The following is a 273209-nucleotide window of genomic DNA, read 5'->3' on the forward strand; positions in this document are numbered from 1 at the left end:
CATCAATGGCTCGTGGCAGTGCTCAATAAAAATAGCATCAGGACATCTTACACCCTGGGTCTGCAAGACGCTGGCATAAATGCTGCTTGAACCTTCAGGCCACAGGACAGCAAGGTTACAAAGTGGGACAGTATCAAGCATGGAGGCTTTTAAATGATGAGCACATAAAATGATTTCAATCTGACTCCAGTTTAAGACATGCGAAGAACTGACAAGAAACATAATGTATTACAACCTTTATTCACAAAACTGTATACAGTTTAACTTTACAGCTTCTTTTGGTATTTTTGCTTTGGCAAATCCTAATCAAAATCATGTGGCTGACATTTCATTGTTGATTTGAGTAAAACATGTTTACAAAATAAGTTTTTTGGTTTGTTTTCTTTCCTACACAACAGAAATTGTCATGCAAATAGTTCATGAGTATATGTCCAAGGCACTAAGGCACAATGAGAGACTGTACTTACTGTAGAATACTATATCACTTCAGTAGGCATCAAATACTGCAGGTCTTAAATATTCCATCACAGTTCATTTTGATAAACAAACATTCACAATCTGAGCATTACAAGTGTAGCATTCATCAAAAATAATGGTGATGATAAAAAGGATATTTTAATATTTCAGTAATTACACAATTACATAAGAAGATCATTACGACTTTTATTTGTCCATTATAGAGGATAGTTAGCTTAGCATAAAAACAGCTAGCCTGGTTCTATTCAAATATAAAAAAAGCATATCTACAGGGACAACTAAAATGCACCTATCCACAAGTTATATCTGTTTTTGTAATCCATAAAAAGGACAAAGTGCAAAAAATGACAAGTCGTGCTTCTATGTACAGTTTTGCTCTGTACTATTTTTGTGACCAGGAGCCAAACTTGTTGGAGTCTCCACAAGTTGAGTGTTAACTTTGTGGAGACAAGTAAACCCCAGGAAATCAGATATAGCATGTTAATGACGTTAAGAGGTGATGGGAGGGTTTTTTAAAAGCTTTTTGAACAGAGCCAGGCGAGTAATATTCATGCTAAGTTAAGCTAACGGACGGCTAGCTGTAGTAGTAAATGTATCCTAGTGTATCCCTCTATTAATTTAATTCTCAGTAAAAAAAGTAAACATGGCTTTACAAAATCTAACTACAGTAATCCTTAAAGTTTGCTCCCCAAATTAAAAGGGCTAACTCTAGTTTGACACAATGTCTTCAGAGTTAATCTGTTCTAGCTGCAATATTGAATAGTGACAGATAATTGCATCAGCAGAACTGAGTTGCTAGCATACACTCTTAGCTTAAAGTGCCCTCTACCTTTTTCCTGTGTAGCATTATTGTACAGCCATCCTCCTACTCCAGGCAGAGGTGGTTTTGGGGCTAGGGATTTATATATGTAGAGGCAAATAGTTCAACTTATTTTCACAAAAGAAATGGTCATATCATTTGATTTACTGGTTTTTGTATAAAGGCAGACAAAAATATGTTTCTAGCAACACAGTTGGGACAACTTTATCAGAAAAAAACACAACATAACAATAATCAATCTCTTCATTACACTGATAAGGTATGTGCTTGAAAAATAAATTCAAACAGTTTTTATTCTGATATTTTAACCGCATGCACAAAAAGTTGTTTACACTGTCCACTGTAGATTAAATGAAGTCGTCTTGAGCACAGCTCAGAAAATACTTCCAGTAGTAACAAAGTCTTCATAGAAAATGGTGAGAAAATTATAATGACCTGTTGGTTCTGAAACAGTCACTCTTAGTAAGTAAAAAAAAGGCATGGTTGAATAACACATTGTTTACAATGCATCGCATCTACCTGATCTGTGACTTTTAGAGGATATTATTCTAAGACTGATACATTTCCAGATTGTTTACCAAATTAAAAACAAAAATTGTGCACTCCAATTAAAAATTGTGAATAAAATATGTGATATCAGACAACCTTTACATGTTGCATCATGGGTATAAATATCTTAGCAACTGTATTAAATACTTACATAACAGACAGTTTGCACACAAAATATGCATTTTCACTTGCAGAGTGCAGAGGTACTTTGATTGTTTTCATTAGGGCCTATTGTACAGTTAGTGAATCTGAAAAACATGACAGAATAATACGATTATTCTAACATTGAGTGGTGAATTACTGGCATGTGTTGTAGATCTGGATCTGTTTGTTGATATCATTGAGGATGGCTTTCATGTTGTCCTCCAAGCCATCCAGCTGACGTGCTTTTCCTTCCAGCTTCTTCTGGTTCTCCTCGTAGTTTTTCTCCAGCTCTGTGGAAAGCAGAGATTTCAGAGATAGTTACACAGCAAGGCATGAGCAAGACAGGTACAGAAGCGCAATATTGATTTGTTTGGCTGCTAAATGTTTAATACTTATTTGGTGCAATAATTGTTCATTTAGCCATTTATTGTTTAATAATTGTTAATTTAGTAATACACTGTACTATTCACTGCTTTTTCACTTTACTGCTAGGCTGGACTGCTTCATTTCAGCTTATACTGTGAACACTGTTAATACTGTTTATATATAACTTAGCTATTTATTCATACCTAGCACAACTCATTTCTATATGCATATAGCCTCATATATATAAAGTATATATATATATATATATATATATATATATATATATACATGTTCTTGTACAGATTTTGTAATGCTGCTGCACTATAAAGTGCCTATCCTATCAAATACGTAGCATTTGGTGCTGCTTTAAGTCATTCTGGAGTCATGCTACTTGACCTGGGTGTTGATTTTGATAGTCCATCATCACATGCTTTGAAATCGAGTCAGCAAACACATTGACCTGTCTATAAACCTATTGTACAACTGGCCTCTAATCTCCTAGATTCACAGAATGAGACGAAAGGATAAATGCCACTCTGTGGACACATGACTTTCAGTTCCAGCTATTTTATGGTTGAGTGTTAAGTCTTCCCGTTTTCACTCTCCGCGCTAAGCTAAGTGGCTGTTCTTATTTATTGTACATACATGAAAGAGGCATCATCCATTATCCATACCACTTAGATTCAGGGTTGTCATTGGATGAGAGGCGGGGTACACTCTGGACTGATCGCCAGTCAATCACAGGGCTGAGACATAGAGACAGGCGACCACTCACGCTCACATTTACACCTAAACATGCAAACTCCACACGGAAAGGCCCACTATGCCCGAACCATGATTTGAACCGGGAACATTCTCTGAGGCGACAGCACTTACCAATGCACCACGATGTAGCCAAAGAGGTATCAGTGATCTTGCTTTTGAGCTAGTGTAGGTGTGTAGGTATTTTCTCTTTCCTCATCTTAACTTGCATTGAATTAGCCTATGCCAATAGAATTAATAGAAAAATATAATTTTCATAAACTTGTGACAGATTCCTTTGCCCTTTAAAAGTTACAAGAACTGTGTCTTTCTTATTAGAATCAAGCTTTTTTTTAAAATCTAAAAACAGATTTAAACATGTTTTTCTTTATTTAAAAACACACAGGCATACACAAACACACCCACAAACAAACACACATTTAGGCACACACAGAGATATTAATAAGCACCTGCTAGTCTCTGGAGCTTGCTCTGGGCATCTCTCAGCAACTCCTTCGCTTCATCTCTGAGTCTCTCTGCCCTTTTCTTGGCATCCTTCACAGCCTTGGCCTTTGTGTCGACCCGCTGCTGGACCTCATGGTACTTATCCGTCAGCTGGCCGTCTAGAATCTGAGCATCAGACAGGAGAGAGGTTTCCTATAACAGCTGTGTACACTTTAATGAGGCACAGTGTGGCACACACAAACACGGGCTCACACCTGCTTGGCTTCGTTTGCCTTGTCTCGAGCCATGGTGGCTGTCTCTTCGGCTCGGGCCGCTGCCATGCTGTTGTTGGCACGTTTGGTCTTCAGGGCGGTGATCTCCTGTCCCAGCGTGCCCAGGCGGTCCATGGCATCATTCAGGTCCTTCTCACTGTTGGATGTCTCCGACTCAATCTGATGAGAGAAACAAGCAAAATGAATTTTGATCATTCCTAAATAATACATTGTTTGCGTTGGTTGGATTAAGCATTATGTGTTCATTTTGTGCCAGGGTTCTCAAAATTTAGTCCTCGACAGCCGTGAAATAACCAAGTATGTGATTGTTTTGAAGGCATGAATGGACATAATTTTTGTCATGACTTTGTATGAGCCTGTCTTTACAAGGGTATCATTGTTACAATATAATGCTGTAAAAAAAAGTTCATTGAGCTACTTAGCATGTGCAAAACAATCTCTAAGGGCATTTTATTGTATTTACACATTTATGATTTTAATTATGGTTGGCCTGTTATTCAAACCTACATTAATATATTTTCTAGCCACCTGTGATCAGTTGAGAGTAGTGAAAGTCATAACTGACATATTGTCAATGTTAAAGTTGGCAATCAGGTTCATTAACAACTACTTATTTATACATTCAGCAAATATGAAGCAGCTTTCATTTGGGGTCATCTGACAATGATTTAGTTTCTTATTAATCTCTGTTAACAGACATCTGCATGCTAACAGCTAACAACCCGCTCTAGATCCAAAATTCAAACTTCGCTTGGCACTGTCTCACGAAAGCCGTTCAGATTTCCCGACTTCCTGGAATGCATCAGAAATGATCGATCTGACCTCTGTTCAACACAGGACCATTTTAAAAGTATTTTTCTTCTCCTCTTGAGGTCAGACCTGACAAAGCTTCATTTCTAATAAATCTTCATCACAAATCTACATCATGATGTCGAAGTTTCGGCAAAGGTAAGACCTGTTATTAAAAGTAAATCACAAGAAAAACGGTTTCTCTTTCTGTAAACAATACAGCACGCGGAAAAGGGAAGTCTTGACCTTGACTTTAGCTGATAGGATCCGAGATTGGGGGTTTATCTCTCCACTTGAGAGATAAACGATATAAGTCCAACATTCATTCTCAGTGGGCGATGTCTTTCTGTCCAATAATTCTTGAAGAAAATATCTGGCTGTTGAGTTAGGTATTATCTGTTTGTTTGCTGTGACAAGTAATGTACAGTGAACGAATCAGTGCATTTTCCCTGAAACCAGCTGCGTGCTGTGGCTGAGAGGATGCAGATAAAAGGCCAGAGACTGATTTAAAGTTTAGTGGAACTGAAGAGTGTGGACCCTGTCAACCAGTAGAGCTGTGGCTATTTGTACTAAAGAGGACAGTAAAAATATAACTTAAGGCTCAGACAGACATTCAACTGCAGCATTTATCCTTTACTTGGTTACCTGTGCCAGTCGAGCCTCAGTCTCCCCAATATCAGCTTTGGCTCTCGCGATGGCCTTTTCTGCTGATGTCTGGGCAGTCTTAGCATCCACCAGGGCCTGTTTCACTGTCTCTGCCGTGGTCTTCACCCCCTCTGCATTGTGCCTGTACAATAACACAATGTCACTGACAATAAGTCATCTTTAGGGTGGATACATAAATGTGGAATACAATTTTTAAATACAGTAAGTACAGTAATTCTGTTCAAATACGAACATTTATTTTAAGATATGACTCTGTTCTGACCTTGCCCTCTTGGCATCCAGCAGCAGCTGCTCTGCCTTACGCACATCCTCCTGCGTCCGCTCCAGGATGGCGTCCACATTCGAAAGGCTGCGAACCCGCTCCTTGATTTCATCAGCGAGATGTCTGATCTGGAGAGGCGAGGCTGGGATGGAGAGCTCCAACACACGGTTAGCCACTGACTCAATGCTGTCTGGGTCTGCACCCTCCTCTGAGAGAAAGACATGAGAGGCCACAAAGATCAGAAAGGACAGGCATCACAACTATTCGAAATGTTCATGGTAAACCTGCAATGTGTACATGTTAAATACAGTACATTATAACCTATAAACACAGTGCACTGCAAAACTCACGAGTGAGGAAGTCTCTGATTTGTTTGATGAGGTCTCTCAGGTCATTGTTGGAGCGCTCCACCTTGTTCTTGGTGGCGGTTGCTTTGTCGAGAGCAGCCTGGGCTTTGCTCTTAGCCTCCTCTGCCTTTGTCTTGGCATCTGCCACCTGGATAAAAGGCAGAAATGCTTATTAAATGTTAGTCACATAAGACTAACAGATACTTGTTCAGAGAACCTATTACCAAAAGCTAATGTCTTTACTAGTGTTTAGCTTAATTATTGGCTGCATTCCATCCGGGTCTAATGAAAGGACCCCTCTAAAATGATTCTTCCTGTATTTACTGATGCAAAGAGGAAGCTCTAAAAATATGTAAAACAAAGAAAACAACCTAAATATCTGGTCTAGCCTAACAGATATGATGTATTATACATGAAAGTTGTCATATCCCTCCTAACCTTGGTAAAGAGTCCCTCCACATCCTCCATCGCTTTGTTCAGCTCACTCTCTGCATGCTTGGCTCTCTCCAGGGCATTGTCAGCCACTGCTACAGCTCCATTACAGTTAAGTCCTCCACAGTGGCGGTTTCCTTCGTCGTCACGGCAACCTGCACCCCCACATGGACTTTCCTCACAGGTGGCATCACCTGGGGCGCCGCAAACCTGATGGGACAGGTGAACATGTAATTGTACTTGTAAATCATCAGCTGTCTGTGTAGGTGTAAGACCGGAGACTTCCCTCCTCTACTGTCCTATAAAGCCAAAACAAATAGGTACACGTTTGCTGCTTTAAATAATAAAGAATGTGATCAAACCTTCTCATTAATCTTCTTCATGTCCAGGCCCTGAGCTCGGGTGTTGAGGTCTCCAAGTGCACGCTTGTTTGCGGCATTCTTGCGGTTGAAGTCGTCCTTCTTGGCGCTGATGAGGCGCTCAGTACGGCGGCGAGTGTCTGCTGATTGGCTCACTGTGCTGGGCCTGGTGGTGGTTGATTCATTGGCACGCCGCTCTGCATCCTGAGACTTGTTGTAGGAGCTGCGGATGCTGTCGTACGCACCTATAGGAAGAATAGTATATTTTTACTTAACACATTTCAGATTAAAAAACGATGCTGAAGTAATTTTGAGGATTATCACTTCAAAGAAATGGAAATCTGACAGCAGCAGAATGTTTCAGGCAATAAATCCTAAATAATGAGGATCTAATCTTTGTCTTTTCTCACCTAGGAAGTTGGAGTTTTTTAGGATATCCAGCTGGCGGTGTAGCTGATCTGAAGTAAGGTTTAGTTCTTTGGCCTCTCTCTCAAGAGCACTCAGCTCCTTGCTCGCCTCAGAGTTGCTGTCCTGGACGATGGTCAGGTCTCCTTCCAAACGGTTCAGGGTGTCAGTGGTCTCACTGATCTGCGCTCTGCAGATAAAACAAGCAGTTGTTGCAGGATGTAAATTGTAATCCTGATAAATCACATGATCTAACATGTGCTTTCTTTGACAAATAGGGTTTTTCTCAACTCAATAGAATATTTCCTGTTTCAAGTTTGATACTGCTTCTTTATTTATTGTAAATGTATTATTTAAATACATTTAATAGATAATTTCACATGGCAAACTGCAAAGGTAACAGCTGTACCTTAGATCTTCAATAAGCTCCATGAGCGTAGCGACGGCTGCAGCAGTGGCATTGCGTGCATTGACAATCCCCTGAGCTTGTGCCAGTTTCTCCTCCAGGTCTCTGAAGGCCTTCTCATAGGCCCCGGTAAGCCCAGTGGTCTGAATCTCGTGGGCACGCTCTGCTAGAGTCTTGGTACGCACTGCCAGGTCCTGGTAATGATGCAAAAATAAGAAGAGAAAGATAAAGGTTGACCCAATCAATCGCTTATTCAGTATTCACATTTGGCCTCTGCTGGCTGAAGATAAGATCAACTCTTTTGCATGAAACTGCACCTGCACTATGCGATCCCAGTCCCCAAAGCACTGGTGACAGGGCTGACAGTTTGGGAACTGGCCAGAGAAGCCTCTGGCACACTGATCACAGCGGACACCTGACACCCCCTGCTGGCAGACACAGTGGCCGGTCGCCCGGTTGCACTGAGAGGTCTCGATGCCACGCCAGTCACAGTCACAAGCTGGAGGGCGAGAGAAGAAGAAAGATGGAGTGGTCAGAGAATATGGAGAAACGGGTCTTAGTGTATAGTCAATGCATTTCTTTACTTCTTTATCAACTGAGTAAAAGAGAGTGTTACTTATTGATTATAACGCTGAAAGGCCCCACAATAATTGTATTACTGTTCTGAAACAAACTGTCCTATTAGAAACAACCACAATTATAAATGGCCTTTTGCTTCCTAAAGTTGCATGTATGTAGTCCATCTATTTTGAATGTAATTAATCATATTTGTGTTCATTCTAATATTTCTTCATTTCCATACAGTCATAGTTGTTCTGAAAATAAAATGTAAAATCATCATTAATTGACACTTATCAGAGACTTTAAGGGGCAAATGAATGGAAGCGAGACAAAACACTTGAACACCGAAAGGGTTTTAATGGCACTAGATGTTTTTTCAGGTGTAGATATCTCCTACTTCACTGAAAATACACATAAATAAATCATTAAACTATTGCTTTAGATGCCAAGATGTGCCATGAATGCTTCTTGGGCTTAGCCTTGACATTTGTTTTGTGAGCCTTTGGTACCTAGATGTTCAATTCAACCCCCATCTCGCTCTCTATGTGTATTAGTTTATATTTAAACATTATTAGTACAACTTGATAAACTGCTTGTACTGTATGTGTTTGTGTTTCTGAGTGATTCAGCCTTTGGCAGAGAACCAATTTTTATCTAGCAGCTTTAGCATGCTAATCAGCTTCACCCTAACCTTGAACCGTGTGTCTCCATGTTTTGTACCTCTGCACTGTGTCCTCGGGTCTCCCCAGTAGTTCTCCTGACAGTCTGTGCAAGTCTTCCCTCCAAAGCCATCACGACACTGACACTTTCCAGTGAACTGCAGAACACAGAGTGATTACGTGAATAAGACATAATCATCTACTTCTGTTTTTATCAGTGTGAATGAATGTGGACTTATTTGCACTTATATTGCACCGTGAGATGTGCTTCATTGAATGTGTTAAGTGTTCCCTACCTCATTACACGAGGAGGTGACTGAGTTGTTGGGATCACAGCCGCAGCTTTCGCAGCCCCTCCCACTGGCCAGGTTCCAGTGGTTGGGGGCACAGTGGTCACATGTCAGACCCATGACGTTTGGTAGACACTGGCACTGCCCCGTGGCACGCTGACACACGCAGTCCTCACGCTGCATACACTGGCTGTTGTCAGTGCCCAGGAAGTTACATGTGCACTCTGAAGGGCAAAAAGGCAAAAAAGAGCATGCCATCATCATGATGTAGGTTTTTTTCTTTTTTTAATTCATACTGAGGCATATACATTTTTTTGTACACCTTTTTTCAATGTACGTGTCACTCACTCCTGCAGTTGCGTCGGGATGCGTCTCCAAAATAGCCGCTCTTGCAGATGCCACAGTTCGGCCCCTCGGTGTTGTACAGGCATTTCCTGCACTCTCCGGTCCGCCTGTCACAAGCTTCCATGTCGGACATGTCTATGTTGTTGTTGCACTGGCATGGCTGGCAGCGCCCTCCGGGCTGAGAGGGGTTGCCGTAGTAACCAGGGGCACATTCCTCACATCTGGCACCTAAATCGTAAGAAAACAGGAAAAAAGAGCCACAGGCAAGAGCAACAATCAGAGAGATGTAGATGGAGGGGATATGATGATTTTATTTGTATTTTAAATTATATTTTTGCTAAATGAATATGTGAAGTGCTCCACAGGATATCACAAGCAGCTTTTAAGGTGTATGAAACAGCAGAAGCTGAAAACTTGTGAATATACAACAGTAGTATGAACAGGTGATCGTAGTTTAACAAAGTAATGAGGGCCCTCCTTATACGACTGGGATTACTTTTTTATCCTTGACAGTATATTGAAAAGCAGAGTGTCTACAATCACTTCTCATTATGTATATATATATAATCCGTACTACTGTTCATCCACTCTTATGTACATAACATTAGAACACTAGATCTTGATAATAGAAAAATGTTAGTCGAACATTTGGCTTAACCATCTCTGCAAAGCATCATAATGTTATTACAGTTTGTCACAAGAATCAGTTCTGTTATCGTCACTCAAAGGTTAACCAGCTCTCATTAGTTAAGGGTCTTTGTCATCACGCCTTTCATAAGAGGACAAAACGTTACTATATGTATTTATTACGTAATGCTTTAACAATTGTCAGGGGTCATTTAGATTCCATTATTTTGACACGATGATATCACACAGTGGGCACATCCCGTAGTGTGTTTGGCTGCATCTATAAAATACCTTTCATGAACTAATGTTATATACTGTAACACACAGTTACAACAACAGTCAGGCAGAAGTAAACTTTTTTCCCATTCATTCACTCAGGCTGTTTCTCCTCACTGTCACATCTTTTTTGCTCTCCTTTTCGGTTGGACTCAGATTAAGAAATATTTGGCATATTTGAGTCTAGCAGGGAAAAAGAGCACAGCAGGAAATAAGAGGAAAAATGTAATGAAAAGGTGGGGAAAGGAAGGCAATAGGACTGTTTGAAAAGAGTAAAAGCTGAAGTAAGAGGGAAGATTAAATGAGAGAGAAATGAAAGAAGGAGAAAGTTGGATAAAGGACAGGAGTTTAAGTGAAGTAGTGGTGAGAGAAAGTTGGGTAGACACAAATGTAATCAACTACAGTCTGTACCCTCTGTGGTGCTCAATCTGAAATGCCAGGCCGGTGAAAAAAGTGACATCAGTTAGTTATCATGGCTGTACGGCTATATTGTTGGCACAGATCTTTTATTCCTGGGAATGACAACTTAAAATGACAATTATCGTCCCAGCATCAGTCACTCAGAGATCAAGATAAGCAGTGAAACCTATTTCTAACACAAGAAAGAAGCTGACCCAGACTCAGAATCTACCAACACGTGCACAAACCTGTAGCCATATTGAGCTTCCTCACAATTTCTCCACCTTTAATTTGAAAGGCAATTTTTTGGAGAGGAAAAAAACAGACTTTTTGACACAAAAACTGAAAAATATTTGATTCTGGGTCAGGTCCTTGTATTGCGAACATTTACGCAGACCTGGTTCAAATACTGTTATTAATAAACCACTTACAATATAATCTAAATATCAATTTTAATTACTGTTATTTGTTTCTCAAGTGCCATAGATAGAAGTATTTGATAGGGTATGAAGTTATTCTTTGAGCCAGGTCTCACACATGGGCAGTATTGCACTATGGCACAGCACAGCTGATGGGAGGGGTGCTGAAGCCATGCATGGGTAGAGTTGGTAAAGTGGAGGGTTGGTGGAAAATATAGAGGGAGGAGGAGGGGAAGGGATCAGGGGTCAACCATCATTACTCACGCTTAAAAATGGTCGCCCCGGAGCGTTTAACAATCCCTGTGCCAGTAATACAGGGGAGGGAGGAAATGATACAGGTTACCATTCAACAGAGCCTCGTCACATAATGAAGAAGATGTGAGCTTTATAACTTAAACAGTTTCAGAAAAGCTCTGGAGGAGGTAGACTCACTGGAGCATAAATGAAGCTTTACACCAGGCACAGAACGGAGAACAGCGTCGGTCATTGCCAGCTTCTGACTGATGCGGTTCATTTTCACATGTTGAATAAGTAGCAAATGTAACTACAGCTATCTGTGCGCCCATGGGCGTACTTTGTAGAACTTTCCTGCTATTTAAAGGGTGCAAAATTCAGAAAGTAAGATGTGTTTTTATACTCAGCTTGATATACACACAGGAATGTGTTTTCTCACATCATTATTGCGCTCTCAGCAATGAGCTGTTGTTCTAGTGATGCCAAAAGGCGTGGGCACGCTAACAACTGCCATCTCAATCACTTTTTCATCTCAGGGAGCATTGTGTGATTCCTGCTGTTCCTTTAGATGGTGTTCTTCGCACATGAGCAGTTTCCTCAGCAGAAAGCTGATCACTTTTACAACTTCACAAATTCACCATTAAAACATAAATTGGGGGCGCTGGTTAAGCTCAATTGGTAGAACAGGCTCTACGCAGAGGCTGCGAGGTTCAAATCCCGCCCTTGGTCCTTTGCAAAAACAGCAATTTGCAGGTGTGAGTTTAACATTAAACCTGATTGGTTTAATGTTAAGCCACAAACACACCTTTGAAGAACTAAAAACCAACCCAATAGGTTACCCCTTTCCGCATTGCACTTTACTTTACGCCCTGATTATGCACTGTTTAATCAACATAAGAGGAGTTGGACACACCTTAGTTGTACTTGCATAGTGCACTATAGACCAGGGACAATGATCTTCTAAACAGAGCTCTTAAACATTGAAGTTACAGATACTGTAACTTCAGGTTTTCCTTTAAACTCTGTTATCCACAAACACGACTATTGATGCACTGAAGCTAAGAAAGATGAGATGGAATGTCACTATTAAGTTTTTCTTTTCATATATTGACTTTTCATGTATTTCATATAACACTGACACAAAGTGAATACTGAGGAGCAGTATGATGATGCTGTGGAGTTCAGGTGTATGACAGGTTCAACGGGTGGCCTCTTTAATTGAAATGAATTTCAATGTGAAACTCATTTTAATTAACACATCTGGACACATAGAGGTTTTTTTTCAGCATCACTTGCTGGTAAGGGACGAGAAATGTGCAGACAGCGAGAACGGATGGAACAGGAGGGACAAAAAAGAAATGTAGAGACAAAGTGTCATCTAAGGTTTACCTGTGTAACCCTGGTTACAGTTGCAGATAATTTGTTTGTTACGGTTGTCCTGGTAACAAGATGCAGCAAAATGGCGTCCACTGTTGGGCCCGTCTGGACAGGGGCAAGGACGACACTGACCACCTGATGCTATGCCCAAAACTGGGTTACCGTAGTAACCATTGGCACACCTACAGAAACAGACATCAGTTAATTACCAGCTTTTCTACAACTATGGAAATACACAATTGTTAAAAAAATAGGCTAAATTTAATTAGTATTACTGAAGTGTTAACTGTACCTACAAAAAATAAGTAAATTAGCACTGAGGGGTTTATTTTCTGATGAACACAGCTAAATTTATATCCTCCAAAGCCTTTAAATCCCTTTCTTTATCCCCTTATCCCTGTGATATTTTATGTTTAAACTTAGCTGACCTCTGCAGCTTGGTCACCTTCCCACTGAAACATCACCTGTCACACTTGTCTCCTCCAGTGTTGTCCCTGCAGCTGAGGCAAGCTCCGGTCCTCTGATCGCACTCGTCAGCATGTCCGTTACACTGACAGGGTCGGCAGCTGGGGAAGCCCCAGTGACCCGCCTGGCATCCGTCACAGCGCTGACCAAATGCTCCCGGACGGCACTGGCACTGACCGGTGAACTTGTGACAAAGTCGAGTCACGGAGCCCTCCAGGCTGCAACCGCAGGCTGGACAGAGGGGGGACAAGGATACAGAGGGGCATATAAGAAGGAGGAGAGGATGATAGGAGTGGAAAGGAGAAGGAATCAAAGACAGAATGAGAAAATAGGACGTGAAATTAATTATTTAAATGAAGGGGCATTAGATCTGTAGCTGTGCAGAGAGACAGCAGAGGGCGCCAGCAGCACAGCAGATAACATGAAAGGCACTGCACAGAACGATGTAGGATAAACAACTGATGCCAATATTCTTGAGTTTATGTTTTGAGGGGGAGGCTAGCACATGCCTTACTTAGCCCTTCCAAGGAAAGTTTAAACATTCACTGAAAAAAAACCCCAATTAAAATATGGAAAATGTTATATTACATCGTATCCTCCGTAAACAAGTCTGGATTTCAAGGAAAAACTAAAAAAGGCTCAAAGTTCCTAACCTATGCAGCCTGAGGGTCCAAAGCCGTAAGTTCCTGGAGCACACTGGTCACAGCGTCGACCAATCACATTTGGCCTGCAGCGACATTGGCCCCCGCGGACATCACAAACGGAGCTGATGGACCCCTGAGGGTCGCAATTACAAGCTGGAGGAGGAGAGAGAGGCACAGATATAAAGTCAATGGACAAATAAAGGCTGCTGACTGAAAATACATTCATGACTGCAAGGTTAATATGATTCATTATAACTTTCACAGTTCACCTAAATATGTTGTGAATATAAACAGCAGACAGGCTGAGATCAATATGTCCCCCACTTTTTGATACTGAAGCTGTCTTAGATAGATTTTAATTACGAAAAAGACAGTAAAAATGTGTTTGGACTATGATAGAACAAGTAATAGCCCTGTCTAGGGCCATTATTTTAGCTGTACATAGGCTATATTTAAGGGCTAAAAGGGTTACAGCTGACAATGCATATCAGAGCAAAACCCAAAATGTGAAACATGTGAAAGAGACTGAATGTACCCTAATTAATGCCATTAATACATTTCTTTTCAGTATGGATTGATGTCTGTGTCTGGGAGATGAGCATTAGGTAACAAGCAAATGGCCAAGTAAACAATTAAATACACCCCACATGTACAAAATAGAAATAATAACTTTTCTGATCCCAATTAAGAGAAAATATTTTCTATTCTTTCACAGGAAAGTCAGAGGTCGAGTAGAGGTCAACTGCAGGATAAACATCATTAAACAAGGCGGAGTATTCTACTTTCACTCACCAAGAGCCCCGTCATTGATGATGGCCGACATGCTGGTGACAAGTTTGGCACAAGTGTCACTCATGAGTGGGCGGGTCACACTCTTGGCCCCCTCGTGGCAGCGGTAGCGCTCGTAGGTCTGCTTCCTGATGTTAGAGGCTGGATCACCTGCGTTGAACATCTCCATGGAGGAGTGGCGTGGCATCAAGGCGATCTGAAGCAAAAAGCAGAGATTCAAGAAACTAGAATAGAGGAAGTTGTTTCTGTGTCGAATGAAAAATTAAAATGTCTTCATGATGTTTAGTTTAGAGGACTGGAGAAAAGACATTCATCTTACAGAATCCACGAGGAGGAGAGCGTTAGCGGCTCCGTTGAGGATGCTGTTGGCATCCTGATAGCGTCTGAAGTCAAAGCGGAGGGTGTAAGTCACTCCTCTCTCCAGACACACAGGCTGAGGAGGGACCACAAACCTGCAGCAGACACAGTCACGCACAGTTAACATTCAGTGATTCTGGATGTGTGTGTGTGTGTGTGTGTGTGTGTGTGTGTGTGTGTGTGTGCTTGAGTAGCCAACCTGGCTCCAGCAGGCAGGGAGACAGTGATTCTATCATCATCTGGGATGGTGTTTCCACAGGGACTGCTGGTAGGAATCAGCCCTGGACGGACCACTGTTATCCGAACCTCCTCCCAGTCTCTAGGCATCTATGTAGAGTTATTCACACATATTTAATATGCAGTTATGTATTTCTGATTATGAAATATGAGTGCATGAAAAGGTGATGTCTAAAGCTTCAATTGATACATGTGCATGACTTCTAGAAAAAGTGCAGAAACACACAAGACCACCAGCATTCCCCATAGCGATGATATTCAGTGGAGGTTTGTCTCTACAGGTAAGGCTGCACATATTTGAAGGGATATTTTAACAAATACACTTATTTATCTACTTGCAGAGCAAAAGATTGATACCTCTCACCTATCTGTATGTCAGTTTAGAAGCTTGAGCCAGTATAAAGCTAGCTTAGCTTAGCATAAAGACTGGACACAGGGGGGAATAGCTAACATGGTTCTCTAAAGGTAACAACAGCTGCCTAACAGCGACCTCTTAATTACAAATGAACATGTTCTTTTCACGTAAAATCCACACAAACCAAAATGTAAAAAGTTTGCTTATTGCTGATTGCTTATTTTACTTAAAGAATGACAGAAAACATTTGTATTTTACACATTTTTTAAACCTTAACTTTAAGCATTTTATTTTGCCTATTACCAGCAGAGATTCTAAATGCATGTGTACAAACGTACAGACCTGTGACTCATAGCGGATAAGCAGGTCATATTCCATAGAGTATGGGATGTCACTGATGACAAACTCCAGGGTGCCACCTTCAGGCACCCGAGCAAAGCCAATGCCCGTCCATGTGGCGGGGCGACCCAGCTGGTGCTCCCTGGTCTCCAGTGTACAGCCCTGAGGATATATTAAATATTCACATATATTAAAAATATATATTTCCTGACTAAGGCCACAGAAACGCTTTGTGTGCCGGAGTACGAGTGGGCTCACCTGTCCCATTTTAGCCAGCTCAGCCTCATAAAGGAAGTGATCCTGAGCCATGAAGAAGTACCCAGACTCCACCTGTGTGCACTGGCGCCCTGTCATGTGACCGCGGCAGCGACACTGACCGCTCTCCATGGAGCAGCTACAAAGAGAAGACATAAGCAACTTATTTATTTGCTATTTGTTATTTTACTGATATAAGTGATATGAGCTGCCTTAGGTATATTGAGTATTTAGCCTTTAATCAGTCATATGAAAAAAACATATTACTAATAATTAAATTTTTACAGTTATGCTCCTCTGGCATTGAAGTTAGAAAAAATCTGGCTTTAATCTTTCTTCCTTAAAACAAAACACGCTAACAAAGTTTCATCAGCCATGCTAGCTCATTGTTAGCTTATACTTAGCAGAGCAGTACTTTGTGTTGATGCTAACATTAGCATATTTAAAGCTCCTGTGAGGAGTTTTTTGATGGTTATGAAACAGTCTGAAATTAATTCTGATGACTCTGTATGACCTACAAAAGCAAACCAGACTATCAGCGACAAGATTGATTAATTTCCATATAGTTATATTTACTGCCTGAAACCACTGGTGGGGGGAAGGTGTCAGATGAAGCGATTAACTGCATGCTGCCTTTGTTTACATTTTCCAGGGAAAAAAACTAAACTGAGTGATACATATGACTGTTAAAGAAAGCAGGATGATATTTTTTGTTAAAAACCACCACTTAAGCATGTACAGGACAAAATCAGCAAAGAAATAAGAGGTCAGCTTCATCCACAGGGGGCGCCAAAAACAACACAAACCAAAAGTTCCTCAAAGCAGCTTTAAATACACAAAATGATAATACTAAAATGTTGATGTTCAGCAGGTTTAATGTTAACCATGTCCACCATCTTAGTTTGCATGGTAGCATAACCAACATGATATAAAGCACTAAACTCGCACTACAGCTGAGGCTTAGGCTACGTTCACACTGTAAGCCATAGTGCTCAATTCTTTTTTATCTTAGATACCATTTTTTTCTTTGGCTGTTCACATTATTTTTAAAATAAGGCCAATATCAGATTGCAAGTGTGAACTGGTCACGGTCCTGAACCGAGTCTTTGTTATTACAAAGACTACGCACAGCATGCTGTCATATGTAAACATGAGCCATAGAAGTCAGCGTTTACGGTTTCATGTATAAATTGATGTGCTGTGGAAGCCAGCAAATTCAACAGCAACGAAGACGACAAAGAGGACAAAGAGAGCCCAATTTCTAATTATTAGCTTTTTGTGGAGCAATGGCTGCTACTTCAGTACGGAGGTGTGTTTATATTCACAGTTTGACTCCCGCCAGCACTGAATTGTGACGAATGCCAATCGATAGTGACGTAAAAGTTCAGACTCAGGTCGCACTGCAAAAAAATCTGACCTGCATCTGATTTAGGACCACATTTGAAAAGATCTGACTCCATGTTATTTGTGCATTTCACACTGTCATGAAAAAAACAACAGATTTGGGCCTTTATAGAGAAATGTGGTTAGTTTTGAAGGTATTTCATCATGAACCATTTGTTTTGGACAAATTAAAATGTTGAAACTTGATGTAATCTGAAAAATAAGGTTATGAGATTACCAAAACAGTTTTAATTCATCATAAGAGGAACATTAATATACAAAATGTCATGGCAATGCATTCTATACTTGATAAGAACTTATCCTCAAAACAAAGAGAGCCTCATGGTGGAGCTAGAGGTCAGGGGAACACCAAAGTAAGGAGCCTATAGAGAATGAATGTCTGTGAACATTTCCATGACAACAGATCAGACCAAATCAGGACCAAAGAGGTCCAGCAGCCTCATACTTCATGTATAACCTTTGACTCTACTTTGAAGCTACAGCGTCACTCACTGGTTGTCCAGGGCTCCTCCGATATCACACTCGCAGCCTCTGCAGCCGTTCAGGTCGTGGCTCAGAGCCCAGTGCTCAGGCTGCAAATACAGAAGGACAGACAGAGGGCGGCGTGATTGACAGACAGAAACAGAAGAGGACAGATTAACCACTACACAGACAGACAGCTGAACAGTTAGCCCCAGACAGACATGATGCATCACTCTTCATGCTATTAGAGGGGAAGAGGGGAACTTCCACTCTATCCAGTAAAACAACATTCAGAGCTTTAGGGCATATCATTGCTGTTAATTTCCTGTCAATCGACACTCTTCTACTGTTTAAAAACAGCTGACTTGACAGTGTGCATACTTTGCAGTCAGCAGTTTCAATTTTAGGCTCAGTATGTTTTGGCTGAAGAATTTGTACTTTGGTAAATTGAGTGGTTTCTCTCCTAGTGTTATATAAGAATCTGGTGAATTTAATACTGGTCAGTTCAAGTTTGTGAATAGAACTCATCATCCATTCAGCCAAAGAAATACTGGTATGAGCCTGTTTGTATTGGTAGTCTGACAGACTTTATGGCTATTTTTGGAAAGTTACAAAGGAAAACTAACAGGAAGAAATGACATTAACTTGTACTCTTCTGTGAAGCAGCCTGTTTTCATGTTGAAGTGGACTTTTTGTTTTAATCACCACAGTAAAGGTCGGCTTCTTATCTGTCCAAAGTTGACATTACACTATTGTTACTAAAATCAGGCTTCAAAGTGCTTATCAGAAGACAGCCTCTACTTTCGGAGCAGGTCCAGGCCCCTGACCATTTTAGGCCGGCTGTAACCCACACCTACCGGACAAGCCTCAAATCCCTGGACTAAAATTAGACCTGGTGCCAAGGCAGGGGCTCACATTCCTGCCTACACTATTCCTGGCTGAGTAGGTTTGGGACAAGGGGCTGAATTATAACAGGAAGCTGATAACCAGCAGGGTGGGAGGAAAATATTAGAAAGAAACAGAGTGAAGAAGATTAGTAGCACAAATTTAGAAGTGAAAAGGGAAAAAAGGAAGTAACCAGGCCCATGGAGTAACTCACTGCAACTCAATACCTCCATTCAAGAAGAGAAAGACTGAGAAAGAAAAGACAATGACAGATATAGAGTTGTTTTTTTTTCACTCTTACCAAACATTGGTCACAGCTGCGACCAGTGACAAGACGTTTGCAGAAGCAGTCTCCACTGACCGGGTCACACTGGGAGTTACTCGACACTGTTCCCCTGTGATCACAGCGGCAAGCTGGTGGCACACAGTACACGGTGAAATTGATGAGGTTTCTCACAGATAGTTAATCAGTTACTGCAGCGCATGGAAGAGCAGGTGTTTAATTTGATAAATGCATTAATCAAAGACAAGCCAACATTACTGTCACACAGGCTCCTCCCATCTGGACCTGACTCGTTTACCTTTATGAAAAGTAGCAAGTCACTTTTCTTGCCCTGGGTTTCACCTCTCAGACAGCAGACAGTCTGTCCTATCCTCTGTGGTAAGGTTATAATATCCAAACGTACATGCTTTTTTAGTAAGCCAGAAAAAGATTTAGGGTGGAATTCACTAAAGGATTGCACGGCTTTTGCGCCCGCTAAACCCGCGCAAATTATACAAAAAGCCTCTCGAAGCACACGCAGAGGGTTGAATGCACCCCAAAGTGCACTGCAGAGCAAACAGCGTCTCTGTGCTCCGGTGCTGTTTGTGCCTATTTAAATGTGTCATTATGCAGACATCTGGGGCGAATTCGCAGTACAAAGCATACTTTGGTGAAGAGAAAAGGTATCATATTGTAAAGCAGGCTTGGTAAAGATAGTTGGGAGGCATTTGCAGCCTGATAGTAACCTGCAGACAACAATCAAAGCTAATAATAAAGCTAATTCCTCGCTTATGGGCAACCAACCACTCTCATCTCAAAAGGGACAAAGTGGGCCATTTAAACACTTCTTTGTTTGTGTGAGTTATAACAGAGTGTACTCACGCTGGCATCCCTGAAGGCTGTCAGCACTCAGGCCAAAGTAGCCGGTCTTACACTTGTCACATCGCGGCCCCTCCACATTTGCTTTGCAGCGGCACTGACCCCCCACCATGCCGAGGGAAGGGTCGGTGTGGCTGTCGCACATTCCTCCATTCTGGGAACCATCTGGGTCACAGTCACAAGCTAGGGAAGAGACAGGAGCAAGATGAGTTATAATGTATGAGAAGTTAAACATAATCATGCGTATCTACACTTAGTTTAGTTTGACTGGTTTTGTGCGTTATATAATGCTCTTATGTTGTGTTTAATGTGATTTTAATGTGATTAATGTGTGTGTTTGACTGGACCAGACAAAGAATAGATTTAGATGGGATTAAGCTTTAATGGGAGTCCTAATGAAAGAATGAAATAAAACAATCAAGAAATAAAATGAACATTTAGAACACAGAAAGACACTCAAACATCTGCATCTTCCACATTATCAGTGTGATTACTGCCACAATTATGCAGTAAATATAGTATCTGGCCTTTAAAACTATCAATAGGCATATGGATAAAAGTGTAAATATATCCCATGCTAACAATGCTTGAGGAATCATACTTGGTACACGTGACCTCATGGACTTGAAGTCAACATATTCAAACATGTCACCAATGTCACCACCATGTGGCCAGATATAAACCAGTTTTGCTATTACTGCAACTTGCAGAAGAACCTGGCTAAGTGGTTGTCTATAGAGGACACATCCAGATTTTTGCTCAGACTCTTCTCCTACATGTTTCATCAAATCCTCCCAAACGCATGTCAGTGCCTCGAATATGCAATATATGTGTAGCCTCAGGTAGTTTAATCACTTTCTAGCTAGCCATCTGGCTAGCTGTTTCCAGTTTATGTGCAATGCTATGATAATTAGCAGCTGGTTGTAGCTTCACCGTGGATGCACACGAAATATTCTCCTCATCGAACTCTCTGCCAGTTAGCAGTAATTTTGTCAAACTTTAGTTTGAAATGACAATTTATGCTAAATAGCAACGTTTCAGGGAGCAGGACCACACCACAATTCAAACCAACCTCTCTCCTCCTCTTTGGCTCTTGCATTCTGCACCGCTCCCACCCATCCCTGCTGTTTCTGTTTCTTTCTGTCCTCCCATCTGACGGGCCCTGAGGGGGTTCGTCGTGCCCAGATGCTACAGCGGATCTCCAGTGAAGCTTCCCCAAAACGCTAACCACAACAGGGGTGGCTGTGGCTCAGTGGTAGAGTCGGTTGTCTTTCAATCGGAAGGTCGGAGGTTCGATCCCAGCTCCCTCAGGCTACATATTGAAGTGTCCTTGGGCAAGACACTGAACCCCAAATGGCTCCCATAGCCAACGGGTATGAATGTGATAACTGGTTGACAGTTGGGCATTTTACGTAGCAGCCTCTGCCATCAGTGTATGAATGTGTGTGTGAATGGGTGAATGTGACATGTAGTGTAAAAGCAGCTTTGAGTGGTCGCAAAGACTAGGAAAGCACTATATAAGTACAGTCCATTTACCATTTAACTTCAAAACTTCGACCTCTCCACGCCCAAGCATCATTATCATCAATCTCATTCATCAACAAATTATTATTGCATCCTGTTGATGGTGGTGTCCTTGCTAATGCTGAATGAATGTTTTATAGCACTGATTTTCTTCATGTAACCTTGTGTAATCGCTAATTATCTCTAATCGGATTTGTATATTCTTCGAAAAATAATAAGCTTTTAAGTTTTAAGCTTTAATCCTCAGTCTGAAAAGGTTGAAATGCTTTATAAGCCAAAACACATTGTCAGTAAGTTCAAATTGGTGGTAGATATTAACATGTTTTTTTTTTTTACCTATATCTGTTGGTTACATTACATTACCAAATGTGCAATTTGGATGATTAAAAGTATGCCAAATTAGAAAAATTAGTAGCTATTAGAAGTTTCTGTTTGCAATGTTAACAGTGTTCACATGATTTCTTTCATACATTAAGGTTCTGCAGTGGTCAAGACAAACTTTTGCATCAATTTATAGGCTGGTTAATGGAATTTATTTGCATTAGACATCAGGGAGAAAGAAATCTTCAGAAAGTTTAAGTCACTCAAAAATCTAGAAATATGTGTTTCCTTTCAGTGTGTCTGATTTGATCCAGTAATGAGCGTGTACGTATTGAAAGGCAAATTGCCTCAATCAGACGCTAAGACTTTAAAGTACCTTAATTACTTCAATAAGCTGTGTGGCATATACTGACCGCTGCAGTTCCCTTGTTGATAAGTGGACCAAATCAGCCGAACTAAACTAACTTCCTTCCTGTCGTGGTGCCTTTCACCTAATGCAGTAGCTTGATAGGGAACATTAATCCACACTCACCTATACAAACTCGAGGGTCCCTGATATCCTTTACGGGGTCTTTGTAGTAGAAAGGTTTGCACATCTCACAGTTGCGTCCCATGGTGTTGTGCTGACAGTCGTCACACACTCCTCCGCTGGCATTTCCAGTGGCCAAATACACCGCCATGTCAAAGTGGCACACAGATGAGTGGCTATTACAGTTACACTCTGGAGAAAAAGACAATCATGTCAAACTTGTAAGTCATTGTTCATGTATTGTTGCAGTATATGTAACGATACATGAATATATGTTAATTTCTTCTCTGCGTCCTCCTCTGTACTCACTCTTGCAGGCGTTGGTGTTGCGTCCCTCGGCTGGTCTCCAGGGCAGGTCGTTGTAGAAGTCATCACACTGCTCGCAGTTCAAACCCTTGGTGTTGTGGTTACACACACACCTGCCATGAACCTGAAAAAGAGATGAGAGGGGGAGTTAAGGCTTTTAAATGATCAGAGTTAACGAGAGGAACAAAACTTCTTCTCAAAACTGAAGCTCACCATTCCTTCTATATCATCTCTAATGCCATCGATTGGGGCGCACTCGGAGGCGTGGCCGTAGCAGAAGCAGTTTCCACGTACGACAAGCTCATATATGGCGTAGTAATACTTTTCTTTGATTTCAGCTCTGGGGTCCAACAAGTTGTCTCCCAGTGTGTGAAGCTTTGTGAAGTTCACTCTCAGGTTGGTGATCTTCAGCTGGTCTGTTGAGGAGAGGGCATAAAGAGAATGAATGTGGGAGGAGTAAAACTTCTTGTAACGAGGACACTGTAGTTAAGTTTTCTGTTATATGAGGTTAACAGTCTCATAATAGATCGTGGGAATGAAATACAAAACAAACACACTCACACATTCACACTCACATTTCACAAAAGCCTTTTTGCCCAAGCAAGAAGAGGAAGTCAAGGCCAGCAGAGCATGACAGAGCCATGTGTGTGGCAAAGGATTATGGGTGAACAACAGCTAATGATCTGCGATGGTCGGAGGATTAGTTAGTCCTCTGAGTTTTTGGTAAACTTGTGATTACACTGAACTTAAACAGGGTTAAACAGCGTGAGGATATGATTCCCACAAATAAGCAATTTCACCAGGTCAACATCAAATATTTGAACCATCTTTACAAAACACAACTATTTTTATTTAGTCAACCTAGCAGTAACAAACAGGGTTTAAATGGGGACCTCTTTTTAGAACCAGGTTTGTGTTACTATCTCAGCACACACTGTCTATGGAAGCACAAAAGGGTCATTTTGCACTTAAACTGTATAGATAGAAATTTGCCTCCCATCTTTTACATTGGAATAGCTATAAGAAAGGATCTCTTCATGACGAGTATACCCAGGAACTATGATAACCATTACCAATAACCTTGAATATCCTTATGGGCATTTGAGTATTGATATGAGACTGACTTTAAGAGCCGACTGGTTCATAGATAACGTGTAACTCTGTCTCCAGCCATGCTCCCAGCTTAATAAGGTTGCATTTAGATATTGCAATTGATTGATTGATTGAATTGAATTGTATGACAGGATACAACAAGATTAAGAGTGCCACTCCTGGTTGGTGAATAAGGTTAAAAAGACTCCACGAACACTCTATAAAAGAAACACATTAATGTAAAAATCACTTCATCACACTGAACATATAAATAAATTACAAGGTAAAGTGCCAGAATCAAGCTGCTGAGATATATAAATAAGTTTAAGTGGGTAAATTGCACAGTCCACAGAAGTTATGTTCAGTTCCAGTTAGCTATTGATGTGAGGGATTTGTTTTGGGAGTGTAATATAGCTGTTCATTTTGGATGTTGATTGAGAGTGTGAATGGCTTTGGGGGGAAAATGTTTATGAGTCTGGTAGTCCGGGCTTCAGTGACCTGCAGTGCCTGCCTGAGGGCAGAGGGTCAAACAGGTGGTGTCCAGGGTGAAAGTGGTCATTACCAATGTTTGTGGCCCTGGAGAGGTAGCGGGTGTTCGCAGTGTCTTGAAGAGAGGGAAGAAGGACGACGATGATGCTTTGAGTCAAATGCTAACAGGCTGATATTTAGTGGGTATAGTGATAGCGAGGCTCCCTGGTAGCTCACCATGCACCCTTACCGTCCTTACTGCAGAGGCCCCATGTTCGACTCCAAGCCTCAGCCCTTCGCTACATTTCATGTCAATAAAAGTTGCATGTTTTGTTTACCCATATGATCTTTGTCAATCTAATTCTTCTTTATCTAAGTATGGATGAATATGGAATTTGTTAACATACTCACAAAGGCAGATTAGCAATGGTTCAGGCAGTGTGGCTATCGTCTAATTATGTACATCAAATCATTTAGAAGCAGCCATTATAACCTCACACCTCACAAATGCTCTGCTTATACCTTCATTATAACACGAACACCCGAGCAAAATGTCAACCTGCAACTTACAATAAGGGAATTATAAAAGCCAGACACCATCCAAATGTCACGTGTGTATCCTGAGTTTAAAGTGCACTATAATGGAAAACCGAAGATGATGGATAACAATGGAATGTCCTGCTGAAATGGTTACCCCTACATCCTGCCCCTTTATCCTCTTCAACTATTTTGGAGAAAATTACTAATAGGGGGAAAGATAACCCCTCTCCAGAGAGGTTAGTCTGTCTTTCCACCCTGTCAATCTGCCGGAATAACCGTGGTCACAACATCCCCCACTGATACAGTCCAGCTGTTCAGCAGTACTCCTCAACACACACACACACAAACACCCACACACACATATTCAAATCATCTATCATCATCTTAATGGAAACAGATCTGTGAACCTCCGACAACTTGTGAGGATTCTTTAAAACTTTTCTACCACGATCATTCACACACAATCCACCAATGAAAAGAAGAGGAGACTTACAACTGGACTCATTTCTTTAAAACAAAAAAAAGGGATTTGTATTTACCCTTAAATAAATGTATCCTAACTTGAAAATAGATCCATTTGACCCCGTATGTTTTGGTCCACCCTTTAAGGCCCCACTTAAAGATGACAGATGCTGGTGCAGCACTGGTTCATGACTTCAATCAGTCAACGTACTCTTACGTTTGGACCAATCACTGAACGGTACATCAATAAAGGTTCCTCTTATGCTGGGAAGTAGGGGCTAAAATGTCTCTCTAAATGGTGCTTTAACAACTATCATAGAATCATATCGTATATACAACAAACAGAGGGGTCCTTAAGGCTCTAGAACACCTAATAAGTCTTTAGGACATTTTGTTCACAACTGAGTGTCCTTAACATGCTTCCTCTGAGGCTGCGTTTTATTCCTTAAAGGCTAAACGAGTTAAGAGTTCAGATTTGAGATGGTTAGGATTACAATCAAGGCTGCAATTTGGTCTGCTAATCAGACAGGCAGAATATTTGCAGGGAGGAAGGTTAACCTGTGAGGCTAGACAAAATTACAAAATCTGATTCAGGTGAAGCAGAAACAATTGAAAGCAGCAAGGGGCGCTGGTTTAGCTCAGTTGGTAGAGCAGGCATCCTATATAAAAAGGCTAACGTCCTTGACGCAGACCCGACTCCCAGTCTGCCGATCATATGACGCATGTCATCCCCCACTCTCTACTCCTCAGCTGTCCTGAGGAGTCCTGTCTGCAGCCACGGCGCGATTATCAGATACAGAACAATGAAAATGGCTCTGAAATGTCATGTGATTTCGTCACAACATCAAGCACTGACAGCACAGTGTAAACGCCAGTTAAGATAATGATGCATGTTAACGCTAGGCTTGCTGCCTATTACTAGTATATACGTACATGACAAAGACTGAAAACATCAAATTTTGAGTTTTGTACACTAGTTTGATAACGTTTCATCATTCAATCTCTTCTAGGCCCACACTAAATTGGAGTTGGATCGGAATAACGCCCTAGGAGGAGTTCCTTTAAGTATAACCCCTGGAAATGCCACAAAAGTTTTGGGCATGTATTGGCCCCCCAAAATGCGATTCATTTGGGCAAAGTCTTCTCCTTAGAATAACAATAGGGTGCTCGCACCATTTGTGCTCGGACCCTGATGAAGAAGCTTCCAAAAAAGACTTTGTTTGAATGTCACTGTTGCACAATAGCCGATAGTAAATATGAATTGGTCAGCTGTGAGGGAGGGGGGGTCTTCATATAGGCCACGAACAGTGAGATATTTAGCAACAGAACAAGACAATCTCTGCTGCAGCATTAGGAACCAAGCTCGGGTTTCTGGGAACGACTCTTAAGTCCTGCCAGTCCAAACATGAGAGCTAGGACAGTGAGGCTGTGTGGGAGTGAAACAGCTGCTTTTCACATCCCTCCATGTCTTCCACACAGCAGGGCCATGTTTCACACCCCAGAGAGAGGGCCTGTTACAGTCCGTAATGTGTCGCAGACAGATAACAAGAGCCGAGTGTGTCAGCTCAAGTTTGATTTATGGTGACAAATGTGATTAAAGCTAGCAAAGGAAAAGGATACAAATACACCATAATGGAAGAGCAGATTTTGTGCATATTTTTAAATGTTTTTTTAGGAGAATAATAGAATATTTGTGAATAATGCATCGGAACTTCAGCCTCTGGGTGGCTCTTGCTTAGGCAGATGCCTGGCACCTGAGGACCAGCAATGCACTGTAAGTTTCTGTGGTGTGTAACTGACTGGAAAATGTCTTAGACTTTTAAAGCGCCAATTCTATTCAAGTCCACATGCTTTTGGTAAAGTGCCGTTTTAACACACAATAAAACGAATATGATCTTTTAAACGTTCAACTTTTGGGACGAATAGGCTGTTAAAAGAAAGAAAGGAATCGACTTGAAAAGTGCGGGCAAAGTAGGATAGCTTGCTGGCATCTGCACTGATTTTCACCAGAAATGTCTGTATGTTTTTGGCTTTTTGCCCTTATTTATAGTGAAGTGAAGATATAAAAGGAAACGTGGAGAAGAGAGAGTGGGGGATGACATTCACCAATGGGCCGAGATCAGAGTCAAACGAGCGGCTGATGTGGCGATGACTTTGCGGCAGAGCGGCTGTGGCTCAGTGGTAGACTTGGTTGTGCTCCAGTCAGAGGGTTGGTGGTTCGATCCCTGACTGTCACATGGCGAAGAGTCCTTGGGCAAGACACTGAACACTGAAACTTCTCCCCATAAATTCCCACATGAACGATTAGATCCTGATTGGAGATAGCAGCCTATGCCATCAGTGTGTGAGTGAGTGTGAAAGGGTGAATGTGACATGTATTGTAAAAGCGCTTTGAGTGGTCAGAAGACTAGAAAAGCACTATAGAAGTGCAGTTCATTTTTTTGCCTCTGTATACGGGTGCCTGCTCTAACGACTGAGCTAAGCCAGCACCCCTTTTACCCCTTTCAGACAGCAGACTAACAGCTGTATGTTGTTGGTCTATTTGCATGCTTTTGTCAGAGGGGTCTAGCTCGCATGAGCTGTCTCCAGTTCTTAGATCAAAATGTAATGACTGCATATTAACAACTTTCAAAACTAACTAACACAGGAAGCCCTGAAACATCAGCACCTGGTACATAACTTCATGATTTGAACACAGAGTAATGTTAGGAAACACAGACACTGCACCAATCACACTTACGTACCAACACTGTCAGTCAGGATTTACTGATTTCTAATGAAAAAATATGGATATATAGACTTTTGCTTTTGTCAATATTATGAGGTGTATTTGATGATGATTGTAAAAAGAGCTTAGTTTGACAACTCTAGCTTGTTGTAGAGATCTTCAACCTGTATCAACAGTGATACACCTCTGAGCAAACATGTAGGTGCTTTTATAGCTTCTATTTCTTAGATAGAGTTTTTTTTCCATTGAAGTTCTCTTTAGGCAGAAAATATTAGTTATGACACAGGAAAAAGCATGCATCCCATACTAACAAGGTATTAGGGTTGTCCAATATGACCCTGTTTTGATCCCCAATCTGTTAGTAAGAGTGTGACCTACTCTGGATGCTCGGGCTGTATGGATCCTGAATCCTGATGGATGGATCCAACACTCTGTAGATGACCTAGGCCAGGACATACATATTATACACACACATCCCATACTCATGAACTAATAATAAGACATGCAGATATATATAGAGCATGATTCTGAATCTACATTGAACTTTCTGGTCTGCGTGCTTGAGAAGTATTTAATATATGCACTGAAGATTTTGTTTTTTACACCAAAAACATGTACTTGGAAATTGAATGATTTCTATTTAACTTTCATATTTATTTTCACTAAAATAAAAGTGTTTAACTTCATTTTGTCATTAATGTTATTCCTTTAATAGATCACTCACCTCTCCCTCTGTTGACGGCTCGATGTCAGAGTAGCGGGACTCACAGATGACATCATTGATGTTGCGTAAAGGACCCTGAGACACTCCATGAAAGGCCATAGAGCAGTCGTGGGAGAAGTAGCGATAGATCTGCCAGGTCCGACCAAAATCTGCGGACCGTTCAATCAGCATGGCTGCCGGACGGAAAGTCTGCAAGAGAAGATCACAAAAGTATGACACAAATGAAGCTATAAGCCACTTTTATCAGCTACTTGTCAATCCAGATCAGACAACAGGAGCTTTGAGCTCACCTTGAAGGTCATAATGAGATGAGTGAAATGAAACTCTGCTTCCAGATCCAGCTGGATAAAAACATCAGACTTTCCTAGAAGAAAAACAGAGAGAGAGAGAAGTTTACAAAAGCCCACTCTCTCTTTCACAGTGAATTTGCATGAATGATTCATAAACAGCTTGCGCTTGTTTTGCAGCTTTGTCATCAATTTCTCTCAATCGTTTTCATTCAGTTTCCTTTCAGATGGATGACAGAGAATAATGACAAGCTGCAGTGAGCGAAGTAGCAATTGTTCTTTGGCCTTGAGAAGAAATGGCATCTTGACAGGAAAAATATCAGCAGTCAGTGGCAGGAGAAATGTAGAGCACATGTCGGAAGAGCCAGTACACTTCCTCCTGAGGCTGTGAGGCACAACATGTTGTGAAGGACCTGCTTACTCTAAGGACCACTCTCACTACAAAGCCAAGGGGATTTCCCCAATCCTGTATACTTAAACATACATAAAGCACACATAAAAGCTGCAGCACATGAATGTAATGTAACACTGTCGTACCTTATAACTTTCAAACTGGTGATTTGAAGACAAACCACAACTCAGCTTTTTCATAAGGGAGGATTTGTTTTGATGCCTACTCAGTTACATGTTTTGCATTATAACATGAGCCTACACACATCCATGGAGGAATCCACTCGCAGGTAATGACGCTACTTCGCTGAGGTCTGTTGTCTATGCTATCTTTATGTGCACCTGCATATTAAAGCTCCCCTCAGTTCAGCTGAGCCTTGTAGCGTCTTTAAACTCATTGTTGTGGTTGTAAGTCATTTCCTTTATGCTAATGTTGCTGGATGAGTAGAAGGGCAGTTGTTTGCATTATCTTTAGGCCAGATATGTCATACTTCTGTGTTGTGTTTATGTTATTTGAGAGAAAATACAAACCCTGCTTTAATTAGGTGAATATAAACAACGGTCTATAATGATAATCAATTAATATTCCATATGATCAAAGCTTCTTTATATGAAAAAACAGTTCTTTGGTTTTAGATACATTTTGGATTTCAGTGTCTAAAACCAAAGAACAGATTTTAGACATAAGCGAGTTGTAGCACAGCAGTGCACCATTCATGATGTGGAGATTCTAACATCATACAAATACTACATTTGATGTGAACACTCAGGACAACAGAGAATTCACCTTTAAAGAAAACGTTCTTCTCAGTCAGACCTGTAATCCTCTGTCGTTTTTTATCAATCGTTTATTGACAGTCTTCTTTGTTTTTCTTTATCTGCTGGTTTCACAGCCTCACAGTTAAAGACAGAAACAGTCTCACTTATCTTAAAAAGATAATAGGTGTGAAACAAAGAGATATTAATTCATTTAGTAACCAACAGATCCTCCAAACTGTATTTTAGCTTCATCTGGACATGTTTTTTAAGTGAATTTTCTCTGTTGCCATCAGGACGCCGTTATAGTTTATCTGCGTGTAAAACGAATCGCTATTTAAAATCGTTCATCCCCTCTGCAATTAGTTTGCTAAATGCTCCTTAGGTTTTTGTATTTCTTATAGAGTGTTTATCCTTATATCAAGACTGTGACTGTCTTCACGTCGGATTAATAAAGTTGTTTGGATTGAATTTAATTGAATTTATGTTCGAAAAAATGTACAAATGTGTCTTTTAATGTATGTTGTTTTTATGTAATACACTGTCAGTGAAATGTGTTAATTTGTATTGTTTGTGTTGTAATGTGCCCCCTGCCCGGGGAGCACAGATGTAAACTACAGTAGCTATATAAACTCTGGCCCAACAGTTGTTGACTTAACTAAACTACTGGTGTTGTTACACTAAATTCAAGTGATATGTTCGCATTAATTATGAGCAGAGAAAATGTTCACATAATATGAAGAACCTTGTCTCCTCTCCTGTTTCTACACTGTGGGAATAAACGTGGCAGATTAATTGTAAAAGAAAACAAATGAATGGCATAAAAATAAATAAATAAAGGAATACTAATTTAAAAAATAAACTAAACTGAAAATGTGAAGCGGCTTCATGTTCCGTGTTATCCTTTAGGTTCTGAGTCAATGAAAAGCCGGACTAGGCCCTTACTCTGACTTCAGCGTTAGCAGAGAGCTACCACTATAAATACGTCTTTTTAATGTTTGAGGCTGGTACTTTTACTATATAATACTTTGGGCCACTTTTTTTTCGACTGTTAACTATAATTCCTTAAATTTAGTCCAGTATTTCTGAGCCAAATCATTCCCACTAACTAGTAATGGAAATGACACACACAACAAACAACCTCACTTGTTCCTCTCTCACTTATTGTGCCTCATGATGCCAGCATGTGTGCATGCAAGCACATGAAATTGCCTTTCAAATTAATAAGTGCACACAATCAAACCACTGTAACCCATATCAAACAGGCGTACTGTGCCACCACCATCATGGAAATGCCACAGAGATGCCTCGGAGGAGCAGTAGCAACCAGAAGTAAAAATAGTCTCCATACTTCCTGTCCCCCTTCTTCTTCTGTTTCTCTCTGCTCTATTCTGGGTCAGTGCTGTCATAAACAGCTCTGCATTAAGTAACACAGCTCACAAACAGCTTTAATGAGCCTCTGCACGGAGCTCTACAGTCACTCTTTGTCGTTGTAGGGGAAAATACATCAGTTCAACTTGGTCTTCCTCTCCCTGTCTTCACTAACTCACTCAACTTTCACTCGAATTTTTCCATTAGAGCTTTTACTTTTCTCCTCTCCCTGTCATCCCGCTTCTCTTTCCCTCTCTGTTGAGATGCCAGAGCCGGGCCTACTCTGTTATTAAGCCCATCTGTCGCTGGTCAGGGGATGTTGCCCACAGTGTGTGTATTTGTGTGTGTGTGAGAGTAAGTGTGTTTGTGTGCAAACTTAATACTGCTAAAAGTACTACTTAAAGTTCTCTATAGCTGCAGTTTCACAAACCTTTAGGATCTCTTGTCAATGCTTTTCCTTTTCCTTTTTCGTCTACAAGATATCCACTACCTTGTCTTTCTATATAGCCCTTCATTCCCACCATTAATAGTTTTAACTACATAAAAGCACCTATAAGTAGAGGCCATATCAAGTTCTTCACATACCCAACTTTGGCATGGTACAGGACCTATTTAAAACATACACTCTGAGCACTTTCTTGTTTGCTAATGCTTTAGGTTTAATTAAAGGTTCAGTTGAAATTAAAGTTAAAATCTCAAAGATTTCAGTTTCGTTCTCTTTGCAGCACCTATGGCGATAAACGGTAATTGCGGGAGCACACTTCACAGATATCCAGACAGTGTTGCATGTGTGACGTCCAAGGTTGGCTCCAGTTTATTGTTGTTACCTCATTCGGCGATAGATAGTGACTTAACAGACATTTATTTCAATTATTTCTTTCAGATTATGACTTTAGAGCTAAAATCTCACTGTGTTTCTTTAACAATAAGTTTGCTGAGAAAATCAAGTTTTATACACGCACTTCCAAACTCAAATAGAATGGAGATTAAAATGTATAGGGCTTTAATATACATGTAACTATGTACATCATAGGTATGTCCTGACACATCATAGCTGCTTAACTTAACATACATTGTTTTACTTACTTTTTATGTATTACAGCTACTTCCCCTCCTCCTATCACAATAGTTCTATTATTTATTCTAAACCTTAGTTCATCTCTGTCCAGTATCTCAATTTTTACTTTGCTCCTGTATCTGGTTGTAACTCTATTTAATTGTACAGGTACTCCGCCCAAAGGAAAGGCTGGGCCCCTGAAAAGGTCCGGTGGATGGGCCCTCAACAAACTTAATTAATTTATATCAATGAGTGAGCATACTATGTCAACATGCTCTCTCCTACATCACTTACATATAAACGGAGAGGTACTTGCTAAGGTACAGGGGCTGCATAAACAGAGGCATTATTTCTATTCACAGAAGTCACAGTGAGTTGAAATTCTAGGGTCAAAGTAAAATGAAAGTCTTGCTATTATCAAAATGTTCCACTTCATCTTCCTTCTCAGAGGAAGACGTGGTCGTGGTGGTGCCTCCACTGGCTCTGACTACTTCCTGGTCAGTCAGGTTAACGTTAGCCTCCTGGCTGTAGTTTGTCTCTTAGGCCTGGCTAGGAGCAACTTTCTGAGCTGACTTGTTGGTCCTTACATTTTTGTTTGGGTAAAAAGTCTGTGCCAGCTGGAATCCGAATTTAGGTGCAGGTACTTGCACGGCAAAAAACAGGCTACATTCACTAAAGCAACAGAAATGAAAATATTAATATTTGGTATTTTAATAAGTAAAGGCGAGTATTTCTGTCAAATTAAGAATTGGTTATTAATGCTTTTATTGAGTATGAACAAAATTATTGCTTGCCTCAAGGGCCCCCCTAGCATCTGGGCACCAGAAAGTCTCCCCTTTCTCCCCCTTATGGGCGGCCCTGCTGGTACTTACTGTGTGCTATGACAGTAAAGTTGAATTTAATCTAACGGCTGCTGAGTCGGGCAAAACAGCATCTATAAGTCTGCGTTTCACAGAAGCATTACATGTTGACAGTTTCAGAAATCCACCATCAACCAGTTGGCTGTACAGATGTGAAATAAGAGCTGGCACTGTAACACATTGTGAAAGAACATGGTGTAAGGAATTATGTTACAAAAAGGACAGTCAGTGACATTTTCACCGCGACATACTCCGTCCACCCGCACCAGGGAAATGCAGCATAAACAGGCTGTTTCATGTCAAATGAAAGGAGAAGCTATCATCGTAATAGCCATTCTTTTATTATCTAACAACCATTTATTTTAGTAATTTAAGAACAATTGTGACACAAAGTCTCCTCACCATTCTCAGACTGCCACCAGGACTTTTTACGATGAGGTTTGAAGGCAGTGATAACGTTCTCTATCCGATGATTGATAGTGTTGTACACCGGGTCATACGGCCGTCTAGAGTCGCAGTCGAAACACTTTTTCTCATCCTGCAGGAAAACAAACAAAAAAGTCAAGGTAACTTTGTCAAACTTCAGGGGTTAATGAGAAACTCAGGACCCCAGGTAGAGTGAAAGGACGGAGAAGGCCTGACGTCCACCTCAAAGTTGATATTTTTCTCAATATCACAGATGTGTTCAAAGTCAATATCACACACTGACCTGCAGGTGACTGACTATGCAGTAGGGCTCTTTTCTCCGCATCCCGCATGTGGACGAGGCCTTCAGGTTCTTCTCTCGTCCAATCAGCAGGTCCCCCGTTGCTGGGTAACAGCTGCCATGGGCACAGCCGTGGCTGAGGTCCGGTTCCTGGCCGACGGCAGCAGCCAGGACTGGAAGGGGGACGAGACAGGAAATTAATTACAATGAACAGGAAACAGCAGTGGAAAGTGACATCATTACTTAATAGAGTGTCCGTTCACAAGCTTGTGTTGACAAATAAAGCTGATTTGAAATCAGTACCTTCCTTTCCGTTCTAAAAAGAGACAACATCAAAAGCTCTTATCGCTTCCTGAGGAGGGAAGACCCCAGGACGGGAAGTGAAACTGGAGGAAACTAAAGAGCTTAGATTGTGTGTCCTGTCTTACCTCTTTTCTGTGATTTAACTGAATTCAGTTACAAAACCTGAACAGTGACTCTTAATAAATTCTTCAATGTGCTTTGTCCCAAAAGGATATCATGGGTATCTATTATAACTTATATACTCCGGGGGTGCTGAGGGAGGTACATTAGTGTCCACTCTTGCAAGAGGATACCATCTCATAGAGCCACCCCTGCACGTCCATAACACCTACAAGTTGTATTTATGTCTTTGCAAGTGTTTGTATGTTGATTGGAGGCTTATGCAACTGTGACCTTCAAGCATACTGTACATCAAGATAAGGTTAACACATGAGGTCTCTTTGATTTGACTGATTTGTCCTAAGAATGTATATAAGCAGAGTCAAGAGAAGTCATCTTAATCTGAAATTCTGCTCTGGTTTATGTGCTGCTTGCTGCATAATAAACTCTGTTGTATCCGACTCTGTTCATCTCTGTTCGACTCCATTAAGTTGCTCCTGAGACAGGTTTTTGAATTGTTAGGACCAGATTCTGACTCTTCATCTGGCCCAGATTCAAACTCTGTTGCCTCAAATAATAACAGAGTAAATGGAAAAGTCTATCAGGCATTTAAGGTAAGTATACCTTGAACTTAAAATGCAGTATTTTAAAAAAAACACTCAATTTCTTTGAAAAGACTGGTTGTATGGTGGCAAAAAACATTTACTAAATGACTGTACAGAAAGAATTTCATTTTAAACAATTGTAAAAATAGATGAATCACTGCAACAATTGAATCCCTTTAGAATCTCACGTGTATTTGTTGATAGACAGGAGGTTTTATGACTCCTCTTCAATTGTAAACACCTTGCTTTGGTGTAAAATCTGGTCTTGTGCTAATAGGGGAGAAAAATATGTATTTATATTTTTAAGCCGTGTCTCTTGACAATAAGATCGATTGATTTTAAGATACTAAATATGTTCTTTTGGACCCCTCAGGTGCAAGTAGTCTGAGGGAAAATTTATGATTTATAATAATAGAATAGAACTTTATTAATCCTGAGGGAAATTCTTGTGCCAGGTTGCTCCAAAGTTAAAGTATAAAAATGAGAAAATATAAAATAACTGAAATAAAAGTGAAACATACAATATAAAGTGTATAGAGGTTAAATGCCGAGAGACAGTGCCTAATATAATAAGAATAGTACAAGAAGTAATAAAAACCTTATATTGCACAATAAATTGAAACATTTAAATGAGATAAATATTTATACTAACTACTAGTCACAGCATCAGCTGCTTGTTTTTTGTTACTTGTCGTATTTGTCATGGTTGAACACTCATGGAAAAAACACTTTCTTGAAACATGTGGTCACATATGCCTCATTATGTTCAGGGACTGCTGCAGCGTATAAAGGGCTTATTGAGCTGGACACTGGCCCCCTGCATCCAGACAGCTACTGCTTGATCAAGAGCCGATTCAATGTTGAGACAACATCCAGTGGGTGGTGGATTATCTGAAGGCACCCCCACATGTTAACAGGCTCTGCTCTCTGCAGGGGCCCCAAAAAACTGACCTGACAAGAGGCCCCTGCTACAGGCCAAGTCTGGGAACTAACCCATGCAGGTCACATAGAGGGCAACAAAGAGCAGGAACAGTTGGAAAGATAACATCTTGAAAATGAATGGATGAATATTGTGTCATAGTGTAGTCTTCCTGATGGATTTGAACCATGGAGTGAAGAGATATTGTCTATGACACGCAGACTTGTATAAGTGTTTGCGGTCGCCATCTTTTTTTTGGGGGGGGGGGGGGGTTAACAGGTTTATTTCCTCTGTAAAAGTTGGGCATTTTCACATGGGGCTCTACATGAATGGACTCACTTTTGGAACCAGCCTCAAGTGGCCATTCGAGGAACTGCACTTTATCTCACTTCATGTTTTAGCCCTGGAGGTTGCCGCTTGATGACACAGCTCTGGAGCCTTGGTGTGACTGAATAGCCGTGCTATGTGTGGGAGTTAAAATAAACCTTATAAACTTTCAGGACAACCAGCAGCAGCCTTCTCACATTCCGTTAGACATTTCCACTTGAATCTCCTCTCCTGCACGGCTCTGGTTGGTCTCTGTGAGTTGCTATGAGGAAACGGGTATGAGGAGAGTGGAGACCCAGGGGTCCTGCTGTCAATCTACGGTCTGTCCACAACAGGTGTTTCTAATCCTCCCTCCATAGAGTCTACATGGAAACCTTTACAACACTGCAAAACACTCCTACACAGTGGAGTTTTGGAAGGTTTCCAAAAGATAGAAAGATGAGCGTGTCTACTTTATATAACAGTTCTTTACATTAAATCAGAACAGCACAAAACATATAGCTTTACATGACCATCTGGAGGATTTGGGCTGCAGTTGCTGCGCCAGCTGGTGCTTCTCCAAAATGTTTTCAACATGAAGCCTTCATTTTACTTTTTGACAGATTTTTGAAGAACGTTTTTTGTAAGAACAATTATAGAACTAGAAAAAAGGTTATAGCAGCTAAATCCTTTTATTTGACCAAACTCAAATCTGTTCTATGCTCAGACAATTGACAGACTGATTCTCACTCTGTTCTACTTATTTGCCGTGTCCTAACATCCCTGTTTGGTGTGCTCTCAAATTAGCCTGCTTTCTTGGTTCTTGAAGGTAACCCTAAACCTACTTTATGTTGTATCCAAGTCTACCATACCTTACCCTATCTTTATAGTTCGCTAACTTCTATCAGATTAGCAATAGCTTACTTGCTAATGGCAGGTCTCTCTTGAGAGTGAGACCACGTGTCCCAATGCGATTACCTGTCTAAATAAAGGCTGAATAAAATAAATAAATACAATTAAAATTGGCTAGTTTGATCATTTCTAAATGAAAGACATGGATGGTTACAATGCCTAGGCTGCCAATTATCAAGTTAGCCAACTAGCTCAGTTAGCTACTGTTTGTAGAAGTCAGCACGCTGGCAGACTATGGATTTGTTAGCTCATATTTTTTGTGATAACAATTTATTTTTATTTGAAAATTAATTTACTTTAGAGGAATCTTTCACATTGCCCAAAATGTCCCATCATGCATTCAGGAATAAGGCATACATATATTTTAAAAAGTGTGTATGAGAGGGACGTCTGGGCTAACTTGCTTAGCCTGCTGCCATCACTGGGGTCGTCGTTGGGTGCACATACTTTTAATATTCTTTATGTTTCTACTTTAAATCATATTTCTGTCAATGAATCTAATAAAATCAATAAGCCGGATAAGCCGGTACACCCTGGACTATTTACCAGTCAATCACAGGGCTGACACACAGAGACAAACCACTTTGCACGCTCACATTCACACCTACGGGCAATTTAGAGTCACCAATGAACCTAACGAGCATGTCTTTGGACTGTTGGAGGAAGCGAGAGGGAACCCACGCATAGACGGGGAGAACAAAAGTCCACACATAAAGGCCCACTACGTCTGAACTGGAGGTCGAACTAGGAACCTTCTGGCTGTGAGACAACAGCGCTAACAGCTCCACCGCCGTAGAGCCCCCAGCTTTAAAGAGTAAAGATGAATTAATTAAGTTATTCTGATCATTTAGATTATGATTGTAACTTTAGAATCCAAACCCTAGAATAAATAAAGATTTTATGTGCAGATGTAAATTTACAACGTAGCACAATAAAGAGCATCTTGTTCTCCCAGCAAACACAGCCTGTTCTGCAGGAGGCCCAGCTCATGAAGACTGATCAAAGGCAGCTGTCCTTCATTTGCAATAAACTGTAATAATAATAGTGTCAGTATTTTCATAAATGTGGTGTTCTTCACCTGTACAATAGTGGGATTTCATAACCTTGTATTTTTGACAGGCACAGAGGGAGACTGGCTGCAGAACCTGCTAGAGTCCGGATGCTCTCTGCAGGTCTCCTCTCACTGACTAAGGAGACAAAGACAGTGTATTATCTCAGCCTGAGACTGCGATGAGGCCAGCTGCTGATAGGGACCCAGCTGGGAAGAGTGCAGAGGAGGATTTCACATGGACACTCGTACTCATAGATACACAATCTTGACAGTCACTCTGGAGGAAACCAGTGTTTGCCTGGCAGCCGGACAAGTCTCAGGTTGGTGCCAGCCAAGTGAGCAACAAGGTAACACACTGCAGGTCACAAAAAAACTGCAATACTGAGGCACCTGTGCATCTACACGGATACACAACACTTCCACCACAGAATCACTTGGCACTTAATTAACACAGACATCTATTAGATACTTTGTTTAAAGATAAGGCAACAATCTGAGCTGCTCCACATTTATCATGAAGATAAAAGCTATAATTCATTAAGGCCTGTGATAAAGCAGATCATTCCCTCATTCTTTATCTGATAAGAGAAGAAGAGAGTGTGAAAAACCACAAACAGAGCAGATCAGACGGGTGATTTGATGGGGGGAGAAAAAGAGGAGTGTGGAAGAGAGACATAGCACAGACGGAGGGAAGACCCATCCAGACACTACTTGATATCTATTCTGGAAGCTTTTGGCACGCACTCAAAGGTCCGTCAGCGTGTGTGTGTGCGTGTTTGTGTGTGCGTGCGTGCGTGCGTGTGTGTGTGTGTGTGTGCGTGTGTTTGAGACCAGGGAGGAGGGATGAGCGAGTAGACGTCTGATGTGCTGTATAATCACTAGGTGTCTTGTCGCCTTTTATCTCTCTGTGTTTCTGTCTGTGTCTGTTTGTCTACTACACAGGCGTCACACCTGTACTCACACCATGAGGATGACATCACACAGTCTCATGAAAACAAGATACACAGAGCTGTGTTTTAATACACTGAATTATACTTTACACTACCTTCAGTAGCAAATGTCTCCTGAAAGTCCTTCATTTTTATGCTAGCCGTGAAGCCTCCAAGCAAAACTGTTTGCACACATATGCAACATCGCCTTTTCTAATATTCTGGCAGAAACTGGGTTGATGTCTTTAATAAGCAAAAGTCACTGCAGAATGAAGCAAAAGCACCAAGAAATTGGCTTGTTAAAGCTTTTCAGATGTGCAGCTCTTTTTCCCTGTTTAATTGTGAGGTACAAATCTGTATTTGGAGCATGGACTGTATAAAAAGATGGACCACATGACAGCTCCCTAACAGTGAAGCCAAAGCAGTTGGAGCACCCCCTGCTGACTGGCTGCAGTATAGGTCATAAAGCCCGCCTCCTCCATGTTAACAGATGGGACATGAGTCAAACTATAAAATCAAAATACTCAAACATGGTTTCTGTCATTATAGTTAGTTCTTATCATGCTGATTTACATCCAAGTGTTCATTTTTCTGAGAAAGAGAAGCTGTTCTGCTTTTAAACACGCCGGCGAGCGAGATCCTTTTTTCGGTAAGTTAAGTGTGTGTTTGGGTTAGCGGAAGTGGCTACGGCCGCTCCACCCACCGATCTCTACTGCGCAGACTCTGGCTCCAAATGACGTCACCATTGCAAGATGGCAGCGCCTATCACAAGGGCTGTTTTGGCATCAATTCCGTACAATGAGAGCAGATGGAGATGCGTTTCCATCTACATATACAGTCATTGGTTTGGAGCATAGACTGTATAAATAATGGACGTAGCCACTGTGACTTTGCCCATTGGTTTCTCGACTGCATAAATGAAACCGAAATATGAGCCGCTATGTTGGTTTATTGGAGCCTGAAGGGACTAAATAAATACATGTTTGATAAACACTGATCAGGCTAACAAGCCAGGTGTAGTGAGCACAGTATACCTGCTACTTAGTGCTAAAAATAAATCAGTACAATAATACTCGCATTTAACTCACTGAAAAGCTGGAGCACGGACTTCTTGCACGGCCATAAAGTTCCATAAATCCCACAGAGAGAGAGAGACAGATTATTTGTCCAAACTTTGAATGAAAAAATCCCCAAAAGGCTCCAACAACACAAACAGGTAAAGCTAAGTTCAGTGACTGTGTGTCTTGTGTTTACGTCTGGCAGACAGCCAGCAGCATCCACCTGTCAATCAAGTGACACGGCGCCAATGATTTAAGGCTTAATATAAAAAACAAGTGTGTTGTAACAACAAAAGTTCACCCCCTGTACACTTATCCTGAATGGTAAAATTAGCAATTTATAACAAAACCGTTTTTTGTACCAGGCTGTAAACATGTTTATTTCTGTTGTAAAAATGGGCATTTTCCCACCTGCTGTAATGTTATTTCTTGGTTTCTGGAGCCAGCCTCAAGTGGCCACTCGAGGAACTACAGGTTTTTGCACTTCTGCATTGGCTTCATTTTTGAACACCAGAGGTTGCCGCTTGCTTTGGAGTGGTTGGTATGAGGAAAAAAGTAATTTGAAGACATCACACTGGGCTCTAGAATTGCATTTTGATAAGGTTATAGTTTTATATTAATCACTTTAACTAGTCAAGTAAATAACAGACAGATTTAGAGATTATAAAATTAATCATTAATTAATAGTTGCACCAGTATTTCTGCTTTTTTAAGGCCTCTGGTGGTTTGTGAGTAAAAAGTTACAATGGACTTGACCAGCTGGGATAAGTTTTAAGCATGGCTTCTGCTACTCTTCCTCTCTCTGAGTGAAAGGATAAGGTTGTAGATTTGAGGACAGAGGTTATATCGTGGTTGATTAGACATCAGAGGCTTTTTCTTTCTTTCCTCTGCAGCCATACATGGAGAGGCAGAGAGGAATGCAGGCTGACAGCTGAGAGAAGCGAAGGGGGCTGTTGTGGTGCTGCTGTGTGAGTGTGTGTATGGGCAGTCTCAGCTCACAAAGCACTGCTGTTCAACCAGCCATTGGCCTGTAACAGCAGGCAATGTGCTGTAGACCTGAACCATATTGTGCACTATTGAGCTTGTTTCGCCTCTCGTAGCCACAAACCACAAAAATATGTTGAAAAGACATAAAGACAGCTTCTTCTTCAGATGTCATTTATTACTGCCATACTGTTTGGGACGTCAAGCAGGTGACAAAATACCCACTGTTGTTATGCTATTCTTGGCGTACAGTTAAAACAGGCATGATATCATGGTGCTAACGCCAGAGGACAGTGAAACCTGACTCTGAGCCAACAGGTCTTCCAAGTGAGGCAATGCTCGAACTGTCAGAGGCAGTTATAAAGAATACACAGTGAAGTCTGCACTGCATCAGTTATATTCTCACAACTTAAATCCACCCTCCCACTCCCTCCCCCTCCAAGTGAGCTCTGATTTGATTCACAACCTTCATTACCCTCTGCTTTCAACTGTTTGGTTAACAGAAAGTACAGTAGTGGTCTACATGAACTTGCCACAGTTACCACCTTGTGACATTTTGCATTTATCTTTCAATTTCTTACATAAAAAGACAGATTTTATGTTGGCATAGTCACAACACAGTATGTACGTATTCTAAGATACCAAACAACATCAGGCTTTAAAGTTGTAATCTGGAAGATCTCAGTTTCGTTCTCTTTGGCGGTACCTATGGCGATAAACGGTTATTGCGGGAGTACACTTCTATGGAAGCAAATCTGTCTCACCAGATTTGGAAATTATAAAGCCTTCGAATTTCAAGCACTGAATTTTTTTATGTGTCTGAATTGTTTGCCTCTGAATTCAACTCTTATAATTTACAACAACTCATTTTCACTTTTTTTTCAATGTTCAACAATTCAAGCTATAAAAAAGTCAAACAATAAAAATTCAGGTGCTCAAAAACTCGGTGGGCAAAATTCAAATCCCAAAATATTAGTTAAAAAAATTCAGATGCAAAAATTCAGATCCTGAATCCAACCTCCGGGATACCAACCAAGAACAATCGATTTTGTCTCAAATCGAACCAACATCCAGCCTATCAGGTTACGCTCCGTTGGTCCTGTGTGGCATGGCTTAGTCCAGGAAGTAAAGGACTCACAAACTTTGCAGCTTTATCTCATTACTTAATCTGTGTCCTTTGAGACACTGTGAGAAACTCAGTTAGCTGGGAAATAATTTTTTCATTGACAACTTTACATGACAATAGTGAACCGTACACTCGCCATGCCGCTGATCGCTACAAACGTGTCATCTGCTTATGCTTTCTTCAAATAACATTACCCACGGAAGCATAGAGTAAATAGAGGGGACAGTCAAATCGGTAAATGCGTCACAATAATTAAAACTCACTACACATAAAATATGAGTCAACTGCGGTGCCAGACTTAACAGACATTTATTTGAATGAAAATCTTCGAGATTATATCTTAAAAAATTAGGACCCCTCCAAAACGGTCATGAATCTGCATATGATGATGCTACTTATGTACCCAGCACAGTTTATTTTATACAAAGCCTTAGTTTGGAACCTGTTAGCTTTAACTTTGAGATGATATCTTTGAGAATGTAACGTGAAAAATTAAGCCGGAGGGGACAGAGTTTCTATTCAACTCACAGAGCTAACACAAGCTAAACCTATAAATCTGAGGGACCTGGTTGGTATACGTGTCACTGTTGTAGGCTAACTGAAAACTTCATATTTGCCATGGTATAATGGAAGGCTACACAGGTGTACCAACAGTAAATAAAGAGAGCTAGATGAGAACGTGGCTTTTTCACGTTGTTTGCATGTCTGTATGCTAATATAAGCTAACTGGCTTCTGGTTGTAACTTCATATGTAGCACAATGACATCAGAGTCTATGCATTTAACGCCATGCAAGAATCTGAAAATGTGTACTTTCCAAAATGTCAAACTGAGTTTAGTTTAGGGGCAATGAAACACCGAATTAAGTTTTTGGACCATATATTATTGCTGATCATCCCTGCAGCAAGCTTCGAGTATCAGAGACTTGTTGTATAATCCACAAAAGAGAGACGGTTCAATATCTAACTCAGGCCTACTTGCTTACTTAATGTTGGCTTTCCCTTCAAGTCCTCGACCTTCCCTATCAATCAAATCCCACAGCGTATCTAACTCCTCCATTTCTGTGGGTTGGGGTGGGGGATCGGGGGAGTGGTACGTGACATCAACATGACACATTCCATTTGGACCGGCTGGTGAGGCACAGTTTGCTGTCACATCTAGCAGCGTAAACAACGGAGGAAACGGAGACAAACAATCAAACAAACAGACAGACACAAAAGCACACATGGACACATTGAACACACACACATCAGCTCAGACAGGAGGAGGTTTAAGAGTTAAACATAACACACTGCCAAGAATATCAAAATGACAGCTTGGTCGGATCCAATATCAGTCTGCCTATGACAGTTAGCAGACAGGAATAGCATCATTTTAAGACAGGCAGTGAGCTACATTCCTGACCGGAGTGATGGTGTGAGTAAAGATATTTTTAGCACTCAGCATCACAAAAAACTACTCTGAAACTTGGGCAGAGAAAAGTCAACAGCCTTTTATTCTTAACTCCCCCGAGCTAATTAGTTTACATTCTCCCTCTCTGGCTCTCCGTCCTCTCTTTGCTCTGCACTTAGCTGATGGATGGTCAACTCCCACAGCCAAACATCCAGCTGTTCCCCTCCCTCCCCCGCCACTTTATTAGTCTCTGCTCTCCCTTCCATCACTCTTATCTTCTAATAATTGTTGCACTGACTTTCCTCTCGTTCCTCTCTGCCCCGTCCTCATCTTTCAAACTCCGTTTTTTAATCATTGTCTAGACCCTGGCTTATGCTAATAATTGCTGACCTTAATGTCTTGTATTAGAATATGAGAACACCATGTCCAGGGAAGCATAATCGTTTGTAGTGTGAAAGCTTGTGATAAATTATTTAAATACAGCTATTTTAAAATATAATCAACCATTCAGTCTTGGCCCACATAACATTCTTATTTGGTGATATAAAAAAATAATTTAAGCACTTGATATCGCACAGATTGTGGTTATTGCCAAGTCTGCAGCAATATCTGTTTTTTAAAAGCACCATCGCTTGGCTACAACCAATGACATGTATATAAAGATCGACGATGGTCTCCATCTACTCTCATTGTACGAAATTGATGCCAAACCACCCCCGTGATATGCGCTGCCAATTGCAGTGGTGACGTCATTTGGAGCCAGAACTGTGCAGTAGATCAGCTGCAGGAGCCGTATTTGTCAACAGAACTGTCAATCATCCTTTTTACAGCATTTGATAACTCATTAAAAGTAAACTTGTCAGAAAAATAAACACTTTAACATAAATCAGCATGATAAGAACTAACTATAATGTTTGAGAAGTATTTATTTGGCATGAATTTAGATTTTATAGTCATGTCCCATCTGTTAACATGGAGGAGGCAGGCTTTATGGCCTATACTGCATCCAGTCAGCAGGGGGCACTCAAAATGTTTTGGTCTATGGCTATAACCCTAAAATGTAAACCGAAAAATCTGAGGTTTTCTATGGTGTTCCTTGAATATTTTTGGTGGTGTGCTCCACGGTTTAGGACCTTCATTGTTTTTAGCTTGTGCTGCCAATAAGGCCTTTCAACCAGAAACCAGGCATGCTTCCTTCGCTTCACAGATGACACACTGGTCTATATCGCTGCTTCAATTGACTATCTGAGAGAGCAACAGTCATACCATTTCTCTCATGGGACAACTATTAAGCTTATTCTGATACTTCTACCACTCTGTGCCCTGGCCTTTCTAAGAGCATCATCAAAAAGCTAGACCTGGCTCATAACAATGCAGCAAACACCCGCGTGCTAACATCCATTTGTTGGCTTGCTGTGACCTGTACGACTGATTTGATTGCTTCAACATCACTCACTTCACAAAGATCACTGTGACTGTGTTTGTTCCATTACTGTTGGTCGGTCTAGGATTTAAGATTAAAAGAGTTAAGTATCACTTGTATCGTTTCTAGACAAGAAAATGGTTTATTAAATCCTGAATGTAATGTTAACTTTGAGACGCTGATGTCAGTAGATTTCATGTTTATCTTAATTAAAGCAGCTCTCGTTTGTACAGGTAATAACATGGAACTTTAATTTACGTCTCTCATCTCATGACGAACATAACACACTGTTGCACCTGGTCAGTAAGTCAGCATCGGTGCAGACTCGCTGGTGGAGGGTTGAACGACCCACTCCCACTCCACACTCAGAGGTTTTGGACGGCACTCAATGTAGCGGAGCGTCCACACGAGCAGAGAGGGAGAGGGTGTAGTGGTTTGAGAAATGCCCATGGTTTTAGACTCGTCCTCAGCTGTTTCTGAGTTCGTCACTGTCCTGCTCCCCGGCTGTCTAACAGACAGAGGCCTTCAGTGAGCTTAGCCAGACGCACACTGTTACTCAGGCTGTTAGATTAACAAGGCATTGCACTGCGAACAGCTGGTCCCACTAGAGGAGACATTCACATTCCTCTGCCATCCCGGAGATGTCTGAATCACTGCATGTTGGAGGGGAAATGTGAAGCATTACAAGCAGCAGGTGGACAGTGAGTGGAGCTGGATGGGAAGTTGCAAAGAGCAATGTTTGTTCTTTACTAAGTGGAACAGCAGACACGTGAAGCACATTCACTGCACATTCTGCCCAGGCTTTATTCCCACTTCTGCCGTTACTGATGATTTACTAAAGTTCTAATAAAGATCAATTTGACGCAGCAATTTTGAAAGTCTGTTTGACCTTCATGCAGAATGCAGACGATGGATCAGATCCTCCCTGAAAACCAGAGATCACCATGTCTAAAAAAGTTCTCACTGAATGCTGTTGATGGTGGAACATGTAAGTTGAAGTCCTGACAACAAACAATGCAGCAACAGTGCACCCACCTCTCAGGCCGTGATGATAACTACATGATCACAATGCTGCAGTTATGTGAAGCATACAGTGGGAAAGCTCATGACTGTTGTCACTTCATATGTTGGGTGCTGCCATGGATTTACCTGCGTCATTTTATACTGCAGGAGGAACAGCAGAGCAGGCTGTAAACTGAACCCACCGAGTCCCAAAATGATTACAACCAACAAAATAAATCAGATGGGGTGCCACATGTCATCCTGGTTACCACCAAACATGGCGGAGCAACTTGTTTAGGCCATTTCTGTCTATGCAGAGCTGTACGATATGACAAACAACAAGAATAGGTCAAAACCTAGTATGTGGCTGACCGGATCAGGTCAATGTGCGCTTTTGTGGACTGTCCTTATGAGGCCGATGACAACGTGTTCGAAAGCAGGTGTGCGCTGCGGACGTAGGTGAGGACAGCGGAGAAGCAGCCCTGCCTACTCCCCGAACAAAGAATCCAGAGCCGTATAGACAGAGAGTCGCGTCAGTGGAGGTTGCGATGACGCGACTCTCTCGCTCTAGGGCTCTGAAAGTACCGTCACTCCTCCTGTGTAGGGCTGACCCTGGCACAATAGAGACCAAAAAGCCCATTTGTTGGAGCAGACATCTTGATGAGATTTGTTAATTAGGCTTGATACAGCCCAGTAGCTCCAGAATCCCCTCCCTTCTGACCACGCTGACAGGCAACATATCTTTCTCCACCATTTAACAGATTCTCTGCATCATCCTCTCAGACCGGCGAGCATCGCACTTTCTCCCTGCAAGCATGGAGTTGGTTGAGAAACTTGCACTGGACCCGCCGATCGGGATGCTTGCTAAACATGTGGTATTGCATTGTGCTTGTACCACTGCTGTATTTCTGTACTGCATAGCATTATTTACAACATCGTTGTTGTCGTCTTGGGTTAAAAAAGTCCGACACACTGCTTTTTGTTTTGCTCATTTCATTTTGCTCTCCTCTCAGGCTCAGCTCAGCTAACGACAACAAAACGTGTGTTTCCCAAATATATATAATGTATATTAAACAAAAGACAAAATTTAGTTTAACTAGTAATATTAACTGGTTAAAGTGCACATCCCTAATTGGAAATGAAAGGTTTAAGAGCCCAGTGTTGCTGTTGTCTCGTTGTTTTTGAAAGAGCTTTAAGACAAAACAGCGCAACTCCACTTGTTGGCTGCTTTAACACTCTCATCTCCAGAGGACTGTCAGTGAAGTCAGCTAACCCATTTTTGGACCATTAAGTTGCACAAGCTCCTTTACTGCGGCCCAGTGTGAATGAATCTTCCACTAACAGTGCAGTCAGCAGTCAGCAGCCCGTTTTCACACAATAGATGATAAAGAAAGGCGTGAAAGCCTGGGTCTGATGCTACAGGTAAAACGTGAAGTGAAAAAAAAGAAACAAAACTCAACTGAAGGAAGAAAATGAACTGAGAGGCACACATTGCCAGCAGATGTTGGGTGCAGCCTGTTGGTCACCCAGCTTGTCCATCACTTACTCCGTTTAAAAGAGTGAGATGCTACTGCCTTGGTTAGTGATTTATGAGTGTTTGCTCTGGTGATCAGACACCGCTCAGGGAGACATGCACCACTGAGCAGAGTGCAGATGGTTCACTGGAGGTGCGAATCAGAGTCTCTCATTTAGAAAATCTGGCTTCACTTAGCGGGAAAGCTCAGAGAAAACTACAGCACACGCGGGACTTGTCATTAGTTGAGGCATGTGTGTGTTTGTGCTTCCTGCTATTCATTGAGCCTGATGATAATCAGTGCAGGAAGTGTGTGTGTGTGTGTGTGTGCGTGTGTGTGTGTGTGTGTGTGTGTGTGTGTGTGTGTGTGTGTGTGTGCATGTGCACTCTTACAAATATTTTCTGTTAAATGAGTATGTGCCTTGCATTCGTAATTTATTCTGCCTGTGACCAGCACTGACTTTAATAATGTAATTGTATTGTGTCTGACTGTTAATAGTTGAAACTGTTTCCTGATGTAACAGAGTATAGGGCAAGCCCTGTGTAGCTAAAGGCAAAGGTTCGAGTCCTCAGAGCATAATTTGGAAGACACATGGGGGAACTACACGTGTTCGTGTTGAAGTCATATTTTAAACTTTTAACCCTTGAATTGAACTGACGATGACCTTGGCCTGGGTGAGAAAAGGGGGGTAGTGTTATACTGGAAACAGCCACTGGTGCGGCTCATCAAGTAACGGTGAAGGCTCGGATAACTGGTGTGCAAAACGGTTAAAGTTAAATGTAGGTGATTTGTAGTAAATGGCCTGAAACATGCATAGTGGTCTTTTAAAACAGTTCTTACTTGAGGTCAGGTCCAGAGCTTTTCAAATAAACTAAACACAGAAGTTAGCCCCCAGAAGAAGCTAATGTAGCTAACAGCGATCCAAAACAAGGCTTCTGGCTAGCAAACAAAGCTAGATGCTTGTTAGCCACTAGCAAACTAACCATTCAATCATGAAATATAATCAGTATGATTGGCATGATTAAGACCTCTAGGCCCATAAACAGCCATCAGTGTTTCCTCTAGGATTTTCTTCAGCAGCGGGGGTAGAGGGTTTTGTTGTACCACCCAGGTTTGTGCGCATGTGCATGATATCAAAACTACTGCTGTCAGGTGATTGATCAAATTCATCTCATTAATAACAGGCTTTGTAATTAATTAATCGTAATTAATCACATATGATTTCTGTGAGAAGCACCACATCCCATGTAGACTTACTCAGTCTGGATTGCCCTCTTCCTAGATGGTCTCTTTATTAAGTAAGATGATCTCTTACTAAATTGCACTCTCTTCTTCACCTTATGAAGTTTTGATTCACAAACTACTTTAATTTGATCTCTTTGCTTTGCTTCAGTCCCCCCAACACACCTGCACCTCTGCTCTCAGCACAGCTGCTTGCCCCGCCCCTCTCTTTCTGTCTGTCTGTCTGCTGTGTTGACTGTCTTCATTAGCAGTCTGTTGCAGTCTCAAAATGATCGATCGTTATCAAATGACATCTGCACCTTTGATAAGTTTTCCAAATAGCGACAATCAATGAATTTATGAGTAGGGACGTACAGAGTTACACAATATACACAACAGATACACAATAGCTCCTCTTTTCACTACAATATCGTGGCAGCTGGCTGGAGGGATATCGCCAGGGAGCTGAAAGTTTGATACTGAGCACACAGCTGATAGAGGCACATGGGTTGTTTAAATTGCGTAGAACTGCAGACCGCTGTCTGTGATGCAGAGCGGACCCTCTTTTGCCGTCAGATCACTGCTGCCAAGACTTCACGTGTGAGTGACGTCCCGTGACTCCTGTCACTTTTTCAGTGCTTTTCCTTAACGAGGAGCGCGGGCGAATGACCTTTCATTTGGGGCGGAAATCTCGCGACTTCAGGTCATGTTATAGAAATCTGAAGCAGCGGCAGTTAACCTGGAACATGAGACAGCTGGACTACACTTGCACGTTTTATTACACCTGTGTTTATATGTGAGTAACTGTGTAATTAGAGGGCAGCAAGATAAAACCACTACACATTGTGATCAGAGGTCAGGCTGTGTTTGATTGGAATCAGAAAATAATTATCACATTAATTAAATCATCCCCTATTTTCTTCCATCATTTCATGTCTCTGCCTTCCTTTCCTCCCTGCTTATTCCTCCTTCCATCCCGCAGTATCCCGCTGTAATTGCAGCTTGTCTGCCATTAGATAATTAGAGGAGTGGACGTGTCTCAGAGTGTTTTTTAACAAGCTGTGAACACAGCCTGTTATTAGTTTCAGTCTGTGGCCTGAAGCAATAAAAGAACAATAAAATGTCTAAGGCAAAGACCATGACGTTATGTTCTATATTCATATTAAGTTAAATATGGGACCCCACAATCAAGTCAGTCACAGGGCTGACACAGAGACAGACATCCTTTGTCGCTTGCACTCACACCTGCGGGCAATTTAGAGTCACCAAGGAGCATGTCTTTGGACTGTGGGAGTAAGCTGGAGTACCCGGAGAGAACCAATGCATGCACAAGGAGAACCTGCAAACTCCACACAGAAAGGCCCGGACCAGGTTTTAAAACCAGGAACCTTGTAGCTGTGAGGCGACAGCGCTAACCACCGCACCACCATGCAGGCTTTTCAGCTTAGTGAGGCCTTTTGTTGGGATTGTTTCAGGGATTTCTTCACCAGTGGGTATAAAGATTTTGTGTGTTATCCTGGCTTATTAAAGCTGGGTGTGAACTGCAGTTTTGGTCTGTTTACACTGGGCTCACTGCTTACTGATAGTAACTAATGAGGGCTAGTTATTAACCATGACAGGTGCTGTTATAATGATATAATATTAGCATATATGATATCAACTTGTCCAAACAGTTATTGTGTTCCTCTACTCGTGGTATACCAACACTCAGAGCACATGGCAGCTCCACTCATGTTCTCCTCTGTACCAGCCACTCCATTGTTTTTAATGAGACCACCTCCACTTCCTTCTCCTCCTCCCTGTCCCTTCATCCTCCCCCTCAAGTCCTCCTTCCCCTTCTCCTCCTCCTCTTTTCATCCAGGAAAAGCTCCTGGCAACCGGACGGGGAAACCTAACTCACCGTCTTTTCACAGAAACAAACCTGTTCCCTCTCTCTCTCTATCCCCACCCCTTCATGTGCCTAAAGTCTTTCTCTCCTTCTTTTCTCTTTGTCCTGATTCTTTAACATCCCCACCCCCATCCCCTCTAATTTTTCAGCTCTCTCTTTCTCTCTCTCTCTCTCTCTGTGTCTCTAGTGCTGGTGGTTTGTAGGCTTTAACGCACCATTGTTCTGGTATCCGCACATTTCCGGAGGCTGTCGCTTAGAAAGGCTTCGGGAGCGCACTCTCTCACTCCCACTGCCTAATGCCAGCCCCTCACCTGCCCACACACACACACACACACATCTGAGGAGACTGTCAGTAGATCCACAAAACTTAATTCCTTTACAAACGAACTTCTAAGAAAGGTGAATTACAGAGGATTCACCTCGATCCTCTTTCAAGTCAAGTTTCCTTCCTTGTTTCCTTCAGTCACTCCTGCCTTCCTTCCTTATCTTCCTTCTAAAGTAACGAGCCCCCCCCCTCAGTTAAACCTCATCACAACACTTCAGTGGAAGAACGATTATGGTGCATTAACTATTAAACTATTTAAAAACAGGAGCTTGACACGAGCATGCACACGCACACACACACACACACACACACACACACACACAAGCAGCTTTCAACAGGTTCCTTCCACCCCCACTCCAGAGAGGAAGAATAGAAAAAGAAAGTGATTCTTTTGTCCCTCTGATCAGAGTCCTTTCACTCTCTTTCCCTCACACACACACACACGCGCACACACAAAACCACACACACTCCAATTAACCCCTCCTCTGACCTAAGGGTTTGGACACGACCCTTGACCTTGGAGCTTCTGGTCAGGAGGCGTCAGGAGTCTGATTGACAGCTTCCCATCGCTAAATTGACAGCGTGGGACGTGTCTTGACACACACTGACACTTGTTCACATTTCCGCTCTGTAAGACGTTCCAGTCTCCAATTTCCTGGAACACACTTAAAGATACATACACCTACTCAACATCGAACCATATACAGATCACTTTTTTTTCCTAATGGCCTAATCCTTAAAATTTTGGACACCCCCTTTACAGAGCTAAGATTGGTGAACTCTGAAGACTGTTGGTCCATGTTTTTTTTCCTAATTTTGAGAGCCATTCATGAATAAGTCGGTCTTATGAAACAAAAACATTTTGTATAGCCAAATACCCACAATAGAGGTGATGGTACAATGGCGGTATACAGACAAATTAAAGGACAAAACTGAACCAAAGAGGGGAAAACATACAAAATGCAGATGCTTCCGGCCACCAGGGCTCACTGAATGATTTGGTGTTTATAATATAATGTGAATAATATCCCCGGGCCTTTACAGTCACCAGATGTCAACATACAACCACAGGCCACTTTATTAGGCACACCTGTTAAACTGCTCGTTAACGCAAATATCTAATCAGCCAATCATATGGCAGCAACTCATTGTATTTAAGCATAAAGACATGCCTTGTTGATGGCATGAGGTCAGAGGAGAATGGCCAGACTGGTTCGAGCTGATAGAAAGGCAACAGTAACTCAAATAAGCACTCGTTACAACCAAGGTATAGAGAAGAGCATCTCTGAACGCACGACACGTCAAACCTTGAAGCAGATGTGCTACAGCAGCAGAATACCACGGCGAGTGCCACTCCTGTCAGCTAACAACAGGAAAACTGAGGCTACAATTCGCACAGGCTCACCAAAATTGGACAATACAAGATTGAAAAAACGTTGCCTGGTCTGATGAGTCTCGATTTCTGCTGCAACATTCAGATGGTAGGGTCAGAATTTAGCGTAAACAGCAGGATAGCATGGATCCGTCCTGCCTTGTATTAACGGTTCAGGCTGCTGGTGGTGGTGTAATGGTGTGGGGATATTTTCTTCACACACTTTGGGCACCTTCGTACCAACTGAGTATCATTTAAACGCCACAGCCCACCTGAGCACTGTTGCTGACCATGTCCATCCCTTTATGATCACAGTGTACCCATCTTCTGATGGCTACTTCCAGCAGGAGAACGCGCCATGCCTCAAAGCTCAAATCATATCAAACTGGTTTCTTTACAGATCTCAATCCAACAGAGCACCTTTGGGATGTGGGATTGGCATCATGGATGTGCAACCGACTAATCTGCAGCAACTGCGGGATGCTATCAGGTCAATATGGACCAAAATCTTCCATGGGCATGTCCATAAAACTAGTGACAAAATATAAGCTTTGATCTACTAATACACTGAGTAATGTCTGCTATTCTCTCTGGTGTCTTTTTGTTATGTCTGGCTATGCTTCTTTTTTCTGTTCATCTGCTGTACTCAGGTCTCACTTGCAAAAGGTCTCTATTGCCTGATTAAACAAAGGCTGTGAATATAAACGAGGGAATCTTTTGGAGAAATGGTGTTCCTCCCTCCACAGAGCTCCCCAAGCTGTTGCCCTGCCTGACTCCAGACTAAGTCATACCTGTCTGTACCACTGCTTCACATACATTATCACTTCATTCTTTCATTTTATGATTAACCTCAGTCTCCACTTTCTACATGCAGTCCCAGGAGAGGAAGCTGGAATCAGTGCAAGGAGTTTGAGTGGGCGCTGTTTTCCTGTGGTCCATCAGCATGCGGTTTCTTCTGTTTTGTTAATATCGTGCTTTTTTTCCATCTGTAAAAAATGGAGGCCTGCTGGAAAGTGCAGGGGGCATGTCTCCTGTTGCCCTCTTTAATTACACCACTGAACATGAACTAGAATGTCCCTAGTTTATGTCTGTCTGTCGACTTTTATCGCATGTCCTTACCACCTCTCTCTACCCTAATTTACTGTCATCTATCCAGTAAAAGATCCAAAAATAGTCATAACTTTGGAAGAAAACCCCATCACTAACAAGATACATTTTCATGTTTTTAAGTGTGTGAATGTACTTATTTTAATTTTTATAATGTCTTTCCTCCAGACTTCTAAAATGGGAATAGTGAAGTCTCAGAGGTCTCAGTATCTCCCACCACCGCCTCCTTCCAAGCAGGCTATACGCATTTAAGCTCATTCTTATGTTCTTCTATTTTTAAGCTTTCCGGGACATCAACGCAAAATTAAAAGTGCTGACAATATCCGAAAAAAACCCAACTTACAAACACCCAAGAAGCCTATCAAACCTGCCGTATGTCCTGAAAGTTACCTCTGAGTTTTATCAGCCAACACAAGGAGCTGCAGCTGTAACTAGTAACAATGTCTCAGAGACAGCAGCAGGCACTAATTGATTAAACTGGAGCAATAAAAGCCATTGTCTTCAGTTCCGGGGAACAATGCATTCAAATGCATTTTATTGGGTTCAATTACTTAGAGAAACATTTTGCTTCACTGATAGTGTCAGTACGCATCCCGTTTGCTTGGTGTAAGACAGTAATGACACTTTTTAGTGTACTTTTCAGGCTTTAAATTGAAGGAGATGTAAAACAACTTTGCTTTCTTAACTTCACATATAGGCTCCACACATACATATGCAGCACTGGGCGCATCCAGAAAGGTCTTGAGCAGTTTTGGGAGGTAGGTGTGGAGTGGGTGTCTCTATTTGCGGATTCAGCTGGGCTGTTTTAGGAGGACCATAAACAGAGCGACACCACCCACAGAGAGAGACCGACAGACTGAGAGAGAGAGACAGGAGCGACCCCAGACTCCCATCAACCTCTCATCCAGGAGGTCCAGGCTACTGTTCCTACCAGAGCTGCCGCTTGTTTACTGGGCGCTGTGAAACTGGTGACATATTATGAAGTCTGCTCTGGAAGTTAATGTGACTAACAGAGACATGTATTGTATTAGTGTACTTGTATAAATATAGCTTTAAATATCAATATATTTCTGAATATTTCATCAAATTGGGGTGTTTCTTTATTATGGAAGAGCTGAGTACATTCAACTTTTAATTGGGCATAAATAAAGTGAAGTTTTGTATTGGAAAACAAACAGGGATTTGAATTTAGACTTACTAAGATAACTTTTCCCAAATAAAATCACTGTTTCACTATACACTGCTCATCTTAATGGACAAAGTAGCCTCTTGTCAACTTACAATAATACCTCATTTTTTTCTCACTGGCAGAGGCTCTATGAAACAAATGTCAAGAAGACCACTATCAAGACAATAATCGGCTTAAACTTATCAGACACTTTTACTCAGACTTCGACTCATCTTCCTCAGACTTAACATGAACACATGACCTCCATATTTTCCAGTGACTTATCAAAGGAAGCCCAGTGACCTGTAGACAGTCTTTATCTTTCATCCCCGCTCACCGAGTAACTTCAGAGGATTTGTTGAGGAGCAGAAAACATGGATTGACTGGTACAGTCTACTTACCGCAGACGAGCATTAGCAGCGACCCCTCCATCTCTGAGCGCTCATCCACCCGCGGGGCTGCAGCAACCTGTGGCGGGCAGCGGTCTGAGTTTGGCCGAACAGCGTCTGTTTTAGAAATTCAATATTAGTTTGCCGTCAGATATAAGTGTGTTCCTCTGTGCTTTTTAATTCGGCTGGTTAAAGACGTCCCTCCTCTCAGACGGGACTCTTTTAAGCATGGGACTCTTTTAAGCAAGGTGTACAAACTACCAAAAGTGTTTAACCGACTGTGAGCCTTTCCTCTATAAAAGTTACTCAGCTACTGACAAAACGAGACAACACTCACCGTGTGTCGGTGGTTCTGTTTCAGCTGTTTACTTCTGTGTTGTGTTCGAGTCCAGTGTCCCTCTCGTTGCACTTTCCGCGAGGTGCCGGACAGATGCAGGTCTGAGCTGCGTTTGCGATGAGGAGTCCTCAACTCCTGCGTCTCTCTCCGCCGGAAACCCCGAGCTGGACTCCCGGAGCGGAGCACAGCAGAGCGGGGAGGGGGGCGTTTGGGGGGTCGGGGGAATCCCCGGGTGGGCTAACAAGGTAGCTTGGAATATTACAGCAGGAGTACCGGTTTGGTCCACAGGGGCCGCCAAAATCAATACACACTATCACACCTTATTTCCATCCTTTCTCATTTCCCATAGTGGCGCACCAAAAAGAGCTTTATTTTATATAAATTCCCCTCTAGGATATTTAATTTACTTGGTTTATTTATTAAATTTATAGTTATTTTATTTAAGATAAGCTTTATTGATCCCCCAAAGGAGAAATTTACTCATTAATTTATAGTTATATATTAATTTATAGTTTATATATTTCCCTTGTCTTCATATAAGTTGATTATTATTTTGTTCTGTATTTGTATTGAATGTACATCCTTTACGAGAAACTCTTTGTCTATTATGTATATTCCATAATGTTCAATAACGAAAAGAAAAATGCTATTTGAGCTGACCATACAGTCGCTTAATAATTAGCCTCAATGCTAATGGTCCCCATGTCCAACAGCTAAGATGCTCTTACACTGATCCACACAGATTAGATTGTTCAAGTCAATCAATCAATCAATTACAATAAAGTATAGCTTTGCAACATTTTTAAAAAGATGATTTCATATTCCTTGGTGAAACCGGTTTAAGATATGCCGACAGGTTAGTACCTCAACGTGTTCGAGATGTGCCTTCCTGTTTGCTTTAAACAGGTTGTTCAGTAGCAAAATTAATATTTGAAGAAGAAGATATACTTTATTTATCCCCGAAATCCAATGTTTTCACTCTTATTATTACAAACATGCTACACATACGCCCAAAATACAGACATGCACAAACAGGATTCTATGGACATATGTCAGAGCGAGAGGCCTTACTCTAAGGCACCTCGACAGTGCTCAGGAAATGACACTGCACCTCTCCAGCTACCAGTCCCAATTTACATGCTTGGTCTGTACCGTGACTGGAGCCGGCCACCCTCTGGTTCCCAGGCCAAGTCCCTGTGAACTGAGCTACCGTCTACCTCTAAACTACTGTCCACACCCAGTACAAAAACAGACAGATGAGTGCTTCAAATAAACACGACCAAAGGTTAAGAAAATGAGCAAAAAAAAAATCCAGAGCGGGCCAGAAGCGGTGACCTCAGAGTCTGCTAAGGGCCACTGTGGCAATCAAAGGGAGACCAAAGAGTGCTTTCAAGAGAGTTTTAAAAGATTCAGGTTTTTTGTAATAAATTTAATGCAAACAGTAATCATAAGAAGTGCATTATGCATCATGGTAGCTGAGTGATTACAGTGCATGCTGCATGACCAAAGCAGCCTTTGTTGCATGATGAAACGTCACCCTCTCTTCCTGTTTCTTGTCAGCATCTTAACTTTTTAAACTGTCAAATAACGGTTAAAGTCCTCCCTGTCATATTATATTAAAAGGCTTAAACTAAAGTCGGCTCAGGTCCTCAGAAAGGGTCAGGTCGGCCCTGAGTGACACAGTTTTAGAAAGAGGTCAGAAGACAAAAAACAATGTTGAATCATAAAAGGTGACAACATGTGAACAGATCCTCGGTCAAATAAGTTGACAGAAACAAACCTCTGCAAGTTGTCCCTCACTGCCCCGCTGCATGTTTTCCAGTGAGCCACTGTGTGTGTCTGCGAGCAGGAATGCGCGCTCCCTGCTGGACGGATTAGATTCCGAGGCCGTGCACAGATCACAGATTCACTGGTTGCCTGCTCGGCCTCAGCATGAACGCAAACAGGTGAATCAGATGATCTCCATTCGGTATCATGTAGTTCTCGTTTGCCTCTTTTAAGCTTAGAGCTGAATCTTTTGCAGGAGAAAGTTTTTACTAAATATATGAAATGCACTCATCGCATTTTGCTAGTGCATCTTATTCTATATTCTTTTTTTGTAACTTTCTCATACAGTGTGTCTGATGTGTACAGGTGTTTGAGCCTCACTGCTAGCAGGCTGTCTCCTGCCGAACAAAGCCTGTAATAAATCTCTGTCATATTACACATTCCCTGTGCTGCTGGAGGACAGCCTCTCTTTGTTAGAGCTCAGGATCCAGTGCCATAATCCAACAGGGAAAAGCAGAGCTCCTTCATACTCAGTATAAGGTACGATACAGGTAAATGGAGAGGGAAGCTGTGCCTGAACAGTTAGTCATGGTCAACGTGTAAACAACGATTTGTTTCCCCTGTAGGAACCCCTAACATCATGTTGTGATAAGACCTTTGCTCAGGTCGCTCAGTGAACTCTGGGAATCATGTAACAAAAGGGTTAAGGTTACAGGACATATGTAGTAACTTAAACTTAAACATTAAAATGCATTTGTAAAGATAAATCATAAAGATAAATGTCTGTGAGTTGTCAGCACTTCCACTTAAGATCTACTTAACCCTTCAACTTCTAATAAGGCCATATTAACCTGTTTCAGGCCAAAAGATGTAAAATTATCAATTACTTTATAAAAAACAAAGCTTAAATGTAAAAAAATAAAATCAGTAAGCAAAACTTTTGTTTCTTCTTTTTCTAACCTAATTTATCATCTCAGACGACATTGGCGAAAGAACCCTTACATCTATCTTGGAAATAACCAGTAAGCTATAAATCATTAAGTCAAAACACACTGATCAAACCGACATATTATGACCATTTAGGTCAATAGGATGAACTTAGTAGCAAACAGTTGCTTATTAACACACATCATGTGCATGGCAATACCAAGCAATAAAATCAAATACTCACTCGCATTTTTTTCTGTTTTGATCTCCAACAACTCCTGGGGAACATACAGTATCTAGCTGTTTATCTGCAGCTCATCTTCCTGTGTGTTCATCAGGTAGTTTAAAGCTGCCAGCCCTAAATGACGACAGGGCCCATAAAATGTATCCCATTGTTAATCTATTTTTTTTACAGCTGACATTCTGGCTGGTCACAGAAGGAAATGGACAGCTGTAATTAATATCATTAACGAGGCGTCTGTTGCATCAAGAGTCCTATCAGCTACAGTAGTGATTGAACATGCCTAATAACAGGACCCTGGAACTGACAGTTAAGTGGAATGCAGCTATCTCTAATTGTATTAATTACACCAGTCCTTTTCCTGCTATAGGCTTTTTTCACAGTGGCCATTTTGACTTCTAACAGGAGGAAAAGCACAGGTGTTAATAATAACTAACAATGGTTCTGTTCTGTTCAGGTGTCTGAGAAAGCCATGACAAGCAGTCAGTGTGCACACAACCAGGACTGGGAAATTGAAGAAGCTAAATGGAATACAGCCAACATTAATGCTTCTATAAACACCTGCGCTTTTCCTACTGCGATATGCTAAAAAGTCTTCTGTGAAAAAGGCCTATAAAACGTAAAAATGTTTGCTGTAAGAAATTGATGTGCCGAAACCGTGTGTGAAACAGAGGGGAGCAGAGAGAGAAGACACCGAAGACAGACACACTGTCGTGCTGAGTATAAGGTGCCCCCTTGTGGTAATAACTAGAAATAACATATGAACTGTAGCTAACGATACTGTACTATAACTGTTGCTCATATTATAAAACAAAAATGACACATAATGTGATAATTTACACACAACTGTATCAAATTTATTTGTTTCCATCTTCACATCTCAAAACAAATTTTTACTTATAAGAATATTTGTGTATGCATTCATGTGCATTCATCAAGATTTTTTGTAATGAAAATAATAAGTACATTTAATTTCAATAATCAAACTTTTTCATATATTTCTTGATGAATGTAATATTGTAAATACTAATGAGGTCGAATTACAGCAAAAACACAAAATCTTAAAAAGCACTTTTGGTCAAAATAACATTTCTGATAACATACTCTGATATATTTCTTCTGTTTATTATTATTATTTATGAATTCAATGATCTCAGGATAATATACAGTGAAACAAATACTCTACAGGTCAGCCACCTGTTGGAATAGCTTACAAACACCATACAGTAGAGTGCTGATTACAGGAGTGAAAACGTGGTACAGTACTTGGACAGAGGAAGGCATTTCTGTGATATAACACTTGACAGGTAATGTGTAAAACTTTATATATTTCAGTGAAAGAATGGAGGTACCAAAGCAGCATATTATTTTCAAAGGTGATGTTTTCGTTTCCCTCCCATCAGTAATATCTCTGGTCTGACTACAGCAGCAAATGGTAAACAGGAAACCATACCGTCCTCACACACAGTTACTGTACTTCTGCACCTGTTCCCGGATCTCGTCCCGCACCACAGTAGCGTTTTCCTTCAGCTGGTCCAGCTCATTGCGCTGCCTCTGCATCCTCTGCTCATTACTCTTGAACTTTTTCTCCAGTTCTGCAACAACACATGGTCAGACAGAGGTCAGCATGGGTAACAGCAGGGGAACTGAATGTCATTAAAACTGATTAAAATACTCACAGGAATCATAAACATGAATGAGAGGATTTCTATTTAGGGGTTACTTACTTCTTGATTGATCCGTTTCTTTGGTACAAATAAAGGGAACATCCTACTAGAGATGTTCTTTGGTTGTTTCATTACCTTCCCTAAATCCGTTTCCCTTCTTCCACTCCAGTCTAACTTGTAACAGTACAGTACTTCTAAGCTGCTTAAGCTACCACAAATAAGAAATCCACTACCTTTTATTTAGGTTTTCATTGAGGAAGTCCCATGACTTAGAAGCACTGAGGTTATAAAGGTTAGCTTAACTCAAAAACTTGCAGGACAGAAAAAAGCATGAACAGCTCTCAGAAGTGAACAGAGCTTAAAGATGTGGCTTCTTCATAGAGCGTCTTCATAGAGGTGTAGACAAGAACAAGCTTGAATACAGCCAAAACTAAATATGCTGCACGACTCTTCTACAGAAAGCTATGATTTAATAACACTATTAGTGATCTTGTCTTCATGATCCTGCTTTTTGAGTTATCTCTTTTATCTTATCTTAAAGACCCCCTCCATTGAACATCAAGTGTTTAACCTTGTAAACATCTCCATGTGGTGTTCTTCATGTGCTACAAGACATATCAGGGACAACATAAGCAGTCATCTCCATGGCTGGGCCCGTCTGCTTTTAAACTGCAGTGTACCAAGGACAGGCTGAACAACACGTTTTCAGATTGGCAGGTTTGTGACGTCACAAACCTAAGGAGCCAATCCCGTTAATGGACGGGGTGACGCTATGCATATCATTATGTGTAACCGTGGGCAACCACTTCGGCTATGTGCGATCGTAAACTCACTACTGATTACTAACATTACTTTCCTACTTCTAACTACTAAATTTTCATTTCATTTTTTTGTGTTCATTTCCTGTTTTATTTTGTTATCCTGGTGCTTGTGGACAATGTCTAGTATTACTTCCAGTTCTCCCTTACACACGTGTCTCATTTCTAATGAGTCTGACCTGTAGTAACCCTTGTGTTTCCACCTACTCTCTGCCAGATCGTCATTGTCACTTTTCGTTCATTTTTCCAGACTTGTTTTCCTTGTGTTAGCTTCCCCAGGTTTTTTAACTCTGTTAGGATCTATTGGATTATTCTGCCCTTGCTGACTGCCTTTTTGTGTATGACCTAAGAACGCTTTAGTAAAGAAGTTTTCTTACTACTGGATTTTGTGTTCGGGACTTTCCTCTGCGTCCGGTGCTTTTGAATTTTTATACTATTCCACTTACCTTTTTATATTATTTCACCTATTAAGCTCTTCAAAATAGACAGATGTCACCATATTCTCACAGCGAATCATTTACAAGTGGGTACAAATATACTGTTTCATTACATAACAAGCAAAAGATGCTAAATTGTAAACGACACTATGGCCAAACAGTACTGCATGTATCCCACCTAAAGAACAGATAGTCAACACTGAAAGAAGCTTCATGTACTCACTCCTGAGTTGTTCTATCCCCTTGCTGGCTTTGTTGAGGAGGTCCTCGGCCTCCTTCTTCATATCCTTGGCCTTCTGGTTGATGTTGATCACACCTCCAGACTCCCCACCCAGAGAGTCCACCTTCATCTGCAGCTCACGGTACCGTTTCTCCGTGTCATTCAGGCTCTGAAAGACCACACAATAAGTTATGTTTTCACTTTACTTACTATAGGAAATTCTGATTCTCTAACATATTTGCTTTATCATTTTAAAACCAAGTCCTAAATGTCCAAACTAGAGCACAAACACAACCTGCTGCCACATACTCACCTTTTGCAGTGAGGTTGTTAGTTGTGTGGCGTTGTCAGCCTGAGCTTTGGCGTCCTTTGCCATTTGTCTGTTCAGCTCCGTCTTATTCCTCAGAGCTTCCACCCCCATGGTGAGGTTGTTTAAACGCATCATGAGATCCATCTGCTTATCCTCCAGCTGCGTCAGCCTGTCATCCACCTGGAAGGCAATGACACGTGCAATTTTAAGAATTAAGGGGGCAAATGGAAAGATAGGTGAGAATGGAGAGTCCTGGTGTTGGGAAGAAACATCAGCACTTTAAATAAAGAGCCCTAAGGCAGGTGGTCCTCTTTCCTGTAACTCAAATGTGGAAGTAAAGAGATTATGTGAAACTAGCGTCTTTACACATTACAGTAGCAGCACACAGACAACTTTCCAGAGTGCTGTACCTCAGCTGTAGCATTCCTTGTGCTGTTCAGGTTGTTTTTAGCCTCCTCCAGAGCCTCTCTTGCTTTCTTTATGGCCTTCTCAGACATATCTAATGCCTGCTTGGTACTGTTGGCTGTATTCTTCACTCCCTCTGCTTTAGTCCTACACAATGCCAAGAGAATTGAAACAGACAGAAAAACGTTATTGTTATATTCCTTACTAATGAATATATGTTGTAATTGGTGTAGTAGATGTTATATTCAAAATTCATTAAAGGTTACCTTTGTTGCATTTTGATACTATAATAACAAAACAAACTTGAAATGCTGATCAAAGTGGTTAACAATAATTGTAATAATAATAATAATCTGTAGGTGGCGCGTGACCAGATTTTGATGGAATGCAAACAATGCAGCGCACGGAAAATGAAGTCTTAGCAGGAAGTCGTATATCGCTAATAGCTGGCTACACCGGAAACCCTGAGAAGTTGCTGTCGCTCAAAGAGGCTATACCGTGGTCAGACGACAGCCGATGGGTTCCGAGGTTGTATAATAATAAATCGTATTGTTCCAAGTCCTTCACGTAACAATAGACATAAACTGGACAAACAGGGATTCAAGTGCATGTGTATACTAATAAAAACAACTTGGACAGCAACAGCAGATGACTGAAGTGTTCTTAAAGGAGCAATTCTCCCCTGGAAAAAGCCACCGTCAAAGCTGGTGTTGTCTGTAATCGATAGAAGCAATAATATTTGAAATTGGCGCCATAGCTGTGGAGAAAGTTGTACAAACAGCTCGTGGTTTCAACCATTCCTAAAACACCCAGTGTGCATTGCGCCCCTCCCTCTGAAAGGAACAGCCCAGCAAGAGACGCTGGAGTGAAATACTACCATTTCACTGCAGACAACGGATCAGAGCAGTACAGAATCTGAAATACCACGAGAATATACTGGTGGATCGTCTAAAAAAAATTTGCAAGAAAAAGTTTAGCAGGCTCCCTGGCCTCCTCCAGAGGACAGGTTTTATGTAGTCGGGTGGTATCATCATGGCATTAGCTCCCCATAATAGCATAATAGGACTGAGGTTGAAAATTAGTGAACTGGCCCTTTAAAGACAAACAGTTACCAAGGGAGTCAGCATGTAGCTTGGTCTTAGCCCATTAAGGGCCTTTTTTATAAGCAGGAGGACCTTGAGATAAATTCTAATATAGCAGCTAACCAATGACTGGACCATTGTGCTCTCTCTTCTCTCTTCAACCGTGAACCAAATTTTTCTCTTCAGCAGTTCAACAGATTCTCTTAATTTCTTAACACTGCTGTTGTTTAACCACAGAGAGATTCTGTCAGTCAAGCTCTTGTTAACACAACTGTGAAACCCCCTTTTAAAAAAAAGTTCAGTGTTTTGGAAAATACTTGTATATCTTGGGTGACAATCTTATCTATCTATACCTTATCTGTGTGTCTTCGTGTTTTTTTAAATTTAAAGTTATATTAGCTTTAGCAACCTTACAGCGAGAGACAGAGCCTTAAAGCAGATGAGTTTACAATCCTGCCCTTTTTTGACAGCAAGCAAGATGGTTTGTGTAAAATCTGGTGTTACTTACTTTGCATCTTGAGCTTTTTTGAGCAGCTCGTTGGCTTTGCTGATGTGCTGCGAGGTTTGGTTGACGATCCCCTCAACATTTGTGAGGTTGGAAAGGCTGTTCTTAATCTGCATGATCATTTTGTCCACAGTGGTCCTGTTGACCGGCATGGTGATCGCCAAAACCTGCAGAGCTACCTTCTCTATGCTCTCTGGATCTGCTCCCTCCTCTGGACAGTAAAGAGGAGAAAGGACAGGAAATAAAAGACTTTTAAGCTGAAGTAATTTTTAACAAGATATTCACTTCATTGGCAGCTAAATTGACCAGTTAAAACAACATTTATATACCAGTGAGGAAGTCTCTGATCTTCTTAATGAAGTCTTTGAGCTTCTTGTTGTTGTTCTCAAAGTGTTCCTTCTTCTTCTGGGCTTTCTCCAGCGTGGTCATCGCCTGGTTCTTTACATCCTGAGTCAGAGAGGCTATATCCTGGAACTGGACACAAATAATCAGGTTATGAAGTTGATGGAGAAACTTTATACTTCCAGTCATGGTAGATAAGAGGACCCATTGAAAATCCTACACTATATTTAATGAAAATGATAGTGTTTGAAAACCTTTAGTACCTTTCTGGCAACGCTCTGCAGCTCCTCATTGGCCGCATTCAGACTGTCTGTGACTTTCCTGGCGTAATTCATTGCTGCTACAGAAGTGCTTGCTGTCCCAGTGCATCCTTCACCACCACAAACACGATTGCCCTGATTGTCTCTGCAACCGGCGCCACCACACTTGCTGTCTGTACAATTGCCATCAGCGCTGGCATTGCTATGACCACCACATACCTGGAGAGAACAACAATGCATTATTACTCAGATGACATGATTAAATCAGAGAAATAAAAAGAATAAATAAAAATACATAAATAATTTTGAGCAAAAAAAAGTGTAAACAATGTTTTCCAATATTCACAGCTTCTGTGTACCGTATACTACATACTACAAACTGCATGCTGCGTTCGGTGTTAGTATGTAGTACGGAGCTGTTCAAATTTATTTTGCAGTATGCAACGCCAGGTGCCAGTTTCTGGTTTTGGAAAGCAGAAGTAAACACTAGTCGAACAAAAGCAAACGGCTGCTTCTTTAGCTATTGCGCCCCCTTCTGCTGGAATGCAGCTGCCAATTTAACTGCCGTTGTGACGTTCCAGCGCTCTGCATTGTGGGATACAGCAGTAGATTGGTCCAATGCATATTGGAGTTTTTTTCCGAATCAGTACGACATCCGGGTATTTTTGGTATACTGTGAATTTTGCTTTTGTTTGTATACTACATACAACATACTACATTTCGTCCAAATCAGTATGAACAGAGCCATAGATTATAAGAGCACTGGGACTTTTCACTTGGTGTATCACTCCGCCTCAGCCAGGTGTTCTGAATACATTACAGCAGACTCCGTATGTCTACATTGATCAAGCTGGTACCTCTGAATCACACAGCGGACTCTTATTTCACTGTTTGCATGTTAAATTAAAACACACAGATAAATGTACATGATAAAAACGTCTCTCTCTAGGGCTGTGAAAGCACTGTCACTCAGTCAGTCAATCACATACAGATCCATGTGTAGGGCTGAGCCAAAAATAACAAAAAAATGTTTAAAAATTACCAGTAGGTGGTGCTGCTGAGCAATTCATATTTGAACCACATTTACATTTGAAATTCTTTACAAACTGCTGAAAACCTAATATGAGTAACCTTATAGGTTTAATTATTGAAATTATGGATGCCATCAAAAATACATAATGCGTATTATGTTTTTAGTGAGAGATATTTCCTTATGTTGCTCCCTTTGGTGATCTGAAAGCTGCTTGATTAGTGTACACATTAAAGCTGACAGATAAATACATTAAAAGATACATCATAGATAAAAGTAACCTCCACCACTGCCTACCTTGTGACTGAGGTGATGGACCTTCTTATTCAGGTCGTGGGCTTTATGCTGCAGCTCATTTAGAGATCTATTTTGAGCAGCCAGATCTCGGAGGGACTTGTCTTTACTGGAATTCAGCAGGTCTTCAGTGATAACGCGGGTCTCTTTGGACTGCTCCACAGGACTGGAAGGACCGGAAACTGAAGCGTTGCATTTCTGCTGAGCCTGCACTGACTCACGATAGTACTTCTTTACTTTCTCAAACTGATCTGTGAGGAAAAAGGAGGGGTGATGGGTAATACTTCATTTTAGGCACATTTTACAGAAGATATATTTCTTTGTCTCCTTTTGGTTTGCAGTTTTAAAGTTTTTTGTCACATGTTGTAGCCTTTTTAGTTTGCTTATGCTGTACTTAATGCTGAGCGATCTAAAGGGAGTTTAAAACTTGAGCTTCCTACCGCCAAATCCTGAGGTGAGGTAGTCTTCCACAAGGCGTTGTTTGGTAGCCACTGTTGTGTTGATGTCTCTCAGTTCTCTCTCTAGGTTACTCAAGGTGTGTCGCAGTGCCTCTTCTTCTTTGGCTGTTGCATTTAGCTCTCGTGTGACACCCATAAGACGCCCGTCAGTCAGGGCGATCTCAGCCCTGAAACACATCAATCAGGGTATGTTATATATTATAATCCAGAAGTTATAGTAGGTAAACTCAATTAACATCCCACACTATGTGACATCATCACCTTAGGTCGTCGATGCTCTGTCCGATCAGGTGGTGGATCCTGTCACTCTCCTCTGTACTGATCAGATCCTGCACCTGCTTCAGCTTCCTCTCCAGCTCTTTGATGCGAGAGTCCTCAACTCCAGGCGTGACTCCGCCCTCCAGGATCTTCTGTATGACGTACTGGATGTGGTCCAGATCCCTTTTAAGCTGGCACACCGCATCGTCCCACAGCTCGAAGCATGGGTGACACTTGACACAACTGGGGAAGGTGCCGGTGAAGCCGCGAGCACATTCATCACAGCGCTTCCCGGCTGCTCCCTCCCTGCACTCGCACGCACCTGTCACTCTGTCACACTGGGCCATCTCTGAGCCCAGTGGATGGCAGTTACACTCTGAATGGAATGAGGCAGAAGTGAGGATGCAGGATGAGCATAAAATAGAAGGAAATAATCTTCTCATGTCTTACAGAAGCAGTTAGAAAGGGTTTTACTGCCCTCCTATCATTACAATTACTAAATACACCATTATATTATAACATTCTTAAGGAACAGGGACACAAGCTTTAAGGAATATGATAAAGACATGTCATAAGATGCAGAAAATGAACAATATTAAACTGATGGAACGAGAGAGAGGGGGGGAGTGAATCACCAGATCCAGGGGCTCAGACTTCAGATAGACATGGTATTTTGTAATTATAATTGTCCTTTTCTTCCCCATCTATCCATCCATTATCTATACCGCTTATCCTGTTTAGGGTTGCAAGGGGCTGGAGCGTATCCCAGCTGTCATTGGGTGAGAGGCGCGGCACTCCCTTGACTGATCGCCAGTCAATCACAGGGCCGAGACATAGAGACAGAAAACCTTTTACGCTCATATTCACACCTACAGGCAGTGAACCTAACTAGCATGTCTTTGGACTGTGGGAGGAAGCCAGAGTACTCGGAGGGAACCCAAGCATGCACTGGGAGAACACTACGCCCACTACGTCCAAACCGGGATCCAAACTAGAAACCAGCGGTAACCACTACACCACCATGCATCCCCTTATTCTTTCCATTCTGTTACTTTTTAGTAAGTTGATACAGTGTGTCTCTGGAAATTTCTACTGTCTATCATCCTGGCTCTGCTAAAGGACAACCTTTCAGAGTGTGTCTGACTCCACCTGCAGGTGGACCCCAGACTTTCTGTTCAACAGGAGGCATCACTTGCAGCTGGGGAAACATTTCTCTGACCCCCATCAGCACCAGATCCCCCTGAGGCATACGTTATTACTATGGACTAAAGTCAATACAAGAAAACCTACTTGTGAATAAATCTGACACTGAATTGTGATGCCATTAAAAAGTCTGTTAAAAAAAGGCTATTCATGTTTCATAGTCTCCTATTTTAAATAGTCAAGCTAGGTAACCACAAAGCATCCTTCCTTTTGCATTTGTAACAAGGCTCCAGCCCCCACATCCTAAACAGGATAAGCATTATAGATAATGGATGGATGGATGTATAACTACGGTGATTATGTGTCGGTCTCTAAAATTTGCCAAAATTCAGGTGAACTACGCCCAATACTGCGCTTGAACACATCCTGTGTAGACGAGTCTGAGCACTGAGGCTTCGTCTGCTGCTTTGTTCAAGTGCTGTTCATGCTATGCCTTTGTAGACTTTGTAGATCTCTATGTAGACATGGTGTTAGTTAAGTCTTACTATTTCACAGCTTAGAATTCAGTTACACCTAACAGATTCTTGCATAATTTCTAATCTTTATATAGAGCTACAACATGATTGTTATTCAAATGTAAACCATAAATTATGCTTATTCCTTTGAACAGAGGGTATTTATTTGGTAGTAAACATAAGTTACCTTGACACTGCACCCGTGGGTCTCCCCAATGGAACTGCTCACACTCATTGCACTGTCTACCTCCGAAGCCTGGACGACAGTGGCACTGGCCTGTGAACTGTGAAGGACAGAAACGGTGAACATGTATAAGAACGTGTATCTCATAAATAAGAATGCAAACTAAAGGTTTGGAGGCCTTCATGCTTCCTCACCATGTTGCAGTGAGTTCCCAGAGCGTGTTGTGGGTCGCAGCTGCAGGTCTCACAGCCTCTGTCCTGCCCAAAGTTCCAGTGGTTTGGAGCGCACTGGTCACAGTTATGGCCTGAAACATTCTCTCTGCAGGGGCAGGCTCCAGTCTGTCTGTCACAGTGACACTGTCCGTCACTGCAGGCAGACTTGATGGTGCCAGCTGTCACACAGGTACAGCCTGAAGAGAGAAACAAATATTCAATGCACAGACAGAAAGGAGTCTACAGTATGTCTACATGTTCCACAGCACTGGCACACATGCAGACCAAACCATGTTTTAGACCAAAAAACCTTTTTTTTCTCTTTAAACTTTAAAGCTGAGAAAAAAAGTTTGTGGTACATCATTCACATTTTAGGCAAATAGATGCTCCTATCTAGGGTGACTTACAAGCACTATCACTAGCACAAAAAAAAAAAATTAATTATCTGAATATCTGACATCATCACTTACGCCTGCAGTCGTGGGCCAAAGCGTTGCCATAGTAACCATGTTGACAGTGAGCACAGGACGGTCCGTCTGTGTGGTAAAGGCACTTGAGGCACTGGCCGGTCCGGGGGTCACATGACTGAGGGTCCTGTGTATCGATGTTACCGTTGCACTGGCAGGGGAGGCACTGCCCACCAGGCTGCTCTGGGTTACCATAGTAACCAGGGGCACACTGGTCACAGCGGGGCTCTGAGGAAGACAAAAGGAGAATATGACAAATATCACAAAGAGAAGGACATTTATAACAGTATGTCAGTGCAGTGTGAAAGCTCACCAGCGTAGCCTGGTTTGCAGTTGCAGACGATCTGGTTGGAGGTGTGGTCAGCCTGACAGGTGTGCCCGTTAAAGTGATCCGTGCCGGGGTTACCGGGGCAGGGGCAGGGCCGACAGTGCTCCCCTGAACCAAGCACGGGGTTTCCAAAGAACCCGTTCACACAACTACGACAGACAAAGGACACATTTATCATTAGTCTGATAACAAGGGACGAAGATTAGTAAAGTCTGAGCGATCCTCACCGTTCACAGAGGTGTCCTGCCGTGTAGTCCCTGCAGTCTCTACACTCCCCGGTGCGGGGGTCACAGAGGTCACCGTGGCCGTTACACTGACAGGGGCTGCAGCTGGGGAAGCCCCACTGGCCTGGTTGGCAGTCAGAGCACTGACGCCCGCTGGCTCCCTGCCTGCACTGGCACTGACCGGTAACTGGGTCACACTGGTGGCTCAGTGAGCCCTCTGGGTGGCAGTCACAGGCTGGATGGGGGGAGGTGTTAAAGGGTTATTCACTGTTTTTCTATAGATGATCACTGTTTGTGCTTTCTACTCGAATTAAAAACAGAAATATGTCTTTATTGAAACATTTCTTTTGTTTTTGATCAGTTTTTCCATGTGTTGTAAAAAGGTTTTCCATCGGCGTCTGATTTTGCAGCATCAGTTTTAATTATAAGACCAGGCTAGGGAGGTATGAAGCTTCTGTCTGACCACGGGAAAGATGATGTGGATAAAAATGTTATCATGTGACAGACTTTGTTGATTATTTAAAAAAAAAACTTACCGGTACAGCCATTCACCCCAAAGCCATAGGTTCCCGGTGCACACTGGTCACAGCGTTGACCCATCACGTTGGGTTTACAATGACACTGTCCTCCCACCTTATGACACTCACCACTGAGGGAGCCCTGAGGATCGCACTGACAGGCTGGAAACAAAACACATACACATTAGAGACAAAAAAAGACAATATATCCTCTTAATCTGTGCTTGCTATGTGTGTTTCTCTCTTTACTTACAGAGAGCACCGTCATGAATGATAGATGAAATACTACAGATGAGTTTGGAGCACATGTCAGCCAGGGCGGGCATCGGTGTGATCATGAAGGAATCCAGACACATGTAGCGAATCATCTCATCGCGCCGCTGCTCGGCCTCAGGCTCATTACCTTGGAAACCAGGAAGCTCAGTGTATTTGGGGATCAGAACCAGCTATAAGAGGGGAAAAAATGAAAAAGGTATAATTATAGATAATAGGCTAGGCTTATGAGCCACTGAGTCAGTATTAATCACTATCCAAAATGTGACTGTGCCTTTGAAGTTAGGGTTCAAAGAGAGAAAAAAATTAAATAAGAAAAAAGGTTGTCAAGGTTTTTTCCAGAAATATAATTTATATTGACAAGAAATTATAGTGTCTACAAAGTCAGAGAGGTGCTTTGAAGAGCTCTCAAGCCTGGATAAATTCAGTAATTGCATTATCTCACCATTAGGGGGAAACCTCATGACGTTTTAAGTCATAAACAACATGCATATGTGATCACTCTTAGATAAGAGCTACACTAATGGTGCCATAACCAGAGCCATGGTGAGGTCTGTTTCTAAGCTACTCTTCAAACAGACATAGAGGAGTATGATGAAGGTGCGCCCACAGTCTTTACTCACCGAGTCAACAAGAATGAAGGCAGTAAGATGTCTGTGTGAGACGCCGTGGCGCTGGAACCTGATTGCAACCACGTATCGATTACTTGGCTCGAAGCAGAACGGCCTGGGCATCTGGATGTATCTGGAGAAACATAATACATGTAAAAATGAAATAGTTAAAGTCATACTACATAGTTTATCTGAGCTCTTTCCTATTATTTAAGGGGCTAAATACTTTAGAGGTTATATCATCCCTCTTACATAAGTTTCCTGCGTAGAGGTGATATTTCTGAGGCCACACACACTCACATTCACATTTGGCTTACATTGACCAATTAGCATTGTCAATAGTATATTTCACACTAATGTCTTGTCTAATATCATGTCTGTTTGTGATATTTGTTGAATATTTTAATCCATCCATCCGGTATCTATACCACTTGTCCTGTTCAGGGTTGCGGGGGGGGGCTGGAGCTTATCTCAGCTGTCATTGGGCGGGAGGTAGGGTACAACCATGGACTGATCACAGGGCTGACACATAGAGACAGACAACCTTTCACTCTCACATTCACACCTAAGGGCAATTTAAAGTCACCAATGAACCTAACAAGCATGTCTTTGGACTGTGGGAGGAAGCTGGAGTACACGAAGGGGACCCGTGCATGTACAGGGGAGAACATGCAAACTCCACTCAGAAAGGCCCACAAACCTTGGTTTGATCTAGGAACCTTCTAGCTGTGAGGCAACAGCACTAACCACTGCACCACCTTGCAGCCTGAATATTTTAATCGGTGATCTTAAATATTTTGTACCAATGTTGAGTATTTTATCGGAAGAATAACAAATAATAAAGTTTTAAGGAGATTTCTTTTTTGCAGACACTGTCACTGTGATACATAAGTGGTGACAAACAAAATATACACACATGAACACAGGACATTACAGAGTTTATTATGCATTTAATATGTCCTTTTGTTTTGTTTTGTGTAAGTGGGAGAAATGTATGTATTGATGTACATTTCTGAAAGTGTGAAATGCATCTTAAATGGCTAAATGACGACAACTCCCCAATATGAGAGACCATTTCTTTTTCATTTTTCTAGTTAACCATCAAAGTACATCTGACTATTCCTTTTTTTGGTGCTAGGTCATGTCTTACTTCCATGTCGATATTGTTATCCATTTCTTAAGCAACCACTGTTCATGAGAGGGCAACCTGATACACTCTCTACCTGTGTTTGGCTTCCGCCCCTCTGTCTGTGTTTGGGGCTCACTTTGCTAATTGGTCTTGGCTGAGGGACCAACCACAGAAGGGAACGGGAGGTAAGCTACGGTCCGCTGAGACGGTCAGATCCGGGCAGGGCCTGACCTCTTAGTTCCAGATGAGTTCAGACTCTTAAAGGCTTTTCAGCAGGCTGAAACTAAACAGTGTTAGTCTTTCCCTGTTTCCATCCGACATCTATCATTGCTTCCTTGAACACTCTAAAGGGATATTTAACACTTAATCTAGTCTGATCAGAGGTAATCTGTCTAATGTGTCCCACTTGCGGCTTTGACATGAATAATGACGATTCATGATGCTAGAATTATGATGTATAGTGGACTAAAAATCGTATATTTTTAACATTTCACAGTTAAGTCATTGTGTGCTTAGTCTCATTTCCGTTTTCAGTGATGTTGTGCCGTAACATATTTTAAGCCCTTGTAATATCTAAACTGAAAAAAACTCATATTCTTCCACTTTCCATGATACAATTATGTATAAAAAAGGTGGGGTTACGTTAAAATAAGCTTGAAACTTGAAACAATGTGCTTTTTACAATAGAGGTTGTCTAAGTGCAGTGAACAGAAGATACTAATGGCTTTTTGAGACTGTACTACTTGAGGCATGGCAGTGGTTTGAGCTTAATATCAGCATGCTAACATGCTCACATGCTAATAATTAGTGTTTAAAAGCTTTACCTATTGGTTTAGCATGTTAGAATGCTGAACATGTCAATACTTCACGTTGTGTTACATTTTTGCCTGTATTTAAAGCAAAGTAGAAGAGTTACAGAAAAGAGAGAGGGGTTGACATGCAGCCATTGCGATAAGGATCCATGCGCCCTACAAGGTGAGCTACCAGGATGTCCCAGAGGGACATTTGTCATGGTCTGGTCTGAGCCTCGCCCTCATTCCTAGTGTTTCAGCTGTTTTTTCCCTTCCATGTGTGTGCTGTTCCCCTGTATGTTTTCTCTCTGTCTGTGTGTGTGTGTGTGTGTGTGTGTGTGTGTGTGTGTGTGTGTGTGTGTGGGCGTGGCTATCAATTACCCTCCTGCTGCCAATCCACCTGCCCACCTGGGATCCACTCACTCATCAGCTCCTGCAGTATATACACCCCAGCTCTTCACACCAATTTTCACCAGATTGTTCAGTTCGTGTCAGTGGTACTGTGCTGAGGCCAATCTTGTTTCTTGATCTTTTTGACTCTCAACTAACTCTTGGTTTTCCTTTGCCTCAGATTCATCAGCCACTCAGGATCTCTCTCTGCCTGCCTCACTCCACCGTGCTCTCGACTTCTGCTGCTGCTGCCAACATAACTCCATCTACTTCTTATCTTTACCTCAACTTCAAGTTAAATAATTAACTTTAAACTGTCTTCTTCTGTCTCTGCTTTTGGGTCCAACTGCTACACACCCTGACATTAGTTTTGACAAAATATTGAAGTTAAACTAAAAAAGGTTTGACCTGATTGTGAGATGATCTATGAAGCTACAATTCATGTAAAACAAACATGAACCCTTGTTCAAAATTGCAGCTAGCAGGAACAGTGGACAGACTTCTTATACAATATTTTGTACAGTTGAATACACATCAGATGGTCCAGCTTCTGTCTGGCCACCATCTGTCAGTGTGTTCGGGAAGAAAGAAGGAAATCTTCATTTTGAAATGCTAACAATTATCTTTGATCCTTTACAGATACAGAACAAAACTAAACCAAAGACAGAACAAATTAAACGAACCTGGACCAGGTGTGTGTGGTTGGATAGACTGTACAACATCTCTAACAGATGGTACCCTTCTCTTCTCCCTTACCGCTCTGAACTTCAGTAAACAAAGCTGCTGCGTTCCTTTCATATCACTGTACTGGAATCTAACAAAGGCTTTCTGGTATGTTTGCCCGGCTATCAGAGAATCAATAGTAAAAGAAATACTACAGGGTACAGTGAAATAGGAATACAAACACAGGCTTGACTGATACAAGCTGGGGCATGTTTAAGTGACAACAATTCAACAATGCAATGCTTCCAGAGCTGTAATACAACACAATCCTAACCAAACCTGGGATACTTTAACAAATCTTTTAGGGACTTGAACAGACATACTAGTTACAATGGACCTTTTCTCTCACACACACATATACACGCTTTTATATGAAAGATTTGGTACCTGTTTCGGTGCGGCAGGGTCACCGTGAAGAGCTGTTCAGTTGGTAGGAGGTTTCCACACCGGAGACTAGAGGGCAGCATTACAGATGTTATGCTAACTATAGCCTCCCAGTCCTCTGTGGACTACACACACACACACACACACACACACACAAATACAAATCTTAGTTTAAAAGACCTTCTGAAAAAGGACAATTTCAATTATTGTAGGTCATGTTCCACGCACCTCTGGTTCATAGCGGATCATGATGTTGTACTCCATGGCGTAGGGGATGTTGTCGATAGTGAACACCAGGCCGGCGCCATCTTTGACGCGGGCAAAACCAGGTCCTGTCCATGATACCATGTGGCTGGAAGTGTGCTCTCTGTGAACAGTCCTCACATCCGGCTGAGAGACAGATCATCAGAGAATTATTACCACTTATACTTTATGAAATACAATGTCGCTTTCCACTTCTCTAGGATGACGTGTGTGTGCTCTGTATTACAGGTTTGTGGTATGAAAGTCTATGAAAGCAGCTTTTATGAGAACTAGTGCTGCTCAAATAAACTTATAATCATGTTTACCACCAGTAGGTGATGTAAAATTGCTGATATTTGCCGGTATATCAATGGTGTGATAGTGTACCATTCTGTTTCTATTTTAGGTTTCTGTTAAATTGAAATGTCTTTTTGTTGTTACAATAGATGAATGATGATGGTGATAAGTAATCATGATTAATGCTGAGCCACCTATCCAAGTTATGCCTTGTTCAAACATAGACATAATGTACTAACCCAAAAATGTAGTAAATGGACTATACCTATATAGCGCTTTTCTAGTCTTCTGCCCACTCAAAGCTGCTTTTACACTACATGTTACATTCACCCATTCACACACTAATGGCAAAGGCCTAAGTGCCCATCTCCAGTCAGATCTATGCCCATTCATACCCGATGGCTATGCCTTCAGGAGCAATTTGGGGTTCAGTGTCTTGCCCAACGACACTTTGACATGTGACTGTAGCAGTCAGGAATCGAACCCCCAACCTTGCGATTAAGAGACGACCGACTCTGCCACTGAGCCACAGCTGTCCCAGGCTATATGTCTACTCAATGGTCTCAATCTGGAGGATTTTTGTATGTTACTTTGACGCTGTGTGACTGTGCATCTTCCATGTAATTTTTAGGGTTCTTGACTCTTTCTTCGGTGGTAACTAAGTACATTTCATTTGGTCAGTACCGTGTAAAATGTTTATACTTCACTTGAGTATTTCCATTCTCTTGCTCCTTACTGTTAGTAGTTACAGTTTATGGTTTTACACGAGAAAACCTTTTACAAGCTTATAAAATTCACTGCATTGTTTAACCTCAGATTTGGCCTGCAGTATGAGTGCTTTTGTTTGGAGTCTCTGAGTGTTTATGATGTCACACCAACACGATTACAGTCATGGCCTCAATTAGGATTCAAATCCTTTGGGTCTACAGCTTTAATTTGTCCCAATTTCACTGGTCTGATTACAACACTGGACTCCAAATATCCCTACATTCCTACGAAATCACTGCTCTATTTTCAGCCTGACTTGTTTGAAATGAGGTTATTAACTTGACACCCTCATATTTAATTAGCTTAAGTAGCTACAAACTGCCCAGTGGTGCATACAGCACATGACCACAGAACTTTGGAACCACTACTGTTCATGTGGGCTATTACTATTGTTTGATGTTAACTACTGCTAGAAGACAGATTTCACTTTATTTAATGACAACAATACACTTGGAGCTTCTAGCTTTAAGAAGGAACTTTCCTGGGTAAACTGTCCCGCTGTCCAGTTTATCTACAGTGGTGGTCCCCGACCTGGGATCAGGCCACTTAGAAAGGGGTCTCAAGATAAATCCCAGGCAGGTCACCAACCAAAAAAAAATCTCCTGTCTATACTTGATTCCTATACCCTTTAAGGCCTCTAATAATAGTTGAAAAAGTTTAAATATATTATACTATCAGACCTTTTCAAGCCTTTAACACCCTAAGAGTATAGTATATTAAATATTTTCACATCTTCAAGCCGTCCTTAAGTCTTTAAGATTATTGCAATACTGTAATTTTCACCTCTTCAGACCTCAAACTGCTCACATATCTGCTCACAACTCATGACACACAAGCCCCGCACATGTGAAGAGAGGTCACAGGTAGATATCTCATGGGGGTTTTTTTTGTGCTCGCAAATATACCCTGTGTGAGAGTATTTATATCCAAAAATAAAGAACTGTTTTAAGTGTTTTTATACAACATGCTAACACTCAGATTTGTGTGTGCGTCTTGTCAGAATTATGAATGACATCAGTGAATCAATCAATACAAATATCTTACTGTTTGCTGAAGCTGGCGGATACGTCTCAGTGCTGCACGATGCTGCTGTGAGTTGGTGATGCGACGGTGACGCCGGTGCCTCTTAAGCTGGTTGTTGAGGTGCTCCACACAGTCGGTCTCTGCCTGAAGGCGAACTTTGCCCTGAGAGGAGAGGAGGAGAGGGTTCAGGCTTGTGTCCATCAGTAGGAGGTGTGAGAGCAGACATAGAACTGGATTACTTGGTTAACTGAGAGGAGGACTGACTACATTCACCAGTGCCTGTTGAAAAATTTCATTCATTTTGATTATGTTGATGGAAAATATACAGTTGTCACAGCGATGTCAGGCGTCATGCTGACTTATTAAAGTGCTTTGCTGTGACCTGTGACCTTACAGCCAAACCCAATTTAAGCAATTATACTATTTAGAAATATTAGGGCAAAACTCTTTGAACTTTTTGAAATCTAATCTGTAGGGGAATACCTTATAATTCATGATATCCATAAACTAGGACAGTTGTAAAAGGTGATGTTCCAATAAGCCTTAATTTATTTGGTCATAACTATTTATCTTTTGGTAAAAGCCCACAAATTCAAAGTTGTAGTCTAAGGGTGCTTTCACACCTGACAGCTTTTGTCCGGACTTTCGGACTTTACTCTGAAAATCCGATTCCTTTGGACAGGTGAGAGCACGCATTCAAAATCTGATGCGGCCCAAACCACCAGACCATGGTTCGCCAGAAAAGGCACTCGGTCAGTTTCCAAATGAACCACGGTCCTAAGTAAGATCTAATATAAGAAGCAAACCAAAAAACTGTGCATTCAATGCATTGCATTGTGGGTTGTTAACGGATGTTGACACTTGCAGAGGCAGCCAAGGCAGAAAGATGAGTAGAAGACAAACGTGGGAGAGCGACAAGGTGAGGGCTCTAATAGAAATATGGGCTGACCAAACAGTTTCACAAATGCTTGTTGAAACGCACAAGAATACAGAGGAATTCAAACTAAAGTTGAGTGAATTGATCAAACTGTGGAGCAATGTTGGTTAAAAGTTTAAAAAACTCAACAACATGACATTAAAGTCGTGATCGTGTTGACTGTGATGGAGGAGTCTGCTCTCCCTCTTTGTTATCTTCAGGGAGTTTCCCACGTGGAAATTCTGACCAATCAGAAAGCGGCTTCCTTGCACATCACAACTTTTGTTCTGCTGGCAAAAGCTGCCGTGTGAGCAACCAAACTTGAACAAAATGCAACATTGGGACAATTTGGAACAATCTAACAAATTTCGGATCAAACAAATGGACTTTAGGTGTGAAAGCACCCTCAGCCTAGTTGTCACCTTTGCATGTAGTATGGCATACAAATGTATACTTCTGTCTACTAATAAAGTAAGTCCAATAATGAAAGACTCACTGTGACCAAGTCAGCGAGGTGTCACATTATATCCAAAAGTCAAACATAACTAAATTTAAATGAAGGCTAGCTAGCTATAACCAAAGTAACATTATAGCTATAAGATTGCTGGATTATTTGGTGATAACTTGACTGCAGACAATGCTGTGTCATTTCCGGGGTACTGAAGAGGTGTCCTTGAGTAAGGCACTGAATCCCCCAACTGCTTGAGGCGCATGTCCATGTACAGCCCCCTCACTCTGACATCTCTCCATTAATGCATGTCCATAGGGTCCTGTTTGTGCATGTGTATATTTCAGGCCTATGTGTGTGTAGCATGTTTGTAAAAACAGTAAAAAAAAACTTGATTTGAATTGAATTTCCCCTCGAAGATTAATAAAGTGCATCTTCTTCTTCTTTTCACAGTTTCGAACATGCATTCCCTTATGAGAGTGGGTACGACAAGGGTTTCACGCTTCTTTTCTGATCTCATTGGCCACGGCAAAATAAGCGCTGATCGACACGATGAGCTTCTTAGTTAGCAAAGTGCTGTCAGCGTTCCCACCCCGTACATCACACATACAAACTTTTACAGCAACTCTTCAATAAGACAACAGGGGTTCATCTAGCACAGCATTCTCATCCCAAAAATGAAAATGACAAGACAGAGCAGAGAGAGCCACGCTGAGCACAAATTGCAGAGCGTGACTGAGAGAAACAAAGAATGTGAGGCTGAGAGTGTGTTTTGCTTTGTGTGCTATGCGACAATAATTAGTTGTGACAGGCTGGTATCTGTGCTACTGTCTGCTGTTTTTATGGGTCACTTCAGCTGTGGAGTTTGTATTCTGCGCTGTAATGCAGGACTTTCTCTGTCTTTCAGCATGTAACACTAAATTTCTATCCAGCAAAACCAACAGCCTCAGATGTCTCCTCTTGTTTGGTGTCCTTTTTTATTCAAAACATTCTTAAGTCAAACATTCCTGGTTTTCCTCACATTTCTGTAGCAGTGATGTTGTAAGAGTGGACTGTCTCAACTTGCCTGAAGGGCTGAAAATGTAAGTGGAGGGGCAGGAGGTCTCCTTAGAATGGATGGGACAGAGGGAGGAGGAGACAGACAGAGATAAAGAAGAATGTGAGAGAGTGGGTAGATAGGATGATGGAAAGATGATGTAAGGTTGGAAGAGACTGATAGGTGGGTAAGATGAGTCACAGAAGATGTCTCCTTGTTGTAACACGTTGGACGTGAGAGCTTAAAGGGAATATTAATAGAATTCAATGATGAACTTGAATGTCCCTTTACTGGTTAATCAGGGAAAAGAATTGTGAGGGTTATTTTGCACTACCTTAATCTGTGCAAACTGTTTTACTCATGTTTGTTTGTTAAATAAGAAGCTGAAGAAGCTGCTTAAACAAAAACACAGGGGTTACAGCGAGCAAGGTTTAGTCTACCTGCCAGCACTAATGAGGCTCTATAATTAGCCCATAAAAATCTGGTAAGTATAATATACATAAAAACTAAAATGTTAAGTGTAAAAACCAAAATTGTTTTGGGAGAGTTTTAAAGGGGTGGATACAGTTAAAAAATTGATAGAGGGTGGGTGCACACACGTTTGTCAGTGGTGCGACCTGCAAGGCCAGATATTTGGGCTGTCCGCCGTCTTGGCAACAGGCACACAGAAATTTTACATTAATCTTAACCAGAGGCAACTCCAGGGAGTTTTGAACCGAGCAGAGGAAAAAAATATAACTTAATTTGTCCTGAAACTATGGAAGAGTATTGTATTCACTTGAGAAAAGAAATCTGCCTTTTTTCTGAATTCCCTACATAATTATTTCAGAATTAAAAGAAAGGTTTTCATGAAAATAAAGATGTCTCTGTTTTCTGAATTAACGAAATCAACGAGATTAACGAGATAGCAGATCAGAATGGGCTTTCCATCTGAACAACCGTAAAGTCCTGAGGTTCCTGTGTATAGTTGACATACCAACAACAATACCATTTATATTACTTAAAGACACAAGTATCTCCCAGTGTCTCGAGCCCAATCCAAAATAAAACTGTTGAATTAAACTTAACTGGCGGGACAGTGTTTTCATAAAATAGATTGTTCGTGTATTGAGAGCATTTTGCTGTATACAAGCATGTGTGAATGTGAAAAATCATTCTGACAGACAGGTGTAACTGACTCTGAGTTCTGAGACTGTGGTTTGCAAAATGCACAAATGTACACGTTAAGACACCAAGAAATCTTTAAGTGGACCTGTTATCTCTATCAGATCAGACACAGTTGTTTGCAGGACTGGGAAAAAAAGCAAGAAAAGACATATGTAACTGATCTTCGATAAAAGAGTGTAGATTTTCTTCTAAAAAGCCTTCAAACTGATCTTGCAACTTTATATTTAATCAACTACCTGTGCCATGTAGCAATAACCTTGCACAGATGCAGCTGTTTCATCTGTGTAGCTGGAGGTCTGTTCGCAGTCTGAATGAAAGTGGCTTAAAATGTGAATAAGGTAGCCACACTGACTCATAGTCATGTGCTCACCGGCAGTGCAGAGTCTGCGGGGGAGTGTCCGGTGGCATCTTCAGCCTCGTATTTGTAGTAGTCCAGCGGAGCACAGAAATACCCAGGCTGCACCTCTGAACACTGTCGACCAATCAGGTGCCTCCTGCAGTCACACTGGCCGTTCTCCATCATGCACCTAAAATAACAGACAGAAGCAAACTTTGAACACATATAACTGATCATGACCTTTTCTTCTTTCTCTCTGTCCCTCTCCATTCACTTGGACAGTATATACAGCTCAGGAAAAAAATTAAGAGACCACTCCAAATGTTCCTTAAATCAGCATCTCTCTCTTCATGTCATGGCCAGCCCAGTCCAGATCTAAAGCCCATTGAAAACCTCCTGAATGTGATCAAGAGGAAGATGGATGGTCACAATCCATCGAACAAACATTGGCCTAACGACACCCAACAGAAAGACATCCAAGATGCATGAACGTTGTAAATAAAAAACAGGTTATTACATCAAATATTGATTTGTGAATGAGTTAAAACATTTGTATTCTGTTTTTTAAAAATGATCATAAAAATAAAGATACAGACATATAACAATTTGAACATCTTTACCTGTTGTTGAAGGCTCCACCAAAGTCACAGTCACACGGTCTGCATCCTGCCAGGTCATTACTGAGCCCCCAGTATTCAGGCTACAAAGGTAAAAATAAACATCAGTACCAGGATGCACAGCGACATTTCAAGTGTGTATTTTTTACACTTTGTACTGTTCATGAGCCTTTGCTGTCCTTATGGTTCCTTGTTGTTCATTATTTTGACTGTGTGACATGGTCATATAGTTCAGGTCAATTGTCTGTGGCACAACTGCTTTCAATCTTAGCATAAATTATAAAAACATTACTGGCAGTGCAACATTTAATAATCAAACAGCCTCCATTTGTTTAATTTAATTTGAGTTTTTTTTCACCTCCTCTTTCTCTCTGGGGAGGTTTGGGGAATGATGGTCGGTTAGGGGCGTTCAAGAGATACAGGGGCAGGATTTGGAGGACTTAGCTAAGGAGGGTGAGGTGACGGTTATGGACTATTTTGGGTTCATTTAGTTTAGATGGTGTTTTTTTTTTAATCTTATTTCTCATTTGTCTCTCATTATTATTATTGTTTTCTCTGAGAATGTAAAGGGCACTTTGTCGTTCAATTTGCTTTGTAATGTTAGAAAACTTAATAAAAATCTTCATGATTTTTTCTTTTTTCTTCTTTTAACAGGCTTTAATATTGACATTGATATATTGATATTATATTGATATATTTAAAATGCTAATAAACAGTCAATAATAAATATTTTGATAAGTAACCCATAATTAGAAGCATTGTAAAAGAACCACACTTGTTACTGACCAGACACTGGTTACAGTAGCGACCAGTGACATATCTTTTGCACGAGCAGTCCCCACTGATCTGGTCACATGGGGCTCCCATCATGATGATGCCACGAGGGTCACAGTTGCAAGCTGATGGAGACACACACACACAAAGACAGACACACATGCAGAGGATAAGATAGCTGCTGATGTGCTATTTACAGATCTTACATGAAGATTATGTGGTTTAGTGATTACAAAGCACCACACATCTATGTTCATCCCTGTTCAAACATCAGGCGTTTTCAGTGACAGACGATCACACACACAAACGTACGCTGACAGCCCAGCGGGTCGTTCTGGCTCAGTCCGTAATAACCCTCCCTGCAGTCGTCGCAGCGCGTGCCTTTGACGTTTGCTTTGCAGCGACACTGTCCTGTGATCATCCCCATGTCCAGATCGGTGTGACTGTCACACACACCTCCCTCCAAGGATCCCACGGGGTCACAGTCACAGGCTGGAAGTCAGAGGTCAGATAAAGATTGTAAGGAGAGAGGGGGAAAGAATGAGATGCTTAACAAAAGGACAGAAATGGTTAACTTGAATAGATAGAGAAGATTTTGGCTCAATGGCACAAAAAAAATGGTCGTCATAACATTTATGTGCAGACATGCAGGGTTTGGGTTTTTGTTGTTTTGTTACATTTTGTGTCATTTAAACGTTTGTGACCTTAACTAAATGAACATCCTGTAAAAGAGGGGAGATTACAGTCTCAAGGATTTCAGGATTATTTTAAACAAGGCTGATCACTGCTTCAGTGAGGAGTCATGGACATTAAACAAGAATGTCCTTGAGACACGTGCCCTTGTACAGGAAGTGGCAATGGAAGTTTCTCTACCCACTGGCATATGTTTTTTAGAAATGTTAGGTAAAATAAGACTTTATAACCAACTCTGAGTATAATTTATATGCCATTTATCGCACTTTAAAGGGGACAATCCCATATTATGGCTGGAAACATTTTGTCTAAAAGAGAAAATGACTCACCAACACAAACACTTGGGTCCCTGACATCCCTACGAGGGTCTTGATAGTAGAAAGGTTTGCACATCTCACAGTTGCGTCCCATGGTGTTGTGCAGACAGTCATCACACACTCCGCCACTGATGTTGCCCGTGGCCAAATACACCGCCATGTCAAAGTGACACTGGTCTGAGTGGCCGTTACAGTTACACTCTGGAGGAGCAAGCAAAAAGATGAAGACAATTTCCTCACTAACAGCTCAAAAGTTACCAGTCACATCAAATCAAAGTCCTCTCATAATCCTTAACACTTTGAAAGTAGCAGACACTTTTATGTGACAAGGAAATAGTGCTGGATGGCCTTCCAGAAGGAAACTGCTCTTCTTCAGGAGGGAAAAAACAGAATGAATATAAAGCAGTACATTAGCACTAGCTGAAAACAATTAAGAAAATGGAAATGTGATTCAATCGTTACTATCTGTACATTGTTTTTAAATGTGTTGATTCAAAGGTTTCCTTCAGTTAGTCATGTCAGGATACATTTACATGGGCACACCAGTGCTAATGTTGTAAATACAATGAGCAAATCTGCCACTTGGGTCAATCTTTAAGTCCCTGTAAAAATCCTTATGATCTGGCTAAATGTATTTTTGAGTATTCAAAGAAACAATATTTGGAACAGCTACAACAAATATAGCTCAATTACTATTAGATTATGTAATGCATGAAGGTTTGAATCATTATTAAGCTACCCTTTTGTGAGCCAGATGTAAAATTATGCTCTGTGCATCAAAAAACTGGAGTGCAGAGGCAACACACATACTCCTGCTGCTGATGTCTGCAGGTATTTAACTGACAAAGAACCTACTGGAACAGTCTACGAACAAGTGGGAATGACTTTTAAAGATTGCAATGATTCATGACAGTAGTTTGGTATGTAACATGCAGATGGAGAGCCAAGTTAACATGAAGGAAACATTTCCTCAATTTATATGTGTAATTACGTTAATTTTTTCTTCTTCACATTTTTGTTTCCCCTACAGCTTTAAGGTGTCCCTAGCATTCGCCTGAACTGCCTATGCCAACAGCTGAACTCTATGTATGGGAGTGTGTGTTAGCGTTTGTGTCAGTATGCAGCAATGGTCTCATAAAATTCATGGTTAAGCATTTCCAAGCCTTCAAAACAACTTTGCAGCTAGTAACAGGAAGCAGTAAAAACATTAGAGTAGTAACCACTCATCTGCATGAGTTCATGCACGTATCAGGATTTTGACATTTCCTGTGTTTGTGTTTGTGCGTGTGCGTGTGAGTGTGAGTGTGCGAGCTTGTGTGTGTGCGAGCTTGTGTGTGTGCATTCCCACCCCTGCAGGTGTGCGGGTTCTCCGCCTCTGCTGGTCTCCATGGCAGGTCATTGTGGAAGTCTCTGCAGCGCTCACAGTTCAGGCCCTCTGTGTTATGTTTGCATACACAACGACCATGGATCTGGACAATCACAACAACAAGACACTGTCAGTATGTTTGCACGATGATGTCTCATTAGCAGTTTAACAAATTTCTCTTTTTCTTTCTGGCTTTTTGCCTTTTCGCAGCAAGTTCCTACTTCCTAGTTCCTAGTTCTTATGTCCTAAACTACTTTGTTGATGTTTAAAGATGAGAGGACAGTTTTTTTATACAAAAGTTTTTGTTATGAAGACTTCTATCTCACCATGCCGTCCTCCCGGGCATCCACCCCTGGCACTGGGGCACACTCTGAGGCGTGTCCGTAACAGAAGCAGCTCCCTCTGACCACCAGCTCATATATGGCGTAGTAATATTTCTGCAGGACATCAAAGCGTCGGTCCAAGAGGTCGTCACCCAAAGTGTTCAGCTTGGTGAAGTTGATGCGCAGGTTGGTGATACGCAGAAGTTCTGCAAGGAAGAAAAGAATGACTCATTAGGTTTTATTTGCAAATGAACACGTTATGACGAAACTCACACAGCTCTGTAAGAGGCGCACAGCTCTGTTTTATTGTTGATATTGTAAGTTGTCCATGATTGAAGTTAAGTCTCTACCTTGAATGTCGATGCTGTAGGGGTCTTTCACATGAATGGCAGGATCCAAAACTTTATAAATGACCTTGAATACAGAACAGAAAGAGAGAAAATTGCATTTGGTTCTGAGATTGAAGATCATTTAGTTTAAAACAACAGGCCAAACGCAGACATACAGTGTGAAATGAACAGATTTACAAAGGCAGATCTGAGCTGGGAAGAGTTTTAAGTTTAAATAAATTATTTTTTTAGCTTCAATAAATAAGTTGATGTATGCAATATTTAGATACTAATTTACTGTTTGGTTTGGGGTGAAGTCACATGTTCAAAGTCAGCTGTATTCACTTTCTTATATTATCTCCATATAGCAGTTTCACTGTTAGTAGCAGAGTCCACCTTTCCCTAGCTGGTTCAAAGCCCCCTCACACACACAAGGGATTCACAGGAAATGATGCAGCATGTAGTCCAGAGTTCCATCCACTCCTTTCTCTTTCTTCTTCTTAGCCAGGGCTATGTTGAGGTGACTACAATCTAAGCCAGGTAGTCCAGACCTACCAGGCCCTTTCCCCAGTAACACTTTTCAGCACCTCCTGGAGGATCCCAATGCGGTCAGAGGCCAGATGAGACATGGAATCACTCTCTGTAATCCCAGTGTGTTCAGGATCTATCCCAGGGTCTCCTACCAGCTGAAAATGCCTGGAAATCCTCCAAAAGAAGGAGGCACCCAGAACATAACCCCAAACCACCTCAACTGGCACCTTCAGAGTTCAGAGTTAGTGTTTGTAATTTGATCTCACTGATCTGATCCGTATTGCTGCATCAAAGCTGTATAAATTTTAGTTTGGATTGGAATTAAAATGGCCCTTTTTTCACAAGCAAATAGGACAAGAAATAAAGGAATAAAAATGACCAGACATGGAGAGCTGTTACATGAAGATGAAGAGCTACAGGCAACAGGCTGCAAAGCCCCAACTGATCAGCAAGATAACCAACTGCATTTACTGTGTCCTGCTCTTCTGTGAAAAACGACTTGCACCATGCACAGCATCATATTAAATCAGGGCTGCTCATGGCATGATGGAAAAATCTGTCCCAGCAGTAAACAGATGCACCAGCTGCTCTTCTCCAGGACCCTTTAGTGCACCTAGACATACTAGATTTTTGATATTCAAAATGTAAAAAAAAATAAAATCTGATTTGAACAACGCAGACTTTTGATGAGCTGCGTTGTTACTTCCACAGGCATTATTACTCTTCAAAAGGAGGACAGGAATGATGGGAGCAAACCCTCAGGCTTTTTTTGTACCTGCTTTAAAGTAACACACATTCAGGGTCATAAGGAGTGGGGCTGGTGTTGAGAGCAACTGTCAACAGTAGGGATGGATGGCTTTTACACAGCCTTAGGGAATGGAGGGGATGAGAAGGATGGGCAGGGTCCAGCAAAGTAGGGGACGTTGGTTGGCCAAAAGTGGATGGAAACAACAGGGGAGCTTTCTTTTATGTTTACCCTTACTGGTAGAAGTCCATAGCTCCGTCTGATCTGGCATCCAGACATCCAGACAAGAGACAGTTGAGTCCAGTTCTCTGGCTGTCATGGTTGTGACAGTGAGCCAGAGGTATAGTCAGCTTAGAAAGCAATGCAACATACCTATGTGAGCCCCAAAACTGTTTAGAGATTAGATTAAAGATTTAATTATGATTGCTGCAAGTTTAGTGAGACTGCATGCACCACAGGGCTCCAAAAACATGCTGAGCCATTATGTTACACCAGGTGACATGTCCCTTCACTACTATTATATGTGCACTTGAGCATTTCCAGCATTGGAATGGTTATTGTGCACAAAAAGCTATTCCATAATATAGTCCTGAGCATAAGCACTTTCTCCTGTTTGAGTAACATTTGTTAAAAAAGACAGGATCCATTTTTATGAAATTATGAAGCCTTTTATAAAGATGAAACTGTATGTTTGTCATCCTTCTGAAAGAAAGCCCTGAGCAGAAACCAATGGGAGGCGGTGGTATAAATTTTCCAATCTTAAAATGCCCCTTTACGTCTATTATTGCTACTCCTTACCTCTCCATTAGTGGAGGGCTCGATGTCGGAGTAGCGTTCCTCGCAGATGACATCGTTGATGTGGCTCAAGCCATTCGCTGGGATTCCAGGATAACTCCTGGTACAGTTTGAGGCAAAGTAGCGGTAGGGACGCCATGTGCGGCCGAAGTCTGCCGAACGCTCGATAATCATTGCTGCAGGTCGGAAAGTCTGAGGAGGAGAAGAGAGGAGTACAATTCACTCATTTTAACTTCCTTTGCACACTCAAGTAGTACTTTATTTTTATGTTGTGATTTATCTATTTGTACGCTGGGATTATAGTTAAGCTTAATACAGGTCGGGTCAACAGACAGAAAACTGATGGATCCATTTATCTGGACCAAACACTATAGATAAGCCTCAAGTCACAGAGTAACCTTCTTGGTTGACCATATTTTGGTGAGAGGTTGGATACACAATGCTACGTCTCTATAGTGGTTGACTGATTGTCGTGTTAGCAACTAGGGTATCCACGACCTAAAAGATACCCTGTTATGTCAGTTGCTACAATTGTAACAAGTGCGATCGGACACTGGTGCCAACAGGCAGTGCTCATAGGCAATGCACAGGATGTATAGAAGATCATGGTCATCATCAACAACATCAAAAACATCATGAATATCATCGTCATCGTCACTAGTAGCATCAATATCATTCAGTGCAGAGATGTTCATGAAAGAGCTGGGTCTTTAGCTTTTTCTTAAAGGTGTAAAGGGACTCTGCGGACAGAATGGAGTTTGGTAACTCATTCCTCTGACGGGGGACCACAGAGGAGAAGAGTCTAGCTAGTGACTTAGGGCCCTGTTGTGATGGGAGTACCAGGCACCTTTCAGCTTCGGTTGGCATCATCTGCAGAGGTTTGAATGTGCATGCAGGGAGGCCTGACAGTAGGGAGTTGCAGGATTGCAGATTTTAATATTAATGTGACCATGACTTACCAAATACAGTAATGTTGTTTAAAGAAACTTAAAATTGGCAATCGAGACCACAGGCTCATTAGGAAAATGTTTATTGAGGTTACAAATCCACTGAAAATAAGAGCCTTATTTCATAACTGATTACATACAGCTGCCTTTCTTTTTGCAACCAGTGAAGTCGTCCCTTGCTTGCCATAAGAAAGAAGGCCGGTTTGAGGCACTTGAGGCATTGCTTTTGAAACCAACAGCCTACATCCACTTTCTATCTCGGCCCATCATCTGTACCCTGTGTTTGCTTTACTATCAGAAGGGTGATAGATTCAAACCTGGTGGAATGCAGCCATGGACTATTTACAAAACAAACATACACTTACACAAGTATGCACCGTGACATGTTTGAGCACATATAGTGTTATGGTATGGTAACCCTTTTAAACAGGAAGTCCACAAACGCAAACATACACATTGGCACAAACAGACGTACATACCTTGAACTTTATTATGAGATGTGTGAAGTGGAATTCAGCCTCTAGGTTCAGTCTGATGCTGACCTTCTCCTGTCCTGTGTGAGAAATAACCGTCACTCAACGCCATCACAACACACTCTCATCTCCTCATAGCGACTGACTGACTGACTGTCTATACTGTAAATATATACAATATTATAAGTGTACCTTTTTTATTCTTTTTCATATATCACTGATCTCAACAGCATCCTTAAGTATTTTAATATAGACTTACAGTTAATATGAAAGTGTAAAATGACTGTATAACGTATAAGCTTGTTACCATCAGGATTTACGCTTCAACAAAACAACAAGAACAAACATATACTCAGACAAAACACATGCACACGCACACGCACACGCACACGCACACGCACCGTTGACAGACTGCCACCAGGTGTTGTTTCCATTCTTGTTCATGAGGGAGATCACGTTTTGGATGCGGTGGCTGTTTCTGTGGCGGTACGGGTGGTAGTGATGCTGGGAGTTACACTCGAAACACTTGTCTGACTCCTGTTGAGAAAGAAAACACACATTTACACTCAGAGAAGTTGTTGGCTTTTCCTCAGATGTGAGAAGAAGATCTGTAGCAAAAAGATCACCAAAGAATGAACCAGCTGTCTCATAAACCACCTGTGGATGTTGCAACAAATAAAATAACTTAAAATACTATAATGTGTGAAAGGGATCAATTAATAAGGCATTGCTCTGCCCTCAAAGGCTGTGTCCTGAACTTGTTTTTCAGTGCTAGTCAACTGCCCCTGTAATAGAGCTGTTTCTTCAGATTAGGGCGTTAATTTGTCAAGTTGACATAATGTGGGTAATGTGCCCCTGTGTGCAACATCAGTGTGAAGGGAACAATTGCCAGAGGGGACTGGATATGGGAGTTTTGATAAGACATAAATAGTCCAAAACCATGATCCACAAACATTTATTTGTGTAGTGAAAATTTACATCGACAACAATAAAGAATCTGTAAATTCATGTTTTAATTTTACATAAAAATGTCATAAGTGTTGATAGTTTCTGCACAAGAAATACATATGAAGTGATATTTACACATTTGTTGATCCATTTGTCAAGTGAAATGGGTTTAATAGATTTGCAGATCGCTTCCTGTCAGTTTGTTTAAAACTTAAACAGGATCTCAATAAACAGTTATTCATTAAAGGGGGATATTATGCTGATTTCAACCTTCATATGCCTGTGATACCTGTGGAGTAGCTTAGCATAATTAACAGTTTAAAAAGCTCATTATTTTTCTCACACTGGTGCTCTGTGCAGGCCCTCATAGAGCCTCTGCCTGAAACGACTCAGTCAGCTCTGTCCCTTTAAGAAACCCAGCCCCTACAAGCTCACTTTCTTCTGATTGGACAGCTCTCCAAAGCCTGCCGAGAGGCAGAACTCTGTGTTTGAGGCACGTCTCTTACCCCTTGGCCGTGTTACAGAGTTGTCAGCACAGAGTAAACGTCACTTTTTGATTTGAAATGAACGTCTGGTGCTCTTGTCCTTTGGAAAAGTAAACACTTTCTTTCCTTCACTGCCAAAGAAACACTTTCTCAAAGACATTCTTAAACAATTTGCAGAGCCGTTGAGCAGAGTGGTGGAGTGAAAAAAAGTTTCTGAGGCAGACTGAGCTGCTGGGTGGGTGTGTCCTTGAACTGTGCCAGGGGCAGGAAGTTCTGCTGCATCTCGGGCAGATGCCCAAATAAAGAGTTCCTCCACTTTGTGACATCACAATGTGAAGCGTCTGGGGAAGTCTGTCTGAAACCTGGCGTTCACAGCAGCCTTCAGACTGAGAGGTTTTAGCAGGGGATTATTCAAACATACTTTTACCTACAGATTTGAAACTTCACCCACGTTTAGTATGGAAATCTGTATGTCTTAAAATGTGAAACAGCATAATACCCCCCCTTTAAGGGATAAAGAGTAGGCAGGTGGATGCATGCTGGTTGGATAGCAAGAGGATGTTCAGAGTAAAATAGTTGTACTAGATCTGCAGATTTATAAGAGAAATGCAAAAACAACCCACTGAAGGACTGACATGAATGAAAGGACAAAGAAGACTGAAGGTGGTGAAGAGCTGACATTGATGAGGCAGAAGAAGAAGACAAAGAGTAGGAAGAACATGAAGTCAAAGGGCATGGGAAAGATACAAGAATGTGGGGACCAAGGCCAAGAGCAAGTGCTCCAATGAAGGGTGTTCTAGGAAAGTTAGAAAGGAAGGTGCAGGTGAGAGAAGTGGGTACGCAGTCGAGAGGGGTCTCAAACAACACAGCAGAGGTAAAGGACAAAGAAGGGGGCCAGTGGAGAATGAGGTTAAAAAGGGGGTACATTTAACGGGGGGCCATTAAAAGGGGAGCAGGGAAGGGGTTGAACAGGCAGATGAGGGTAAATTGGCACAGCTGAACAGTAGATTCCAGGGCAGCATTTCTTAATTAGGTTGTTGTCAAGGGTGATTAAGCTGCTAACAACAACATGGCTGTTAAAGAGAAAAGGGATGCTTAAAGCGTGCTGGAAGGTGTATGTGTGCGTCTGTGGATGTAAATGGATGTGGTTGACCACGAGTAGACATGTACATCTACTTGTGCTTAAAACGTAGTGTTAGTTTTTTACATGCTCGCTTGCTTACTTTAACTACCCTCCCTAATCCCAGCATAAATCTGCCCAAATCCTCATCTCACACCCCGGCTGCTGGAGGGGGCATTCCTTTCTGCACAGTAGTCCAACCAACCTAACCCAATATGCAATCATAAAGTAGAACCTGTTCGTAAAAGCACTGAATATTCGCTGCAGCTTTAAATGTTTAAGGAGTTAAGGAATTAAGGATTAAATAAGAAGAACAACAACAAAAGCAATGCTCCAGAAGCAACTGTGGCTGCTTGAACCCCCTGAAAAACCTCATACTATTGCTCAGAAAGTTTAAGTTTTGTGTTCATAAAAGTAAAATAACAGTCTGATTCATATGCATCTTCTCTTTCGTGCACACTGTAAAGCTTCGGTTGGTGCTCGGTCTGAACTTGTGTGGCTTTAAGACCGCCCCTCCCTCCTTTGAGCTCTTATTTATCTCCCATTAGTCAAGCCTGGTGAGCTCAACTATAAGGCTTTCTGCTCCAACAATACGCTGATGTAAGCCTGATGTTGATTTGAAAACACGTCTTTGTCACACTCTGATGGTGGCTTTAAAGGAAACGAGTGCACCCCACCCTCTCAGTTTCTTTTCCGTCTCACTTACAACTCTAAACCTGCTGTTAACACATTACTCACTTCTCTTTATCATGCTATTCAAACGGGGCAAAGAGAGCCCAAATTTGGTGGCCAAAGTACACCTTTGGTGGCCGAAAATGTTGACAGATAAACACAAGACAGAAATGGCAAGTTAATACAACGTAACACAAGCTTCTTTTACTGAGACAATTCAATAAAATAAAAGACATTAATGAATTATTTATTTAAATTAAAAGCCGAAGTTCCTAAAAAATACTCCCTCAAAGATTGGCCCTAAATTGTAGAGAAGTTTACAAAAAAACAAATTAGAAGTAGTTCACTATAAAGTTAAAATGGGAACCAGAACTGAATACTAACTTGAGTGACCGGCATTCTATGTGTGAAACGCAACAGACATCCACTAATTTGGGTGGAAAAAAATGTATCTGCTTCTTTGTTAGACTCCAAATGCATGCCAAGATAATTCTAAGATAAGGCATCTACCTCTTGCGAGTAAAAAGCCATCACGAGGAAGTGGTTGGACATAGCAGAGGAAATATATTCTAGTTACATTTATGTTTTTATCTTTGTGTTTTTTTGTTTATGTTCTGTTTAAATTGGAAAATATTTTAATAAAAGTAGATAAGTGAATTTCCTTGTTAATAGGTGCTACATATAGTGTCTTTGCTTAAACTCCAATCTTGCCTCATACAATCTATCTCAGTCTCTTCCTCACTCTCTTTCTGCAGTGTGCCAGAGCAATTTCTGCAAAACATTACAAAACATTTTCAGAGTTTATATAACAAAAGAGATGTTAAAGATGTGACAACCTGACAACCTGACATCAGTGTATAGATTAGGGCTGGGAATCGCAGGGTATGTCACGATACGATAAGGTACGTGGCCCACGATAACAATAATATCATGATACAGCGATTCTGCGATAATTGATATACTGACAATCGTATAATGATACATCACAATATCCGATTAACTGAAGAATACAAAATGCCCCTAAAAGGTGAAATGCAGAATTAATGTATTTATCTCTGTAATTTGGTGTCAGTTTAACAGAATTTGACACAAATAAACAATGATGCAGTGACTCAAACTGTAAGCAAGATCTGTTTAGAGCATTGAATTTTTTCTTTTTAAAATATCGATATTTGACGCCAGCTGTTTCATAATTGTATCACACCAGTTGGGATATATATTGCGATTACGATATTTTGTCCCACCCCTAGTATAGATATGGGTCAGCTCTGGTCGAATCAATATCAACTCTAAAAGCCCAAAAGAAAACAACACATCATGAGGATGCAGTACTATACTTCATCTTTCACTGCTGGAGCAGCTCAAAAACACAGAATTGTCAGAAAGTTCTGTACCATTACACTCAGTTTATCAACATTAATTTCAAAGTAGTTGTTGAATCCTGAAGATTTGGACCAGGTACCTAGCATAAAGGAATGAGGGGCCACAGCTGGCCCCCTTCATGTGATATTTGGTGGCCACAAGGTGGTTGTTGTTTTTTTTGGCATTCAGGCCATTGTTCATGTCATTCCCTTCTCTTTGCTCCATTATCTCCATGTTTTTGACTTCCTCTGCATCAACCTTTTCTTTTTCGTAATTTGCCATGCCATGTTTTCATCACTTCTCTTTTTCCTTTCTCTTTCTCTTCAGTGGATGCTTGTCTAAAGTTACAGTTTGAGTTCAACTCTTCCAGGTGGGACTAAGGGCCAAACCGGGGCCCTTTAACAAGTCTTCAACACAAGTGACTCTGCAGCAGCTCCCTAAATGCACTGCTACTCCTCGTATTCAAGTGTGCATAGAAACTATGAAATCTGATCTCACAAGGAACAAAACACAACCTCAGAGAACCTCTGTCAAACACGAATGATTGATGAAGTCCTGGACATTCAAAAGCTGAGAGACTAATGTTGTGGGCCTCTAAAGTAGCTTCTGACAGACCGGCAACTGTCTGCACCTGGATTTACGGTGCGACAGGTTGTCACCATATCCTGCCCCTTTCCGTAGACGGCCTCTCAGCAATCACAGAGTGTCAGTCATTGTAACCTGGAAGTTGACACAATTGGATATCTCTGCCCTGAGGCAACAGAAGCACAGGTACATACATGTAGGTGCACGGAAACAGATGTAGTGTTCCGGTGCAAGAGAGGTGACTGTCAACAGGATCTGGAACATGTTAGGATTCGTGTCAAGTACGGACAAACAGAAACACGATATATCTTCATTCAGCGCTGAAATAAAGACAGTAACAGCATATGGTCTTGCATCACACAGGCAGGAACTAGGAGTGTCACACAACGCTACTATCTGTATCTATCTGTGTCTTTATTTCACAAAAATGCCTGTGTTTGGATTCATGCTGAAAGTGGATCGTGCCTACACATGAAGTCTTAAAGTCGAGGTGAAATGAAAAAAATGTCATTTTAATCCTTTCAGATCACATCCCCGGTAATATCGTGCATCTATTTGACAATATAGGCAAAAAAAAAACAGAAAATCAATTTCTTCGTATTCTTATATCAAAATCCGATCATTTTTTCTTCCGGTAAAACAAAATTTCACGTGTGCTTACGTAAGTTAGCACCAAACAATTTCAACCAATCAATCTGCAACATTTAGCCGCAGAGCACCAAGAACGCTCGGTCAGTTGGCTAGCTACTGCGCTGTGGAGAACGTCTGTCTACGCCCACTTCTCAACGATCAAATCAAATCCCTCTAATGATATGTCCCGCCTGCACGTCCTGTTTCACTCGGAAATACGTCATGATACGGAAGCTAGATACTCTCGAAATGCCGTTTCAGCTTTCTGCTGCTATTTATACTCACATATGTGTAATATTAACTGGATACAAAATACATCAACTAACAAACTGCTCAATGAAATAAATCAAATGATGCATCATTTTTTCTGTCAGAACAAAAATAAAATGGTTAAAGCAAATTGTGTTAATCAGTGACAGAAAAATGTAGTTCTATATATATTAAAATATATATAGTATATATTTACATGTTTGCATCTCTAGTATGACGGGAATCAAAAATCAAAAATGTCCACTGACATCCTTACGTTAAAGCCCTGAACACAGAGAGATGCGTAAAGCATCAGCCTGAGAATAATGTTTCTAAAGCGAGGAAGATGGCAGTCTTAGAAAAGGAGAAGAAGGGTTATATGCACATCACGTAGGTGCAGGGCAATCAAAATACAGCAGCAAGCACAAGAATAAAAGCCTGCACACTTGCTCAATGCCACAATTGTTCGAACTATCACCTGAAAAAGACCATTGCATCGAAATGTTGTGATTAGCCTATTGACTTTTTCTGGCATTTAGCAAGTTTGCTGGCTCTTCTTCTGTATCTTGCAATCTTAGAAATGGACAGAAAAATGGCTCTCATGGAGCACTGGTTTAGCTCAGCTGATAGAGCAGACGCCCCATATACAGAGGCTACGGCCCTCGACGCACTGATGGCAGGTTCAACTCCTAGTCTGTGATCATTTGGTGCAAGTCATCCCCCACTTATCCTCCCTACATTCCCTGTCTCTCTTCAGCTGTCCTATCTAATAATTTAAAATGTAAAAAAAATCTTTAAAAAGAAAGAAAAACGTCTCTCATAAAGTGAGTATTGAAAGATGGCACTACAAGGTAAAAACAGAGAGGTCAAGGCACTGACAGAGAAAGAGATGTAGATAGAGGGAGAGATGGAGGGAGTGTTTGTGTGTGACTAAGGTGTGTCTGACTTGTGTGTCTACACCTGAGGCCTAATATAGAAAGACTGGGTAGGGGTTGGGGGGATATGCTTATGGAAACAGGGCCACAAACACACTAAAATGATGAAAGAGTGAAGACTGAAGGATGAAGATGAATGATTCCATGAAAGAGATGACAAACAAACCATCCCATTTTTCTTTGCATTGATTACAGGCTGTCATGTATTGTAGAGTGGGTGTGGCAGGGTGCTGAGAGATGGAGAGTGTAAATTAAATGTGCATGAGACCTTTTACAAGCAGTTAAATTGGGTTTATTTATACTACACTAATAAAGACAGGCTAATCATGTACATAACATTCAGAATCCGTAACCAGTCATTAGTGTCAAAGCAGAAATATCAATAGTCCTTCTTTGAATCTGAAGCTGAAAATGTTACTTTTATAATCCACTTTGATTGTAAGTTCATGTGTGCACTGACCTGCAGATGGCTGACAATGCAATAGTGCTCCGGTCCATCCAGCCCGCACGTAGAGCTGGCTGTTAGGTTGACAGCCCGTCCAATCAGAAGGTTTCCTGTTGCAGGGTAACAGCTTCCTTCCGTGCAGCCGTGAGGGCCTGATGGGAGCTCCTGTCCAAACACGCTGAGAGCTGGAAGAGGACGAGAGAAATAAAAGACAATTATTGTTGTACTCATCATTTCCAACTCTACATGTTAATTATCAGACTTCAGAAGAATTAAAAGTATAAACATTACAGGCCAACACGTTATCACTCCCAACTCATCAATTACAGCTGCTTGGTCAGAGGCCCTGCTCTTCAAAGTATGATGATCTAGATACAACTCAGTTGTGCACATGAAGGGCTCTGTGGTCAAGATAGCGATAATAAATAAGCCAGTAAGGTTAGTCAAAAAGGCTTGCTGAGAAACAATTCACATTTTATGAGTTTTAGATAAAAACACATCTTTTTGTATTAAACAGCTGCAGTTTGATTTTGTAACTGGACCAAAACTGGTGTATATATTACACAGTGATTGTTCAATCACAGCTGAGCATGAAGCCTGTCAAGCTTGCATTTCTTTCCATGCAGAAGCAGTGTGCAAGGGGGGCTGTATTAACAAAGCTGTATTGAAAACCCCTTTAACATCCACTTTTATGTTAGTGGTTCCTGCAGACAATCACCTAACAGGCCGGTGCAGATGCCACAAAAAATTGATAACATGCAGCTCTAGCAATGTTGTATAACCTGCAAAAACAAATTCAGCATCCAATAGTTTGTAAAAAACTTTATGAAATAGTTTGAAGTAAAGATAAACATACATCTAAGATGCTGATCTTACATTTGCTGTTGCGAGACACTTTGCAGATGGCAGTCATTCCATTTTGGATTCAGCATTGACAAAAGGACTCCTTTTCTTTGTGGTAAAAATGTGGATATAACTTAATTCTGCATGCAGATATATCTTCTTACTATTACTAATATACCGGTCCTGTTTTCTCAAACTCTCCTCAAAGTTTTTAACGTACAGATAAAACAGAATCACTTTTGGGTAAAAATGAATGCCCAAAAGTACGCCAATCTCAGGCCAAGTACGCCTTGCCCTGCCTTGCCCAATCCTCCTCACCAATCATCTCCCATCCCTGCCTCCCTACAATAAATCTGCTTCATTCAACAAACTCCAATTTGTGAGACAGTTGTGGTCAGTCAGAACATTTACATAAAGGCTTAACTCTGATACCAGAGCCTATGTTTTTTAGCATTGAAATGCATGTGAAAACATAGCAGGATAAAAATGCTAAATTCAATGAATGTAGATCTACATACATGAGAAGAGTGTGGAGACACAAGGAGATAAATATGTCTGAGTGATTTATCAGCAGTGATATATGGAAAGAAATTAAAAGAAAGTCTGTATATATGAATATATGGACCACCTAGTCTTTGAGAGGCTATATGTGATCAGACAACTCGTGGAACACGTGACAATAACATGTCTTTTGCACTGAGGCTTCCTAATGAGCAGGCTGCAGAGTGATACGGGATGAGAGATGTTGACAGTGATATCAGCGCTCCTTTCATGCTGTTGATCTTAAGAAAACATCAGGGCAGTGACATGTTCAGACGTGGTGGAGAAAACATGGATGGTTTCAAATGGAATCATAAACATCCTCTTAAAAAAGCTGCAAATCCTCATTAAACAGGCTCTAATGGTGAAGAGCTCTGACATACTCGTTCATGTCCCAGTCTGAGCTGAAACTGTCCTATTTGTACTGTTAAGAAAATATAAAGATTGCTATAATTGTTTCGGGGACATAACGCAAGACCTAATTTAAATGTAATCTTTTTTTAATCAAGTGAAATTCAGCTGGGCATGCAGGCTCTGATGTTCCCACAGTATAACTCATTAAAGCTGCCAATTGCAGACAAACCTGAGTTTTGGATGCGATCAAGCAATTTTCCACACAACCCTCTCAAATTCGATCAGATACGACGGAAAACAAATGCCCACATGTCTGGGTTTCATAACATATCATGCATAGCCAGGGCGGTATGTTTTACCGCCTTCTCAAGGGACTGTGACTTTATTAATTTTACTGCTGCCTCCAGCTACTGAAGGGTCACCAGTACCAAGTTTGACGACATGTCAACTAGGTCAGGCTCAGGTCAGGCTCGGCTCAGAGTCAAAATTTGTAGATGGAAACCAACTTTAGTGTTCTGTCTCAGCTGCAGAGCGCCTTTCCACCTGTTTCTGGTAAACAGCAGTTGTCATCTGGAATCTGGCTAACTACAGTGGTATGAAATGGAACAGATTTAGCCGTGATTTAAAGGCAATACATGGCACAAAAGTATGCATGGATAGGTACATCATGATGCATATTTGAAGGAAGTGTGAATTCATACTCTGACAGGTCCTTACGCCAGACAAGATAAATAAACAACTAAGGAGTAAGGACTTTAAGACAATCTTAAAGCTGATAGGCTTTCTTGATACATTTCACACAAAGCTCTTGCTTTGCACAGTTTAGGGACAGTTTGTAGTTAAGTAGGTGTTATTGAAGGAGGTCAAATTATATTTGTAGATTTAGCGCAAGCGGCAACCTCTGGTGTTGAAAAATGAAGGCAATGCTGAAGCGCAAAAAAAACGCAGTTCCTCGAGTGGCCACTTGAAAACAAGAAATAACATAACTGCAGATGGGAAAATGGCAATTTCTACAGCAGACATAAGCATGTTTACAGCCTGGTACAAAAAACGGTTTTGTTATAAAAAGCTAATTTTAACGTCCAAGATAACTGTACGGGGGGTGATTTTTTATAACTCACCTTTAAATTACAGTAAGCCTTAAATTATAGTCACTTGAGTGACAGGTGGATACTGCTGTCTGCTAGACATCAACACAGCCATACAGTTACTAAACATTACTGTGCTGTGTTTGTGTTGTTGGAATCTTTGGGGATTTAAAAGCTAATGGATACACAAGACTGTTTAGCTTTGATAACTTGGCGTTTGCCATTGCTCCTCGTTTGAGGCTTAATTTACGCAGTGAGGAAACCAATGGGTGGCGTCACGATGGCTAAGTCCATTATTTATACAGTCTATGATTTAGAGTTGCTTTAGAGAAGCTTTTCAGGAATAAAGGACAGTGTCCTCTGCAAAACGATGGAAATTGCAATCAAACACCAATATCAGTTATATATATGGTGGGTAAGACCAGTCCAAGGACTTCGAGGAGGAAGTGTATTCGGTTAGTTGTTGTCTTGTGCAAAGTAGTGATGAGGTTACCATTGTTCAACTGTTCATATATCTAAGAATGACACCTTATTAAGAAATGCAAAATAGCAACTGTACCATTTAATTATTTTGAATAAAACACATTTCTTCATAGAGTTTATAAATAATCTTGAACCACGTTTTCCGAAACTAGAAAAGTCGACAGCTCTGCCGGTCCCTCTGTACACACACAATGTCATGTCTTGGCTCCAGTTCAAGTAAAAGATTTAACACAGGCAGATTTTCTGAATTCCTGTGAAGCATTAACAATACCTGACTGGCGCTGTTAGCCATTTTTTACTGATAAACCTGCCAGAAAATGTACCGCACAATCAGCCTGTAAGGTTATCACAGTGCATAGACCATATAGCAAGTGTAAAGATGGATTACAGCGAAATGAGACAGTTATCTACACAGATTGAAAAGGTAGGTGGAGGCATGTTTAGTGTGTACATGAAGAATTGCACATAAATGGGTTACAAAGCAAACCTGTGGACTGTAGATAAAGATCAAACACGCCTTAGCTAAACATAAAACACAAGGCGGTGCTGCAATACTGAAACTCCAGTTTGTTTTTTACAAGTACAAGGCGGCTAAAGAATGGATTCCCTGAATAAATACAGAAAAGAAATAGGAAACTATACTATACAAATGCCAAACGTAAAGATGACAATAACATTCAGAAAGCCCAACCCTCTGCTCAAACAACTCCTTTAAGAATACAGAAACAAAGCAACTGTCTGAGGCCTGTAACTGGGTTTCACCTGACCTCACCTTACAGGTATGACGTTACACCATGGGTTCACTCACTGGTCAAATAGCCTTCCACAGATGAGGCACCACAAACATCTTCATACATTCTAGTTACTGTTCAAAACTGTGTGTACCCAATAATGTGTTGCGACCCGACAATTTACATTAATTTTTTCATTCTCTAAAATTGGGACATAAAAAGAATTAAACTTTTTTCTCTGAGCAAACTGGTTTCCCATTATCAATGTGCAGTTTGTGTCTCTCATTTTGGTGTTTGCTTTGAGTTTTGCCAATTCAAAAATCTTTTCTAAGGGGGAAAGTAAGCAGAACCCCAAAGGTTTGTCCATGAAATAGTCGACCAACATAAATAAAATGAGAGAAATTGTAAACCACTAGTTTATCACACCTGCCCTGAAGTTATATTCAAAAAAGCAAAAACATCCAGATGTGTTATGGCATCCTCTCCCGAGTCTCTGTCTGGGCCTGTATCCATCAGTAATGTAATTTACACCCAGGTTTAATTAATGACTGAGGTTGTGCGTGGAATGTCACTACTATATAGTGTGCCATTCACAAAAGACCTCTGTGTATCTAATGGCTTTCTCCTATCTGCCAGACTTTGCAGAAACAGAAAACAATAGTGCTGAGAATTACAAGGCAAAGCCATCATGTATGCATACAATCGCATGTAAAAGAGCCTGATTTTTAACATCATGTTCTGACATCTGATCTGTGACAGTTGTGTTCATCCTGCTCTCCCTGTGGGCTGGAGAAAAACATATACTTTACTTGTTTTAAACTTGCCCCAACTAGCATTGAACACAACAGAGTTGCAAGTGTGCATGGTGATATATTTTTCTATCCTTTATTTTCACATACATTTTAAAGATATAGCGTATTATATGCTTAAAGAAGAACTGCCTATAAACCGTCCAGGGGCTTGTAAAGCGTGATCCTTAAGGCAGCAGTATCACTTTATTTAGTAACAAACTGATGTCATTATTTCTAGGATTTTGCTCATCACTATTTGCAATTGTATCTCTGCTCAAAGCCTAAAACGCCCCTTTTTACACTGCCAGTTCAATGCAGGACTGTCACGCCTCAAGGGCAGAATGGTGGGGCAAAGTCGTTCCCCCGCTGAGCCGGCAGTGGAGGTAGCAACAGAGGTGAAACAGCATCTGTGTATACGCAGGACCGGACAGTGGCGTGTGTCTATGTGAAGCTTGCGCTGCTTGTTTGAACGTTGCACCTCTTTGTCTTCCTTAACGCGGGAATGCAATGTAAAAACTGTAATCTGTGTTGCTTATTGGTTAATTGTAAAATGGCAATAACGTTGTAATAGTGGAGCTTCGTTACAGCAAAGTTGCAGAGCCACAATGTAAAAAGGGTAAATGTGTGCTTGTTGCAATGAGGATCATAATTTGAAATATTTTTTAGCTGCTGCTTTACTTACAGCACAAAAATATCAAACATTAAGCTTCAGAGGGGATTGGAGGCCTAAAGGACCAGTTGCAAGCTCAGGTTGGAAAAAAGGTGGCATACAGTGAGGCTTCCAAAGTGGGTTTACTTGAGGAAATGTACTTTCATTCCTGCAATCTTATGAGTTATTTGTACAACATTTTTCAGGATAACCAAAGCCATTTTTGAAATGATGTGCATTTCCTGCTCTGAACTGCAGTCAAGACTCTGGATGGAAACACTGGTGCCAACTAAAACGGCATCTTTATTTTTATACTGTCACATCGTGGTTACTCAGGACGTCATTACTCTTATGAAGTGCAGAGTAAAGTTTTGGTGAGCTAATGGAGCAGAAAATAGGTTATTTTCAGTGACACTGCACTGTTCATGTTGTCAATGTTTAATGTGGAGTTAGTAAGCTATCTGTTTTATGTTTTTAATGTGATGCAATAGAAAACTAGCATCACATGCCACAGACAAACTATCTTTCTGGGACAATAAGTTCCAAATCCACTCATAAGTCCATTCTTTCGTTACTGGTGTTTATAGATGGGGCCAATTAGGCGGATTTGACGCCGCAGCAGAAACATGTCTTAACACACAGCAGGGCACAGATTCAAGATTATATTTAGAACATCTAGTTTTAATAAAAGCAGCTCGGCCCACCCACAAAATGAATGGACACTCACTGGCCAAGAAATCACTTTTACAACAGGGCAATACATTAAAAACCAGTGAGTCTGATGATAGAGGGTAAGTTAGCTTGATGGAAGCAACTTTAAATCGCTATGATGGTGTAAGTCATTTTCTTGCATTGAGGAAGTGTATGAGGGTCCTGTTCTCTACGGAGAATGAATCTTTTAGGTAACTCTCTGTGAACCTGGTAGAGGTCCTTTGAGACAAACCAAAAAATGTGCCTTCAGGACACAAAAAGAGTTCCTGTTTTCTTTGTGCAAGACGACGGGATGTGAAAAAGAAAGCACGGCAGAGACGCATGAGTGTGACTTGATGTAATGCCAGTTGCAGAGGTGTTGTTTGACACCAGCTGGTTTACCTGTGTGTGATTACAGTGTAGCACGTGGCAGAGATACACAGAGGGGAAGAGTCGCAGGTAATGACACCCTGAGGCTTCGCCCTCTTGTATACAACACTGTGGCAGGAATGCAGGGACAGAGAGGAAAATGTTATCATTAGAGGAAACATTCCAGGTGTCAGTGTTGTGCAACATTATGTAGGGTAGAGAATGGGGGACCTGTTTGATTTCTACCACAGTTCATTGGGCCCTATGGTCACATGGTGCAAAAGTTTTTTCCCATGCAAACCCACATGTACCTGTATGTTTCCATGTTGAATTAGTAATACAACATTCCTGTTGGAAGTGAACAGCAGTGTAGGAGGAGGCAGGAATGTAAACAACCATGTCAGGCTTCCACATACAGTAATCACTGTTGATAACGAGCAGTCAGCTCTGAGATCCAGGGTTTGTTTTGTTCCATCTCCATCTTTGGTGATAAATGGAGCTTTTGTCCTGAACTTAAACACGATCACACGTCATTGAATGTTGGCACTTCTTCAGTCTTCTCAGTCTTTTTTCTGTGGAGTTTGAGTTGATAAAATTAAATGTTTTACCCTGAGCATTCTTTAATTTCTATGTTAAGCTAAGTTTGCTTTTGTCAGTGCTATATTTCTACTGTTGAATCTAAAATCAAAAACACTAGTTCAGCATCTAATCAGCAAAAATAATAATTTCATGGGGTTTCATTGCAATCCAGAAGATTTGAAATCAACTTGCGGGCAACCTGCATACTAATGCCTATGTTTGGAATGGCCTTCTCCCTGTGCAAACTCCAAATGTTAACTGATTAATAGTTTAAACTCTGCTATTTTGCTCCACATAAATATATTTGCGAAGCTTCATAATATTTCTCTAAAGCCGATTTTATGTAATGTATCAATCCAGATAGAAAATGTAAAATGTCCTTCAACTCAATGTCCTCATATCTCTAAACGAGACTAAAAAACATAAACAAACTTACTAACAGAGCTTACAGGGTGTTTTTAGTAGGGCTGCAACTAATGACTATTTTGTCATCGATTGCCAAAATGATTAACCGACTAATCGGATGATTCATTGCACAATGACTTAATGGCTCTTCTTTAGCTATCAACTTTTAAATGTAATTTGAGGTTATTTTAAGCATGTCTGAAAAAACAATAAAGACAATAAATATGAGCGCCACATGGAAAAATATGTCTGTTAATAAACTTTGCTACTAATTTGGCTAGTACTGATACAAAAGATGAATAAGAAAATCCAATATCAAGTTTCTGTCCTCTTAAAACTTTGGGCTGGCTATGTGTAAAGGTCGGAGGTTCGATCCCCAGCTCCCTCAAGCTACATGTCAAAGTGTCCTTGGGCAAGACACTAAACCACTGCCCGGTGGCATAGCCAACTGTTATGAATGTGATAACTGAATGACAGTTGGGCAATTTACGTAGCAGCCTCTGCCATCAGTGTATGAATGTGTGTGTTAATGGATGACATGTAGTGTAAAAGCAGCTTTGAGTGGACGCAAAGACTAGAAAAGTGCTATATAAGTACAGTCCATTTACCATTACCATTTAAACCAACGACAAAGTGCTCGTATAGCTAAAAATAAACTAAATGAAAGTACACAAGTCCAACGTGCCTTTGATTCAAATGCTCGTGCATTATCGACGTGTTCGGTCTGCTTTACAAATTTTGCAGCCGATCCTTTTCTTTGCAGCGTTGAGGGTGAAATGCTCCCAGACTCTTAGGCAAGATGGTGTTGCATCAGCCGTTTCCATTTTGCTATGTTTTGTTAACCTGTTGCTGTAGTCGCGTGCGCAACTCTCAGCAGAGATAGTAAGGATGTGAGATGACTCATCCCTCAGCAACTCAGCTCCAGAAAACGATGTTATGTCCACGCACAGCATGAAAAACACACAGTGACGTAACCAACAGTTAGTCTTCAGCAACTAATTTTGTCATTGATTTTTGTCGACAATGTTACATTATCGTTGCAACCCTGGTATATAGTAAAATGTGCATTTCAACAGTTGAAAAGTGATACCATAGTCATCGCTCTGCTGCTCTCAGATTCTCTTTTTTAACAGAAATAAAGTTTCATACTCAAGTAAATATCAGTGATTTCTTGCTTTACTTCTCACCAATTAGGTTAGCAGTTAGCAGCTAACATCAAAATTTCCTGACGTCCTGGAAACCAACTTTGACACAACAATGGCACGGGACTGCACTTGGGTCTTTTGTCAAAACATTTTCAGAGAAAAATGCAAAACTTATCTTAGCTATGTTTGTTGAAGCTCAGAGGCTATAAAACTAAACTATAGAGGCTGTGATTGGTTGTTTTTATATCCCTGGATATAAATACCGAAGAAAGCTGGCAGTCTGTCCAACACGTATAGTCCAAGTTAATAATTGACAGAGAGACTGACCTAGATACCTGTGTGTAGGCGAGTTGGGAGAGGCCAGTGTAATATACTTAATGAGTTCAATGCTTAAATCACTGCTAGGTCTCCTGAGAAACCCTAAAAGAGTAACAAAGGTTATCCAGCCAGCTAAAGAAAACGCATTTAACTGTGGATATGCTCTCTATGTGTGTGTGTGTGTGTGTGTGTGTGTGTGTGTGTGTGTGTGTGTGTGTGTGTGTGTGTGTGTGGCCCTTTTTCAAAAATGCCCCTCAGTCACCAATTAACCCTGCAAGGGCCCACTCTGCCTCAGATCCAGCACTGCTGTCAGTAGCCCATTATTTACTACACATTCCACAAATACCTGAGTTTTCAAATCCAACAAGACGACAGAATAAACCTGAGTTTACATGACAACAACAGTTTTAACATCATGAGTGACAGGAGCTGTAAGACAGCTGATGAACAGTACAGCAAATGTCCACACAAGAAGTTTAGTCTATGTTTGTACCTGACATTTTACCTGATGACTGTGCTGTAATAACTAGCAGAGGGGCGTGGCCTCTGTTTCCACATAAGAATATAGTACGAGTTTCTTCTGTTACTGCAGTCGCTGCTTAAAGTCCCCGTATCTCCACAGGTGGATTTATTGATGTTTTTCTCACATGTCAGGGTGTGACTTAAATCAGAAATGTTTGGACTTGAAAATTAGTCTGTCTGTGCTGTCACACAGCTCATTGGTCATTTGTGGCCAACTGACTACTAAGCCACTGCAAAGGGTTAACTGCACTTCACTTTACAGCTTACTCATTATCTTGAAGTGAGAAAGAAAACAGGGACGGACTTTCAAAAAGAAAAGCATTCAGTGGTGCTCAGCACTCTGGACCACTCACACTGAGTTTGGAAGTCAATTGATATATACTTGATACTGCAATATACTTCCCACTTTTTATTTTACTTTTTCTAAGAAATAGTTTTCCATAATTTATCATTACAGGGCTTTTGGTTTGCTTCTTTTCTTTGTGTAAAAAATAAAATGCTCAATGGGACTATAGGGAGCATCCTTGAAAGGTCCTCGTTTAAAGCATAAACATCACTGAAATGCCATTCAACAGCACTGCACTCTTAGTTTGTCACATAGAAAAGGATAAATCATTATAATGATAATTTATAGTCCTGTCCCTCCATCATTTTGACTGGGCTGAAAGGCAGCATGAACTTCCTGTTCCTTAAAGTAAAAACAATCCAGTACAAACACCTGTGCTGAGCGCTCAGTCCTGTGATTAACGTGCATGAAATAATATGGATTAGACCCTAATGACAATTTACAGGTAGAGTCTAGAGTCTGTGAGACTTTCCTCGGGCTGTAAGTCCACTAAGGCATGAACAACACATATGACAGGGCTGAAGGTTCACTGTGTGATCAGAGCTCCTGTTTACACCAGCTTCAGCAATAATTACCACATTTAACATGCTACCTGCTCCTGCTGCTGCACCACTGAGGAGGATTGGCAAACACAAGACACATCTCACATGACACACAACACTGGCTTTGGTTTGATTAAAATGACTCTGTCTTGCGCTTTAAGCAGATTAGAGAATTCACACAGCAATAGCATATATCTTTGTCTTTTTTTTTTTACTATTAATTCACTTCAGAAGATAAAGAAGCAGCAGAGAAGGAAGAAAACAAACACATGGAATATTCTATAGCTATCATTTATCCCCTCATATATAAACTGTGGAAAGTAATGTGTGTAATCACTGTGTGAACTGTAGCTCAGCTAACACCTCGAGGGTGCCATCACATCATTTCACTTGTGTGGTTTGGTTCAATCAAACTCTGCCTTTTTGTACTGTTCATTTTGGATGATGTAAAAACCACTGAACGCATACTTGGATAACGAATAAACAAGCAGACAGACATGGCTGAAGGGGATGTTTTCTGTCTCAGCAGACTCTGGTGTGGTTTGTTCGTAATGTGCAGGTAAAGCAGCATATTCACAGGATTTCATGACAGAAGTTATATATTATTTTAGCATAACATGAAGTTGTGGTGTGTTTTGCTTGTCTTAGCACATTACTTTGCTGTTAGTACTTTTCCCTTCTCTTAACCCTTTCCAGATTCACGGCGTCCTATTTGTTTTTTACGTCTAGGAACATTGTTCCAAGAACATAAAACACTTAAAACCTCAGAATATGAGAATATAATCATGGGTATTCTTGCTCTTTAAATATTAATTTATCAATTCAATTTAATGGAAGTAATAAAAACAAAATCAGGTCCTTGACTCCATGTTGGCCGGCGACTGCTGTTCCTGGCTCAAGAAGGTGGCGTTGTTTTCCGCTCTTTCACAACAATGACTAATATAAATATACTATAGCTCTTAAAAGTACAATCACTGGTACTTTATATACTGTCCACTTATTCTAAAGCTAGTAAAGAAAGCATGCAAAGTATAAATAACAAAGCCATGAAGGGCAGAAGAGGATGTCAAAGAGTAACAACCAGTGCAGGACGCTCTAAAAACGCGCCGGCAAAGGAGTAGGGTTCATTTGATTTTTGGATACTACATCTTTATTTGATTTTTGCAGGGAATATTGACTGTGATGTTGGACAAAAAACTTTCCACAATCACACAGAAGCTGCTTGAGTGTGAGTTAAGTGAAATACAGGAGATCTATGCAAGCAACAATAGGTGCAAGCCACAGCTTTACAAGACTGAGGGCAGGGGTTTTACCAAATCTAGCCATTAAATAAATAAGTAATGTTCTCAAATTGATAGAAGACACTGTTAAATAAAGATAGGATAAAATACATTCTATTTATTTATGAGCATCTTTTTATTAGGCATCAAAATTGAAAGCCTTGAATGTGAACAACTTGTTAAATGAACCTGATTTTGTCTGCAACTGGGCCTCATAAATATTGAGGCAAACTTATATATAATAGACAGGTAGAGACAGGAGGGGGAAGGTTGTATCAGATAATTACTGTAATCACAATGTTCCACTCATTTTTATGAACACACAGTCATAATACTGTATGTGCAGTGTGATTAATCAACTCAGGTGTTAATGCCAAAACTGTAAGTGTTAACAGAGTAACCACATGATCCTGCCTCATTATACAACTTCAACTTATAGTGTTCCTGTAGGTTCGTGATCAGCAGATAAGCTTTTAAATTAATGCTTAAACATACGTATATCAATTATTCTGTGGTCTGCTTTGCTTTCACGCCACAACCATACCACACTAATTAAATTGGACTGGAACCAAACCATAGTCTCATTTGCGGGTGTTTCAAGAGGCCTAAATGAGACGTGAAAACACCCTTAAAGAAAAAAAGACAAAACTGATTTATAACTTCTACTCACCCAGCATGAGGAGGCTCAGATACGTGGCCATGTTGGACATCTGGATGCCTGGACAATAGGACACCAGGCTGTCTCTTTGGCTGTAACAAACAGACACAAATAATACAAGTGTGACAAAGAAATCAATAAAACATTTAGGGTCTCATTTAGTAAAGCTGCCAGGGTCATGTCAGCCTGCAGTTTCAAACCAGAGGAATTGTTTGTGCAATGTGTGTTTGTGTCTGACTGTGTGTAGACACAAACATTGACAGACAAGAACACACACTGCTCATGTCAAAGACTAAACCAGTGTGACCTCTGAGACAAGGAGAAGTGTTTACAGGAAGGCAAGAAGGACGGACTAAACGAAAGACGCACTTCACAGCGAGGGTTGCTGCTGCAGTCTCTATAAGCCATTGTAGTGAGCGGGAGAACTGCCTTGTTCTCCGACAACTGACAAATAAGATTTCTTCCATTTTCAAGTAGCTTAACCTTTCTCACTAATCATGGTTTGTGATCTAAAGAAGGTCTCTGTTGGAAAGCATTTCTCACACTCAGCTTGGCAATAAGAGCTCCACATGGCCCTGCGCTCACACTGTCAAAGGCAGGAGCACTGAGCACGGACCCCACGACATCTCAGCATCACAGTTCAATGGATTTACATGTGTATTAAGTTCTTTAATACTTCCATAACATTAAGGGATTTGTTTTCTTGACATTAATATGCAAATGTCATATAAGAGCCTGAACGATGTTTTTACTTTTACTTCATCACTATTACAACTTAACACATTTTACTTGCTGCTCACAGTAATTTTCAGATTACCATGTTGTGCATGTTCACCCTGCAGTGATAGTGCAACAGAATATAAGAACTTATTACTACTGTCCAAGGGTTTTCTTTCATGTTTAGGATAATTCATCTGCTTCCCCCACTAAATAAACTATTTAAAAATCCATTGGATTAGTTGGAAAGAGTTATGTATGAAATGCAAAATATCATCCACACTGACAAGTCCATTATTTTTTTAACAGTGCTGTTCTATTAAAAGTGAGACAAGTTCTCACTCATTAGATTTAGATAAAACACTGAAAACTGCTCTAATTTACCTGGTGTAAGTTAACATGCCAGTCATGAACCACAGATTTAAGACAAAGGAACATGTGAGGAAAGGATGGATTTTGCAGGATGCAAAAGTATAAACAGCAAAACATGGAAAAGAAAAAATAAGGTGCACCTGATTCAAGACAAACAAAAACATAAAGGCGGGAAGCAGCCAGAAACTCATCAAAAGCCTCACAAGTTTGCAGGTTTGCACCTGCAAAAATGTTAGAACAGATCTTAAAATACAAGGAGTAACACTACCCAACAAGCATATTGAAAATGCTCAAGTTATTTTTAATAATATGAGTTATTTGAGATGAGGAGAGGTGGTAAACCCACCCTTCTTTGGGCCTGGTGCACAGGGGCCCCTCTTCACTCTGTCTGAGTGGAGAGATTTGCAAAGAGTGCTGAAGTCTCTCTGATACAATAAGGACAGAGATGAGCTGACCAGAAAATATGACAATATTAAAAACTTACTTGATGTTACTAAAATTTCATAAGATGTAAAAAAACAAAAAAAAACAAACCTCCCCCGAGACATTAAGATGAGTAATTGCTATCATTATCATACCTTAAATGACCATTTTTTTAAATTAACTTCTGTGTTACTCCAAAGCCATAAGTTAAGAAACTGTAAAACCACCTGCTGCACTGTTAAACTACTACAATACAGTTACATTTTAACAGCTGCATAGTTAAAGAGTTTACAGTTTAGCCACAGGCGACCTACAGAGGCGGTGACAGCACAAGGTCACATTTGAATCTAAAATCTTTACCACAAGAGTAATCCACCAACAAACAGCCGGATATAAAAAGAGCTGATGTTTTACACATAAAATACGTTTCAGTCCATCCATCAAATAGATGATTGTAGCTTCATACTCACACAGCCACAGGTCACCTCTCCTCTGCACTGCGTGGTCAGATCTGTTAACTCCCAAATGCAGTGTGTCTGTGTGTAGGTTCCTGTCTCCCTGGTGTGTGCACGTGTGCAGGCCCCAAACCCCAATGTGTATATTTACGCGTGCATGCACATGTGTGGTGAGTATGTGCGCCAGAATATGTAAAACAAACTTGAAAGCACAACTGACGGCAGCGATGTAAAAACAGAGGGAACACCGCCGACCAATGGGAACGCAGAGTGTGTGCGGGGACCCCCCTTTCATTTCTCTCCTCCCTCCGCTTCGCCCTCCCTCGCTCCCTCCGGCTCGTCACTGGGGCACTGGGGTGAATGGACAGCTATTCTTATTCTAATTCTTCTGTCACTCTGTGGGCCACTGGCTGAAAGAGGGGAATGGTCTCCAGGCTTTTGGAATGCACCACCCCTTTCTTCTGGACACTGGGGGAAAGTGAACGGTGAGAGAGGCAGAGAGGAGGCCAGAGAGAGAGGGAGGGAGAGAAAGTTAAAAGACGTAGAGAGAGAAGAGAGGGTGGAAAACCTACTAGAAACAAATGGGAAAAAAAGGATAAAGAAGTTACCCTGACAGGGACGGAGGGACATTTTTTTTTATCTGGGTTAAACTAGGCCACAGAGCTTGAGTGCAGTACCACCATCGCCCACTCCACTGCACCAACAAGGACACTTAGCAAGAGGAGCCGACCGACAGATGAAAGGTTCGCCTAACTCTACTGCTATCTGTCCTGAAAGATAAAAACACCCTCTCCATAAAACTGTTCAAGAGTTGGCTGTAGAAGATTTTCCACACATTTTAGTAGAATTCCCAAATATTCAGGAAGAGAGTGATTCAAAGTAGGAATGGGCACTTCAATTTTCATATTCTAATACTGGCATTTAATCATCAAAGAGTACTCGAGAAGTGAAAAGGAGGAGCTTGTATTCCAACACAATATTACTGACATAGTCCTAGGCCCAAGCACTGACTCATTCCAACATGCCACACTCCTCAGAAGCTGCTCTGAGCAATGCAATCTGCATTGTCATCTGCTGCAATAGTAGCGTGTACTTCAGTGCACTAATTTAACAAGGACAAATCTCCAGTCACCTGTTTTAATGATGAGCAGGCTGCCCTGAGTCACAATGGCACATCCCAACATAAGCAAATAAGGGATGAGCAAATCACCTGTTATCTGCCTCCACTGCTTTTCTTCTTGTGCTTTATAAGTGGTTTATCATCGGATAGTTGTTTAAAATTACAACCTTTGAACTTTAGGAAAATAAACTTATTTGAAGAGTAAGCTGAGAAAATGTACACCACATGTTTTTAAGTTAATATAGGGCTAATGCTAGCGGCCAGTTAGCTTTGCTTAGCCTGACTCGGTCCTGGTTTTAGAAAATGAATCAACCAGCAGTTCTAAAGCTGACTTTAAAACATCTAAGTTTTGGTGCTAAGCTATGCTAACTGGCGGTTTGTCCTGCACATGCTTAAATGGGGTTTTTTTTTTAAATCTCTACTTTCTTTAATAGTCATATGTATCACTCGCTTTAAATTTCTGCCCTGGAAACTGTAAACAAAGGCAGCGCGCAGTTAATCGCTTCGTCTGACACCTACCCCCCCCGCGAGCAGTTTCAGGCATTAAAAATAACTATATTATTAATTTCAGTCTGTTTCATAACCAGCGAAAAGCTCCTCACAGTAGCTCTGATGACCTTATATTTGTTTGCGTTGAAGTTCTTATTTTGTTTCCTTTTTTCTTTTAGCCGACTCTTCGTGTAATGAAAAAAAAAAAAGTTCATGAATAAAGTTTTTAAAAAATTCCAAACTTTGCATAAACTACTGGTGCTTAGACAAGATTACAAAAGAGAGAGAAAGAAATGAGAAGGTGGGTGTTTGTGCCTCTACTTGTAAGATGGGTTATATTCATGTGGGGGTTATGTGCATGCATGTGTGTGATTCAGGCTAGCCAAATAATACAAAATTGCAAGGGAGAACAAAGCAGCTTTCACATTCACAGCTCTCTGGTGATGTAACCTTTGAACTCTGCAAAAGAGGGGGATGAAGAGGCTCAACATGTCACACAGCAGCTAAAGAAGAGGCCAGCGTAGCTACTGGTGCAAATGCTGCACTAATTAATTAGAGGTTTCCTGAAACCTTCATCATGTGTAAGTATTTTAATCACTGCACTTCCACTCACTGGCTCCTGTATTGGCGAAATACAGTTGACTTAAATATGCTCCTGATGTATAAAAGTGACACCAGGAGAAAGTCTTCCATCACAAACGTGAAGAGAAAAATCCAGAGCAGTGACTGATTTCAAACATACTAAAGTTGAATACTTTATCAGTCATTCCAGTCTGCTCCTATTTACACATTCTTAATCCTCCACTTCACAAACATGCAGCCATACCGCCAGGTATTAAGGAAAAACTACAGTATCAGTAAAATAAATCTGAGTTAGACCTTCAGCAAAGACTTAAATGCAAACACACACACACACAGTCACGACAACAAGACAAGAGGAAACCTGCAGAAAGTTCATTGCCACCATCATAACTTCTGTTAAGCAGTCAGACAAAGCCAGGAAATCTTGAGACACTAGTCCAAACAATCCCAGGCTCCCATATCTTGGAACTCAATAACATGATAAGCCTGACTCTGTGTGTGTGTCTGAGTTTGTGTACACATCAAACACAGAGCTTCAGACTGCGCTACCAAGCACAATGCCAATATAACGCATCTTGAGTCACAGTTGCTAAATGGGTTTGGATCGTTCAGATGAGCTCATCGAGGAAGTTAGCTTTCCTTTGAAACTATAGGGAAAGCAAAGGTGACTGTAATTACAGCTGCCTCTACCTGCACCACTGTCAGGGATAATGAGATACATCAGATGAATAACACCGGCAACCACAGACCGAGATGTCTGTACAAATTTCCTCTGTCAAATAAGCTCATGTACAACTCCATCAACAATACCCATCATGTTCCATATGTCTTAAGTATTACAACCAGATATCAAGGCAGAGGGCCGCCCTCCTTGAACATGGCTCTAGTTGAATTGTCTGCCTGTTTCCTTGCCACTGTTTGCATTGCTTAGTCATGGTTCAACTGTTGGGTCTCTGTAATATAATGATGATTATAGAGACTTTGGCTAAAGTTTAGACCATAGTCTCTGTAATTATTTAGACTCTAAACGTAGCCTATGTGTAAAGTGTTCAAGTCAAGTTAGCATTCATACTACTACCTTGGAATGACAGAGGCTGGACACTTTACCATTCATCCTTTACTTATACCCTTTTCAACCATTTATCCTTTATATTTAAACTAACTATTCATACACTTTCTCCAATTTTTTTTATTTGATTTATTTGAATTGTGTTTTACTGTTGCTTGAAGGGAGATTAAAGAAGTGAAAATTTCATTGTATGGTGTAACCGCTGTGTTTTTACCGTGCATATGACAATAAACTCTTGAATCTTCTTTGATTACTTTCACCTGAAATTAATTTGCGTCCCCCACTTATAGCTGTTTTTTATCCCATACTTTAAGGTAACACTCAATGATACCAGTAACATTTGGAAGGTATGTCCAGAGATGATTCATTCAGTGATCAGGAAAAACTTGGTGACAACAATGACCAGACTACAATTCAGCCATCTGCTTTACTTGATGGACACAGACCACACAAACACAATGACTTCAATTAAAGGAATTTAATTTAACCTTAGTGTCAAAGTTTAAGCTTTCCTTCAAAAATGTCCTAATCAGCTACATACATTGCCAAAAACGAAAATTTGACTGAAAAAGTCTGAATGTTTACTCCTGATTCATTCATATTACAGTGAAAGAAAGAAGACAGATGACATACTGCTGGGCTTACTTAGCCTTTATTTTTACAACCACCTATGTACTCACAGACCAGTAACCTAGCCAGAGATTGTCTTTGTCTGGTGCTTTTGGGTTGCTCAACTTTTTAGCAAGTCAAGACAGTTTCATTTCTACTGCAACAGCCCAGACAGATTGTCAGCAATGCTAGCATCCTTAGCAGCAGCAAGTCCCTTTACCCATGTCAGTCCTGTGGTTTTTCTTGCTCCTGGTTGGTGCCGACTAGTGTTGTGTCTTAACCTTAATTATATGACCTCTATAGACCTGTTAGGTTTACAATTATCGGCATTTGCAAGCCCCTCCCTGCTGCTAGCACCAAACAAATATTTGGTTTCGCAAAGATTGTTAGCCATAAGGACCTACATATGACAGCAGAGAGCTCCAACTCCATAGTTTACAATAATGTGGCACTGTCTGCAGGACATGTAGTAGAAATTCAAGGCTGAACTGAGCAGTGGTCTGCACTAGAACTGGTTGACATATACTGTAGAAAACGTATTTGTTTAAGAAAGTAGCCTTCTTAATACGATTGGTAATCGGTATATTTTAGCCTTCTACAATCTACCCTGTATCAGTCTGGCTATACCTGGCCCTGCCTTTGAGACAAACAAATACACACACACACACACACACACACACACACACACACACACACACACACACACACACACACCACAACAAAACTTAAGAATGTGAATTTCTTTTCATAAACATGCAGTGCAGTTTCTGTCCTTGTTGTTCTCTGTTTCACTCCAACAACCACACTCTGTATCAGATCTACTCTGAAATCCACTATGCAGTTTAGGTTCTTAAGTGATTTATCACAGAAATTAATCTTTAACCAACCTTGGGAGTTGGGACACACCCAAGATGAAGGCATAAAGCTCATTTGAGGGCATGACCAGACAATAGCAAGTGAGGAGCCTTTGTGATTATTAAATTTAGAGCATACACATTCACCACACTCATGTTTGGACTGGAAAGCCAAGCAATTAGTAAGTGAGAGATGGAAATGAACTGGGCAACTCTGGGTTTGTGCCTCATCATCGTTGGCGACATGCCTGGCAGGAGAGGTAACATAAGGCTACAAATCAGATCTGCAAACAATCAAATTATGACACTAATTGAGTCTTTACAACCTGCTTAACACTCTTTCTGGCACTGACTGATATAAACTCGCCCATTCCTCTTAACAAAACAAGTTAATGTCTATAATAATTTTATGCTTTAATGCCACAGTTACTGCTGCAGCATTAAGTCTGGTAGAGAAGGTCATTGAAATGAGGATTAGCCACGTAGAGCTTTAGCTAAGATCACACGCTGAAAATGAAAGTGTAGCCATGGCACTGACACATATCCTAATGATGTTCAGAGTCCCAAAAGGAAGGAACCTCCTACAAACCTGTAAAATTACTGTTTGACACTCATGCTGGCAAAACGTCTATTACTACACTGTTGGCTACATAAAGACTACAGGAAGTAGTGGGAGTATGAACATTTTCCCTCCCTTACGATTTGTGACCCAATCCAGTGATCCTGTTTCATTTTCTACTCACTGTGTGTTTACATTTCACAATTACATGGCTTAGAAACCCATCTATAACTTATGCTCCTTGGCTGTAATTTATGATAACAAATTTACTTCTTTAAGTGTGTTGCCTCCACTTCATTAATCAGTTAATATTCAACCAGTTAAGCTAATCTGTATAAATTAAGCGAATCATGCTGACTGGTATGCCTGATATTGATGAAATGTATCTTGTTGTTACTGAGTTATGTCTCAGATTTGAAAGCCTTTTATTATAGTTTTGGAAGTAATCTAAAAAGCAGACGGGCAATCAATGGGTAGAGAAACTTCCTGCTTATACAAGACATAGGCGGGGTTTCTGGGCGACTTTCTCACTAACACATAAGGAAATTGCATTTCCTGTTATAGATGAGGCTATCTGTGATGTGATGTTTCCAGAGTAAATGTCCCCTAAATGTGTGTGCATGTGTTTGTTGGTGTGTTTGTGATGATGCATAATTAAACTGTCATAGTACATTTGTGTGAGAGGTTGATGTGATGAAATGTGATTATGATTAGCTGACAAACCTAGGCAGGCTGCAAAGACATCAATTTGAGCATTTTAATTTAACATTTAAAATACTATATATATATGTCTAAATACTTAGTAATCAATAAATTATTTTTCAGATAATAAACATTTTATTATTTGATTATTATATATATATATATATATATATATATATATATAATTATTTATTTATTTTATTCCGAGAAACAAACTGGAAAAAAAGGGCAAAAGAGACAGACGTGAAAAAGATGTAGCTGTAATCTGTCTCTCGTGTCAGCGTGCTGCAAACAAGGCTTGATTTATATCAGGGGAAATGTCTATGAGTCTCAGCCCGCAGAGGCCCTGACGGAGGCTCAGATATCAAAGACGCACTGATAGAGCGTAAGGTGGTAGACAGCAGCAAGCAGTCTCAGGAGAGGCTACCTGATCTATAGATTATTCAAACACAAAGACACAAATCCTACCTGACCTCTACATTTGCCCTACTGCTCAGCCTACATCACCAGTGGGATTACAGTTAAATCAAATCTACTGAATCAAAATTGGAGCATCTGAGAACTTCCATTACGCACAAAAACATTAGAACCATCAGTCACACCTGCTATTTACCAGTGGCTTTGCACTGTGTAATACTCATGTTCTTACAATTTACAGTGCTGACAGCCATTTCAGCTTTAAATACACTTTTCCTACATCCATCAGCCCACTTGTTTCAGTTCACTAAAGAACATAATATAAATCAACTAACAGAGACTTTAAAATATTATGATTAGTAATCTGGGACTTTTTCCCTTTAAAATTAATAAAATAATTGGATTTTAAAACTCATGATTGATACATTACGACTTTTGTAATATATCTATTTGATTATACTGAGAAGGACATCATACATTCAGCTTTAGGGCAGGATTGGCCTTAACAAATAGTCTTATCAAAGCAGACAGTTCATTTATTTGAGTTACACAAGCAAACCGACTGGTGGGGTCCTTTAACAAAACAGATCTAAAGTCAACAGTGTGTCTTCACAATATGTCATAAAAAGCCATATATGGGTCAATCTATACTTCATTAGGAAAAGCAGCCACCAACCAGTGACCCTCTTACACACATGGCCAGCTAGTTAGGGTCTGGGTGCCCCATGGATCCTCTTAACCCTTCAGGTTAGAGCTGATCCCAATAGTAGGGCAAGAGGCCAGGTCCTTGAGCTGATTAAAGTTAGACTAAGCCTTCAAGGGCCATGGGAACATGTAGCTCCAAACACACACATGTCTAAATACCCTGACAAGCTGGTGAAAAGAAATAAATGTCAGTATGGCCTTCTTTAAAGGACTTTCTGCCCTTATTGAACAGTTAAAAATGCTTGTCTCTTCCCAAGAAATGTCCCCCACCTAATTTGAACCACAGGTTTCTCCAAGATAGCTACATGATGGCACCTAGTGTAAGCTTAAGGGCACGTGTTGAAGTGTGTTCCAGAAAAAACACATCACTGTGTCAGTGATCCTTCCCTTTCAGAAAAAAATTCATTCATACCATTTTGGATTGTAAATCTGAGCCGTGCACTCCATTAAACTACTGCTGGTTAATCTGGTAGGAATGTGTGCAACAGTGTCAGAAATTCTGCCTCCCAGCTATAAGTGACCCGCTGGTGTGAGTGAGAGTGCAGGTTCACACAAACACATACACACACGCACACACACAAAGCCTACACACACTGCAAGTCATTAATTAAAAAGTGTTACTCTCGATTCAAGTTTCTCCCGCACATGCCACAGACAACAATCCAACTCTTTGCTTTGATTTGGTATAAAACATATAATTTGCCTAAAGATTAGGCTACCTCATGTTTTAACACATATAATTCAGTCAGTGTGCTTTACACTTTTGTAAGCTCCATATCGGTGAACATCAACAAATTAGGCTGAATGCACACGGGAAACCCTGGTGTTAGGTCTGCACAAAGACACTTTCTACAATAAGACTAAAATATACTTTTTAAGCTTATGAAGTATTCAAGGTGCACTTGTTACATGTGTTGCCTCAGACTTAAAATGAATATAAGATATAATAATATATCAAATATATCTAAAATATGACACATCAGTTAGGCTAAGTTAAATGATCATACTGTCAATATAGCCTACAGGTGTACCACAATATTAGGGCTGTATTAGCTAGTTAGTCTGGCTAGCCAAACCATTGAAAGGGCATTTAAAGTAACAGCTCTATTCAAATCCGACAACTTGTGTTATTACATGACCTCAAATCATTACTCAAAAGTTTGAGGCTATCTTTACTTTACAAAAGCCTTGCAAAGGTGTTCACATTATTTGAATTTAGCTTTCGTTCAAAAAGAGGTGCGCTACGGCAAGCTAACAGTCCAAAAGAAAAAAAAAGCTAGCATAAAACCACCACAAAGTGCGCAAGAAATAAGAATTTACAGAAGGAGAAATATTTACAGTGGTACTAAGCTTAAAGTTACAGTAATATGGTTCTTTTTGAAGTCGCTTAAAAGCAGGATAGCAGCATGAACTCACTGCCCCTGTAGGAATAGTACGGTAATTAAAGTTAGTGTACAACAGTGATTTCTGCCGTTTGAGTTCACTGAGGTGCGCGCGTGAGAGAAACGTTAGGAAAGACGGAAGGAAAAGATGGAGCACTCACCTGCTCGGTAGTTTCCTGCAACTCCTCTCCCTCTCTCTCTCTCTCTCACACACTCTCACACACACAAACTTTCTTTCTCACACACACTCACTCTCCCACACACGCCGTCCCGCTGCGGTCCCGCACCGCTTGAATGAGTTCGGTCTCCGGTCTGTAGCGGTACAGTAGTTACAGGATTCAGCCGGACGGGAGGAGGTGGAGCCCCGAGAGTCACCGGCCGCAAACACTGCTATCTCGGGAAACCAGGAGCAGGTACTCTGTTAGTTCCCTTACACAGTGCAGGACCCCACCCAGCACTGTAAAGCCAAGCCCACTGTGCTAGGTAAAGATTACTCAGATATTCCACTAACCTGAAAAGTGCTGAATTTACTATGGCACATATGGAGACTTTCAAAACAGAAACTTGACTGTCACTTTAAGACAAGCATAGGTAAACAAAAGTAAGTTCATGCAGAAACTGTTAAAATATCACTGTATGAAATAAGTTGTAATTTAATAGATAGAGAAAAGAATATACCACATTCACTTTATAAGCACATGGTCTTGTGCTATAATTTTACATTACTTTTCACCTGGCTGCAAGAGAAAGAGTTTCACTTTGAGCTAAAGTTTGAAGATGAAAGTGTAAAGATGCCTCTACAGGCCTGAATATATGCTCTTTCACATCAGGCATTTTTAATTTGACACTGGCTTGTCAAGACCCCAGTATGTTATTGGCCCTTACCTTTGCAGCCCATACCAATGCCCATCAATGACCAAAAGTTATAGGCTACATAATCATCATGTAGGCTGTCTTTTCTTTTCTTTATACTTAGCTTTACAAACAGCTTAGTTCTCAGCTAACAACTCAGTTCAAGTTTTGAATAGGCTATTACAAATTTGACTTAAATGTCAATTTACCTAATTTTACTGTAACTAGATTTGACAAAACATCCTGGTTACGCCATATAAGGAAATTTAATCCTTGTGTGTGTGTGTGTGTGTGTGTGTGTGTGTGTGTGTGTGTGTGTGTTTATGTTTATCCTTGTATCACCTGCCAGTGTGCCTTGCAGAAAGTTGCGAAAGTCCCATCAACGAAAAAACATAGCCTTGAGCTGTACTACAAGAAGTTATATCCTGGGCCAATTGCTTGTCTATAAAGCCTTGGGTCTTATGGTAATTGTTCATTTTTACCTTGCACATTGGCTCATTTGAAATGAAAAATTGCTGATTCATCTTCATGTGAAATGTGACAAATTAAGAGTTGGAAGTAGAAAGAAGGAAATGCCTCTTTAGCTGTTTCCTAGCTCATAATGCTAAACCAGCTAACATTGCAGCCACAATGTCCACAGATAGTAGCCTGAATTTTCCTAAATGTTATAGGCTGTGATTAAAATGTCTTAAAATGTGAATAGGTGTCCGACTTAAGTCTTTTAAAAGTTGTTCAAAGTTAGCGTAATAGTGCTTGCAGGTCTACATAGGTCAACACTTAATATTGGCCTTGGTCAAGGTCTGCACACTTTAAATGCCCATCTAACTGTTTTTGCTTTTTAATTTGCAAATGTTACTTCTTGTTACCCATTTGGCTTTATCCAATGTGAAAGTAGCAGCATAGATTATATATTACACTATAAGAGGTATAAATTATTTCTCCTTTAACAGCATACAGGTCGGTCCTACTCTACAGAGGGAAGATAGTGGGATAGCTCATCACTGACAGGATTTGTACCATGGAATTATCAAGAGATGATGACAATCTCCATCACCAGGGTCATTATGTGGTGCCAGCCGAGTCAACTGATACATATCAAATAACCCCGACCAGCAGCCGCCTAATACGATGACAGTCTCCTTTGCAAAGGGCTGATGTATGCGTGTGTTTAGGTCTGAAGATGCAAACTGGAAGGACAGACACAGGCATAAGTAATGAGCTGGGTTGAGCTAAACTAAAATGAGGCAGAGTGCGAGGGAGTAAAAACAGAGGAGAGAGGAGTAGGTGTCAAGCACATAGTCAGGAGTCATTGTAGGTTGTGCAAGGTGAAGCCCAGGAATGGTGGGAATCCATAATTATCAACACTTATGTAGAGCAGCCTTATCCTGTAATACAAACTCAACAATAACAGCAAGTACACTTGTGCTGTAGGTTGTAATTGAGTGTAAGCTTACTATATTTCACAGTACTATTTATGCATCAAGGACAGTGTTCAGTGGATAAGTAATGACATAAATAAATAGATGGCACCAGGTAATATCACTGAAAATTGACATGGATGAAAAGAGCAGAAGAAATTAGGAACCTCTGAAAGGCAGCCCAAAAGAGACATGGTTATGCAAATACATGGAAGAAGAGAGAAGTGAGAACGCTGGTGGGAAGCAGAGGCTGTAATTTCATTCAGAGCCATACTCTGTGGCTGGGAAAACACCTGGAGGAGGTGGTGTTTAACCTGATTGCTACACACACTCAGAAAGCGAAAATGAACAGTTGAAAACCCCGGTTACCCTCTTCTTTCCATTCTACACGTGCTTTCGTGTAATCTGCGCTCTCAGTGTGAGTGCATGTTCTAATTTAAAGGTCCAATATGTTAAATAGCTCTATGTGGAAATTACTAAACATTTGTGCGAGAGGAAAAGAAGCATCAAAAATAAAGTAAAGTTTTCTTCTGATGTGGCAAGTTAAACTTTTTAATGCTGTTTAAAATGTTTTTGTTAAGCGGCCTTAAATGCTTCTATTCACTACTGTTACAGCTACTAGCTGGCTGTAGCCTAAGCTAATGTTTATGCATCAATATTACCAGCAGTAAGTAATTCATGCTATCTTTTAAATCTGCATACTGTAAACATAAGGATTAACAAGGGTGAGTCAAGAACAATGTAAATCAACTTGAAGTCATGAAAACGGATCCTTTAACAGACTTTTTTGTTAATTTCACAATGCAGTATACATCGATCAGCCAAAACATTATGACCACTGACCGGTCCACTGAATAACATTGATTATCTTGTTACAGTGGCACCTGTCGGTGGGTGGGATATGGTAGCAGGTGAACTTATTGTCGTCAAAGTTGATGTGTTGGAAGCAGGAAAAGTGTAAGGATGTGAGCGACTTTGACAAGGGCCAAACTCTGATGGCTAGACGACTGGGTCAGAGCATCTCTAAAACTGCAGCTCTTGTGGGGTGTTCCCGGTCTGCAGGGGTCATTACCTACCAAAAGTGGTCCAAGGAAAGAAAACTGGTGAACTGACGACAGGGTCATGGGCAGCCAAAACTCCTTGATGCATGTGTGGAGAAAAGGCTGGCCTGTGTGAGTCCTGTGGCCCTGAGAGCTACTGTTGCTAAAACTGCTGAAAAGTCAATGCTGGTTCAGATAGAAGGTGTCAGAACACACAGTGCATTGCAGTTTGTTGTGTATGGGGCTGCGTAGCCGCAGACTGGTCAGGGTGCCCATGCTGACCCCTGTCCACCTCCGAAAGCGCCTACAATGGACATGTGAGCATCAGAACTGGACCACAGAGTAATGGAAGAAGGTGGCCTGGTCTGATGAATCATGTTCTAACATCATGTGGATGGCCTGGTGCATGTGTGTCACTTACCTGGGGAAGACATGGCACCAGGATGCACTATGGGAAGAAGGCAAGCCAATGGAGACAGTGTGACGCTTTGGGCAATGTTCTGAATAGCTGAAATACCTACACTGGGACCTATGGGTAAAATTGAAGATTACCACAGTGTACTCAAAAGACATTCAGTGCTTTTAGCACAGTCTTTGCCACCTTTTCTTTGCTGAACACAAATTTGCTTCCAAATTTGATCGAGGTCTGCCCTCTAGTGAGAAAACTGCTCTCCCACAGATGCCTCCATGTGGAGGCTGCAGCTGAAAGTCACAGCCAGGTAATGTTAGTTCAGCACAGCAGGGTCATCTGAGATTTTGTAATAAAAAGCATTACCTGAATACAAAAGATGAACTGCTGAAATTTCACGATGTAACTGTGAAGTTGTTGTGGTTAGGTTGAAAACAATTACTAAGAACTCAGTTAGAGGGTGTATCATTGGCAAAGGAAGAACCCAAGTCGCCAAAACAAAAGTTGCACTTCGGGACATCATTCCTTCCGTCCACTTGTTGACCTGAATTGTAATGCATATACGCTCTTTTCTTTCCTTCCCAATCCCCCATCTCATGCCCCTCCTCTTAAGTTCAATTGTCAGGGGATTACAACAAGGTCATGTGAGCAAAAAGAGTTGACACTTTATGGGGGACCAGTGGCGCCCTGCAAAGTCATGACTGGTTAGCCACGGGCCACTGCAGCTCAAAGGACTTTCAGTATGGCAGCAATATGGAGACAGTGACATGCCAGATGACAGACATTGACAGAGTGCATTTGAAAGTTAAAGACAGATTTCTTTTCTTTACTTTTGCTCGTTGCATCTGCTAATTTAAGGCTGAGAGTCTACAATAAAGAGGCTACATCTATTTTAGCAGCTTTGTGAGGCTCTTCTTAGTCACTGCTGTGTATAACATGAACATGCTAACAGCTTACAGTGTCAATGCTAGATTGTTGAATCATGTTAGCTATAATGGTAGGATGCTAGTATTTGTGAAAAAGCTCTTAAAACATGATATAGCCTATGTACAACAAGACTCAAAACATGCTAACAGCAATGCTAGCAGCTATGATAGTAGCGCTGTGGGGCTGTTCAATGCTGTACGTCGACTTATATACTACTGATAATGTTAACGTTATGTTAACACTTACATAGGCTTACAAGTGTGTTGACAGGCTAAAAGTTTAAATGTCCCACATTACTCTAAGAGTAATAAGAGAAAAATCTACAAAAAGAGTTGGAATCACAGAAGTCCTGATCAGATTTTGGCTATTGATTACTAATAAGAGCCAGATTATTCTCTGTCTTCCATCCACTCTTTTTAATCTCTTTTTTTTAAATGAATTTAGTTAACTTTTTAGCCAATCATTTCACATTATCTCTCCTAGTAACCTAACATTTCTGTAATGTGTTTTTCCTAAGTAGCCTATATACTCTCAGGTTGTGTCTGATGGTGGCAATAATGCTTCTCAAAAATCAATGAAGTATCATCAATCCTAAAAGTGTTCCATCGCTGTATTTTGAGCGAAGTTTTTTTTACCTTAATACCAAAATATGGCATTCCTTTGGAAATGAGGCTTGAGGTGAGTTGAAAGATCCTGTGATTGGTGGACCACTGTTCTATGGTGAACTACAGCATCATCATACATTATTTAAGGCTTAATTAAGTATAGTCTAATCTAATTACAGTTTTACCATGTTTGCACTGTAGCTGACATCTTTATGAAGTGCTGATTGACATCCCTACAATTATAACAACCACTTCTGTCTATCACTCAGTTTTGTGTGTGGTGAGAGAAGTAACATTGCGGAAGCAGAACCCTGTATGCCTTCTACAACCATTCGAGTTGTGTTGCCCTTTAAATAAAAAAACGACGTAACGTGACGCAGATGCTTCCATCCATATACCCTCGTGCCTGTCCTCACGATGCAGCCATCCAGCGCACCTCCTGCATCCCCCTGGCCCAGCCCCCTTCTCCGCTCTCCTCTCCTCCCCTCCTGCCCGGGTGTGTGAGCCGCGATCACCGCTCCATCCAGCGGAGCTTTTGGGCGAAGAACCGCAAGGAAACAAGAAAAACCGAGGCGATGGAGCCGCTAATGGACTAACAGCGCTACGGGAAAGGGGGCTCAGGTAAGCGAGGCCTGGTCTTGTCATTGAAAGCACCAGTGTCATTGGCCGCGGCAGAGCTGTCATTTTGCAGAGGATGCGCCTTTGGAGTGGAGGGTGTTGTGTGCATCAAGGACTAGAAATAATACATGAATGGAGTAACCGTGCAGGAAATGTGTGGAGCTTGCAGGTTATTCAAAGCCCGGTGTGTTCTGTAGGCTAAGGCTAAGGCTGTGTGTTTATTGTGGTGCAGCTGATGGAGGGATGCTGCGCAGTGCGCACCGGCAGATGTTTACACGTCGTGTCATCCTGTGCGCCCATTTTTAAGCGTTTCACTCCCCAGGGCCTGTGTGCGTCAGATAGGCTACATGTTGCCACCAGTGTCAGCGTCATGACAGGAGAGATATTTAATATTTCTTTGGACGTGAAGGAAAAGTACACTGTGTTTTAGACTAAAAGTATGTGACATCAGACTCGTGACAGGTTGTCTGGCGCTGCAGAATGACCTTGCAGCCAGGGGCGACACCGGGTATTGTGGCCCCTATGAAAACATTTCACATAGGGCACCACCAGCACAGGCCCACACCAACTCTGAATAAATGCTGTCACCACACACCAATGTAGCCACTCAGAGCTGCAAATAATCTCACCTTTGCAGGCATGCAACTCTCTTGTAGTCCTATACTTGCTGCACAATATTTACTGAAGTAAGCATTTTTCTGAATGGATGCAGAAACTCTCTAGATGTTTACTTTTTTAGACAACAGAAAAGGGAATTATTTTTTAAAATGTAATAAACAGTGGCAAAGAAAAACTTCCTTCTAACAGGCAGAAATCTCGTGCAGAATCAGACCAATTGGTAAACAGCCATCTGCTGTGACCAGCTGGGCCGAGAAAGTTTGGTTAAGACGCAGAAATTTCAGTTTTCCAGAAGTGCACATCACATCCAAAAAAAAAGTAACAGGCACAACACATTTTATATGGCAGAAAAATTTTGCAAAAACATAACCCATTTGATATTCTTAAAAGCCCCCACCCACCTATATCAACAAAGCAGCAACACACCCAGACGAAAGGAAGTGCTTTGTCTGGGTTTTGCGTCTATTTTCAGATGTTATGAGTCGCTTTGTAGTCTTTATTACTTCTATTTGTAGTTGTTTCTCATCTGGATGTTGCTTTGAGTCTCTTTGCAGCTGTTTTCAGTCACTTTGTAGTAGTTTGACCCCTTATGCGCGTAGGCCTTTTACTCGTATGCCTTTTCAGTATAAGAACTCTTAGTATAGAGTCTCTAAACATAGGACCAATTTTCCTGATACCTGATCCAGCTAATGATTCAGTATTGAAAAGGTATCAGATATCAGTAGTGGTTTGTGCATACATACTTCAGACTGCAGCAGGTATCTCACAGGGCAACAAGCAACAACTGATTTCAATTTGTGTAATTTGTGTTTTTTATTCCCCTTTCTCTGCTGGACCAAAGGTTTGAAGTGCTTATCACACCTGCTGCTGTTTCTGCAGGGGAGAGAACAGCACTTCTGTCAAAGGGGTTTAAGCCTGTACAAGCGGGAAAAACATGTCACTTCAAATCTCAGTTGTTTGCACTATACGTTAATTGTAAATGGTGTTACTAACCGATGAGTAGCTGTGGGGGGAAAAGACAAGTGTGTGAGTTTAATTATCCTTCATGAGATGACACAGCAGTTCTCGAGCATTTTAAAAAGGGGAGCAGACTCTACTACAGACACCTCAGCACAGGTTGAATGTGGACTTGTGATTCTGCGGTTGCAGTTTATTTTGAAAAGTTCGATGAGGTTTGTGGAGGCTGAATTATGCAATATATTCCAGTCCAGTTTATGACTGACTGTAGGCATCTTTATTTGCAATTGATTAGCCAAACATCACTGACCTATCTGCTTGGGACTGCTGTGGTTGTGACATAGGTAACTATGTATGCTGGTGATTTTCTGGAGATGCTTACTTTAGCCCTTCAATCAATTGTGCTGTCAATTCGCATTACGGATCTCTTCTGTCGCACCAGAAAAACTCGGCGAGAAGCTCTTATATTCTGCTCAGCCTCTCAGATGCACTTCTGTCACTCTGACACTCTTACATCATCTTGTGTGTCACATTGAGAGTGAAAAACACACTGACTAAATCTGAAATTTGACCAGTCAGAGCAACCAGACCTGCCATGAGAGGGGACATATTTTAGCTGTGCAATCAATTTTCTGTTATTCTAATGCATTTTTGAATCATGTTGGTAAAGTATGTTTCATTTTAAAAATCTATTTTAATTGTATTATTTTTCAGAGCCTCTCCTTCCTCCTGAAACGAACAAGCCGTTTTGCCATTCAAAGGTTAGACCTTATCCACGATTGGCTGACAGTATTTGGGGTGACAGCATAGCCCCTCCCCGCACTGCACTGTCACTCCAAAGTTGTAGAGAACATGGCTGCTCTAGGATTGGTTATTTTGCCTTATATGTACGAGCCAGAATCGCCAGGCGGTATCGGAATGGAAGTTGAAATATTGACAACGACTTGACTACAAGTTAGTGCGACGCCACCTGAGGTGAAGGACGGTGAATGATGATTGCCCCGATTTCAGCGAAAGCAAATTTCTACATAGAAACCTGCAGCTGTTCTGAACAGCCCATTTCAGAGGTTACCTTTTAAAAAAAATAATTCTGGAAAAACACGGAATTATGCAGTTTTCACTTTTTCACTGTGAACAATAAACTCCCAAACATGTTTGGTATGCTAAATATGAGAATATCCATTCAAAAGATATGACCCCTTTAAAACAATCCAACTGGAATCGTATTTCAAGCCACCTCCAAGTCGGATCCAATTTGCAAAAAAATATTTTCTTGTCCAGACTTTATAAAATCAAACTGCATACAATCAGATTTAACAAGCAATCTTAACAAGGCCTAAATGCAACACTGCTGTTTTCTCATAAGAATTGCGGACACTCAGCTCCGACCTTGCCCTATCACACATATTAAACATAGCGGGATGTTGTCTTTGTAAGACTCGTTTTCAGCTGCCATAAATACTATGTTCAGTTTAGGCGAGGAGTGGCCCTTAGCTGGAGCTTGAAAAAAGGGAACTAGGAGGTTTTTACTGTAGTGGTGGTTGTTTTTTCGTCATTAAAGCATGCATGAGGACATACCCACCATTATATACACATATCTGAGGGTGAGCAGAAAAAGAGCATGAAGCAGCAAAACATCCAGGACAATTACCCGCTCACATGGGCTCACTCGGACATCAAACAGACTTAGTTAAAAGGTGTCTTGGTCAGTGGATTCAGTGGTTTGCAACTTGAACATTTAGATTCACTATTCGCTGCATGTGAGAAAGCAGACTGTAAAAGTGAAACAATGCCCTAAAAGTTGCTATGAAGGTTAATGTTGCTTTGTCTCTGCTGTATGTAAGCAAGTGTTTCCTTGCATGTTTCCCCTCATCATAAGGAGGATATAGTGCTACTTTTATTGTAAAGAAAAGGATAAAAAAAGAATAACTGCCGTCACAGTCTATCTTTGCATCATCATCCTGAATGGAGCCTGATGTAGGCGCGAAGCAGAGACAGAGGAAGAGATTAATGTGTGCAGTCTTTAGTCTCCTCCCACATGGTATTAGCGTGATTGTGGGTATTGATTTCCTGTTTTTATCAATGCTTTCTGCCCGTCTTGCCTTTGAGGAAAGTAGTTCACACAGACTATTAGCACGATCACTTAGACTGCAGCGCTCTGGCATGCTTTTAATCGCTGCTGCTCGGCTCACTAATGACAAACCCATGGAGAAATATATTTAGAGCTTTTGACCTGATTAAGATTATCACTTTGCCAATCATCTCAGATAAGAGAGATGTATAACTAAATGCCTTTGCATTTTACCCAGAACATGCCGCCAAATCGTGTTCAAATCAGATGATGATGAAGCTAATTACCAGAAAATCAGCCTCATTATTAAAAATATTCGCTCAAGGAATAAATGCTTTAACAGACTTTCCTCTCCCTCCTCTCTATTTCCCTCTTTCAGTCTTTGCATTACGTGTTGATTAATGTTTCAGTTAGAAGAGTGCTGTAGCTTTTTTTTTGCTGTGTTCTGCTGGATCCTCGCTAAGCTTGTCAGCATCTGCTGCAGCACTGTGGTGACTCTGCAGGACCGGCCTGATCTGTGCACAAACAATGAGAGTGCCAAAGGTTTTTTGCAGCCTGTGTTTACAGCGTAGAAATGTAATGTAGAGCTAGTATACGCCTGACTCTTCTCCTGCAGCACTGTTATTCACTCTAATGTACCTTCACTCTTGGACTACGTGCATGCTCACAGACTAATACAGGCATAAAGGAAAGTGTTGTTCTCTTCTCCATTGCAAATGCAGCCACTTCAGAGGTCTAAACAACAAATTGTAGAGTGATTGACTTTTGACAGCGCAGACAGCCTCACTGCAGTTGCTACACATGCCAGCATGCATCACACCAGTTCTTGTTGCTTGATAAATGTGCAAAGAAAGAACATGGACACTTCGTAGTGGACGGAAAGGGTCCAGAAAACCCTCATATTAACTTCACATAAGTTCTTTATGTGTCTCTTGATCATAAAGAGATTCTTTTAATTATCTCTTTTAAGTATGTCTTAATTTTTCAACACATTAGAGCGGTGAATGTCCACAATGAAAATCACTAATATTTTGTTACTGAGTGTGCAACTGGTGCTCAAATACCACCTGTCAGCTCCATCTGGCAGTACTATACAGACACAGTGCCAGGCAGACTAGACGCTACCTTTTTGAGACTTTTTTATCCACTGCGTAGGAGACAGCAAAGAAGAACTAAGTGAAGTAGCTGTTAAAACAAAACATACTGCCATGCTGACAAACTATAAATCTCACCTCTGTGTCCAACTGTGCTGTTAAGTGTTTGCTCATTGGTTGCCCATTGTGGCTGATGGGGCATAAACACCCACAGCACTGCATTTCTCAGTAATGTCTGCACATAGTTGCAGCAGGTGTTTGTTTGTCCTCTGGCCTCAGGGGGCAGTAAGGTGAGGAAGAAAATTTATGTACAAAGTTCTAATGTGCGGTTTAATGGAGCCATTTCAAATAGTATTTTTATGTTTGTTTTTAGAGGGTGTCAAAGATGAGAACTTAGTGGTTGGTTTTCCAAATGCACATTTTTTATATGCAGCAGCACACAGCCAGTTGCCAAATTTTTCATAGAAAGTGTCCAGTACTAAGTACCATCCAGGCGGCAGTACTGAGACTCTGTTGCTTCTGTCACACGTGGATTGCTAGCTGCTCCAGCAATGCAGAGAACACTGATTAATATGAAAAAAAAAAGTTGTGCCGCAGAAAGTCAACGCCAGGGACAAAAGGTCATTCCCTATTTACCCTTCGCTAAGCCCCTCCCTTGAACGGCCACTGTCCAATCCTACGTCAGCAACAGTAACTAAAAGAGCAAGAGGGCGGTCAATTTTTCAGAACAAGGAGAAATGCCGAAACCATTTTTCATAAGTCCTACAGCAGATATCCTCAAAATTTAGAGGTGGGTGTCATATTATTCGCTTTTCCGAATCCAAAAACTCGACAGGAGAGACGTCGGACATTGTTTAAAAATTGTTGAAGACAGTCAACTGGTCTACACTTGCGATCTTGTCAGGCCTTCGCTACCACCACCGATGATATCGGCACAGCCTTTATTTCACCACCCCTTGGTTTGTGCCATTGTTGTGGCAAACTTGTGCAGGATTTTGTTGGGCTTTCCTGTGGTGCCTTTAGGGGATACAGTGTTTGGATCAAGCCCACGATATGTGAGCGATATCCTGACGCGCTTTAAACAAAATGAAAAAGTGGTAATAATTAATTTTTGCTAGCAATGGGCTAAAATTTATTAGATAATGAAAGTTATAGGGAGTCATAACTAAGCATGAGCTTAAAATAAAACAACATATTGACTTACTGTGCTGTACAAGAACAATGTCGTTCCTGTATATGATTGTCCTCAACATGAATAGTCAGGACGTGGGGTGTCTGACGCTCGCACTGGGACCAGTGAGCTTTTGCCTCGATATTTATATCCTCAACACTCCGCTGACAAATTATATTCAGGATGTAGCTTTCAAATGCGTATTGTCGTCCTTTCTGTCGACTTCTCTCTGATATTTGGGAACTATTTTTCCAGAAATGTACTATTATTTTCCTTGGAACATCTGTCACTGTTATAGTTGAAAACGCCATAATATTTACATGCCAGTGCGAAAGCTTGACAGGCGTAGCCACGAACAACTTGAGGATAAAAAGGAGTTTAGGTTTATGAAAGTTACAGAATGTTCTGTGTTACAATCCCATCTGAGTGCTCCCTGGAACAATGCCAAAATGGGAATGAAAAAGAGATGTCTAATAAAATGCTAGACGGCCATATACTTATAAGGGCTGCCAAATAGTACTATACAGTCTGTGAGTAGTGGATACAATATGGCACAGAAGGACAAACCACAGGAAAGCACTGTTAGTACTGACATGAATGTGTGAATGTTCATGTCCCACTAAGCCATGAACACTGTCAGGGCTTACTGGGACACTGAGAACTGAGCCATGCTTCATGTTATTAATGTGTTACAGCTATGAAAAGCGAATATCTGCATGGGAAAATACCCTTGTTTTTATCTTGAAATAAACAGCCTAAACCGAGTAGTAACACTGTACATTTCACTAAGTTTGCACTAAAATGATTACAGTTGAATTGAACTTTCACCAGTGAAAATGTCATTTTCATATTAATAACTTCACCGTCTTGTTCTTGTGAGTATTAAGCACTTAAAGTACCACAAAAGGTGGGTCACAGTTTTGTGTTTCCCCAGCAGCTGGCTAATAGAAGCTGCTGACTGTGCAGTCAAAGGGAATGAGTCATCATCTTCATCTAGTCAGATCCAGTCTGACTTTGGCTTGGAGAATGAGATGCAGGGCTGCATTCAGCTCTATGAATGTGCAGCACGGTGGCTTAATGCTGTTGTCATTTTGATGAACTCTCAGGATTTAAACTGCGTGTATAAGCCTGTTATTGGTCGACTACTTCAGACAGAATCCTCCTACCCTTCAATTATTCACGTGTTAGGCTTTTTCAAAATCTAACAACACCCATGCTTTCACATACCCATGAATTATGTTTATCTCTTTTAACCCATAAAAGTTGTATCACATAGATGTCATCATAGGCTGTATGTAAGATGTGGACATAGCCACCCTGACGTCAGCCATTGGTTTGTGTACTACTGCTGTTTTGTCACATGTATGTAAACTTTTAGCACGCGATGCTGCTGCTGCTGCTGCTGCTGCTGCTGCCACATGCAGTGTCGGCTAGGTTACATATTCAGGGCTTTTCAGTCGCACGAGGCAGTTTTTTCAGTGAATGTATTCCTGTTATCATCGACACCTCGCGCTGGTGTTGGTTAAGGCTGTGGCCACATAAACGGACCGTCCACGGAGCGAGCATGCCCGAACTGTTTATGTAGCAGCTGCACCTGCCTCACACGGCGTGAGGTTGTGTGTCGACCGGAAGTAGAAGACTTTAGCCTTTGTTTCCAAAAGTTACCGTCACCAGGCTCCTCATACTGATTAGAAATACATTTGAACGCCACAGGTCTGTTTGAATTTATTATATAAAGAAACATGTCGCACCACCTGAACTCTCTATACTTGTATGCGGGTGTCTGAGTTGGAGGACCAAGAGTGGTAACAGTAGGTTGCTATAACGTGCTTTTTCTTGTTAATTGTATATGTGAGCATAATGGCACACTGCATTTGTCATATAGGCTATAATTTCCTCTTTTTTTTTTGACGTCACAATCAATGGACTGTATATATAGATGGACAACGCGTCTCCATCTGCTCCCATTGTACGAAATTGATGCCAAAATAGCCCCTGTGATAGGCGCTGCCATCTTGCGATGGTGATGTCATATGGAGCCAGAGACTGCGCTGTAGAGATCGGCGAATTAAGCGGCCGTAGCCACTTCCGCTAACCCAAACACACACTTAACTTACTGAAAAAACAGCAAGGATCCTGCACGCCGGCGTGTTTAACAGCAGAACAGCTTCTCTGTGTTGGTCTGAGGTTAACGTTCACAGGTATGGAAACTTCAATGACTGTAGTGATCGTTTTAGTTACGTTTCCACTCACGGATCGTCCACCGCTCTGCTCACCCGGAACTGATCGGCTGCAGGAGCCGTATTTGTCAACAGAGCTGTCAATCATCTTTTTGACAGCATCAAATAACTTGGATGTAAATCAGTATGATAAGAACTAGCTATAATGACAGAAACCATGTTTGAGAAAAAATTATCTGGCGTGTATTTTGATTTTATAGTTTGACTCATGTCGTGCTGTCACGTCGTCCATCTTTTAATACAGTCTATGATCACAATAGATAAACTATACAACCTCATAATTAAAAAGGATTATTTTAATTTATTTCTTTATAAATATGAGAAAATTGTGTCATGAGTAAATCGTATCGTGAACCCAGTATCAGGATTGGGAGTGTATTGTTACATCCCTAGGAAGTATGGTATCGTTAAAAACATTTTCTGAACATTGATTTAGAAAAATTAGGATTCATGATTTGATGATTCAAGTGAACAATTAGACAGTTAACTGCAAAAGTTCTACACCTAAACGGCACACTTGAATTGAACACAACTGAATTGACACCTCTTGTCATCAATCACAGATACATGTTTAAGTTAAGAGACTTGTAAGATAGAGCTCAGCTAGCTGTTATGCACCCTGACTCAGCACAATGTGGCCTCTACATGATACAACATGAGCACCAACACAAAGGGAAGGATCATTCACACAGTAGTTCAAATAAATAGCATTGATCCATGATTCAGCGTCTCACTGATCAGATGCCAAACCCCAGACTGGCACAGTGCTGCAAAGCACCAGAGGCGCTTTGGATGAGCAACACTCGCAGGACACAATTCAGGCCTACATACATCCACAGTGCTGGATTACCAGCAGTGACTCAGTGTTGCATCCTGAGGCTGTCAAACAGTCTGTAAACCTCTGTTTGTCTGTTTCTCAAGAGGGAATGCACAAGGTGTTCAAGGAGGCTCTGGAGATTTGCTGGTGTGCGTCACGCCTTCTCACACTCTCACACACACACACACACTCCTTCCCCACCCCGTCTTGATCTTTGGGGTGCAAGTCGTGAGTTGCTTCTTCACTGCAGTCTTCTCTCTCCTTAGTTTCTCTGCATCTTTTCTTGCAGCATGTTTTGTTGCCAGCTGTTTCTCCCTCTCTAGTTTGTGATACTGTTTTGTAAAGTATATAGACTTCCATTCATAAAAAAACACACACATGCACTGCAGCTCTGCAAAACAGATATATGCAGAGATTATTCAAGGTCATATCATTGTAGAAAGCAAGGACAAGGTCTTTTATAGGAGAAAGCTGCAGCATTTCCTCTGCTGCAGACACAAGGGAATGAACAATGAGTGTGTGTGGTCTTATCTTTCATAAGTGCCCATGAAACAACACTCGCCAAAAGGGTGCACCGCCTCCTCTTTTCATCTCATTAGCACTCTCTCCTCTCCTTCTCCTCCCCACTTTACTCCCCTTATCTTCCCTCTCTACCTGCTCTGTGTTTCTGTCCCGTCAGCGCAGAAGCTGCTTCGTGATGACCTCACTCGGGATGCGTATGGTTGGGGAAAGTGTTACATAACAGGCCTAGCTTCATAAATCCTGCATGATGTGCTGTCATGTGGTTTTGATCTGTTGTGATGGAGGCTGGAGGTTTAGAACAGACGGCTTTCTCCTTTATATGGTGTAAAATTCATGGAAAAATAATCAATATTTTTAAGGCCATATTGCACAATAGAGAAGGAACATTAAAGTCATGTTTTTTTTTAGTCATGCAAGTGAAATTCATCGGCTTTATTGCAGAGTGCATACACACAGAACAGGGGTCGAGGCATAGAGTGAGAAGATGTAAGATTTCCCAACAAAACCCGACAATAATAAAAACCAAACCAAACAAATAACAAAAATCACCACATGAACAAAAAATATAATTACACTGCCTGGTGGTTAGCGGCGCTAGGGTAAGTTGCTTGGGGCACATGCTTATGTGTGTGCGTGTCTGCATGAGCGTGTTCTTGCATACGACAACACAAAAAGAAGATTAAGGGATAACATTATTAAATCAAAAATCCATTAGAAAGGAGGAAGAAGAGGGAAGAAAAAAATGCGAAAATAAAAGAGGGAAGTGAGAGGAGAGAGGACGTATTTTCAAAATAAAAGAAACATGCAGCTAACACCAGCTGCTTTAAGGAGTCTGTCCCCAATAGTAAATAAAAAACTCTCCGAATGTCGTCCGAGGCGAGACAGCCTGAAATAAAACCCACTTGATCTATACAGACTCTGGATGGACTTACCATTTTCAAACAGAGCAGAGCCACTGTCCGTCTGTCTGTCTCTCTTTGCCAGTATCTGATAATCACAATTCAGAGGGCTGAAAGGCTGGTAGTTTTATGTCTGTGTTGGGTCTTTTTCTGGTTTTGGCAAAAAGTGATGACGGCTTTACACATGGAGGCTGGCTTAGGCTGGAGCTCTACAGATATGAAGAGAAGCATGTCTATATGTGGCCAAAAACATCATATCCTGTCAAACTGTTGAAATAATTCACTCCATAACATCAATACAACCATTATCAATACTGTTTGTCTTCCCAGCTTCAATACTGTTTGTCTATCCCAGCTGTTTCTGGGCATGAGGCAGGGTACACCCTGGACTGGTTTGCAAGACAATCACAGAGAGACGGACAACCTTTCACGCCCACATTCACACCAATTTTAGAGACAACAATATCTTTGGACTGTGGGAGGTAGCCGGAGTACAAGCAGAGAGCCCACGCATGCACGGGGAGAACATGCAAACTCACAGACCCCCTACATTCGAACCAGGATTCAAATGTAGGGGGCCTTACAATCTCAGTGAACATGTCGGGCGTGTCTGGTTCAGCCATCAATTAGCAATAAACGACTTCCAGTCAAGACTTCCTTTTCTGTGCACTGCATTGTTTACAGTCCAGTTATCAACTTGAGAAGCGACCATGTGTTTAGATCAAAAGTGACGCGAATTTCGCCCCTCTAGAAGTGTCAGCAAAATAAATGGCGTCATTTCTTGGTTCATTAAATCCCCACGGCGGAGCGCCCGGTCATCTATTCCTGGTGACTCTGTTTTATTGTAAATAGTAAGTTACACAGAGGCTTCTTTCAACTGTGGTATGAACCCGTAAAAGAACCTGTTTTTCTTGTGATTTACTTTAATTAACGGGTCTTACCTTTGCTGAAATTATAACATCATGATGCAGATTTGTTAAAAGTAAAAATGAGGGGCGCTGGTTTAGCTCAGTTGGTAGAGCAGGCTTGACTCCCGGTCTGCCGATCCATTTGGTGCATGTCTTCCCCCACTCTCTACTCCCCACATTTCCTGTCTCTCCTCAGCTGTCCTGTACAATAAAGGCAAAATGCCAAAAAAATTATCTTAAAAAAAAAAGTAAAAATGAAGCTTTGTCAGGTCTGTCCTCAAGAGGAGAAGAAAATGTTTAAAATGTTCATTTGTTGAAGAGATTAATAAGAAGCTGAATCATCGCCAGATGCCGGGATGGCATTACGGCAGATTCCGCCTGCTTTTGCTTTCCACTCTGACTTTTTTTCCTGCAGACGCTGCAGCCTGCTGATACGTGATTGGTCAATATTGCTTGGACTACAAGCGTACTACAAACGGAAACCAGAAAACTTGCTGTCCCTAAAATCCCCATCCCTGCCTACAGATTCAACATTTCTATGTAGAATCTAGAGATTAGGGGCCTTCTAGCTGTGAGGCGACAGTGCTCACCACTTCATCATAAAAATGTACCAGGGCATTGTGGATGACGGTGCAGACAGCTGATTATCCGTCTATATAGCAGCAATAGACAACCCATCTTTCCCCTTTATACTTAAAAGAAATAAAAAAACAAAAGGAAGGTTGAAAAAGTTTCCTGTGTGCATATTGAAAATAGCCCCCTCAGTACACAATCCTGCAAAAAAAAAATGTGCGTGTGTACGTCCACAATATCTAAGTTTGTGTGTCCCTTTTATTTGTGGAGTTTCCCTTTATGACAAAGGCTGTGAACGTGACGTAGAATATACGTGTAGACACGCACAAGCTAACACAGACGCAGTTCCCATCTGGCATCTGGCTGTTTTGTATCCACTCAGACTAATGATGCTATAAAATCATGAATGAAAGAGCAGAGGAACAGTGCTAAAGGAATAAAGTAGAGCTCAGATATGGATAAAGTTCTACAGGAAGAAGCTTTATAGAATTACCAGGATCGAAAAGAATAAGATGTTATTTAAGTGAAGCCGCAGAGAGATAAGAATATGAGCTTTTGTTTCAGATAATCCAACGACTGTATGACCTTATTCACTGACTGTAGTGGGAGAGAGGACAGCTTTCTGAGTCAGTCGTGGTTGGCAGAGGTACAACACAGCATGCAGGAAGGTGACCTTAAGCAGGAGCCATGCATTCACAAACACGGCTCTTACTAAGCTGTGTGATGTGTTATCGACGCAAATAATCCTCCTCCTTCCCCTCTGTGTGCTTTTCTATTCTCTCCAGCTCTGTGAGGGCACTGACAGGAGTAATGATTAAATGTTTATGAGACGCTCTGTCCTCATCTCACTGCATCCACACAGCCACGTGTGTGTGTGACAGAGTACTCCAAGAGGCTCATGGGAGCTCCCACATACATGATCAAACGCACACTTCGACTAACACACTGATGTGTGCCCTCACATACAGATGCAGATGCAAATGTCAGCTCACTTCTGCCACTTTCACTGGTGCTCGGCCTGAGATGAGACAGATGGGTGATGATTGGTCAGTTCTGCCTCATTGCTGGACACTGATTGGCTGCTGAAGCTTGATGTTGTTTCTTTGCCAGCTAAGTGTCAGCTTGATTCTGCGGCACCATGCTGAATGCTGAGGCATCAAGAGCCAAACGCAGTCAGTCAGCAAAGCTCAGCATGTGTGTGTGTGTGTGTGTGTGTGAGTGACCTTAATAAAGCCCTGTTTTTGTTAGTCACTGCTTCTGCTTTCTCACTCTCTCTTTCTCTTTCTCTGGCTGTCTGTGTCTGGCTGCATGTGGTCACTCACTGGTCATGTCTGTGTGTCTTCCTGCAGGCTCTCAGTGTTGAGCTGAAGAACACAGAGGCAAACTGAGGACAGAAGACGCTCAAGGTTCAGCAAGAGGCTGTCCGGCCCCATGTCTGCACCTGCGCCAGCCAATAGGAGGTCTGGGTCGGGCTCTCGCCGGTAGGTAGCCAGAGATGCTCTGTTACCTGTTCTGACATCAGGGTTCACATCTGAGAATGGGGTAGAGGCTGCAATGTAAGACAGCCACTGCCGAGATTTGAAGAAAGCCGTAGCAGGGCCTTATTTAACAAGCATCTCAGAGCAGGAAATCAGTTCCAAATGGCCCAATTGTGAGAGTGATGCAACTTTATGGTCCTACTTTTCAAACTAGAAGTAAAGCCTTTGACCTTTCTTGACTTTAGACTTTGCTTATATTTCCAACTTTTTGTGACTGGCCTTGTGCAGGATGCAGAAGAAAGAGGTCCTTCTAATCTTGTAGGAGCAGAGATGATCTGCATCTGTTAGAACCACAATAACAGCAGTAAAAATCAAACTTTGATAGCTATTACAGCATTCAAGATACTACACCGATTTCCAAGAGCTCCTTCATATTGATTGTTTTGTTTCCCAAGATTATGTTACATTTCAGAAATAACTACGTTTTCCTGTAAGGATGCAAAAGATAACTGATTGTTTTTGAAAGGAGGATTGTACAGTGGAAGAGCTCCCCATGGAACTCCTGCACAATGTAAGCTGACGTGCTATTATAGGGATTATAAGAGCTGTGAGGATTTGTCCGGCAGGTTAGTAAAGTTACCTCATGTTTGAAAAAGATGAATCCATGCACAATTTGAGCCACGTGACTGGTCTGCAAGTGTTTCCTATGCAAATAGATTTTTGGTAAATATTGGTTCGACATATTTTTCATATAACATAAATAACTTAGATTATACTGTACATACAATCATGGCGTTTTCTGCATTTCTAATCGTGTCAGTGTCTGCTTTCTAAAACCTTAACAGAAGAAAGCAATAATACAGCATCATTATTTCTACTTGTTGGCTGACTTAGTAGTCCTTCCTTTTGCTGAAAGACTGGGTGGGAATAGAAAGTCTCTCCGTTTGCAATCATAGGTTAAAGTTATAATCTCGAAGATATCAGTTTCGTTGTCTTTGGTGGTACCCATGGTGATAAACGGTAATTGCAGGAGCACACTTTCCATATATCTAGACAGTTTACATGTGTGACGTCCGTGGTTGGCTCCGGTTGTAACTCTGGATTTTCCTCGCTGACGGTCGCTTTTCTTTTCAGACTTTTTTTTGCCTTCATCTGAGCGTCGAATTTGTTTCTTTTTCTTTGGATTTTCACGCATTTTTGAAGTTGTATCTGTAGTCATCGATCTTTCTTTGTTTGTTCAGCCATAGTAGATTACTGTTTACTGGCAACACTTGCAGAGACCGGAAAAGCAGCCGTTTAGCTCCGCCTACCCTCTCTGGCAGACCAACCACTGCTGGCTGATGGACAATGCGTCACTAACTGGGCCCCACTTGTGATTTTTTCAACAAAAGTCGCACCAGACACCCAGTCTGTAATACTGCAATTGCGAAGGCTTTACATCAGTGCGCCATAGGCTCAGTCACCATTGTGTTACCTCATTCAGCAATAGATAGTAACTTAACAGACATTTATTTAAATGAAAATCTTCGAAATTATATCTTTAACTTAAAGCATGATTCCAAAAGGTGATATTGGGAAGGAGATATTTCCTCCAGAAGAGTCCAGCTGGAGCAGCACTTTCATCAGCCTTTGTTGAGGCCATTTGATTTTGCTGTTGCTCGGTTATGTTGCTACGGGTCTACTTAAAAAATGAAACCCTGTTACAAGACCTCATTAGAGATGGTATAATTTTGTGTGTAAAAGTGTTATGGTTTGCTCTGTATATATTTGTACAACATAATTATGTTGTAATGAGCATGATTTATTTGTTTCAGCTGTTTTCAGAACTCTTTCCCAACTCGGCACCACTTTCTAATTAGGGGGAAGACTTGGGTTGCCAGGTTGTGACAAGTCTCTCTTGCTAGTGTTTCCATCCTCCTCCTGCAAGAGAAATTTAGCTTTGTCTTCTTACCTTTTAAGTTCATCAGGTACACTGCTCCAATGGACAGTCTGACCTCTGACCTTTTGGAAAAGTGCTGCAGAACATCTGTATTAAAGGTATTAATTTTAACATAACAAATTACAGACAACTCATTTGTTGCGACCGTCTTTTTCAAGGGAAATTCTGTCGTTTTATTGCAGATGTCAAATCATTGTCTATGGTAAATGATTGAGATTGCGCTGATTGAGACAGCTGATTTGTCATGCTTGCCAAGTGCCTACATATACCAGAATGCATTGTGCACAATAAGCAACAACAGATTTTTCAGGTGCATCATGCTGCACACCTGGTTGACAGAGATGAAGTTAAAAATTTGTTAAATTTGGCTTTGGCTGTTGATTCTTTAAAGTCATTATTTATTAGTTATTGATAATATTTCAGTTTTTCACTTTCTCTAGAATTTTTTTGAAAACTGGCAACCCAAAAGTAATGTTTTATAACTTAACACTTTTTAAATATAACATTTAAAATAATGATTTTACAACCTTAAACCCAAAATAAAGTGTTACTTATTAGAAGTTGGTGCCCTTAACCCTTACTCAGCTCTCTCTTCCTCCCTCCCTCTCTTCCACAGTCAAGGTTGTCTCAGCATTTAACCCAAGTTTGTGTCCGTAGATTTTCAATTACCTCTCATGATCCTGCTGGAGGAGCTGAGATAGTATTGACAAGAAGACTTAAAATACACCTGATGCAGTCATCCCTCTCCTACACCGATCAGTGACCTGCAAGTTTACTGCACCATTTTATCGAATGTGTTTTCTCCAACAGCAACTAGACTCCCTTGGCTTGTTAACTGGATAAAGGTTAAAGGTTATTGAGGTGTCACGGTCTATTTGGACCAGTGATGGTCTACAGACAACTTCCTCTTCCTCTGTCTTGTCTCTTTTCTCAGATTCAACCCTCTGAAGGTGCTGCAGCCAAAACGCCGCTTGCAGCAAATGCTTGCGTCCTCGCCCGTCCCGGTGCCGAAGCCGGCGTCAGGGTCAGGGTCGGGGACGGCTGCGCCAGGGGCCACAGCGCCGGTGGCTGTTCCTGTGCCTGCGCCCCCTGCGTGAGAATAACTTCAGTTACAAAAAGCATGATCCGTAGCTGTAGCTCCGGCATGCATTGTAGCCACTTAACAGCACAGAGGCAACATTTATGCTAACGGTCTCACTTAGACATGGTTTTCCCTTCTTTATCCAATTACCTGTTTGCTAACCGCCTTCCGCTCTTATTGACTGTTGCCATGCTGGTCAAGCTTTCAATTCTAGCACAACACATATTGTTGTTTATGATGATGTGGCAAAGTAACCATCTCAGTAGTCAAAATTGGTTCCTGAATTTCAGCAGAGGAAGACAAACCTCGGCCACCGTCTTTTAGAACAAGGGTCACTGGAAACATTTATCATCCAGCTTGTTAGCTTTTTAAGCTAACCATAACTTTACAAGCTTGTTAAGACTCTCTCTCATGCTGACTTTACGCGAACAAAGAGAGGTAAAAACGACAAGCAAAAATTAATTAAGCATCTTTACAAGTTTGTCCACGTAAAAACATGGATAAGGAAGCATTTTCTCGTATAGCAGTGAGGAGCTAGCTAGTCCAAGTATGCTAACAAAAAATGTAAGGGCCCTTTTTTGTAGCAACTTTCCCTTTTAGCATTACAAGACAATACTAAATCTACTACAATCAGTTAGTAAGCTTGTTAGCTGGACATGCTAAAGAATAAGATAAATACAGTGTTTAATCCATTTCTTAAACTTTTGCTCTAGTGCTTTTGGTTTTGAAAAGGGAAACAGGATTAGGCCCTCCAAACTCAAACTCTAAAAATGTATCCTTCTCAATAAAGCTCTATATGCATATTGCGTCAGAATGTGGAAAAATGTAAAGCTTGACATGCCTGGCCTGCTTATTTCTCGTTGCTAAGCTACAATGGGCTTATCATATCCTCTTTGAAGGCTGGTTGTAGTGAACGGTCAATTGCTGCAGTGCTGACCTGCCTCCCTCATTAATTGTGTATAAAAAGTAGAAAACAGACTCCAGAGTTTGCAGTTAAGTCACAATCCCACTATAAATAACATGAGAACAGCTCTGAGATCCCAACTGGAGCTCTCAGTGTTCATATTCAGCTTTGAAGTTGGCATCAACAACAGCAAACTGTGTTGTTGTGTCACATCACCTCAAGTCTATAGATATCCTGGCAGGAAAAAAACACAAGGGAAACCCTGATCTATGTCATGCTGTCGAAGCCATCCCTGGATCAACCAGACACTCAATCAAGGGCACCATGTTTTTTTAACCGACACTAACCAGTTAAACGGTACAGAGTTAGTGAGACATCAGCTTTGAGCAAGTCTCAGGAACTCTCTCTACCCTTTAAATTTACCACCTTCTGGTAAATCTGGTTAGATATGTTGGATAGATGCAGATGACTGGTCAGGGACAAGGCAATAAATAGCTTTCCAGGATATTTATTGAATAATGTCAACGCACCAGTCAACTCCACTTGTCCGTTTGCTGGTTACCATATGTTCCTGCAAGGGTTTGGCACTTAGGCAGAAATCTCTGCATACTGACAACTCCATCAAGGAGCTTCCTGAAACTCCACATGAATTGTCTCTTCATGCAGATAACTTATTTGTTCTGACTGCAGGCAAAACAGAAATCCATATTTTGGTTTAAAATCAGATCTCTAAGGCAGACTGTCTGCAATGTTATTGACAAGTGATCAGATCAGACACAATGGCTTTCTAACTATTATTACAAATGGATATCCATTAGCCCACCCTCCAAACAATCCCTCTGTGAGGGCCCGCTGAAGAACTCCTTTCCTGCCAATCAGTACAGGAAAGATCAGTTTACATACCACCCTGCTAGCAGCATGAATTCTGCTCAGACTTTCTGAAATCAATCTGAGGTCGCTCTGGATATTCCAAAAGACAGATTTGAGCAGACAGTCTGAAGTCCAACTCCCCTTGCTCATTGAACATCTGCTCATCAACTATCCCAAAGAGGTTCCTCAGTGATCTAAGGGGTCCCAGATATTATCCAACTTGATTGGTAGTTAGGTAGAGAGATTGGTAGAGATTGTTAAGACTAGTGCTGCATTCAGACCAAAGCAAAGTGAATTTTTTTGCAAGTGTTTTTTCACCCTTCCAGATGAGTCAGGATAACAAATATTGCTTGTCGTGGTTCATGCACCACCTAGAGTCCCGTAAAACTTGGTTAATGTCACCACCCTTTCCATTAACCGAGTCTGGATTTATTTTACTGCCACTACTTGGAGGCTGGTGACCTGTTAGCAATGCCTGACTCCTATTAGCTTGGCACGAGTATTTCACAGATGAACACCAACTACACTGTTCTGTTTTAGCTGCAGAGCACCTGTCAACTTGTATACAGTTTAGCTAGAGATGCAGTATGCACATGAACGGTAGAGGCAGACAGGATGTGTCAGGGTCAACATAGCAGCAGTGGAGATGGTGTGTTCTGTCCACCGGTCATCAGTCGCCTGAGCTGAATATGAAACTTTGTCAGTAACCAGGCCACTGTTAATTCAGAATTAACATAATAGTAACTTCCCCGAGCGTCGCAATGTCTGTTTTTTCCGCACATACAGTAGTAGCATACCGCCTGAGCTCACTGGTGTGCCCTCTAGAGGTATCCTCCAATGTGAACAATTACGTTCATGACGCAGCAAGTATTTCTCCGGCCTTGGAGGCAGTTATAACAACAACAGCAAACAACTTTTAAAATGCTTGGTTTTTCAATTCATCTATTCGCAGGATTTTGTCATTCACTGTGCCTAGTGAAAATTAGCATCTAGTCGTGTCTTTGCATTGTTTGTATGTAATCAGGCTGCATAAAAAAATGCTTTGTTTTGGTCTGAATACACTTTAACAGGAGGTGGAAAGCATACGTATCAGGGATTCTAGGAACCTTCCCACATCAACATGTCCCAGAATGAGAATATGCTTTTTTACATACTTAAAATGAGATGTTGTTCAGCAGAACCATTTCAGCTTTTTTAAACAAAGACTCCACCAGAAACAAACCCCAGCGTCAAGCAATAACACTGTACTCAACCCACTCAAATTAACACCTGACTGCTGGGCAACACTCAGCTCCTACAGTCCGCCTACAACTACCTCCAACAGACGTCAACTGCCTCTCACAGTCCAGACACCCCGGCATGGATGGGATAGAGTGTCACACCTAAAACACTGTTTGTTTTCACTCAGTCCCTCTCCAGGCTCACTGCTTCAGCGTCCCCCTGCCTGTTTCTGTTCTGTCTCAGCTTTTGTCATATATTGATCTCCGAGGAGCTACTGAGTAGTCATCAATATCTGGCCTTCTCCCTTATTGTATCACACAGGACATGTTTATTCACAGCCCTCACTTAGCCTTGGAGTTGCACAAAGAAAAGTTTGACACCAGCATTCAAAAGTTTGGAACTGCCTAATACAAAGACTTTGTTCCGTACAGTCTATTTTATAAATGGTCTCTCTGCCAGGGAGATGAAGGTAGGGACCCAAATGCAGCTGGTAAAAGCAGACTTGTACAATTTATGGTGCAGCCAGGTAATGGTGGGTATAAAGGCAGGCAAACTGGTAACAGGAAACGGTCAGGTAGCTAGGTAGGCAGGTCCAGGAAACCACAACCCAAGACAGCAGCAAATCACAGCAAAAAGGACTAAACGGAAAGGGAAAAGGTAATGGTCTGGTATATGTAAAGTGGAGACAGGTCAGTTGGGTGCTAGGGATGTCAGGAAACTGCAGGGCTCATTAGAACAAGGAAGAGGTGTGGAGATTGGGAAAGGAAGGAAAGTCCGAGGGCATCTGGTAGAGAGGAGGGTAATTGCAAGGGACCTTGGGAAGTGGGAATGTGACTTGTTAAGAGGAACAGGGAGACAAACTGTGACACTTTCATAATTGTAGGTTGTATAAAGTAGGCGTATTGTGTATGACGGGTTAGCCAAAAAGTAATTAGTAGAAGTGGTTTTGTGCATGGAAAACAAAACCCTGTACATTGGTTCAACCAGACAAACAAGCAAAGGGCACAAGCAAAGCATAGCCTTAAAATCTGTGCAGATGTTATTAAGTACAGGCTGCTTTTTCAGTGCCGGGTGCAAAATAAAACCATTAGTTATGTTTCATTAACAAGTATGTTCTCAGGTTTTGTATTAACTCAGCGAGAGAGGACCCAAAAGCAGACTGTCAGATGTATTTGATACAAACAAAGCAGAACAAAAAGGCTTACAGTAATTGAGTCCATGGGGAGCAGGCAAGAATCAAAGATCCAGAGACACGAGGAGAACTACAAGGAAGACTAGCTAGCACAAGCTTTGAAGATGAACTGGCACAGAAACAGGGGAAGACTAAATAGACTGGGTAGCTGTGGGTAATCAGGCACAGGTGACACAAATCAGGCACAGCTGAAAATAATAAGGGCGGGGCAAGCAATCACAAAGGCGGGAAAATAACACAAAGGTAGGAAGTAAAGCTACAAACATGAGAGGAAAAGGTTGGTGACAAAGTAAAACAGGAAATGACAACTGAACACAAAAATGAAATACACAACTTAACAACAGGGACAAAACATGACAGATGATGTGTTAGCAAGAAATTCTTCAACTTCAAAATAGAAACAGAAGGTTATTGGATGGTTATAATATGAACTGATATAGTTTAATTTCATTTGGAGCAAATACTATTCACAATGCAATTACTACATCTGATTCCTGAATTATAACGCTTGTTATCTATGTCAGATGCCCATTATTAAAGAAAGAAGATCATCAATATAAAAGGCGATTCCAAACTTCTGGACTGTAGTGTATGTTTTCACAAAGAACAGAGAATCACACCTCTTTGTGTTAATGCGTCAACTTTAGCAACCATTGTGTAATATTGAACAGGTTCCAACCATTTCCAGCGAAGTATTTAACACTGATTGGAACATTTGATTGGAACATTAACATCCAAGTATGACCTCAGACTAAAATTGATTTTATCTAACTTGTTGAACAGTAGTTAAATTCTAAATCAAAGTAGTTGAAAAAGGACATGAAGTTAGCAAACATTAGCCAATATACGCATAAACCATCGTCTATTTTAACTAACAGTCATCATGGCGTTATCATGTCCTGTGTGAAAATCCCTTTTGGCTGAATTATCCTGCTTGTCCTCTCCTCCCTCTGTAGAGGCCAGTGATGGGCAACGGCTCTGTCCTGTTAACAGGTCATCACAACATGCACTGTGCTTCATAATGTCACTGAATATAAAGCATTGCAGTATTGGTTGTCAGCAAGCAATGTCTTGGATTACCCTTCCTCTTTCCTGCTACCACATGCTGTGATAAATAACCACTATTTTCTTGAGCAGGATAGGAGCAGTCGAAAATATGTGCTTGTTTTTTCTCAGCATCATTATTCGAGTGATGTGTTTGTTTTCTGTGGTCTCTGAGGGGATTTTTGCAGATTCATTGTCTGACATGAATTAACTTAGAAGAAGAGTTTGGCTTTTTGGAGGTACGCTTATTTGCATTTTTGGCAAGAGTCAATGAGAGGAGCAATACTCTATAGTTTTAAACGTCAAGTATGAAGCTAGAGTTAGCAAGCACCTAGCGTAGCCTAGCATAAAGACTGACTCATGGGGAACAGTTAGCCTGGCTCAAAAGCTCAAAATGTACCTGCCAGCACCTCTAAACCTCTGTAAAGATTGTTTCTCATGTGTTTAATCTGTAGACCAACAGAAATGGGTGAATCATGTTAGAAATAGAAACAAAGTCCTGGCGCAACATCCAGGCTAGCCTCCATTATAGTAGCTTCTGTAACTCTATACAATCTCACGTTGAGCATTTTTAACATTGGTCCTTCAGAAAACAAAGTGCGATCCATATTTTAACCAAAATGTTCCACAATAGCGTTTCAGCTAGAATCCCTATACATTTCTTCAGCACTATGTTTCTCTCTAGGCACAATGATGTCCTGGTTTCTTCAATAGTTGCTGTGTTCCCCTGCTTCCGTCTTTAAGCTAAGCTAAGCTAAGCTACTTGTCTCATGGTTCTAGCTTTATATTTGAAATACAATAAAAAGGTTAAGCGTTGTTGTATACCTAAATGTTAGAAGTTATACATTTAATCTGCCCTAGTAGTGCAAAAGGAGGTTGTTTTGTCTTAGTTATAGTGGTTACTCTATAGAAACAGAAAGATACACAGTATTTGCAGTCACTGTGTGTGGAAAGAAGACATGGAGGGTTGTTGGTGGTTGATAGGTCTTTGTTTCCTTTAATTGCCTACTCAATTCTTTGTTTCAGATTTGCCAGAATTTAATTTCATGTCTCTGTTATGTCTTTAATGACATCCTAAAGCTTGGTTGGAGTAAAATGTGGATTACCTGAGTAAATGCTGATGATGTTGCTTCGCTCCCCTGCTTTTCTAAATCTTTAGTCTCAGTTTATCTCCTGTGCTTCCTTGATGGAAGCAAAGTATTGTTCTCTGCCAACAAAGGCCTCATAGCTGCAAATACTTGTGTAGATGTTTGATATCGGAAGCCAAGAAGAGCAGCCTAAACTATTAAAGCAGTATCAGAGATATCTGCTTTTCCTTTAGTAAAGCTTTTAGTGAGCCATTTCTCTTGGGCCCCTTAATGTTTGAGTGCTTTTTGATATTTAGCCCCTACCTGCCCTCAGCTCAGGCTCTGAATGACTTGGGTGAATCCTAAGACATGCTTCATGCCAGATAGCTTTGTCTTATCCTCAATAATACAGTGTGCATACATTTAAAGCATGCACACTGTATCGTTCTGGTGTGCTCATCTGCTGCCCTCTGTGATTTAACAATCTGTTGTCTCTGCTTGATCAGGTTTGACTACTGCAGGTTCATAGAGCTAGACTACGTCCCGATGGAGACGGGCTATATGGTATCAATGCGCCCAACTAAAGGCCTTGCATCCACCAAATCGCCAACTAAAGGATACACTTCCACCAAGTCTCCAGATCGCCACAGCCGTTCAACAAACTCTCCCTCAACCCCTCATTCCCGGTCCGTTCTGAGTCCCTCTTCCTTCTCCCAGATCAGTGTTGACTCTCTGAAGCATGGGAATGATGAGTCCATTTGCACTGTTGTTAATGTTTCATGATGTTACATTGTGGAAAACATCTGAATGGTTTCCATCGCATCATGTTTAGTTTGACATATCACTCCTTTCTTGTGACGTATGTCCTTTTGTTTTTATATATACTCTTTATTGAAAGCTATCAACTTATTCACTTCACTTTATTAGGAATGTTTCTTGCAGATATATTATTGTGATTTGTGTCATTGGTTTCATTCTTGCAGAGCACATTCTCTTTTTGAAAACCAAACTGTGGCCAAAGGAGTGCACACTTGTTTCAATGACCAAACCTCTGTCTGTTAAAGTCACTTTGGCCCAACATTTGTATTTGTGTACTTTTGTGTGATTCTGTGTTATATTGGCATGTTAGTGGACCTGGATTGATGTTTGTCCATTCATATCCATTTTGATTCGTGGTTTTGAACAGATGGTTTGCTCAACAGCTCACAGAATTCATTTTCGTCTTGTTGCCTTAAGTGTGGTTTCATGGTATGAGCAGCAACAGATTAGTATGTCTGCTCTTATTTGGACCAGGCGGACACCAGCCGCACCCAGCAATAGGGATCCCTATGGCAACACCTCCCTCAGCAGCAGCAGCAACTCAGGCTCTTGTAAAGGCAGCGACTGCAGCCCAACCAAAGGGTAAGGTATTAGAAATTTCACAGCATGTTCACTGATGGACTTGAGAAACCTATTTTACGCAGTGCTTGTTGTAGGCTATAATATGCTCTTTAGAATGATTGATTGTACGACTACTACCAAAACGGGAGATCATAACTGGATATACCCAAAACATGTATTTGTATTCCCTTGCTCTTTTACTAAGGAGCAAGGACAGTGACTTTAAATGTATACTATATTAGGTTTGTTAAGACGTGCAATGCATGTCTGTTGAAAATGCTATGATCATCATCCCATATTGTTTGAGTGTACATTATTGTACATTAAAACTGTTTCTCTCTGCTGTTGTTTTTGGAGCTAAGGTTAGCTAGCTGTCCCATAGCAGCTAACTGGTGGACTGCTACCAGACTGCTAGCATAACCTCCCTAAGAGAAACAGACTTAACTAACCACCGGTTCGTAAAGGTTACATAGGGGAAACCATTGAGGAAGCTGTAGGGTCATGTCAGGATTTGGGTTCTAAAGAGAGGTTCTCTCCTTAATATGCAATGTATATGTAAATACAAATTGCCCCATTTCTTCAAACCCCTCTCCTCTTTTATCATGCAATTCTTTTGACATTCCTGTGCCTCTGTGCCTTTACTGTCTGGGGCATTGTGCTGTACCCCCAGCAGTCCATTTTCACACATTGCTGCATGTTTATAAGCCCTGTGTTAAAACATTGAATTTCACCAAGTGGACAAATAAAGTGATACCCAACATATTGCAAAGTGAAATCAGTTTCCAATCCCTCAAAACAAAACTTTCAAATTCTTGTGTCCTAGACGTCATAAGAAGTACATGTCATGCACAGAAAACCATGGTATCCGCCCCCCTCCACCAGAGCAGTACCTCACACCCTTGCAACAGAAAGAGGTGTGTATACGACACCTGCGGGCCAGGCTAAGGGAAACCATTACCACTTTGCAAGACAGGTAAGATAATGAGGTAGAACAGAGGTGATAAGTAATTCAGTTCTTGTGTTAGCTGTGTTCCCGAAAGTACCTAGGGCTTTTAGTCCCAGGAGCTAGCTTCTCGAAGCCCATTGTTGTCTGCTTTTCCAGCAAGGTTTAAAGACCTGTGAAGATAACCCAAAGTAGTCTGCTGACCTGTGAAAGAGTCTCCTGAATGCTGCAGACTCAACTGACCAGAAATTTTCAGAGCTGCAAGTCCCAACCCAAAAGTCCCTGTACTTTCATAAGGCACTACCTCCCCCAAACAGGGACCTTATGGAGGGTAAAATAAAGTCCCTGGGATTTTATTTAGACTCTGATCCCTACACTGAGTCCTGGGGAAACTTCTTGCGATGGAACACAGCTATTGTCTGACTTGCTATTAATTGTCCTTAAGTACCTTTCCAGGTTTAAGGTTAAATTAACCGTAAGCCTGATATCTTTATCCTCGTAATTCTTGTTTTCTCTCATTCTCTCTCTTCTTTTCCTTGATTTCCCTTTTTTCTATCCCATTGTCACCCTCTTAGGGACACAGAGATAGATGAGCTAAGAGGCCAGCTTTACAGAATGCAGGAGGACTGGGTCGAGGAGGAATGTCACCGGGTGGAGGCTCAGCTGGCCCTGAAGGAGGCACGTCAGGAGATCCAGCAGCTCAAACAGGCTGTGGACACTGTTCGTGCCAGGCTCAGTGATGCTGGAGGGCTAAGTGGGGATGCAGGAGTCCAGAAGTACTTTCAGGACATCAACACTCAGAACCACAAGCTTGAGAACCTTTTGCTAAACATGGAGCTAGCCCAGGCTGGATTAGCCAAGGAGGGAGAAGTGATACCAGGCTGTCGGATCCGTGTTGGCGGTTCGGCACCAGCATCCGTATCAGGGGAAAGTCCAGGTGGAGTACCCAAACCGGCAGTAGGGGGGAGGGGGTCCTGCTCCTGTGATGGTTCCCCAGCCCGTTCTCTGACCCGGAGCTCCACTTACACTAAGCTGAGTGATCAAGCACTGGCAGACCGGAACAGCAATGGCCAGGACTTCCCTTGTCTGTCAGGTGATGGCACCCAGGACAGTGGCATTGTGTGTGGGGAAAGCAGTGTCCCAAGCCGGGCCGATCTGCTGCTGGAGGCTGCCTTCCTTTCTGAGGAAACAGCATCTTTACTCAACTCCTACACACAAACATTTTCCCACTCCTTACCCATCTCTCTGCCCCACTCTCTGCCAAACTCTCTGCCTCACACTTTCTCCCATACCTTGCCTCATTCTTTCCCTCACAATTTGTCTCACTCTGTGCCCCATACTATGCCACACTCCGCCACCTATGAGAGCGTGTGTACAGGCGAGCGACTGGCACCATTTCGTTGCGGCCTGGGTGGAGTGGGCTGTATCAGCCATCCATGCCTGTCTCACCACCACCTCTACCTGCACCCACTGCGAGAAACAGGCATTCAGACAGAAAGCTGCCCCATTCCTGCAACAGCAGGTTATCCCTCTGATCTGGACACCATTGCAGAGCAACGCACTTTCCGCTCCCAGGCCTGCAGCCCCACCTCCACCTGGATGTCTGATGAGGCGGAAGAGGAGCTGGACTCCATTACCACCACAACTTCCGTGACCACAGCGACGGTCATGAGTACAGCCACAGAGCCAATTCCAGTTTCCAGAACACCATCGGCCCCGACCATGCCTCGGTCTGCAACTGTAGCATGTTCTATGGAAAGTCCTCTGTGTGCAGGAAAAGATGAAGTAGAGGAAGAGGAAAAACAAGAGAAAGAGAAGAGAGAGAAGGAAGACACAGCAGAGAAGCAGGAGAAAACAACAGTGATTAGCCTGGTAGAAGAAGGGCAGCTGTCGCAAACTGGCTCAGTGAGAGGGAATGAGGGGGAAGCTGAGCATGCAGTGGTGGAGGTTGCTCCAGCAACAGAGTGCAATTTATCAGAGGCATCAGCAGGGACACAGAGTGAGCTCACGTTTGGAGGATGCTGTGGAGAAGGCAGACGGAGTGGTACAACTCTAGAAAAACTCAATTTGGAAGACAGGCAGGAGGAAGTTGGTCCATCACAAGGATCCACCCAGGTAGAGACAGCAGAGTCAAGTCCAAGTCCTCCAGGAATATCACCAGGCATAGAACAGCCTCACACCTCCCAACCCAGGAGTTCTACATCCCACATGGAGATAGCTGGTGTCACTGTAGTGGAGGTCCACGATGAGGACAATGATGAAGATGAAACTAAAGAACAAGGCGCCACAGGGGGCGCCGCAGCAGATGGAGAAGATCCACCTGATCCAGGGACAATTCAGAAAAGCTACTGGAGTCGTCACTTTCTGGTTGATCTGCTTGCTGTGGCCATCCCTGTGGTACCAACAGTGGCGTGGCTGTGCCGGGGTCCAGTCCGTGGGGGACAGCCCATGTATCATATAGGGTCGCTGCTACGAGGCTGTTGCACTGTGGCGCTGCACTCACTGCGCAGGGGAGGTGGGTTGAGGCATTACCCCGCAGGCGGGGGAGACCTAGGTGGATCACTGATATAAGAGGAGAATCTCTACAGCACCTCTGTGGTCCTTAAGTATAAGATCTCCTGTATGGGTCTGGATCCTCAGCTTGTAGTCTGAGGAGAGGAAAAGAAACATTTTCTTGTCTTGCTTTTCCCATCCAAGTTAATAACCGAGGAGAGCATCTGGTACAGAAAATGTGGATTCAAGATTAGGATCTCTGGCTGGTAAACTCTGTTCTGTCTGGTCCTGCTTCTTTCTGTCTCTCACCCAGTGGTCCTTGCTGTTGCTATCAAGATGTCTGCTTGCATTACTGACTTGTGCAAAACTGATTGAGCTGATTGAAATGAATGATCTACTGGATGCTGGATGTTTAACGCTGATTGTTTTGTTTTTCAATACAGGGAAATGTTAAAAGGTTCATTGAACTGTGACTCTATTCTGACATGTTACATTTAAACCAACTGTGTTGGTGAGTGTCTTCATGAAATATGGTATGTATATGTATAAGAGTGTGTACATGTGTAACCAAAATATCTCGTCAGCTGTAGACGAGCTACGCTCTGCTTGTTGACCAGGGATTTGTCAATATCAAGTCAGATTTAGCCAGCTGTGACCGCAGCTTTCCTATAAAGGGATACTATTGGGACTTTTACTAACTCTGACGTCTTCAAGACTTAAAACACAGAACTTATCTACTGTCAAGAAACAACAATGTTCTCAGAAATCAAACTGATTCTAAAATAAAGACTGGAAACATGAGAGAACAGATAGCTTGGCTCTCTCCAAGTCCACGTAGGAGCACCTATAAAGCTCACAATTTAAATTAAATCATGTGTGTTTAACCCATGCACAACTTGCTCAACAAGTGGTGGTTTCATGGGGAGCTAACTAATGGAATTAATTGTTCTTTCACACCTCTTAGTCATTTTGTTCTCACTCCTTTTATTTTGTAGTCACATTCCTTGCTCTCAGTTTTTAGAGAGTAATAAAAACAATATTATTAATGACGAAAATAATTTGAACAATATGAACATTATGGTTCATGGTGGACTTTCCTGCATTGAGTGCAGGTCTAAACCTTTGATTTGTTGAAAGAACTTAAACGGACATTGGGCTACTTTCCTTTCACATAACACACATAAGAAATCTCTTAGAATCATCAGTCTAATAGGAAAGTCATAGGATGATCAGACACTTGTTTGTAGATACTCACTGGTTCAGTTTGACACTGTGATGTAGATCTGAAGGTGAGTTGTGCTCAGTCTGTGCTCTGTGCTGTATATTTCTGCTGACTTAATGCTCTTGTGGTGTAGTTTAATTGTCACAGTAGTGGTGTGTATTTCAAGTCCACCATACAAGAGTTAGTCACTGTAACAATCTACTTTATTGTTTAATGAATCATTCTGCAAAATATTTCTAGACATGGAGAATACATGTAAGTAATCAACAATCTATCGCATTTAGGATCAGGGTATTTTCTTTGTTTGAATGTGCTTTTTGAGAGGACTGTAATGAAAGTGGCATCTAATGGTAATGTATTGTTCGCTGACCTTGTTCAGATGTTTAACTTTATATGTAATAAGGGCAAATAAGCAGCCTACAACTATGAAATCAAAATCCATCTGTCAGAGCCAAACGTTGATCAAGAAACACCCCAACACAAGCAAAAGAAATAATGTGATGCCTACTGAATTGTTTAGTTCTTCGGTGAAGAAATAAGCAGCATGGGTTTTCTTTGTTGGACTTATTGGGTGACATGTTTTGCACTATTGTTCACTTTATGAATTTTAAGCAATTACTTGAAGTTGAGATTGTATGTCCACTAAGTTCTGACTGATTGTTCTGTTTGTCTCAATTAAGTTAATAGCACTAACGCAGATAGATCCTTAAAAATTATACAATATACTACATTATTTATATGTATACTATAAAGCCATTCATCCATGTAAGAGCTATTGATCTCAGCTCTTTACATTTGACCTAATTACACTTAATATATCAGCAGGCCCTTCAAAACAATGGACATTTAAGTCTAAATGCTGTTCACTTGAATGTGCAGTTTATGCTACATGGTCAAATTATTATAATTGTCTGTCAACATTGACAATCATGACAACCCCTGTGTGTGTTTGGTTGTCACATTGTCGGAAGGATCCAAAAAGGAGCAGCCATAAACAGTGCATTGAGATACGTGAAAAGATTAAGTAAACGTCTCAGAGACACACAGGGCTGTCTCTTCTGCGCTCAGTTAGTCCCATGTGCTCGTCCATAACCTTTTCCCGGCATCACTTTCATTGTTCTGAGTTTGTGCACTTGTTGTGTTCTCATATGCTAACTGTATGAACTGCTCGGCTAAAGTGGCTTAGGAGGCTGATTCATGTTTTACCAAAAGCCATAAAATCCTGTCAGGGAACAGGCGTAAGAATGTGGGAGGCGGCCTCCTCCTCTCAATGTTGATGTGTGAAAGTCATGCGACTGATATCGTATATCAGCATTGTTCTTTCATTTCAGTCAAGCAAACTCTCCTGCTGTCATTAAACACAGGCTGTTGTAATAAACACAAGGTGATGGGAAAGGAAAAGGTCCATTTAGGGAACTTGTGATGCTTTATTGAGAGGTTCAGGCTTCGAGGTTCAGACTTGTTGTGGGTAGCAGCAATCATCTCAACCCCCTTATTTTACCTCTATGCACTACAGTCTACACTTAAACTGCATTATGTGGAGGTACATTATGTGTAGGGCATTGTTACGCTATTAAAGAGCCTCACAAAGTCCAGGAAGATTATGTTTTTAATTTTGTGTGTGTAGATCTCCCACAAAGTGCAAACAAGACAATAACTTGTACACACAATTAAATAACTTGTTCGCAAAAGTTTTCATTAAACAGCTTGTGCAACCAATAATCCTGTTCGGACAAGATACATTTGTGCACTGGAGAATACTTTATGCGCACAAGTTATCTTGAGCATGCAAGTTTCAAATCTTTCTTTGTTTCATTAAGTGTCTTGAGACTCATCAGGGTGTGATTGGTTTATTCATTAACAATTTTAATGACTTTCCTCCAATCAATCTTCACCATACAGCACTTTAATAAAATCTATTCCAAGATTATTGTAATGCCAAGGAGGCGATTATCCTGAGAGTGTCCTACTCTGACAGGAGGAGGTGGGTGGTGTTTAGCTTTTTATTTTGGTCAGAATTTGAATGTGTACTGTCCTCATATGCTTTATTCCTTGTCTGTGTATTTGTCCCATAGCCTATGTAATGAGAATTAATGTATACAGAGGTTATACCAAGTCCTTTAACATCCTACCATTGAGGACATTCAATGCCTTGTATAGAAATTCAGCTGACATCATTGCTATCTACAAATAACATCATGTAAATTAACTATTTTAATGGCAATAGTAGTGTGTACAGTAAAATACATCAGTAGGCTATTTCTCCATTAACACTCCCACCGCACTGTATAAAGACCTAAAGCCCCTATATTAAACAGCATGGAGGAAACATTTCTGTTGTCTCATGTGTGTGTTTGTCTCATTCTTATTTCTCTGACTGTTTGACCGGCTGGATATTGCGACGGAGATATTTGTTACATTTTTGTCTACTTTGTTTAACCTTTATTCAACCAGAAGTACCTTGAAAATAAAATCTTTTCCAGAAAGACCAGGCCACTACAAAACTACAAAAAGTTAATAAAGATGTATTTTCTACGAGCAGCTGTGGCCCAGTGGTAGAGTCGGTCGTCCTTCAATCGGAAGGTCGGAGGTTCGATCCCCAGCTCCGTCAGGCTACATGTCAAAGTGTCCTTGGGCAAGACACTGAACCCCAAATTGCTCCCGGTGGCATAGCCAACGGGTATGAATGTGATATCTGATTGACAGTTGGGCACTTTACGTAGCAGCCTCTGCCATCAGTGTGTGAATGGGTGAATGTGATATGTAGTGTAAAAGCAGCTTTGAGTGGTCGCAAAGACTAGAAAAGCGCTATATAAGTACAGTCCATTTACCATTTACCATTTTACGAATAAATTATGTTATAATAATGATAATTTCCTGAGTGGAAGAAAACAACCACCTAGTTAATGTCAACAGAAAGACTGTTTATTTGTTTTACAATATTATCTTGTCACATTCGTATATAAACTTTTAGATTTTTCTAGCATTTTTCTTACAGAATGACAGTGATGTTTATCAGATTGCATACCTAGAAAATTAAAGGAATACATGCATCCCAACGAGAACAGCATTAAAAGGAGCAACTTTACATAACAAGCAGAAGTTCACAGCTGTGAGCTCTGCTCTCACTGTGCTCCTCAGTACAGGAAGGAATATTACAGAGGAAGAGGGACGTCCTCTAAACAATACTTTGCAGAGGATAGAAAGTCTATTGGTTAAACCTGTGATGTGGAATTTAAACTTCAATTTGAGCGCAGGATTTTCAGCATCAAATTTAAGCAGTTCCCTAAAGTTAACATACATGAGTTCTCTCATTAACATGAGGCACCACAAACGCAGTAATAAAAAAAAATCATAACTGTTTATACTCCACTGTTGAAATGGAAACAGGAAAGACAACCTCTTAAAAAGGTAGTGGAAAGTGCACTTAGTGGGTCTGTCCAGCACATATCCTGTCCGAACAAATGCCAACAATTCCGTCGAAAATTATTTGAAACACAAGACCATATCCGCCGAACACTTTTGAACTAAACTCCAGATAGTTACCACACTGTGGCACTGCTTCTTTCTGCCTTTCACTGTCTCACAGCTCGTACATTGTTTGTGGACAGGACTAAATCCCAGCTGCATAGGGCAACAAACATCTACTGCTGACACTTTCCCTACACTTCCTCCTGGAATGTACCTACAGATTCAGCACATTAGGGTCTCATAAAGACATTCGCCCGCAGAGACAGGAAATGTGATAACTCGGCATCTCTTGGAGAAGTTGTATCTCTCACTTAAATGTTAGAATCCAGGGTCCATAAATGTTAGGGATCCAAAAGGACAACACTGATTTAAACAAATTAATGGTCTAAACTAAAAACAACTCATATTCTAAAAGATCTTCGTTTTACTGGCCCCGTAAAAATGACTGTACACTGGAATCTAAAAACAAGTCAGCATTTTATTTTTTACATACGAGTCCTTGGGTCTTAACTCAGCTCAGTTTTTTTTATGTACACACATTGAGGGGCCAAGTGCAGGGACACAGAGCACAGCCGTCATCTACATGGTTGTGCTCTGAAAACTGACTGATGGCTTTTACAGCTTTAGACAAGATGATGTCATGATTCATCTCCACAATGAGGAGGAAGCTCTGGACTCATGATAGTGTGCATGGCTTTGAAAAAAAAAAGGTGTACTGTCCTTTAACTCAAATACAAAACAAGAAAAATGAACATGTAATACTAAGCATACACGGTTAACATATAAAAAGTACTGGACATGTCGACAAAGATGAGAAAAATGTAGAAAAGGTAAAGAAGAATATATTGAAGAACTGAAGAATAGAAAAAAAAAAGGCATCTTAACATTATGTTAAAGATAAGAAACTGAAGCAGATGATGATTGTGACGCAGGAGGTGGTTTGGTATGGAGATAGAAAGAGAGATAGAGATAAAGATATGAGTAAAGACAAGAGAGAAAGAGAGAGAGATCTCTGTATTGTAGACATCCTGACAGTTTTCAGTCCTCCTCCTGGTCTTCACACCTCCGGGACAGAGTGATCCATGGCTGACCGCAGGAGACCACCAGACATCCTGGAAAATAAAAATCTGTGTCATCTATTGACAATCTTGTCAGTGGATAATGTCAAATGCAGGCCTAGTTATGTCACTGTAAAGTAAAAGCTTACTACATGCATCTGGCTGGTGCCAATGTCAGTTAATAATGTTACTAGGGCATCTTTAATAACCCTCTCCCACAGAAATTAGCGCATTGACGCAGGTTTTTCTTACCCGGGCAGACCTGCTTATAGATACCTGCACCACCGCCCGATGTCACAAACACGCCCGAAACAGGGTTAGTAAACAGTGAAGATGTTACAGCGGTTAGTTCTTTATTGTATCTATTAATCATTAAAACATCCTGATGACCAAGACAATCATCAGAGCAGACACACACAGGGTGACTGAAACAGATAGAGGTGGTGCTGGTGTGCAAGGTGAGCAGGTTATAGAACTTATACTGTGACTAAACACTTCGATTATATTCACTGTGCCATTGCCTAACACGATAACAGATAAACTAAGTGTGAGTCCTACCTCTTAATCATGTGTTCGTAGACAAACTTGGGCATGATGGTGATGGTCATGGCGGTCGGAGAGGTGGTCAGAATGTCCTTGATCTGAGAATCCTGCAATTTCACACAGGAGCAGAGACATGTGAGGACATTGTGTGATTAGTAAATAACATTTTTTAAGTTGTAGCAAAATTAAAACTGAAACATTTAGGCTAAAAAAAACATTAACAGCCTTCATCACAAGGGCAGGATGAAACTACACATCTTCCAAGGAAGCACCGGACAAAAACGAACTACTGCTAAGTTACTGATACAAACTAAACACTGTTGTGCGTCACATTTGTACAGACTGGGAGCTGCTGAATGCTGCACTTACTTAAAATGCTGCACGTTTCCTCTTTACACTACATTTTGCCAGTACGCGAGCAGCTATCACAATGCAAAATTCACATTAGCCAGAATATACATTATGGGCATCACAGATGTTTTGTAACTATTCTAATATCTGATCAATTTAGTCCATGCTTTTCTACAATACAAGATCAATGAATTTCATCTCATCTTTCACATCCTCCTCATATAGTGACCACTTAGTAAACAGCTTATATCTATCAATGACCAAACTATTTTATGACAAGATTGCTTTACAGAGACAGTGTCTGACCTTGAGTCCAATAACGTTTTGCCCGTTGATTTCACAGATGTAATGTTCAGTCAGCAGGCCGTTGCGGGCAGCAGATCCCTCCTTGACCAGTGATGTGATTTTACCAGACTTGTAGATGAAGCCCACGTGGCCTGAGCTGTCTTTGTGCATAGTGACCGTACGCTGGAATGGCCTTTGAAAAGACAAAGAAAGGATGAGAAATCCACAGGTATAAGATTATATAGGTATACAGATTGGAAAAGATAAGAGAACAAAGAAAATCTATCTTATAATGTTCATAAAAACTAAACAACAACTGAGCAAATGATTGAAACGGCCAGCAGAGGGAGCCAAACATTTCAGCCTCTAATAAAAGCCATAGAACTAAATAATAACAAAAATATAAAGATATATAAATATGTAAAAATGTACACTCAAAGTGCAAATTGGTGATGCCCACAGCTCATCAGATGGCAGCTTCTTACCTCTACTCAATAATCCAACAATAAGGAAACACTCTTTACTATTTTGTGACCTGACTGTATTAAGTACTCCTCACCTGTCCCTGACCACGAGCTCAATGCGTGTCTCGGCCGCAGCCTTCAAAGCCTTGTGGCCCTTGTCGACACTCCATCCGGCACAGTTCTGCCCGTTGATCTGAAGGACCTGGTCCCCAAAACGCAGACCGGCCAGGGCCGCGGGGGAGTTGGCCTGCACCAGCTGGATAAACATACCCTGAGACAGGAAGGAGGAAACAGATAAAACATTCAAAATGAGTCCAAGAAACAGAGGAAGAGGCAAGACAGACACTGTTTGGTGGAGAGAAAACAAAGGAGCAACTTGAGGAAACAGGCAAGGACACAGAGAGGAACGAGGAGAAAAAATGTTCATAACAGAGGAAATGCCAGAAATGTCAGTGCACAGCAACCCTAATGTGGGTATATTCTTCCCCTGCATTTAAAAATAACATTTGGATTTTTGTAGCTCATTGGCTAAATAATTGTCCTGTTTGGTCGTTATGAGTCACTGTACCTTGCACGTGTATCCATGGCAACCGCAAAAAACGTGCTCAGGTTCAGTTTGATCACACACAGTCGATTAAGAAGACTTGTGAAGTCCTATTTCAAGAAGGTGTGATCATTGACACACACAATAACAAACTCGTTTCTGCAATGCTGATTCCCCACTTTATTTTCTGGTCACTCACTCCAACCTTTTTTCCACTAACCAGAAAAAGTATATATTTAAAGCTCCTGTGAGGAGTTTTTTACTGGTTATGTAATAAGCTGAAATAATTTCTAATTACTCTCTTTGATGTAGAAAAGCAAACCCGACCATCGGCAACAAGATCAATTATTTCTATTTAGTTATTTTTAATGCCTGAAACTGCTAGATACATGACAAAGCAGGATACGATTTTTTGTTTAAAACCAACACTTAAGCATGTACAGGACAAAATCAGCAAACACAAAAGAGGCACGGCTTTGTCCACAGGGGGCGCTAAAATTGATTAAAAAAAAACGGAAGTTCCCCATGGGACCTTTAATGTGTAATTTATATTGTTTGTTTAGATTATCAGTTGGTTTTCTTGCAAGAACTATTGGGAAGAACAGAGAAACAGACCAGATGCACAAAATATGGAGAATGCAACCTGGTGGAGCTCAAACGTCTGTACTTTCTGAAAACTCAAACTGGTTATTAGTGATTATTACATAACTCATGTATGTGGTATTTTGATAGCCCTCTGATATTTACTCACCAAACAGGATCTGTACCTGCATTTGGCTTTTGGTGGGTGTTTATTTCACATCCCAGTGACAATGGCACTCCCCTTTGCAAAACACTGCCCTAACAGAGACGGAGCTCAGTTTGTTGTCGTAATCTAAAGCTACTTACACAGCACTTACTGCATGTGTTTCATAATGAATGTGTCTTAATGTAACGGCAGGCTTTTACTTTGAAACAAACAACCAAAGGAAAATGAATGCCAGTGACATAACTAAGAGACGGCTTAATTGTCACCTGGTTCATTTTAGTTTGAAAGGACTCTTTGTGTGTCCCCACTTACTGTCCTCTACCATTTGTGATTGCTGAACTCTGAAATACTCTTCGGAAGAGCTTTTTAGTAATAAATAAATTAATATCCTGACAAATAAAAATTCCATCTTGTTATGTAGTAACGAATTTTCAACTGGTTAAATTTGTATCTGTGAAACCCCCAGTGATCATACACTGAGATAGATAGATAGATAGATAGATAGATACTTGAGTCTGACCCAGATCTCCCTGAACAGGTGGAGAAAAATTGAAAAAGGGGGTGTGGATTTCCTTAGTCATCAGTATGTTGTCAAAGGGCTGTTGGTGACAGGCTTGTCCAGGCTGAATAATTTATGCAAGGACAGGTGCGTGTCAGAGTTTGTGATGCACACTCACGTTGTCGATGGCCCTGAGTCGCAGTCCCACCTTCCCGTCCTGGTCCTTACAGAGGATAATCTCCCTCAAACCGGGGCGGACCTCTGCCCTCTGAATGCCAACGTCTGCCCCCGTTACAGGCCGAATCATTCCCCCATAAGCTGAGCTGGGGGGCAATGCCACTTGCTGAGGGGGGAGGATGAAGCCATACAGCATTGGGAGGTGAGAAAATGAGGGTGGGTTGAGAAGAACAAGAGGAATCAAAGATTAAAAGGGGCATGTAAGATTAAAATTCATTTGAAGATAAACATTAGAAAAAAATCATGTTGGAGGTGAAGATATCAGCAAATGGCAGAAATACAGATGGTTACATGCCAGCTGACTAAGCTAGGGTGCTGAGAGAGCCTTGACATCTGCAGGATACACACACAAACACACACATGCACACACAATTGGAGGGGGAGTGAAGAGCTCACACTCTCCCACACACAGCTTCAGGCCTGTGGTGAGTCACTCAGTGATTTGGATATCCAGGAACAGAATACTGTTATTTTTTTTATCAACTAAAAACATGTTTCATCATGAGGCATGTTGGTTTGAAATGAGAGGCTTTAATATGTTTGTTTTATAAAATAGCTCTTTTTCTTAGTCAAAATTATAAAGGTAATAATTTTTAGACAAAGTTAAGAAATGGAATGGCACATATTTAACACAATGAACCCTATTCCAAGGTGTTGGGGAGTAGTTGTATAAAGCCTTTTATGTCTCCAGAGGAGGCTGTGTGTACTCTGGTAAATGTGATGTCATGAGCCACTTTCAGAGGAGGTGAAAGACTTCAAGACTCCAAAGACTTGAAAATGAGAACAATCTGGAGGCTGGGAGTTGGAAGAAAGTGAGCTTACCAGACCTCTGTAGCCCGCTACTCTCAATCACGACTCCAACAACGATATGAGAGTGCAATATTGAATCGGTGGTGTACGCTGTTAATAATGCATCCACACTTTCAGATGTTTTAATGCACTGACACACTCACAATCACTTACATTGTCAGCCACAGGAACCAAGGCCAGGTTCCTCTGAACTTCATCACTGTTGAGAGCCAGACCCATGTAGTCTCCAAGCTCTTCCAGATTGGGGTACAAGCCTGAGAGGATGGAGAGAGGGGTGGAAGGAGGAAGTGAGGAGGTGAGGAGAGAAAGAAAATCAAAGTTATTCAAGGTTATTCATTCTTTATCTGATTGTATACTTTCTAATGTTTTGTATTAACAGATTTAAAACCATAATTCCCTCAGTAGTTGCTTTAGTGGATCTCATTCTGTCCTGTACTTTATATTTTATTCATGCCGTCCATCACAGTCGGATCAGCCCTCCATTGGAGGAATGCTAATAATGAGCACTCTGTGTTGCAGTGCAGTAAAACTTTCCTGGCATCAGTATTCAATCCCTTGTTATGACGGAAAGTCTATGACGAGAGCCTGCTGCTGCCTTTGCAGCAGATTACTGCATTTATACACGCAAAGGTGAAAGAAAGGACAGCCTGTTTCTACCAAGTAGTTTACATGAGTGTTAATGCTACTAAGTTATTTTAACATTTAAAAATTTAACCACTGCTAGCAGTTGTAGCACCGCTAAATGGACTAGTTCTCCCACATAGCACTGGAATCAGCTAGCTATATTATTATAAGAGACCTGGTAATTTGTCAGAATGTGCTGGTGTGTGTGTGTTTTGAACCTTGTTAGCAGCATGGCTTTAGATATGGCAGTCAGTCACTTAACTCAATTGGTCCAGACTGAAATAGTTCAACAAATGTAATAGATGGACTGCCTTTAAATACATGTACAGACATTCATGTTCCCCAGACGAGGAATCAGAGTAATTTTCATGATACATTGACTTTGTTTTAGAGCAACCAGACAGCTTAGGGGCGGAATGCAATAAAATGTATTAATCTCTCAGGGTGAATTCTTTGGTGGCCACTTAACTTGTTATCTAACACCAACATAATTGCATAATTGTATCAGATATACTTTGGGTTCAGTGCTGGGAAGCAAATGTTAGCATGCAAACACACAGCCACCGAGATGTTCTGCATGTGGGCATTGTCATTGTGAGCATGGTGATGTTGTAACAGAGCTTCTGCCATGGTTGTTGACTATTAGTCATGTATAATATAAAACATATTCAGTGTCAGCATATTTTTGTGATCCAACCTGACCTCTTCCAGACTTGTTTGAGGGAAGACTTGTTTACTGTATATCGGATGTCAGTATTGGCTTCAAAGTATACCAGAACACCAATAATCATCTCAAGAGTGAAATGGTATGTATAGAAATCAGTTGTTTTCAAGGTTGTTAGGATACATGATTCTGGCACCTTATATATATTGCCTTGCTTAAAATGTTGCGTTATTTTGTCTTATTGCCAGATACACAGCCCTAAAAATGTGTGGGAAGGCAAACGGGCGAGGCCCAAGCTCACAAAGTCCGTACAAAGTCCAACACACATCAACCAATAAGATCTACGCGCAGTAGCAGGAAGTAGCTCAGGGATTTTGGTCATTACATAAATCAATATAGCCTATATTTCTTTGTTTCAACATCAATGGTTGCACCAGGTAGAGTCAAGCCTTAAGTCAACATGTAATTGATTCCAACCACATACATGCACTCCACCCAGGCACACTCACTGCACAGCTCTCATCACGGTGCAGAGGTCAGGGAATTAGAGAGAAAGAGAGAAAAACACCAGCATGGGCTATTTTTTTGGCCGAACATATGAAGTATATAAAAATGTACAAAATGCAGATCATGATTCATTCATCACTCCTACACCAGACCCGTACAAAAAACACCAAATGTAGGTGTTTCATTATTACAGAAAACTGAGAATGTGCAGTCATAAAAGGTACCCTCTCTTTCTCTTTATGTGCTGTTTCATAACCCTCTCTTTCATTCAATTATCCAGCACAAACCTGCTTCACATATACCAAAAGAGAAAAAAGAAAGAATGGTAAAGAACTCTTTTTATTCATTTCAATAGCATTTTACTGTTCTTGCACTTTACCCCTTGCCTGAGCCCCTTTAGCTCAGAAATCTACTAGGGATGCACAATATTGGTTTTTTTTGCCGATATCCAATATGCCGATATTTGCCAACCCTTTTGCTGATTTTGATACCAATCTATGAGGCACGTGTTTTTTTTCCACCAAATTGCAGAAAGTCTCCTCTGTAGTGGAATTGATGGAGCAGGCAGTGCTCAACACACTCGCACCGAGTTAATGTCGTAGCATTACGTCAAGCTTTTTGAGGGAATTATCGAGCATTTATGCATAATTAAAGTGTTGTTTTATTGGCGGAAAATATCGGCAGAAAAATGACAATGTCATTTTTAAGCCATAATCTGCAGATACGGATAACGTGCTGATAATCCCCAACATCTACCTTAAGCTACAGTATTTGGGAAACAACCTTTAAACTTAAATCCTTGTCTCTAAATTAGGGAATAAATTAATTCTCCATTCCCTTCAATTCATGCCTCCTGAGAAAATCTACGGCTGATTATTAGTCTTACTTTACAGGGCAAATATGTCATAAGGAGTGAATTATTCATATCTAATTTTAAGTTGTTTTGTATCTTTAAAAGTCTGATGCAGGCTGTGTTTGAACTTCTTTATTCTTTATTTGAATTTCTTTAAAGTTCTTCTATTCCTTGAGGGGGCGTTCCCATTGCCTCGTATTCTTTGAAAAGTGGACTGCTCAGGGTATTCAGCCTGTTAAAAAAGATTTCAAAGGGTGGGTTAAAAAAAACTGAAATTTTCAAAGGAAACTGAACTGCATAGAAAAGAACTGAACAATGTTTCATCAGTTCTTAACCTGGCTTCTATTTTATGCACCATTCATTCTTATAGCTTTGGTATGTTTCTAACAAAGAGGATCCTTGAAAACAGTGACAGGAATAAGAAATGTCAAGTTGTTGAGGCAATTTAAAGGCAGGGACCTTGGTGCATCTGGTCCAGGTTTGGTTCACTGTAAAGGTCAATCAAAAATTTCCCTTTTAAATCTCTCTCTCTGTATACCTCCCCCACAACAGGGGAACAAACTCCTCTCATCTCTCTTCTAGCTCACCCATACACCCCCTGGGTCTCTGCCTTCTCCCTCGTTTTCATACAAACTCCTCCTCCTCTCTCTTTCTCCCATCAGGCCCAGTCCCAGCACAACAGCCAGAGCCAGTCTCCATGGTGACTCACAGCTAGCTCTGCTGAGGTAAAACAAAAGCCCCAAATCCCACAGGACTTTGAATCCGCACAGAGAAAAGAGAAACTGAATGAGTGGGAGACTGAAAAAGGGGGAGAAGTGAGTGAAAATAGGCAGAAAAGTTGTGTTCTGTAAACTCTAAAGGCCCCTTTTTCCATCATTAACTCTTTTCTTCCATGTCACTCTGGCTTACTGCCGAGTTCATGTCTACTTTGACACAAACTTAGAAAAAACATAAACCCCTGAGCTGGGAAACAATAAGAGAAAGGAAACACAGTGACAAACAGAGAAGGATATCATAGCCGGCGTGGGAGACCTATTTATTCCCATTATGACTCCTCTTCCCATGCCAGTCCTCTCAACAAGCCATTTTTATCCCTTTCCAAGAATTGTAAACAAGAGAAAAATAAACAATGGAAAAGAGAGAAAATGACAAGGAAAGATAGTCAGTAGACACCGGTGAGAGTGTTACTGTTACAATTTAGAGAATGAGCGTTTTTTTGCGATTTTTCTCATGATAGCCACAATAGAGGGATAAAACATGCTCTAAAAACTTTCAATGGTACGTGCGTGACTCACTTGATCCTGGCATCCCTGCAGTTGCAGGCTGAGGCTGGTAGGTTCCCTCAGAGATGGCAGGCATGGTGGTGGCTGTGTGGGCATACTGGGCCTGAGCCTAGAAAGCAATCAAGACACATAAGTCACAAAAAAGTACTTTAGAAATGTATGCCAACTTTGTAATAAGAAAATCTAAATCCTTTTTACATTCAAACCCTGATTAAATTGATTTAAACAGAGCACACCTTAAAACATGCATGTATTTCCTACATTTCTATATTTTACAGGATTATGTCTTATTTTCTTTTTTCAAACATCTTGCTACAAAGCGCAATCCCTTTTGTAATTGATCCAAAATAGCAGAGGCTAGCACAGACTGTAGGGTATAGCTAATTCGATTTCCTTGCTACAATCCATTTAACGTGACACTCTTACCTTGATGACCTTATCGACCTTGAGGTCCTCGAGGGATGGATACAGGGACATACTGCAGAGAAAACACAAACAGCTGTGAGTGGAGAGCCCCGAGAGAGGTATAATGGCAAAGCTATACGTGATAACAAACCTCACCAGACCACTAACCATGATAACCTCATATGACCTGCATGCAATTCATTATAATGGGACTATATTTTATATTAATATTCACTGAAATGACTAACTGTGATGTACAAGTATTCTCTGCCACCCTCACCCACTTTACCCCTCCTGTCCTCTCCACTAAACTGAATCTGCCTGAATACAGCCATTTAGTTTATTTTGGGTCAGGATAATGAAGTAGCTGTGTTAAATAATCATGCTTTCAAAATAGACCAAAACAATACTGATGATTTTTGTTTGCAATTACTGAGCAGCTCTACCAGGTCGTTTTGTTTTGGAAAGGAGGAGACATCTGTGGATAATTCTTTTCCTGGAAAAAACTCATAAACAATGGCTCAATCCTAATCTCCATCAAAAGGCCTGAGCACTAAACACACACATGGACTTAAATGAAATCAGGCCTGCAGTGCATGAGGGTGCGAGCCCATGAGGGCTTGAAAGGGTATAAATAGGAGAAATGGGACACGATTGTGACATCACTTGTTACTGAGAAACAAGCAGTACCATTAAGTAAGTCTTGATAAATTTGAGCAAACTACCAAAAGTCCACATAGTCATTAATGTCAATGTAATGGAAATCCAAGGTGGATGTTTAATTAATAGAAAACAACTCTACAAATGTCCTGTAAACATCCACAACAGTGAGTAGCCAGTCGCTTATAGATTCAATTATTTGGGGGTTTCTTCCCTTCACTGTCCATGCTTGCTTTGTTTATATCTAGTTGGGTTGTAAAAATCAAATTTTATACATCCCCCAATTTTGCTATGAACTTTGGGAAACTCCAACAGGAAAGTCTGCAGACATGTGGACTCAAAGAAAAGTTGCAATTTGACATTGAAAGTCAACATTAGCCACCTTAGGAATTTAACAGTGGGACCGTCCTGAGGCCTCACACACTTGGCAGGAACGCACCACAGACTCGGCACTCCGTGAGTGTGGTGATTTGGAGTGGGCCAAATAAACCAGAAGGCTCAGCACCTAAACAACAGGGTAAGCTAATGCTATCACCAGCTTGACTTGCAGTCACCTGTGAAATGCTGAATCGCATTTCTGTTTGTACCAGTATTATTAGTTTTACTGTAAGATATGTATTTTTTTCAATTAAAAAATAATGCAGCCTTAGAAATGTGGGATGAGAAACCCTGATTGTTGATATTTTGCTAGCTATGTTACTCCCTCCCAGTACTGCACTGTTGTTTGTGATCAACAAGGGAAATTCCCCAAAATTAGTTCTTCTTCGCCTCTCTAAAAATGTTGTTGTCAGTGGCAGCCATAATACATTAATGTTGTGTAGGCTACTGTTTTGAAGTGGCAAAGAACTTATTTTCATTAAAAAAAAAGTTGATCTTTCGGGGCGTTTAAATGACTGAATCATATCACAGCAAAGACTGGCATACTCATAAATAGCATTTGGGAAAGAAACAAACATATTGAAGATAAATAGATCCAGTGCCCAGAAACTAAGTACCCTGTGCACTTCTATTTAAAAAACACAATAAAGCATTGGTTGCAAAGCTCTAAAAATAGCCCAGCAACAAACTGCCACAACAAGTAAGCTAATGGACACACACAGACACTGTCAGTGTGTGTACAGCACAATGGAAATACTGAGTGCACTTATTGTGATGTGTGTCATGACTTGTGACATCACAGTCACATTACTTCATCCTGGCAGAGCAACTCTGTTATCTAACCTTGCTCTCACACTGGGTGATCTGAAGGTGCAGTTGTGTGCTGACTTTGACTTACTGCTGTAAATGATGAACAGCTATTTTGTTCAACTACTCTAAAGCTCAACTGCATTGACCATCTGCACTTTTTCATTCAAGAGAAGCTTTCTGTTGAAGTTCAAACTATGGAAAAACTGACACACAGGTGCTTTGTTTAAAGTACAGGTGGCCAAATAACATAATCATGAGTAAACATGGGTGGAAGTCAGGACACTACAAACATAAAAGCACAAACATTGGTTGTTGTTTGTCAGTGTCAGACGATGTTGTAAACCACTTTAATACGTGGTGGTTTACGTCAGACAAGCTACAGTCAGAAGTACTCAGAAGAACTCTACCGCAGCATATAGACAAAACAACTGCCTGAAACAGGAAGAGGAAATGTAAGATTACACTCTGTCAGCTGACTGACATTATACAATCATTGCTGCAGAACAGGCTTGGACACGCAGTGGCACAATTATGGGTAATAAAAAAACCCAGGTATGTTCGAGTCTGACATCTCATTTTCCAGTCAATTCATGAGTTTGCCTTTATTTTACACTAATGCTCAAATGTCTCTGTGTGACCTGATGTCTACTGATTTGGAACATAAAAATTAGGTAGTTGCTGCTTCTAAAGAACAGTGCTTAAAACTAGTTAACAATAAAAGAGCTTGTTGTCAAAGCAGCCACTTGCCCTGTACGATTCAAGCTGGGGACCTTTGCTTCCAGGGTTAAAGCTTGAAATGTTATTTTATTATAACTCTATCTCTTAATTATAATTTACATAGTTTGGTCTAAAAAATACCAGATCTGTGTGGGAAAAAAAGGAAACAACTGTTGCAGAGTCCAATGAGACAAATACTAAGAACAAATCCTAGGCCTATATCAGCGCTAGCTTTGCCCCCTTTTTTATAACATTATTTTACTCAACATGTGACCAGGATGTTCACTGAGTTTCTATTTCTATTCAAGATCAATATTCCTGTCACCGTTTCATTTATAAGCCCACACGCTTCTTTGTTGTCTTATCTTCTTTAAATGACTCAGAGATCCAGTTGGAATATAATGCGCTTGTCATCTGTACAATTCCAAATACAGTTACATGAACTTTAACATGAATCTGAAAAAGCAGTGTACTTGTAATCACAAGGAGAGAGGCATCACTGATTTCCCACCCATTTTCTCAACCACACTGTAACAACTGTGTGTCACAATCACAAGACTTGTGAACACATCCCTTTCTCAATAAAGGAACAGGAAGATGAAGCATGGAGCATGACAGTGTAATGAAAAACAGACATTGTGACAAACTACCAAAGTGCAAGAATACAAAACACTTCTAATATGAGACACAAAAGCAGCCATATGAATAAACAAACTCAAGTCACGTAAACAAACACAGACCCATTCCTCTTTATATTGATTTACCCCATCACACAAAGTTCCACTGTTTACTAACGCATCATATTGTGCCAAAATAACCCATCACAAAAAGTCTTTTCAAATGAAAGTACAAAACAAATCTATTTGTGGGATTTGTGCTGATGACGTATGCACACACTGGCAGGATGTGTGGCTAAACATTCACTTTGACACCAGTAAGCGAAGGAAGCCTCCTTAAAATAAACAAATCATTCCAACCACAATCACATCACTGGAAGATCTCACTCTCCCAGCTACTCCAGCCACTACACTATTCAGTTATTCTCAGTCCTCACAGACAAGTGCACCATTGTTGTGAAACAGAGGGCCATTTTAACACCTGCTGGTGTTTACTTTTCAGATATGTTTGTTTGCTTACTTAAAATTCTGCCCTCATTTGAACTATGGAGCCAGGACACTGTCGTTAAGTGTTGACAAAACCTGAAAAGTAAATACTGATGTTGAAACTTTTACACTGGAAAAAATGGTCATGTTGCTGACTCAAGTACGGGCATGGAAAAGAGTTCAAGTGAAAAATAAAACAAATTCATGAGAAATGTTTTCCTTTTTTTTTGTTACACTGGTTTTCCAGGGTTCAATTCTTTGTCGCCGTTTTTCCATAGACAGAATCAGGAAATGAGAGCTCGATTTACATGTAATCTGCATATAGGCTATTTAAAAATCAGGAAGGATATAGCACATTTTCTGGAAGTTGAATGAATAAAAAGTTTATATAAAATGGCCACATTGAAAGGACTATTTATTATTACATTGTGAATTATAGATTCGACATATAGAAGGCACTTTTAGAAAGTTCAGCGTTTTTCTTCTCTTCTGAATCTCTGTGCTTTTAATTAAGCATGTGATGATCAGAATCAGAACCAGAAATACTTTATTTATCCCCGGCTGGATATTGGGGTGTTGCTCTGACACAGAGAGATGCATGAGGAAATAGAGGAAATATAATAGAAGTAACGTAAGAAGAAATATGTCAAGTATGTACAGTATATATACACAAAATAAGAAGAAATAAAGATTAAAATATAAAATATAAAAATGCTGAGAAATGGGCTCTCTGGTGATTTTAATATGAATGTCAGAATTAAATATAATTGTCTGATTAAGTACAGTAACACAGTAACACAACATTGTGAATTATGACAAACTGACTGCCCTATTTATTTGCCTGCGGCTTAAGTTTGCCTGTATACACAATTGTATGTAGACAGGCAATTCTTTGCTTTACTGAGAGCTGTTCAGGAAGAGGCTTTACATCTCTGTTGTGCTCGTTGCTAGTCAGCCTGAAAGTATGCAGCTAGCAAACCAAAGTCTTTGGTGAAAACTGGGAAGGAAAGAGAGGGCTAACTTCAGTTAGCTTGAACTAATCGGTTATCTACAAGAATGTGGTCTTCTTGGCAGCTTATTTCGGTCTCTTGACATGGCTGGGAAAGAGACAGAGGGAGTGGGAGGGAGGAGGAGGACGACTGACCACGGTGAACAGGAACAGAGGTCTGTACTGACCCACACCCTTTCTACTGTATTTTACCTAATAATGTCATATTTTTAATTTTATAATTCATACTATAATGTTACATTTGTTCAGACGTTACAGGTAGGTTACTTTGACTCAATCATACAGTTATCTTCAATAAACAAATAACACGAACTCCTGTATTGCCGTTATAACAACACAGGAAGTACACATGGCTCAGATATAATACGTGTAGGGCTTAAATAACGTGAGCTTAATTATAATGGATTAGGCGTTTCCTTTTATTCCAGTATTGGTGCAATGTTTGTGTATAATTTCAGTGAGGAACAACATCTACGTTTCTGTCACATTACTGCTCATAACAGCGACTTAAAATGTTGTTAATCATCGTTGGCTTACGTTACAGTGCCCGACTGCACGGTCATTGAACATTAATGTTAACCAACCTTAGCTGGTTTTTGCAGACAGAAAAACAGATACAGTAGTTAGCTGAAACGTAAACAGACTAAAAGGTATATCTATGAACACAAACCTAGTCCCCTTTAGCTCAGGCGCTTAGAACGTCGTCTTTGTTCCATCATGAACAGCAGGGAAGCAGAGCTAGCCATAACGCTAGCTTGTTGGGGAAACGGAACCTTCATGTAACCGTTAACGTTACAGCTAGTGACGGTTTGGTACGACAGTTTGGTAGAGATGGTCTTACCTTCAATGTCTTAGTTGTAAAATCAGCCCAAAAACGTCGGGATGTCAGGCAGCAGCAAAGTCCTTTATTTTTCTCTTTCTCTGTCTTCGCCGCTTTTGCTCTTCGTCGTGGAGACAGCACTGAAGGGGATTTCTGGAAAGTGATCTCACTGTTGGCTTCCTGGTCAATCAATGTTGACGCTGTAAGCCACGCCCCGTATCGGTCTCACGTGACCAATTATATACCGTCAATGCCTGTAGCTATTTCATGACCTATCAAACCTCTTGAGCTTATTTTGACATACCAAAATGCTATTTTTATATCTTTTGCTTGTTTTGTTTGATTGTTAACGTTCACTTATCATGGTTATAGATCTTTATGCACATTTGCACTGTTTTTGCACTAACTCTGCTCATCATGTTTAAATGTGCACTACCTCCATACAGCCACTATTCAATGTTGCAGTGTATATTTTGTATTCTTAATATTTTGTACTTTTAATAGCCTTTATTTTTATTTTGTCTTTTAACTTTATAACTTTTGATGCCTAAAATTTATCTATCTATCCATTCATCCATCCAGTAGGGCCTGTTCCAGAAAGCAGTTGACAGGAACCATGAATTCTGAGTTGACCAACCCTGAGATGGGAAACGCCTAATATATGTTGACGCTAAGATCGTGCATGGTAAATGGAAAAAAGCAATCATCAACACAGTTTCGACACTATGATTCACCATGGTAACGTGTCTAATATCTTTTTGCTTTTTAATTAATAATTTGAATGTAACTCGTAAACTTTGGTTTATGCCAGTCACCCTCCTTTCATCTATAAATTTGGTTTGTTGATATTAAGCTTATATTAGACTTTAAATTTGTCCTAAATATAAAATACAAAACATAAAGACAATAATATATAATAAGTTACATCCCTCCACCACTGATGATTCTGTGTTCCTCTTGAATTGAAAGATCTTTTTGGTCAGCATTTTATCTTGCAACTGAAGAAGTAATTAATATCTCTACACAACTCGCACAACTCCCCTCCTCATTACTGTAAATGCATGCAACCTAATAAACTACATCAGTTTGATTGGCGTTCCGTTGATAGAATTGCTATCAGAGGCACCTTTATAACCCCATACTTCTTGCTGTGGCATAATGAGATCCTGCTATGGGATCATAAACATGAGAAAAAAAGCTGCAAAAACAAGATAAGGACACATTTTCATTGTATTAATCACAGAACCTCATTCTAGGATACAGAGGAGCAGTGATGTCTGACTACCACTTTTAACAATGCAAGTCTCTAGTTCAACTTTTCTTTTGTAGAAATCATGCACAGCAGGAACCTTTCAGGGAGGATTATTTAGACTTATTTGCCCCTTTAATCCCATTGTTCATTTAAACTGAAATCTTTGGATTTATAGTTACTTATTACTAATTATATAATTATTACGTTTTCATTTTAAAGGTTCAATCCAGTGGTTCAGTATGGCAATATCAAAACAATTGGGCACTCCAAAGAGACAGCTAGGAATAAGAACAGTCAAAATTAAAGCCATAGAGTCAGAGATATTCTGATTTTGAAACCTCTAACACTCAAAAATACTGGACAGGACCAATAACTGATGACATCATCAGTTTTATTTAGCTTAAATAAGCTCCTCTAGAGCTCCAGAGGACTTAACACAAGTGTCATTACTGACTTAATAGTTCTTCTTATCATGATTAAACTGACCTGGATGTTGTAAAGTGGTGCAGGGACCCTTTTAGCAATAAGATCTTGCTACATTACAAGGCAATGAGGTATGATTGTTATCTCTTTTTATCAAGAATGTATATTAAACTCTGAAAAGAGTCCTCAACAAGTAAATACTGTAACAGTAGTAGTAATAGTTGTAGTGCAAATGCAACAAGCATTACGGTAAATCAACACAGCAGATCTTTCAAAATCACATGATGGTAATCAGAAGAGGAGGAACAGGAGCTTAGCCTCCTCTCTTCACTAGATGTAATCATCAATTTAAACATTTTCCTTTGCAAGACAAAGTTTTGCATGCATAAAAAATGGAAGGGTCATAAGTAAAGTACACACATACATACAAGAAAAAGCTCAATAGCCAAGTGGAGAGCACTTCCTTTATTTAAATATGTCATCATTGGTTTAGCCTGCATACAGTAACGTATCAGCAAATTACTACACAGTACAAAGGTGGACTGCTGCCACACCAGTTGCAGCTTTGCCAGTATGTAACATCAACAGCCATGGTCAACATCTGACAGCCAGGCCAGCATATTCCTTCTTTTAAACTCCATTTAAAACTATTCATTTGAGATTTTTAAAAAATCACTAGGGCGCCTGTATGTCAGCATTCTTACCACAGACTTCAGTTAGGCAGTGTGGTTCCTTTACTGACACTGGCAAACAAACAAAAAAAAAGAAAGAAAAGCATCATCATAGATTATACATTAGCTTTGTTGACCCTCAGAGATAGAAAGTTGGCATCTGAAAAATACATGATTGTAATTGTTACACAAAATAAGTTTGGGGGAGGTCACAATTTGATTGATTCCTCAACCCCCTTTTTCTAATTTTCAAGCACATCCTATTTTTTCAGAGAAAGAAAAAACTCCAATTGCTGTACGTGAACACAAATCCTGTCTTTGCACTGTTCGACCTGTGTATGGCTTTAAATGGCGTTTAAAGACTTTGCGAGAAAAGAACATAATAAAAACACAAATCGTTGCAAAGCTTTCATCATGTACATACTAGGGTTTCCATCGGGCCGGGAGCATGCAGACAGTGCAAGGTAGTAACCATGTGTCTGATTAGAGTACTTAGGCACACATTAGAACTATCTGTAACTGTGATTGGTTCTTCTTTGAGCCAATTACCCCAGTCTAACTCACACTTCTCTTAACATATTAAATGAAACTGAGAACACAGTGGTACTATATATAACGTAACAAACTGACTTCCTGTGAAACACCATTAAGGCCTCCCACGACTCAATGTTTCCGGACAGGAAGCCACTTAATTCAACACTAAGCCCTATCTCTATAACAGAAACTCATTTCATATGCTATAATTTTAAGCTGTATAAGGATACAAACGTGTGCTTTTCATTTTCTTTTCTACACTTTTTTTTGTTTCTGTGATATAACAAGCACCAAGTCCCAAAAAGTATAATGTTAGTACACATGGACTCATAAGAGATAAATGTCCCTGCTAGTGGTTCATTGGTATTTTGTACTTTTCAGCAAAACCATGCACAACCAACACTTCAAAAACACAAAAAGTAAGTAAAGAGAAAAGTAAAGAGCAGTTCAAAAAGAAACTCAAGATTAAGAACATGGAGGTTTGTAAGGTTATGGCCCATAGTCTAAGGAGGAAGAATATGATGGAAAAATATAATTCACTCAGTCACAGAGACAAAATAACACAAACTGTCATAGTCTGATGAAATAAGTAGTGGAACTATAGACTCAAGCCTCTTATAGAATCAAGTGCAGACTCTCCTAGCTTCTCTCCAAGTCACCCAGGTAGGAAGTCACCTGTGAAGACAGCAAGAGGGAAAATTCAGCACAAGTTAGAGCAAATAACCACATCTTAACTGTTTTATGATCATGTTTATTTTAGTCAAGAAGAGACATTGCACTGTGGGTAACAAAACCAGGAAACGACTCTTTTTGACTGCACACTTCAGTGATTGTCTATTCACACATTCCGAAAAAATGACACACATCCTGCACTATCATATTGTCCACTTTTAACACAAAATGGTGCTTCTATTACCATGGTAACTCAATGATCTCTTAAAGGGAGCATGTCAACATTTACTGGTAACAGCAGGAGGTATGTATAACACCATTAGTCCCATAACATAACAGTCACATGAATTTTTGAACCCACCCTAAAAACACATTTCAGTGAATGATATCCTTATTTCCGTGTAGGCTCCACGACAGCACATTCATTTTTCTGCTAAAACATTTAATGCACTAATTTGATAAACATTTATTTAACTAATGTGACTTTCTAGAAATCTGCTCCATTCGTCACCTTACTTAAGATTGTGAAATGGGGTCCCAGATCTCTTTGGTTGAGCTTTTATTCAAAGCTACCAAGGACATATTTCAAAGGGCTACGGCTTTAAAAAAAAAAAAGGCAACATTCAGCGTGACTGCTGAGATATAGGGAGACCATGCTCTCCCTGAATGGTACAAAATTTAACAACTATTATAAGGTTCAGAATTAGTGTGACAGTACTAAATGCCTGGTCAGACTGGTACCGTAAACACTGCAATTTTAATTAAATTAGTTGATCAATTTGTCCATGAATTCATGGGTGCAGAAAAAACATGCAAAAGCCTCGTGTGAAGTTCATCTTTGGTGACCTTTGAGCTGCAAATGTGATGCAAATTCACCAGTAATATAATGCGTTGACAGTGCACACCTTTAAAGCTCCTGTGAGGAGTTTGTCACTGGTTATGAAACAAACTGAAATTAATTCTGATGACTCCATATGACCTACAAAAGCAAACCAGACCATCAGCAACGAGATTGACTATTTCTATGTAGTTATTTTAAATGCCTGAAACTGCTGGTGGTGGATAGGTTGTCAGACGAAGCGATGAACTGCACGCGGCCTTTGTTTACATTTTTCAGGGCTTAAATTTAAAGTGAGTGATACTTATGACTGTTGAAGCAAGCAGGACGAGATTGGTAAAATCCACCGCTTAAGCATGTACAGGACAAAATCAGCAAAGAGATTAGAAGTACGGATTTGTCCACAGAGGGCGCCAAAATCAACATAACACGAAAGTTCCTCACAGTGAAACGTGTTCTTCACCATGCACTTTTATTGAAGCTCCTCAGCTGAAGTATAAACTGCTTCACAGAAGAGGAATTGTTTATAGGCAGCTGCATATATTAATGTAGCCTACTGCCTCTCTTGAATAAACTTTGTTATGTTGTTCTGTTAGCAGCCTAGTTAATGAGCTTGCTGGCCAACACCATTACCACCTATTTTAAGCTGATGATTTCCATCTGTCTACAATAAGAATGTGATTTGTAGGTCAGACCAACAGTAAACGGCAGATTGATAACTGTTGTACATTACTTACACAAAACAAAAAGAAATGTCCATGACTGTTTCTCATTCCAAACCCAGCAGCTCAACGTCAAAGATGAGGGTGGCGTTAGGAGGAATGATGCCTGGGTGGCCTTTGTTTCCATAAGCGAAGTCAGGTGAGCACGTCAGCTTGGCCCTTTGACCAACACTCATCTGGAGGTACAAAGAACAAGGGGAAACACACAGAGAAGGGAGAAAGAGACAACAGGAGGTCAGCTCAAATAAGATACAATTAAAGTGAAAACATATCTTTTACTATTAATCCCTCCTTCTTCTTTTGGGATTTTGATTGTATCAGTGTCAAGTTTGTTAAACATGCTGTGGGACTAGAATGTACAATGAAACTATAATTGGGCTGGATCAGTCAAGAGCATGGCCATCATCAACTCAAAAGAGTTAGACGACCATTTGTCTAATTATCCTGAATCGTGGTATTTATTGCTGCTTGCAACTTGAATATTGTGACATGACTTCCTCTGTTGACCACAAAAAAATTTGAATATGCAATCACTATATTTTCTTTATCTACCCCCCCCTTGCTATCTTGCGCAATGATTGAATGACATCACGCAAGCAGACAGTACAATTCACCAGCTATCCCATCTTAATGCTACACAGCCAGTTGTTGGTTCTGTGTGTGTGCTGTCTTGGCCCAACTGTTGTGGTTTTAATGGAAACCTTGGTGAGTGAAAGCTTGATAATAGCACCACATAAATAAATGAACGTATTTCTGCAGATGAATTACTGGCATTGTCAGCATCAAAGTGCGTTTTCTTTCTTCAGAGCGAATCGCTTCTGCCTCTGAATCACAACTGTTGAAGCAGTTTAATCGTATGGCTTTTTCCACGAAGCTGTATAAAAAATCTGTAGTATGCCAAGTATATCCTTTTCTTAGGATGTGAATGAATGCAACTTGCTGAATTTGTATCAGTTACAAAGCTGACATTTACATTGATCAAAAGACTGCGATGCGCAGTATGCTTCCAAGCCTACCTGAACTACACCCTCTTCCCAGCCTCGGATCACTTCCTGCTTGCCGATCTTGAACCTGAAAGGCTTGTCCCTATCACGAGATGAGTCGAACTTGCGTCCGTCTGTCAGGGAGCCTATAAACAGAAGACGGAGAGAGAGGCAGACAGTCAGAAAGAAAGCGGCGCATCTGCCAAAGCAGAATGTTATCATGTAGGCAAAAAATCCAGTCTTGACCTCTGCATATGCACAACGCTACAGGATTTATGGCTGAGAGACTTTCAGTGGCAGATTCTTTAAAAGGTACAGACAAGACAACGATAAAAATATTAACTCTCTTCACTGCAACAGTTAGTATGAGGATACAGTATAATTAACTTCTTTTTTTTTAAACTTGGAAAAAAAAAAAATTCTAAGCTTGTCAGACATGTATATTGCCTGTTGTATATTAAGACATGCACAAACAGGACATGCACTATGTCAGAGTGAGGGGGCTGCAAATGCACATGGATTGCCCCCGAGAAGTTGGAGATTTGGTGTCTTGCTCAACGGCATCTCAACAGTGCCCAGGAAGGGAACAACCAGCCCCAATTTCATACTTGGTCCGTACCGGGACTTGAACTGGCCACCCTCCCAAGCCAAGTCCCTACAGACTGAGCTACTGTCTACCCCTAAGATTGTCAGAGAAATCATTGAAATCAATGAGAGTGACGATCATTTACAGTATTATAAGTTATGATTAAAAAGCACAACATCTGTTTAAAAAGTTACCATAGCATGTAGGAGTGGGAATTGCATGATAACTCACGATACGATGCGCGATATGTGGCCCACGATAACGATAGTATCACGATACAGCGATTATGCGATAATCGATATATTGCAAGACAATCATATAATGATCACAATATCTGATTCACTTCTTCTTAGGGCACTTCATTTCCATTCACATTACCCTCATTTATGTCATAAGCCCCACCGTTAGGAGTCATGAAGTATTGATGCGGTGAGTCAAATTTGTAGGTAAATCTGTTTACAGCGCTATGTTTTTGTAAATTAAACAATTAAATCATTGATATTTGGCACCAGCCTATCGATAACTGTATTGCACGAGTCAGGACAACAATATATTGACGTATCAATATTTTATCCAACCCCTAATGGAATGAGCAACTATAAAAAATGTCAGTCAAGCAGTTACAGGCAGGTAATGGGAAATATTCAAGTACATTCCAACTGTGTCTAAGGAATATAAGTGAATCCAGGGATAACATGAGTTTGCTGCTATACATGAAGTTGAAAGTTGATCGTATGATCAACTACTACCAGTATATATCTAAGGAGAGCTGTTTTTATATCTATGTTAAATAAGCAACAATCAAGAACAACAATCGTTAGCCTCTAGTAGTTATACTCTCTAACCCTTTTAATATTTGACCCTTTGACAGTAGAAAAAAAGACAATTACAGTTGTAGGAGCCATTCATTCTCATTGTGTATTTCTGTGTATATTTTGCTGTCTACACCAGTTTGCCACAGGTGGCAGTGTAGTTCGGTGGTGGTAGGTGGAAACGACAAGGGGCACAAGGGAAACAGCTGACAGTTACGCATGGGTGAGGGGAAGAGCACACGGCTTTTACCGCTCGTCACGCTTGATGCTCATCGTACTCTCACAAACTCCATACCGGTATCAGACACATTGAAAACATAAGTTCACTGTTTTATTGTTGATAAATGGGAACATCACCCAACAGTAAATACAGCTCGGACATTCCTTATTTCTGGACAATCATTAATGGAAGCGCGTCAAAAACATGGTCTCCCTCCCACATCCAGCAGAGTGACTAAAACAGGTCAAGATAGTCATAACAGTAGTCTGTTTTTTACGTGCATTAATTCTATGTCTTTGAAAAATGCCAGCTGCAGCGTCTTGATGGCAAGTTGAAAAGCATCTGCAATACACTGGAAAATATTTTAATTATTATTATTATTATTTTTTTTTTTAATTTAATTTAATTTTGTCTTAAAAAGTAGAAACAGCAGTAGGGCAGAGAAGAAAAAAATTAATGGTAAATGGTGAACACCACAGGACCGAGAATAGATCCCTGCAGTCTGCCATTCGTATTCATCAGTAATCCAGGCTCAGGTCTTTAACAAGAGTAAATGCTTTTTCTAAATCTTCTAAATATTGTGGCACAATGTTTCCTGCTGTCTAAACTTGTTGTTAAATCATTTAGTACTAGACTGACAACTGAGCTGTGATAACCTCTAAAGCCAGATTAGACAGATTGATGTGGAATTTTGAGATTGAGCAATAGTTAGGGGGAACAATATTATCCAAATAAAATTTGACTTGATTGTTTAACCCCTCTACATCTGGCTACTGATGAGGACTGATTCCTTGACTTTAAGATAAATAAGCAATTAGTCCAGTTTTAATAGTGTTTTTTAAATGTGCTGGTTTGTTGACTATAAAAAGGGAAAACTTTTGAAATCTGAAATAAAAGAAATTACATGACTATCACGATAAATGATATGATTGTTCATTTAAATTTCTTGTATCCCTCTGTGACCACTAACCCAATCTATTTGGTAGTACTTGCTGAAATTGTTCGTATAAGACCTCTTTTGGAAAGGATTAAAAACAGTTGAATAAAGTTTGAGTTGTTTTTCCGATTTGACATTGTAGGCCATGGAAGTATTTTAAGGGTTTTAGAAAAATCTTTGGGTTTCATTGTGGCAATCAGGAAAGCATGAATCCACAGAATACCACCCCTGCAAAAATATACTGTATATAAAAATGATTAGCACTGGCAAGGCTGGTGGTGTGATGTTTTGTATTGTGGGAGAAGGTGCAACATTGCACTTATTGTTACGAACATCAGGGGGCAGCTGCCAAATTGCAGCCTCTGATGCAGGCAGTGGCGTGGGTGTCTTGTCCTCCTCTGGACATCTAGAAAACAGCCTAATGTAGGAGCTGAAAGGTCCTATAAAAGTATCAAAGCCAATACACAGAATTTCCCATCACTACCAAACAACAAAGTGTTGACATTTTCACACGCCGGCCATTTCCTGCAAGCCGAGACCAGCATATCCATGTTTTGATCTTCGCTTGGATGTCTACATTTAAAAAGGCTTGTGTAATGGAATATCCTGTTTCAAGTCACATTTCAAGGCTGCTTTGTAGGCTGACAGGAAGGGGGACCGCCCTGAGAGAAACCCTGTAGTTTGAGTGAGAGGAAAAAAGAAAAAAAGATGCAGGCTCATGCCTCAAAAAAAATTCACAGTGCAAGGCCCAAATCGGGTCTTACTTCCAGTTACGTAATCTTGAAGCAAAGAGGCTTGTATTACAGAGTGAGTTATGTCTGTCTTACCAGGCAGAAAGACTGAGACCAGCATTGCTAAAGTAAGAACAGGTGCGTACAGATATACAGTCCAGCACACTGGGAGGCCAAATCCATCTGAAATCCCATTTTGCTGCAGATTTGACATGATTTATTATTTGTGCTGTTTTTAAGTTGTAGCCTATTAAATATATTTCTAGACAGGCTAGGGGCCTGGTTCTATGAATGGCAATGAAGCCTGTCGGTAGTTCCACCCTCGTAGACCAGAAATAAATACCTCAACATGGCTACTGAATTGGTTGCAATGAAATTTAGTCCTGACATTCATGTTCTCCAGAGGATGATTCCTGATGGCCATCCCTTTCTGATAGTGCCGCAATCAGGTTGACATTGTGGTCTTGAGTCAGGTCTCTCACCCACGTATTGGGTAGATTGCAGTGATATTTCATAGAATCCCTTTCAAAATAAACTGAATTTAATTTGGTAATCCCCTGATTTTCCTTTAGCCACCATCATCAGCTCAAAGATTGTATTTTCAACTACAACCACATACAAAATGACCAAATACTCACAAAACTAAGAATATCCATCAGCCTCAGCTTTACTTTGTGTTTAAAAGTAATGTGCAAACGTTTAAATTCTTACATGCTAAACTAAGACATCTACATTATGACTGTTGAACAGCAAAATGTTAGCATCTCATTTGCACATGTCAATATGTTGAGATTAGCATTCAGCTAAACGCACAAATATGTCTAAGTATGTAACTGTGAGCTTAATTTAGTTATGGTAGGAAACAATTGAAGCTGAAATAATAATCCTAGTAATCCAGTAGTTTATCAACTAAATTAATTGGCGACAACTTCAATAATAAATTCATAATTTTATATGATTTTATACGCAAAAATGGCATACACTCACTGGGTCTAGCTTCCCTGTGCATATGTTTTTAACCTTTTAAGATAGTAATCTTTAGGTCTTTACATACTGTCTTAGGTATGGGACTGTTGTCGAACAAAACAAGACATGTTTAGATGTCAGCCTGAGCTCTGGGAAACTATTTTGGTTCTACTTTGCTGACATTCTAAAGACAAAATTATTAATTGATTAATCGAATAATATGGTATGATGCTGTATGCTTAAAAACACAGATGACACAACTAATTACAGTATAGAATTAGGTGACACCATATAGTCAAATGGAGGTACAGGAAGCATACTTCAAATATTTGGTGTCATGTGTTGAAAACATACTACAGGAATAATAGGCTACTGTAAGCCATTATTGCAGTCGCACAGACGGTTATAATCGGCTCAACGAAACGCCACCAACCCCCCCAGAAAGTCCAACAAAGACCTAAAAGCGCCTGAAATCAGACGGTATTTAAACCCCGCTGTCTGCTCTGTCTGTCTGGGCCTCTGTGTGAACCCTACGGCGGAATCCGTCTGCGTCTCCTTTAATTTTTTTAAATAAATCCCTAGACAAGACAAAATACTACACTATCCCCTGATGTTCATGGGACTTGAATGCAGCGCTCGGTCCAAACTAGAGTGTGCATTATTTTACGCATTGGGGAGCTATCACCGATTCATACCACCACTGCTTCTGATGTAAACATTATCATATGCGAGTATTAGGAACACAAATGTGCTTCCAGGGAGTGAAAATGTGGTGAAGGGGTTAAATTTTCATGCTGCGCAGTCGGTGACTGTCATGCCTCTTTGCCCTACTGAGAAATCATTCATTGCTTGGAAGATTTGAGGGTAAAAATGTCTGCTGTGCATAGTTGAATGTACTCCACAGCCTGTTAAAGTGTTTTAGTTTCGATATTATAATGCTGCTGTGAGGATTTCCAATTTGTGCTGTGATACTTAGAGGATTACACTGCTTGGCTATTTTTCATACGGGTGTAGTAGACAGTTGCCTACAGTCATCACTCCACTTATATGGCCTTCATGAGTACAAATAACCAACAAGAGCAGCTTTATGTGCAGAATTGGTCCATGCATACAGAGTTATAAGTTTCTTATTTAAAACTCACCAACATAATGCACCACACACGTCTGTCCTTTTTTGGGGAAAGTCCTTCCTGTGGAGAAACCAAAGAGGCGCTTAATATAACGGACATACTACGCAATTAAGGCGGTGTTTCTGCGGCTGCATTAAATATATGCAAACAGAGAAGTGCAAATGTGCACTTAGTACTTAAACAGAAAAACGTTTCCTTTTCGTGCAGTCGCTTTACCGTCGCCCGGGGTTATAGTCTCGATTTCGACTCCCATTTTAGCGGTGTTTTCTGGAGCTGTCCTTGCACCCGGCAACACTCTTCCCTTCCCGCAGTCTGTCTGTCTGCTCCTCCAGCGGATGTTCTCAGCTGTCTGTCTGTCTCTCTCTCGCTGGATCTCTGCGGGCAGACCAGCGTCAATTACTCATATTACACGACAAGCCTTCCGCCCACAACCTTCAAAATAAAACCCATACGGAGAGATTTCGATGGAGGTTAGTTGTGGTCTTTGTACAAATTAAAAGTCAAAATAGAAAAGTGATCAAATGAAAAAGATTTGTATTAATTACGTGATGGTTTCAGGAAAACTCAAAACAAATGTGCACGTTAGTGTAATTTATCCGAATATAGAAACATATAACAATTACAAAATGCGTATTTGATAACATACTTTATGCTGGTTTTAAAATAATTCTAGTGGGCTACAAAAGGAAAACATAGAAATGAGAACCGTACAAACTTTCTGGTAAACTTTTTTAGGAAAAAGTTTGATTTGAAGGCCGACTTTGGAGCACTTATTTTGGAAAACAGAAACACATAAACATCAGATTAATATCATACACTACTCACTACTAATAAAAGATACGCATTTTTAAAAAGGCACACTTAATCTACCAAAAATACTAGATTTTCTTAAGTTAAATGTTTATATATATATATATATATATATATATATATATATATATATATTGTGATTGCTTCGTGTCTCGGTCTTATTTCTAACAAACAGCAATCCACTGTTATTTTGGCCATACTATTTGGTTTATCAATACTATTTAAATTATACCTGCTACTTTAATTTTTTTGAGTAGTGTACATTTTATCAGACCTCCACAGAAAAAAAAAATTCTGTTATTGGGCATGTCAACCATCTGCTACGAACAGCCTCTTGGCTGTGTTCACTCTAACCCTAGTTAAACCTACCAGGTTTTATGGCACTTGTTTGAACTTATGCAAAACTGCTTTAAAGGTAAAGAAAACCCCCAACAACAAACAAAACAAGGAATCTTTGGGGTTTTGTTGACATTCTTGAAATGTGGCTACTGCCCAAAGTTATCTGATTAGTAGAACTACTATAAAAACTAAAGTAAAACAATGATAAATTTCAACTGTCTTAAATGTCAATGTCAAGATTTGGACAGAACTCAAAAATCAGTTAGAAAGCAATCCAAAAGTTCTCTTTGTCACTAGAACACGAGCCCCGACTCCTCCACATGGAGATCATATTTTTTCACTTTATTAGTTTCAAAATAACCCTTTCCCCACCATTAATAAAAACACAAGACAATAGGTTCTTTATACATCAACCATAAAATGGATTTATTTTACCAGAGGTCCAAACATATTTCCGTGTTGCCCCAGGATGCATAGAAGATGTCAGTGTGTCATAGGAATCCCACTTCCACTACTACAAACCAGTGTTTACAATCTATATGTTCTTTTGCTCAACCATTGGTTTGATAATAAAGCCATATGTAACTTTTTTTCATCTTACACATTATCAAAATGCAACTGTGTAACTGGGACAATACTACAATCTGTAAAGGAAAAAAAGAGGAAAAAAAGCAGTTTAAAAAAATAATTCCATCTTTATTTAAACAAAGGGACAGGTGTAGAGCTGGAGGTGAATTAAGGAGCGTAAGGCTACTGGTATAGGTTGGTTTGGAGAAAGAAAACCCTCAGTGTTTTGTAACATCATAACACTTCTCTCCTCATACAATATATGTGGAGAAAAATGGGAACTAGTACAAAACCACACTGTGAACATGTACTTTTACCTTAAAAAAAAAGAATATTCTTTATGTGGTTCTGGTTTGTGCTGCTGACAAAGAAACAAACTGGGCGTCTGCTGCTGCGTGAATCTGGTGTGGCCCCAGCACCTGATAGTAAACATGGCTGAAGGGCAAAATAAAAGTTAATAAAAAGGAAAGTGGGAAGCAAGTAAATGGAAAATAGAGCTGGGTTCAGTAAACACGTTGGTGACTAAACTGCTCTTCAGAAAGCTGGACTGCTGTTGAGCTTTTGGGTTAAACCATCTACTGCTGTCAGGACTCAAAACCAATCAAATCCACAATTCAACAGCATCTGTCGGCTTTTCAACAGCTCTTAAATATACCCTTCTCCATTCTGGAAGATTTTTAGTTTCCCCCTAATTACTGCCCGTCACAGACCACAGAGGGGGGAAAGGGGAGAGTGGGGGTCTGGGGAGCAGAATGTTATTTTCACTTTAGAAAAACAAAAAATCAGAAATTAGAAGTCCATACATAAGTCTGTGTTTTCTCCTCCCTCAGAAGGGGCAGCAGGTTTCACAGGGCTGAAGTTACTCAGCCACACCACCAGGGGGGGTTGCTGTTACTCTCCCCACTTCACTTTAGTCGCTGGACGATGACAGCGTTGAGGAGGTTGGCCTGCTGCAGCGTCTGGCTCTCGTCCGACAGCTCCTTGTTGGGGAAGGTTGTCATGAGAACAAACTCCCTGGCAGCCATGGTGGGCCGGGCCGCAACCACAAACTGGCGCAGGTCAGACACCCTGAGGGACAGCAACACATGACAGGAAATATGGGTTATATTTACAGTGTACGTGTGTGTTTGTGTGACAGGATGAAATTCCACCATCAGGTGAAACAAGAATAACAACTTACAACAAAAACAAAAAAACCTTGTGTATTCTGAAACTATCAGTGCATTATCTGTTTATTTTCTTATCAATAGCAAACTGCATCAAAATATACAATATAAGTCAGCATGATAACTACCCATATGCTGAGATGTTTAAATATATATATTCTAAGCTATTTCGTGTGTGATTAGACCAGGGGTCTTAAAATGATTGTAGAGCAACACATTTTTATGAACATTGTAACTCCAACTATTCTTTGTTCTATTCGAGGCTTATCAAGCTCAACAGTTTGGAAATACAGTTCCCATAAAGCTTGGGGAATGAAAACAGAAAGTAGATTTTGTAATAAATTTAAGTACAATGTTGCTTTAGAGCAATTCCTCATTTCCACTGCATGATACAGCTCAACACCACTTGTTCGGTTTTCCATAGGACAGTAAATTGTACTTTTTTTGTCGTTGCTTCAGCCAAGGTTCCAAACAAGCTGAGGCTATACTAAAAGAGTGAAGTCAAAACACTGCTGGCCACAAATTGGTCAGAAAGAAGAGCCATGACATCCCAACACAGGACACCTAGCACAACCCCACCAACCACTCGGTAGTTCGGTTGAGCGGTCTGTAGCCGACATCGAATATAGTGAACTGCTGTCATTTTAGGCCTATCTCAGCATAGTTAAAAACTGTAATCATTCACAAATGTACCAATAATACACCGCACAGCATTAAGAAAGAGTAGAATCAACAGTAGACTGTGGAGGACATAACGGTTTGTAATGCCAATGAGACAGGTGAATTAAAACTACGCTCAATATATGCAACCAAAACGTTACCTATTAATGTAGCTTTTTGTGCGTCACTACACAGTGTGTAAAAGTGTAAAGATCTTTGATGTAATGTGTGTATTTGTAGCTGCCGACACTGAAGTTTTAATTGTTCTCACATCTGTGTTGTCCACTTGTGTGATGTTTTATTCTGCTGTTAAAGTGGCCCTTATTTAATTTTTTATTCTTGCCTTAAAGTTCCTGTGAGGAGTTTTTCACTGGTTATAAAACGGTCTGAAATTAATTCTGCAACTCTATATCAGTCCGTGTACCGGTACCGGGCCGTACGTTGTTCAGCACCGGTCCGCGAAACCCAATAGGTGTCTGTGACATTCCAAACATTCGCCACCATCGAATGGGCTGTGTGAAGTGTGCAACCACACAGGCCCTCGCACCTCTGAAGACACTTCAAAAGTCGCCCAATTCAGCTGGAAAAACCGCAGACCTGGCAACCCTGGCTTCGCATCCCATGAAACTTTGATCGAGAAGCCTGATGCCCCTCTAATGCTCTGTGTTTATTAGTGAAATATATGAACTACACAGCATATGGGCATATGACAGCCGGTGGAGACAAAGTTTATACTTTAACTGTGCGCAGAAATACGGACGGATCGCAACGTTATTGATTCAGGTATGCGCAACAAAACACACACAGGTCTGCGTCCTATCTGCTCCTCTTCTGACGGCTGACTCCTCCCTGCGTGGCATGATAACGCTGATAAACTCCGCGTGGATCACCTCCGCGTGGATCACCTCCGGCTCATCTCAGTCACAGCGTGTGAAGACGTATGTTATGCTTTTTTAAGGGTTTTCACGGAAATACGGGAGCGATCACAACGCTATTAAGTCAGGGGCAGACCCTGAGAAACACACAGATCAGTCACTGCGCTACATGATTATAAACTGCTCACTGCTGGATCACATAATTAATTCAGATAGGATCACACTATGGATCATATGGATCACGCCTTCCCTCTCGTCGGCTCGTCCAGTATTAAAAAAACTTGGATGCAGTCTCCTCATTGAAGAAATACAGATACGATCTGTCTGTATTTCTGTGCGTGTGAACGTGATTTATGCACATGCGTGTCGAAAAAGAGGCTCTAAAGAGGAAGGATGTTGTACAGTTATCATTGCTGATCATTGAATGCAGTTGTGGCCTTAAGGGGTTCTTTAATTTAATAGTTAACAGACATGTAGAGTTAATTATTACTATTGAGTAATTTTCCACAGGTTAGCAAACACCTTAGTGTCTAAACAACTTGAGCTAATCAATCACCTGTGGGTAAGGTTAAACCTTTGGACCAGCCTGCCGCCGTCGGCCAGTCGGATCTGAATGTTAGTGACGGGCTGGGAGGAGTCGAGGTTTACAGAGGTGCTGGCCTGGGCCTCATTAGCAACCTGGTCCTGCTGGGAGGTGGCCGGAGCTGTGGTCAACTCCGGAGTGGCACTAGAAAGGAGAGGAGAAAAAAAATATGAGACTTTACCTCATTACTCTGATGAAGTTTCTAACCTTTCTCAAGCACAAAACCCCGGCATCATCAAATATTTAGACCATAGTAGCCCTTCTAATGTATCACTTTTTGTATTGTAATAGTGCAGGCGCTAGTAGAGCAATGAAACAAAACAAAACTACTCAATGTAGCTGGTAATATTTACAGTTAAATATTAATCCCTTGTAAGTTCCTTGATAATAAAGCCTTATTCTTCTCCTGAAGCAAATATTCTAAAATAAATCTGCTATCTAGACTGATGAAAGAAGACCACTGCTTCATAAGTGGAGTGTTGTGGACATTTTAAATCTTTCTTTTAGATATTTTAAGTGCTGTTAAATGCCCTGATTTTACTGTAACAGTAGAGGCAACATTATTCATTAGAAACCATTCACAGTCAACACACAGGCCTAAGGGGATTCCCTTCCAAATAGAACAGGTAGGACTGGTTTACCAGTCTTTATGTAGATTTTGCAGTAAATTCCGCTGCTTCTTTGACCTGGAATATTTTGCTGAGTAGAAACAATCCAGAAACCCTTTTTAAAAAACATCATATATAATGAATCTCACCTTCCTAACTTCATTCCTTCTCCTCCAAAGGCCTTGAAGGCCATCTTGGGTTTGGAGAAGTCTTCGTCCCTATGATCCTCCATGTCTAGGTTGACCTGACCACCTCGAGACCGCTGCCTCAACTCCAAAGGAATCTCCCTGCATGGAGAAAATCAACAGGTGAAAGGGGTGCTATAACATGCTACAAGTGCTCTGAGTAGGTGTCCTTGAAGAAGAAAACAACAAATCACTGAATCACTGAAATTAGCTCAATAACCTTTATACATATTTGCATATAAACATTAAGGACATATTGACTCTGCATTAACCTGTGAGGAACCTTTATTTTAAAAATTAACAGAAGTATCTCACCCTCTTCTGATTGCCTCAAGGAAATTGGCATTGCCAGGATCACTGTAGTTTCTCAGTTCACCATTATCCAGACTGAAGCCCGTCTTCCACAGCTTCAACACCACGTGTACCTAACACATACGCAGAGAAGCAAACACATTATTCATGGGCTTAGAACAAGGTTATTTCTCAATATTAATGTCATTAAATTATAAAATTATTAGTTGAGGAGGTCATCTTTTAACTGAGACTTGCTTGGGGTCTGATATGTACTGGGACTGTTCTGGTACATGGTGCTTGCAGGAATTACCACAGCATTGACATGACTTGTATAGTATATTAAGCTATGCTTACTGCTAGAAAAAACCCCACATTGCTTAAGCATTAAGGTCTGGACTGACTGACATCTTTTCCCTCCGGTTCAGTAATTCAAACTGGAATTTGTGGGGGTGATAGCAGTTCCCTTGTACATTCACTGCCCTAGACACTTAGTACACATAGTAATGCCTGCCACTCTTACACTGACACTCTTACTTAAGAACAAGCTTTATTTAACCTTCAACTTAATATTATGAATAGATCCGGGCATAAATTGCATTACTTCAAGGCAATACCAGCAAATCTAGTTAGCATGTTATACTCATTTGTGGCCTGAAAAGTACACAGGGAAAAAACAGAAACTACCAGAAAAACCTGAAAAAACGTATTATCAAAATATTTAGAGGTCTTGACCATGCACATCCTGTACCAAGGCAGCACAGCACTAAAAAGTTGAGGCACTACCCATAATCAGGGATGTAATTAAACTCATGGAGCAGGAATGCCTCCAGCATTGGAATAATGATAAGGGAGTCTCCGAGAAAAGGATTTCACTTAGGGCATGCATGTCAAATATTTAATGCAACAACAATATCTGAATTTGCTCCAGAACAAACCTGAGCCAGGTTGAGAAAGACAGTCGCTGAGCCCAACAACGCCCCAGCAGAGTGTTACAAAACATTTAAATTCAACGTAAACACAGAGATGCTAATTATTGTTGTGTTTGAGCTCTACTCACATCCTGCTGGCTGTTAGACGCTTGTCTCTCTCCCACCACATAGGCTGACTCCTCCTCAGGTGCTGCACCTAGCCTGTAGCCTCCACCAAGGAAAGCCTAAGTGATTGAGAAGAGACATGAATGAGTGAAACGGATTTTAAAATAGAACAATTAAAAAGGATGATATTGTTCTGATGAGTTTGACTTTACCTTGCCTCTGCTGGGCTCCCCTGGCCCTCTCCCACTCTTGTCCAGAGGCACAGCTCCATGTTCCCTGGCCCCCTTGAACAAATCCTCAACCACTTCATTGGAACTCTTCTTCTTAGGAGGCCCAACGATCTGCTGCCCACTGCGCTCTGATCCCCCAGCAAAAAACCTAGAAGGGTGTGAATTAAGATTATGGTATTAAATTCTTCCAAAATATATATTTTAAAAAACTGCAAAAATAGACACACAACAAAAAAGTTCAGTCTATGTTGAACTGTGCTGGATGGGTTAAACAACAGAATCACAATTACAATAAATTCATTTTAAAGTATGTCAGAGTTATGACTGTCTCGGTGCAAGAAGAGACATTTCATCAACTTGCATAATTTTAAATTTTTTGAGGTTCTCACAAAACACTAAACAAGCTTCAGTCATAGTGCTGGCATTTAAAGCATCAAAAATGTGAAAAGGAGAGGACAGGGAGACTGTGAAGTAGACTGAGAACAGGGATAAAAACAGCAATTACTTACTCACCAGTGTCCTCTGCGTTCTTTCTTTTGGCATTCTGATTTGTAACCATGGCTTGTAACAGCAGTCACATTTTGAATTTTAGGTTCTTATTTTCTGTCAGAATTTTTCTGAAGGCTTTCTTTGCTAACTGAAGGTGTAAATCAGCCGCTGGTGTGGGTGTCTCACACTAAAAACTAAACAACATTTTTGATTGACAACCAGAGATTTTACCACGTTACTCACACTTGTCACTCATCAGAGTATGCTCAAATTTGCAGAGTAAACAGGCCTGAAGTCAAGCGAGTTTAACCTATCCTTACCTTATCTTGGTACTCAATTTATACGGCTGCTTTCAGGGCTGCTAGTTCTATTTATTTACATTATTTTGACTGAAACTGTTTTAAATCTGCCTTAGATTGTTAAATGTTCCACAGTTTGGAAAGTGTCAGGTTCTGACTATAAAGAATAGTTTAAACCAGAATTAACCGTTTCGTTTCTCCAACTTTGACTCAGAAGCAAAAATCAGCCTTCAAATATGAAAGTAATCATGATTTTAAATTAATTGTGAAATCTATTGTTATTAACCAATGTATAGATTTAAATCAGGTTGCATTGATATTATCACTAAGCTCTAAAGACTGCACGTTGTTGCAGTTCTGCCAGGTGTCCAGGTAGCCCCACATGTGTAACATGTTCCAAATGTAAACGCAGCACAGTTTGAGATGTCAGGAAAAGCAATATGAACTTTTGCCCCATGTCAAACATTTCATAAGCAGTTAAGTTACTCTGCTTACTGTCTGTCTTACACCTGGCAGGAGGAAAGCTACAAAAAGAATAATTGACTCAATGTAACAGTTAATGTTCTTTAGGTCATTGGATCAATGGCAGTAAAAAAAAAAAGAATAAAAATATGGGAATACAGTCCCCTCAACAACCAGTCCACTGCACTGCCACAGCAGCAGAATCTGTTGATGCTGCAGAAAAGCTCGACAGCTCTCAGTGAACGAGGCAAGACCAAAAATAGTTTGGTGCATTGTGGAATCACCTCATAGGTGTGACCGTACCATCCAAACACTGTGAGGATGTACAGCTCACAGAAACAGCCAGTCAACAAGTCTCAAACAACTGTCATCACTATTTACAAGGATGAAGAGACCTCAAAGGACTACTGTCGCACACAATTACACAATCAACTGGGCAGTTACTACTTTTATTAACTTGTTCTATTAACGTGTTCTAGTTTATCACTCAGAAGTGCCTTTTAGCAAGACAACTAACCTCTATCAGGCCTGTGGTCAATTTTTTTTACACTCATCTAACCCTGTGAGATCTTTGATCCCGTTCAGTGATCAGTTGAATCATAGAAGATCGGCAGATCACTGCAGGAACAGTGACACAGTTGCATAAGATAAATAAACAGACAAGACTGAAAATCAAACTTACCTTTGGCCTTCCTCCTCATCGCTCTCCTCCTCTGCCTCATGTATCAGATCTCTGAAGGACGTCACTCTGGGCTGAGTGCTGATGATAAACACAAAATATGAAGGGTTGATGCACTGAATTATATGTTACAAGACTATATTGATGGTGAACAATGAGCCTAAAGTGTCTTTAAAGTTAGTCAAATATATAATTATGGCCCAGGCTAAACTGAACTGTTGGACATTGGAAAGACAAATAAACAGCTGATAAAAGTGCCAATAAATAAAAGTGCTGTATTAAATTAAAGCAGTAACAGGTAGGGGTGGCTCGATCCCTAGTCACAATATGGGAATACATGGATTTTGCATTACAGTCACTACTGAGAGAAACACATAGGCTTTGGTTTTAGCACACACATAGCTTACGTACTTGCTCAAACCTACAATCATTATTTAGTTCGTACTTAGTTATTATTCTATGAGTCACTGAGGACTGTTCGGGCTGTGGCTAAAGCAACATTTAGCTTTTACTGTAACTAATGAAGCTGGCTGCCATTATTCTTGCTTACTGTTATTTTGGTTATGGAAGTTTCTACTATCATCACTATTTATTTTGCCAGGAGTAGCTGGTGGTTGCTTTGTAACTCTATCCCTTACATAGCCTACTATAGGCTGCTCATCTTAAGTAACTCTTAAGACACAAACTTGAAAAACTTGAAGTTTCACAGGGCTGTACTGTGTGCAAAAACTGACGACACAATCCAAAAACGAATGCTCACGGTCTTGCTTTGTCATTCACACAGCCCTACAGCTTTCATGCGCTGCAGGTTTAGCCAATAAAATACCTTAGATTACATGGTGGCACATAGCCAAAGATAGTTTTAGAAAATATGGACTCTAGCTGGGTTGATGAGACAAGGATGGAAAGCGAGCACTTTGCTACAGTTGCCAGCCGTGGATAATGGTAACATTTGGGCTCCACCCTTCAAAAGGGGGTTATTGAAATGCATTACCAGTGCAACAGTAGACACTTCTAAGCATCAACCCTACCTTTATTACCAACTGTGAATCTATGCCATTATATTTACTAATTCACCTTCATTATTCATCAACATTCGCATTTGGAGCTTTTTCATATATATTTTGCGTCTTGAGGCAAGTTTCCTTATATTTCAAATTGAACAAAATAGATAATTAAGTTTTAAACTGTGACATATTTGACAGAACGTAAACATTACCTTGGCCCTGCGGACCGGGACACTGACGAGCCTCCCTCAGGTTGGGGAAGCGTCACTATGTCGTCATCGGCTCCATCCTCAAAGAAGCTGGCAAGTGCAAGCTGAGGGGAGGGAAAAAATAGTCAAGGACAATGTCACAACAAAATCCTGACACAGAGCCTATATAAGTATTTTAATGTCCAACAAGTGTCATGTGTTACTGGTGACCTTTCAAGCAATAGCTCGTCTAATACATGCCTATACTAGATAACACTGATCTATGTTCAGTGTTGCCAGATTGGGCAGGTTTCCGACAGCTTGTTTGGTGTCTGCTGGGGTTTTGAACACCAAACAAGTTGTCATTTTATGGTCAGAAACAAAGATTTCGTTGTTTCCACTCACTTATTGTTTACCCATTTGATTGACATGAGTTGTATTTCATTGTATGAATAAGGGGGGACCTTTGACATCATTTTCATGACATGTTAATTTATTTATTTATCATTTTTATTTATTTATGTTTAATTTTGGCAGTTTCATTCGTCCATGATACTACAAATAGGTTGAATTTTGGTGTTGGTCTGTTGCTCACATTTAATGGCAGTATTTGATCACTTTATTGTGGTTTTGCCATGACGCCAGGGGTGCATTTAGCAATTTGTGTATTTGGTTGTCTAAGTGCACTCATTTTGGGTTGTGATAGCATATGTATGTATGTATGTGTCTTTGGTATGTGTCTTTGATATGCAGATTTGCATGCTTATGCTCTATTGCATTTTCAATAGTTTTACGGTTTTACATGGGTCTCTGGCAAGGTTATGATCTGGGCTGGTTTTATTGAATTGGGTTAGTTTTGAGTTGTAATTGGGCTGGAAGCTGTCGGTCTGATCTGGCAACACTGATCTGTGTTCTGAATGTTCTGATGGAGTTCAAAACCTGTCTCGAGCACAAAACCCCAGCATGTACACAGATTTAGACCGTAGAAGCCCTTCTAATGTATCACTTTTATTTTCTTGTATTGTAATAGTGTATGCGCTAGAAGAGTAATGAAACAAAACATCATTACACTTTCATTTTCTTTATGTCCTACACAAAGGGAATAACAACCAACTGACTAATGTAGCTAATGCTGACCATTCAACGGGCCAACTGGCACAGCAGCATTACCAGCTACTCAATGATGTTTGCTGGATTATGAAGCTAGCTTTACATCGTTAGCAGTAGCTAACACTAGCTAGCACGGCTCAATGGACCTACGGAAGACTAACATTAGCGTTAGCCAAAACTTAATGTCTTAATGGCTTTGTATTGAGACAATAGGATTCGACTCTCTCTCTTAACCGTAGCTGTGTCAGTCAGAAGTGTACAACAGACTTGCTGTTGGTGACAAAAAGTGGCCAGGCCATTGTCAAAGAGTGACTTGCACAAATTACCGGCAACACAGGCTAACGTTAGCCGGCAAGCTATCCGGTTGACACATGACATGACACCCGTTTTTTCCTGATTTCCCGTCGTACAGTCCACCGCAACTGTAAGAAAAAACACAGAAAAGACGTACCTGCAAATTCCAGCCGGCGGACTCCAGGAAAAACCGGGCCCTCTCCTCATCCACATCAGTAACGGCGACGAATTCCCTCACAGACTCCACAGACTCTTCTTGGCTCGCCATTTTGATTTGCTCCTTCAACAACTCGTCCGCCTCCACCTGAGGAAACAAGCAACAGATGATAGTTCCTATCTGGTTTCAACCAGGAAACAGAAACAAATATACTTATTTAATATGGATATGTTTATCAACGTTTTTCTGCTTTAATTTAAATTAATATAGGTCTCTCCATTGTCTATTTTTTAAATTCTGAAATGATTTGCTGCACTGTAAGTATTGCTGTGACCACTAGGTGGAAACATATCCACAGGTTACACAAAGCTTAACTGGCTCATAAGCATTGTCTTGAACATAGGTTTGAAACAAAGGTCTCAAGCATCGACCCAGGGATTATAGAGGAAAACGTGCCAGTATGACCTTTTAAATCACTTCTTAAAACTCATGCATTTTAATTTCTAGGTTATTCCATCAGCAAATATGCTATGCTGTTTAAAGACATTATTCAGATATTATCTCATCTTCTCTCATTAATCTGATTCCACCCATGATACCAAGATATGACACCTCAGTGTGAGACCACAATTCTTCTAAAACAACAATCCGATTCTAATCAGCATGTTATCACACTTGCAAAACCACCGTGAAACACGTGCAGATTGAAGTGTGTGTGTGACTTCACCTTTGACAAATCAGTTCCAGTAAACAGGAGCTGTTCTAAGTGTGATATGCAGATGGAGAGATTATTCCCACGGGAGATACCTTTGTACCCTTGCTGAGGTGTCTGATAGCAGGTTCGGTCAGATGGCACAAAGTAAGAAGACAGAATTGGAGCATCTTAATTGTTTCTGGTGGGAAAGAGCTGATGAGGTTTGCCTGAAATCGCTGTAAGTTGTTTGATCTCGCAGGCTAATTAATCTGTTGAAAAGTGAGAAAACCGTGTTGTCACCACACCTCATGAAGCACCACCTCCCCTCAGGTGTAAACAAAGAACAAGATATGAAAAACAGAAAATACAGTGCAATACATAGAAGATGTTAAATCTTATATTGTTTCCCCCTTGGATGTTTTTACCTTCAGGGTCTGTACGATGAGGCAACAGCACCCACATACAGGGCAAGAGAGGAAGAGACAAAGAAGGCAATAGCCAGAAGGGAGTGATGTTTAAACATACAGACTGAAGCATTAAAAGCAACAAAAATGTGGGAGAAATTTAAAAAAGAAGGATGAAAAATAAAGCACTTATGGAAACTGTTCCAACCAGAAATGTGCAACTTCATCCTGTCACATACCAATACTAAAAGTTACAGTATGTCAGCCATAACCCAACAAATGGTTTAACAGCTGTCAATTTCTCCTCAGGAAACCCTTAAAGGATGTGTGTGTCGATATAACACACAGTACGTGTTTTATCTTTCCATAAGGCATGAGGTTAAACGTCAAAACACAAACAGGCGGTACAGACATTGCCAGGAACTTATTCAATGAACCTGATGGAAAGAAAAGTGAAAGTATAGGAATGTGATTAAATTTAATCACCGGGTGACGTAGAGAGATTTTTTTTTACTGCCTGAACTTATTTTTTAAAGCCTGTAGCATACTTATCAGTCTGAATATGTTTGATTTTTAGCTTATTAGCTTGTCTAACCTTTAACCCTAAAAGTAAGGAGGAGCAGCTAGTCATGTGCTGTCTACTTATTTACCAGTCAAGCCATGTTTGTTTAACTCTACCTAAACCCAAATCTACAAAGGTCCAGTTGTGGGTTAACTGGTAATTACTACCAGGAACAATTCCGAGCAACCAGTAAATTGTTTTGAGATGCTAACTAATTTCAAGGCCCCATATCACCAGACATTTAGATTTTCATTGTAGGAGAAGCACATAGGAGAAGCATACTAACTTCCTAATGACATTAAAGTTGGCTCAATGGTTCAATTCTGCAATAGGAATCAGCGCAGCACCTGATTGAGGTGGCCTCGTTTCTGTCAGAGCCTGTTGACATTTTCTTAACCATGAACTGGCTTTAAACACCGCCGTATCCTGTACTGTGTTCTGTTTTAATGTTTACTTCATGTCTTCAGTTTTGTAGATATCTACTGTGTTTGCATTTTTTAACCTTTCTTGCTTTCTCTCCACTGTTTTTGTCTCTTTTCTTTTTTTCCCTCTGTAAACAAGCAGACGTGAAATTTACTGGACTTCTTTCGGTGGATTGATATGATTGCAGTTTGTACTCCAGATTGTGTGTTTAGAGCTGCACCCCTAGCAACGATCTGTTTTATATAGCAAAGGTCTGTTATCGAGAAATAACGGAATGCCGTCATTAAGCAAATGTCAAAGTCAAGTATTTAAAACAGCCGTGTGATAATCTATATTAAGTGTCCAGTGTGCCAGGAGCCCACAGGAAATCTTGTTAACCATCTTTTGAATGTCGTACAACCGTGTTTTTTGGTCATTAAAAATATCTGGCTTGCTGCTGATTGGTTGACTGAATGTGCTGCTGCTAATCCACACCGAGTGAACTCTAAAAAATTCTAAATTCTAAAAACACAAGCCATTGCGAGCAAAAAGAGAGTGCATTTCCAGAGAAGAATAAATTAAACTTTCTTCACAGGAGAGGAAATAAGGTTAACGGAAACAAAAGGCCTTCAGAGCGTCTTATTCATCTCCAATGGTCACTACAATGCAGCTTTTGTACTTTAAAGTTTTTGTACTAATTAAACCAACAAGGTATAATGTGTTCATTAACAGAAACTAGTTACATATAACTGAGTTACATAATTAAATAGGACAACAAATTTAATTTCAGTCAGTTACAGTTATCCAGAAAAAAGCTACCTAAATTATTAATATGTTCATTCTGTTGCTTTGCATCGTTTGTTACTACCTACCAGACTGTAGTGCAAACAAAAGGAAAAAGATTACTTCCTAAATTGTCAAAACGTTCCTTTAAAATAGGACTAAAGTCAAATCATACATTTTAACTTTACCTTTAACTCTAGTACCTCATGCTTATGTCTATTTGAAAAACCAAATCTAATCTGTTTTGAAACCTAAGAACAGAGGGGCACATCTTGCAAGAGTGTTCACATTATCTGACCTCTTGCACTCTTGCCCATTCAAAACAACACGCTCCCGCTCTAGGCCCTTATTTAATCTTGAGCAACCTGCAGGAGGTCAACAACCAGCAGAGCATCATGAATGTCAGGAGGAATGACAGCTCATACAACTGAAGCTGTTGGAGGAGGTTGATTAGGACAAGCAGCCATAAACCCATGAGACCACAGAATCTCCTTCCACCTCCACCTCCACCTCCCCCACCCCTCTAAATTACATACACACAAGTTGTAAAATTACCTTGCTCTTCTTTCCTCCCCAGGCGACACCGTGTTGTACAGAGAACCACAGCATTGTTTATGACTCCCGACAGCCCGCTCATTGCTTATCAGTCTTAGGAAAGCACCTAAACTTTTGACCTTGGGGCATAAAACTTAAGACTATAGGAAGCCAAGGGAAGTGAGGGAGTGTATGAGCCTTGTTAAAATAAGACAATTTTATTGATAAAATAAACTGTTTGGAGTTTTGTTTTGATCTAAGCATCAGCCTCTCCATCTAGTTGAACTTGAAGAAAACATTTACTTTGTATGCTAAAGGTTGTTACCTACATTAAGTTCTTTGTTGCTAGACCTAAATATCCAACTACACTTCCTATAATCTTGTTATCGTCTTGTTTTGTTCCTCCTCCCCCTGCTGCAGGAGTGTCAAGTAGAACAATATATCTCCCTCGCCTCCAGGCAGGCGGTAGCTAATAGTGACAATGCTGTCTGAGGGGGTCAAGGCCTTGTGTTAATTTAACTACCATGCTAAAGGTCAACCGTGTCAGTAACCATTGGTTCTTTAGAGAGGAGTACTTTAACAAGACTACACATGATGTATGGGCAGCACACATGGGTGATGGTGAGCTTTATGTTTAATAGAAAAACATGTTTGGCTATAACTCCTTGTCCAATTGGTTACACATTCCTATCACAAGTCGTTAAATACTAAAACGCTTTGTCAATTGTCTTTGGTGTCTCATAGAGGTGCACAGGGTTGCGTCTATTGTGTATAACACAGATGCACATAGTAGCATTCGTTTACTTGCTGTCTCACATGTGGTTAATGCAAAACAGCTACTTGGTCAGGTTAAGGTAAAAAACCCACATGGTTGAGGTTAAAACTGGTTAAAACAATAACCTAAAGTGTCCTTTTGGTTTCGTGTGGGATTCCAACCCCATCGATTGACCCAGGGCTGCATGGTGGTGCAGTGGTTAACGCTGTCACCAGCTAGAAGGCAAAGACATGCCCATAGGTGTGAATGTGAGCGTGAAAGGTTATCTATCTCTATAGCCCCTTTTACACTGCCAGTTCATGGTGGGATTATTACGCCTCTGTTAGATTTTGTCTTCTAGGTAAAGCGCATGGAGGCTACATGGTGGGGTGAAGTCATTCCGCCTCTGAGCCAGCATGGGAGCTAGTAACAGAGGCGTAAAAGAGCCACACAACGGCAGAATGCTGTGTAGAAACACACAGTGGGGCGGCTTTACGCCGGCGTTGCTTGGTCTCAATGTAAAATGGCAAAGGCAGCTTCGTTATTGCGCTGTGGTGGAACCACAATGCAAAAAGGGCTTATGTGTCAGCCCTTTGATTGACTGGCGATCAGTCCAGGGTGTACCCCGCCCCCCCACGACCTTGAAAAGGATATGCGGTATAGATAATGTATTGATGGATGGATGATTGGCCCATCCATCGCCCTGAATGGCCACCCCACCAAGTGGAATTTTGCTTTGTTTCTATCACAGAGTGGTTTCTTTGAGCATCTTATATTGCCTATTGAATTAACATTTGAGTGAGTAAAAAATCTGGTGCTTGTCATGCAGGTGTTAAAGGGAACCTTGGCATCTGTATAAGATTCTGAGGGCCATGACAAAGCGTCAGAATTTGAAGACTTGGCTAAACATGTCATGTAGTGTTGAGTTTGATTTTCCTTGCATCATAGTAGAGCATGTTATTCTGTTATGATCTCTTTGTCACAAACGGCCAGAGGAATTTTGTGCTATGATACTCAGTCTGCTTGTATCAATGTCATCACCAATGGTGGTTTAGTCTGTTGAAACCACCTGTGCATTCACAGCGCCACAGTGGTATTTCCCTTTGGGTAAACTTCTAAGACCACCAGACAGACACCATCATAGAAGTCCAGGTGGAGTCAGCTGCAACAATGGCTGCCCTGAGGGGGGCTTTGTTCCCACCCATCAACGGCCTCACCATAATTACATCTCAGACCGATTTCTTAGGATCTGACTGACATAATACCACTGGGACCTACCTTACATCATTCTGTAATGTGAAGAACATGTGGAAAGTAATTAAGTATAAGTGAGATAGGGGCCCTGGAAGAGGCACTTCTGGTGGTTTTCCATTTGTGAGATACTATAGACCAATACGTTCTGCAGTAGTACAAGTACTGTTATCATACAAAGCTGTGACAGATTAGAAACAAGATGAAAGAACCAAATAGCAGCAGTTCATGATTATCTATCGAGTAAAAGGAATTCCTGAAGCATATACAGATATATACACATTACTAAATGAGCCTTCGCTTTATGCATGACTTCAAAATTGGAGGACATCTTCACACATTAATGGAATAACATAAAACCAAGGGCAGGAAGGCATATTGGCTCACCTGCATCCTCCTGCAAGTGCAAGCAACAAACAAAACTGGGACTCACTCTTGCTCCAGTCTACTTCTAGGCTCTGCCGATGGCAATGTCAGTTAGTTGGTCAGTTTATTACTTTGGTCCAGGCTGACATACCGCAACAACTATTGGATCAATTGAAATACATGGGGGCATGAGTAGTTGTAAAATCTTAGGGTAAACCCCTAACATTCATGTAGCACAATTATCAGGTCAAAGCTTTAATTTGTCTAATACTTTATTTTATGGTTAAATATTTTCAAAAGTAATAACATGTCCATCAGCTGGTTCAGATGGTTTGGTGGTGATTAGAAAATATCATCATGCTAACATTGAACATTACCTGCTAATCTCCAGCATGTTTACCTTGCCTTTGTACCCATGCTAGCATGCTAATGCTGGCATTTATTTCAAAGCACCACTGTGCCCTAGGGCAGTGGTTCCCAAACCGGGGGCTGTCCCCTGCACTGCACTGAGATTGTCAAGATTTGAGATTTGAGAAATAAAATCATTAAAAATGCAGTTACTTGATAATCAAAAGTCAACTATTAAAAAATATATTGTTTTGGTCTCATTCAAATATAGTTGTTAATTTTTGCCAATTAAGATTTGGAGTGAATCAATTTATTGTCTTGGTGTACGCGTGCGGGTAAGGAGGGGTTAAAGAAACAAAAAAGGTTGGGAACCACTGCCCTGGTGGGAGCTGGGGATCAAACCACCAACCTTCTGATTTCAAGACTACCCTCTCTACCACTGAGACTCAGCTGCCCCAGTTCATTACTGGTTTGCAGTAGATGCCTTTTGGCTTTGAGTGTCTTTGAATTTAAATAATTATCAAAACCTGATTTTTCTGGTCTTCAACTTTACTGTTTTGGGTCACTTTCTTCTTTGTTGTTTGCAGACGCAGCTTGTGTTTTTTTTCAGAGAAGAAGCCCTTAAAGCTTTTGCCCCACAAGTGAGCAAAAACTGGTGCTCTCGCTGTTAAGACACGTTGGGGTTGGTGGAGAACAAAACAGAGGTGAAAAATAAGTGAATATCACAAACACAACTCCAAATGACATCTAATGCTACTTTGTACTGTATGTTAGATCTCCTTGTTGATAATGGTTTGCTGACATGTCGGCCATGTCCACTTTAAAGGTGCCCCAGAGTTCTCAAATAATAGCCTATACAGTCTTAAGAACAGCTCTTTTGTCTGTGCGAAAACTTTTCACCTCTGTCAAAGTCTCACAGAGACACAACCCAGCGCTGCTGTAGGTAAATTATATCTACATTCTCTATCATCGCTGAGTTTTCCCTTGAGTTACACAGGGCAGGGCGGATATCCAGACATTATGATAATGTTTTCTCTGTATTTGCTTTAGCCCATGATGCTGTTGAATCTGGGGAAAAGAAACAGTCTGATATCAACAGGGAGGAGGAAAGAGGAAGGGGCTTTTTATCTCTGTAGCCATTATACTGTTTAGCTAGCCATTAGTTTGGCCTTTATCTCATGGTGCTTCTCTGCACGTGCACACACTTGATAACTGTCTGTCTGCCTGTCTCTCTTCAAAAAACAAAATCAGAGCCAGCTTCATTTTCTGTCTCCATGGCAGCAGGCACTCATCTGATACAGTTGGCAGAACCGGGTCTGTGGGGACCAGACAGAAGCCACTGACCTACATATGACGAGTGAATCCACTGTAAATCACTTTGGATTATATGGTCCACACATTGTAGCAGATCTTAGAGTATATAGATCATGAAATAGAAGCAGAGAGGTTGCTCTGATATTGGCTGCAGGCACTACAAGGCTGTGAATGGGGCAATTGAAACGGATCCAATCCATTCTCTTATTACCCCAGAAGGTAGCCCCTGCCAGAGAGAGATTTACTACAGCCACCGTGCTGCCTCCCCTTCCCTGTTCATCTCCTACCCGCTTCCTTTACTTTCACACCTTTGCCTATCCCTTTTTTTTTCTCTACATGTTCTCTTTTGAGGCTATTTCCACACTAACACATAATCACTTTTAAATTTGAAACAATTTCTACTCAGACAAGCGTTTCAGCAGCATCATGAAATAATCTCTACCAAGCCTGCACGCCTAAAAACCCATATTATGTGACCAATCAGGTACACTGTGAGTAGTTTAGGTACGGGAAATGCTACAAACCCAGCTGTAATGGAGAAAAGTAAGCCCACTGACGCCTTTGTTTGGACCAATGACGGAGTGGAACCATTGATCTGTAAATAACATGGTTTTAACATGTCCCAATCAAGTGATCTTGGATGTCTGTGCCACAGTTTCAAATATATAATAAATTAGTCGATGCACAACATCAAGTTTTTAAAATGAATCACCTTAGAAGGAGTTTAAAAATGTCCATTTAGGGACCTAAAACTGTTCGTGTTAAATATTTGTTTTAACCCATGTACCTCTCCATATCCCAGTGTCACAAGCCCACCACTCCCTCATTGTTGGGGGACACTCGCTGACACAACTGAGGACATTTTTAATTAAACCCACAATGATTTAAAGCTGACAGAACAGCTGCAGCTAGCTATTGTGCAGCTAGTAATATATGCAGAGTAACACAAATGTAGTAGATAGAATACAAAGTAAATTAAAGTCAATTTATGTTTTGGTACAAATATTTCAATCAAATGGGTTTATGTGCCAAAAAATCTTCTGTTAAAAGTAGTTTAGAACCTGACATGTCATATTTCATACTTCATAACATCTGACACAATGTGTTTTAATCATTTTATTCTTTCATTTATATATTTTAATGTTAATGATACGCAACATGAGACATAAACAAATGGAATACACGTAAAGACAAAAGAAAGAAGACATTTACATTTTGTCAAACATGAGCGGCACTACAGTTCCTTTCGTAGATGTATAACACATACAAATACATATACTTTACTTTAGATAAGTACATATTGACATTAATGTGCTTTTTTTGTAGGCAAAATGCAGTATAGTCGTGGAACAGACAACAATGGAACAGTGACGATAAAGATTTTCTGTGAATAATGTCTTCCTTTTACATTTCTCTATCATCTTCAAATTAATTCTGGGGCCCCATTTCAACGAGAATACACAAGACTGACACCCACATCATCACCCGTCCTACGGCGAGCTCTCCAGGTGTGTTTATATAGAGAGGTTGATCACCCAGAAGGACACAGTGGCAGTTAACGGCTCCACTCTCTCTCTGCTCCATAACGTCAACCAGCTGTCTGATTGTCTCCTGAATCATGAGGAGGGGGAGGTGCAGGTGCCAGATCTGCTGGAGAAGAGACTGTAGTATACACAGGGCACTCTTTTCTCTTTTTCTTCCTTAAGGAGAAAAACATATTAAGTTATAGTGAAATTTCTAACAACTTCAGTATATATATAATACACTATTAACTGCTGAATAACCTGTTAATTAGTGAGATTAAGAGGTGCGGGAAGGACAAAGCCAGGCTATCTGTTTCCCTTTGTTTCCTGTCTTTGTGCTAAGCTAAGCTAACCCAATGCTGGTGTTAGCTGAATTCATAGAGACAGATATAAAAGTGGTATAAAACGACTCTCAGCAAGAAAGCTTATGCATAATAAATAATCAATGAGTGTAACTTCACTGCGGGGAACCAAAGGCTTTCCAGCATGTATAGACTAAAGTTATTGAGCAGAGGAAAAAAATAATTCTTGCTTTGTAGTCATGTTGGTGTCACATTTTTCCAAGACCAAAGTAATTGGATATAATTGCACAAATTTAGTCATGCTTATTCTAAAGGAGTAATTTGCATATTTCATGTTTTACTGTGTATACTTATATACTTGTGCTTTTGTGCAGACAGTTGTGAGCAAAAGCCAACATGTGTCCATTAAAATAAAAAAACCCTCATGCATGCACACTTGAATTAAAACACAGTCATCAACCCTTTCTGTGCAAGCCATCAGTATACACTGTTTAGAGTAATACCACATGACCTCCCGCTAAATGCCCCCCGGACAATCCCCCCTCTGCAGCTTTGCAGCATGGTTATTGATGATGATGGAGAGAGACCAGGGTCACCATGCACTGATCGTGGCTGATGAATATGGGACCTCATCTGGCCGTGTTTAGGTGCCTGTGCCATGCCTGCGAGGACACTGCCCCAGATCTCAGCTGACATTTGGCAGCCTTTAGTGTCTGTGTGTCTGAGTTAGTGTACAGTAGGATTGTCTGGTGGGGGAGGGGCTGCTGACTCTGGTCTGTGGTGAATATGAATGTGTTTCTTTTTCATGACATGAGCCCATTTGGATGTATCCTAACTCGCTCCCACAAAATGCCTTTCATGATCTGACAGCATTTATACGTTTGGCTTTATTTTTGTTTTTTTTCACCATGTCAGAAGCTGTATGTTAACTTATGACTGGGACGAGGAGTCTGAGTAAAATATTGATTGGTCTCATAGAAACTAGGCCCTTCCAAACATAACACAGAAGCTCGCAAGCGTCTTCTTTTCATCAGAATTAGAGATTCTCTTTTCATCTTCCCAGTTTTTGTTGGCGGGGGAGGGGAGTATTTAAATTTCTGGTTCAGTCATCACGCTTCAAAAAGACTTAGTTTCCTCCTCTGTGCATGCGCTTATGTAAGGCGCTGACATTGTGTTGTTGCAGAAATGGAAGAGAGACAAAGAGAAGGAGAGATGGAGACATAAAGCAATGAGTTGGAAAGAGCATAAACCTGCAATCCAGCTGTATCATGGGAAGTGTAGGACCCAGCGTTTGACCCATACTAGGGACTGTCTCAGCCTGCATATATCTGCTGCATAGATTTTGACCCATTTTTTTGATTTTGAGTCTCTCCGCTTAGTGGAAGTGCAGCATGAAAACACTTGAATTGTTAAATGTCCCACCCAAAATAGTGATGCTTTATGTCAGGTTGATAAGGTTGCTGGAGGATTGGATTGCTGGAATAATTGCTTTCCTCCGTGTACGCAGGATTAAATGCAGAATTGGGGCTGCGGATAGCTCAGTTGGGAGAGCGTGCACCCCATATACAGAGGCTGAGTCTTCAGTGTTGGGCCCCGGGTTAGACTCCTGCCCTCGGCCCTTTGATGCATGTAATCTCTTTCCCATATTTCCTGTCTGTGTCCTGTCTCCTGTCTGTCTAAAACTACATTTAGAGATTAACTTCTGCAAGAAACGGATGAACCGGTTTGTTGTCTTCTGGAAGAAGGCTAACATGATTGAGAAAGCACACGTTGTGACTGAATAGACCCAATCAGCAGTGAATGGAAATGTCTGCTTCATCAAGTCTTTGTTCCATTCAGGGAAGGCTAAAATGCAGCCTCTGAGTTTTCAAACTAAACACAGGATCAGAAATTGACACTAGATGTAAACATATGCGAAAGTGTTTTAAACTTATGATGTTTCTGTTCTGAGACTCATTAACGTGTCCCCATTACTCAAGGTGTGAACTCCCATGGATCCAGCTATCAGCTACCATTAGTCAATGTGGCAAATAATCTAAAGCAGGAGATATACTTGCTTTTAACTACACGTTTGCTTGTGCATGATAGCTGCCAGTCGTTCCCTGTGTCTGTTTGGAGCGTCAGCTGTGCACATTCGTAAAGATGCAGTGTGCACATGAACAGGATGCACCTGAACGGTAGGGGCAGTGTAGAGGCAGAGGGGATGTGAAAGGGTCAACACAGCAGCAGGAACAACAATGGCAGAAAGTTTTGAAGAAGAGCTGATAGATCAAGTCCAAGCCACTGCACAGTGACAAACATGCTTGTCAAAATACCTGGCGACAGATAAGTTCCATTTCTGTTTTCAAACATACCAAAGCTTTCGCTTTTTCTACCGCAATCTCAGAATTAACATAATCGTAACCTCCTCGAGTGTCAGCATGTCTTTTGTCTACATCCGGCGCGCACGGTAGTTGCATACTGCCTGAGCTCTCTGGTGTGCCTTCTAGATGTATCCTCCAGCAACACGTGTAGTGCATAGACAAGTTGTGTGCAGACGGTTGTGTTTGTGTACACAAGGTTATAATGCAAGTATATCTCCAACCTAAGACGTCGTCAGGTCAGGTAAATCGGAGGTCAGCTCTTTGTTCTCTCTCTTACCGGCTCTCTGCTGATCTCTGGACAGAAGTCCCCTCTGAAGGTTTTGTTGCACAAAGCAAACATATTTTCCCTGCAGCTACTAAAATTATATTATTTTTGATGTCATTCTAATCGAAAATTATATAGCATCTAACCATGTTACTGTGTCCTTTCATTCTTTCTGTAGCTTCTCTACAAAGCACTAAAAAGTAAGCGCTGTGAGAATAAACTGTGTGAATTAAGAATGATTGGCGTGGAGGTGCGTTTAAGGGATTTAAAGAACGTCCATGATGCTGGAGGAGGAGGAGGAGGGATTTCTGGGTCATGGGAGGATAAAGGACAGGAGGAAGCATACAGTTTAGAAATTAAAAGCTTCTCACAGAGACGTCACTAGTTCAGTCACAGGACCAACATCTGCCCTTTGATGGCCTCAAGTCTTTATGCTTTGATGCCAAGCATCACTATCAGATCTTTAAGTTGTTAGACTTTGACCTTTATGTTTTAAACCTTCCGGGTGTGTACTCACTGCTTTCACTGTTTCATAAGATTTCTTGATCGAAACCAGTGAGAGAAAATAAAAGAAAATCCCACGATGGATCATTCCTAACAGTTTTGTAAGTTGATTCAGTCCAAAAATATGTGTTCACCTGCAGGAGGAGATGTTTTAAAGTGCACATCAGGCTGACAGCTGCCCATCATGTGAAACCTTTGATCATCACTTCGCTTAATAACCAAGTTAATTAGATTATATAACTCATCACCACAGGTTATGTGAACGCTCGCTCTAAAAATGTCTCATCTAATCCTTCCCTCCTTATTTTTAATGTCATTATGTGTTGATGCAGGCAGCAGTTTTCAAATCAGTCCAGACAGAGGAAGCGGACTGAGAAAATCAGGCCAGAGTCGTGCTGTAGACGCTCGGTGTCGGTTACAGAGTCAGCCGGCGCAGAGAAAGCGATATGAGGCCTGTGAGTGGAGATAACAAGGAGACAGAGGCACAGCCCCAATAACACATGAAAGGGATTTTTGGAGGCTGAGTCGTGGTTCTTTTTCCCTGGAGTCCCTCCTCCCTCTGTCACACTCACACACGCAAACACACAAACACAGGTATCACACACAGCAGCACACACTCTAGGCCTGTCTTTCAATCTCTCTTACACACACACACACACACACACACACATGTAGCTCCTGGCTCCCTCCTACTCCTCTCTCTGATTCTCACAAAGACAAAACAAGTCCTTGGATCCTGTGACATCTTTGCTGCCACACTATCTTTGTATGTTTTTCTTGCTGTCTGGGTCTTTTTACTGCTGCTATCTCAAACTGTCTGTCATCTCTCAGCCCCCCTCCTCCTCTCTCAGCCTGGCAAAGATGTCACACAATTCAATGGCAGGTTCTATTTTGTCTCCTTCTTATCCGAAGTCACTGCACAATGGGAGTAAATATGTTATTATATCTGGTGTGGTTTCCTCCAGGTCTTCCAGAGATCAGCGATATCAGACAGGAAGTAGTGGAGAGTGGCTTCCTGTCCCATATACCCAAGGCAACGTAATGGTGCCAATGTGAGAAGGAGAGTCAGACTGTTTATTAAATATTCAGCGGATACAGCCAAGAGCTCACTAAAACATTACATGAATTTTTAATTGAGGGCCTCAAGAGGCGTCCTTTAACGTTTCACTTGTATCTTATTTGTGTGTGTACAGCTTTAAGAGTGCCACAGTTATAATTAGATGATGCATTCAGCTGCACGGAGCATGGTTTGTGGGATACCAAATTAAATATTTCTGCCTAAGTGCATCCAGCTCCAATATGAGCTCGGAGCAACATCATTTTAATAATAGTGCAGGTTTATTATTGCATAAAACATGTAGCACTGCGGATGCAGCGAGGCCAGCAGTGTCTGGTTTTTCTCACTGCAGCATCAGTAGCTTTAAAATAACTTCCCAATCCAAGTTTGGAAGTAAATTTACTGCTTGTGATGTTGCAGTGACTTCCTGTTTACATAGAGCTTTAAAGTCTGTACTTGCTGTTCTAAACTTTTCTTCAGTTTCAAAGCATCTTCAAATTTGGCTTAAAAATAGTCAGTATTCATGTATGACATCAAAGTTTCATTAAGCATCCACAAAATAAGGGTGAAAATAAACGTTCACAACTATAAGAAAACCTAGTGTAAGTTAAAGAAGCTCATAATGCGGTTCAGAATATTTCTCAAGACTGTGGAGGCGGGGCAGACCGTGTTTTGATTGACATCTCCCTGGCTCCTAACATAAGAACAGCCTCCAGATCAGCAAACAGGCCTCCTCAGCAGCTCCGGTGGTAAAAGTGCAGATATATACACACTGCGCAGTGTGTATGTTTCACTGTAAGAAATTCATCATAAAATGCACCAGCTACGAGGCCACCAGGGCAAACAATATCCATGACAGATTTAACTGTTTTGTTCCTTTAGAATGTGGAGAGCAGCGATATGAACAGCACAGCACACATGAACAGATTCCATTCACAAATAACCAGGGTCCCGACTCTCAAAACTGGAAATCTTGCAAAATCTCTCCATTGAAACGTGACTTTATAGTAAACAAACATGGCGGATGATTGGCAGGAAGAATTGGTGATGATAGTTTTTGGACATTTTACTGAACATTCGCAAAGAAAAAACAAGTACTTGTGGAGACAGCGTGTTCATGTTACTTTCTGCCTCACATTTGCTTTTGTCGCCATGGCTGCGGTTTTTGTCCTTCCTCCTCTGGTCAGCTTGCTTCCCAATTGGCTGTCGTTACGCTCCGTGTAAAAATCCACAGAGTGCGTGCTCGGCTGTCCTCAGGGTTCCCCCCACACAACAGGATATCGGATCGTAAATATCGAACATGTTTAATATTTACGTTTTGAAATCCATGCTGATCGGGGGAAGTAAAACCACGGTTAACATAGCTCACATCACAGGAAAATCTGGTAAGATCATCCTTAGAACCATCAAAATTCTAGGACTTTGCTTACTTGGTGGAAGCCAGGAATCAGGCCCAAAATGGGCTTGATTATCTTGTAGTGTGATACCCGCCCACTTGCCTAACGTTTAAATTTCAACAGGATAGTCCCACATCTGACACTGCTGTTGTGCACTTACCCAGAGGCGTCAGACCTGTAGCAAAAGCGGCATTGAGGGCCATCATGTGCGAGGGGCCCAAAAGATAATATAATGAGCAGTTGTTAATGCAGGTAGGGGCCCTGAGAGAATGCCTGTGTACAGAGCCCATATTTTCTGCGATGCCCCTGCACTTACTGGAAACAACGATCGCTAAATTTGACCATTTCTTTTTAACGGCAAATTACATACAGCCAGGATTATTGCTGACTTCTAACCGCGATTATCTCCTGCCAAAATATCTGTCCTCTTGTTTGCTCACTTTTATTCTGTTGCATTAAAATGATTAAAGCTTCTACGGGGAACTTTCAGTTTGTTCTGAATTTGGCGACCCCTGTGGACGAAGTGGTCCACAGAGGTCTTATCTCTTTGCAGAGTTGTCCTTTATTTGTTTTTTTAACAAATGATCTCATCCTGCTCTCTTTTAATATTCTTACGTATCACTTGCTGGGAATCTTTGCCATGGAAAATTTTGAAAAAAAAGGCTGATTTGGCATCAAGAAGTTAACCACCTCGTCTGACACCAACCCCCCCGGCTGTGGTTTCAGGCATTAAAAATAACTATAAAGATATATCAATCTTGACGCTGATGTTCGTTCGCCATCAGTATTAATTTCATTCTGTTTCATTACCAGCTGAAAACTCCTCACAAGAGCTTTAAATATAAACATGCTGTAACTTTTACTTTTTTAATGGCCTGAGGGGGAAATTATGCCCCCATGTGTAATGAAGATTTTTTTAGCAAAGATGGCGTCCATTTAGGCTTTAAAGTGTCCAGCGTTGCACGCTCAACTTTTTAAATATTATAAGTAAAATATCCTGGTACTTTTAGTTCCCTGAATTTTGCCATAACTGACAGTGTGAATGCACTGTTGGCCCCAAAATAGCGAATAAGAATGGAAAAACCCAAATTGAGACACTGTTTTCTGCTATCTGTACAGCTGATGAGTCATCGGTTTAAACTCTGACACATTGCAACGATGTGAGTTATGCAGCATTCAGGTCTCTATGATTGCACCACAAGCCTATTCATCATAAGCACAAACATTTTGGGGAAGAAAGAGCCAACCGTTATACAGACAGAAATATGTCTGTGAAAGTTTATCAGAGGGCAGGAGATTTGAAAACAAGAAAACAGAGAGAAAAGAATGATAAAACAACATTTTCATATAAAAACATGAAGGGGAAAATAGGACGAAATTTCAGAAGTTGCACAAGTGTTGCATTTGTTGTGTGTTTTATGTCTGGGAGTACAGACAGCAAATGTTTCAGGGCTGATAGGACACCCTCATGTACATTCCTTGTTACCTGGGCTGTGTTTGTGTGCTGGTGTATGAGAGAGTGGAGGCTGAGCATGCACACTGGACACTTACTGTAGTGAGCATGCAAAACCATGTTTGTATAATAGTGTTAAGTGTGGAAAGTTTCAAATTGACTCCCTTCAGTGTATCTGACGTCAAAGTGACAGCCACAGGTGAATCAGCCTCTAAGTCATGTGTGGGAGTGTGTGCGCTTGTGTGAGTGTGTTGGAGCGTGATGTGTCAGGTCTTGATGGAACCTTTTAGAGGGAGAGAAGAAGAAGTGGAAAGATTTAAAGTATGATGAGCAGCTCAGTTGGGAAAAGACGAAAAGACGAAAAGTGAAGGATGGAAGAGACAGCATCTTCAAAAGTATCCCCACTTTTAACTTGAAATTCTGGGTTAAAAAAATGTTTTTAAGGCGACTTTACTTTTTAAAACTTGTAATCAGAGCCGGTGCAGTACGGTGACCGACAAGGTCAAATGCACTATAACAGGCCAGAAGCATTAAATTAGTCTCAACCAGCTGCAAATTCAGATAAAAAAGCCAAGTCAAAAAAAAAACAGAACCAGAACCGTGCTGCAGAAAACTGAAAAATGCATCAACAGCAAAGGAGCTGCAAGAACAGAATCAATGAAAAGTCCAGAACACAAAACCCAGAAAGAAGGGAACAGGAAAATGTTGCATATCACAACAGAAGTCTCCAGGTCTTTAGAGGGAGCGCAATTAGAGCAGCTTGATTTTTGCCCTGAGAGAGAGAGAGAGAGAGAGAGAGAGAGAGAGAGAGAGAGAGAGAGAGAGAGAGAGAGAGAGAGAGAGAGAGAGAGAGAGAGAGAGAGAGAGAGAGAGAGAGAGAGAGGAAGGGAGAGACACTAGCCCCTTTACACTGCCAGTTCAAGGCAGGATTATTACGCCTCTGTTACGTTTCATCTTCTATGTAAAACGCACAGAGGCAGAATGGTGGGACGAAGTCCTTCCGCCCCTGAGTCGGCATCATTGGTAGTAACAGAGGCGTAACAGAGGCATAACGGTGTCAGTCATAAACAGCGGAGCCGGAAAGGGCGGAACAGCGCAGTGTGTGTGCGTATGTGAAGCATGCGTTGTTTGTTTACAACTCATGCACGTTTTGCTTCCACAACGCCGGAACGCTTTGTAAAAACACATACTGGGGCTGCTATACGCCAGTGTTGCTTGGTTCAATGTAAAAAGGCAAAGGCAGCGTGACGGCAGAGCTTCGTTACAGTGGAATAGCAATGTAAAAAGGGCTGGAGACAGAGAGAGACCAAGCACTGCATTTGACGACTTTACTGACCAGAAAACTTAAGTCGTTGGAGCGAAATGTCAGAAAAAATTGTGTGAATGTTGCACATTAATGCAGATGATAGAGCGCTGCATGTTAACATAATTGAATAAAACATGAAATAAGTCAGCATTCTTAACCCCAAATACATGAGATGCCTTTTTATTATTTTATTTTATGTAATTTATAGTATTTCTCAGTTCAGTACATGCGATAATGAATGCTAACTATTCGACATGACCAGAGTTATGGTGCATTCAGCTAATGTAGCATCTCTGCTAACATGCATTCACTCTTAAATTTAAGAAAACTGTAAAAAGAGTTTATAAATTGAGTCCTTATTAAGCTGCTTATAAAAAGACATATTTGCGAACCTTGTGCCCTTATCAAGCAGGCGCTGATTAACAAAAAGTACTGTTGTCATTTGTACCTTGAAAGACATGCATGCCGTGCCTACTGTTCCCCTTACTGGCAATACCCACTTCAGTGTTTGTACTGTAACCAAAAGGAAATATAAAGCCTTAAAGGAGTATTTTTAAACCTGGGCCATATTTTTTTTACAAATTAAAGTGTTGAAATGACTCATAGGAGCAAAAACTTTTGGAATCAGTCTAGTAAATGCCCTCAGCCATACCCGGGATATGGCCGCACGGTCTTTGTTGGTATCATTTCCGTAATGTTGTCGGACACCTGGAGTAACAATCTGAGCTTGTCACTGGCAAAAAATAGGACTTTTAGTGGGCGTACTTTGATCGGGCGCAATTGCCTCCGGGTTCTGTTGCAGCCATTGTGGCCCAATCGTGGCTACAGTGGAGGCCATCTACTTGACCGATTACAAAAGTTTTTGTTCCTATGAGTCATTTCGACACCCAAATTTGTTAAAATAGGGCTTCTCCTTTAAGTAAAGTACCTTAAAAATATAAAAGACAAAGACAAATTGTTTAGGTCATCTATAAAATTGATTGATTTCGATATGATTTTGAGTACAAGTCTTGAGTTTAGAGTAACACACCAAACCAGCTAGCAAACAAAAGTGATGAAAACGTCCTCATGGCTTGTTTTCTTTAAACATACTAACGGCTGGATTATACGAAACAACATGGTTTTCTAATGTAATCCAACTAATCAAATCCTGGTGCTACTTCTTAATTTATGGACATTTGACACATAACAGTGGTATAAATCTTCTCACCAAATCTAGCAGCAGGAAAGAGTGTATTCCCCAAAGGTCAAACTACTCTCCCAATGCTGCATCGTTTATCTTCATGGTCTATTTTATCTTTCATAGTTGACTCCCGATTTGGTTTCAATATGTGTTTGTGGGGCAAGGTTATAATAGATTGAGGGCCAGAAGTGTGGAGTAATCCCTTCTTCAAAAGACTATTTCTGCTCAAGCTCTGACCAGTGGATTACAGTCAAACGGGATCAGAAGTTCTAAAAAAGTTACACTGAATGCTAAAAGCTTCAAATGAAAGTCAGCGCGTAAAAAAACTCTGCATTGCTCTGTGAATGTGTGGAGCTGACTGGGAGTGAGAGGCCGCGGATTAGACGGCCGAAGGTGGGGGTACATGTAAGAGGATTGGTCGTGTGTCCAATAGTCTGTGGGGGAAACAGACAGATGAACAATCAACCAGCTGTAAGCCTTGAGTCAACAACAGTTTATCATAATCTGCCTTCATCTCTTCCTCCTCCTCAACCAGTAAACTGTGTTTATCTTTGTTTTTTGGACAGTACATTCCCATTTAGTTTGCAAAAAGGTCATTCCATGATAACCTTATCCCAGAAATCATTCAATGTGTTTTAGCCAATATTTCTTTGCTGTCTGACCTTTGCAGTAGTTATTCCTCTCCTGCCTCCATGATCACTCTCCCTCTCTTTGAACCCCCTCTTCTCAACCTATTTTTAACCTGCTGTCCTCTCACCCTTCTTAAATTTACCCAGCAGACAATATAAATGGTTTACTATAATCATGCCTGTAATCACCCTTTCCCCTCTGAGTACACCCGTTTCGCTTTTGTATAATGAGGGAAATTGTAGGTCAGCAAGCAGAAGCCTCTGTGAGCTGAACCGATCCAACCAGGCAGAAGCCCCCCAGATAAATCCATGAGAGAAAGCAGCACAGCTGATGTTTCAAATGGGGGAATGGCACCATTTGCCTGGCTTAATACTTATATTTGGTGTCAGGGTTTTGATTTAAACAAAAAAGGTGAGGACCCAGATGCAGACTGAAATAATGGATTTAATAAACAAAAGGCAAAAATGCAAAAACCAAATCTAAACTCCAACAGAAGGCAAAAAGGAAAATCAAAAGGCACAGCAATAAACTCACAAACAAAACCAGGAACAGGTAATCCAAGAGACACGAGGAAATCACGGCACAAAGACAATCCAGGGTAAGGTCATGGACATAGACTAACACACGATGGAAGACATAGACTCACGTATGATGGATGACAATGAACAGGCAACAAGACAGGGGAGCACAAAGACTAAATAAACTTAGGAGGTGAGGCTAATCAGACACAGGTGAGACAATCAAGGGAGCAGGTGAAAACAATAAGGGCAGGGCACATAATTCAACAGGCGGGAAAACACACAAAGGCAGGAAGTAAAACAAGACAAAACATACATAGGGCAAGAACTACAAAATAAAACAGGAAACACTAAAAACCAAACTCAGGACTCTGATAGTAGAACTCATGCAGAAAATCTCTAGACAATAAAACACAAATGAATTACATAGCTAAACAAGACTAAATCAAGACAAGAACACAATATATTAAATACAAAATTAAACAATGAGAACTCATGACAGGTAGACAAAGTGACATGGTTAAACAAATAATAACTGAACACCAAAATACAAGAAAACCGGAACTAAACTAGAAACTCATGACATTTGGCAATCCAAAAATACGGATACTTTTGAATTGCAAGATATTTGTGTTATTTGCTAAATACTCCATGTCAGCCATGCTTTGCTTGTTGGAAATATAACATTAGTAATAGATGTAATCAGGTCAGTGATATTAACTGGGTTTCAATGGAGGGGCTGCGTCCTTCTAAGGACACCGTCTACAAAGGATGAGTCTGTGTAGACCGCTAAGGCTGAAGTGAAATGAGACCGCCTGGTCTACGAAGGATTTCCTGTTTGCGTCACCAGCTGTTCTCCTAGCAACAGGTAGCTAGTTGGCTAACAAGCTATCATAACTACATCACATAACTTAACTTCTTAACATTTGTATCGCAAGCTATTCGACTGAGATGTAACCAAAAACTTTAACATGTTAAAGTGTATTCCTCTGCCATTTAAGAGTTCGCCATCTTGTTTGAATTGCTGCGCAATGAATCTCGGGATACATGTGACCGTGAAAGATGCACTCGATGGATCCTTTGTTGCCCCCAAAAAGGAGGGCACATTTGTTGGCCGCATCTGAAAGAACTTATTCATTGCTACAAAAGGAACAAAGGCTATGTTTAAGAAAATAAAAAGGTAAGGTAAGGCTAAGTTCACTTTCACCCTGGTTTACTTACAAAATCTGAACAATTTTGCTGTTATACTAAAGTGTATAAGGAATAATTTGACTCCTCTCAGTTGAATTAGATTTGTATCAGTCTTATGTCTGCGCGCTTACTTTGGAGCTATAGACTGAAGGGAGCAGGGACACAGCTAGAGCTTGACCTACAAAGCCACAGTAAACTTGCTCCTGGCCACTTTACTTCAATAATTTACAACATGCAACTCCTCGATTTTATGTTAGCATAGAGTTTGAACAAGCAGTATTATACACAAGTCATTATGGTAGCTGAGCTTTAGAGGTGCTGGCTCATTTTTTAACTTTGATAAGAACCAGGCAAGTTGTTTCCCCTATGCCTGAATGCTAAGCTAAGGCCCTGTTTACACCTGGCATTAACATGCGTCTTTGGTGATTCAATCCATATTAAGGAAAGTTTTTCTAATTTTCAACCTTATTCCTATCAGTTCGGGTAAGTATAAATAAAAGCTTTAGTTGTTGTCAATGTTCTCTGTGTCTCCAGGGTGCAGCTGCAACTGTTTTTCTCTCGACAGCGCTACCATCATTTCACCTCGTTGGTTGACCAGATTTCTAACTAGCTACTAAACTTACAGCAAGAATGGCACGAACAGTGAGAATGGCATCCTAAAATTTGATTGCAAGTAAGTAAGTACATTTTCCAGTGATTTGGCAGACTCAAATACTCAGCTGTATTTAGTCTAACAAAGAATATGGCTGAAGAAATGAGCAAAGCCGAGTCTGCTCGTGCTTAAAGCCTCTTGAAACTGCAGGCACACCCAAAGTGGACATGCATCCATTCATTTTATTTACTCCGTTTTCCTGTGATAACGAGAAATTTCCAGCATATTTACCAAAAAGCAAACTATTCTTTAACATGAGATTAATTACTTTTTGACAGTATGAAATAAAATGCTGGCTGTTCCAATCCAGCCTTTTTAAGTGTCATAATATAATTTGCATAAAAGGTATTTGAAGTGGCAGCCAGGAGATGAAACTAGGTCTCATCTCTCCAACAAAGCAAAACACTCGTCTACAAGTCAATCAGTGAAACATGTTTCCAGTTCAAAGCTGATATGTAGATTTTTGTGTTTCAGTGAACAGACACACTGCTCGCCCTGCAGCGATTCTGCATCTGGGCTCGCACTCAGGATTTTAACTACATGTTTACCTGGCCTTTCTTTCACTACAAATCTAGGCTAGGTGCACTTGTACAGACATATACAGTACATTACAACCTCCCCCCAGCCTCACATGTTATGCATGAGCAGACAGATTTCTTGCACGTGTTTTCTCACATTGTCAAAGCTCCTCTTTTTAATTCCACAACCTTTGTTTTATGGAACAGTCTTTGGCTGGAGCCTTTGGTGAATTGTGGAGTGGTCATATCATGTAAGGATTGAGCCAAACTTCACACAAAGAAATGAATTCTTTTCACATGAGACCCGTTTCTTTTTCCCTCTAATCCTCTCTTCTTTGACCCCGATTCTCCCCCTCACACCATCCGTTTCCCATGTTAATGTCTTCGCTTTCACCCTCAGATTTGTCCCCACCTCCATTTCTCACCTCCCAGCCTGATCTCCATCAGTGCTTTGTCTACTAACAGCACTTCTGGTGTAATGGCTCAAAATTACCATTCCTGTGACCTGGGTTTAATGTAATGCACACATTATGACAGCTAATGTCTCTCTGCTTAATCAGCTCTGTTCATCCTCTGTGTGTCTCCAGGCTGTGATTTTGGCCTGATACATTTCAGTGTTGGTCATTCCAGAAACAGAGTGAAATATATCAAAGCTTATTGGATGGATTACTATGCATTTTAGCACAGACATTAATGGTCCCCAGAGGAATTCTGATGACTTTGCTGACCCCCTGACATTTCTTGTAGCACCATCAACAGTTCAATATTTTAACGTGTGCAATACTTTGGTTTATGACCAATTACCTGTGACTGGCAATCCCATCAACCTAAACATTACACCTGCTATATGTAACTTTCAGAAAATCCTCATTCCTAGTGACACGGTCACCCTGCACTCACACGCATGAACGAGCATCCGGGGTTTTTGCCGAAGACACATGAAACTGAGCATGCTCAATCTTGGAACTCACCGGCTGTTTACTTTTCACTGACAAGACGTGTAAATCATGGTTAATGGACTGTACTGAAAACTGGACTGAAAAATGACCACTGAGCACCAGCCGCCCCTCATGTTGACCAGCATCATGCTGTCCAAAATCAACACTGTGTATCAACCTGTACATCAACTCATGTATTGAGTCAGGATTGCTGTTGACTTATCTCCTGAAAGATTTTGGCAGACTGTTATGATGAGAGGACCAGTTATTTATAGTCTCCTGGTACGTGTCGTTCACAAGCTGTGTCTCACCAGAGATTTGGGCAAGCAAGTGGCGAGTCTGCTACGTCTCGCAAGCTCCAGGTCATCACCACCACGAGTAGAATCTCACTCTGTGGGAAACACGATGATAAACTCACTCATTTGCCAGCCAATTAATTAGCCAGGGGTGTTGACTGTTGAGCTTTGATCACTTGGCGTCTGCCAACCCCTCGCTCCTCTTCAGAACCATATGGTCACTTCTGGCTCAGAACCAACATGGCAGTGGCCAATCCTGCACTCAAGGCCTTATTTACACGGTTAAGAAACCAATTGGTGACATAACTGTATCAACTTCCATTATATATATAAAGTCCATGGTTTGATTTGACTTACATCTAGGGTTGTACCCAACACAGAATTGTGTCAGTTGAATTGAATTTGGCTGTGCTATATGAAGCTTTGACTGTCTTTTCCTTCTTTTTTTTAATTATTTCAGCTCCAAACCAAACTCCTATAACGGCCACATGAAACTCATGTTTTACCTTGAAGACGCACGCTGGCTGTTGACCGAACATGTTAAAAAAAAAGTGGTTTGTGTCATGTCGCTGTCTTTGTTTACTATATCATTTAAACTGATGAAGGATTTTTAGTCAACTAGTGAGCTAAAGTTAGCAAAACCTTGGTAGTGAACCAAGCCAAAGAGCATCAGAGAGTTCATTCAGTGTTTTACCTGTCTAAACTACATTGCAGCCCCTCCGCACGTCCTGTGTCTGACGGAGAAGAGCATTGGAGAAATAATGATAACGTTTAACAGCTAAATCCGGCGAAAGGCGACTGTTGAAAAAGACTACTGTATAAAATTCAGCTACTGTTGAAAACCCTGTGAGCACTGAGTATACAGCCTGCTGTGGGTTTTGTGTTCTCAACTATGTCGATCGGAGCCGAGACGATAACTTCTGCAGAGTCATTTGACCCGGGTCTGAATGTCGATTGTAATCTTTCCCATTAAGCAAAAAAGACAGGTTTTTTGACCAGTGGGAAAGCGGCTTTACTAGTGGAGTCTGTCGTCTCTCAGTCGGAAGGTTGGGGTTCGATCCCTGCTGACTGCTACAGTCACATGTTGAAGTGTCCTTCGGCAAGACACTGAACCCCAAATTGCTCCCGGTGTCATAGCCATTGGGTATCAATGCATAGATCCTGATTGGAAATTGGCATGTAGGTCATTGCCATCAGTGTGTGAATGGGTAAATGTGACATGTAAAGTAAAAGCAGCTTTGAGTGGTTGGAAGACTAGAAAAGCGTTATGTAAGTACAGTCCATTTTTACCATCAGACATACATTCACAGACAAGCAGCAATCAGGAGTATGTCAGAGACGATAAATCAGTAATGTAAATTCCATTCTGCCTGTAGAAATGTTAAATGACTGATGATACAGTGCACATAAGCTCCATCAAAAGATTCAACAACTGCTAAAGCCAAATGACAGCTGAGTTGGAGGTGATCCAAAAACACATCTCCTCATTCCTTGTATGGTGTCCTTAGGTCTCACCAGGCAACCAGGTGAGGGGGGCTAAGTCAAACAAATCAAAGAATTGATTTATGCTATACAATCACAAATGCCCCAACAATTATAATTATATAACAACTAAAAAATTAGATTGGAAGCTTGTTCTTATACTGCACTTACTCTCTGCAAAGTCTTTCCAGAATAAGTGCATCAGAGCATGGAAATGATATGGGCTTTAAAAATATGTCACTGACTTAACTAGATTATTCTCATGCTCCTGTGGGCTTCTCTGTGAAGCACATTCGAACCCCACCATCCCTTGGATGCAGTGTCTTCATTTTCCACCACTTTCATGCATCAGCAAAAACAGCAGAAATACGAGCTGCAATGTCTGCTCACTTCCAGGCCATTTTATTAATCAGGCCTATTTAAGGCGTCTACTTTTCACATGAGAATTCGCGCATGAACAACCACGAGAATTTGCTTTTTTCTGCTGCTTTTGATCCCACGACCACAGAAACAGCTATGTGGGAAAGCCACACTAATGGAGCACATACTTGTCCCTCCACTAGTAAAATTCCACATAAAAACCATATGCTCTTACATGGTCAGTGAGCCAAATCTGAACAACTAGTTTTTTGTTATTATGACCCCAAGAGATGTCAAATTTGGTTTATCTGAGTTGCAGATTCCAACATTAAAAACTGCTAGCTTCTCAAGGCTAACACTAGCAAGATCTTCCCTGACAGTGAGACCTTAATAACCAAGTGCCTCTGTCTAATTCATCTATGCGGGGCCGGCTGAAGGCATAGGCCATATAGGGGGTCGCCTTAGGCACCACGTTCTGGTGGGCGCTGGCTTGAGCCTCAATCATTTAAATGAAGCCCCGATGTTCTATTCAAGCCTTCACTCCCAACCTTTCTCTCTGCTCCGCTCGCGTTAACCGCCACTCTGCCGTTCCCTCTCTCCAACTTCCTCGACCACTCACTCAACGCGCCCTTCCTGACGCAAGTTACAAGAGAAGAGAGGAGAGGTGCGTTCAGGCCCAGTTGGAAAAACTCAAACTCAATCTTTTAATAGAGGGGAGGGTAAGAGGTTTTGTCGCACATATAATGTACGCTCTGTTGTTTAATTAGCTCGCCCTACTCGACTAATCCCACATGTGGGACAGACAGACAACATATAATAGAAAGGGAGTGGAAGAGAGACAGCAGCATGTGATGGAAAGAGAGAGAAAAGAGACAAAGAAACTCTATCTTAAAGAGTTTACTGTGAGTGTCTATGAATGAAGAAAAACCCTTATAAAGTCACAGTAAACTGATGGTAACTCGTGAATTTCACATTTTTCCAAGTCTATTGAAGAAATGTTACATGATAGCAGCTGAGGTACACATTTTTAATTTTTTAATGCTTACTTTGAATGTAAATAAAGATTGCATAAAATTAGAGCTTTTCATAAAAAAAAATTCAGAAAAAGCCAAATTCTAAACTCGTCAAAATGGCCAGAGCAGCTAACCCTGCAGCGACGCCTTTTCTAAACATGCATAGATATATTCACACACTTATATACACGCATGCACATTCACAACCGTCTACACACACACACACACACAAAGATCCAGGCTGTTTACATATTTCATGAGTTAGACATGCAGGTCTGAGTTAATTGAGAGATGCAGCTGAATTATGGGCCCCAGGGTGCCCATGTTTCACTGGTCACGTGCACAAGTGAGTTTAAGGAAGATGCTATCGTGCTACACTTCCTTGCACAACACACTTGCTCTCTGGTGCGAGAAAGACAGAAGTTATGAACAAACTAACACAAATGCAAAGATGGATAAAATTGCCTACTGTATGTCCAGTCACACATAAATGCAGGCGTGAAAACACACACACACACACACACACACACACACACACACACACACACACACACACACACACAGCTGCAGTTGATGGTCTCAGATTGACGGTAACATGTTGAAAAGGCTCCTGAGATCTCACCTTGGCAAACGTAAAAGCTTCCAAGGTCTGGCACTCAAGTAGGCTATTATCCTCACATGCAAGAACCTCCCTGTCTCACACCATTAGACACTCACACACATGCAGACACCAGCCCCATTAGGGCTTTAAGGCAAAGAACGGCGACCTTTAATGGCATGACACCTTTCATGGACGCGACAATGTCGATCAGACACAAAGAAATGGAGAATACCATTAACATTATCTTCCACCTGTGCACGCAGGAGGCAGTGGTGCATTCAAATCCTCATGCACAAGACCTAAGAAGTTAAAACAAGCCCTTATCTGACTGTCAGCTGTGATAAGAGTTGTCTGAATGTGTTGATGATGCTTGCACAAGAACACTCTGTCCTCTTCTCTCGCCTATACCCTCTCTGACTTCATCTTACCTTCAGCTCGGCCTCGTTTTTACGTAACTCCCCAAAACAAACGTTAGAAAAGTGCTTTTTGAATAAAAGAGAGCCTTTATGGGATTGTTTAAGTACACAAACTGAAGTGCCCCCCCAGACCCATATAAATCAAACCAGCAGCGTTCGCTCAGGCCCGAGCCTTTACACCTTAATAATGCACTATTTTAGCCCCCTCTTCACACGCACACACAAACTTTCCTTCCTGCCTCGCAAAATTCCTTTGCTCATTCTGGCGACCTAGTTTACAGCCCTCGTCTGTGAGCCACAGAGAGTTGGTTCCTTTTGAAGATGCATTGAGCAGCGCACCATGACAAGCCCATTATAGAGCCGGAGGAGGAGAAATCGCTCCATTACCAACTGGCACCTCTTGAGGGAAGAGCAATGAGCACTATTCACAAGCGTATCAATTTTTATGACTCAATAATAAATATGCATGTATATAAGGGTTACATTGCACACAATAATCTCTCCTCTATGTATAATATACAGTAACATTTATATTCATATGTTTTGCTCAGGCAGATCAGTAACACAGTTTCACTTACATAAATGACCATCTGACACACATCCTTCAGTGTTGACGCTCTAGTGGATCAGCTTGCTTATGTAACACACTGATGCCGCTTGCGTCAATGCTGGGCTGAATAATTGTAATCATTGCTTTTTGTTACAACTAGTAAAAGGCAAATTTCAAATGCAGATACAGACGAGCCGCGTGATGTATAATTAAAAGGTTTACCGCTGGGACAACTGAGAATTAGGACGAGCGTTGGAGGCAGAGGGAAGAGGGGTGACGCAGGATGGCAGGGCTGAGCTGAGCAGGGCAGCCAGACGAGGGTGCAAGCAGGGTTTGCTGAAGATTAGCTACGGGGTTAGCGAGCAAGCTGACAGCCAGGCAGGCAGGGAGAGAGGGGAACCAAAGTGGAGTGATCCTGGAAGCAAAAGAAGACATGGTAAGTTTAAGTAATCCCGACAACACCAGGAATAACTCTGAATACACCATTTCAGAGTGTCCCACAGGAGACTACCACTGTGAAAATCACAAAAAAATCCAAGACTATGTCTTTTTAAATAATTAAAATGCCTCTATTGTCACGTAAGGGATTTTGTTTTAAGGTCCAACAAGACTATATCGTGACAATAAAGGAACTTCATTAGTTTTAAAAAGTGCTATAGAGTTTTCTTGTGGTTACACAGCTACTTGTTTCCCTATCAAAAAAAGAAAACTTCCTTCTGAGTCCAGGAACACTTGTGCCCTTAAGTTTTTAGACCACTGAAGTTGAACCACTGATCAAAGAATGGATGGACTGCTGTTGTGTATATACTGTTGCTTTGACAGAAGGCAGGTGTCCAGGTGAAGTAAATGAGCTGCAATCAGGAGGGAAGCCATGTCCACTTCCATATACACACCTGCTGTGTTCGAAATGCCACACTATACTAGCAGTATGTACTGATTTGGCCAAAATGTAGCATGTAATACGCAGTGTGCGAACAAAAGCAAAATGTACAGTAGGCTAAAAATACCCGGATGTCGTACTGATTCGGAAAAAAATCTCCAGTATGCATCGGACCAGTCTACCTCGCCTACTGTGTCCCACAATGCAAAGTGCTAGAACGTCACAACGGCAGTTGAAATGACGGACAGTGGCAGCATTCTTGCAGAAGTGGGCGCTGAAGTAAAAGAAGCTGTGGTTATTGTTTAGTTCCGCCTGCCGTAGCATACTGCAAAATGAATTTGAAAAGCTCCTCCTTACTACATACTACCGCCGACCTCAGTATGTGACAATCCTGTCCTGACAATATAACCAACGTGTAACGAGTCGCAAAGGCAAATATTGGAAACACAAAAGTAATCTAACGCATTACTTTTCTCAGCAGGAATAGCAGTAACGTAACTTATTACTTTTAAAAGTTCTGATTGAAGACTGATGGCCAGAGGGTTGTGGAGGGTAAGGAGATATGGCAGACTGGGGCGAGGCGAGGGTGTGAGCGTGGTAGCAAAGTTGTGGAGGTGAGTATCCAGCAGGCAGGTTATGCAGACAGACAGGCAGGAAGGCAAATGTTGAGATTGGTGATCCTAAGGCAGAGAGACAGAATATAACAGTCAAACAAGACAGAGCAAAAAACTTCTTCAGATTTTAGAAATGGTGAGCCTGAGACGTAGTTGACCGCAAGAGCTGAAGAAACAATCTGGCAATGAGCGGCTGGAAAGCCGGGGTAGATATACTTTTGAGTTGAAGAGTAGATGGAGGGCAGGTGTGCAGGTTTGAGCAGGTGGATTGAATGGGCAGTAATCAGAAGGGAGCCTTCTGCCACATCCCAGCACAGTGGTCCATTAATGATTGTATGTTCTCTTCCTCCATACGTGACACTGGCGTCTCTTTAAGATCTCACACAGTAGGATTAAGGTCTGAAAGCTTGTTTCAGTCCTTAATAATATATATATAATTTCTTTTTCTACCAATGCATATCAAAAACTGCCATAACTACTATTACTTACTACTCCTACCTTTTTATGAAAGATAATGCGGCATATGAGAGCTTGGGGTTTGCATGCCTTTTCAAATCTGTTAGACATACGAAGGTGCACCTGCATGACATAAGCTTGCAAGAGAAAAGGCCACTACTGTATGTTTGTGTGTGTGACATACTGCAGGCTTAACTGAAACAAAAGAAAAGGAGGAATGTGCAGCTTCATTGTGCAGCCAAGTATGAGCTTTGCAGCCTTATGGAGGCAGTTTTACGCAGAAAGTGGGCTACATTTTGCATTTTTAATCAGAGCGGGGTCTTTACTCCCCGAAAAAGCTCCTCAGCTCAGTGAAGAGAGAGAGAGAGAAGACAGAGGAGGATGAAAGCAGAGCTGAAAGAAAGCAAAGGCTGACATTGTTTGTGAGAATGTTGGTGTTGTGTTTATTAAATGATAAACTGCGAATGTGTTTCGGTCTACTTTAAAATCTGCAGCTCCAGGCTTCTCCCGTCCGTCTTTGTTCCAGGCTGGTTTAACAGCGAGGAAGAGATTTGGGCTCAGTTCATTACAAATTCTGGTCAATTTGTTCTCTCTGGGAGGTTTTCAGTGACTTTGCGATCTCAGTGGAGGAAGCAGCGCCCGAATCAACGTGAATTTAACTTGAATTGAACAGTAGCAGCAGCAGGCCTGTCTTTATCCACTGGGAAATGCTCTACTGGGACGGCCGTGCTCAGAGCACAGAAGAAGCCATCAAGCACGTTTTTCACATTCACTGTGGTGCTGATCTGTTCACAAGAAGATGGTTAAAATAGGATCTGTAGGTAAGAAGCACTTTTAAGTAGAACTTTTTACACGTACTGTATCAGTTAATGACTTGGCAGGTTGTTGTCTCTATCAGACTCTTTCCCACAGTTCAGTTTATTCCAATGACAGCTGCTGACGACCATTTTATCGTATCGCTGAGTACCAGCTGTGGTCCAACGGTCGAGACAACTGGCACACACATACACACACACACACACACACACTCTCTCTATGCACATGAGGCCCCATGACCAATCACTATAATGACTCTTGTGGCACATGAGGAGGCCCTCAAAGTACACGTGGAGGACTTCCCTTCACAGTTTTGTGATAATCAACCCTGCTTAGGCGATACATGCATGCAGAGGCCTGCACCATCATTTAACATTTATTTACACTATTTTTTACTAAACAAGCATTGAGAAATAATCCTGCAAATGTGACGGGTTTAGTTAGATGTTAGGGCTGCACGGTGGTGCCGGTTAGCACTGTCGCCTCAGTGCTTGAAGGTTCCTAGTTCGAATCCTGGTTTGGACATGGGTTTGTGGTACTCCGGCTTCCTCCCACAGTCCAAAGACATGCTCTCTAGGTTAATTGGTGACTCTAAATTGCACGTAGGTGTGAATGTGAGCGTGAAAGGTTGTCTGTGTCTGTGTGTCAGCCCTGTGATCGACAGTCCAGGGTTTACCCTGCCTCTTGCCCAATGACAGCTGGGATAGGCTGCAGCCCCCCGTGACCCTGAACAAGATAAGCGGTATAGATAATGAACTTACAAAAAATCTCCATATCACTTAAAGGAAAAAATATAACACATTACGAATGAAGCCCTTCTCCCAGCCTCATTTTGTAGATTTAGATGTTGACATAACTGCAGGTAGTCAGAAGGAATTTCTTTTTTCCATCCATCCATTATCTATACCGCTTATCCTGTTCAGGGGGGGCTGGAGCCTATCCCAGCTGTTATTGGGCGAAAGGTGGGGGTACACCCTGGACTGATCGCCAGTCGATCACCAGGCTGACGCAGAGAGACAGGCAACCTTTCACGCTCACATTTAAACCTACGTGCAATTTAGAGTCACCAATGAACCTAACAAGCATGTCTTTAGACTGTGGGAGGAAGCGGGAGTACCCGGAGAGAACCCACGCATGCACAGGGAGAACATGCAAACTCAGCACTCAAAACATGGAACCTTCTACCTGTGAGGCGACACCACTGCACCACCGAGCAGCCATCATTTATTTTTCATTATTATGAAAAAAAGAAAAGAATAAAACATTTTCAATTTAAGATTTAAACTACACAACAACTATATTCCCACGTTATGATCATTATATAAAATATAAAAATATAAATATAAAATAAAAGCAGCATGGAGTTGGATGCTGAAAAGTATGAAGTATTGACCGACTCAGTCTGTTTTAAATTGACTTCCAATGTTAAAAATATACCTTAAAGTTATATTGCAATGGTTTATTTTTACACATGAATCTAAGTTACCATCACCAGCCGAATGTTAAAGCCTGGAACAAAATTGAAGGCATTTGCTGTTTGATCCTTGCAGGATGAAAGCTGAAAGCAGCACTGTGGCCAAATGTATAGAGGAGCATAAACAAAACAGAGTTTTGATGTGTGTTTTGCCAGCAGGCAGCTGAAGGATGATATGATTGAGATGAACAGATAGAGACAGAGAGAGGCAGATAGAAAGATGGATGTCAAGAGATAAGAGGGAGCAACGCAGTGCTCTGCAACAACACGTTAAGCTAACACAGACAACCCAGTTTTGTTTTCCCACGGGATATATACGGTAGGTCCCAGTGAAAGACACACACACACACACACACACACACACACACACACACACACACACACACACACATACACAAATATAGTCAAAAACACAGAGATCCCATCTGTCCCAGCGCCATAATCAGCTTATCACTCCCTGCACCGAGGCTGTTCAAAAGGACTATATCAAGCTTTGACATACATTAGTGCTACTGCTGGATAAAGCAATATACAGTTCCTAACCCAGCAACTTGCGTCACACACATACACTCCAACACACTCTGACGCACACTCCAAATATGCACAAAATTGGACTTAAGTATGCATGCACGCAAATAAAACCCCCTGACATTTTCATCCCAAAAAGATTGCAAACATCCTCTGCATGTAAGTACCATAAAAATCATTAAACATGCACACACACACACACACACACACACACAGCAGAGGAGAGCAGAGGACTTAGTGCTTAGAAAAACAACACAAACAAGGCCAAGACACGCAACAGAGCATGCACAGGCAAATACAAGCCGTGTGTGTGTGTTGCGGTATATGTGCACGTGTGTGTGTGTGTGTCTTGACAGGACGCCAAAGCCCAGCTGATCTCTCAGTAAATATGGACATATGGTCAGCCTCTGCGGGGAGAGACAGATACAGAGCGAGAGAGAGTACGAGGATGACACAGGGATGCTTCTTGGCATGTTTTCCTCATTTATCCACAGAGACACCACAGCGGGTGGAGACATCTTATCCTCCGAGGACATGTGCTCCTCTCCAAAAAGCTGGAGCGTTTAGCCTTTTTGGATTCTTTACATCCCCGCAGGGAGGAGGGCAGAGGTGTCCACGTTTTGTTATGTAACAATCAGACTGTTATTGGATTAAAAAGGGAAGTTGCTGTGCCTGGCTGAGTGGGTTAGCTGTGTATAAGTTCCGTAAAGCAGTTTTAGGAAGCGACGTTGAATCTGTGCATCATGTTCAACTAGCTTGATAGCTCAGAAAAAACCTGGCATCTGCTGTCTTTCTTTTCATATCTGCAAAACAAGCCATTATTTTTGCTCTGCTTCGCTGCATCAGGCTGCGGTGTCGTCCACTTGGAAGCTAACAAATGAAGATGTGAAATGCATTTTTAATTGTTATGTGTCCTAGTTTGGAAAAAACTTTTTCTCGGGGTGTCTGGTGGCCTAGAATTGAAGACGCACACCATGCCACTGCAAAATCCCACAAAAAAGTACCTCACATTTATGTTTAAGAAAAGTAAAACCAATTACCAGAAACCCTGTTTGACTGCTAAAACATTTTCTGACTGATCAGAGGAAAAACTACTTTCTGATTTAATTTCAATGCAAATTTTTAGAGTCAGCTTACGGTGCAGATTTGCTGCTGTATCTTATTCAGTGTTAAAGCCCCAGAGGTGCACAGCTGCTCCAAGACTGAGGTTATTTGCTCCTCTAATAGAAGCTGACACATTTCTTCTGCATAAAATCACTTTCTCACATCATCTGTCTAGTTTTCCCTATAATCTCTCTCTTCTTCCCATTCCCGCCACCTTCCAACTATTTCCTCTCTTATCCCTTTCCATTTTTCCAAACCTTTAAATGTCAGTTTTTAGATCTCTGCTTCTGCCCCTCTCCTCAGCGTTTCTGGCTGTTAATCAGAGTTGCCTGGGACATCAGGCGGCTGCTGTCATGATGCCCAGCCTCTGGCTCCAGGCTGCAACATTTATCATTTGGAACAACAGCATGCTCCACTCCACCGCACTTCTCCAATCCTCAAGCCACCCACATCCTTAAAGCCAGTAAATTGAGAGAGCAGCAAATCAAGGCCACGTTCTGGAGGAGATCATGCACGCCATGATCTCATGGTGTGAAGGGACTGTTATTGGCCTGAAGAAGGCACGAGCCACAGTCCAGCTGTTTGTTAGCTCTTTGATTTCACAACTCAAATGGAAAACACCAAATATCAGATGCTCATCAGAAGTGGCATTTGATCCTGTAAGCTACTCTGTGCAGGGAAACAAGCACATGAAGGAAAGCTTGGTGGTGTTGGTGATGGATGTCAAACTGCTCAGACACCAACGCTGCTTTAGAAGTCGAGCTGAAGTTGGACTTCAGGGGAACTAATAGAATCAGATTCAACATTATGAGGAGTCCAGCTCAGCCTGTGAAAGCAGTCATTTAAAGTGTGCAAAGTAACTCTGATGATGTCATCAGGGTTATCGCTGGTTGGGCTCTGAAACCACAAACTGGGGGAGTAGTTTTAGATGTTTTCCAGGCTTGTTGTGTCTAACAAAATCAAGCTATCAAGCTATAGTGTTGAAAATGCTGAGCGGTACTAGGGACCAAATTATTATATCTCAACCTCTGTTACTGCTTTTGTTTTAATTTATTCCTCAACCTTCTCTCACAAGTGCTGTTAGGTTATGGAAGTATGCTACAAAAGCACTATAGTAGCTCTTGATCAAACACACCACTGATATCCTTTTGAGCATTAACCCACTCACCTCCTACATGTGCTGGTATTAATAGCTTTATATCAGTTATAGTGAAATGCAATAATGACCCAGAGTGACAACTTTGCCATCCTTGTCATCCAATTTGGGCACTTGCATCCTTTTATTTGTATCTATCAGCTACAAACTCTCACCCCCCTTTAAAGATGGGTTATAAAGGTAAAGCTTATGCACAAGTAGAATTTTTAGTGGAGTCTTACTCCTTTATTACATGGCTGTGTTAAGTACTTGATTCTGATTGGTTGATCGCAGCATTCCGAGGTCTGCTATTTCGCGATAACAGAACGTTGCTATGAAGAACAAACCGTTGCTAGGGATTCTGCTCTAATCACACAACCAAGAGGACTATCATATCAATCCGCCTAAAGAAGTTCGAGAAAACAATAAAGGTTACTTCACCAACAGAGGAAATGTTTTCATTTTAATGTGAGTAAACACAGCTCATTTTAAGAAAGTTCAGTTAACGAGTTAACCGTTGCTATGGATGCAGCTCCCACTGTGAGTGTGATGGACTATTTTTAAATGGAAAACAGAAATATAATAATTTTTTTAATTAATAGAATCATTTCTAAATCAATAATTTGTGTCAGGGTGAGACAAGACCCTGATTTTGATCATGTTTTTGTCTAAACTTTTGTCTTAATGTTCTTTGTATGCTTGCATTTTCAATGTTGACAGCTTCAGTATAATGGATAACCCCTTTTATACCCACTCATTTAACACCCCTTATCTTAACAGAGTGCATTAAGTAGGAATTCTGTTATCATTAATCCTAGGCCATATTTTGACATATTTTGGGGTCTGAATGATTAATGGGTACAAATCTTTTGGAATCCTCCAGTAGATTGCTTCAGCCCGCAGCTGTGAGATGGGCTGTAATAGCTGCAATGTAATCTTTGAGGCCAAATGTTTTTGCCACTAAGGGCTCAGATCGTGTCTGAGAACATTACAGGGTGGATTCCAGCAGAGATGTATGTTTTTGATAAGAACAGATCCTTTTTTGACTAGAACCAGCTGTTCAAATTGCTCTCTTCAAAGCCACCAAACTCCATTGACAAAAACAGAAATTTTACCTGCAGAACATGGGAGTGCTGGTCTACCTCTACCTGGGCTGGTAAGTTTTTTTATGTTGCTGTGTTGTGTTGGATCCAAGATAAGTATATAAAACACCAAACAATTTAAAGAGAGCAATGGTTGTTTCTGGAACTGTCTATCTCTTTGCAGTCCCCTCTGTTGAAATGTTGTCAGACATTTGAATTACTATCTGAACTGTTGTTGGCAAAAAGATAACATTGCAGCCATTATAGCCCATGTAGAGGTCTGAACATGGTAAGATGCTTGCATGAACTCTTGGGAGGGGGGTTATAGCTGCCAAAGACTTCCAGGCTGAAGTCAGTGGGCATACTGTCTTAATACCACTTATGCAACGAGATCAAAGCAAATAAAAATCCAGGGTTGCTGTGTGTCAATTATTGGTGCTGAAATAAGATTTACAGGCCAACAACACCTGCCTCTGCTGAGCTGGATCTGCACCAGTTTTTAGATAATGAACCAAGGCCCTGGCAGCAGCACTTCATAAACTCCCAAAACACTGAAGGAATCAAAGGAGTGGCTGTTTGCAGCCATGTGCTGGAACCAGGTTATGCCATCACTATTTTCACAGTCAACTTTAAAGACCCGAAAAATAAGAAAAACAGGGAACAAAAAGTAGTCTTACATTTTTTATTAACTGTTAAGAATTCACCATGTTGAAGCATTTTAGATCTCTCACTCGAAGACTCTTTGGGCAATCAGTGCCGGATTCAACTGCACACTTTGTTCACCATCGCTGCTGTGATGTTCTCAAGCTTTCTGATTCTGTTACTATACACAGCTCTTCATCTACCTGTGATAGGTACAGGTAGGAAGAGGAAGTCTAGCTGGTGCATACCCTGAAAAGTTAAAAGAAGTAGATGCAGGGTCAAGAAAGTGTACAAGGGAGACTGGCTGTCTATCTTGCTCCTGCTGTGACAAACAGGAAGTCAAATAAATACACAATAGTCTCACTTTACTGTAATTGTAGTAGATAAGATCAGATTGCACTTAAGAAAAAGGATTTGTTATCCAATATTAAAAAATACATTTTCCAAATTGGTCCATTTTCGTTTTGCCATCTTCCTGAGACACTTTCAGACCCACGACATACAGTACTTATACACCATAGATATCTATTTTCTATCCATAAGTATACTCTTTTCTGTCTTCTTTTTACCCATCATTCAATCTTCTTTCCATCTTTGTGGAGGCAAAATAACTCTTTTCATACGACACTTACTTCAACCATCCACTTCTGAGATCCTCCCTCATCATATGGCTTACTCTCTCATCTGTGCCAAGACGTACATAATAAACTCTTGCTGCGCCCGGTGTAGCATAATCCAAGATATGTGACAATGTTTCAGGTGCAAACACAAAACTAGACCATGTAAAAGCAAGATATACAGACGGCACTAAGTGCAGCTGCTGCCATGTTTACTGTACTTGACCTGAATGTGCATCTGTGTCGTGACGTGATTATCTTCGTGAGAGTATTGTGTGTGCTTTGTTGGATGAAAAACCCCTAAAACAAATGTATAAAAACGGCAATTGCATGCTGACATAAATATGTATATTAACAGTCTTACAGCCAAAAGATTTCTTTAAAATACAAATGTGTTTATGAAAGTTTTTATGTGAAGTTTCACAGTATCAACGTGGTTCTCTTCTTAGCTCGTTCACCAGTCACTACGACATGCACCAGAGTCCCTTGCACTTTGTTGCCAGTCCGGCTTTGTGCTGCAAAGATCTCTGGTACACACACACATACATACATAAAATAAGTACCTTTACATGAGGAACAATAATCACAAGCATCCTCTGCCTTCATTCTCACCATTATCATTTATACCATACTATTATTGCTTTCGTATACCAATATTGTTTTAAAGACCTAGTGAAAAGGAAGGGAAACGTATGTCCATCCAGTCCAGCAGGGAAGCAGTCCTGACCTGCAGCCCGGATTAAAATCACTGATGTGTAATTTCCATAACAATGTGATGTAAGGCAGCAGAACATGAACAGATGGGCTCCCCTTCTTCAGACGTATGTATGCATACAAAAAGTAGTGCTTCCCTGTTTTTGCTTTCAAGTCTTTTCAAGTCCTTGTTGGTCTATACGTTAGAGACAGCATTATTAGTATCTCGTGCTTGACGGATGCCGTATAGCCACTTGATGACTCGAGCGTTCCTCTCGATGACCGAGATGCCGTAGGGGACACGTTCGTTAGCTTTGGCTGGCGAATCCTCATCATCCTCATCTCCTCCATCCTCCCTCACCCTGTCCGCCTCCGAGCTTGGCGTACTGACACTACGGAGCTTGGACACCGACACGATGTCGGAGTTTGCTCTCGTGAAGAGTTCCACTCCGCCCATGCCCTCCACCTCCACCGGGTCCAGCCCGCAGTAGTTGAAGAAGCGCTCCAGGTCAGCTGTGGCGCGGGAGTAACGGTCGCTCAGGTCTGACTTGGAGCGGTGCAAGGATGGGTGCTTACGGGATGATCCTTTGGAGCTGGCGTTAGATATACGGGTGAAAGCGGGGGAGGCTGGAGGGATCATGCCTGCTCGGACCAACATGGGACTGGGCGGCGGGTAGGCTGGAGGAGGAGGCAGGGTCTGGGATGGGGTGTTGGGCTGAGGTTTGGGTTTGTTCTGAGGAGGGGGAGGAGGAGGGACATTTGGGTGTGCGACCTGTCCTTGAGCAGTCTGTCTGGGCCTTAGTGGGGGCTGCAGCTGAGCCCTCTGAGGCTTCCTTATCTCAGCCTGAGGTCGAACATCCACCCTGCGCACTGTCACTGAGTTAGGGGAGCTGTAGAGCGCTTGAATCCCAATGCGAGGTGCCCGTGCTGGGATAGGGGGTGGACGGCGGGCTGGTTCTGCTTGAGTCTTGAGGTTGTTGTTGAGTGAAGAGGAGGTGCAGGAGGATGTGGATGATGAGTTGAGGATGCAGTGATTCAATGGTTTGAGGTTGTTGAGGAGTCGGTTATTTCTCTCCTGCTCTGCTGACAGGCTACTGCCTATGCTCTTAGCTCCGGATGAAGGAGACGATGAGGAGGGGGAGGTGGAGGAAGAGGACTGAGAACATGGCACTGGTCCATCACATACATCATTGATAAGATTATTGAGAATATCCAGGTTAAGAGCAGGTCCTCTCCTTCCTGCATGTCCCTCTCTACCGCCTCCGTTCTCCACATCAGCTGGACATCGCTGAACTTTGCGGGCTGGGGGAGTGCTGATCTGGCACTGGAGCATCATCCCCGGAGGAAGGAGAGGCTTTCGGATGATTGGTGGTTTGATGGGAGCCTGGCGGGTGAGAACTACCTGCTGGCTTTTTACGTATTTGGCCTTGTCAGCCTCTAAACGTTCAACAGCGCTGAGTTTACGAGCCCCAGGATCCGCCTGACGACGGAAGTAGTCCGGACCCTTGTTAAGTATCCTGAAAGGCATGGCAGAGGTGAAGGGAACCCCGGCCAGATGGCCGTCTGACGGCCGCAGCGTCTCCACCGGCATACTGGAAGAATGGACAGAGAAAGAGAAACATTTTCAGTCAAATGGTTTTTGGAACAGAATTATGTGCAAAGGAAGGACAAGCAAGGGAGGAAACGAGGTGAGAAAGAGAGTGGTTCACCTTCTTATTGTTTCAAATGTTGCGAAAGGTAATAAAAGCAATCACAATCTTGTGGACATAAGATTTAAGTTGGACTACAGCCAACATTGGAACTGACAGAAGGAGAAGTGGGTGAGAGTGGAGCTCCCACATGTCCTCTCTAAGCTTAAGAAAAAAGCTCTTTTGTATTCTCTCTTTTCTTCCCACTCTCCCCCCTCTCCTCCCTCCCTCGCACCCAGAGCCCCCTTTAACTTCCTTACCGGTCGCTGTGCTGCTGCTGCTCTCACTTCTCTTTTTCTTCCTCCTTTCTTTTCAGTCGCCCCTCTTGCTCTTTTATCCTCAGTTTTTCCCAGTTCAGGCTTAGGAAAAGGCTACTTGTAGGACTGGGTCAGTCGGGGTCAAATTCCACATCAGGCCCACTTCTGTTAGCTCAGTGGTGACCCAAAAGGGGGTTAGGCTGCAGATCGGGGTCAGCGGTCAGCCACAGAGCAGCCGAGGGGAGCTCTTTATCCAAAATGCAGGTCTGGTGTATCAGCTGGCAATGATCCCCTGTAACACGACAGCCTCTATGATCCTCTCCCCAATCTCTGTCCAACTCGTCTGTCAAGCCCGTCCTCCTCTCCAGCTGTCATCTGACGCAAAAAGCCGGTTGGCTACTCCGCCACAGAGCCCCACAGTCCTGGAGAGGGTTAAAAAGAAGTCCAAGTCAGATAATAGTAGAGCTCTCAGTTTTCTGTTCGCCTCTCATTAACAAAGCATCCACACACACTGATTACACACACACACCCACACGCACACACACACACTGCTCCGGCTGACAGACAGGGACTCTTTTGAACACTGAAGTGGAGCAGACGGGACAGGCTTTAATATCGAGTCTGGCTCCTCCCAGCCGGCCAATCACACGTCAGGCCGGGAGCCTCAGCGGGGCACAGGGGGCGGGGTGGGAGGCAGGAGTCGCGTTTGCATTGGTCCAAAGCGAAAGGGATTCTGACCAATTGGACCCCTCCCCCCTCAGAGCACAACAAAACACAGAGCAGGGTTGTAATTCAAATGAAAATTCTTTGAAAGGGAGAGCGGTGGGGGGGTGGGGGGAGGACAACGGTCAAAACAGCTGCAATTTTTTTCATTGACTTGCATCAGGCTCAGCAGGGCAACATTGTGAGAAACGCTGACAGTCCACACAACTGTTATTATTTACCTCTTTGTCTTCATCATCACATGAAGGCAAATTCTGTGCACAACAGAGACAAGGCAAACAATAGAGCAACAATCTTAGTCCAATTATATATTTCTAATTCTGCTTTAATCGGTATTTTAAACTTTTAGCTTGTGCTATAAGCGGAAAAAGTGTCTAAAAACCTGGCTTAAAAATTACAACAATAGCTCAGGGACAGAGAAACAAAGACAGATGGTGAAAGTTTTCCCTGCTTCTTCACCTTAGCACCAGTTAATTCTGTTATTTCTCTCAGTTTTAGGAGTTCAAAGCGCTGCTGACACACACAATGTTCATTTATTTCCCCCTTTTTTTCCAAAATCTAATTTCCCTGAAAAACAATTCTCTCCCCGCTCCCCTCTATTATTCACCACGGCTCATCCCTCCCCCCTCCTCTAAACCGTTTACAACATTACACTCCAGGGTTACATCACACCCAGACAGTGGGCCTTTTTCCCTTACTCCTCATCCTCACCTCCACCTCCAACATATCTATCTGCACATTTGTAATGAGTCTTTTTATAGCCGTCTTCCTCAACATGTGACCCTGTTTCCCCCACATCTGCCCCCCTCTCTGTCTCTTTCTCCCCTCTCATCCCTGAAAAACAGACCAGCAGCAAGGAGAAAGAGCTAAAGCGACCATGACAGCTTAGACTTGGACACACACACTTGCTTTTAAAGGAGCTGCACACACAGTCCCACAGTTTGCTTTCATCTTAACCATGTGACACACCAAGGAAGAGTTTAAAATAGCTTAAATTACAAACACATTTGCATCACCGAAAACAACATGGAGCGATCAAAAGCCTTTAGGCAGACCTCGAGGGAGCACATTTCGGGGAGAGAGAGAAAAAAATTACTATTGTGGAAACAGTGAACACATCGTGGAGAGAATGATGTGAGTGACCAAATTAAACAAAGGAGAGACTGTTCAGTTAGTTTCAGGTACAGGAAGACAGAAACCCACTATGAGACTATACGTACCGATGACATCATCACATTTGGGACTTTTGGCTTATCTAAAGAATTTAGATACCATCAGTGACAGACACACACTGTACATTCTTATTATTATTTAGTAGTTAATAACATAGTCGTCACATTAAAAGACCACTCTAGTATCACCCTTGTAAGTGATTGTAGGACAATGTTATAGAACAATGCAATAATATTGGCCCTCCAACCCTGCATACATGTGGGGCTGGAATAATCTTAAAAACAATTCTCGACTTGGAAAATTCCCATAAACGTCCCCTCGAGTCCGAACAACAACACTGATGGTTGGAGAAAAAGTTGGTACACTACTTAATAAGATGACTAACTTGATGCCATCTTACGCAGAAACATGCCAGAAAAAAATAACCTTGGGTAGACTGTATTCTCAAAATGTATAGATTATATGTTCTTTGTAATTAGTTGTATAGAATTGGGCTGATTAGCTGTTAGCTGCTGTCCATGTAGAGTTAGCTAGGTTAGTTCTGAGCAATAAATTACAACACATCTTCTTTGCATCCATAATGTTTCCACATTATGATTTAAAGCTTGTTAACAACAAGTCCTAAAGACAAACCTCTCAAATAGGGAAATGAAAGTGTCCGAGGAGCACATGAATGCAGGTTAAGAATTGATGGTTATGGTAGTAGCGGTTAAAGCAACCTTGAGCTGCTAGCCACCAGCAGAGAGCAGGAGAAGGCTACAGAAGTCTAATAAGCTCACTCTTTCTCACTCAACACCCCTAAATGTTATCATTTTAAACGCTTGTTGTCTTAGCTCCAAATGACACTTCCTCAAGCCAGACATTCATGTGAAAATAAATAAAATTCCCCTTCAACACACAAATGAATGTTCATGGTTTGTCTGTCAGCATATGATGCAACACTGGTGCGTCACCTGCTTAAGAAAATGTTTGCATTACAGAAAAAAATTAAACATTGGGTGAACTTAAAGAACTGTTTTCATTTTATTCTCTTAAGGTATGGGTTATATGTTCTTTGTTATTAGTTCTATAGTATTGGGCTGATTAGCTGTTAGCTGCTGTCCATGTAGAGTTAGCTACATTAGTTCTGAGCAATAAAATACAACAAATCGTCTTTGTAGGGTCTATTTTATTTCCACTTTACAACTAAGAGATTGTAAACACAACAGAGTCTGAAGACAAACCTCTCAAATAGGGAAACGGAAACGTCTGAGGAGTACATGAATGCAGGTTGAGGAGTGATGGTTAGGCTAGTAGCGGCTAAAGTAGCCTCAAGGTGCTGGCCTCCAGCAGAGTTTAGAAGCTGCGGTTTCAGAGGTCTGATACCCTCATATCTTTCTCACCTAACACACCTATATATTTTTTCATTTTCATACATTTATTCCAAGCCAGAATTTAAGGAAAATAAATGGTGGAGTTCCCCTTTTACCACACAAAAGAATGTTAGTGGTTTATCTGTCAACAAGCCCAAGATATGATGCAACGCTGGTGCGTCACCTGCTAAAGAAAATATTTGCACAATACTTCAGTAAACACACAAAAGACAACAGTAAAAACTGGATCAATCCACTGATGTTTTATAAAAAACATTATCCAGCCTGGAAAATGTTTAAATAGATGTTAAACATATCTACTAAAATAACCATTAAAAACCTTGTCTTGAGATCCTAATTTTGAGCAGCTACTGCATTTCTCTTAAAAAGTCCTTGTTTGAAACCAGCTTGGCCTCTGGCAGCTTTACTGAGAATACATCCACCAAGAATGAAGTTGCTTACATGTTGAGTTAATAAGAAGAATTAATATATGCATATGTACCTCTGAATCTGATCTCTGTGCAGTTTGAATATCTTTAGCTGTGTTTATTTGACCTGTGTATTTTTAGAAGTTCAAACTTCTGTCTTCTTCTGTTCTTCTGTCTTTGTTTCTCTCTCTCTGACAGTGTCATGGGTGATCTGCTATGTACAGTCAGGTAACACAGACTGGATCACAGGATTAAAGTTATCAGCTGAAATGGGTTTGTGTGGGCGGGACTTAGTGTGTGTATGTGTGTGCGTTTGCGTTTGCATGCACACAGCTCTTGTGTAATAGTTAAAACCTAAAACTGGCGCTCCATTATTCCTCAAACAATCAATTCCACTTAGTGTTTACATCATTCATCCACAATAGTCATCATGTTAAAAGTGTGTGGCAGAAACAGGGATGGAGCTTTCAATGACTTTATGTGATGGTATGGTAAACGCGGTCAGGCCTATATGTGTTCAATTTTGAGACCATTACACATCGAACTGGGACCTCTGTCAAAATATTTGTGTCATGTCTTTGGATCAGAACAACAGTCCAGACAAAGGTGGGCAGTTCCTTAAGAAATTGCTCTTTTTGTTGACGTGAAAAAGATCTTTATCTGGACTGAAAGGATGTTTTTCTGTAGAGGCCTGTGTAAGGCTACCGCATGCTAAACCTGAAATGGCTGTGGTTTATGTGACCAAAAGTTTGTATTGCTTCTGGTAAAGTCTTTAAGGATGGGTTTCTATGAATGGACACATAAACAAGCATTACTATAATAACTTATAGCTATTGCACTGAAGCGGTTGGTTTCAGTAGGCCTTTTTTCCTGGAGAATCAAGATTCTACGGGAGGTTTTCTCTTCTTTTCCCAAGTAGTTTCTTTTGAAAGAGATTTTTAGGAAAGGCTTTTTGGTATTGTGGGAATGGAAAGATTATTTTATGACATATCTCCATTGTCTATACTGCTTGCTTGTCCTAGTCAGGGTTGCAGGAGGCTGGAGCCTATCCCAGCTGTCATTGGGCGAGAGGTGGAGTACACCCTGTATTGATCGCCCATCAGTCACAGGGCTGAAACATAGAGACAGACAACCTTTCACACTCATGCACACACCTATGGGCAATTTAGAGTTACCAATGAACCTAACGAGCATGTCTTTGGACTGAGGGAGGAAGCCGGAGTACCCAGAGAAGAACCCATGCATGCACAGGTAGAACATGCAAACATGCGTTCAAACTGGGATTCGGCCTAGGAACCTTCTGGCTGTGAGGCAAATAAATGCAAACATATGGACCTAAGGGTTGTCTTAAGTAATATTGTCAGCCTGGAAAGTCTATTTCTGAAAACAGCAGCTATTGCTTCAACTGTACAAGGTCAAGTAGGTTAAGGCATTTCTGCAGTGGTACAAATCTGTGTGTGCAGCAGCGTTGTACCTCTGCCTGCCACCAAACACTGCAACATGATCAAGCTACATCATGACCGTGTGTGTGTGTGTGTGTGTGTGTGTGTGTGTGTCTAAGTTAGAAATAACTCCCTGCAGAAACAAAAACATCTCCAGTCCATCTTGTTTTTCTAACTTTCCGTCTTTTGCTTTCCATTCATGTTCTGTACAGCTGATTCCTCCAAAGAGACGTGCACACCACAGGCCCCCGACCACAGTGACAGACAGAGGAATGATATTTTTATCCCGCAATGGAAACTTGCTCGGTTCAATTATCATAAAACTATGCTAACCACCGAGTTAGCATGACTGCTTTAACATTCAGCTTTCCGACCGCCATATTAGCGGGTAATGATGTTTCATGATGTCTGCTGTGTGTGAGAGAAAGAGATTGTGTTCCACGTTGCGTGAGCGGGTGAGTCATATGTTAGCAAAGAGACAGAGAAGAGGGAAGATAAAAGTGTTTAGCTTTATTATTTCATCTTTATGACCAGAAATGTTGCAGGGGGGATGCAGGGGAAGCTCCAGCTGACAGGAAGGGATGACTAACTTTGACCACAGCTGACTTTGGTAACCTACAAATCAGCCTGCTTATGACTAATTATAGGGAGAGCTAATGACTGGGAGCAATATGCCTTTCTGATATTTTCTAGCTTTAAGTTACTGAGTAACAAATATCACTGTCCTCTACAAAAAAACAGTTCCTCGTTTGTTGCTGTTTACAAACGAGAAACGCACGCCACGTCTGAATCTTCTTCCTAGAAAATTATCTGCGTCATGTCAACAAAAGGAACTCTAAACACTGAGAGAGAGGAACAAGTTGGTTCATGTTTGTGGGTTCTGTGACGCTGGTTTGTGCATCCCAGTGGCCTTGGTGTCAGCGGACACTGACCCAGCAGAAGAAGGGGTAGATAACACAATGAGGAGACTTCAGTGAGTTCTATTTCAGAGGTTTGGTTGAGCCATAAAACAACTTTCCCCCAAGCTGCAGGGGGCTCAGTATCTCCATCAGAGGCAATGTGCAGCTAGATACAAGCAAATAAATATTTTTGTATTTAGAGATAGTTTTTAGAGATAAATGTTCTTTGGAAGAGTCATCTCAACCCCAAGCAGAGAGAGGGAGAGGGGATGTTCGAGGGCAGTTAGTCAGCAGTGATTCTCTGGTTTGTTGCCCATTGAAAGGGACGAGCAGGAAGCAGTGACGCATTTCACAACAGGAAATGTGGTGGAAAAACAAACAAACGCACTCGGCTGGAGTGTTTGTCTCTGACTGTGTGTGAGTGTGACTGACCAGCAGGTTGTCCCCGTTTTATGGTGACCTCAGCCCGGCTATTTCTGGGCACTTGGACTTAACGTTTCACCCCTTTGTCATGCTGCTCGACACAATGCACTGCAACTGTTGTAAATTAATCGCACAATATAGATGGAATGTATAGAGTGCCACGCTAAACTCACTTCCTTTAAGAGAAAGGAGTATATGATTTTAAAGAGTCGATATTTCTATTATTTCTGCCTTTATAGAAATAAAGGCAAACAAAGGTCACTCTTTGTAGGAAATCTTAGTTTGAGAAAACAAGCCAAACTCAAAGTCCACTTTCTAGCCTTTTCCAGAGCTTATCATGCCTAGATACATACACAGATGTATAAGCATACAGTAGTTCAGAGGTCAGCGGGAATACTGAAGAACATACCACAGCAGGGATTCAGTGTCAGGCTCAGACAGTTTGGCTGGTTCCAAATAGTTTTCACAAGACTAAGAGTGGACAGGCATCCCAGCAGCTCTGGGAGGCTTTTTACAATAGACTATATACAGATTAAGTAGCGGACTTAGCCACTGTGAAGGTTTTTGAACCCCCTTTTGAAACCTCAAGTTGGGCTTGGCATGTTGGCTTTTGGAACCAGAGGGGACCATATTTGGGCTGCAGTGTCAATTACAGGTACTTTAAAGTGTACCCTTCTTTATTGTTGATTTTCTCTAAATTGGACGAAAATTTGCTAAAATAATATCATGCTGTATGGAACATAACTACCAACCTTGACCTTTGACCCAATCGGAAAATGTTTACAAAGGTATTACGTCAACTGAGAAGTAGATGGAGTCACCCTCTGCAGGCTATTAGAAAGAATGCAGGTTTAAGGCACTTTTAAACCAAGACACTATATCCACTTCTCATAATCAGTCTATGGTCTTTACTTAAAGTCATGCTTTGAGCTAGATGCTACATTTATAATCTCAGCGTGCTAAAATGTGCAGCATGCTAATATTTGCTAATTGCCACTTAAGACACAGTAAAGCTGAGACTGTAAAAAAAGAAGCTGTATGGTACCCCTGCCATAAGGGTCAAGAGACAGGCAGGAAATATGAGTTTTCCATAATGTGAGTGTTATCATGTCTGCCACATGAACACTCCCCGCTTAATAAACTCATTCAAGCATCTTCCTTCTATCTTCTGGTCGAATGCTGGTCTAATCTGATGGGAAATACGCCTGTATCTGGGTATAAACCTATTCTGCTTTGACCAACGACAGAAGCACCAGCCCATCACCCCACTGGGACACTCCTGCTTCAGTTTTAGTCAATAAAAAGCTTAAAAGAAGAGTTCAAAAGGTTATCAGCCACTCCCCTCCAGGGTTGATTCAGGGAGCTCCACAGACAGTTAATGAAGACAGAGAGGAGAGCACCAGAGCACCAGATCTCACAGGCTTCAACCCTTAATGACCTGGTCTCACCATACAGTCGAGCGAGCAGGCACCAGATCTGGCCATGCTGAGACTGCTTACATACAGGAAGTGGAACAGCTTGCTCTCATGCAGTTTAGGCAACCTGGAGCTGAACACACTCGTAACTGTGGAGATGTCAGTGGACGTCATGAGCAGTATGGTGATTGTCCCCCATCACTAAACAGAACAGCACTGTCTCTGCTAATAAAACTTGCAGGTTTGTGGGTCTCAAAATCTCCTATAGGACCTTTGAGGGACCTCCACCATCGATGTGATCATCGAAAAGGCCCAGCAGAGGATCAGTGCCAGTCCATTCAGTCTCTGTAGCTCGATTACTGTGTGGTTTAGATTGGCCACAGGAACAGACAGTCAGGACTGTGGAAAAAATGCCAACCTGCCCTCCATTCAGGAAACATCACTACAGACCCATCACACCCTGCACATCCTGTTTCAGCTTTCTCTGTCATTCTTGTGTGACTAGCTTGACAGCTTTAGCTTGTAGCTCTGGTTGCAATGACTGCACAGACAGTGCAGACAAGTGGACCTTTACATCTACCGTAAAATTCAGTGTATAAGACGCACTTTGAATTTTTTTTTTTCTCATCTTAAAAGTTGTCTGCGTCCTATATACCTGTGCAACCGATATACCAGTACAAAATGCAGAGAGAGGTTATTGTGTTACAGTATTTCACCCAGACGATGACGCTATCCGGTTGTTAAGTGGTGACTCCTGGGTGACTTCACATCTCGATATTAAACTGTTTCCGGGTCTGAGCCACTACAACGCCTCCTATTTACAATATGCCGCAGTGCTGTTTTCCGTGCTGTTTTCCATGCTGTTTTAAGCGATCATGATTGTTGCCAACGCTTTGTCGGGGACATGCACCGTCATGATCGCCATTACCGCTAGCTACAGCACTGGTAGCTAGCAGGATTGCAAACTAGACATGGCGAAAACAGATGGTAAGCTGTAATTTGTGTGTGTTTTAAATGAAAATAAATTGAAATAGTGTTGAAATAACTTGTATACATGTTTTTATTAATAAATATCTACAGAAAACCTTTCCCCTCTAGGTAAGCCCCAAAAACATATATTCTGCTGTGACTTATATTCCGGATTTTACGGTAAATAAATTGCCTACCCCAACTTTAATCATCACTCTTTCACTCTACACTATTCCTCTTTTGTGTTCTTGTTTACAACATACAGAAACACTTTGACTTGTATAGACATTGCACATTGTCATGCATTGATGGTTGTATATACATACAGCTTTATATAGCCTACTTTTTAGGTATATTAATATCATTTGTTTACCTACTTGTATGCACATAATGCTTCAGTGTTTACGTTCACCTTTGTTCAGCTGTGTTGTTTTTGTCCTATACTATGTGTATATTTCTGTGTGAGTGCATTGAGAGGAAGTCAAAAGGTCAAATTCTCACAATAAAACAATAATGTGAAGCTGATTGTGACTCTGAAAAACAGCTCTCTGCAGGAGGAAGAACTCGACTGTCATGCCTGACTGAAGTGCCGGACTGCAGCGTTATGCAACTCTTATGTCCACTAGAGTCTAGACAACTTCACAAAAATAAGCACTGAACCATAAGCAGTTATTATAACATCCAGCTCCATCTTTGTATGGCCCTCCCCCACTCTCTTCATCTGCTTGTCTCCCCTTAACCCCCACCCAACCACCCACCCACTCACTCCACCTCTGCCCGCCACTGTCTGCGTCTGTGGCCCCAGGAAACACACACACACACACACACATCCATGCACAATTACATCCAGGGGTGGGATGAAGGGGGGGTCTAATGAAATCCTGTCTCATGTGTTTATGTTAACTGTGCATCTATGGATGTAGACGTCCTCATATCTGTGTGTGTGCTTGTGTTTATGTGTGTTTGTGTGTATGTCAGGGGAAGGCTTTTGACTAAGTAGGTGGCTAAGTCTTCCCTCAGGAAAATATAACCCAGCAGCACAGACAAGATATTAACATCTGTAATTGGCCCACGTTCCCTAAGTAGAAAAATATGGGTTCGGTATAAATTGCAACAATATCAACACAATACAAAAACTGTCAAATTCTTAACCACTACTTTGTGTTTCACAGTAAAAAAAAAAGTTGTAAAGGCGATAAAAAAGCAACTTTGCATGTCTCAAACATCACTGTCAAACATTTCTGTCACTGGAAATGTAGTTGATCAGTCAACATACAATCCCGAAAAACTTTCCTTTCCTTTGGCCCAACCAGAGCTGAGCAATATGGCCTATAAATAATATCCACTCCCACCTGCAACCTCAGATCCACCAACGCCAACCTCCTCACCCCTCTCACCCGATCCAAGCACCGAACTCGGGGGGGACAGAGCCTTCTCCATTGCTGCCCCCTCCCTCCTGAACTCTCTCCCCCAAAACCTCAGACACTCTCCCTCACTCCCCTCTTTTTAAAACTGCCCTCAAAAGCCTCGTAAGACATAATGAGGGATCACAGATTAAAAGCAGATTTACAGTGTTTTAATTGGTTTCTTTTATATACATATATATTTAACTGTAATGTCTGTACTTTGATTGTTTGCTTTTACTGTCTCTGCTGTTGTGTTCATATCATTTAAAGAGCCATTGAGTACCTTTAAAAGTGCGAAATAATAAAAATGATTTTTTTCGTTATATTTGAATATTTTTAGCTATATCACAAAACATAATTTATTGCTTTATTTTGAAAACTCTAAATGACTTAATAAATGTTACATTTCTAATTCTCTTTGATGCCTAAAATCATAACAGTATGATTATTATAGTACTTCCTGTAACATACATGTGCAATAAAACACTATTTTTTATAATCATTAGTTGTTTGTTTCGGAACAATTTTAAAATTTGCATGCAGAAACAGTAAATAAAAAGTAAGTTACATTTCAGAAAATAGTATTGATTCATACCAGGCAACTGTAACAAAGACAACATTGTTAACTTTTAACTGAAAAAATTACAAGAGGTTTAGCTGCCTCTTCATCCTTATACAGAGAGAGTTAGCTAACCTTAACGTGTATCAGCTCTATGCTGAAGCAACACAGCAGGAAGGTAAACAGAAAGTGCAACGTGGTGTTGATGAACACATTCCAGCGTACGGAGGCGTGGAGGCAATCAATCACACACTGCTGTCCTCAGTCAGCTCCAGAGCCACACACACACGCACACACACACATATACAGTGTATTTACGGCGGTCACTTTGGGGGACATTGCTTAGACATTTCCTGGTGACTTATCCTAACCGTAACTCTAACCACTACTTTCGAAACACTTATTTAAACCACTGACTTTTGTAACTATAACCTTTCCAATTTTACATCTTTTAACATCTATGGAAATAACAGGATCATTTTTCACTGTGATGACTGCGGTGTGACAAATATAACGTGACTGATTGATTTAGCTAAAAATGTGTCCTTATCCTTCAGTCAAGCTGCCTCAGATTGTTGGTCTTGCTGGTATGAATGTGTCATAGGCTAAGACAGACCCACACACACACACCTCGTTGGTTGCAGTCACATGTACAAATACACTCACATGCTGGGCTCTTTCTCCAACCCTGTTCTGTCAATGATTACCTTTCCCCTGACAGAGAGAGGTGCTGCAGGTCTAAAGAGCGGAGATGTAAAAAGTAAGTTTCTGTTTGTTTTAGCCAACGGCTTTGTGTGATAAGCACTCACCATTTCTGTACCTCCTATTCGCAGGTTTGAAAACAAAAGGAAAACTATGAAATTAAGAGACAAAGACAAAAAGCAGATGGGCTTGTTAAACGTTAGATAAACAGACAGCTTTGAAACACTATTGTTTCTAACTTAAACAGTCTATAGACAAATCTGGCACGGATCAGTCTAATTCCTGACCATATCACAAAACTGCTCTGTGACTGCGTTATAACAGGAGACATTTTAAAGCACTCAAAAGGCCGTACCATCAAGTCGTTGACCACAATGGCCAAAAGAAGAAATGACCACAATATATTTTGGTATTTAATTTAGGTGAGGCTATAAGGAGTTCAAAATAATCCACAAATCATGTGGTTTTGCTAGGGAGCGAGGAGACGGCCTCCACCTCGGGAAGCTTTGAGACGCCATCCACCTTAATTTTGCCAGAGTCGCCAAAAAGCGACACTGACGAGCAGACTCAAGAAAGTGATGTGTTGATCAATGAGTTGTATTTTGAGAACAAGAAGGACTATATTTGACCTTTCCGATGCATGTATTTATGCACGTAGCTTAGTAGCGTGCACCTGTTACTACCTAAGCGTAACAACCTCGCCCCACCATTTCGCCTGTGTGAGTTTTACATTAAAGAAGAGGCATGGGGCGCCCTTTGAATGTCTTCCCGAACTCTCTTCTCCCGATATTTCCTGTCTATCTTCAGCTCTCCTATCAACAGCGCCATGGGTGTGTGTGTGTGTAAGTGAAGTTTGCAATATTTGCTTACACACCGCGCGTCTTTTGCTTCCCCAACACTGTAACGCTGAGTAAAATTAGGGAATCGCTGTGACAGCACTATTGCACCATTGTGTGATTCAATGTAAAAGTATAAAGACAGGGGGCGTCGGTTAAGCTCAGTGGTAAAGGCGTGCACCCCGTATTTAGAGGCTCGTTCGTTAACGTAGCAGCCCCCGGGGTCAACCCGGACCCTCGGCCCTTTTGCTGCATGTCATCCCTTCTCTATCTTCCTGTATTTCTGACGCTATCCGCTGTCTTATCAAAAAATGGCAAAAGTATTGTTTTCTACGTAAACTGTTGTATATTTTTCAAATTGTTGACGGAGAAGTTTTTTCTTCTTCTATTAACTCATTACAGTATATTTAAATTTTGTAATGAGGCCTAAAACAGGCCATAGTGTCTCTTTGACTCATCAGTAGTGTTTGCAAATGAGTCATACTGTATGTGTACATTGCAAATTTCATATGTAAGCTGGATGAGTGTTTCTTTAGTCTGGCCCTGGGTCGCCTCCAGGTTTTAGACGTGTCCTCGCTGCAACTCATTTGATTCAAATGAACATACAGAGAAAAAAGTAAGTTTGAACTGCCACCTGAAATAATGAATTGGTAGAATTTTTTAAGTCTCTTTTATTCCACTTTGTTTTGCTTAATATTGTCTAAGTATTTGGTTGTTGGTTATGAGTTATTATACCATCTGTTCGGTTGTTCTGTCAAAAAATATCCAAAAACATACAAACTATATCTTCTAAATCAAACTGTCACAACACATTCACTTGCAGCATGCCCCACAGTTTCTCACCCTTTCACAGCTGAGCGGGCTGAGAAAATGAAAATAGTCTTGGAGCAGAGCTGCCAAATGTTATAATCAAGACCTGTATTTTTAGATCTGGCATTCGAACTCAAGGACGGGGAAGCACAGGCAGAGACGCAGAAAGAGACAATGGCTCCCTGTGACTATTTCATTTGCTTTGTATGCTTTTTCAACCTGACACAATAAAGACCCTCTTTTACATCCTTTGTTTAAGATATTATGAGAACACATTAACATAATCGTGCCATAAAATAAGACATATTGACAGAAACAATGTGGTCGAAACATAACTCTGTTAACAGTTAGGTTTGCTGTTGATACCTGCCAGAGCAACAAGCCCCCACCCCTTTTAAAATCCACATTCACAAGCCCATGTCTACACACAGCAGGCGCTAAGATCTACTCAAACAGGACAGAAGGTAAAGTTTACTTACATGATCTACACGAGTCAGGCTGTGAGATCTTCAGCTGGATCTCTTGAGAACAAAAAGTTAAAATGCAGCAGAGTTGTGAGTTGCGCTGGAAGAAGCAGGTAGGATCTCAAGCACAAGAGGCAGAGTGCCGGTATGCATGTGGTGTGTGTGCTGCCTGTGTGTGAGAGCTAAATGAACAGTAACATGAGAGTCCTCCTACTGCTGAGGAAGACTCCGCCCCCTCTGTGCAGGAGCAGGAAGAGAGTCAGGAAGCAGGAGCTTTTCCTCACAGTCACATGATCTTCCCGACACTCTCATTAATCTGGATTTCTTTTGAATTTGATTTCCACCTGTGACACCAGCACCTGTAATGCACGAAGTGGAGACAATGAATCATTTATTCTTAAAGCCGCTGATGTACAAGAACATAAAAAGTTATTATCACTAAGAAACAATCAATACATACACATATAATAGATCATTTTAAATGTGTGAACAGTCCACGATTAGTATTTTCTTTTCATTTGAACTATTTTTTCTCACATTATTCCAAACTGCTGCCGATTCAGCTGCTTTTCCTGGTATATTCACATTTTTTACCCATATACTTCACATTTTACACCACTTCTTATAAGTATAATTATTGCAAGAGCTGCAATTGTCAGCTAGATTGATCAAAAATGACAGAAAATTAATTGATTAGATAGATTAAATAGATTGATTAATAATCTAATAACCACATCACCTTTGTTTATTCAAGCGAAAACACAAAACAATCGTTCGTTCAAGCATCAGAAATGTGAATATTTGAAGCTATTTTCCCTCTTGTGGCTTTCTGACATTTTATGAACAGAACAATTAATCGAATAATTAATCAGCAGATTAGTCAATTATTTGTAGTTGTAGCCCTACAGGGCTGGACTGTGGTGCAGTGGTTAGCGCTGTTGCCTCACAGCTAGAAGGTTCTAGCAGGGGGCCTTTCTGTGTGTGTGAGTTTTCATGTTCTTTCCGTGCATGTGTTTTTTCCTTTCGGGTACTCCGGCTTCCTCACACAGTCCAAAGACATGCTTGTGAGGTGACTCGAACGTGACTCGTGAATTGCCCACGTGTGAATGTGAGTATGAAAGGTTGTCTGTGTCAGCCCTGTGATTGACTGCCACCCTGTCCAGGGTGTACCCCGCCTCTCGCCTAATGACAGCTTATGTTGGCTCCAGCCCCCCTGAACAGGATAAGCGATATAGATAATGGATGGATGGATGGATGGAGTCCAACAGGGCTGCATGGTGGTGCACATGCGTCGGTTCCTTCTGAGTACTACGGCTTCCTCCCATAGTCCAAAGACATGCTGGTTAGGTTCACTGGTGACTCTGAATCATCTGGTGCCCGTAGGTGTGAGTGTGAAAGGTTGTCACCACCTCTCGCCCAATGACAGCTGGGATCAGCTTCAGCACCTACGCAACCCTGAATAGGATAAATGGTATAGCTAATGGATGAATGGATGCATGTAGCCCTATAGAAACATTACAGCAGCATACAAAGGGAGCCAACATTCCCTGCAGCATCCAAATTTTGCTACAAAATATATGACGTGTGGTGACAACAAAAAAGTAGATCCTGGCTTCTCCTATAATATAACATCATCTCACTTAACTGTTGCTTATCAAGTACATGCAAGTGGATAACATCTGAATGTTTATCTCTCGTGTTTACCTTGCAATCGTTACAATGAAGGCCGTTGAAAGTTTCTTTATTAGTACAATCCAGTTTTATAGCATCATAAAGCACTGAGCAGTGTCTAGGTGTTTGATAAACCCGTCGATGTATTAGTCAAACTGGACTTCCTGGACTAAATGTGTTGTTGAAGACATGACTGAACAACAGACCCACAAGAACACGTGCAGGCCATTGAATGTTTGTAGCGTAAGACTGTTTGAGACTCCTGAAAGCTAAAAGCTGCCAGTAAATGTCATCAGAACTTCCAGGTCAGAAGGTCTCATATCTTTAGTCAGTGTGGGTAGGTAATTGTGCCAAACGAAAGCTTCAGATAAATGCACTCAGGCAATTATATAATGATTGCAACAGGCCGTGATAACAAAAGCCTTTGAATTTCCAATGATGTCTTGTGAGATAATAAACAATGTATTCTAGTAAGTGAGAAAATCAGGAAGGAAAGTGGGATAACAGACAGCTAGGCCATAAAAAAAGGAATATCATTATGATGGAGGTGTGGTCGAGGATATCCTGTCATTAAGGCCTGCAAAACAGTGTTTAAAGGGAAGCTTTAGTGAGTTTGTGCGCACACGCACACACGCACACACACACACAAAATGCACACACAATATATATATTCCCATGAGTAGCTGCCCTCGCTCCTTACAGTCCAAACACACACAGTGTTGCTTATTTAAAAGGAGTCAGCAGGGCGGGGTGCACCAGACCAACCTCCCTGTGGTTCACACACACACACACACACACACACACACACACTGAAATACACTCACACCCACAGCACATGCAGTGGTCAGTCGCTCTCTGGACGCAGCAGCAGGGAGCAGACTTCCACTCAGACGCCTCACTGTAGAGAGAAAACAACCAGCAGCTGTAAAGGTAAAACACACACAGGGAGTCAAAGTAGGACAATAAATATTTCAGCTCGGTCGTCACATTTCTCTGCACCTTTCCAGCCTCCATTAACACCTATCACATAATCCTCCCATCCTTCCTGGCTGAAAATCACATATTTATCTCATATTTCTTTTCTCTTCTTCCTTTCCTCACTTCTCTTCTTTATCCGTATTTCGTCTTCATGTTCTCTCGACCTTTTGTTTCATTCCTCTTTACCTTTCTTCCCCCTCTCCTGTCAGTCCTTCTTAAATCCTCTGTAAGCTATAGCATCTCTGTGCCAGGGGGAACTTTTTCCCCAACATAATACCCTGTGAACATCCCACCTGGCCCTCTGGCAGGGGTAATGCGCGTACACACACACACACACACACACACACACACCTTCGCACAGAGACACAGAGGAGGCAGGTGGATTAAGAGTATTAGTGCGAGTGTGTGGTGCCTTCTCATTTGGCCCAACACTTTGATCCATGATACACAAACGCACACACACGATGATGAGTCTATAGTGACAGCACAGTGCAGGTTCACTTATTGCACACTGTAAGCTCCATTCATAATAACCTTTTTTAGATGTATTAGCTGGTGATTTCTTTGTGATTAATAGAAGAAGGCGACTTAAGCTCCTTTCTGTCATACCAAAATCATGATTTCCATCACACTCAATGCGCACAAACACACACACACACACACATACATTCCCTGAATGCATGCCAAACACTCACATTACACACTAGCATGCCCAAGCAGGCCCCGTCTCTGTCACCCTGCATCCTTAAGAAGCCACATTACACCACATCGCACCGTATCATTTTCATGGGAAATTCAGAGACTTCAAATGAATTAAAAGAAGTTACGTAACTTTGGTAAATAATACTTAAGAGCTAAAAATTTCCATGTATTATCTTGAGTTTGCCCTTTTCAGTGGCATCATTTCACTGATGATAACAGTTGAAATTCAAATTTCTGCAGGGACTCTGAATGTATGTTGACTTTCTCATGCTCTAACCTGCTGCAAACCGAGCCAAGCAAATATTTTGGGCTTGTTTAAACATTAAGGGTTCCTTAGGCCAACATGTGACTTGTTTCAAACCCCCCTGACCCGTTGTTTAAACACAACATTACAGATAAACAAACACAGCACACTGCCCAGCAGCACAGACAACTCTGTTTCCAATACAAATAAGGTTTGTGAAGCTTTTAAGGAGAGCGGGGACACTAATGTCCCTCCTAGTGCTCTAAATTAACTCGATACCCTCTTTAATCCTTCCCGGGACACCTTACCGTGATCTGCTCCAATTTAACCCTTGGAACAGGAGGTTGTGTCTGCACACATAAATAAATAAAGGAACAGATACAATTAAAATGTTGTTTTTTTATAAAAAAATGGCTGCGATAACAAAGTGTCTGATTGTGTCTATTCCTCGCAGGACAGGTGAGACAGTGTTTACAATTTATACAGAAAACATCATCCAACTTCCTTTAACCTAATTCTTATTGTCAACCAGGTGTGCCATCGTAACAACAAACAAACAAGATATAACATGTTCATCGGTGAGATAAGGTATGTTAGCCTGCTGCTGGCTGCAGCTTCATACCAAGTACACAGAGTGGCATATAAATCATCTGATTTCATTCTTGATGGGAACACAAGCATGCACAAAATGCGGGACGATGGGGCGGTAGTGATACAGTCGGTCGTCTCTCAATCGAAAGGTTGGGGGTTTGATCCCTGACTGCTACAGTCACATGTCGAAGTGTTCTTGGGCAAGGCACTGAACCCTGAATTGATCCTGAAGGCATAGCCATCGGATATGAATGCCTATAGATCCTGATTGGAGATTGGCACTTAGGCTTTTGCCATCAGTGTGTGAATGTGAGTCTGAAAGGGTGAATGTAACATGTAGTATAAAACCTAGGGATGTCCCGATCCCAATTGGATCAGAGCCGATCTAGGCATTTTTTAACTGATCTGGGATCGGCAATTTGAGCCGATCATCTCACCCAGATCGTTTACACCAGCTGTCGTAAACTGAGCACAATTTGTGGCAGAACGCAAACGTGCAAGTAACTTAGCATTAGCAACCCAGAGGCTAAAACATCAGCAGTGTGGAACTATTTTAAACTAGAAAGCGAAAACAGTCCAACTGCCACTTGCAATATATGCAATATGATCGTTTCGCAAAGTGGTAGCAATAGAGCTGCGTTCAATACTACCAGTTTGATACGACATCTAAAAGCTAAACATGCAAAGGACTTATTTACTGATAATCTTTAGACATGCAGACAGGATCAGTCAGTATCTAATTGTAATTAAATGAAATGTGTTTCCACATATCCAACAGGTCCCACAGTCAGTTGAGGTTACAGTGAAATAGTTTGGAGTGTAACAGCGGTCCTCCTTATAAATCCTGAGCTCCATCTGTTTTCAGAATGTTATTTAAGATGCTAAGAGTTTATTCAGTCCTCTCTGGAGTTTCCTCTGTCCTGTCAATTTATAACAGTTTGAATCAGTTTTTAGTTTTGCTGCTTAAATGTCCCATGATATCTGCTGCAGCGACATTACTGCACACATGGAAACAATTATAACTGCTGCAAACAGCTTCTCTAATCTTTTAATGTAACTAGTTGAAGAAGACATTCATACATTAATTCAACACAATAAAGAAATCACCTGAAAGCTGCTCAACATCATTTATAATAAGTTTTAACAATATCACACCCTCTAAGACCTGAGTACAGCATAAACATGGACTCACAGATGATAGAGAGTTAAAGCTCAGCTAAACTGAAGACATCTTTTAGTTCATTTATTTATTAAGTTATTTTTGTAAACACAAAAAACTGTGTGCAGCTCTATTATCTAGGCAAATACAAGTTTTGGATCATGACTCAATCAATATATCAAAAGTGGCTATATAAGTACGGCCCATTTACCTTTAAAAGTGTCAATTCTAATCCGACATATGTAAGCCTTAAAACAGATTAAAGGTCATTTTTTAAACTCTGTGAAATTGTCTCCAAAACAGCTACAAAAGACATCCAAAACTCATATTGTTTTCACAGGCTAGAGACGGGTAAACTCAACCTTGTGTATTGTATTGATGTGTCAATTTAAAGTGTAACTCTCAAGAGTAAATATGTTGTCACTGAACCTGTCTTTTGGGTTGAATACATTCCTTTAAATATGAACCAAAATAACCGCTTCTATGTAAAGTGTTTGTTTGCTCTGTCAGGTTGGAATCCATCAGTAAAATCCACAAAAACAAGCTTCATATTGCAACACTACAGTCAATAACCTTTAGCTCACGTGTGACACACAGTCACACTGTTTGCAGCTACATAAATATAGTATTGTGACCCTCACGTGACGCAGCAGCAGCAGCAGCAGCAGCAGGGACCCACACACAGAAATGTTAGAGGCTGTTTGTCTGGTTAGTAGGTCAGTGGGCTCAGTGTGGAGGGGGCAGGGTGAATAATGGGTAACCAGAGGGGCTGTCGATAGGCAAAAGGCAGAGGAAGCATGGGCTTCTGGGAATGAAAAGAAGGGAGGTAATGATGACAGAAAGGTTGGCATCTAGACGGCTGTCTTTGAAGGGTTAGGCAGATGGTGGACAAGGGAGATCCCCCCCCCCCCTAAAAATACACAAGTGAAGGCACCCGCGTGTTTCCACACACACATGAAAATGATCTCACACGATGTGGGTGTGTGTTGGGAAATACACAAACTTATAAAACCAGGTATTGTATTTGATCAGTCATTGTTAATTCAGGCTTAACTGTCTGGTTTCCAGCTTCAGACCTAATTCGGATTAATGACTCGTTCTGTCGTGTTGTTGGCGTATAAATAGCAGCAAACAGAAACACCCCATGTGCATGATCACCTGGTAAACGCAGCCGACTAAAATCCAGTTTAAGTAGGTCAGAGCAAGACTGATGTCAGCGTTTAAAAACAATCAGGTTTTCTTCATGTGTTCAGCTGTTCAATGCACTGACATCAAAGTGATTATAGTTTTTTTGCAGGACACAAACATCATGCATGTCCTCTCTATGCTTCCTCTCACTGAGCAAAGAGCTGTCAGGTTATCTCCGGCTCACAACTTCACTCAGTCACACAATAAGAGTAGTTTGCATGTGAGGGTTTCTGCATGTGAGTCCTGAGCTGCTGACCTCCACAGTTCATCATGAACAGAGACACCGCCTGCCAGGACCAGGAGTCACACTGACCTCATTCCCTCGCACTATTTGGGAGCACACGAGGGCCGATGACGGGGTGGGGGTGGGGGGGCTTCCGCCACATCCCTCCATGCTTACTGTCGAGCATTTTTGGGCCAGAGAGGGATTAACCTGACTTTGCTGTGAGCAAGAATGAAAGCTGCTCTCTCTCAAATTCAGGCATCAGAATGAACTCATATGAAACCCTGCCTCACTAGTTTTCACTTTTGATTTCATTCTTTTGTTGCTTTTATTAAATTAATTTAATGACTTTGCAAACTAGTTTTTCTTTTTAGTTGTTATAGGTGTTTTGTTCTGGGTAGTCTTGTCCTGTATTATATGTATAATTGTGTTACACTGTTCAACTGCTTGCATTATTCCTTTAAAAAGTAACTGCACACTGAAACACATCAATGCTGCTGTTAATATTGACAATTCTGACCAAATCGGCATTTCATGGGTTGGAAATGACTCAACACGCCATCTACTTTTTTTAAATCAACCCTGGACCTCACAAGCCAATGGTGACGTAGAGTCGTCCGTTTGGGACAAAATTACATCATGAAATGTTTATATATAAAAAGGAATGTTAACGCCTGTCAATGCACTCACACTTGCATTGCCTCGGCTCTGAAAGCTCCGGCTTCAGGTATTAGTGGGGCTGGAGCCAACAGCTCGAACTGATAGGGCTCGGGACCACCGCTGTCCTCCACCACACTAAAGTGCTCTTCAGGGGACTCTGGAGGGGAGAAGTCCTCCACCCTAAAAGATGTGCCCTGTGACTCTGTGGCACTCTCCATTTTTCTCTGGCCAGGGGAGGGGACGTCACTGAGCTGCCGGACACAACCACCCCCCTCCACCCCCCTCTCAGCCCCTTGCCCACTTTGAGCATTTTTCTGAATTGTTCAGTGGGTGGAGTTATGGTCAGACCTGTGGGTGCAGTTACACTTTAATCATGTATGCCTGTGTAACATGAAGATTCGATAAGCGTTGGTTTGATCAATCCTGTGGATATGAAACAGCAGGATGGACACGGTTTTTTCACACTTCATCAGCTTCACAACAACACTTCCTCTTTCCTAATTACATGTCACTGAGGACATAGCTCAAGGTACACATAAGGAGAACCACAGATGTTGATTCAGGAGTTTTAAAGATACTAATGAAACTATTAAAGCATGTTAGATGGAACATAATAACTTTTTAAACACACATTGTAATTGTATAAACATATTTGTATAAATTTACTTAAATCTATGAAAGAGTCAACTCCTGTTGTTTTTAAATGCACTATGCAAATAAAGTGACTCATTTCTGTTGGTGTTCCATTTCCAAAGATTATAAGAGACTGTGTGGGGTTTTTCATTTTCATACAGGGCAAGTATTTCAATCACATTTGCCCCTAAAAATCGACTTGTGCCCACTGGGCACAACAACCCATTAGGGGGTTAAGAGCACAATCTACCTGTGTCAAAGGTGAACAGTACATTCAAGGTATAGGTACGTTACATCAAAGATGTTCTATAACAACAGAAGGCATATTACAAATTGCACAAATGTAATGAAGTGGTATACACTTCCTTTCTCCTAAATTAGAACTGAATCAGCAGAGTTATAGAGCCCTTAAAGGTCAACATGAAATAACTCTGTTGAAAAATGTGGCTAAAAAACAGTTGTTAACTCAACAAACAAGGAAGGGCTGAGGGGAACATGTGCACTGGCTGCTCAAATAAACACACACAAGAAAGGACAACATGTACAACAACTTACTGCCACCAACAAGACTAGGTCAAAACCTAGTATGTGGCTGACTGCATCAGGTCAATGTGCGTTTTTGTGGGCAATGTGTTAGAAGGACTGTCCTTATGAGGCCCAAGACAACGTGTCTGAAAGCAGGTGGGCACTGCGGACGTAGGTGGGGACAGCGGCGAGCAGCGGAGGGGCAGCCCGCCTACTCCCGAACGAAGTATCCGGAGCTGTTTAGACAGAGAGTTGCGTAGTTGGAGGTCTAATATCCTCCATGATCCACCATTACAATGTCGCAACTCTCTCTCTATGGCTGTGAGAGTACCCTCACTCAGTCAGTCAGTCAGTCAGTCAGTCAGTCAGTCAGTCAGTCAGTCAGTCAGTTACTAAAACCCTGATCCTCCCTGTACTGTTAGAGCTGTATTGTTCTTAGCTTGGGCCAAAGTAGGCTTCACCTCCGCCCCAACTTTAGTCAGACCAGGAAGGAGAACTCAGTAACTCAAAGGGAAATTAATATAATGCAATGAAACCAATTATCAGTATGTCAAACAATGTAAGCTAAATGTGTGCTTTATCAGGAAAACCTTTAACTGTCAAAATGTTCTGAAATGAAATTCTCAAATTTCAAACCAATCAAACGAGTGTTTTATGTTATTTTTAAGTGTATCTCTTTAAATAACTTAACAAAGAGTCGGTCTAGACCTGCTCTTTCTGTAAAGTGTCTCGAGATAACCCTGGTTATGATTTGGCGCTATACAAATAAAATTTGATTGATTGATTGATTGATTGATTAAGTGCTGCAAACAGAAGTAACTGAATATGTGTTAATGATAACAGTGTGAAACCTTCACCTTTTAACTGAGCCACTGTGGGGAAGTTATTGCACATGCAGACAGAGGCAGCATATGATCCCAGTCGAGTACGTGCCTAACAGGTTTGTAAATAAATTTTAAAAAAGCCCCTCCTGTACACTGTGGGAAACTTTCATGCGTGCGGTACATGTGTGAAACTGGCTTTATTGATCACCTTTGTGGGGCTTTTCCCCAGATGTATTGGAGGTCTGTTTCAATGGTGGAGAAAGAGGAAAGAGGGACACCAGGTGAACTCCAACGTCCAATCAGTGTAGCATCACTTCAGCTGATAAACTCCCACCAGCCTCTGTGAGGAAGTCTGTGATTTTACCTGCCTGCTCTTCAGTCCCAAACTGACTCACCATGTTGCTTGGAATTTCTCAACTGATCACCCGGTGGGCGGCAGGTGCGACTAGTGCCATGTGCCACGTACAGCCCAGACAAACATTAATTTAATCAGAAATGTTGGTGCATTAAACAACCTGCTACATGTATGTTGCGTCATAAAAAAGTGGTCGTTTCAATATGTTCAATCAATAAATACATCTATTTTATTTGTATAGTGCCAAATCATAACTAAAGTTATCTAAAGACACGGCATAAAGAGGTCTAGACCGAACTCTTTCTTGTATTTTTTAGAGAGATGCTCAACATGAGCAGCACTTGGCAACTTTTGGCAACAGTGGTGGAAAAACTTCCTTTTAACAGGCAGAAACCTTGAGTGTCATCTGCCACGACTGGATGGGCCGAAAAGTGGGATAGAGGCAGAGATGGATAGAGACAAACAGAGCAACAACAACATCATCAACACGTTTTTATAGTGGAGTTTTTATACAATTTGCTGCTTAATGGGCAAAACTACGACACTCCTAAACAAAATGTATTGAAGGATTTATTTGTGAATGAACACCTTGTTGTGTGTTTGTTACACACGCACACTGTGCATGCACAATGTTACATTCCCTGAAAATGGCTTGGGGATGAGGGGAGTTATAATTATATAAAAACCCAGGGAAAACAAATGAGGGGGAAAAGTGTTTTATTTAGTTCAATTAATTCATTTTTATTTAGAAATCGAATCTATTCGCAAACTACGGCAAAAAGGGTTACCAAAAACATAAAACAACCTTTTGTGCAAACACAAGAGAAGTTAAACTATCAACGCTGTCACAGCCCGGCTCTTAGGCTGCGACAAAAACGGGAGACACACGGATATACTAATCAAGAAAGTAATTATTTACAACATAAATAGTCAAAACCAACAAAACATGTAGATATGAATAATCTGTAAAGTCAGTTGTGTGGTGTGGAAATGTGCTGCATGAATGTTGTGATGTAAAAACAAAGAATAGCAAACAAAAGATCAACGCAGAGGTGTGTGGTGACAGGTCGTCTGCTCAAGACTGGCTGCTGCTCTTAAATACATGAGGCACACCGGGCCCAGGTGTATCCCATTCTCCTGATTAGCATGCCACCAGGTCTGCAGCCCTGGAGACAGAGAGCAAAACAACAGTAGAGTGTTGAAAGCAGAGGGGCTGCGACAACTCCCAATACTATTAAATTAAAAAAAACACATGGGTGGCTAAAGCAAGTCCTCCCTCCAAAGAAAGAGTTAACACTAGTGTAATACGATGTCAGACACACATGCAGCCGGATGACCCATTGGCACTGGCTGCCCTCTGTCTCCTGCTCTTAATCCCTGATTGGTAATTGGACACAGGTGAGCTCAATCGCTGGTTTCACTGAGGGCGTGAGCTCAATCGCTGGTTTCACTGAGGGCGTGAGCAGCACCTGAAGCACACAGGAGAGAGAGAGAGAAAACACTGAACATGTTCATGGACCAAAAAAAGACACCTCCACTCACTTATCCTAACTCAAGTTTGGGAATCTGCTCCCAGTAAATGTTCACCCTGATTTGCTAAAAACATATCCTTTAAATGTGCATCTTTTTCAGTGTCCATGATACGTGAATCATAACTATGCACACAAATTAATAAAGAATCTGTTACACTCACAAGTGCTCGGAAAATTGTTGCATAATGCAGGACTTAATCTGTGGCTCTGTGTGTGTTTACGTGGTGTGTGTGTGTGTGTGTGTGTGTGTGTGTGTGTACACTCATGCCATATGGAGCAGATTACCTTGCCTCGTGCGAAAAATGATGACAACATAGGATGACCTCATCATCACATGGCAGTGCAGATACACCTCACACAAAGCTCCATCAGTGTAGCAATAAAGGCCAAATACAGGTAGCAGCACAGCACCGACCACAGCCACGCAGAGAGAGAGAGACAGACAGACAGACACAGACAGGGAGAGGCACAGGGACGGAAAGTAGGACTTGGCAGAGTCGGCCAAAAAAACACTTTGACAGAAGCCAGAGAGTAAATCTGAGAAGTGAAGCCACGCGGCAGCTTCAGAGTCAATGACGGGCGGCGTGGGATTTGACTGTGACTCCACTATCTACACACAAAACTCCATCCTTTCCATCCTGGAAAACAATCACTCATTTAAGTGTCTGACATGAATGGCCAGTCTGCACTCTGCAAAGAAAACAGAGTACATTTGTGCTGCTACTATGATGGTTGTAATACTGCAAGACACGTGTATTGGAACAGGCTATTCATTGTGACAAATGGTAGGTTTGGTTGGAAATATATTTTCCAGCTTATGACATCCTTGCTGTTATTTAGAGACTCTGGAATAACTGACAAAAAACAGAGCGCATCACCAGGAACAGCAACAGTGTTTAGCATCTCTATTATGCACGCCATGAGAGATATTAAATGTTCCAGCATGTCTGTCTGTGCGGCGGCTAAACTGTTATAATACCACCACTCACATCTATCACAGTCTTTAATTAGAAAGGATTCCCTCATTTTCCCCTTGGGACAAAAATACTGAAAAGTTCACAACAGGATGGGCAAAGGAGAAAGGGATACTGTGAGACTCAGACAGGAAACCTCCCTAAACTTACCTGAGACATGGCAACGTGGAGGAGCCTGAAAGTCTTCAAGCACATACTGATATACTGTACATCTGGTGTATTATTCTGTTTGCCGTAAAACTATAAATCTCCTGCCTTATATTTTTAAATTTCAACTCAATCTTTGCAGTTTTAAGAAGTTAAACATGAAAGTAATTCCAAAGGTCATCAACACATGTTCAGCGTTCGCCTGCAAATTACATTTACGGATGTGGGGGGGCCTTTCTGTGTGGAGCTTGCATGTTCTCCCCGTGCATGCGTGGGCTCTCTCACCGGGTACTCCGGCTCCCTCCCACAGTATAAAGACATGCTCGTGACTTGTTGACTCTAAAATTGCCCGTAGGTGTAATTGTGAGTATGAAAGATTGACTGTCTCTGTGTGTCGGCCCTGTGATTGACTGATGATCAGTCCAGGGTGTAACCCCGCCTCTCGCCCCATGACAGCTGGGATAGCCTCCAGCCCCTCCGCGACCCTGAACATGATAAGCGGTATAGATAATGGATGGATGGATTAACCTTCACAATTATTAGATGTGTCTAAAAACGCCCCATGTTTCCAAGAGCCCAAGGTCACGTCTTTGAATGTCTTGTTTTTTTAAGATCAACAGTGTGAAAACCTTATATTAAGATGTATCCATGTACCAAACACTTCCTCCCAATTTGGCGGCCTATTTAAGCCGCAAGATTTCCGCTCTATCCCTCTGCTCTGTCATAGCCACCCCTGCCCTGCACCAGCGCTCATACCTTCAGCTTCACCACCACCCCAGCATCGACCTGCAGGCAACGGCTAGGGGGGGTTTAAGATATTATCTCATCACTCCTCAAATTTCTGCATGTAAAATAAATCTGCAAGTAGTGACAAGGCTAGATGGCAAACACAAGCTACGTTCTGCTGCTTCAATAAACACTTCAAACTAAAAGGAAGTGTCAAAAACATTCTGAAAAAAACACTTGTTAATATGTTTTGCATAATTTCCAATCAGTGAAGGTCTTTCAATTACGAAATGATGATTCTTGAGGAGCTTATTCTATTAAAATTCCTTTTAATAGTTACATTAATCAGAAGCATTTAAGCATGAGTTTAAAATCATTTTGCCCTCCAGCTTTGCAAAACTGCTGATCCAGCTAATACAAGCTCCTGATTGAGGAAAAAGTCTTCTGTTCCCCTTGGAGGATAATTATTCAACATCTTCAGAGTTCATTACATAAGCAGGAGCCCGTCTCCGGCTTTGATACCACTGATGTAAAAGTATTTCCCCTGCACAGGACTCTTGTGGCTTGTGGTGGGCCTCTGTCTTCAGCTTAAACCACCATAAGCTTCTTTCCAGATATCACTAACCCACACTCTCCATCCCATTTACTGTTTACTCTCGTCTAAATGAAGGAAACAAAAACTCAGGGGGTTCATCCAAAGAGGGAAAACAGGATATAATCTAATGGTAGATTTTCAGAAACTGACTCTTATTACTTAAATGGAAAAAGGAAAGTTCTAGCCAGCGTTCGCGGACCGTTTTCTTGTTTTTCCCAAGGTGAATGCTCGCTCACTGAGGGGCCTGTAAAAAAAGGCTCAAGCTGACAAACAAAGTGCCTTTGCTAGGCTGCAGGATGCACATTCCTGGCCTGGGAATGATTAAAAATGGAAATTACAAGGTGTTGTTTGTTTGTCTTGCCCCAGGTTAACAGCTTTTGTACGTCTTTTGTGAATTATTAAGCCGACATACTGGGACTACTCTGCTCTCCTCACGGGTTGTGTTTTACATTAAGGCGACAGCAGCATGGCCCAATTACTCTGCAGAATGTCTTTCAAATGAGACATGTTCAAATAGCAATACAGTACAGGTTATTAGCAAGCGGTAATCTCCAGTGTTAAAAATAAAGCCGATGTGGAAGAGCAAGAAAACTGCAGTTCCTCGACTGTCCACATGAGGCTGGCTCCAGAAACCAAGAAATAACATTACGGCAGATAAGAAAATGCCCATTTTTACAGCAGAAATAAACATGTTTACAGCCTGGTACAAAAAACGGTTTCGATATAAATAGCTAATTTTGCTATTCAGGATAACTGTATGGGTGGTGATTTTTTTTTTGAACACCATTTTAATCATATTAAGCCTTAAATCATAGGAGTCAAATCCCTTGAGTGAAAGCTGGATTCTGCTGGCTGTCTGTTAGACGTCAACACAGACACTCAGTCACTGAACTTAGCTTCACCTGTTTGTGTTGTTGGAGCCTTTTAGGGATTTTTTTATTTGAAATTTGGAAATATAATCTGTCTCTCTGTGGGATTTATTGAACTATCTGGGTTTGTAAGAAGTCTGTGATCCAGCTCTTCAGTGACCTTAGTGCTAGTGTTATTGTATTGATATATTTTTAGCACTAAGTAGCAGGTATACTGGGCTCACTGTAGCTGGCTTGTTAGCCTGTTCAGTGTTTATCCAACTTTTATTTAATCATCGGCCAGTATATAGGAGTCGGAAGTTGTTGGCTTTTCCCCGGAGTGATTACAGCGGACCGTAGCGATGAGAAGATCGGTTTCCCGGTACGTGTCGATCACCCACCACTATCTCACCGGGCGAGTGAACGCCGAGTCTGCTACTTCTTTAGTCTGAGAAATAAACACCTGCAGTCAGTCACCACCACAAACAGAATCTCCTCTGTGGGAAACATGAAGTTAAACAAGCTGGTTCACAAGTTAATGGATCAGCCACAGACACAGACTGTTTAGCTTTGATAACTTGGTGTTTGCCAACCCCTCGCTCCTCTGCAGCACCACCCTCTCATCCAAATTTCGTCACGTCAGGCTACTGGAAACCAACATGGCAGCGGCCATATTTCGACTTCATTTACGCAGTCGAGAAACGTCACGGTGGCTACGTCCATTATTTATACAGTCTATGGTTATTAGGCAATGTTTCCTTAGCTGGAGCTGACCTTTGACATTTAAGCAGAAAAAAACATTGAACTTTCCAACAGGATAAAGTTATTTTATCACCACAATGACTCTCCCCTGTTTATTCATCTGCTGAGCTTTTTAGGATGCCTTTGGGCTCAACCTGCTGACTCAAAGATAAAGCAAGCAGGCTCCTACAGGAAGGGGCATCTGATTCATCGACAGCACATTACAGGCCTCGACTTCCTCCTCTGACAGAAGGAAAAAAAGGCTGCTCTCTTCCCACTGGTCCGCTGGCCAAGCATTGTTTGACCTTTAAACCAGTCTAGACTAATATCCTCTAATGCTCAAGTGGACTGTTATTATGCAACTGGCATCATGTTACGTCACATCTTTTTACATTCTTCTGGGAATCACAGTGGAGCTAAAAAAGGCCTGATCTCTTATATCTGCCCCTGTTAGGTCATCAGTGCAGTGGAATAATATAAAGGGGAACTGAGGTGGAGATTAGGGATGCACTGCAGGCTGAATGAAACATTTCAGAGACATTTTGAGTCACTACCCTACAGAAAAAAAGTCATTTTATTCTTGTTTTGAACAATGCAGCAAGCATAACATCTTTTGCAGCTGAATGAAGCGAATTTAGTGTCACGATAAATAAGCTGTTGACGTCCCATGGCAGTAGGCTTCAAAGAAATATTAACCATCAATCAGGGATTGAAAAGTGAATTTAAACCTTTGTTTTCAAGAGGTCTGTTTGGGTCTTGTTTGATCACTGTTTTCCTGAGTGCATTACATAACGGTAAGTGAGTCCGCAAATAGAGCACTCATTGGGAGTTTTTAACCTGGTGTTACCGGCCTGGGTCTTACGTCACCACTCTCAATGAATAGACGACACTTACGTGACAGTTTTTCTTCATTATTCCAAAATGTTAATGTCTGCATTAAAGCAATAACAAATCTTTACTGATTATATTTGTGGCATGAAAAATCTACATAACTACAAACCCACATGTAGTAGTGGACTCATTTGTATGTATGTGTAAAGACTCTTGTGTCACAATATGTTTTTTTTTTGCTTTTGCCTTTATAATTTTATAGGACAGCTGAAGAGAGACAGGAAATGTGTTAGATGACATGCACCAAATGATCGGCAGACCGGGAGTTGAACCTGCGATCAGTGCGTCGAGGACTATAGCCTCTATAAATGGGCTGCCTGCTCTACCAACTTAGCTTCAACGCCCCCGTAGTCATTGTTATCAACAATAATCAAATACCATTCAGGATAAACCCGATGATTCCAATCAATCATTACAAATAGTCTGGGAATAGTTATTTCTCTTTGCATTACAGTTAGTAGATATAATTGCGCATGCATCCATCTTGTACTCATCTATAGCATGTGAAGAATTCTGTTTCCCACCTAAAGTAAAAATCACTTACATCTTACAACACAGCAGATCAGTGTTCATTTGATGCTCAGTGTAGTGGTAGAGCCGGTCGCCTTTCAATGGGAAGGTTGGCGGTTCGATCCCTGACTTCTACAGTCTGCATGTTTAAGTGTCCTTGGGCAAGACACCGAACCCCAAAGTGCTCCCGAAGGCACAGCCATCTATGAAGTTAGTTCCTGATTGGAGATTTGCACATTGCATAGCAGCCTCTGCCATCAGTGTGTGAATGAGTGTGAAAGGGTGAATGTGACACGTAGTGTAAATGTGCTTTGAGTGGTCGCAAGACTAGAAAAGCGTTACATAAGTACAGTCCATTTACCATTTCTTATCCATTTACCATTCATGTTTGCAGATCCATAGAGACCTTGACAGTAGAGGTGGCAATGACAGAATTAGCCTATATATATTACAATGCTAGATTTATTTTACAACCACTTCATCAGCAACTAATAATATTAATTCTATCATTGTAAGTGGAGTCAAGCCAACTCTGAGCTATTAGACTTCAGGCATGCTTTTTAGATACCTAACCTGAACGCAATGATGGCTTCAACACTGCAACCTCACCTCCCAGCCCTCTGATGATGACCTGAAGTTGTTGACCCCAGCTGTCACCCAACAGAGCCTAGAACTGTGTCTGAAACTGAAGAGAGACAGGAAACATTGGGAGTCGAACCCTTCAGAAACAACGTTGCAGAAGCAGCAGTAGGAGCAGAAGTCGTGTTGAGACAAAGCTTGAAAACAAACATTGCAGAGTGTTTTTTTGACCATGTTCTTATCAGAAAATAAAAGCTTTGTTGAGTAACTGTGATTGTGCCCTTATTTAGAAAGTCTAGAGCAGGGGTGTACACTTCCTTCTCACTTCACGACTGTGAGGGTTGGCACGTCCTATTTATTCTGGTTACACAACTGTCTTCTCTTTATTATGCTATCTGAACCCTGCACGTCAAAACACCCCCTTCACACTTCACCTTCAAACCCAAAATTCAAAGTAAAGTATTCACAACAGAACGGAAACAGCTTCAAGCACTTTTCTTATCAATTAAAGGGAAGGTTGGCAAATGCTCAAGAAGCTGAACATTGTTACGTAACACAATAAATACTTCCCCCACAGAGTAACATGTTTTCCACAACTACACATTCAATAAAGTGTCAACACTGACTGTGTTTACAGCCCCACCTGTGCTGTTTGATTGTCCTTTCAATGACTTCCAGTTAAGGAGGAGAAAGCTCAGGAAGGCTTAGACTGTGTCCTTCGGTCGAACTGCTGGACTTCAGACAAGAGGAAGTCATTGAGGGGCCCCTGGAAGACACAACGTCACAAGCTGCTGTGTTTGTTTTGGTCACAAGGGGTGTTACATACAGTAAAGCTAAGGGAGTGTGTTAGGAAGCTTTTACCATATATGCTGCAGCATTAGATTTGTGAATTATATATTACAGTGATATTTAGCATTTCTTTAAAGAATGACAGTTAAGGATTCCTCAGTAATGATACTTTCCTGCAGCACAAGAAACTCACATATTGTCCTTCTATGTTGTTAGCCAACAGTTGCTAAAACACGCATTCAGCAAATGCAAAGGAGAAAATGCATTTAGTAGTGGTGGTTCAGTCCAACTTCAGTCTTCTTTTTTTCCTGTTTATGAACTCCTAACCCTTTACACATTAGTCTCTATAAAAGCCAAATGCTTCGGTGTGTACCAGTTAGTTGTTTTGTGATTGGAGGTTTGCACAGAGGTGACTGACACAGAGCTGAGATGTGAGAGAGTACAATATAGAAAGGTCTGTAAGCAAATCGATTAGTTAAATTAAACAAGATTATGAGTTTTGGTGCTGGATTATCAGAATCTGATTTAAAGTAATAACCTCGAAGATTTTAATTTAAATAGATGTCTGTTAAGTCACTATCTATTGTCGAATGAGGTAACACAATGGTGATTGAGCATATGGCCCACTGATGGAAGCCTTTGCATTTGCAGTATTTAGTATTATTATGGACTGGGTGTCTGTGGCGACTTTCACGGAAAAAATCACAAGCGGCGCCCAGTTAGTGACGCATTTCATCAGCCAGCAGTGGTTGGTCTGCCAGAGAGGGTAGGCGTAGCTAAGCGGCTGCTTTTCCTGTCTCTGTTTGTTCAGCCACAGTAGATTACTGTTTACTCGCAACACTTGCAAAGACAAATGGTAAATGGTAAATGGACTGTACTTATATAGCGCTTTTCTAGTCTTTGCCACCACTCAAAGCTGCTTTTACACTACATATCACATTCACCCATTCACACACACATTCACACACTGATGGCAGAGGCTGCTACGTAAAGTGCCCAACTGTCAATCAGATAACACATTCATACCCGAACCTCCGACCTTCCGATTGAAAGACGACCGACTCTACCACTGAGCCACAGCCGCCCCCTGTAAGTGAGAATATGAAAGCAAGCACTACAAGTCAGTTAAATAGAAAACTGACAAAAACAATGTTACAAAATGTTAAAAGCAGTGGGAGCATGCGTTGTGAACCCGACAATGTGATGAATCTTATTATCTGTGTAATGCACCCTTTAGACAGCAGGAAAATACTGCGTCATTGACTTGTACCCACTTTTCTGTTAGTCGTGGCGCAAAAGCTTTCCGCTGCAAACAATGCACCTGACCACACTTCATTCAAAGACCTACACACCAATGGGCGTACAGATGGCCGTAAGTACATTTGGTGCTTACACAATGTGGGAGCTGGGCGTGAAACTGACAACTGCCTAAGCTGGAATCTAGCAATGACAGCTGCAATGCACTGTGCTCTGCTTTGTGTAGTGTGAAGGATACAGCAGACGCTCAAAGGAACTATAGAGAAGCTTGATTCTTAGCTGTATTCATTATTACAACAACACATTTTTAAGTTTTTTTAATGCATTGTTGTTGATGTAAACTTATAGATTAGAGCAGCTTTAAGGGGCATGCTTGATAAAATGAAGAGGCAGAGAGAGGATTAAGACATCTAATCACATTGATTCAAAGTGCTGATCCTCAAATCTTCATCTCATTGTCAGAAAAACATGTTTTTCTTCTTTCAACAGGAAATAGAACAAGGTCTGTTTAAAAAACCCGCCCCCTCTATACTCTTACACTTGGAAAAGGTGAGTGCAAACAAAGGAAAGTCACTGGAATAAACATGCTTTTCCTGCTGGAGATTTCCATCTTGCTTCTTAGAAGTGTTAGAGAGGTGGACACAATTGCTTCAACCATGCAGCAACTTTCCATGGAAGTTCTCTGGAAGGACTCAAACCTCCACATGAAACTTTTTAATACAAGCCTGAATAGCACAACTCTGTTAGCCAAGATCAACTCATATGCTGGTTAATTTTTTCACAACGTTCTTCTTGTATTTAATCGGTTATGCTGATTTGGCTCTTATATGCTATAAAACGCATTGTACCATGCACGATTTTACCACAATATTAGTATAGTCAGACTTTAATTCAATGTAGTAAGAACATTGAATTAAGAGTATGAACAACGCTGTCCACTCAGCTTCTGTTCCGGCTACACTCTTGCGTTGACCATATATGTTGATTTATGTTGTTTTCATCAGCTCTCTCCATCAGGCATAAGACCATGGAGCTATTTATACGGCTGGTTTCCTGCTATTCAGAGGCCAAGAGCCTGCTGCAGGAGAAAGGCCTGGCCTGGGTACAGGTAGTCCATCACGGCTGACAGCTCCGTTCTCTAAAGTCTTCCTCCTGATTCATCCAACCAGTCATCTCTCATCCTCATCAACGCTGCTGTTTCCTGCGCAGACTATTTATGTTCTGTGAGGATACTGATGAGCTCAGAAATAACTTGACTTGTTTTTGTTGACTTCTTCTGGGAAATATTATCAAATTACTTAGTGTGATACAGTTTTCCTGTATACTGTGCTTTTGTCGTCACACCATAAATAGAACACAGAAAGGCGTGATAATACTTCTTTACTTGAAGTGCATAACAGAGAGGAATTCTTATGAATATTTACACTCAAAACCAGGGAAGAAAAATTGCAATAAAAATGTCACCAAACTGACAGCAAAAGGAAACAGTGAGGCAAACAGGATCGGGTGAAGTCTCGTGCAGCAGCATAAGTCTTCTCTGTCTTGGTCTCCAGTTAAAACGTGATTGCGGACGGAGCAGTGGCCCGGGCAGCAGACGAGGCTTTCAGCAGAGCCGACCGCAGCGTTCCTCTTGGTTTTATAATGGTAGAGTACAGCTGTGTTACCTCCACTCACTGGAATGTGAGAAAAATGGAAAAAGTGACACGCGTATATAAAAAAAAAAAAGCAGTTGCCAAACAACTTCATTCAGCTCCTCTGTGAGCTCACAATAAAGTCAACAGAAGTCTACTCACATGTGGCAAAAACCACGAAAACATGGACATGCTCACGTGGTTCTTTTCATTCACTGTAAATAAAACACACGTTGTTTGAAGGTTAAATAAAAACACAGTATATAACTTAATGAGAAGTAGAAAGAAACGGTAAAAACGAGCCCTTGGAAGTACAACATGCAGCCTCACTGTCACTACTGGATGCTTTTCCACATCGTCTTTTTGTACATTTTGGTCTGTTTAAAGTGATAATCTCAAAGATTTCCTTGTAAATAAATGTCTGTTAAGTCCCTATCTATTGTCAAATGAGGTAACACAATGGTGACTGAGCCTATGGCCCACTGATGAAAGCCTTTGCATTTGCAGTATATAGTATTATTATGGACTGGCTGTCGGTAGCGACACAGTTAGCGACGCGTTTTCCATCGGCCAGCAGTGGTTGGTCTGCCAGAGAGGGTAGGCGGAGCTAAGCGGCTGCTTTTCCGCTCTCTGCAAGTGTTGCGAGTAAACAGTAATCTACTATGGCTGAACAAACAAAGAAAAGGTCGATGACTACAGATACACCTTCAGAAATAAGAGAAAATCCAAAGAAAAAGAAACAAATTGGACGCTCAGCTGAAGGCAAACAGTCTAAAAAGGAAAGCGACCGTCAGCGAGGAAAATCAAGAGTTACAACCGGAGCCAACCGTGGACGTCTGGTTAAATTGGGAAGTGTACTCTGGCAGTAACTGTGTATCGCCAAAGGTGCCGCCAAAGAGAACAAAAATGAAATCTTTGAGATAACATCTTGAAAGTGCCAGCTCATTATGTTGCTTTGTTTTACTGTGGTGCAGTTTTTTTTCTGTCAATTAAGGTTTTAGGGCGGACCAATACGTCATCTGCTTCCCCGTAGGTTTTCCCCCATGGGCTCCTACCTGTGGATGTGTTACACTCTTTAACGGTTTCGTCTTGTCCTTCCTTATTTTCTGCCACCTATTACAAATTGTCCATCCTTCCAACCTAACAACTAAAAACACCAGGGTGGCTTTGAATTAAACTGGTCAGTCTGCCTACTTGTCTCTTGAAATGTGAACTTAGGTGAATGTGAATGGACAGGCCTCCAGTCTATAACAGGGCAAAGAAGAGACTGACAACCATTCAATCGAGGCAGCTGTGGCTCAGTGGTAGAGTGGGTCATCACTCAATCGGAAGGTTGGAGGTTCGATCCCTGACTGCTATGGTTTACACGTCGAAGTGTCCTTGGGCAATACACTGAATCTCAATTTACTCCTGAAGGCAACCTAGGGTGTGTGAATGTGTGTGATGGGGTAAGCTTGATCCTGGTGGGCAGATTAGCAGCCCCTGCCATCAGTGTATGAATGTGTGTGTGAGAGGGTGAATGTTACATGTGTAAAGGGCTTTGAGTGGTTAGAAGACTAGAAAAGTGCAGTCCATTTAACAATTACAAATTAAAACCTACGGGCAATTCAGAGTTGCTAACATACCTATCTTTGGAGGAGGCTGGGGTGAACTGGCAAACTTTACAGAGAAAGGCCCCGGCAGGTTTGAACCTGCTGTTCGGCCACAGTGCTTACCACACAACTAAAATACCAGACAGGCTATTTTACAATCCAATCTGATTCGGTCCACTGGTGCCCATTTGACTAATCCCATTAACACACATGATGGTGTATTTCTCTCTGTCTGTGTCGGGGTGCTCTAAATTTACCTCACATGTAAAAACGCATCTTAAAGGCTATCCTCCATCTAAGAGTCTGCACAGTGATTTGTATGGAAATTAAATTGTCATCTGTCTCCTGACCCCCAGTGATAAAGGAGTGAATGAAAGGTTACTTCCACACTGCGTAACAGGCCAGCAGGCACAAGTGGGGGAGGAGAATTAAAGATCAAGGTTGAATGTTTCAGGTCAGCTGATCACAGAGATGAGACAGATGTTCATTTAGCAACGTTTGGTAGCAGGTTCCCTCAGGCACGTTGCAGTCGCTGTTGGGGTTTCACATGCAAGTCAACAATAAAGACAATAAAGAGAAGCGCAGAATACTGAAAGTATGGAAGAGAGGAAACTGAGTGGCAAATGAAGCTTTAGCACAAGTTATATTTTGCATGTTAGCTCTACTGTTCATATTGCTCACACTCCCGACACTCATGCTCACTCATATGTTCCTGCAGTCATCAGCTGTTCTCATCACCTGCACATCTGTCCATAACCACTGCAACACACCCTCACTGTTAATCATATTGTTGCTGCATTTTTAAATATGGCTTTTCACTGCCTCCAGTTCATTGTGTGCCCTTTCACCACCCCATCACCGCCCAGTCTTCATCATCAGCTCATCATCTCATAAGCCTCAGATGACATCATCAGCCAACACCTCCACCACCAGTGTCTGTACTCCACGGGGGATGTATCTTTCTGCTGCTCAGGGCCAACACCCTTGGATCAGCATATTTCCCTGTAGAGTTTAAGCTCCAAAGACTTCTGATTGTGATTCATTACCACATCATCACTGTGAAATAAATCTTCCTTACTTCACTTACTTCTGATTGAAATAAGAGATTATTGGCAGGCGCTGATCCTTAACATTAATGCCTGTAACAATCATGTATTTGTACCACATGCACTGAAAACATTATTTTTATATGTTACATGATAGGAAAGTCCATGTCCACACTTTTATATAGATATAGAAGAATACACATATTTGTTTTCCTGGTGCAAGTTAGATAAAAGATTAATCTCGTATCGTATCTCAAATATGAAGCTACAGCTGGGTGAGGCCGAAAATTTAGCATAAAGATCCA

At 41.2% G+C, this 273209-nt stretch overlaps 7 protein-coding genes across 8 annotated transcripts; 1 reads left to right on the plus strand and 6 right to left on the minus strand.

The window, feature by feature from the left end:
- Positions 1 to 240: 240 nt before the first annotated feature.
- lamb2 (laminin, beta 2 (laminin S)) lies at positions 241 to 34333 on the minus strand (the record flags this gene model as incomplete). The annotated part of the gene is made up of 34 exons (XM_069659682.1): positions 241 to 2280; positions 3568 to 3727; positions 3817 to 3993; positions 5269 to 5410; positions 5552 to 5759; positions 5902 to 6046; positions 6337 to 6540; positions 6693 to 6934; positions 7100 to 7284; positions 7504 to 7694; positions 7818 to 7999; positions 8782 to 8878; positions 9017 to 9234; positions 9359 to 9583; positions 11341 to 11376; positions 12700 to 12869; positions 13152 to 13383; positions 13806 to 13949; positions 14589 to 14781; positions 14905 to 15037; positions 15142 to 15269; positions 15877 to 16035; positions 16132 to 16267; positions 18025 to 18104; positions 19181 to 19293; positions 20024 to 20203; positions 22398 to 22586; positions 22704 to 22824; positions 22914 to 23116; positions 28369 to 28432; positions 28715 to 28903; positions 29005 to 29078; positions 33838 to 33973; positions 34145 to 34333. Coding segments are annotated over 34 exons (5382 nt in total), but the record flags the coding sequence as incomplete, so codon positions are not given.
- Positions 34334 to 59375: 25042 nt separating this feature from the next.
- lamb2l (laminin, beta 2-like) lies at positions 59376 to 119151 on the minus strand. The gene is made up of 35 exons (XM_069659610.1): positions 119009 to 119151; positions 108405 to 108484; positions 96075 to 96244; positions 89030 to 89165; positions 88635 to 88708; positions 87212 to 87400; positions 85159 to 85222; positions 84812 to 85014; positions 84468 to 84588; positions 83132 to 83320; positions 82422 to 82601; positions 82122 to 82234; positions 81339 to 81418; positions 80752 to 80908; positions 76836 to 76976; positions 74712 to 74873; positions 74487 to 74608; positions 71079 to 71199; positions 70436 to 70628; positions 70201 to 70344; positions 69668 to 69899; positions 69426 to 69589; positions 69116 to 69340; positions 68628 to 68842; positions 68437 to 68533; positions 66595 to 66967; positions 66316 to 66500; positions 65879 to 66126; positions 64555 to 64770; positions 64279 to 64423; positions 63953 to 64160; positions 62368 to 62509; positions 61961 to 62137; positions 61651 to 61816; positions 59376 to 60100 (listed from the first exon to the last, which is right to left on the minus strand). The coding sequence occupies exons 2-35, from the start codon at positions 108442 to 108444 to the stop codon at positions 59964 to 59966; spliced, it is 5529 nt and encodes a 1842-aa protein (XP_069515711.1). The 5' UTR covers positions 108445 to 108484; positions 119009 to 119151; the 3' UTR covers positions 59376 to 59963.
- Positions 119152 to 124686: 5535 nt separating this feature from the next.
- On the plus strand, positions 124687 to 155958 carry snphb (syntaphilin b). Its single transcript, XM_069660960.1, has 5 exons — positions 124687 to 124719; positions 147889 to 148068; positions 148676 to 148783; positions 149586 to 149735; positions 150281 to 155958. The coding sequence occupies exons 2-5, from the start codon at positions 147929 to 147931 to the stop codon at positions 152274 to 152276; spliced, it is 2394 nt and encodes a 797-aa protein (XP_069517061.1). The 5' UTR covers positions 124687 to 124719; positions 147889 to 147928; the 3' UTR covers positions 152277 to 155958.
- Positions 155959 to 156334: 376 nt separating this feature from the next.
- On the minus strand, positions 156335 to 172417 carry sdcbp2 (syndecan binding protein (syntenin) 2). The gene is made up of 9 exons (XM_069660331.1): positions 172285 to 172417; positions 166788 to 166839; positions 166374 to 166470; positions 162584 to 162684; positions 161562 to 161726; positions 159688 to 159863; positions 159150 to 159321; positions 158508 to 158599; positions 156335 to 158003 (listed from the first exon to the last, which is right to left on the minus strand). The coding sequence occupies exons 2-9, from the start codon at positions 166836 to 166838 to the stop codon at positions 157949 to 157951; spliced, it is 909 nt and encodes a 302-aa protein (XP_069516432.1). The 5' UTR covers position 166839; positions 172285 to 172417; the 3' UTR covers positions 156335 to 157948.
- A 1971-nt stretch (positions 172418 to 174388) lies between these two features.
- Positions 174389 to 184110, minus strand: fkbp1ab (FKBP prolyl isomerase 1Ab). Its single transcript, XM_069660896.1, has 5 exons — positions 183957 to 184110; positions 183753 to 183800; positions 178392 to 178504; positions 177391 to 177551; positions 174389 to 175818 (listed from the first exon to the last, which is right to left on the minus strand). Exons 1-4 carry the CDS (start codon positions 183991 to 183993, stop codon positions 177423 to 177425), a joined length of 327 nt encoding a protein of 108 aa, XP_069516997.1. The 5' UTR covers positions 183994 to 184110; the 3' UTR covers positions 174389 to 175818; positions 177391 to 177422.
- A 1187-nt stretch (positions 184111 to 185297) lies between these two features.
- On the minus strand, positions 185298 to 195917 carry nsfl1c (NSFL1 (p97) cofactor (p47)). Its single transcript, XM_069660073.1, has 9 exons — positions 195777 to 195917; positions 194240 to 194340; positions 193024 to 193101; positions 191074 to 191239; positions 190885 to 190980; positions 189849 to 189958; positions 189498 to 189635; positions 188714 to 188884; positions 185298 to 186524 (listed from the first exon to the last, which is right to left on the minus strand). Exons 1-9 carry the CDS (start codon positions 195885 to 195887, stop codon positions 186362 to 186364), a joined length of 1134 nt encoding a protein of 377 aa, XP_069516174.1. The 5' UTR covers positions 195888 to 195917; the 3' UTR covers positions 185298 to 186361.
- A 36556-nt stretch (positions 195918 to 232473) lies between these two features.
- Positions 232474 to 249449, minus strand: LOC138590388 (protein FAM110A). 2 transcript variants are annotated; one of them, XM_069661018.1, is made up of 3 exons: positions 249309 to 249449; positions 235696 to 236114; positions 232474 to 235339 (listed from the first exon to the last, which is right to left on the minus strand). In XM_069661018.1, the coding sequence occupies exon 3, from the start codon at positions 235336 to 235338 to the stop codon at positions 233944 to 233946; it is 1395 nt and encodes a 464-aa protein (XP_069517119.1). In that variant the 5' UTR covers position 235339; positions 235696 to 236114; positions 249309 to 249449; the 3' UTR covers positions 232474 to 233943. The 2 variants fall into 2 exon arrangements, with proteins under 2 accessions (XP_069517119.1, XP_069517118.1); XM_069661017.1 differs by lacking the exon at positions 249309 to 249449 and having other exon boundaries at positions 235696 to 236255.
- Between the last annotated feature and the right edge of the window lie 23760 nt (positions 249450 to 273209).

The sequence above is a fragment of the Semicossyphus pulcher genome, unplaced genomic scaffold (genome assembly GCF_022749685.1).
Source record: "Semicossyphus pulcher isolate SPU_LCO1_2020_fin unplaced genomic scaffold, fSemPul1.0.p SCAF_13, whole genome shotgun sequence".
Lineage (NCBI taxonomy): Eukaryota > Metazoa > Chordata > Actinopteri > Labriformes > Labridae > Semicossyphus > Semicossyphus pulcher.

What these genes read in the sequence shown, in the direction of transcription:
- nsfl1c (XM_069660073.1), bottom strand. Translation starts at nt 195,887, where the DNA reads ATGGCGAGCCAAGAAGAGTCTGTGGAGTCTGTGAGGGAATTCGTCGCC. An exon ending in GGGAGCCCAGCAGAGGCAAG is followed by an intron (nt 190,981 to 191,073) that starts GTAAAGTCAAAC and finishes TCAATCACTTAG; the next exon opens with GCTTTCCTTGGTGGAGGCTA. An exon ending in AGGTTTAACCTTACCCACAG is followed by an intron (nt 186,525 to 188,713) that starts GTGATTGATTAG and finishes GCTGTCCCTCAG; the next exon opens with GGTGTCTGACCTGCGCCAGT.
- sdcbp2 (XM_069660331.1), bottom strand. Translation starts at nt 166,838, where the DNA reads ATGTCCCTGTATCCATCCCTCGAGGACCTCAAGGTCGATAAGGTCATC. An exon ending in TGCAGGGATGCCAGGATCAA is followed by an intron (nt 162,685 to 166,373) that starts GTGAGTCACGCA and finishes CCATCCTCTCAG; the next exon opens with GCTTGTACCCCAATCTGGAA. An exon ending in TACGAACACATGATTAAGAG is followed by an intron (nt 158,004 to 158,507) that starts GTAGGACTCACA and finishes TTTATTTTCCAG; the next exon opens with GATGTCTGGTGGTCTCCTGC.
- LOC138590388 (XM_069661018.1), bottom strand. Translation starts at nt 235,338, where the DNA reads ATGCCGGTGGAGACGCTGCGGCCGTCAGACGGCCATCTGGCCGGGGTT.
- snphb (XM_069660960.1), top strand. Translation starts at nt 147,929, where the DNA reads ATGGAGACGGGCTATATGGTATCAATGCGCCCAACTAAAGGCCTTGCA. An exon ending in CCCTCAACCCCTCATTCCCG is followed by an intron (nt 148,069 to 148,675) that starts GTCCGTTCTGAG and finishes TATTTGGACCAG; the next exon opens with GCGGACACCAGCCGCACCCA. An exon ending in ATTACCACTTTGCAAGACAG is followed by an intron (nt 149,736 to 150,280) that starts GTAAGATAATGA and finishes TCACCCTCTTAG; the next exon opens with GGACACAGAGATAGATGAGC.
- lamb2l (XM_069659610.1), bottom strand. Translation starts at nt 108,444, where the DNA reads ATGTCCAACATGGCCACGTATCTGAGCCTCCTCATGCTGG. An exon ending in TGATCCGCTATGAACCAGAG is followed by an intron (nt 74,609 to 74,711) that starts GTGCGTGGAACA and finishes GTGTGTGTGTAG; the next exon opens with TCCACAGAGGACTGGGAGGC. An exon ending in CATTCATGACGGTGCTCTCT is followed by an intron (nt 70,345 to 70,435) that starts GTAAGTAAAGAG and finishes TTTTGTTTCCAG; the next exon opens with CCTGTCAGTGCGATCCTCAG.
- fkbp1ab (XM_069660896.1), bottom strand. Translation starts at nt 183,993, where the DNA reads ATGGGAGTCGAAATCGAGACTATAACCCCGGGCGACG. An exon ending in GACTATAACCCCGGGCGACG is followed by an intron (nt 183,801 to 183,956) that starts GTAAAGCGACTG and finishes GTTTCTCCACAG; the next exon opens with GAAGGACTTTCCCCAAAAAA. An exon ending in GTGTGTGGTGCATTATGTTG is followed by an intron (nt 178,505 to 183,752) that starts GTGAGTTTTAAA and finishes TTCTGTTTATAG; the next exon opens with GCTCCCTGACAGACGGACGC.